The following is a 288,358-nucleotide window of genomic DNA, read 5'->3' as shown; positions in this document are numbered from 1 at the left end:
AAGTCAGAACGGTAGGCTAAGTTATGAGGGGAAAGGGGGGGAATTCCGAGTTGGATGACCATGTAAAATGTTTTTCCCAGTCGGAGCTCATTTTTTTCGGAGTTCACAGTTGTCCTGAACTCACTGAAGTCTGAGATTTCTCAGTTCCGAGTTTCTAGTTGTTTTGAAAGCGGCAGAAGTCATGTTACATTGACAGCATGGCCAATGTATTCGACCTTTTCTGGTCCATGGTGTTGTATGTGAATGTTCATCCTTTTAAGCTTGGAAACCCAGACTTGGATCACACACCCACTCCACTGAATAACAGTCTAGTGATTGCTTTGCAACGCTTGTAGTTAGCCATTGACTCCTTCCAAACCACTCATTGTTGAATTTGTGATTTCCAAATTGTTGTGTAATGTTTATGTCCAATGGTCGATGAGCACCGATACATTTGATCTATCATTTCAAATAAAATGAAAAAGATTTTCGAATTGATTCATGAAGATGACTGCTTGTCTAGCTTGCTAGCTAAGATTTTGAAAGTATGATGTTGACATGATCAGTCCAATCAAAGGTATGGTAGATATAAAGTGATTTGACATGTGGCCAATGACCTTTAGCCTTCTTAGATGGGCACTTCTAATGTAAATCTATATTAGCATCCAAGGGGCTTGAATTTTCAAGCTCTCCCTGTAGATTTTGCTGTGACGTAGTGTCCCCATGAGTGACAGAACACTGAGCCAATCACGGCACAACCAGAGAACATTACCAACCCCTACGCTCCGTATTTTCCACTGGATGCCCCACCACCACAGAAAGCACTGAGCTAGGCTGAAACACCTGCATTTTGGAGCAGCCTTACTCAAGAAAGCAAAAAAGAGACCCTGTTTGTATGGGGCTTTATTAACTCAAAGATATATATTTTTTTATTGTTAGCAAACTGATTTGTGACACATATTAATGCCAAAATAACAGGCAAAACAGGCAACAAAAAAACGTATATTTATACATTATGAAATAACACATATAGAATTGTAGTAACCAAGAAAGTGTTAAACAAAATGTATTTTATATTATTCAATGTAGCCACCCTTTACCTTGTTGACAGCTTTGCACACTCTTGGCATTCTCTCAACCAGCTTCACCTGGAATGCTTTTCCAAAAGTCTTGAAGGAGTTCCCACATATGCTGAGCACTTGTTGATTGTTTTTCCTTCACTTTGCGGTCCAACTCATCCCAAACCATCTCAATTGGGTTTAGGTCAGGTGATTGTGGAGGCCAGGTCATCTGATGCAGCACCATCACTCTCCTTCTTTGTCAAATAACACTTACACAGCGTGAAGGTGTGTTTTGGGTTATTGTCCTGTTGAAAAATAAATGATAGTCCCACTAAGCGCAAACCAGATGGGATGGCGTATCGCTGCAGAATGCTGTAGTAGTCATGCTGGTTAAGTGTGTTTTCAATTCTAAATAAATCATTGACAGTGTCACAAGCAAAGCATATACTGTTTTGCATGCTATTTTGGCATTAATACATGTCACATCTCAGTTTGCAAACAGTAATTTAAAAAAATATTTTATTTAATAAAGCCGCATATAAACCGTATCTCTTTTTTGCTTTCTTGAGTAAGGCAGCTCCAAAATGTAAGTGTTTCAGCCTAGCTCGGTGCAAAGGGTGGCTACTTTGAAGAATCTCAAACATAAAATATATATATATTTTATATACTTTTTTGGTTGCTACATGATTCCATATGTTTTATTTCATAGTTTTGATGTCTTCACTATTATTCTGCAATGTAGAAAATAGTAAAAATAAAGAAAAACCCTTGTATGAGTAGCTGTGCCCAAACTTTTGACTGGTACTGTATGTACTATATTTCTTTGTTTAGCTCTGCCCCACCTTCCCTGAATGACGGGTCTCCACTGGCATCACTCAAACCTTCCATCTGGTTTCCCCAAGTATCTTCACACAAGAGATACCTGGTGGTTATATTAGGCAAGCTGGTGAAACTTCATTAATGCCATAACTCTATAGGGGAGTTTCAACCCACAATTCAATGTCAATTCCATTGTTGGTTCAATGTAATTTAATTGAAATTACATGCAAACAATGTTGATTCAAACAGTGTGTGCCCGGTGGGAACATCTTCCTGTACCCATATCTTTATTAGTGTTGACTGCTACTGTCCTGATCTATACACACCTAACCCATTATTATTTCCAGGAATCTGTGTTAGCGTAGGAATAGCATGCTAGCAGAAACCCATAGAGTTCCCAGTCATTGTGCAAATGCTAGTTAGCATTGGCTCGCGAAACTACTTCTAACTTCCTTCATACTGGACACAGAGTCATAAAAATGCTATTCACGAGTTCATCTGACTCTGGGGAAGTAGATACAGGGCCATTGTCAAAATAGGTCATGTTTGTGCTTTACAGGCTCATTAGACAGGGAAGATGCCAGCAATAATTTCTCTACTCACTGTCCATGCACAGAGGGAAAAGAGGACATTGTCACATGTGTGATTATCTGTATGATGAAAAATCATGTCTGTTATGTCTCTGTCATCCGGTGTTATCATGCACAATGGCATGGCATTGGCATTTATCAATAAGTCACTGAAGTCATTCATTCTACAAAAAGGGTGAGGTGTGAGGACATTGTCACATAAAACATTGCAGAGATACTTTCTATAAAATCCTGCTCCCCTTTTGCCCTCAGAACAGCCTCAATTCACTGGGGCATGGACTCTATGTTGACTCCAATACTTCCCACCGTTGTGCTAAGTTGGCTGGATGTTATTTGGGTGGTGGACCCAGCAGCATTGCAGTTCTTGACACACTAAAACTGGTGTGCCTGGCACCTACTACCATACCCTATTCTAAGGCACTTACATTTTTTGTCTTCCTAATGTTATGTGCACTCAGTCTAGGTTCTTATGTCAACAACAGAATGTTTCAACTGCCCCAGATACTTTATTGTGTGAATAGATACGAAGCATAAACGTAGTTGTGGAACAATTTTAGTAGTGGAGATAAGAGGTGAGTTCTGCCCCCACACAATATGAAATGCTTCAAGTTGAAGAAAAGCCCTATAGAAACACAAATCATCATCATAAAATCTGTAGCTCTTAGTGATATGTCATGTAGACCCTAACACTCCTGACTATTCACACTGCTGGTCTCTTGTATTACTGCAGTAGTGTTGGCCCTATTATCATTCCCATATATATTAATAGTGTCCACATGAGGGCAGTAATACACACACCCCTGACCCAAAAATGAGGCCCTCTAGGAATTATATAATAATTGGTAAAGTAGCTAAATGGATCAAACTTTCATTTCGCTAACAGTTTTTAATATCCAGAATTATAAATTGCTTAGTTTTGTTTCTCTTTGTTGATAACATTATGCAATTAATCTGGAAGACATGTTTGATACAAACAGAAGCCTTTATTACATATACTTTGTACAGTTGATTGTGGTTATTGAATGCCCTAAATAATGGTGACTCACTGATGCTTTCCATTCCAGTTTCATTATCATGCTTCAATATTTACATGGGCTATAGTTCATGGTTGCAGAATTCTACCACCTGGTACTGTATACTAAAGGCCTGCTTCTATGTAGTTGACCCAGTGTTTCCTTCGGCTTGTATAGAGGTTAAAAGGGCTACACTTTTAAAGTTGTGCAATTTGGTTACACCCCTCTGCTCCTCACCAAATGGTGCGGTCCAGCCAGCGACTTTGTAGCGGGACAGAATGAAAAAGTTGAGACAAAAGTTAGCTGAATGAATGAGAGGAGAGATAAAAAGGCAAAAAGACAACAACTTTAGTCTATACTTTCCTGTAAACATTAGAAAATATATTCCTAACGTATTATTGGAGATATTTATTAGAACCCAACCCAAATGTGTTGAGAAAGATGAAGCTCTTCTTCTGTGCAATTGTGCTGCTATGGGCATCCTCCGCGGACTGCCAGCAAAGAGGTGAGCTGGAAATAATAATTTTCCAATTGACTGCATTTTGACTGAATGTTCATTCAGCACGAGGTCTCAGTGCATCCGAGGTAAAGCATGTTGTAATTATTTATGCAATGTAATGAATATGCACTTTCATTAATGCAAAGCATAAGTGGAGGATTAGAAATAGTAACGTTATACTTTGTTTTATTGATGGCTATAATACACTTGGAGTAGGCCTAATTACTATTTTACTGTTATTTACATTTACCAGAATAAATCATATGTATTGCATAAATTGAGTGAAAAGTAATAGGCCTAACCATGGGGTGTTGGTGTTGAAATTGGACACTTGTGGAATAATAATTCAGCCATTAAGTTTATAATTTACAAATAGTAGCTTTCTCAGTAATTAGAAAGTCGTCTACCCATTTTAATATACAACATGTTGCATCACCAGTAAACTACTATCACTGGCCAATCTACGTGATAGTTACTTTGTTAAACCGTTAACATTATTCGTTTTCTCACCTACTCTTCTTTCATTCCTAACGGTCTTTGCTCAAGAGGTTCACATGACAGAAATTCCAGGCCATTGTCATTGAAATGAATGACAATGGCTGACGCCTCTTTCTCCAAAGCATAGTCATGCTAACATGCTCGGGTCGCCCTCAAGCCCGAATTCAATGCCTCTAATTGCAATAACAATCATGTCATCAGTAGAAAATGTTTGAGGTGCAGTTTTGTGAGTTCAAATAGACCAGATTTCATTACATGCCCTCTTGGTTGGTCTTTTTTGTGTGTATATTTTTGTGTTACTTGAAATCAAAATCAGATTTTGATGCACTGTTAAACTTTTCGCCATTCTAGTAAACACATATAAGAAACACACTTTTAATTGATATGCATGAATACTTGAGAACTTGAGTAATTTCTTGCTTTTAGAAGAATTCTGGGCAGTTCCATGGTAAAGGAATTATGATAAGAATTTAAAATGTATACCAAACCAAAACCATTGACTTCAAAGTTTAAGAAACCATTTAACTCTATGCACAAACATTTTACAAAAACCTATTTACAGGAGGAACTGTGCAGATACAAAGTTCAGTAACAGAATAAAACTGAGGGAAGTTTTACCATTATTCTTGGTGATGGTGGAAAAAATGTATACATATCGGGATATCATTTTTTATGATATATTGTTTCGTATAATTTTGACAGTATCATAATGTTATTTTAACGCTAGTTTGCTGTACATGCACCAAAACTGCAGTATTTTCCTTCATAGTTTGTTCTCCATCTTCTTTGTAAATAGGGACCCAATTTGTTTTCAGCCCTTTTATTTCCATGACTGATTAACACTGGTTTGCTCATGGTTCTCTCTTGTCCCTCTGCAGCAGACATATGGTGAGCAATATGTTTGGAACATTGAATCGCAATAAAATCACAGTATGGAATCGCAATACATATAGAATCATAAGAATCGTGAGAATCGCAATACATATTGTATTCTCACCTAAGTATCGTGAAAATATCGTATCGTGGGGTCCTTGGCTATTCTCAGCCCTAGTTATTCTGTTACCAAACTTTGCATCTGCACAGATTTTCCAGTAAATGTTTTTTTTGTATTATTTACTGTGTAAATTGTTCAATGTTGTAATTGGACATAGAGTTGTATGGTTTGTTACACTTTGAAATCAGTGGTTTTTGTTTGGCCTACATTTTAAAGTGAAAAACTTTGAGTAATTGCATTAACTGTGGAATTTCCTTTCTCCAAAGCCATTGGAGAAGCTTGTACCTACTTGTTGGCCTTACCATGTTGGGGATCTCCAAATGCAACAAATATATCTATTATATGTGTTTAACACGTCAAACAAATTCAAAGCAAAGGTGTCAATCCCATTTGCTCCCAGCATGAAGAGTGAAATCTCATTAGAGCTCATAACATTAGGTGGTGTTAACACTCTGGTACAATAATATGCAAGGGTTCCCAAATGGAATCCAAACCAGCTTTACCATACCAATAGGATTTCTCACCTGCGATTTTTATGCAACACTGTGAAAGACAGAGGTCAACAGAACCAAGATGGGTCATATTCATTAATACACCAAATAGAAGAAAATGGACTGAAACAGGGATGGACTACCTGAACTTGTCCAATAAGAAACCACTTTTTTTTTTTGCTACAGTGTGATCTAATGAATGATACCTTGAGTCGAGCTGTGCTACATAACACTGTTCTCTCTGGGAAATGATCAACCATTTTGGTAGCAGAAAACAGTGTCAGGGGGTCCATTTTGCATAATTATTACCCTGCACCTGAGAGAAAGAATTGATTTACACTCATAGCACCACACCACTGTGGGATTTTGACTGTAGCTAAAGCCTCATTTTAAGACAGTGACTTTTACACCTCCAAAGTGAACTCATCATTATATAGAGCCAGGTGTGTCTGGATCCAGCTATAGTATCTGTGTCTGGACCACAGTAGGGCGTGGTGGATGGGTTGGCACTATAGTAATGACAGAGCTCTCTCTTTAGGATGCCCTCTGGCTATAGGTCTACCATCACACTGAAGGGGGGAAGTTGGAGGAGGACAGTCGTAAAAATGATAGCTAGAGGATTTGTAGTGCACCCGGGAATTAGTACTGTAAGCATGTATACGATTAAAAGTTATTACCAAGAGTGGCGTACTGAAGTTCTTTTTTGTTTTAGGCACATTTAAGAACATGCCTGCCGACTTAAATTCTGAGACATGTTATTTGTGTGGACACATTCAGGCGTGTAGTTTGTTCATGCCCCTCTATTCCCATTTTGTAACAGTACTTGGGTTATTTTCTTTCCTGAAATAGCATTTTGTAACAGTACTTGGGTTATTTTGTTTTCCTGAAATAGCATTTTGTAACAGTACTTGGGTTATTTTCTTTTCCTGAAATAGCATTTTGTAACTGTACTTGGGTTATTTTTTTCCTGAAATACCATTTTGTAACAGTACTTGGGTTATTTTTTTCCTGAAATACCACCGAAATGCCACTTGATTTGATATCAATTACTTGCTATCTATCTTTGTACAAATAAGATTCAAGCTACAACCAGCAGCTATATATCTTATATTACAAAGCTGCTCCGTATCTCTACATTTATTATTACACCTCTACTCTCCAATACAGAGATTAGTCATCCGAGTCACACTGCGACTGCGTATCTTATCAGTCAACCGCATTGTTGAAACTCCATTGTTCTGATTGTGTCACCTTCTTTAGTTGCTATCAGTCCACCCTCCCATCTGATTACGTTTAGTAGGGGCCTATTAGGATTCAAGGTGGTTTGAGGAAGCACTGCAAATAATGAGAGATGCTGAAGATAAGAGAGTTTTTGTGATTATCTTCTCACCTTTGAGTGGCTCTGAGTAGCTGGAATGGAGTGAGTGACTTGTTGGATCCACTCAGTTGCCTACCTCCTGGTTTAGTGTCAGAGGTACTGGGTGTTATAACATTAGTACATACACCTTGATAATGGTTCATAAGACGATACGCTTACATTGTGTCCTCAGCTGAGTGTGTGTGTGTGCGTGTGTGTGTCGTAGCTCATAAAAAGGTTAGATATTAGTGTGGAAAAAGCCACGGGGGGTTGGAAATCAACATCACCAACCTCTCCTGATCTAGAAAGGAATCACGTTCATGACCTGTGGTTAATTATTAAAGGGAAAGTTTGACTTATAAACTTTCAACAAAGTCACAAGCAGATGTGGTAATGCAGACAAGCATTTTAACCCGACTGGGGTGGAAGGCAATGTAGTAAGGTGTTTTCAAATGGTTATTGAAGTACTTAGTATGATTGTGTGCCATCCTCCAACCTTTTTCTCCAAACTTTCGAGCATTGATTCTAACTGAAGGGCTTTTGAAGGCTATTTTGAAGGGCTTTTGAAGGCTAGCATAAGCTGAATCCCATTGACTGTGGGGGGGAGGGTTACTCGAAATAGTACAAACAAGAACATTCCAACCAAACTCTCTGGAGATGAACCAAAAACCCTCAAATAGACACTTTTACTAATATATGTGCCACACAGAGAATTAATCGATCAGTTAAACTACTTTTACTGTTCAATCAATTCACAATCACTCTCATCCTATTTACACAACATTCTCTGCATAACCCGAGTCCGCAAAGCGCTGAGTAATGCTACCTGAACTGCTAAACGGTAGTTGGCTAATAGGCTTGGGCTGTATCCAGATTTTTACATCGTCATACTGTCCTTCTATCATCCCGGGATTTACGTTATTACTGGCATAGCACACAAGGGGGCGCTATAAACACAAGAAAAGCTCATTTTTGCCTCTATTACTAGAATGCTAACAAAATTAGCACAAACTAATAGCAAAATCACATAGAGAATGTTGGCTAAATGCTAACGAGCAAAAACGACCATAAACTAATTGTAGAGATAGGCAAATTCATCTCATTAAGTTATACAAGCCTAACTAGTAGCTACCGAATGTCATTTTTGGTGAGTGTGGACATTTAGAAGAGAAAGTGAATGAGAGAAATTGTACATAATGTGAACAAAGTTGTGACGCATGCTTCTCTAAAGGAAGAGCAGCATGTGTACATGGAGCAGAGGGGAGTATAAATCATTTATTGTAGGAAGGACAGGGGGAAAAAACTAATCCAGAGCTCTTTGACTTTCAAACAAAGCAGAAAGCCGTTATAAGATATCTGATGGCAAACATTTAGTAATGAATTGCATACGTGTAACTTCATCACCTCATGTGAACAATGGACTCACCAGCTCCCTCTTTCTCCCGTTGTGCTATATACAAACAAAAGCATGACTGGCTCAACTGTTCTGGGGAACTAAGCTTCATAATGTAAGATAATGTGACAAGTGAAATGGAGAACGTAATCTGCTTTGTCTTCTAACATATTGCACAAGTTGATAGCAGGTATTAACTTAAAAAGTAGCTATAAATATTCACATTTGTTGAAAAACCTCAAAGAACTCGTTTTGACGGTATTGAAAAACCATCCTGTGTCTTTTTCCAAAACCCTGGTATACGGTATATATATTTCTTAATGTATTTTTTTTTTTACCTTTATTTAACTAGGCAAGACAGTTAAGAACAAATTCTATTTACAATGACTGCCTACTCTGGCCAAACCCGGGCCAAGCTGGGCCAATTGTGCGCCGCCCTATCGGACTCCTAATCATGGCTGCTTGTGGTACAGTCTGGAATTGAACCAGTGTCTGTCGTGACTCCTCTAGTGTTGAGATGCAGTGCCTTAGACCGCTGCGCCATTCAGGAGCCTCCAAATATACCACCAAAGTATATTGGCTAACATCTTCAGCCATGTCCAGCATTTTTACCTTATTGACCCAGATGCTATCTATCAGTGATTGAGCTGTTGAAACGTTAGTCTTTTGTGTTCAGTGACAGTGGCATTCCAAAGATGTTCACCGTTTAGCCCCCTGGTAATCCTGGGTAAAGGCATAGAGATAGATAGAGGACTCTAGTGCCAAAAAGTCAATTTTAGCATGAGCAGCGCCATTGAGGACTTTCATGTTGAAATAGTCAACTGGGTGGGACTTCCTAATTCCATCCAGGTCACCAGGAGGGATCAGCCAATGAATTATACTAGTGAGGAAACATTCCATAACTGCAGGTAATATCGCCACCCTTGGATTTATAACTGATCAAACAACACACTCTAGGTGGCTGTGTGCACCGTCATAGAAGTAGTAGAAGAAGTGAATGGACTACTTCAGGATGGACATGGCCTCAATGGCACAGCCCATGCTCTCACTGACGCCACAATGGGACAGTTACAAAGTCTATGTGTAAGGCTGATATGATGACCTCTGACTTTTGGGGAGCTGCCCAGGTCCAGGCCAGTCAATCACAGGACTTTGTTGTCCAAACATTGGCCAGGCCTCACTGACTGACTGATGTCCTTTTCACTCTACTGAGCCGAGCCTACCTGTATCACTCTGGCCTGGTTATGCACTCACCATAGTTGCTGGAACTGGTGCTGGAAAGGACAATGTATATACAATGTATATACTGTATAAATTGAATGGTTATTTGGCTGATGCTTTTATCCAAAGCAACACAGTCAGTAATGTGGGGATCAAACCTCACACCTCTGATGTTGAGAGCACATTGGTCAAACCAACAGACCAATCAGATCCAATGTATGCCAAATTTTTGTTTACATCACATGATATCAAGCAGTAGAGTCCAAAACTGTAATTTAACAAGCAAAGCTGTCTCATATGTTATGTCAGATAAGCTGATTAAGAGTCTAATATTTTTTGTAAATGTATTTATAAAGCCAATCAAATGTATTTATAAAGCCCTTTTTACATCAGCCAATGTCACAAAGTGCTATACAGAAACCCAGCCTAAAACCGCAAACAACAAGCAATGCAGATGTACAAGCACGGTGGCTAGGAAAAACTCCCTAGAAAGGCAGGAACCTAGGAAGAAACCTAGAGTGGAACCAGGCTCTGAGGGGTGACCAGTCCTCTTCTGGCTGTGCCGGGTTGAGATTATATCAGAACATGGCCAAGATGTTCAAATTTTCATAGATGACCAGCAGGGTCAAATAATAATAATCACAGTGGTTGTAGAGGGTGCAACATGTCAGCACCTCAGGAGTAAATGTCAGTTGGATTTTCATAGTCAAGCATTCAGAGTTAGAGACAGCAGCTGTGGTAGAGAGAGAGAGTCGAAAACAGAAGGTCTGGGACAGGTAGCATGTCCGGTGTACAGGTCAAGGTTCCATAGCCGCAGGCAGAACAGTTGAAACTGGAGCAGCAGCATCACCAGGTGGACTGGGGACAGCAAGTAGTCATCAAGCCAGGAAGTCCTGAGGCAAATTCCCAGGGCTCAGGTCCTCCGGGAGGGGAGGGAGAGAGAGAGAATTAGAGGGAGCATACTTAAATTCCCACTAGACACCAGATAAATACTCCAGATATAACAGACTGACCCTAACCCCCCGACACATAAACTATTGCAGCATAAATACTGGAGGCTGAGACAGGAGAAGTCGGAAGACACTGTGACCCCGTCCGACGATACCCCCGGACAGGGCCAACCAGGCAGGATATAATAAGACACTCAGTACGTGATCAACAGTTCAAAAGAGGATTAAAGCCCATAATTATAGAAAAATAAACACAAGTAGGACAAGGACGCTAGCTTGGCTTTGATTTCATTTTCCACAATATGGCAACGTTCATTATGGAGCCAAGATTACGCAGACAGATGACTAAAGCATCCCCAATACAAAGGAGCCCCAGCTAATAGACTTAACAATCCTGAAATTACCACAAATTACCACATCTATGTGTGACAGCATTGCCTGACTATGTGTCAGTCAGCTTAGTAGCACTGATTAGCAGGGACAGGCAGTGTGCCGTTACATCATGACTAGGTGGTGATTTATTGATGAAATGCCAGGACTGTCCCTGTCCACAACCAGTTGCTGTGTGTCAATAACATACCACCCATGTGGTGTGTTGATTCAGCTGACCAGGGCTGTCACTGTGTCACTTGCCTTCACACAGCTATCGGCACCTGGTTTGACCATGTCAAAGCTAGGTACTGTTAAATAGCCCTCTTGGGATTGGGTCTACCATGAGCCAAAATAATAAATATTGTGTTTCACTTTCACAGGATCAAATCCATTGAGATTTAAGATTTGGCTTTGAGGATGACTAAAATCAATAAACATAGTTGATTTCCAAACTATGAAAACATTGTGAGTTTGGTGGTCAGAGAACATGGTTGAGGTTTCTTTCTTATCCCAGGATAGTTTCTAAGATTAAATCAAGTATTTTTTTTAAGGCAAGCTGTGGTAAAAGCATTATAACAACCTAATGAATAGTAGTCATGAACTGGATAATTGCTTGCCAATCCGTTCTCCCTGGGTGTCCCCTTTCCAGCCCACAGAGCACAGGGGTCAAGCCTCTCTGTCAATGAGAAATCAGCAGCCACCGAGCGACCAACAGACAAACAGACAGTCTGTCAGTCAGTTATACCGGTTTCACACTATCTTGCAGAACCGTACGGTACTGGCTCATATGCTGAAAATGGATTGATCCCAATGGTCACTACTGATAAGTGGGTCTGACTCCAACCACTGGTCTGGTCAGATGTCTCATTGCTGCTATGTCATTAGGCTAAAGACTTCATCCCCCAGCTTCCTTATCTCTTGAGCCTCTGAAGTGCTCATCGGTGTTCTCGTCAGTGTTCTCAGGAATGCTTTGGGGCCATTCAATTCAATAGGATTAAGTCTAATTAAAACTAATTTGTTAATATATTTATTAGCATTAGTAAACACATGTATAAACCATTTATAAATCATGACCAGCAGGCCTTTAATTTTTATACCAAAGGTTAACAAATTATAAAATGACAAGCATCTTATAAGCACACCGTCAAAAACATTTATTTTTTCATTTTTATTCAGTGTAGAATTTCATCTGTTAGCATAAGCCTCCTGAAGTCTCTGTTAGGAGACAGAGATGGAGAGATGCTTTGGGACAAAGGCCTTGAAGCCCAGAGGGCATTGGGGTAATTATAACAGCAGCCCACAGCTGCCCACACCACCCATCAATAGACTCCAGCCTTTGTCAATTTCCTCGACCTGACCATTTTACCTATCAATGGTCCATGTAAACATGTGGGTGGAGAGTGGGGCGATGGGGGGATAGGGGTGTGTTTGGAAGGAGGGGGTGCTCCTCAAAGACATGCCTTGCAGATACACAGAGGAGAAATCATGAGGATGGGTGTAGATTGGGGGTGGGAAATAGGGAGGGGTTGGAAGGGAGAGATACAACTGCTCTTTTTGGGGGGGGTAATGTGAAGGTGCGTGTGTGTGCTTATCTAAGTGGCTCTGGATAAGACTGTCTACTAAATTAAATTAAATAATGTGTAAGTATGAAGGAGTGTTTTCTAGTGTGTGCATGCTTATGTGAATAGACAGACCATGTACTCTGTCATACCCTGTCTCTGTGTGCAGATAGATGCATGTCATGGTCTGAAACCCCATCTCTGTCTCTGCCAGGTCTCTTCCCTGCCATCCTCAACCTGGCCAGTAATGCAGAGATCACCACCAACGCCACCTGTGGAGAGCCTGAGCCAGAGATGTACTGTAAGCTGGTGGAACACGTACCAGGACGACGCATCCGCAACTCCCAGTGTCGAACCTGTAATGCCCAGAGTCAAAACCCCAAAGGTATGGGAGTCGAGAGCCACTAAGTATGCATAGGGGAGGGCTGGGGAGGAGAGTCTGGGGTTTTACTCTTATGCCTGCCGGCAAGTGCTCCAGACAGTTTGACTTTCCACAGTCTCACTGTCGTTGAGTCATCTGTCTGAAGTACAGTGCTCCAGGTGTGGATTCGTGGTATTTATGTTCTTGCTATTCTCTTGATATTATGCAGAGCAACATCCAATCACCAATGCTATTGACGGCACCAATGGGTGGTGGCAGAGCCCAAGCATAAAAAATGGCCGCCAGTTCCACTTGGTGACCATCACTCTGGATTTACGACAGGTAGGAATTCTGAGGACTGTTATGTTGCTGCTTTTACACTGTACCTCTTTCTTTAGCTACATGGTGAGAACACACACACTCTAAATTGTGCCTTCCGGTATTATACTTAGGCTAAAATATGTATTCCATTCTACTGAGCCATTTACTTTATGTTCGTATCCTTATCTTGTATTATTTCTTATTGTTGTTGCGTTGTCGAGAAGGAACCTGCAAGTAAGCACGTGTGTTTACCATGTGTATCCTATACATACGACTAATAAAACGTGGGTGCTGCTGATAAACAAATGTTGGGGGGAAGGGGCTATGTCTGGATGGCCTCTTTTTTTTATGCCTCTTTTTTCTCACATTCTCTCTCTTTCTCTCTCTCTCCCAAAGGGGGGGGGGGGACTGAGCTGAGCCAGCTACTTAAAAAAAATCCTGTTTCAACAGGCACTCGAAACAAGACCCTCTTTCATCGAGCCACCACACACACACCATAGTAGTCGGCTGTGATGGTCCTGTCTTTTAACCAACCTGTTTCAGAGGTGCACACTATATAATGCTAAGATGTGGACCCTCCCCACTTCCTCTTGGGAATTCCAGCAACGTATATTGACCTTGGGAATGCACATGTGGAACTAATTTGGATGTAGACATCCCAGTAATTGCTTTCATGTGAAAATACAATCTTCAAAGTGTGCGTGTGTGTAGCCTTTCAACGCTCTGTCTGCCTAGATTACACGTCATGCTCCATCTAGATTTAGCCTCAATTTTGATACGAGGGCTGGGAATTGCCAGGGACCTGACGATATAATATTATCACATATTGCTCACCATATGTTCCCTGCGGAGGGACAAAAGAGAGCCATGAGGAAATGAGTTTTGATCAGTTATGTGAATATAAGTGCTGGTGTAAATATAAGTGCTGAAATGGTCTCCCTATTTAAAAAGAAGATGGAGAACACGATATGAAGGGAAAAGACTGGAGTTTTGGTGCAGGTACAGCCGGGTAGCGCAAGAAATAATACAGAAATCTCGTCAAAAATAGTATCCGGATACGTAACTGTATCGATTTTTCCCCCCACCACTATAGGCTACCTCAACAGGCTTAACATTTGAGATGTGATGTTTATCCACTGCTTAGCAATGGAGGAGATGAAAATGGAATACACAGGTTCCCGTCCACCCATCAATATTTGTTTTTCATTTTTGCCAGTGGTGATGAGAATACAGCTCGGAGCCAGTCACTTTAATCTAGCGCGTTAGATTCAAAATGAGCGTTTGGGACTACTCCGCAGTAAACATACACTTATCTCCAACTTTTCATTTGCAACCGCAGAAGATTCCATTTCCTTCCCCTCGAGAGTTATCGGGGAAAAATTGTGAAGACACATGCAGAAACAGGGAAAATCAAAGGCTGAGAGAAGTTGGGATTACAGGTCGATGTTTCATTAACATTCCCAGTGTGATTCTTGACGTGTGATAACTTTGATATGGTAATGTAATTATACAGTATGTTCTATCGTTGCTACCAAAGAGAGTTGTCAAGACACTGAGATATGGTAGTAGTGAGTGATGGAAATGTATCTGGTGCTGAATACACAGTATAGGCCAAATAATTCAAGATGTTACATTATTATACAACAATAATTGAATATTATCACACTAGATCAAACAAACATTTGTATTAAGTTTAATAAAAGCAAAACCAAGCGTGTCATGACAATAAATCAACATTATAAATAGCAGATGTCAAAAAGAGCATAATACCCCAACTGGTAAACCAACTGAAAATGACTCAGACTTCTCAAAACCTGAGCAAAGATAAACATCTACATGGAAAATATTAGCTTGTCAATGGGAGCTTTGTTTGACTGATTCATTATATCTCTAAAAACCTCAAGATTTAGCCTAGCTAGCCCCCTCCTCTGAGGAGCTGAGATACTTTGTCTCCAACTAACTGCTATATCGCAATACCGAAGTATTCACGTGGGAGAACACTGATTCTCATAACTGATGCCCTAAGAAATAATAGCATTATATCTAGGCTATAATTCTCTGTTCAAAAGAGGGTTTAAATGAAGTTTACAGTGCCATGATGTAAATATATTCTTATATAAGCTATAGTATGTTGCACATATGTTCTATGTTAAGTGAAATGTCTGTATTTTCACTTATTTGATGAAGAAATGTGTTTTTGGTTCGCTAACAGTGGCATCCATCTTGATTAAAACCCTCAGTGTGGTGCCTGGCAGACAGTACTTGTATTGACCAGTATCCACAGGAGTCCAAACCTGACAGGAAACAGTGTCAAAGTGTCAGGATTTAGATGGGCTAATCTGCCTGTGGATGCCATTCCAGCACATCACATACAAGCACATGCACGCACGCACGCACGCACGCACGCACACACACACACACACACACACACAAACACACACACACACACACACACACACACACACACACACACACACACACACACACACACACACACACACACACACACACACACACACACACACACACACACACACACACACACACACACACACACACACACACACACACACACACACACACACACTCACACAACCAAGCTCTTTATCCAATTAACAGGCCCCAGTCAAACAAACAGAGGGGAAACCATTTGGAGCTCTCATCCTGTGGGCCCCCCAGGAGAGAGAGGGAGAGGGGCAAATGCAGACGCTGCTGTCCAAACAGCCCCCGTTCCTACTGCCCAGCTGTGTTGGCCCACATTGTCATTTTACGGCGACAATGCCGCCACCGTCCACCACAATAGCCATCGTAATGACCCTCTGACAAAATATAACCTGCAAGGCCCGTCGCTATGTCAACATATTAACTTACTTGTTATAGATACACTTCATGTAAACAATGTGGGAAGGTAGTATGTTGATGGGTTGTGATTGGTGAGAAGGGACCATCCATAACACTTGAAAGGGATAGGTTAATTCAGTTCAAATTCACATTCAAATGGGAATTGAACAAATCCTGAATTGGGGGGATCATTGAAGCCAATGGCCAATTTCCAATTATTTTCCAATATGGAATTGACCCCAACCCCAACCTCAAAAGAATGCCTCCCTGTAATATGATTTAAAACTTACAATACGTGTTTCTGGTGAAAGAGCCTTGGCTGTGGCTGGTTTCCTACACTGGCTCATACTGGCTGATATCCACACTGTCCTGTCCGGTGTGTGGCTGGGCCTCTCTGAGTGCATGTCCTGTCATGTACGGGGCTCTCCGGCCCCCATCGCCCTTCCCCCATCTCCCATCTCCCACCAACACAAAAGACTTACTCATCTCCACCCTCTAGGCCTGTGGCCAAACGCCAGCCTCTTTTATGTGGTCGGAACCCACAGCCATGACTTCCACTGCTATTGTCTGGATTCCTACTTTACCGCCACCACAGCATATTTTAAATGTTAAAACTGCTGGAAGTTGGTCTTGACCAGGCCTGAGAATTTACTGCTTTTCAGTATTCTGCTGGTTTCTATTCAGTGTCAGAGACACAAAAAAGAGGGGAGCCAAAGGACATCCTGTTTCTGTCTGAATATTTATTAAATACTCATGTAATTTACCTGACAATTTTACATATTCAAAATCAACTTTGTCTAACTTTGTGTCTAACATATTGTCACACACAGACTGTTTGGTCTGTATTGTAACAAGCCAGAGATTAGGTCTTTATAGCATGTTGGTGATTAGTAGCAAGAAGGACATAGCTCTGCTCAGTGTCAGTGGTGGCCATATTTCTTTACTTTTGGTTTAGGCTTCTCCCTCCAGTGAGGGGACTTTGCTCCGCTTTCTGAGCCCCACAGCCCCGGCCCCGCCAAGGGCGAAGCTCAACTGGTGATCTGGGCCCCTTTGACGGCTTAGGGGCTGATGGGTAATCCTCCTGTCTCTCCCCTGCAGCCTGGTTCTGCTCGTTCCCACTGGCTGGGTCCCCATGACTGTCTTCTCCCCCCTTGTTATCTTTCCATCCTCTCTCCCGTCGGCCAAACTGGCACAGAGGCTAGTCCGGCTACCGGTTGGGAAGCACATTTCTATTACTTAATGTTTCTCCAATTGGAAAAGTGTTAGTAAGTGTATGTGTTTTCGTTTTGTCTCGGTAGGTCACAGTTTACCCTTTGATTACCCCACGATTCATTCTTCTAACACACTGGTCAGACTGTTTCACTTATCCTTTGAGACAACCCCCGCCCCCCCCCCCCCCACCTGATCCAAAATGGCAGCTAATTACAAAAATAATCCTCTGCTGCTTCCCGCGGCTACTTGCAGCCAGGTCTTGCTAGCTCACATCAAAGTCCGCCAGCCAGTCACAGTGACTAGGCAGATTAGCCGAGGCACGCCATTACACAGGGCTTTGGGTCCTACTGGGCGGAATGGGATTTAGTGGTAATGACTGGGTGGCTAAAGAGACACAGTGGGAACAACTTTGCGCTTAGCATCTAGTAATGACTAACACTGTATTCTAGCAGTCACAGTAACTAGCCACATCAAAACATATTGCTGAAATGTGGCACTCAGATCACAATTTCAGTAAACTATCCCAATTTCTGACACAGATATCAAATCAGATATTGGGATAGTTTACTGAAATCTGTTTTTTTGTTGTTATTATTATTTTTAAATATTTTTTTCCCCCAATTTCGTGGTATCCAATTGGTAGTTACAGTCTTATCCCATCGCTGCAACTCCCATACGAACTCGAGAGAGGCGAAGGTCGAGAGCCATGTGTCCTCCGAAACACGACCCTACCAAGCCGCACTGCTTCTTGACACTCTGCTCGCTTAACCTGGAAGCCAGACGCACCGATGTCTCGGAGGAAACAAAGTACAACTGGTGACCGTGTCAGCGTGCATGCGCCCGGCCCGGCACAGGAGTCACTAGAGTTTTACATTTGAAATAACTGATATCTGGTGATGTTAACTAACTTGTATCCTCTAAACGGAGTGTTCTAGTAATTGGTTAGTTAAGTTGAGGCACAAAGGCAGCTAGTCCACAACAGTTCAGGTCTGCATCCATTTATTGGAGTCCACATGGATCAGGATTAGGTCACGATTCAATAACTAACCCAGTCCATTCACAGCATCTGTTTGCCTTGAGAACACTAAGCTCCTTTGAGGGAGGTCGCTGACACACACACGCGCACACACAGTCACACGCACACACACACACACACACACACACACACACACACACACACACAAATTATTGTACAGCTAACCTTGTGGGGACACACAATTCAGTCCCATTCAAAATCCTATTTTCCCTTACCCTAACCCATACTTTTTTCCCAACCCTAACCTTAACACTAACCTTAACCCAAAAACATAGATCCTAACCCTAAACCTAATTCTAACCCTAACACTAGTTCTAACCTTAACCCAAAACCCCCCGAAAATAGCATTTGACCAACAAAATGTCCCCAATTGGTCAAATTTTTGTTTGTTTACTATTCTTGTGGGGACTTCTGGTCCAAACATGTGCACACACACACACACACACACACACACACACACACACACACACACACACACACACACACACACACACACACACACACACACACACACACACACACACACACACACACACACACACACACACACACACACACACTCTCTCTGGACTAGACTGTGCCAGTGACCAAAGAACCAAAGAAAGCTCTGGTGACCAAGCTTCCTTGATGAGAATAAAGATGCTTCCTGTCGAAAGGATTCTACAGATTGTAGTCTCAGAGAGAGAAAGCTGCTGCTGGGACAGGAATGTTAACCTCACTGATCACATTACCTTTTTTCCTGTTCCATCCATCTATCTAGTCATCTCAAGGACATGGGAAGATATCAGAATCCACCCATCTATCTAGTCATCTCAAGGACATGGGAAGATATCAGAATCCACCCATCTATCTAGTCATCTCAAGGACATGGGAAGATATCAGAATCCACCCATCTATCTAGTCATCTCAAGGACATGGGAAGATATCAGAATCCACCCATCTATCTAGTCATCTCAAGGACATGGGAAGATATCAGAATCCACCCATCTATCTAGTCATCTCAAGGACATGGGAAGATATCAGAATCCACCCATCTATCTAGTCATCTCAAGGACATGGGAAGATATCAGAATCCACCCATCTATCTAGTCATCTCAAGGACATGGGAAGATATCAGAATCCACCCATCTATCTAGTCATCTCAAGGACATGGGAAGATATCAGAATCCATCCATCTATCTAGTCATCTCAAGGACATGGGAAGATATCAGAATCTGGCAACCCAAACATTCCCATATTGACTAAAGGCCTGCACAGTCTGTACAATTTCACCCAGCTTATGCCACAATTTTGCCATCATGGGCAAATTGTCTAGTTGTAAATGATTGTCGATCAGTGTGACAGCTTCTAGGTCAGCCGATTAAGTACCACCAAGTGCGGTCGTAGGCTTCGACCAGAGTTCTGTCTGTGTCTGAACTTTAGAGCCTTGATCGTGTAGTTTGGCTGGTGTTAACGAGCAGATCCCGGTGACCAACCAATAGGCACTGAGTATGCACACACAAAAATATGATTATTGTGAATAGTCAGATTAATATAGTAGTTTGATTTAAACGTTTACATGCTTTGCAAGAAGAACGATTTCCCTAATAATCTTGTTTACATGACACATCTGAAAACAGGCTTCCTGATGGGATTTTAATAAATGCAAAAAAATCATTAAACTAAAATCTTCTTTTGGGACAAGTTTGTATATGAAGACTATTTCTAAGATGCATACTTTTTCCAAACTCACTTCAGTCATGTATGAGCATAGAGGGAGGCTTCCTGGCAAATGTGCAGATAGCCAATAGCAGAATGTGACGACAAAACAAGTGTAACGGATGTGAAATGGCTAGCTTAGTTAGCGGTGCGCGCTAAATAGCGTTTCAATAGGTGACGTCACTTGCTCTGAGACCTTGAAGTAGTGGTTCCCCTTGCTCTGCAAGGGCCGCGGCTTTTGTGGAGCGATGGGTAACGATGCTTCGTGGGTGACTGTTGTTGATGTGTGCAGAGGGTCCCTGGTTCGCGCCCGTGTATGGGCGAGGGGACGGTCTAAAGTTATACTGTTACACAAGCAAATCGTACAATCTGGCCAGGTTGATATCCAGAGTTGTATTTGGTTACATCGCACAGTGTGACATGCAATAAATGTAAAAAGACTGAATCCGACATTCAGTGTGGGAAGGCCTTAAGGCATTTAGCCAAAGATGTTTGAACTGAATGTCTTGTCTAGCTTTCAGATTCCCATACGGGCAAATCATTCTGTAACTTAAGGTTCAGACATAACCTGAGGGAAGTCAACCAGCTCTCTGTTTCATATGATCAATCTCAGCCCTGATGCGGGATTGACATTTAGATGCACTGGAACACCTCGGTGTGGCTTGGCGATGATTCCCGCTAACGCTCGCGTTCCCTCGCCGTTGAGGGAGTTATGAATCTGCCGTAAATCAGCTGTGACACGCCAGTAGGTGTGCCTCCTGTCCGGAAGGTAGACTTACAGCCTCGTGCCGCTGCCTGTAACCCAGCCCCTGGGGAAACACACCATTGAAAAGTCAATTTGAGAAGCCGATAACTGCTAGCTCAGGTTCTATGTGCGTTTATGTGAGGCAGGCTAGACTGTTATTAGTCTCACTGAGAGGGTCATAGAGAGGTGAAAGAGAGGGAATTGCAATGGCAGTCTAGTAGTGCCCTGTGATTGTGCAAGGCCCATAGTGGAGTGTTGAGGAGACAGTGAGAGAGTGGAGGCAAGGTCTCACAGTGGTGTGACCCCACAATTTAGCTTGGTAGCCTACCGTATGACTGTGTATGAGGTCATAGGGGTCATACGGTGCGCTGTTAGGGCCAGATGCACTAAGACTGGAATTCAATCAAACATGCAATTAACATTGTGACAATCACATGAAAGAGGGTTACAGAGAGCTTGCGGTAACTGAGTGGTTAAATGTGTCAGTACACTGTTATTATGTCAAAACAGATCTGTTGCATATGTGCTCCTTGTCAATCAAATACTTATTTGTGCTCTTGTGAATGAAAAGCCTTGTATTTAAGGTGCACAGCCTGAGCTTCCAGTCATGCACAACAAAATGGAGATCCAGACATAAAATATTATGGGTGGGAAAATAACTCTATGTGTCTGTGTGTGCATGAGTGCATGAGTGTGTGTGTGTGTGTCCTTTGTACTCTCACTGTTAAATATGAAATATTAAAATCTGTCTGTCTGTGTGTGTCTACAGATTTTCCAGGTGGCCTACATCATAATCAAGGCAGCCAACTCCCCTCGTCCCGGTAACTGGGTGCTGGAGCGTTCAATGGACGGTGTGGAGTACACACCCTGGCAGTACTACGCCATCAGCGACACAGAATGTCTGACCCGCTACAACATCACCCCCCGCTTCGGACCCCCCACCTACAAACGAGACGACGAGGTCATCTGTACCTCCTACTACTCACGTCTCGTACCCCTGGAGCACGGAGAGGTAGTTATCTATTTATTTAAACTTTACATTACCACAGTGGTCTGAAACTCCCGGCCCGCAAACCACATTGAGCTCATGAGCTGCACGTTGGTGACCCACAGGCTGGGAGTTTGAGACCACTGCTTTATTAGGTCTGGTTCAAGGCAGACAATTAGATGAGAATGGGCTCTGTGTGCCCCCCTCTAGCACATGTAGTCCAGACAGTGGGATGACTCAACCGTCCTTCCGATAATGAAAGCCTGCTTTCCCAGAGTTCTAGACGTCTGCCTGCTGGGCTAATGTAACTCTAGCCGAGGCAGAGCCATAATGAACGTCTGTGGTTAGGATACTCTGTGGTTACTCACAGCTCCTGAGAGTGCATCTCAGTAGTTTAACAAGGTTAGGGAGACAAGGAGATGAAGCCACTTCAGACTATTGAGACGCACCCCAAAGCCCACAGTGAGATCCTTGATCGTGTCTTATATTGTTTAGCCCTGTGTTATGTCATTTGCCGGTGGTCTGACTGGCAAGTGATATCGGAGAAAAAATGACCGTAATGATGTATTTCAGTCAATATGTATGTGTGTTGTTCATTTTTGCCACTAGTCTTTCAATTTTTTTCTGTCCTATTCAGATCCACACATCTTTGATCAACGGGCGGCCCAGTGCTGACCAACTGACCCCAGAGCTGCTAGACTTCACCTCAGCCCGCTACATCCGGCTGCGCCTGCAGAGGATCCGCACGCTCAACGCCGACCTCATGACCCTCAGCTACCGTGACCCTAAGGAGGTGGACCCCATCGTCACCAGAAGGGTATGGCTAAAGCACTAGCACTAGCTCTCACTAACTGTTCTGTTTTCTGTTTAAATGCTATGTTAAACCAAATTGGTCGTTCATTCAAAATATGTGGTTTGTGCGTTTTGAAAAACGATTTAAAAAAATGTATATTGCATTTTTATGGTTTTAACAAACATTAAATTACAAGATATTTGCATCAGAATGTCTGAAGTATAAGTTTAGACATCAGTTGTCATCTCTCCAGGCAGATTTGAGTGTTCTAACATAATTGGTTTTGTATTTTGTTTCTGTCTTGTCATTCTAACTTGATTGGCATTGTGTTTCCTTCTGCAGTACTACTATTCCATCAAGGACATCTCAGTGGGCGGGATGTGCATCTGTTACGGCCACGCCCAGAGCTGCCCCTGGGACCCCGTTGCCAAGGTAACTCCAGGCCGTCTTCAGTTTTGCCTGATCAGACTCACACGGTGGCTGTCATTCAGCTTTTGTTTAGTGTAAAACTTGTTTACTGCCTTTCACATATTGTGTGAGATGTTAAACATGTCACATTTTGACTCAATTAAGCTCCTCTTATCGGGATCAACATTGGTTCATTGCTAATTTGTTGTAACTGCTGTACACACTTATTCTAAAGAGTACTTTTATATCAATTTGATGCAAAGTATGGTAGTAATACTTCTTTATGAGAAATATAATTGTCAAACAAATTGTTTTTATAAGTGAATTTAGTATTCTCAGCTCCCCCTATAGTCCCTGAAGGAATGGTACAGCCCAACACTTGCTCAGTTGAATTGGTTGCCTTCCTCCTTAAGGAGGAATGTCACCTTAACAAGAGGATGAGAAAGCAAGCACTAATCCTGTGACCCTTCAACTTGCCACTTGGAAATGCACTCATATATTTCACACCAACGTACAGATGTGGGATCTTAATTTGACCTGCAATGCAGCAAATGCAGGAAATGTCAAACTTGAAGGATATTTGAAGTTTTAAAAGGCTTTCAAATTTCAGGCTTGATTTTTCCTTGCAAATTTTTTTTATTAACCCGTACAAAAATGTCAACATAATAATTCACATTTCCTGTTGCTGTTGGATTATTTTCCTGCTGTAGCAAACTGGCTCAAATTAAGATCCTACATCTGTAACACACAAACATCATGACATGATAACCATACAACACCCAAGTGTCACTTCACACCTTGTATAGAACCAGCTATTTGTTTGACAATGAAACATTTGAAAATAATGTGTGTGTGTGTGTCCCACTCCCAGCTGGCAATAGGACTAGAGCATAAGCATTCAACCGGTCACTTCCTGTGGCTCCTCCTCACTTCTCTCTCTCTTTTGTCCTCTCAGAAGTTGCAGTGTGTGTGTGAGCACAATACGTGTGGGGAGAGCTGTAATGAGTGTTGCCCCGGCTACCACCAGGAACCGTGGCAACCGGGAACCCTCTCCAACGGCAACACATGCGAGAGTAAGCTGCACTTGGTCTTTTTGGGCCTAAGGGGAAATAAGTTCAAACCTTATCTTAAGTAGAAGTCCATACTGTGCATGTTGCCCTTGGTTTGTCACTTGGTAAATAAAGACATGGGAATTACATGCTGGATTTAGACTTGATTTAAAGTGTGCCAGATAAAATAACTTTCACGCTTTTCAATTAAATCCACTTGCATGTCTCACTTATTCATTGACACACATGAAAGAGGTTTTTGTTTTCCATCCCTATGATGAATTCCATGAGACACTTTTGAAGTAATTCAAACATTTTAATATCAATAGATGTGAAGCAGAGTTAGCTACTGTATGGGTTTTAACAAGCTTTTTATGTTAATGTCCTATTTTATATCATCATATCTGAGCTGTTTCAGCACCTTAAATGAAATTGCACATAAGTTGTGTTTACTCAAGAGTACCGAATAAAATCAAAACCTGTTAGAACATACATAACATTAGGAACGCCTGCTCTTTCCATGCCATGGACTGACCATGTGAATCCAGGTGAAAGCTATGATTCCTTATTGATGTCACTTGTTAACCCGACTTCAATCAGTGTAGATGAAGGGGTGAGACAGGTTAAAGAAGGATTTGTAAGCCTTGAGACAGTTGAGACATGGATTGTGTATGTGTGGCATTCAGAGGGTGAACGGGAAAGACAAAAATATGTATGTGTCTTTGAGCAGAGTATGGTAGTAGGTGCCAGGTTTGAGTGTGTCAAGAACTGCAACACTGCTGGGTTCTTCACAACCCAACAGTTTCCTGTGTGTATCAAGAATGGTCCACCACCCAAAAGACATTTTATTTTTTACATTTAACTAGGCAAGTCAGTTAAGAACAAATTCTTATGTACAAAGACGGCCCCCTTGTTCAGCTCGGGGATTTGATCCTGTAATCGTTTGGTTGCTAGCCCAATGCTCTAACCACTAGGCTACCTGCTACCCCATCTAGCTGACTGTGGGACACATTGTAGTCACATGGGCCAGCATCCCTGTGGAAAGCTTTTGACACCTTGTAGTCCATGCCCCAACGAATTGAGTCTGTCCTGAGGGCTAAAGGGGGTCAACTCAATATTAGGAAGGTGTTCCTAATGTATTGTACACTCAGTGTATATTCTTAATATAAACTAACCTTTCACTACTCTCACATTAAAGGTAGACTCAGCGATATGACATTGGTGCACAAAGTAAACAGCATAGTGGGTCAATTTCCGCAACAACGAGGAGCGGTGAAGCGCGAAGCTAAACTTGTCAGCTGTTTTGGTCCCGTACCTCCCAGGCTCTAACAGTGTGAAGCGAACCCATGCACATGTGCAGAGACAGGGTGTGAGAGCGAAGTCTGCATCTCCCTCATCGCAATATCTGAGTCTACCTATAAGATACATAAGTTGTTAACTGACATATTTAATATTCTCCTCCACTAGAATGTAACTGCCACAACAAGGCCGAGGACTGCTATTACAACCAAACTATGGACGACCACAAGATGAGCATGAACTCGCATGGACACTTCCATGGCGGGGGTGTGTGTATCGATTGTACCCAGAACACGGCCGGTGTCAACTGTGAGACCTGCGCAGATGGCTTCTACAGACCCCACGAGGTACTGTCTCCTCACTGTCCCGTAATCCGATGCCCTGTTTGTGTCCCTATGGTCCCTGTAATCCAATCCATCAATATGGTGCCCATTTCCTGAGGACCCCCCTGGTCTTCATTTTGTGTCCCTACGGTCCCAGTTACCTGAGGACCCCCCTGGTCTTCCTTTGTGTCCCTATGGTCCCCATTACCTGAGGACCCCCTGGTCTTCCTTTGTGTCCCTATGGTCCCCGTTACCTGAGGACACCCCTGGTCTTCCTTTGTGTCCCTATGGTCCCCGTTACCTGAGGACCCCCCTGGTCTTCCTTTGTGTCCCTATGGTCCCCGTTACCTGAGGACCCCCCTGGTCTTCCTTTGTGTCCCTATGGTCCCCGTTACCTGAGGACCCCCCTGGTCTTCCTTTGTGTCCCTATGGTCCCCTTTACCTGAGGACCCCCCTGGTCTTCCTTTGTGTCCCTATGGTCCCCGTTACCTGAGGACCCCCCTGGTCTTCCTTTGTGTCCCTATGGTCCCCATTACCTGAGGACCCCCCTGGTCTTCCTTTGTGTCCCTATGGTCCCTGTTACCTGAGGACCCCCCTGGTCTTCCTTTGTGTCCCTATGGTCCCCATTACCTGAGGACCCCCCTGGTCTTCCTTTGTGTCCCTATGGTCCCCGTTACCTGAGGACCCCCCTGGTCTACCTTTGTGTCCCTATGGTCCCCGTTACCTGAGGACCCCCCTGGTCTTCCTTTGTGTCCCTATGGTCCCCTTTACCTGAGGACCCCCCTGGTCTTCCTTTGTGTCCCTATGGTCCCCGTTACCTGAGGACCCCCCTGGTCTTTCTTTGTGTCCCTATGGTCCCCTTTACCTGAGGACCCCCCTGGTCTTCCTTTGTGTCCCTATGGTCCCCTTTACCTGAGGACCCCCCTGGTCTTCCTTTGTGTCCCTATGGTCCCCTTTACCTGAGGACCCCCCTGGTCTTCCTTTGTGTCCCTATGGTCCCCGTTACCTGAGGACCCCCCCTGGTCTTTCTTTGTGTCCCTATGGTCCCCTTTACCTGAGGACCCCCCTGGTCTTCCTTTGTGTCCCTATGGTCCCCTTTACCTGAGGACCCCCCTGGTCTTCCTTTGTGTCCCTATGGTCCCCTTTACCTGAGGACCCCCCTGGTCTTCCTTTGTGTCCCTATGGTCCCCTTTACCTGAGGACCCCCCTGGTCTTCCTTTGTGTCCCTATGGTCCCCATTACCTGAGGACCCCCCTGGTCTTCCTTTGTGTCCCTATGGTCCCTGTTACCTGAGGACCCCCCTGGTCTTCCTTTGTGTCCCTATGGTCCCCATTACCTGAGGACCCCCCTGGTCTTCCTTTGTGTCCCTATGGTCCCCGTTACATGAGGACCCCCCTGGTCTACCTTTGTGTCCCTATGGTCCCCGTTACCTGAGGACCCCCCTGGTCTTCCTTTGTGTCCCTATGGTCCCCTTTACCTGAGGACCCCCCTGGTCTTCCTTTGTGTCCCTATGGTCCCCGTTACCTGAGGACCCCCCTGGTCTTTCTTTGTGTCCCTATGGTCCCCTTTACCTGAGGACCCCCCTGGTCTTCCTTTGTGTCCCTATGGTCCCCTTTACCTGAGGACCCCCCTGGTCTTCCTTTGTGTCCCTATGGTCCCCTTTACCTGAGGACCCCCCTGGTCTTCCTTTGTGTCCCTATGGTCCCCGTTACCTGAGGACCCCCCTGGTCTTTCTTTGTGTCCCTATGGTCCCCTTTACCTGAGGACCCCCCTGGTCTTCCTTTGTGTCCCTATGGTCCCCTTTACCTGAGGACCCCCCTGGTCTTCCTTTGTGTCCCTATGGTCCCCTTTACCTGAGGACCCCCCTGGTCTTCCTTTGTGTCCCTATGGTCCCCGTTACCTGAGGACCCCCCTGGTCTTTCTTTGTGTCCCTATGGTCCCCTTTACCTGAGGACCCCCCTGGTCTTCCTTTGTGTCCCTATGGTCCCCTTTACCTGAGGACCCCCCTGGTCTTCCTTTGTGTCCCTATGGTCCCCTTTACCTGAGGACCCCCCTGGTCTTCCTTTGTGTCCCTGCCTAGTGGCGTGCGCCTTTCTGTGCACTGTTGTGTACATTCCTATTGTCTGTGATTGGACAATAAAAGCAGTGTGTGTGTGTGTGTGTGGTCCTGATTACAAACACATTGTAGTTTTCAAAAAGAAAGGAGGACCAAGGCACTCTTCATATAATTAATTAAAATGCCTTTATTTGTATGGCATGTTCAATAGAAACAAAGTTTTAAAATGCCGAAACTTCTATTGAACATGCCATACAAATAAAGGCATTTAAATTAATTATATGAAAAGTGCCTTGGTCCTCCTTTCTTTTTGATGACCAATTCACCCCTTTTACCAAAGAGCACCTTCTGTCTACCAAAATGTACTATTGTGTACCTTAGTAGCACTTCCCTTCCTCCTCTTTCTACATTGTAGTTTTGGTTCTGTGACTCAACGAAAGATAATGGAGTTATTTGTTGCTGTGTCCTAGAATGACTGTATAGTGGAACTACATTGGTATCATGGTCCTTGCTCGGATGGATGAATGGCGATTTATTAAACTTTTAATTTCAGTGTGTACCTTGTGTGGAATGTGAATGGTCATTGGAACAGGCAGTTAACCCACTGTTCCTAGGCCGTCATTGAAAATAAGAATTTGTTCTTAACTGACTTGCCTAGTTAAATAAAGGTAAAATAAAAAATAAAATGGTGTATTTGTTTCCTCCTGGGTGTGCGTGTATATATGTGTGTGTGTGTGTCTGTGTGTGTAGGTGTCGCCCTACAGTGAGAACCCATGTGTGGAGTGTGGCTGTGACATGAGGGGGTCTTTGACTCCTGCCTGCATCAGAGATGACAACCACGCCAAGCTGGAGAAAGGTACAAACACGCAACTGTACTGATTTTATTGTACTGTGACTGTGCTAACTGGACTATGCCAACTGCGTTGTATTGGCTGTGCTAACTGCACTATGCTAACTGTGTTGTATTGACTGTGCTAACTGGACTATGCTAACTGTGTTGTATTGACTGTGCCAACTGGACTATGCTAACTGTGTTGTATTGACTGTGCTAACTGGACTATGCTAACTGTGTTGTATTGACTGTGCTAACTGGACTATGCTAACTGTGTTGTATTGACTGTGCTAACTGGACTATGCTAACTGTGATGTATTGACTGTGCTAACTGGACTATGCTAACTGTGTTGTATTGACCGTGCTAACTGGACTATGCTAACTGTGCTGTATTGACTGTGCTAACTAGACTATGCAAACTGTGCTGTATTGACTGTGCTAACTAGACTACGTTAACTGTGCCGTATTGACTGTGCTAACTAGACCACGCTAACTGTGCTGTATTGACTGTGCTAACTAGACTATGCTAACTGTGCTGTATTGACTGTGCTAACTAGACTACACTAACTGTGCCGTATTGACTGTGCTAATTGGTCAATGCTAACTGTGCTGTATTGACTGTGCTGTGCAGGTCTGAACCCAGGGCAGTGTCTGTGTAAAGAGGGCTTTGTGGGTGAGCGCTGTGAACGCTGTGCCTTTGGCTACAGGGACTTCCCCCTGTGTTCACGCTGTGAGTGCAGTCTGGAAGGCAGCCTCAACATCGACCCCTGCACAGAGTGCATCTGCAAGGTAACACTGGGGTAATATAGGGTAACACTTGCATTATGAGTAACCTTGCCTGAAGACCTGAAGACTTGCGTTAGCTCCCTGAGCTAATGCCTAGGTTTTAGCTCAACAGGCTAAGACAGTCTTGTGCTCATTGTCCCTGAATGTTCCTACCAAACTAATCCCCTTAAACTTCTCCACTGTGTGTGTGTGTGTGTGTGACTTAGGAGAACGTGATGGGGGCCAACTGTGACCTGTGTAAGCAGGGTTTCTACAACCTGGAGGACCGTAACCCTGAGGGATGCACAGAGTGTTTCTGCTTCGGTGTGTCTGACGTGTGTGAGAGTTCACCCTGGTCTTTGTTTCAGGTAACACACCGCAACTCCCACATCCAAATACACTCTCATCCACACATCCATTTAATTACTTAGTTGTTCCTTTGGACAAGAATATCCACAATATGCAGTAACCAACTCCAATGGTTCCACATCGTTTTGTTGGGAGCCGTTAAACTCTTTGATACTGTAGAACTCAATAACACATAACCGGTAAATTGGATCAGCCTGTGATGTTCTCATTACAAATTCCTCCTGGCCCATAGACTGTTGACTCCAATGGATGGCTCCTTCCTACCCAAAGCGTCTCCATCTACACGGCACCCCTCACTGATGACGACAACAACCTCATTGTCCCCAGCATCACCATGATCCAGTCGTACCGTTTTGTGTCTACCTGGGCCGCTCCGGAGGGCTTCCTGGGGAACAGGGTAAGCGTTTTGCTTCCTGGGGAACAGGGTAAGCGTTTTACTTCCTGGGGAACAGGGTAAGCATTTTGTTTCCTGGGGAACAGGGTAAGTGTTTTGCTTCCTGGGGAACAGGGTAAGCGTTTTACTTCCTGGGGAACAGGGTAAGCATTTTGCTTCCTGGGGAACAGGGTAAGCATTTTGCTTCCTGGGGAACAGGGTAAGCGTTTTACTTCCTGGGGAACAGGGTAAGCGTTTTGCTTCCTGGGGAACAGGGTAAGCGTTTTGCTTCCTGGGGAACAGGGTAAGCGTTTTGCTTCCTGGGGAACAGGGTAAGCGTTTTGCTTCCTGGGGAACAGGGTAAGCGTTTTGCTTCCTGGGGAACAGGGTAAACGTTTTGCTGACATACAGTATATTGCACCTATGCTACCAACGCTAAACTCTTACCTATGGAGTTCCAGTATTCCTTCTGAACTCAAAGTTGTCCGTCACAATGAGATGACCTGCATGTATTAGCTTGGGACAAATTGATTTCACAATCCCCACAGGAGGGAGGAAATAGGCCTCTGTTCTCCCTATAGATTTATCTCTCTCTGTCTCTCTTGCTACTGTATTTCTCTCTTTTTCACTCTCCTCTCTCTCTTCTCTTACTCCCCTACCTCTCTTTTTCACTCTCATCTCCTCTCTCTCTTCTCTTACTCCCCCTATCTCTCTTTTTCACTCTCCTCTCTTCTCTTACTCCCCCTACCTCTCTGTTTCACTCTCCTCTCTCTCTTCTCTTACTCCCCTACCTCTCTCTTTTTCACTCTCCTCTCTCTCTTCTCTTACTCCCCCATCTCTCTTTTTCACTCCCTCCTCTCTCTCTTCTCTTACTCCCCCTACCTCTTCTCTTACTCCCCCTGTCTCTCCTCTCTCTCTCCTCTCTCTCTTCTCTTACCCCCCCTGTCTCTCCTCTCTCTCTTCTCTCTCTCTTCTCTTACTCCCCCTGTCTCTCCTCTCTCTCTTCTCTCTCTCTCTTCTCTTACTCCCCCTACCTCTCTTTTTCACTCTCCTCTCTCTCTTCTCTTACTCCCCCTGTCTCTCCTCTCTCTCTCCTCTCTCTCTTCTCTTACTCCCCCGTCTCTCCTCTCTCTCTTCTCTCTCTCTTCTCTTACTCCCCCTGTCTCTCCTCTCTCTCTTCTCTCTCTCTCTTCTCTTACTCCCCCTACCTCTCTTTTCACTCTCCTTTCTCTCTTCTCTTACTCCCCCTGTCTCTCCTCTCTCTCTTCTCTCTCTTCTCTTACTCCCCCTACCCCTCTCTTTCACTCTCCTCTCTCTCTTCTCTTACTCCCCCTGTCTCTCCTCTCTCTCTTCTCTCTCTTCTCTTACTCCCCCTACCCCTCTCTTTCACTCTCCTCTCTCTCTTCTGTTACTCCCCCTGTCTCTCCTCTCTCTCTCCTCTCTCTCTTCTCTTACTCCCCCTGTCTCCTCTCTCTCTCCTCTCTCTCTTCTCTTACTCCCCCTGTCTCTCCTCTCTCTCTCCTCTCTCTCTTCTCTTACTCCCCCTGTCTCTCCTCTCTCTCTCCTCTCTCTCTTCTCTTACTCCCCCTGTCTCTCCTCTCTCTCTCCTCTCTCTTCTCTTACTCCCCCTGTCTCTCTCTCTCCTCTCTCTCTTCTCTTACTCCCCCTGTCTCTCCTCTCTCTCTTCTCTTACTCCCCCTGTCTCTCCACTCTCTCTCCTCTCTCTCTTCTCTTACTCCCCTGTCTCTCCTCTCTCTCTCCTCTCTCTCTTCTCTTACTCCCCCTGTCTCTCCTCTCTCTCTCCTCTCTCTCTTCTCTTACTCCCCTGTCTCTCCTCTCTCTCTCCTCTCTCTCTTCTCTTACTCCCCCTGTCTCTCCTCTCTCTCTCCTCTCTCTCTTCTCTTACTCCCCCTGTCTCTCTCTCTCCTCTCTCTTCTCTTACTCCCCCTGTCTCTCCTCTCTCTCTTCTCTTACTCCCCCTGTCTCTCCACTCTCTCTCCTCTCTCTCTTCTCTTACTCCCCCTGTCTCTCCTCTCTCTCTCCTCTCTCTCTTCTCTTACTCCCCCTGTCTCTCCTCTCTCTCTCCTCTCTCTCTTCTCTTACTCCCCTGTCTCTCCTCTCTCACTCCTCTCTCTCTTCTCTTACTCCCCCTGTCTCTCCTCTCTCTCTCCTCTCTCTCTTCTCTTACTCCCCCTGTCTCTCCTCTCTCTCTTCTCTTACTCCCCCTGTCTCTCCTCTCTCTCTCCTCTCTCACTTCTCTTACTCCCCCTGTCTCTCCTCTCTCTCTCCTCTCTCTCTTCTCTTACTCCCCTGTCTCTCCTCTCTCTCTCTCTTCTCTTACTCCCCCTGTCTCTCCTCTCTCTCTTCTCTTACTCCCCCTGTCTCTCCACTCTCTCTCCTCTCTCTCTTCTCTTACTCCTCCTGTCTCTCCTCTCTCTCTCCTCTCTCTCTTCTCTTACTCCCCCTGTCTCTCCTCTCTCTCTCCTCTCTCTCTTCTCTTACTCCCCCTGTCTCTCCTCTCTCACTCCTCTCTCTCTTCTCTACTCCCCCTGTCTCTCCTCTCTCTCTCCTCTCTCTCTTCTCTTACTCCCCCTGTCTCTCCTCTCTCTCTCCTCTCTCACTTCTCTTACTCCCCCTGTCTCTCCTCTCTCTCTCCTCTCTCTCTTCTCTTACTCCCCCTACCTCTGTCTTTTTCCACTCGTCATTTGTAGTCCCCCTTCTATCCTCCCACTGTGTGTTAATACAGGGTGCCCTGTAATTATAGTCAAGTAGGGCCGGGCACTTTATTAATTGCCAAATTAATGAGGTTCCATTCATTAGAACCCTGTCGTGTGTGTTCTACTGTACCCATTAGTCCCTCCAGTGATTAGAATGAATGAATTAGAATAAGTCATTATTTCTGGAATGGCCATAATATCTGGAGGGAGGGAGAGAAAGATCGAGGCAGCAATTATCCCCGTGGGCCTGAATTTACTTCAATATTTAGTGTAACGAATTTCGACTATTGCATATTTGCTGTAGGTAATGTTTTCTTGAGTCTAACACTTTATTTTTTACAATTTTCCCCTTTTCGTTTTTTCCCATTGCTTTGTGAAGCTGACATCATATGGAGGGCTTTTAAACTACACTGTGGCCTATGATGTTTCTGTGGACAATGTGGACAATTCTCTGCCATCACAGTTTGATTTGATTATTGAGGTAAGTTAATATTGTGCCAACTGGATATGTATTCAACCTGGCTATGATATTAGCTGTGGAATGCAAGATTGTGAACCTAGTTTACAGTAAAAGAAACTTCTAGACCATTATAGATTTGATTACCATTATGGAATCACCTGAATCACCCCTAAATCTAGAACCATTCCTAAGGATTGAGCATACCAACCCCCGTTAATATAAATCAACATTTGTTGCTAAATGCCTTGTCTGGATGCGTCCCCAGGGGAACGGGAGAACCCTGCGTCAGACGCCCCCCAAGCAGCTTTTCCTGACGCCCCTGCGGGAGCAGCTTGTTTCCGTGGAGCTCCTACCGCAGGGCTTCGTAGACCTACACACAGGCCAGAGGGTTGACAGGGACGAGCTGATGACCGTATTGGCAGACTTGGCCGGACTGAGGATCAGAGGCCACCTCAATGCCAGCGCAGAGGGGGCACTCAGGTTGAGCACCGTATCTCTGGACATGGCAGACATCAGGGCTGCTAACCCAGTCCAGGCCCGGGACGTGGAGCAGTGTGAGTGCCCCTGGGGCTACTTGGGCACATCTTGTGAGGTAAACACCCAGGTCACGTGACGGTGGCCGGGTTGATACTGTTTACTACTGTATGTGTCTAGTCTAGTTAATGACTTGAGCTGTGTCAGCATCCATTGTAAAAGCAAAGCGCATTATGCATTTCAGATGGCTAAGTTAGCTAGAGTTAGAAGAGCAACAGTGTTGTGGGTTCGATTCTCAGATAATCCATATATTTTCAATACATGTGTTTACTATAGATCACTTCAGATAAACACAACTTCTAAATCATGTTATACACTGAGTGTACAAAACATTAGGAACATCTTCCTAATATTGAGTTTCACTCCCCCATTTTGCCCTCAGAACAGCCACATGGACTTTACAAGGTGTCAAATGTGTTCCACAGGGATGCTGGCCCATGTTGACTCCAATGCTTCCCACAGTAAAATTGGCTGGATGTCCTTTGGGTGGTGGACCATTCTTGATACAAATCGGTGTGCCTGGCACCTATTACCATACCCCTTTCAAACACATGAAATATATTTCTGTCTTGCCCATTCACCCTCTGAATGGCACACATTCCCAATCCATGTCTCAATTGTCTCAGGCCTTAAATCCTTCTTTAACCTGTCTCCTCTCCTGATTGAAGTGGATTTAATAAGTGACATCAATAAGGGATCATAGCTTTCACCTGGATTCACCTGGTCAGTCTGTCGTGGAAAGTTGTGCCACATAGTCTGAATACCCGTTCTTATTTTATGTGACTTTGGGTCAAAGTGACCGCAAAATGATGATGTTTCTCTTTGTATTTGTAGTTCTGTTCATCTGGATTCTATCGCGTCGGCGGGATCCTGTTCGGAGGTAACTGTCTCCAGTGTGAGTGTAACGACCACGCTACAGAATGTGACATCAACGGAGTCTGTCTGGTGAGTCTCACCTATCTGTCCCACGTCATGTTTAGACAGCAGGGGGCCAGAGACGTAGGAATATGACCCATAGATATCAGTGCAGGCTGCTGAGGGGAGGACGGCTCATAATAATGGCTGGAACGGAGCAAATGGAAACCATGTGTTTGATACCATTTCACCTTGTCCGCTCCAGCCATTAAGACGAGCACGTTCTCCCCAATTAAGGTAACACCAACCTCCTGTGATAGGTATACCATACATCTATGGCTTGTTTGTGGGATCTAAGCGTGATCGCATCTACTTCCACCACCATCTTTGTAAAATAAGGACATGGTCACATCCAGCCGTTTATCTGACCCTAACATCTGCACTAGCTAGTTAGAGCTTCACTTCACAGCTAGAGGCTAAACCAATGAACAAACCCTCAGTATGAAGCTTCCTGGATTGAGCTGTGTTTGTTGACAGCCATATAATGGGTCACTGTTCTGGGTCTAAAATGGCTTCCTTATTTCCTATATAGCGTATGACGTTTGGCTAGAGCCGACCATCCTATTCCCTATACAGTGCACGGCTTTATAGTGAACAGTGTGCGCAGTTTGGGCTCAAATGAATTCGGGTTTGGGTTTCAAATGAATTCCTCCCCCTATTGGATGACAAGTTAATCCTGAGTAATGCTGTGTTAGGTGTTTAAATGGCGTGTGACAAAGCAATGATTATCCAATGGCTACTGCCAGGCATTCATTCTGTCAATATACAATGTAAATCAAAAGACATGCTAAACCTAGTAGCTACTATGTTCAATTGAATAAGTGAAGATGATTCACTTTGATTCGGTTAGGTTTGGCAGGTTGGTGCACTTAAAGGGATAGTTCACATTCCAAACTTTTATCTTACTTACCTAGGGTGGTCATTCAAACAGGTTTTTTAAGTTGGAAAAAAAAAAAAGAAGCGAACTATCCCTTTAACATTTTATCCCAAGAGATTGTGGTTGCTATGGAGTGTATGGCAGTGTAAGGGCATGTGTGTCAGAGCAGGAACAAGTTTAATTGGGACACTGTTGCCTTAAATCATTCCCCAGGACTGTACTCACAATACCACTGGGCCCCACTGTAACCAATGCCTTCCCGGTTACTATGGGGACACCTCAGAGGGCACCCCAGAGGACTGCCAGAGATGTGCCTGCCCGCTGATAGTGGCGACGAACAAGTGAGTGACTGTGCCAATGTGCCAATGTACCATTCATTCAGATTCTAGAAACCCTCTCCATGGCGATAGATAGGTCACATGTACGTGGGCGCTGGGTGGTGGAGAGTTTGGCCGTTACACACTGAGTGCACAAAACATTAGGAACATCTTTCTAATATTGAGTTGCACCCCATTTTGCCCTCAGAACAGACTCAATTTGTTAGACTCTACAAGGTGTGGAAAGCGTTCCACAGGGATGCTGACCCATGTTACCTCCAATGCTTCCCACAGTTGTGTCAAGTTGGCTGGATGTCCTTTGGGTGGTGGACCATTCTATATTTTTCATTTTATTTAACCTTTATTTAACCAGGAAGGGCTCATTGAGATTTAAAATATATTTTTCAAGAGCGTCCTGGCCAAGATAGGCAGCACCAAGTCATTACACAAATAACAGACATACAACATGAAAAACTACAAGTAATCTGGTAAAAACCATAGAATTCACAAGAGTATAACAAAATCAAAAACAGCTAATTAAAAACATTGACAAGTCAGGGAATCAGTCTCAAGATCATTCATCAGTGATTTAAAAATACCAATCGGGACAAGTTCTTCCAGTTTAAATGTCATGACTTCCACCAAAGTCGGCTCCTCTCCTTGTTCGGGCAGCGATCGACGTCACCGGCTTTCTAGCCATCGCCGCTCCATTTTTCATCTTTCCATTTGTCTTGTCTTGTTTTCATACACACCTGGTTCTCATTTCCCCAATCAATCTACTTGTATTTAACCCTCTGTTTCCCATCATGTTTTGTGTGTAATTGTTTTCATGTCAAGCGATGTTCTTTAGCTCTTTCCGTTATTGTTCCGTGTTTTTGAGCGCGTTTGTTTTGTTGTGCTCCCTGTTTGGAACTATAATAAAGTGCGCTTCATTTATCATACTCTGCTCTCCTGCACCTGACTTCGCCTTTAAACACACCTTGACATTAAAAGTATTTTATACAAACTGTTGAGCATGAAAAACCCAGAAGTGTTGCAGTTCTTGACAAATGGCACAAATACACAATCCATGTCTCAATTGTCTCAAAGTGTATTGGTGACATCAATAAGGGATTAAAGCTTTCACCTGGATTCACCTGGTCAGTTCATGGCATGGAAAAAGCAGGTGTTCCTAATGTTATGTGCACTCAGTCTAGGTTCTTATGTCAACAACAGAATGTTTCAACTGCCCCAGATACTTTATTGTGTGAATAGATACGAAGCACAAACGTAGTTGTGGAACAATTTTAGTAGTGGAGATAAGAGGTGAGTTCTGCCCCCACACAATATGAAATGCTTCAAGTTGAAGAAAAGCCCTATAGAAACACAAATCATCATCATAAAATCTGTAGCTCTTAGTGATATGTCATGTAGACCCTAACACTCCTGTCTATTCACTCTGCTGGTCTCTTCTTCAGTTTCAGCCCCACCTGTCTCCTGGAGGGCCCTGGACAGGTGACATGTGACCAGTGCCAGCAGGGTTACACTGGGACTAAGTGTGAGAGGTCTGTAGACCAAATGTTCTTAAACCTAATCTTGTCTGTTTGACCCTGTCTTCACTTCTTAGACCTATACTATATAATCAGACATGTTTCACTTGTTGCTAAGTACATTTTAGTAATTTCACTTAACAGTTTGCATGGAAAAATATGTATTATAAGTGAAACTCAGTTACAGTATACACCAATTCTAGTCTCAACCATTTCATGAATCGTATGATTAAGTTTATTATATTATGTGTTAATCTTCGAACTTTGACTTCTCCAGGTGTGCTAATGGTTACCATGGCGACCCGAATGTGGCAGGCAAGGAGTGTGTGCTGTGTGAGTGTAACGGAAACGTGGACCCCTGGGACCCGGGCCACTGTGACACCAGCAGCGGTGTGTGTCTGAAGTGTCACAGCCACACCAGCGGAGACGACTGTGAGAGGTGTGAGGACGGCTACTATGGTGACGCCATCACTGCCAAGAACTGCCAGGGTAAGAGAGCTGTGATGATGATGATGATGTTTTTTGTCCTTATAGAGGATTCTTCCACAGATCCCCTCACAGTTACACATTTAATACAAGCAACAACCTTCACCTAGATGTGCAGTGCATCTATAATATGTACCAAATCAGGTCACAGATTACACAGTGAAAATAGACAGGAAATAGACACTTTTGCTTGTTTCTGAGTAGCATTTAGTCAGTCAGTGGAATGCTGAGTGAAGGACATGGCCAACCATTCACAGATTAAGTCTCAACTTTGACCTAGTTCTGCGTCGTCACGTGTCTGACCTGTTCCTAACAATAAGATCTGTTATGGGTCAGGGCCCGTATTCACAAAGTGTCTCGGAATAGAGGTGTGCTGATCTGGGATCGGGTCCTCCCTGACCATGTAATCTCATTCATTAGGATCTAAAATGCTAAACTGATCCTAGATCAGCAATCCTATTCTAAGACACTTCGTGAATACAGAACCAGCCATGTTACCTTAGGCACTGGGAGGTGAAAGTTTAGGCTCAATCCCTGCCGGGATACGAACAATGATGTGTATAAACCCTGGATTGCTAATGCTATGTATTTGCCAACGAGAGGCTTTGAAGCCACTGATCGTCCATTTTGGTACTCCCCAGAAGGAGCAGTCCTCCATAGGAATTAATGGAATTCTACAGCATTTCAATTAAATGGGACAAAGGACAAAATTGCATATATTTTTTATTGTAGTGGGGACAGTAACAGTAGTTTCAAATAATATACTTTTAGGAAAATATTAATGTTTAGTTGACATAATCTAATTTAAAAGTAAGCATTAAGGTGTCTGTAATATAATAAACGTGTCAAAAACAAATGTAGACAAAAATACATTTCTATAGCTTCCAAAATATTTTTTTACAATATTTTTTTACGGAGAGTTAAACAGCGCCCCCTGTCAGTCTAGTTTTTACATAAATAATTGGTCAAGATATGGTACGGGACCTGCCCTCTCAAGGCAGCTCATGAACAGTTTATGATGTCTTATAAGAATTATGGTAATTATGCATCATTCCCAGACCTGGTTTTGTGACAATGTCAGCATACCACAACATTGAAAATGTGTAGATGTTATGAGAATAGGAATTGAATGTTCATAATGAGATATGTGATGCTGGTAATGGATCAGTCAACACCTAGAATGGCGTTCATTTCACCATCAAACATGGTCAAATATATTGTGATAGATGTGCAATTTTACTTCAAATGTGTGTATTTCCTTCTTATGAAAGGCAACTGTAGAAGAGCTCTTTATAATGGATAGAGTGACATCTAGTGGAATATCGTAATACTGCAAGTCAGCCTCCTTGCAGTAACCTTTCTAAAATCTTTTCCATGTCTGTGTAATGTCTATACTACATGAAAAAAAACTGTATTTTATAATCAAAATGGCGCTTTGAGAATTGTTTGATTATTTTAGGATATATCTCTCCACTTACCGATATTATTTTCAACATTAAATTGGAGCAAGTGTCCTGGTGTTATAAACATGTACGTTAACGACTGTTTTACTCCTATTTCTCCCCTGTGTGTAGCTTGCAGTTGCCATGGAAACGGGTCATACTCGGCCATGTGTGACCTGCTCACTGGACAGTGTACCTGCAAACCCAACGTAGTGGGAGAGAAGTGTGACCAGTGTCAGGTATGTAGACTGTATATCTTTATCTCTTTCATAATATATTCACAACTTCAAACTCACATACCTTAGGGCCAAGAGTTTTTCTTACCAGAAAAAAACAATTGTCCCTAATTATGGTCTCTGGTCACACCAAGAAAAAGTCCAGGACCTTCCTTCCACCCTCCATTTTCTGTGTAATTCCACCCTATTCCCATACCTCTCCCTGCAATTAGTATTTTGAATTTGGAAAGGCATGCTAAGTTTCCAGCCCAGTCCATTGGAACGCTTAGTTCTCAGAGGGTGTCCAAGGCCTCCTGCTTCTTTCCTCCCTGCGTCCTGCTTCCCACACCCGCCAGCTGGTCAAAATGCAGTCCAATGTTCTGGATATATTCATTAGCACGATCAGATTGTCTGTCTGCTCACACCCTGGCAAAGAGAGATAGGGAAGAGAGAGGCAGCGAGGGAATATGGGAAGGAGGGAGAGAGAGAGAGAGAGACAGACAGAGGGATAATATTTTGTTGTTTATTTAGAGCAGAGTTGGTTTGTTTGTTTGGTTGGGGAGGGGTCTTTGGCTGGGCAAGGACTGTTCAAATGGAACCAAAAGGACTGTTCAAATGGAACCAAAAGGACTGTTCAAATGGAACCAAAAGGACTGTTCAAATGGAACCAAAAGGACTGTTCAAATGGAACCAAAAGGACTGTTCTAATGGAACCAAAAGGACTGTTCAAATGGAACCAAAAGGACTGTTCTAATGGAACCAAAAGGACTGTTCAAATGGAACTAAAAGGACTGTTCAAATGGAACCAAAAGGACTGTTCAAATGGAACCAAAAGGACTGTTCTAATGGAACCAAAAGGACTGTTCAAATGGAACCAAAAGGACTGTTCTAATGGAACCAAAAGGACTGTTCTAATGGAACCAAAAGGACTGAATAGGAGAATAGCGAGCAGACTTGGGCTTCTCTCTCTTTCAGTATGTTTTATTCATGTTTAACCCAATTGGGGATGTAGATATGGAGAGATGGGGAGGGAAGTTGGGGCAGCCTCTCTAATCCCAGAATCAAATGCTCTGGCTGGTGTAAATTCTGACCCATGTCCTGGCCTGGCTGTCTGGTTCCTGGTTCTCCGTTGGGTCCAATGTGGACTGAGAGTTGACAGCTTTGGCAGAGAGGACTGATAGAGACAGATGAAGCCCTCCGCCAGGAATATTAGAGGAGATGGGATATACTTCCTGCCTGTTCATGTTAGATGGTAACTGTGAGGTGATTGGTGACAGTGAGACCCTCTGCTGATAGTGATGATGTCATTGGACATGGAGAAGTATTACTTCTAGTGTCTCTTGGCATCCTGCTACATGCTCTCTACCAAGGATACAGATAGAGTAATACGCATATTTTTACAGATGTAGGATCTTAATTTGAGCCAGTTTGTTACAGCAGGAAAATAATCCTGCAGCAACAGGAAATGTGAATTATTATGTGGAATATAAATCATGGACGTTTTTGTAGGGGTTGCTACATTTTTTGTCAGGGAAAATCAAGTCTGAAGATCCTACATCTGTATGTCTGGATATATTTGAGGGAAAATCAAGAAGATTCAGATGGTTAGCTGATGGAAGTTAGTAACAATTGGTATTTTCTTCTGTGTGTTTTCCAGGTGGGCTTCCACAGTCTTCTCAGTGGACAGGGGTGCAGAGACTGTAACTGTAGCCAATCAGGATCTGTGTCCACAGCATGTGAGGAGGAGGGGCGGTGCCAATGCATCCCAGGGGTGGCGGGGGACAAATGTGACCGATGTTACCATGGTTACTTCAACTACCAGGACAGAGGGTGTACACGTAAGGCCACAAACTTTACCCAAACTTTAACTAACATTCATTTGAGTTTCACTCTGATCTGATCTTCATTCTCTATATCCCCCATATCTATCTATCTATCTATCTATCTATCTATCTATCTATCTATCTATCTATCTATCTATCTATCTATCTATCTATCTGTCTATCTGTCTATCTGTCTGTCTGTCTGTCTGTCTGTCTGTCTGTCTGTCTGTCTGTCTGTCTGTCTGTCTGTCTGTCTGTCTGTCTGTCTGTCTGTCTATCTATCTCTATCTCTATCTCTATCTCTGTATCTTTCTCTCTCTTTCTCTCTCTGTATCTTTCTCTCTGTATCTTTCTCTCTCTTTCTCTCTCTTTCTCTCTGTATCTTTCTCTCTCTTTCTCTCTCTTTCTCTCTCTGTATCTTTCTCTCTCTTTCTCTCTCTGTATCTTTCTCTCTCTTTCTCTCTCTGTATCTTTATGTATCTTTCTCTCTCTGTATCTTTCTGTATCTTTCTCTCTCTGTATCTTTCTCTCTCTTTCTCTCTCTGTATCTTTCTCTCTCTGTATCTTTCTCTCTCTTTCTCTGTATCTTTCTCTCTCTGTATCTTTCTCTCTCTGTATCTTTCTGTATCTTTCTCTCTCTGTATCTTTCTCTCTCTGTATCTTTCTCTCTCTTTCTCTCTCTGTATCTTTCTCTCTCTTTCTCTCTCTGTATCTTTCTCTCTGTATCTTTCTCTCTGTATATTTCTCTCTCTGTATCTTTCTCTCTCTGTATCTTTCTCTCTCTGTATCTTTCTCTCTCTCTTTCTCTCTCTTTCTCTCTCTGTATCTCTCTCTCGCTCACTCTCTCTGTATCTTTCTCTCTCTCGCTCTCTATCTCTGTATATTTTTCTCTCTCTCTCGCTCTCTCGCTGTTATTTTTCTCTCTTCTCCATCAGAGTGTGAGTGTGCCCACACCCACGGAAACTGTAATGCGACGACAGGCAAGTGTATCTGCCCTCCCCACACCATAGGAGAGAAGTGTGAGTTGTGTGAGGAAGGTCACTGGGGTCACGACACTGTGGCAGGTTGTAAGGTAAAACACCTCTATAAACACAACTGTATAAGCTTTATAAGCCTTTATAATGCCTACATATGCCTATGTATGTTCTTTTAAGGCCGACATAGATGCTTCATAAATGATTTATAAGCACATTCATATCATAATAGGTGTTCATAAAAGCTAATCTTTGCCCCCCTTAGTCATGTGATTGCAGTGAGGCGGGCAGTTCTGCCACCCAGTGTGACCTCACCAATGGGCAGTGCCTGTGCCGCCCGGATTTTGCCAGGCAGAAATGTGACCAGTGCACCATGGGCTACAGGGGCTACCCAGAATGCACGGCATGCAACTGCAACATCAACGGCACCAGAGAGGAGTTCTGTGATAAGGAACTGGGCCTGTGCAGCTGTGAGGCTCCAGGGAACTGTGTGTGCAAGGTACTGCAACCTCTGGTTGAACTGGTTTTACAAACAAGCAGTAAACCCACATGGGAATATCTTATCCGTTATGGTCTGCAATAGTGTTTTGTTTTATTGTGTCCGTTCGAATGTATGTTGTCTGTTTTAATTCATTGTTCTATGGTTGCCAGGACAATGTGGGCGGAGGAGGCTGTGATGAGTGTAAGAAGGGATCCTTCGGCCTATCTGGTCCTAACCCGGACGGCTGCAGCCCCTGTTTCTGTTTCGGAGTCTCCTCAGACTGCGAGGAGCTCGGTGGGATGGTCCGTGTACCGGTGAGTAAAGTCTATCAAAACTCAACTTTGGGTCTGTTCAGTGAGATAAATGTTATAGAAGGTTCAGATAGAAATGTAGAATGTAGAACAGATATTCTGATAGTGAATAGTGAATCTTGTCAGCTCTATTCATTCTTTTTCTATATGCAACGTTCTGAACATTTCTGGTCCCTGAACACAGCCCAGGATTCCTGTTTTAGTCCCGCCCATCTGCTTCCTCTACAGATGGGTGGCTATGCTAACAGGATAGATAAACCGTCCGTCATTGTCTGAAGGGGTTGAGCAGCCTTCACTCCTCCACCTCTATATGAAATTACGGCACATTTTTCAAACAAAATACTTGTTCTTTCTTTTCTCCGTTTGGGATGGTAATACCTTTGTTTGGTAAATCCTCCTATATTTTTCAAATAACAAACATTAATATAACAACTAGGCTCAAAATCGTCTTCTCTGGCTTGTTTCTAACCTTGTAGCCAATTAACCAACGGCATAAGTCAAATCTAAAGATTCATGCTTGGAGCCTGGTGTTTTTCCTGATAATGTGTCATGACCAGGAAGTTATCATCGACAAGTTATTTGGAAGTTCTAAGCTATTTGGTCAGGTCATCCTGGCGATGTCTCGGTCCCTGCTCACAGTAACTTGTCAGCTGTATTCTGTCTCTACTCTTCTCATCTGTGTCTGGATGAAGAAAAGTGTCTGTATCCTCATTATTCTTGAGTGAACTGAATGCTCCTAATTAGCTTCATTTTAATTGGGCACAATGAAGAGGAAATGAAATGCCCAGACAGATGCCTAAACAGGATGCCCATCTGTTGTGGGCCGGCTGCTTAGTGATGCCACGTACGGTGCCTGCTGCTCGCAGCCTGGTGTGCCCGCTGGGTGCCCGGCTCAAGGACGCACGTGCCCTGTGTACCATTTAGCGTGGGCACACGGAGGTGGCCCCCCCCCCCGGCCACCCAGGCAGAGGAATCTGAAAGGACCCCAGATGTAGCTAGCCGGGTCTATTTATTTCCTGGTACTAATTAGTGATAAGAGATGGCACAGCTGAGCTGGCGGTAGACCTACTTGTGGGGGTGTGAGGAAAAAGAGTGGTTCTTCACTGATTGGGAAAAGTTTGCAATAAACCGAATGACACGATAGTGAGATCTCTTGATATGAAGAACTGTAGGAGAAGCAAATATGTGTGTCTGCATCTTTGTGTGTGTTTGTGTGTGTGTGTGTGTGTGGGCATGTCTATGCACATGCTCATGCATTTGTGTATATTTACCATACAGATCACACTGGGGTCTGACCCAGAGCTGCTGCATGTGGTCAGTCAGCGTGACCCCCAGGGCAGTGTGGAAGGGGTCTACTACCAGGCCTCAGACATGCTGCTGGACACCAGGGAGAAAGAAAACACCACACTGCCTGGACCCTACTACTGGAGGCTTCCCAAACACTACCAGGGAAATAAGGTGTGTATCTCAGACCTCTGTTACTTGTGTCTGTGAGAGAGCGATGCTGAATCATAAACATACACATCTTATTCTCTGGTTAGTTGTTGTCGTATGGAGGGAAGCTGTCCTACATGGTGGCGTTCTATGCTCTGGACGGGGCCGGCCTGGCCAACTACGAGCCTCAGGTCCTGATGAGGGGGGGTCATCTGGGAAAGAAGGTCATCTACATCGATATGCCTGCCCCTGACAACAGGGTCAAAACACGTCAGGACATCCCACTGACGGAGGTAAGGAGGACACCAGAAACAATACCTAAAGCTAGACTAGTTGGACTACCATGGGTTCAAACCCATTATGTCCAGCATGCTATAAGACTGTGTTATCCGCTTGAGCTAAAGCCTACAAATCCTACTAATGAATTAATATAATAAAATCTGCTTTGATTTTTCTTGATCAGCACAAGTGGAAGTATTTCAACTCTGTGTCAGAGAAATCTGTGAGTCACTCCGATTTCTTGGCGGTCCTGAGCAATATCGAGTACATCACCATCAAGGCCTCATATGGTACAGGGTTGCAGCAGAGCAGGTTAGTACACACACACGCACACATACAGTACATACACTCGCACACACACTTATTTTTGTGTTGACGCTATAAAGCGACTATGATATCAATATTGTGTTTGTCTTTCACTAGAATCTCCAATATCACCATGGATACGGCCCTAGAGGCAGAGGAGGGGTCAGAGGGTTTGGAGGTGGCATGTCTGATAGAGACCTGCGAGTGTCCAGCTGGCTACGCTGGACTGTCCTGCCAGGTCAGACAGATTTTCACACCAAAAACAACACCATTTATTATGTACTACTACTTACTACTGTGTTTTGAGTCTATTATTTAACTTGGTCTCAGTCATCGGTGTGCGTGTGTGGTGTGTGTAGGAGTGTTCCCCCGGCTACTACCGCCAACCAGTGACTGATCTGAACCTGCGGGGGAAGAGACCCCTGATCCAGCCCTGCGTGCCCTGCCAGTGTAACAACCACAGCCAGGCCTGTGACCTGGACACGGGAGAATGTCTGGGCTGCCAGCACAACACAGCAGGCGAGCACTGTAACGTATGTGGCTCTGGGTACTATGGGAACGTGAATGGCTCCGTCAGTGACTGCTCTCTGTGTGCCTGCCCCCTCAAAGAGAACAGGTACCTGTCTCACTCTCCCCCTGTTAGTCGCATGTTCTGATAAGTGACGTGTTGAATTTGGAGTTGAAACGATAATATCTCATTCCACACATAGTATGTTTTTTGAAGAGATAGTCCAACTACTGATTTCACACTAGCACATATTCAATCTCATAAGATGTATTTTTTCTTAGAATGCTGAAGCTGCTTGGCAATATTCTAGTTCAAGGGGGATTTAGTGAATGGGTATCCTCTGGTAATACAGACCTTTTCCCAGCAGGGGGCAGTGAGGAGATATAGTTGTGTGTATAGCACTGTTTGACAGTTTGTGTGTGTTGTGGTTTAGCTTCAGTCCTACCTGTGCAATGGAGGGAGTGATGGGAGACTTCCGCTGTAACGCCTGCAAGCCTGGTTATGAGGGACGCTACTGTGAGAGGTAAGAGAGAGTACTACACAGCTACTGTGGAGGTAAGAGAGAGTACTACACAGCTACTGTGGAGGTAAGAGAGAATACTACACAGCTACTGAAGAGGTAAGAGAGAGTACTACACAGCTACTGTGGAGGTAAGAGAGAGTACTACACAGCTACTGTGGAGGTAAGAGAGAGTACTACACAGCTACTGTGGAGGTAAGAGAGAGTACTACACAGCTACTGTGGAGGTAAGAGAGAGTACTACACAGCTACTGAGGAGGTAAGATAGAGTACTACACAGCTACTGTGGAGGTAAGAGAGAGTTCTCCAAGGTGGCATAGCAGTTCAGACGTCTTTTGTCCTCCTCTTGTCGTGTCCTGTATATATATATATTTACAACTTTTTTCACATACATTTTATTTTTATTTTCCATCAACTCATCTTCAAAACACTCTCCTGCAACCCGCCTCACCAATTTATATTTATAAAAAAGTATTATTTACCTCAAATCTGTAATCCTCCAAGAAGCTAGCCAGAAACTCCAAGAAGCTAGCCTGAAACTAGCCAGAAGCTAGCCCAGAAGCTAATCAGAAGCTAGTTCAGAAGCTAGTTAGCTTCTTTACTGGCAAATCGTTAGTATTCAGCTAACCACGGTTTGTGGTCATCAGCTATCCTTTAGCTCGAAAATCTATCGCCAGTTCTGTACGGCGCAGCGCGGCTCGGAACGGAACATACCGGACCAATTTTTCTCTCCATGTCCCTGGATTTCGACTGCTCTCTGGACATTCATACCCGGATCTCACAGCTAGCTAGCTGCTATCCGTGTGACTATCGGCCTTCGTCGATTCCGGAGCAAACATCAATTATTCCGGAGCTAGCCAGCGCCGTCAATCACTCCCGAGTTCCATCAATCACTCCTGGGCTGCAGTCACCTATCCGGACCCGTTTTACTGCCTACGCGGAGCCCCACCGGGCCTTCACAACTGGACTGCTGACGTTATCTACCCGGAGGAGATCCGGCTGGCTCCTCCGTCGCGACGTTACCTGAACGCCCATCTGCGGCCTGCTAACCGTTAGCTGTCTTACCGGCTGCTATCTGAATAGACAATCGGACAATTTATTTATTTTTATTATTATTATGTTTTCTTCTTGGGCCTCTATAACTATATCTATTGTTTTTATTTTTGTTGTTGTTGTGTGATTTGGATTAATCCCCTCTACCACACGGAACCCCACTAATCTACTGACGGAACGCAAGAGGTGGCTAATAACAGACCTCCATCCTATGCTAGCTTGCTACCGATGGCCTGGCTAGCTGTCTAAATCACCAACCAACCTCTCCACTCACTGGACCCTTTTGATCACTCGACTAAGCATGCCTCTCCTTAATGTCAATATGTCTTGTCCATTGCTGTTCTGGTTAGTGTTTATTGGCTTATTTCACTGTAGAGCCTCTAGTCCTGCTCACTATACCTTATCCAACCTATTAGTTCCACCACCCACACATGCAATGACATCTCCTGGTTTTAATTATGTTTCTAGAGACAATATCTCTCTCTTCATCACTCAATACATAGGTTTACCTCCACTGTATTCACATCCTACCATACATTTGTCTGTACATTATACCTTGATGCTATTTTATCGCCCCCAGAAACCTCCTTTTACTCTATGTTCCAGACGTTCTAGACGACCAATTCTCATAGCTTTTAGCCGTACCCTTATTCTACTCCTCCTATGTTCCTCTGGCGATGTAGAGGTGAATCCAGGCCCTGCAGTGCCTAGCTCCACTCCTATTCCCCAGGCGCTCTCTTTTGACGACTTCTGTAACCGTAATAGCCTTGGTTTCATGCATGTTAACATTAGAAGCCTCCTCCCTAAGTTTGTTCTATTCACTGCTTTAGCACACTCTGCCAACCCGGATGTTCTAGCTGTGTCTGAATCCTGGCTTAGGAAGACCACCAAAAATTCAGAAATTTTAATTCCAAACTACAACATTTTCAGACAAGATAGAACTGCCAAAGGGGGCGGTGTTGCAATCTACTGCAAAGATAGCCTGCAGAGTTCTGTCCTACTATCCAGGTCTGTACCCAAACAATTTGAACTTCTACTTTTAAAAATCCACCTCTCTAAAAACAAGTCTCTCACCGTTGCCGCCTGCTATAGACCACCCTCTGCCCCCAGCTGTGCTCTGGACACCATATGTGAACTGATTGCCCCCCATCTATCTTCAGAGTTCGTGCTGCTAGGCGACCTAAACTGGAACATGCTTAACACCCCAGCCATCCTACAATCTAAACTTGATGCCCTCTCACACAAATTATCAATGAACCTACCAGGTACCTCCCCAAAGCCTTAAACACGGGCACCCTCATAGATATCATCCTAACCAACTTCCCCTCTAAATACACCTCTGCTGTCTTCAACCAAGATCTCAGCGATCACTGCCTCATTGCCTGCATCCGTAATGGGTCAGCGGTCAAACGACCTCCACTCATCACTGTAAAACGCTCCCTGAAACACTTCTGCGAGCAGGCCTTTCTAATCGACCTAGCCGGGGTATCCTGGAAGGATATTGATCTCATCCCGTCAGTAGAGGATGCCTGGATATTTTTTTTAAATGCCTTCGTAACCATCTTAAATAAACATGCCCCATTCAAGAAATTTAGAACCAGGAACAGATATAGCCCTTGGTTCTCCCCAGACCTGACTGCCCTTAACCAACACAAAAACATCCTATGGCGTTCTGCATTAGCATCGAACAGCCCCCGTGATATGCAGCTGTTCGGCGAAGCTAGAAACCATTATACACAGGCAGTTAGAAAAGCCAAGGCTAGCTTTTTCAAGCAGAAATTTGCTTCCTGCAACACTAACTCAAAAACGTTCTGGGACACTGTAAAGTCCATGGAGAATAAGAACACCTCCTCCCAGCTGCCCACTGCACTGAAGATAGGAAACACTGTCACCACTGATAAATCCACCATAATTGAGAATTTCAATAAGCATTTTTCTACGGCTGGCCATGCTTTCCACCTGGCTACTCCTACCCCGGACAACAGCACTGCACCCCCAACAGCAACTCGCCCAAGCCTTCCCCATTTCTCCTTCTCCCAAATCCATTCAGCTGATGTTCTGAAAGAGCTGCAAAATCTGGACCCCTACAAATCAGCCGGGCTAGACAATCTGGACCCTTTCTTTCTAAAATTATCTGCCGAAATTGTTGCCACCCCTATTACTAGCCTGTTCAACCTCTCTTTCGTGTCGTCTGAGATTCCCAAAGATTGGAAAGCAGCTGCGGTCATCCCCCTCTTCAAAGGGGGGGACACTCTTGACCCAAACTGCTACAGACCTATATCTATCCTACCGTGCCTTTCTAAGGTCTTCGAAAGCCAAGTCAACAAACAGATTACCGACCATTTTGAATCTCACCATACCTTCTCTGCTATGCAATCTGGTTTCAGAGCTGGTCATGGGTGCACCTCAGCCACGCTCAAGGTCCTAAACGATATCTTAACCGCCATCGATAAGAAACATTACTGTGCAGCCGTATTCATTTATCTGGCCAAGGCTTTCGACTCTGTCAATCACCACATCCTCATCGGCAGACTCGACAGCCTTGGTTTCTCAAATGATTGCCTCGCCTGGTTCACCAACTACTTCTCTGATAGAGTTCAGTGTGTCAAATCGGAGGGTCTGCTGTCCGGACCTCTGTCAGTCTCTATGGGGGTGCCACAGGGTTCAATTCTTGGACCGACTCTCTTCTCTGTATACATCAATGAGGAAGCTCTTGCTGCTGGGGAGTCCCTGATCCACCTCTACGCAGACAACACCATTCTGTATACTTCCGGCCCTTCTTTGGACACTGTGTTAACAACCCTCCAGGCAAGCTTCAATGCCATACAACTCTCCTTCCATGGCCTCCAATTGCTCTTAAATACAAGTCAAACTAAATGCATGCTCTTCAACCGATCGCTACCTGCACCTACCCGCCTGTCCAACATCACTACTCTGGACGGCTCTGACTTAGAATACGTGGACAACTACAAATACTTAGGTGTCTGGTTAGACTGTAAACTCTCCTTCCAGACCCATATCAAACATCTCCAATCCAAAGTTAAATCTAGAATTGGCTTCCTATTTCGCAACAAAGCATCCTTCACACATGCTGCCAAACATACCCTTGTAAAACTGACCACCCTACCAATCCTCGACTTTGGCGATGTCATTTACAAAATAGCCTCCAATACCCTACTCAACAAATTGGATGCAGTCTATCACAGTGCAATCCGTTTTATCACCAAAGCCCCATATGCTACCCACCATTGCGACCTGTACGCTCTCGTTGGCTGGCCCTCGCTTCATACTCGTCGCCAAACCCACTGGCTCCATGCCATCTACAAGACCCTGCTAGGTAAAGTCCCCCCTTATCTCAGCTCGCTGGTCACCATAGCATCTCCCACCTGTAGCACACGCTCCAGCAGGTATATCTCTCTAGTCACCTCCAAAACCAATTCTTTCTTTGGCCGCCTCTCCTTCCAGTTCTCTGCTGCCAATGACTGGAACGAACTACAAAAATCTCTGAAACTGGAAACACTTATCTCCCTCACTAGCTTTAAGCACCAACTGTCAGAGCAGCTCACAGGTTACTGCACCTGTACATAGCCCACCTATAATTTAGCCCAAACAACTACCTCTTTCCCAACTGTATTTCATTTTTATTTATTTATTTATTTAGCTCCTTTGCACCCCATTATTTTTATTTCTACTTTGCACATTCTTCCATTGCAAAACTACCATTCCAGTGTTTTACTTGCTATATTGTATTTACTTTGCCATCATGGCCTTTTGCTGCCTTTACCTCCCTTCTCACCTCATTTGCTCACATTATATATAGACTTGTTTATACTGTATTATTGACTGTATGTTTGTTTTACTCCATGTGTAACTCTGTGTCATTGTATCTGTCGAACTGCTTTGCTTTATCTTGGCCAGGTCGCAATTGTAAATGAGAACTTGTTCTCAACTTGCCTACCTGGTTAAATAAAGGTAAAATAAATAAATAAATAAATAAAAATACTACACAGCTACTGTGGAGGTAAGAGAGAGTACTACACAGCTACTGTGGAGGTAAGAGAGAGTACTACACAGCTACTGTGGAGGTAAGAGAGAGTACTACACAGCTACTGTGGAGGTAAGAGAGAGTACTACACAGCTACTGAGGAGGTAAGATAGAGTGCTACACAGCTACTGTGGAGGTAAGAGAGAGTACTACACAGCTACTGTGGACGTAAGAGAGAGTACTACACAGCTACTGTGGAGGTAAGATAGAGTACTACACAGCTACTGAGGAGGTAAGATAGAGTGCTACACAGCTACTGTGGAGGTAAGAGAGAGTACTACACAGCTACTGTGGACGTAAGAGAGAGTACTACACAGCTACTGTGGAGGTAAGATAGAGTACTACACAGCTACTGTGGAGGTAAGAGAGAGTACTACACAGCTACTGTGGAGGTAAGAGAGAGTACTACACAGCTACTGTGGAGGTAAGAGAGAGTACTACACAGCTACTGTGGAGGTAAGAGAGAGTACTACACAGCTACTGTGGAGGTAAGAGAGCGTACTACACAGCTACTGTGGAGGTAAGAGAGAGTACTACACAGCTACTGTGGAGGTAAGAGAGAGTACTACACAGCTACTGAGGAGGTAAGAGAGAGTACTACACAGCTACTGTGGAGATAAGAGAGAGTACTACACAGCTACTGTGGAGGTAAGAGAGAGTACTACACAGCTACTGTGGAGGTAAGAGAGAGTACTACACAGCTACTGTGGAGGTAAGAGAGAGTACTACACAGCTACTGTGGAGGTAAGAGAGAGTACTACACAGCTACTGTGGAGGTAAGAGAAAGTACTACACAGCTACTGTGGAGGTAAGAGAGAGTACTACACAGCTACTGTGGAGGTAAGAGAGTACTACACAGCTACTGTGGAGGTAAGAGAGAGTACTACACAGCTACTGTGGAGGTAAGAGAGAGTACTACACAGCTACTGTGTGACTTGTTGGATCAAAGTCAGTGTCTCTGTCACTAGAAGCCATCACTACACCTCAGACTGAGACAAACGTTATATTTTCATTTTCTATTACATTATTTCTCCGTCTCACTGTTTCTTTGCCATCCCCCCGCATCTCTCTCCCCCTCCCTTTCTCAGGTGTTCAGTGGGTTACTATGGGAACCCGTCTGGTCCAGGAGGGATGTGTGAGGCGTGTCAGTGTAGTACTGCAGGATCTCTCCATCTGGTGTGTGACTCTCTGAAGGGCCAGTGTGAATGTAAGGCCGGGGTCAGGGGACATTTGTGTGACCAGTGCGAGGCGAGACACGTCCTGGATGGGTACCAGTGTGTCTGTGAGTACCAACCCACACACACACACACACACACACACGTTAAATACTTTATTTGAATCCACTAATCAAATTTACAAAAAAAGGATGCCTGTATGCATGGTACTCAAGGGTACATAAAGCACCTCCTTCTCCAAACAGCTAGGTGGCCCATGACAGCTGAAACAGAGCAGAGCTCTCTCAACATCAAACCAGCTTCCTCTTACACAAGAATGTTTATGTATGTGTGCTGTTGGTGAGACGACTTGTCTCACCTTGCTGGCTATCAGGTCAACAAGGCGGTCATGTCTAGCAATGTACAAATCCTCATTTGAACAGCAGCCATTCACAACAAGGGCAATGGACTCCATTACATTTGACTTATGTAGAATACAAAATGGGTTCATGGTTTGAAGCGTACCAGAGTGCTAGATTATATTTTGTTGGTAGAACCTCACCTTAACAGTAAAGATGAGAATGTCTTCGCCAACGGAAGCATTCTGGTACATGGAATGGGAGACAGAGTGGTCAACACAGTCCAGTGTTGCAGTAGCTGCATCCGTCTGAAACCAAGGAGTGTTGTCCTGGATGTAGGATGAGATGTTCCATCATGGGTGACAGAAGCCCCCACAACAACACCACAATCTGCCACAACTGTATCAGAGGCGGTCACTGGCTCAGTTTCCATATCAGTCCATGTCCACCTGAGCTCCACTCCAGTCGGGTTGCACAGGTCATTGAGGTCCGGCCAGGCTGACCAGACACCAACGCAGCCCGAGTGTCCAGTTTTCCACTGGCCTTCCTACTGAAGCCCAGGAAGTTGTCCTCAGTGTCCCTGGTATGTGGAACCTTCCGCCTCTTTAGGTCCCGAAGGAGGGAAGCTCTGGCTAACTCCTTAACTGTCACATCGTCACAGATGAGCATGTTCAACAGGTTAGTCAGTCTGGTAGCAGTGTAAATCCACTCAATATTCAGGACACCTAAACCCTCCTCTCTTTAACTCAGGAAGACAACATCACATGTGGCGTGTGTGTTTAAGCAGAGCCACTTTGTCATCACTTGAGTAGTTCTGTTATTCATTTTCCTCAGAACCTTCTGTGGAAGAGGCACTTTCGCAAGCAAATCTTTACCAGGGCCACCTGTCTCACAGCTTCTAGATTCATGACCACGGGCAGAGGGGGAAATGTCAATCATATCAAGACTGGTTGAATACACACGGACGAGCTCCTCCACTTGTTCCCCCCCACTCGCCAGCAACATTAAACTCATGTCCAAAATAACTACTGTTGAAGTCGGAAGTTTACATACACCTTAGCCAAATACATTTAAACTCAGTTTTTCACAATTCCTGACATTTAATAATTTAAGATCACCAGTTTATTTTAAGAATGTGAAATGTCAGAATAATAGTAGAGAGAATGATTTATTTCAGCTTTTATTTCTTCCATCACATTCCCAGTGGTTCAGAAGTTTACATACACTCAATTAGTATTTGGTAGCATTGCCTTTACACTGTTTAACTTGGGTCAAATGTTTTGGGTAGCCTTCCACAAGCTTCCCACAATAAGTTGAGTGAATTTTGGCCCATTCCTCCTGACAGAGCTGGTGTAACTGAGTCGGGTTTGTGTAGGCCTCCTTGCTCGCACACGCTTTTTCAGTTCTGCCGACAAATTGTCTATAGGATTGCGGTCAGGGCTTTGTGATGGCCACTCCAATACCTTGACTTTTTTTTCTTAAGCCATTTTGCCACAATTTTGGAAGCATGCTTGGGATAATTGTCCATTTGGAAGACCAATTTGCGACCAAGCTTTAACTTCCTGACTGATGTCTTGAGATGTTGCTTCAATATATCCACATAATTGTTTTTCCTCGTGATGCCATCTATTTTGTGAAGTGCACCAGTCCCTCTTGCAGCAAAGCACCCCCACAACATGATGCTGCCACCCCCGTGCTTCACGGTTGGGATGGTGTTCTTCGGCTTGCAAGCCTCCCGTTTCCTCCAAACATAACAATGGTCATTATGGCCAAACAGTTCTATTTTTGTTTCATCAGAATAGAGGATATTTTTCCAAAAAGTACAATCTTTGTCTCCATGTGCAGTTTTTAATGGTGGTTTTGGAGAAGTGGCTTCTTCCTTGCTGAGCGGCCTTTCAGCTTATGTCGATATAGGACTCGTTTTACTATGGATATAGATACTTTTATACCCGATTCATCCAGCATCTTCACAGGGTCCTTTGCTGTTGTTCTGGGATTGATTTGCACTTTTTGCACCAAAGTACGTTCATCTCTAGGAGACAGAACACGTTTCCTTCCTGAGTGGTATGACGGCTGCGTGGTCCCATGGTGTTTATACTTGCGTACTGTTGTTTGTAGAGATGAACGTGGTACCTTCAGGCGTTTGGAAATTGCTCCCAAGGATGAACCAGACTTGCGGAGGTCTACAATTTATTTTCTGAGGTCTTGGCTGATTTCTTTTGATTTTCCCATGATGTCAAGCAAAGAGACACTGAGTTTGAAGGGAGGCCTTGAAATACATTCACAGCTACACCTCCAATTGACTCAAATTATGTCAATTAGCCTATCAGAAGCTTCTAAAGCCATGACATAATTTTCTGGAATTTTCCAAGCTGTTTAAAGGCACAGTCAACTTAGTGTATGTAAACTTCTGACCCACTGGAATTGTGATACAGTGAATTATAAGTGAAATAATCTGTCTGTAAACAATTGTTGGAAGAATTACTTGTGTCATGCACAAAGTAGATGTCCTAACCAATTTACCAAAACTATAGTTTGTTTACAAGAAATTTGTGGAGTGGTTGAAAAACGAGTTTTAATGACTCCAACCTAAGTGTGTGTAAACTTCCGACTTCAACTGTATATGTTTCGTCACGAGAGCAGACTTTGTTGGGGGCATATCAGTTTTAGACTTGTACCAGCAGATACCTCTGTTGCAGCTTTCACACACACACACACACACACACACACACACACACACACACACACACACACACACACACACACACACACACACACACACACACACAAACTGCGGTAATGTCCTAATTGAAATCTGATATCCTGAACTCCTTCCTCTCCCTCCCTCCCTCTCCCCTCAGTGTGTGATGATTGAGTGTACGGGGGTCCTCCTGGATGACCTGGATGCACGCACACACACACACACACACACACACACAACTGCGGTAAGGTCCTAATTGAAATCTGATATCCTGAACTCCTTCCTCTCGCTCGCTCCCTCTCCCCTCAGCGTGTGATGATGAGTGTACGGGGGTCCTCCTGGATGACCTGGATGCATTAGAGAGCTCCTTCCTGTCTGTCAACCTGACCGGGGTCATCCTGTCCCCCTACAGCACACTGGTCAGCCTGGAGAACGACACACGAGAGGTCAAGGTAAAAGAGGGCTCATGTTATACCTCTCTGTCTAGGAGGTCAGGAAGTCACCTTTTGAACCCCCTGTCTTAAGTTCAGAAGTATTCAGTACACATTCAATGTGAGAAAGACTGTTGTAACACACTTGTCCTCATTTCTCTCCTAGAATCTGATGTCTTGGGAAAGTAGCCCAGCATATCACCTGAACAGGGTGGAGGAGGACTTGACAAATCTCACCCAGGACATAGACGGACTGCTACGGCAGGCTACAGGGCTGTCTGCTGATGGAGAGGAAGTGGCTCAGTCCACAGAGAACAGCGTTACCCAGGGGGCCAAGTTTCTGGAGTACATCATCACCATTCACACTGCCATACAAGGTACAGCAAATAGCAACCGCACAACATGCATTACTATGTTTTTATATTCCATCTTAGGTTTCCATAGGAAATGTGTAACTTCAAAGTATGCCCATTTAGTGAACAATTTAATGTTTTGTGATATTGAACAATATTTGTGATATCTCCTGGTTCAGTAAAAGTTTTATATTTTTGTTCACAAGACAAATGGTTAACATCAAAGCCCCTCCCTCTCTGTGATTGACTCAGTCCTGGCGGAGGAAGCTGCCGGTCTGAACAGGACAGAGAACGTGGAGAAGGACGAGGCTAACAGCACACGTCTATGGGAGCAGGTGGCGGCCATGTTGGAAACCATCAAATTAGTCAACCTATCCCAGGCCAATGCCAGCGTCTCTACAGAACTCAGGTCAGTTAATGTTAGTAATACTGTTTCTAGTCATACTGGGGTGATTGACTATAGGCCTACTGTGTAACACTGTTATGAGCTGTAATGGTGTTTAGTAAAGTTGTATTAAAGTTTAGTTACTACACTATAGTACATTAATACTATGGCGTATTAATGTACTCACCGTGGACTGGAAGAAACCTTTTCCTTTAACAAGTCCGATAGGAAGTATATACTGCTTTCACTGGAATAGGCTCAGATCCCTGTAATTTGCTTGAAGAAAAGACTCAGGAAAAGGGGCCGCAGATCGGGTTGCCTTCTGAGAATACGTAGGCGAGTGAGTACGCCCACTGCCATCCGTTCTTCTTGCTAACGTGCAATCAATGGAAAATAAAATTGATGACCTACGATTAAGATTATCCTACCAACAGGACATTAAAAACTGTAATATCTTATGTTTCACCGAGACGAGGCTGAGCGAAGAAACGGATAATATTGAGCTGGCGGGATTTTCCATGCACCGGCAGAACAGAGAAGCTACCTCTGGTAAGACGAGGGGTGGAGGTGTGTGTCTTGTTGTCAACAACAGCTGGGGCGCGATCTCTAATATTAAAGAAGTCTCGAGGTATTGCTCGCCTGAGGTAGAGTACCTTATGTTAAGCACTATCTACCAATAGAGTTCTCATCTATATTATTCGTAGCCGTCTATTTACCACCACAGCACGAAGCTGGCACTAAGACCGCTCTCAACCAACTCTATAAGGCCATAATCAAAGAAGAAAATGCTCACCCAGAAGCGGCGCTCCTAGTGGCCGGGGACTTTAATGCAGACAAACTTAAATCAGTTTTATCACATTTTTACCAGCATGTCACATGTGCAACCAGAGGGGGAAAAAAATCTTAGACCACCTTTACTCCACACACAGAGATGCATACCAAGCTCTACCCCACCCTCCGTTTGGCAAATCTGACCATAATTCTATCCCCCTTTTTAATTTATCCATTATTTTACCAGGTAAGTTGACTGAGAACACATTCTCATTTACAGCAACAACCTGGGGAATAGTTACAGGGGAGAGGAGGGGGATGAATGAGCCAATTGTAAACTGGGATTATTAGGTGACCGTGATGGTTTGAGGGCTCGATTGGGAATTTAGCCAGGACAATGGGGTTAACACCCCTACTCTTACGTCCCAAGAGCCGTGGGATCTTTAATGACCTCAGAGAGTAAGGACACCCGTTTAACGTCCCATCCGAAAGACGGCACCCTACACAGGGACCCTACACCAATCACTACCCTGGGGCATTGGATATTTTTTTTAGACCAGAGGAAAGAGTGCCTCCTACTGGCCCTCCAACACCACTTCCAGCAGCATCTAGTCTCCCATCCAGAGACTGACCAGGACCAACCCTTCTTAGTTTCAGAAGCAAGCCAGCAGTGGTATGCAGGGTGGTATGCTGCTTACAAGCAAAAACTAAAGCAGGAAGTACCAGTGACTCGCTCGATACAGAAGTGGGTTAGATGACGCAGATGATACACTACAGGACTTTTTTGCTAGCACAGACTGGAATATGTTCCGGGATTCATCCAATGGCATTGAGGAGTACACCACCTCAGTCATCGGCTTCATCAATAAGTGCATAGACGACGTCATCCCCACAGTGACTGTACGTACATATCCCAACCAGAAGCCATGGATTACAGGCAACATCCGCATCGAGCTAAAGGCTAGAACTGCCACTTTCAAGGAGCGGGAGACTAATCTGGACACTTATAAGAAATCCCGCTATGCCATCAGACAAACCATCAAACAAGCAAAGCGTCAATACAGGATTAAGATTGAATCCTACTACATCGGCTCTGATGCTCGTCGGATGTGGCAGGGCTTGAAAACTAGCTAAACGAGCTAAATGCTTTTTCTGCTCGCTTCGAGGCAAGCAACACTGAAGCATGCACGAGAGCACCAGCTGTTCCGGATGACTGTGTGATAATGTTCTCCGTCGCCGATGTGAACAAAACCTTTAAACAGGTCAACATTCACAAAGCCGGTGGGCCAGACGGATTACCAGGACGTGTACTCAAAGCATGCGCTGACCAACTGTCAAGTGTCTTCACTGACATTTTCAACTTCTCCCTGATCGAGTCTGTAATCCCTGTGCCCAAGGAAGCGAAGATAATCTGCCTAAATGATTACCGCCCCGTAGCACTCACGTCAGTAGCCATGAAGTACTTTAGAAGGCTGGTCATGGCTCACATCAACAGCATCCTCCCAGACACACTAGACCCACTCCAATTTGCATACCGCCCCAACAAATCCACAGATGTCGCAATCTCAATCACACTCCACACTTTCCTTTCCCCCCTGGACAAAAGGAACACCTATGTGAGAATGCTATTCATTGACTACAGCTCAGCGTTCAACACCATAGAGCCCACGAAGCTCATCACTAAGCTCAGGACTCTGGGACTAAACACCTGGATCCTAGACTTCCTGACTGGCCGCCCCCAGGTGGTAAGAGTAGGCAACAAGACGTCTGCCACGCTGATCCTTAACACTGGGACCCGTCATGGGTGTATACTTAGTCCCCTCCTATACTCCCTGTTCGCCCAATACTGCGTGGCCAAACACGACTCCAACACCATCATTAAGTTTGCTGACGACACAACAGTGGTAGGCCTGATCACCAACAACGATGAGACGTTCTATAGGGAGGAGGTCAGCGAACTGGCAGTGTGGTGCCAGGACAACAACCTCTCCCTCAATGTGAGCAAGACTAAGGAGCTGAACGTGGACTACAGGAAAAGGCGGGCTGAACAGGCCCCCATCTACATCGACAGGGCTGTAGTGAAGCGGGTCGAGAGTTTCAAGTTCCTTGGTGTCTATATCACCAACAAACTATCATGGTCCAAACACACCAAGACAGTCGTTAAGAGGGCACGACAACACCTGTTCCCCTTAGGAGACTGAAAAGATAGGTCCCCCCTCAAAAGGTTCTACAGCTGCACCATCGAGAGCATCCTGACCGGTTGCATCACCGCCTGGTATGGCAACTGCTCGGCATCTGACCTTAAGGCACCACAGAGGGTAATGTGTACAGCCCAGTACGTCACAGGTGCCAAGCTTCCTGCCATCCAGGACCTATATAATAGGCAGTGTCAGAGGAAAGTTTTCTCTGCTACCGCACGGCAAGTGGTACCGGAGCACCAAGTCTAGGACCAAAAGGCTCCTCAACAGCTTCTACCCCCATGCCATGAGACTGCTGAACAGTTAATACAATCGCCACCGGACTATTTACATTGACCTCTTGAACACAGCTGCTACTAGCTATTTGTTTGTTACCTGACTTGTTGGAAAGTTAGCATCCTATGACGGTGCCATGTTGAAAGTCACTGAGCTATTCAGTATGGGCCATTCTCCTGGCAATGTTTGTCTATGGTGATTGCATGGCTGTGGGCTCAATTTTATACACCTGTCAACAACAGGTGTGGCTGAAATAGCCGAATCGACTCATTTGAAGAGGTGTCAACATACACTGCATGCCCCCCTCCCTTTTGTACACTGCTCCTACTATGTTTCTTATCTATGCATAGTCACTTCACCCCTACTGACAGTACTTGTACAAATGACCTCAACTAACCTGTACTCTCGCACACTGACTCGGTACCGGTACCCCCTGTATATAGCCTCGTTATTGTTATTGTGTTGCTTTTTATTAATATTTTTTACTTTAGTCTATTTGGTAAATACTTTCTTAACTCTTCTTGAACTGCACCGTTGGTTAAGGGCTTGTAAGTAAGCATTTCACGGTAAGGTCTACAATTGTTGTATTTGGCGCATGTGACAAATAAAATTTGATTTGATTTTGATTTGATTAATTCATTTTGAAGTGACTAATCCACCTGTACCACAGTGCTACCGAGGCTCTCCTCCAGAGGGTGCTGGAGGACCTTCTGGAACCCCAGGGGGCGATAGAGTCCCAGACCCTCAACATCTCTAACACCCTGACTGAACACCACCAACAGCTAGAGGATGCCCATGCCCTACTGATGACTGCCAGGGAGAACAACAACCACACACACACCCTGCTGGGGAGCATCTACACCAACCTGCCAGAGTACCAGGTGAGTACACTTACTATAATCACTGTATTCAGTACTCAAATATTAATTTGTTCCTTGTGCTGTTGGACTACTAAATGCAAAGTAAATTGTATCAGTATATGTACTTATCTATCTAGTGCAGTTGGGACAGTGGTCGGTTGTGAGTGAATGTGTTAATGTCCTCTATGTTGTTAAGTGTTTGCATCATGATGGACTGAGTGGTTTAAATGTGCCTGATATGAGAATGTGTGTATATGTGTATCCTTTATGGACAAAGTTTGATTCTATTACATGTATGTGTAGTGATTTGATTTGGACTTTTGGTCGTCATCTTCAAACATCGTAACTGTAGAAGGTCTATACATTTCTCCTGTAGTTGTATTTAGACTGTGTTGTCTCTGTGTGCGTAGGGTCTGAAGCAGAATGTGAGCCGGCTGAACCAGACAGCAGAAACCCAACTAGAGGAGACTCAGGACATCCTGGCTGATGCTGTCAATCTAGCAGAGGACATGAGCAACGTCACCTCTGTAAGTCGCACCATAACACCACATTACCACCATATCCATATCAAATAAAGGGGATATACTGTATAACTGCAATAAAGTAGCATCCCCCTGTTGTGTGAATGTGTTGATTTAAACTTTATTTAAGCAGGAGGTCACTTTACATAAAAAAATATTGTTCTATGTTTTAAAAAGACTGTATTGCTAGTAGATTCTGTGTTTTATAAAGACTGTATTGCTAGTAGAGTCTGTGTTTTATAAAGACTGTATTGCTAGTAGAGTCTGTGTTTTATAAAGACTGTATTGCTAGTAGAGTCTGTGTTTTATAAAGACTGTATTGCTAGTAGAGTCTGTGTTTTATAAAGACTGTATTGCTAGTAGAGTCTGTGTTTTATAAAGACTGTATTGCTAGTAGAGTCTGTGTTTTATAAAGACTGTATTGCTAGTAGAGTCTGTGTTTTATAAAGACTGTATTGCTAGTAGAGTCTGTGTTTTATAAAGACTGTATTGCTAGTAGAGTCTGTGTTTTAAAAAGACTGTATTGCTAGTAGAGTCTGTGTTTTAAAAAGACTGTATTGTTAGTAGAGTCTGTGTTTTATAAAGACTGTATTGCTAGTAGAGTCTGTGTTTTATAAAGACTGTATTGCTAGTAGAGTCTGTGTTTTATAAAGACTGTATTGCTAGTAGAGTCTGTGTTTTAAAAAGACTGTATTGCTAGTAGAGTCTGTGTTTTAAAAAGACTGTATTGTTAGTAGAGTCTGTGTTTTATAAAGACTGTATTGCTAGTAGAGTCTGTGTTTTATAAAGACTGTATTGCTAGTAGAGTCTGTGTTTTATAAAGACTGTATTGCTAGTAGAGTCTGTGTTTTATAAAGACTGTATTGTTAGTAGAGTCTGTGTTTTATAAAGACTGTATTGTTAGTAGAGTCTGTGTTTTATAAAGACTGTATTGCTAGTAGAGTCTGTGTTTTAAAAATACTGTATTGCTAGTAGAGTCTGTGTTTTATAAAGACTGTATTGCTAGTAGAGTCTGTGTTTTATAAAGACTGTATTGTTAGTAGAGTCTGTGTTTTATAAAGACTGTATTGCTAGTAGAGTCTGTGTTTTATAAAGACTGTATTGCTAGTAGAGTCTGTGTTTTATAAAGACTGTATTGCTAGTAGAGTCTGTGTTTTAAAAAGACTGTATTGCTAGTAGAGTCTGTGTTTTATAAAGACTGTATTGCTAGTAGAGTCTGTGTTTTATAAAGACTGTATTGTTAGTAGAGTCTGTGTTTTATAAAGACTGTATTGCTAGTAGAGTCTGTGTTTTATAAAGACTGTATTGTTAGTAGAGTCTGTGTTTTATAAAGACTGTATTGCTAGTAGAGTCTGTGTTTTATAAAGACTGTATTGCTAGTAGAGTCTGTGTTTTATAAAGACTGTATTGCTAGTAGAGTCTGTGTTTTATAAAGACTGTATTGCTAGTAGAGTCTGTGTTTTAAAAAGACTGTATTGCTAGTAGAGTCTGTGTTTTAAAAAGACTGTATTGTTAGTAGAGTATGTGTTTTATAAAGACTGTATTGCTAGTAGAGTCTGTGTTTTATAAAGACTGTATTGCTAGTAGAGTCTGTGTTTTATAAAGACTGTATTGTTAGTAGAGTCTGTGTTTTATAAAGACTGTATTGCTAGTAGAGTCTGTGTTTTAAAAATACTGTATTGTTAGTAGAGTCTGTGTTTTATAAAGACTGTATTGCTAGTAGAGTCTGTGTTTTATAAAGACTGTATTGTTAGTAGAGTCTGTGTTTTATAAAGACTGTATTGCTAGTAGAGTCTGTGTTTTATAAAGACTGTATTGCTAGTAGAGTCTGTGTTTTATAAAGACTGTATTGCTAGTAGAGTCTGTGTTTTAAAAAGACTGTATTGTTAGTAGAGTCTGTGTTTTATAAAGACTGTATTGCTAGTAGAGTCTGTGTTTTATAAAGACTGTATTGTTAGTAGAGTCTGTGTTTTATAAAGACTGTATTGCTAGTAGAGTCGGTGTTTTATAAAGACTGTATTGCTAGTAGAGTCTGTGTTTTATAAAGACTGTATTGTTAGTAGAGTCTGTGTTTTATAAAGACTGTATTGTTAGTAGAGTCTGTGTTTTAAAAAGACTGTATTGCTAGTAGAGTCTGTGTTTTATAAAGACTGTATTGTTAGTAGAGTCTGTGTTTTAAAAAGACTGTATTGCTAGTAGAGTCTGTGTTTTATAAAGACTGTATTGTTAGTAGAGTCTGTGTTTTAAAAAGACTGTATTGCTAGTAGAGTCTGTGTTTTATAAAGACTGTATTGTTAGTAGAGTCTGTGTTTTATAAAGACTGTATTGCTAGTAGAGTCTGTGTTTTATAAAGACTGTATTGTTAGTAGAGTCTGTGTTTTATAAAGACTGTATTGCTAGTAGAGTCTGTGTTTTATAAAGACTGTATTGCTAGTAGAGTCTGTGTTTTATAAAGACTGTATTGTTAGTAGAGTCTGTGTTTTATAAAGACTGTATTGTTAGTAGAGTCTGTGTTTTATAAAGACTGTATTGTTAGTAGAGTCTGTGTTTTATAAAGACTGTATTGTTAGTAGAGTCTGTGTTTTATAAAGACTGTATTGCTAGTAGAGTCTGTGTTTTATAAAGACTGTATTGCTAGTAGAGTGTGTGTTTTATAAAGACTGTATTGCTAGTAGAGTCTGTGTTTTATAAAGACTGTATTGTTAGTAGAGTCTGTGTTTTATAAAGACTTTATTGTTAGTAGAGTCTGTGTTTTATAAAGACTGTATTGCTAGTAGAGTCTGTGTTTTATAAAGACTGTATTGCTAGTAGAGTCTGTGTTTTATAAAGACTGTATTGCTAGTAGAGTCTGTGTTTTATAAAGACTGTATTGTTAGTAGAGTCTGTGTTTTATAAAGACTGTATTGCTAGTAGAGTCTGTGTTTTATAAAGACTGTATTGTTAGTAGAGTCTGTGTTTTATAAAGACTGTATTGCTAGTAGAGTCTGTGTTTTATAAAGACTGTATTGCTAGTAGAGTCTGTGTTTTATAAAGACTGTATTGTTAGTAGAGTCTGTGTTTTATAAAGACTGTATTGCTAGTAGAGTCCTGTGTTTGAACTGGTTTCTCTGGTTGTGTGTGTGTGTGTGTGTGTGTGTGTGTGTGTGTGTGTGTGTGTGTGTGTGTGTGTGTGTGTGTGTGTGTGTGTGTGTGTGTGTGTGTGTGTGTGTGTGTGTGTGTGTGTGACCTGTACAGCAGCTGGAGGGGGCCAAGGACCAGCTGGAGCAGTGGAACCCCATGTTGAGGAAGCATGTGGACACTCTGGTGATGGAGCTGAGGAAGAAAGATGCTCTGGAGCTGGTCTACAAGGCTGAGGACCACGCCCGGGAACTTAGCAAGAAGGCCCAGGGTCTGCAGAGGTATGTGTGTGTGCCGGCAGTCAGGCCTGTGTGTGTGCCGGCAGTCAGGCCAGTGTGTGTGCCGGCAGTCAGGCCAGTGTGTGTGCCGGCAGTCAGGCCTGTGTGTGTGCCGGCAGTCAGGCCTGTGTGTGTGCCGGCAGTCAGGCCAGTGTGTGTGCCGGCAGTCAGGCCAGTGTGTGTGCCGGCAGTCAGGCCAGTGTGTGTGCCGGCAGTCAGGCCAGTGTGTGTGCGTGAACTTCAACATATGTATCTTTGTCTATGCATTTCACAAACATTAGGCCATAGAAAAAAGACTAAATAGATATCATAGAGATGTCGTCCATACATGTACAGTACATCAGCCTAACTTCCTCTTCCTGTGTGTAGCTCTCTAGTGGAGGTGATGAATACCACTCTGAACGCCACCAGCGCAGAGCATGGCGACTCTAACATCAGAGCTAACGTCCAGCCTGCAGAGGAGATGGCTAACCTAGCCAACCTGACCGCTACTATGGCCCTCAATATGGTGAGTCAACACTCATTTAGTGGACATCAGTATCAACATCAAATAATAGAATAACTGGTCCCAAATCTGTTTGTGCTGTCTATGGTCATCGTCATGCCAAACACCATAGGATTTTGCAAGACAGCACAAAACAGATCTGGGACCAGGCTATAGAATAACCACTGCTACGTTGGATATGAAGTGTGTTGTGGGTCAGAAACTTGCTAGCCATAGGAGTATCGTAAATAACTGTGTGTGTTGACTGTAGATTGTCCAGCCAGAGGACTCTTTCACTGATCTGGGATCTGAGGCTGTGCAGCGTAGTGAGAAGATTCTGGACGAAAGTCTAACCCTGAGAAACAGCACTGAGGGTGAGTTGGAGTACACACACACACACACACGCACACACACACGCACACGCACACGCACACGGTGCCTTAAGGTAATAAATTATATATGTGTGTGTCCTCCCTAGGTCTCCTGGCTAACATCAGTGATGTGACAGATAGAATGGCCTTGCTGAAAGAGAAACTCTGTAACACCAGCCGTCTCATCCCAGAGCAAGGCGCCCTGCTCCACAGCCTGCCCAACGGTGAGTGGCACTGCCATCTGCTGCCCTGTCAACTCAACTGTCCTTTTATATATCCTTTCTGCTTTACCATACTGTAGACAGAAGTCATATATTTAACACTTTATCACAAACTCAGAGGCACGCTAGACAGTGGGGACACAGTTTGTGTGACGTTGCCTGTGCTGCCCCCTGTAGGCACCAGTGAGCAGGTGCTGGACGCCAAGGAGCAGGCTGCCTTGGCCAACACTTCCCTACAGAGGGCGCTGGAGCGCCTGGAGGAGCTCCGGGTCAGACTGGAGAAGTCCAGCACGGCTGTGGCCCAGGCCAGAACCAGCATCTCCAACACCAACCAGCTGTTCTCCGACTCACAATCCACTGGTGAGACTAACACATCATTCAGACATCCAACTATGGTTCTAGCTAGATTATAGCCAGCAACTTTGTAATGGAAGCGGTTTTCATCTTTGCTTCCATCTTTTCCACATTAATCGACACCACATTTAAAGCCAAGTAGTGCCCCAAATACCTGTCATGTTATCATGTTATCTTGTCATATCACTTTAGAGGCAAATTTCTAGAAATATTATGTGACTAACAGGGATGAGTAAGATGACGTAAGTATCATGAACCTGTCCTGTCTGTTGTCCCTCTCAGCCAGTACAGCTGAGTCTAAGCTGAAGGAGGCAGAGAGTCGTACAGAGAGACTGTATGACCGTCTCAAACCCCTCAAGACCCTGGGGGAGAACCTGAGCAGAAACCTGTCTGAGATCAGAGAGATGATCAACCAGGCCCGCAAACAGGCTGCCTCTGTTAGTCACTTCTACACACACACACATACACACACACACACACACACACACACACACACACACACACACACACACACACACACACACACACACACACACACACACACACACACACACACACACACACACTCACACACACACACACACTACTTTCAATTGTAATACTGTTTATGTCCTGCTCTCTCCTGTATAGATCAAGGTGGCAGTGCTGGCAGACAAAAACTGTGTGAGGGCCTACACACCTGAGGTATCCTCCAGTAACTTCAACACTCTTACCATGACCGTCAAGACCAGCGAGCCTGACAACCTGCTCTTCTACATGGGCAGCAGCTCCAGCGTAAGTCACACACTGACACGTGCTGAATATCCCATGACGTACCTAATCATGATTACCCATAAGTCAGTTTTAAACTTAAGTCTACTGTATATAATCTACATCCAACCAGATGGTTGATTTATAACTATCTATAAACTACCCTTCACAAACACTTTATCATGTCAATGTAAGGTGTAACCACTATAACCATATGGCTCTCTGACATGTGTAAAGTAAATGTTTCATTTTACGCTGAATATCAGGTGGACTTCATGGCGGTGGAGATGCAGCATGGCAAGGTGGCGTATCTGTGGGACACGGGTTCAGGCCACGCCAAGCTGGAGTACCCCCACGTCCAGATCAACAACAACAAGTGGCACCACATCAACGCCACGCGCTTTGGGAGGCACGGCACACTGTCAGTCCACCAGCTGGAGTCAGAACCCCTGCCCGCGGTCAAGACCACCTCACCAGGCTCCGCTACAATCCTGGAAGTCAACAAGTCCACCCTGATATTCGTTGGTGGCCTGGGAGGCCAGATCAAGGTACAGTATTAAGATCTGTCTTGGGGTTTTTCACTCAGCCATGGTTCTAGACAGCACCTTGGGTCCTTGAGAACTTGAACTCATTCAATTCAAGATGAGTCAACATCTTTCATGATGTTTCCTCCACTAATAAAACAGTGTAATCTAACACAACTGATTCAATCTATTTTGTGTCTACAGTCCTCTGTGGTGAAAATGACACAGTTTAAGGGCTGTATGGGGGAGGCGTCGCTCAACGAGAAGAACATCGGGCTGTGGAACTACGCTGAGAGGGAGGGCCAGTGTCGCGGCTGCTTCATGAGTCCGCAGACGGAGGAGACGTCCTTCCACTTTGATGGCAGTGGCTACTCAGTGGTAGAGAAACCCCTCCGCTCCACATCCACTTCCATCGTCATGCTGTTCAAGACCCTCTCTCCCAACGGCCTGCTGCTCTACTTGGCCTCCAACGGCACGGTACGCCCCCTGCTGGCCCACACACACACACACTACAACCACACTGAACAGTCTGTATTTATAGCCTAGTTAGCACATAGTGGTCAGCTATTATCCTCTGATGTAACTAAATTCCCCTATGGGGACAATAAAGATGAATTGATAGATTGATGTGTATATTTGTCATTCCAGAGGGACTTCCTGTCCATTGAGCTGGTGGAGGGCCAAGTGCGTCTGACCTTTGAACTGGGCTCTGGCCCTCTGACCCTCACCTCCAACAAAGCCTACAACACCGGCAGCTGGTACAAGATCACCCTGCAGAGGAACAAACGCAAAGGTGGGTCAAAGGTCATAGGCTCATATTTATAGGGTAGAGTTGACAACTAAACAATGTTGGGGTCACATATTCTTCTTCTCATTTCTCCCTTGCACTTTATGGACACACTATTCATACCCCTATTGTGTTGTAGTTAACCTGGTATAATGTCTATGTCATGTAAAGTATTGTATCTCTCCCCTCCTAGTTTATATGGCGGTGATGGCGGCAGACAACTCATCAGAGAAAGAGATCATGGAGGCGGAGTCTCCTGGGACCGCCTCCGACCTCAACCGCTCCGACCTGGACCCAATCTACATCGGGGGACTGCCCATGTCTCGCCCTATCAGGTACTGGAACTACTTTGGCGCATACTTCACCTACCTGCAAGATATTCCTAGCTGATATGCATTTGTATTGCGGTCATTAATATATTTTTGTGGAGCTCCTATTGCATTATGTAAATATTGAGCTTAGTGTGTGAATTGGTGTATTTTGGTATTTTTTTTCTACATTAAGTAAAATAAGCGAGGTAAATTGTGAATGTAATTATTTTTGCAGGAGACAAGTAGTAGCACGGTCCTATGTGGGCTGCATCAAAAACATGGAGATTGCCCGCTCCAACTTTGACCTGCTCCGAGACTCCTATGGTGTCAAGAAAGGCTGTGTGTTAGAGGTAAGAAAGGCTGTGTGTTAAAGGTAAGAAAGGCTGTGTGTTAGAGGTAAGAAAGGCTGTGTGTTAGTGGTAAGAAAGGCTGTGTGTTAGAGGTAAGAAAGGCTGTGTGTTAGTGGTAAGAAAGGCTGTGTGTTAGAGGTAAGAAAGGCTGTGTGTTAGAGGTAAGAAAGGCTGTGTGTTAGTGGTAAGAAAGGCTGTGTGTTAGAGGTAAGAAAGGCTGTGTGTTAGTGGTAAGAAAGGCTGTGAGTTAGAGGTAAGAAAGGCTGTGTGTTAGAGGTAAGAAAGGCTGTGTGTTAGTGGTAAGAAAGGCTGTGTGTTAGTGGTAAGAAAGGCTGTGTGTTAGTGGTAAGAAAGGCTGTGTTAGTGGTAAGAAAGGCTGTGTGTTAGTGGTAAGAAAGGCTGAAAGTAATGAACCTTTCTTCAGGGGCCTTCTTCCTCTCTAGACAAATAAAGGTAGACTCATCAATATTGGGAAGAGTGAATAGTGACAGTGACAGCCTTGGCATTTTAATTTTGCTGTTGTCGATTTCTGTAAAGAGGAAGATGCCCAGCTGTACATGATAATGGCATATTGTTGAGTCATCTTACACTGAATGCAAAAAGACTTTCCATATTCCCTATGAGTAACTTGTGTGTGTGTGTGTGTTCCAGCCCATCCGCAGTGTGTCTGTACTGAGAGAGGGCTATGTGGAGTTGCCGTCTGTGTCTCTCGACCCCCAGGGGGAGCTGTTGGCCTCCTTCTCTACCCGCAATGACACTGGCATAATCCTGGCAGGCTTCAGCAAGGCAGGCACCCGCAAAAGCAGACAGGCTCGCCAGGTAAGGCCACAGATATACTGTGATAAACAATTAGACATTATAAGAGCTCATACATGTTCATTCGTAATAAATCTTTATAATGTTGCCAAAGTCACTTATGGTTCAACCGCATATTGACCATGTTTTCTGTGTGTTTGTGTCCAGCCCTTCCTGGCAGTCATGCTGATTTCGGGGCGCTTGGAGGTTCATGTCAACATGGCAGAGGGCGGGAGCGTCCACAAGGTTGTGGTCAAATCACGCTCTGGGAGTTTCAGTGACGGACAGGAGCACTCGGTCATCTTGCAGAGGAACAGGAAGTGAGTGGCACCAGGAAGAGGGACTGATTAACCTGTAACATCTGTCATGATTTCATGCTGATGGATGGCTCAGTCATTATAAATAATGTCATTTGAAACTATACTTCCGCACACAAAATGATCTCTGCCTTTGTCGTGTTGTCTGTGACCTGATTCAAGAACTTTCTATGCTGATGTTGTACATAGGATGGATATATATAACAACTGCCATGGGATTAATATACAAGAAGTCTATTCTAAGATGAATAGCACTGCGTTGTTATTATTGACACGTAGTAACTTACCACTGCGTGTGTCATCCATCCAGGATGCTGGTTGTACTAGTGGATGAGGACCACCAGGAGATGGTACGTCTGTCCTCGGAGAAGGCCTCTCTGACCCTCACCTCTCTGTACATGGGCGGAGTCCCACCAGGAGAGGGCGCCGGGCTGCTCCGAACCACCTCCTCCTTCTACGGCTGCATCAGGAACCTGGCCCTGGACTCCAAGTGAGTCACACACCCAATACACAACGATACTTCATTTGTCACACTGTGCTGGAGTAATTGATGTTTTTAATCGAGGATGCCATAAGTACTTTTGCAAGACTAAGCATTATCTCGAGGAATATTTTTTGGGGTCGCTGGTAACAAGGAGTATGGCATCCTTCCTCAATTGGGGCCTTCATGGTTACTCTTTGGTCTGACCCATGTTGTGCTGTGTCCCTATAGGTTGTTGGACCTGTCAGCTGCTGTGAGGTACCACAACGTGGACATGGACAGCTGTCTATTGGAGGAGAGACCTAAAAGGGTCCTCCTACCTGATGACACTGACCTAGATGCCGAGCCCACTCCGGACCCTGCCAGAACCCCTTCACCACCCCCCGGCCAGCTCAGCGCGCTCACCCCCGGCACACTCACGGTACAGCAGACACACACACACCTCTTATCTGTTGGGATTTACTGTGCTACAGCTCTTCAAACAGGTCACCATGTTGTCACAGATAGTTCCTCGTGTTGTCCGTCAATGTTCTGTGTTCCCTCTGTTTGTCTCCAGTGTGCATCGATGGACAACACCTCATCCATCCCAGAAGCCCAGCAGTTTGGCATCTCCAGACACAGTCACATGGTCCTCAGCATCAACCCCAACACAGTGAGGAGGAGGTCAGTACTGACAGCTGGCTCGTTGAACTACCCTCTCCAAAACATGTCAGATGGCACAGCATGGTTTTTATCATAGAGATTATATTCTATGTCATTTCTATGATTGTCACAATTCTATATTCATTTCTTTAGGGATTCTCACTTCATAGTGTTGTATCTAATTTGAGTCATGTTAGCCTTGATATCAGTTGGCCCATAGCTAGTTGTGTAAAACCGGTTCAAGCCAGCATTCCAGTACATTGAAATGGCGTAGGAAGGTGCTCTAGCTGCTTAGCTAATACTTTGCCTTGGTGTGCTCTACAAACATCATACTAAGTACTCTTCCTGTAATGGAGAGCATACGCCTATACATTTGGCCATGCAGTGTATGTGGACACTCCTTCAAATAAGTGGATTCGGCTATTTCAGCTGTATAAAATTGAGCACACAGCCATGCAATCACCATAGACAAACATTGCCAGTAGAATGGCCCATACTGAATAGCTCAGTGACTTTCAACATGGCACCGTCATGCCAAGTCAGTTTGTCAAATTTCCGCCCTAGAGCTGCCCCAGTCAACTGTAAGTGCTGTTATTGTGAAGGAGCAACAACAGCTCAGCCGCAAAGTGGTAGGCCACACAAGCTCACAGAACAGGACCGCAGAGTGCTGAAGTTTGTAGCGTGTAAAAATCATCTGTTTTCTACCAAGTTCCAAACTGGCTCTGGAAGCAACGTTTTATTACAAAAATAAAACTTACCAAACTCATTGTAGATTGACCCTAAGAGACACATGGAAGAAGGGGTGTCGTGGCTGTTGTTACGGATACAGTTATCCTGTGTGTGTGTGTATCCTGTGTGTGTGTTTCTTTTCTCTCCTTCTCCCCTCACAGGTGAAAATCATCACTCCCCAATCCATGGACAAAGTGGAGTCGGGAGCTTTTGAAATGGGTTTTGATGGCCGTGCAGCCGCACACAAACCTAAGATCACCATGCGCAATGCCAAGCGTCGGCTGAAGTGGTGTCAAGCTTGCCGCATTGGACTCTGGAGGAGTGGAAATGCGTTCTCTGGAGTGATGAATCACGCCTCACCATCTGCCAGTCCGACGGACAAATCTGGGTTTGGCGGATGCCAGGAGAACACTACCAATGCATAGTGCCAACTGTACAGTTTGGTGGAGGAGGAATAATTCTCTGGGGCTGTTTTTCTTGGTTCGTCTAGGTCCCTTAGTTCCAAAGCGAGGTCCATACAGAAATGCTTTGTCAAGATTGGTGTGGAAGAACTTGACTGGCCTGCACAGAACCCTGACCTCAACCCCATCGAACACCTTTGGGATGAATTGGAACGCCGACTGCGAGCCAGGCCATATCGCCCAACATCAGTGCCCTACCTCACTAATGCTCTTGTAGCTGAATGGAAGCAAGTCCCTGCAGCAATGTTCCAACATCTAGTGGAAAACCATCCCAGAAGAGTGGAGGCTGTTATAGCAGCAAAGGGGGGACCGACTCCATATTAATGCCCATGATTTAGGAATGAGATGTTCGATGAGCAAGTGTCCCCTTACTTTTGGCCATGTCGTGTAACATACAGGATAGTGAATTGCAAAAAACGCTCAAGGCCATCATCGTTGATTGCTTTTCTCTGAGCATGAGTGCATATCTCTTCATTAAAGAGAAGAATTATAATAGCCTCCCCAAGGTCTACCTAATTTCCTGTCTCGGCTGTGGCCCATTCTCTTTGTTTAAATATTTATTATTCACCAGGCACTCCGGCACTGCTTGGAAACGAGCAGGGCTAATGTTACACATTCCTATTGACTTAGCTTCTCAAGTGTTTCACTGTAGCCTACATTGTTTGTGATTGAGAGGAAGGCACAGTTCAATTAGCCTGATCCCAGATCTGCTTATGCTCTTGCCAACTCCTATTGTCATTCCAAACATGTTGTGATACATATTTTTGGTTGGTGGTTGCATTCATCAATATATGATTATTATGAGATTGGTTGGTACTCCTAAACAAATGTCCACTTCAATTGTGTATTATTGACAATTATCCACAAATTGTCATATCCATTCATTGCCTATTTATAGGTCTACCAAACCATTAACAAATGTCTTTATCTTACAGTAAATCACAGCTAACTCAAAATATAGCTTTGTCAGTAGCTTAAATACTTCATGTCTCTTCTCGCTTCTCTTCGTGACAGTTTCTCTCTGGAGCTGTCGGTGCGTACCTATACCCAGAGTGGTTTGATCTACTACATGGCCCACGCCAACCAGATGGACTACGCCACTCTGCAGCTGCTGGGAGGACATCTGTTCTTCACCTGTGACAAGGGCAGCGGCCCCGCCACCGCCACCTTCCCTGTGCCCGTCAACGACGGCCAGTGGCACACAGTTAGTGACTATATGCCCTTCTGGGCCAAGAGCGATAATAGATTGCAGTGATTGTTGTCGATTCAGGGGACGCATAACAATATCATTAATGAATACAAAAGCCCAAGTATGTCACAATTCAAGTTGGTTTCAGATCATAACTGAAAGCAGTGATATTACCATGCAGGTTGTCATGACTCTCCCCAACCCTGTGGTGTATCTGTGGGTGTCCAGGTGAAGACGGACTTCAATAAGAAGAGTGTGGTTCTCAGTGTCGACGGCCAGCCGTCAACTCCAGTGCCGGCTAAAGGAAACACTCTGGATGTGGAGAACAAGCTGTATCTGGGAGGACTTCCCCAGACCTACACCGCCAAGAAGATAGGCAATGTAAGTTCAACTACAACACACAACATGCACTGATTGTACAAAACATTAAGAACACCTGCTCTTTCCATGACAGACTGACCAGATGAAAGCTATGATCCCTTATTGATGTCACTTGTTAAATCACCTTCGAATCAGTGTAGATGAAGGGGAGGAGACAGGTTAAAGGATTTTATAAACATTGAGCCATGGATTGTGTATGTGTGCCATTCAGAGGGTGAATGGGCAAGACACAATATTTACTGTAAGTGCCTTTGAACAGGGTATGGTAGTAGGTGCCAGGCCCACCGGTTTGTGTCAAGAACTGCAACGCTGCTGAGTTTTTCAGACTCAACAGTTTCCCGTGTGTATCAAGAATGGTCCAGCACCCAAAGGACATCCAGCCAACTTTAGACAACTGTGGGAAGCATTGGAGCCAACATGGGCCAGCAACGCTGTGGCAAGCTTTCGACACCTTGTAGAGTCGTGTCCAAAAGTTGACACAAATATACATTTGCACAAAGTCTGCTGCCTCAGTGTCTTTAGATATTTTTGTCAGACGTTACTATGGAATAATGAAGTATAATTACAAGCATCTCATAAGTGTCAGAGGCTTTTTATCGACAATTACATGAAGCTGATGCAAAGAGTCAATATTTACAGTGTTGACCCTTCTTTTTCAAGACCTCTGCAATCTGCCATGGCATGCTGTCAATTAACTTCTGGGCCACATCCTGACTGATGGCAGCCCATTCTTGTATAATCAATGCTTGGAGTTTGTCAGAATTTGTGGGGTTTTGTTTGTCCACCCACCTCTTGTGGATTGACCACAAGTTGTCAATGGGATTAAGGTCTGAGGAGTTTCCTTTCCATGGACCCAAAATATCGATGTTTTGTTCCCCGAGCCACTTAGTTATCACTTTTGCCTTATGGCAAGGTGCTCCATCATGCTGGAAAAGGCATTGATCGTCACCAAACTGTTCCTAGATGGTTGGGAGAAGTTGCTCTTGGAGGATGTGTTGGTACCGTTCTTAATTCATGGCTGTGTTCTTAGGCAAAATTGTGAGTGAGCCCACTCCCTTGGCTGAGAAGCAACCCCACACATGAATGGTCTCAGGATGCTTTACTGTTGGCATGACACAGGACTGATGGTAGCTCTCACCTTGTCTTCTCCGGACAAGCTTTTTTCTAGATGCCCCAAACAATCGGAAAGGGGATTCATCTGAGAAAATGACTTTACCCCAGTCCTCAGCAGTCCAATCCCTGTACCTTTTGCAGAATATCAGTCTGTCCCTGATGTTTTTCCTGCCCTTTTCCTGCCCTTTCCTGCCCTTTTTCCAGCCCTTCTTGATACCAGGCCATCCTCCAAAAGGCTTCGCCTCACTGTGCGTGTAGATGCACTCACACCTTCCTGAGCAAGCTCTGTACTGGTGGTGCCCCGATCCCGCAGCTGAATCAACTTTAGAAGACGGTCCTGGCGCTTGCTGGACTTTCTTGGGCGCCCTGAAGCCTTCTTCACAACAATTTAACCGCTCTCCTTGAAGTTCTTGATGATCCGATAAATGGTTGATTTAGGTGCAATCTTACTGGCAGCAATATCCTTGCCTGTGAAGCCCTTTTTGTGCAAAGCAATGATGACGGGACGTGTTTCCTTGCAGGTAACAATGATTGACAGAAGAAGAAAAATGATTCCAACCACCACCCTCCTTTTGAAGCTTTCAACTCAATCAGCATGACAAGAGTGATATCCAGCCTTGTCCTCGTCAACGCTCATACCTGTGTTAACGAGAGAATCACTAAAATGATGTCAGCTGGTCCTTTTGTGGCAGGGTTTAAATGCAGTGGAAATGTTTTGGGGGGGATTCAGTTCATTTGCATGGCAAAGAGGGACTTTGCAATTAATTGCAATTCATCTGATCACTCTTCATAACATTCTGGAGTATATGCAAATTGCCATCATACACACTGAGGCAGCAGACTTTGTGAAAATTAATATTTGTGTCATTCTCAAAACTTTTGGCCACTACTGTACAGTCCATGCCCCAACAAATTGAGGCTGTTCTGAGGGCTAAGGGGGTGCAACTCAATATTAGCAAGGTATTCCTAATGTTTGGTATAGTCAGTGTACTTGCTATTCATGCTGAAATATAGTTTGTATGTAATTGTTTGTGTTGAAAGCAGGTGGTACATTTTCTGCTGAGTAAATGTTTATCCACAACCCCAAATGTTAATATTTATATTCCCTCATGCAGGTGACCCATAGTTTGGCAGGCTGCATCCAGAAGGTGTTGCTGAACAGTGTTAAGTTGAACACCCAGAGTCCAGTGTCTGAACAATCCACTGCGTACTGCTTCACCGCAGCCCAGGACGGGACCTTCTTCAATGGGAGTGGATACGCTGCTCTGAGTGAGTCCTAACGCCCATAAACTCCATACTTCAAGCCGAAGTCTTTGTGAAGCGAAAAACACAAAAAAAGCCATTTAACATTTTTCTGCCAACTATATTTAAAAAGTAAACATTTCCACATCCTTTCTGATAGATTTTCAACCAGAATAATGCTTAGGATGAGATCATTTTAACAAGCTCAATGCATAGCTACATTTAACTGTTTAAAAACATGAATGGGAGTGCCTTAATGTGCCCTCCTTGACTGTATGACATAGTGATGTAAACTGGTTCGTTATGGTTTGTCCCCTGCAGTAAAGAATGGGTACAAAGTGGGCTCAGATATGGAGGTCTCTCTGGAGTTCCGCAGCACAGTGTCAGATGGAGTCCTCCTTGGGGTCAGCAGTGCCAAGGTGGACGCCATCGGGCTGGAGCTAGCCAACGGACAGGCGGTGTTCCACGTGAACAACGGTGCCGGGCGGGTGTCGGCCACTTCGCGGCTGGGCTGGTGGCTGTGTGACGGTCTCTGGCACACCCTTCTGGCAAAGAAGACCAAGAACGCTCTGAGTCTGACTGTGGACGGAGTCACGGTGCTCACCGACAACCCCCACCCCCAGTCCACCTCGGCTGAGACCAAGGACCCGGTCTACGTGGGAGGCTTCCCTGGTACGTTCCCCCTCTATAAAACCTTCAGTCTCTTTCCACAAACAGCCCCTATACCCTAAATGCAAGACACTTCACTGGACTGGGCCTTTGTCACCCCTTTGCTTTGATGTTGATCAATTCCAGTGTCAAGTAAATGAATTTGTTAGCACCCATGTATTGACCTCGCTCTCTCTTTTTGTTTACAGTCGGCGTGAAACAGAACTGCCTGACATCCAGAATGCCGTTCCGTGGTTGTATGCGTAACATCCGCTTGATCAAGGGTCACATGACCAACATCCTGGACTTCAGTACTGCCTTCACCCTCCAAGGAGTGTCACCCCACTCCTGCCCTAGCACCGCCATATAACCTTGCCACAACCATACCAGAACTTTACCAGCCATACCAAACCATTCCATATCTAACGCTATGACCCTGTGATTTGACCATTGAAATTTGACCTATGAAATGACTTCCATTTGTAATGTTTTGGAAAGAAAGATTGAAGTAATGTTTGGTCAATGTGAAAATGTTTGTTTTTTTATCAACTCATTTTCTGTGTTGGTGTTCATGTTCTTTCGTGCATTTTGACTCCCCCAAATTAATTGGACAATAGAATGTCTTAGTTTTTATATGCGATGTTCTAGAAAATTAATATTTGCTAATAAAATACTTAAAAAAATATCAATATCAAAGTCATAGTTGATCTGTAGGCTCTATTACTATAGGTCTGCCCACATATTATGCAGTGCATAACATGCTTGTCAAAGCTGCTTCCAAAGCGGTCATCCTTCTGATGTTTTCCGCTCTATACCATGTCTGTTTGTCTTTCTGCATAGTTTCTCAGGAGTACCTGCAGAATAATGTTCTGAATTTAGTGGTCATGCTATTTTGGGGGAGAAACTGAGCTGATCTTTTCCCTAACATATTTCACAACACAGTTCTGGCAAGAGAGAAAGACAAGTCCATTTTTAACTTGACATTATATTCAGTTGTTACTGTGTCAGATACATTGTGCCACTTGGACAAAACTGTCAACAGTGGTCAAATAATATTCATAAAATAAATGCAAATAAAAAATACAAAAAAGTGCTAAATCAGTATTCTATATACAGAAAATACACACATAGTAAGAGTCTATGGTGCACAATCATTTACAAAAAATGTTTACACACTGGCTTTGGAAGGATAAATCATTTTAAAAAGTCCTGCGCAAAGTCAAATCAACATTACGACCTTTGTCTTGTTGACACAATTGCCACAGGTTCATTTGGAAGCACAGAATACTTAAACAACAAAACCCACAGGTTGACAACCAAGGCACAGGCAAACATTGAACTACTAAGACCACAGAGTAAAATAAAGTGGAGAGAGGTTGATTGGGCTAAAACATACACGCCCTGCAAGTAATAAGCAAGCGAGGGCTAGCCTGGTTAAACCAGACTGAACACTGCTCTTACCATCGTTTGGAAAGAAACGATGGTGAAATGTAATGAAATCAGTTTGGAAGCCAGGCTAACACTGTTATGAAGGGCCTTTTTTTATGGCCACTATGCCTCCTTTCCTTCATTAAAGTATTGTAAGCACTCTCCAGGCATGCAGTCAGTTTAGTTCATTAGTAATGCATGTCTCTGATGTAGACTGGGCATACAGGTAGGGTTGAAAGGGTTGTTAAGTCATAGTGTAGTGTGTACATTGTTTTCTACAAGTCACAGGTACAACATTCACAGTCCATTGGGGTGGGGAGATGTGTCAGGAGGGAGATGTTTGAGTTCTGGACCTTTTTATATTAGTGCTCAACATGCAAATCCAAAAAGCAAAGAAGGTGGGCTGAACAATGGCCTGAATCGTTGGTCACAGTTCTGATGTGGGCCTGCGTCTCAGTACTCTGAAACCGCTTCCTCTCCTTATCTCATGTCCTTGATGACCACTATGTTGTTTTCACCTGCCTTGTCCTGATCAGTTCTAGACACCGATCAGCGGTCAGCAGGACAGGAGACCATGTAACAAAGTTTCAGACAGAGCCAATGTCTGTATTCAGTATCAGGTCTCTCCGATCTCCACTTGTCCCTCACCATCATGAACTCAACAACCCAAACTGCTAGTCTTCTGAATCTCCTCACTCCCAATATTTTTGCAATCAACATTCTGCTCTTATAAATGATAAAAAAGTTATATGGAGTATGTGTAATAATACAATTATCAGGATAAATTTGTGGTATAAATATAGCAAGTAAATGTTAACTGGGTCTTGCATGAAGTGGTACACATGGTCTGTTATTGTGTCCATGGCCTCTGTAGCAGGGTCGTTCCACGAAGAGTTCCTTTTGCATCCTTTTCATATTTTATGTAGAAATTGTGCAACAATATTGCATTTTAAAAGCCTGTTTTATTAAATGAAGTGCCCTTTGATATAAACCACATGGAAAATTCAATCAATCAGATTTTTCATGTAAATAAAGACTTGCTAGTGTCCCTCCTTGCACCCTCTGATTTTCAGAACATTTTAAGCAACTGAACCTCAACATTTCACCATCCTTGTAAAACCGTGCTATTTTGTTGCTTTGACAAAGTCATTTCTGAAGATTATTATTTCATGTGATTAGTCTGTCCCTCATTTTACGTAAACTGAACACTCGTTTTAATGTGGCGAGACTATTCCTTTCAAAAATCATTTTTCAAAAGAAACATTGAACATTAATAGTGAAATGGTAGTGTAAAATAAGTTACTGTCCTCAAAAAGGCACTGAATTGGTGGAACGACCCAGTAGGTGAATATCTGGCACAAAAAAATTCAAATGGCAAGCAATGGGATGTCGTCAGTCACGTATGTGGGGCATGTCTTCACAAAGCTGTCCCACCTCCAAATACTTCCATCCAGAACCCAGCTAGTCAGAGTATAGTGCTTCTGTCCTATTTAGTAGTTTGTTATAAGGTTCAATCCCACAAACATGGCCTATGTTGAGTCCTTCCTTCAGGAGGAGAATGTCTCTCTCCATAGTTCATCTTCCAGCTCTCACTCTTTTTATTGGTCCATAGTTTGGGATAAAACCTTAACTGAACCTACAGTCAACAAGGTCTAAATGCATGCTCAGTTCACCAAGATGGCCACAAGAGGGCAGTGGTTCAGTTTGCTGACTGTGTTGAGTGAGTGAGTCCTCAGTTCTCATGTGGTCGTGGGTTTTAAAAGCCATTCACAGTGCGGATTCACATGGTACACGTCTAGTAGGTGAGTCTCAGGGTCCAAGCAGCGCTCGCCTAGAGAGAAAAGTTAATGTTTTAGTTCGATTAAAGAAGACAGAAATTACAATAATCCTTTGATTTAAAATAATTTGAGTCAAACGGATGTAATCATACATACCTATGTTTCCTCCGACCTCAAACAAATACTGTACTGGCCTCTGGCTAGTGCTTCTGGTGCCAAGACTGCGAGATAAAAAAGATAATGATTTTAATAAACCCAGACATCCCTATAGTATACATTAGCAACATCAACAGAGGCCTTGAAGAAATAAGTAATCATCACTTTTCCTCCACTGACCCGTTCTCATAATCGAAGCGCGCCATCACATCTTTGGCCTTGGTCTCGTTGTCCAACTGGATCGCCATGGAGATCTTAGCTTGTAGTGGGGCATGAACCCTGATGACCCCTTCTCGGAGGTCAGTCAACTGTGGACAAAGAAAAGACCCAACTTCAATTCAAGTCCCATTACATGAGTAAACCTCATGCTGAAAGGTACTGGCGACAGCATCCAATTAGGTACTGTCAGGAGCAAGCATACACCCAATAGCCTATGTTATTGTTGTCAAGTCAAACTAACATTGAGAATACATCTAATTGACCATTTCAAGTTGGGGTTAAAGTAGTTTAGAGTCCATAAAGTCAGTAATCATTACCTCGCTCCTCTCAGTCTTCTCAGCGTTCCTCTTCCTCATCATTAGCAGCTTCCTTTTGGTCTTCTCTGAGGTGGGCGGCTTCTTGCTAGCCTCATTCAACTTCCTCACTTGGGAGATGAGAAAGCAGGGCACCTGAGGAGAGAACAATACACCTATTAATCTCTCTATCCTCCCTCTCTCTCTTCACTTTCTCCCCGTCTGCCTGGGGGCATGGTGATTTGGGCTGTAGTGGCATTACATTCTATGCATTGTCCAATGCATTGTATTCTAATAGGTCAGGCAGCAGTCCCCAGATGTGGTTCAAGCTGCTCTTTGTCTCTTTGCGTTTCATACAACGCGCCTGGATCACTTCCCTCATGGGTTTTGTCATGAAAAAAAGTTTTTAAGTACAACAATGGCGAGCTCAGCTTTCAGTCTTGTTTAACCAGGCTCAAGGTCTACATAAAAAACGACTTGTCTTGAATTACTGAAAGTGAGTTTTGTGTTCAACAAAATTACAGAAGTTGTACTGGAAGTCTTAAAATTGCAGATTCTATGCTGGAGCAGTATAGACGTAATCTATCAACCACCAATTTGGGAAATTGCAGTCCTACTGTAGTTGAATAGCACCCTGGTCTGTCCTGATGAGGCCAGATGACTGTTGATGAGATATGTTTGGGGGTAGTGAATGTGTCGTGTGTGAACGTATCCCATCTCTATGTGTTCAAGGAACGTGTGTACGTGTGTGTTGCAAACTCACGGTCCAGAGCAGTTCTTGGTATGTGATGAGTAGCCGTACGAGGTGGGCCGCCCCGGCTGCCGCCTGCATTTCCTCCTGCTTAGCGTTCTTGCCCCGGTAGGTGAAGAGGTTGGGAGCCACGATCATGGACACGTTCCACAGACTCATCCTGTTCTTCTCTTCATAGGCTACCACCTTCCTCAGGAACTCCAACAGGGCCTAGAGGGGCACAGAGGGGTTAGACTGGGTCTGTCTGTGTGTGTGTGTGTGTGTATGCTCTTCAGATTTATTCCTTCAAGAAAACAGGTTCAACCTTTGCACTGGCACAATCACTGGGTAACTCTGGCCTACTGATCCAAAATGTGCCCATACTGAAACACATATCTCATATCTTATCCTACACACGTCATTTTATATACTGTCCACTCAGGAAGCGAGGACGTCAGAGGGTTGTCACCCGTTTTCCCTTCACACCTTCAAAAACCTCTTATCTAAACTTCATACTAAACTTTACCCTAGTAAAACTGACTATCCTACCGATCCTCGACTTCGGCGATGTCATCTACAAAATGGCTTCCAACACTCTACTCAGAAAACTGGATGCAGTCTATCACAGTGCCATCCGTTTTGTCACTAAAGCACCTTATACCACCCACCACTGCGACTTGTATGCTCTAGTCGGCTGGCCCTCGCTACATATTCGTCGCCAGACCCACTGGCTCCAGGTCATCTACAAGTCCATGCTAGGTAAAGCTCCGCCTTATCTCAGTTCACTGGTCACGATGGCAACACCCATCCGTAGCACGCGCTCCAGCAGGTGTATCTCACTGATCATCCCTAAAGCCAACACCTCATTTGGCCGCCTTTCGTTCCAGTACTCTGCTGCCTGTGACTGGAACGAATTGCAAAAATCGCTGAAGTTGGAGACTTTTATCTCCCTCACCAACTTCAAACATCAGCTATCTGAGCAGCTAACCGATCGCTGCAGCTGTACATAGTCTATTGGTAAATAGCCCACCCATTTTCACCTACCTCATCCCCATACTGTTTTTATTTATTTACTTTTCTGCTCTTTTGCACACCAATATCTCTACCTGTACATGATCATCTGATCATTTATCACTCCAGTGTTAATCTGCAAAATTGTAATCATTCGCATACCTCCTCATGCATTTTGCACACATTGTATATAGACTCCCCCTTTTTTTTCTACTGTGTTATTGACTTGTTAATTGTTTACTCCATGTGTAACTCTGTGTTGTCTGTTCACACTGCTATGCTTTATCTTGGCCAGGTCGCAGTTGCAAATGAGAACTTGTTCTCAACTAGCCTACCTGGGTAAATAAAGGTGAAATAAAATAAATAAAAAGACAATAACCCATTCATGGGACGATACGTAAACATAGTTGTTACTCTTCAAGTTCACTTCAAGTGTGCCAAGTTAAGTCATCATATTATGCCTTGACTGAGGCTTGAGCAACACTTCGTGGTTGTTTACATGTTACGAAGGCAACCGCCCCTTAGAATGGAATGTTAGTCACTCATGGTTGTGACTATTGGCTTATGAGTCGTAGGAATGCATAGTTGGACACAGTTGCCCAATTGAAAATAAATTCTTAGCCCCTGCACTTATTTGAGCTATTTTAGGACTGGATATGTGGGATAGGTGTGTGTTTGTGTGTAGGGTTGTGAGGTCACAGTTGAAAGTGTAGTCTCTCAGTCCATGATCATGAGTCTTGGGATAGCTACAAAGGATGTGAACCCTGACCTTTAGGGGCATTAGTCAAAGATCATGCTCACCTTGAGTGTGTCTCTATTGGGCTCAGGGAGCAGCATGATGAGGAGGTGCAGGGCCTGGATCTGGTGTCTGGGAGAGGAGACACCTGAGGAGGGACAGAGGGGAAAATACACTGATATCTCTGCAAACACACTCACTTTACCAACTGGTGGAAGTGTTGTTGACATCGTTAAGAGTACATTTAAGAGAAAAATGTGAAATTAATCATAAATGACAAGCAACATATACAAAAGTATATGGACACCCCTTCAAATTAGTGGATTTGGCTATTTCAGCCACGAGCGACAGGTGTATAAAATCAAGCACACCGCCATGCAATCTCCATAGACACACACTGGCAGTAGAACGGCCTTACTGAAGAGCTCAGTGACTTTCAATGTGGCAGCATCATAGGATGCCACCTTTACAAGTCAGTTTGTCAAATTTCTGCCCTGCTAGAGCTGCCCCTGTCAAATGTAAGTGCTGTTATTGTGTAGTGGAAATGTCTAGGAGCAACAATGGCTGATCTGCAAAGTGGTAAGCCACACAAGCTCACAGAATGGGACCGGCAAGTGCTGAAGAGCGTAGAAATTGTCTGTCCTCGCTTGCAACACTCACTACCGAGTTCCAAGCAACGTCAGCACTATCATTATTCGTCGGGAGCTTCATGAAATAGGTTTCCATGGTCGAGCAGCCACACACAAGCCTAAGATCACCATGCGCAATGCCAAGCATCAGCTGGAGTGGTGTAAAGCTCGCAGCCATTGGACTCTGGAGCAGTGGAAACCAGTTCTCTGGAGTGATGAATCATGCTTCACCATCTGACAGTCCGGCAGACTAATATGAGTTTGGCGGATGCCAGTAGAACGCTACCTGTCTGAATGCATAGTGCCAACTCAAAGGTTTGGTGGAGGAGGAATAATGGTCTACGGCTGTTTGGGCTTGGTCCCTTAGTTCCAATGAAGTGAAATCTTAACGCTATAGCATACAATAACATTCTAGACAATTCTGTAATTTAAACTTTATGGCAACAGTTTGGGGAAGGCCCTTTCCTGTTTCAGCATGACAATGCCCCTTAGTTCCAAAGCGAGGTCCATACAGAAATGGTTTGTCGAGATGAGTGTGGAAGAACTTGACTGGCCTGCACAGAGCCCTGATCTCAACCCCATCGGACACCTTTGGGATGAATTGGAATGCCGACTGCGAGCCAGGCCTAATCGCCCAACATCACTGCCCGACCTCACTAATACTCTTGTAGCTGAATGGAAGCAATGTTCCAACATCTAGTGAAAAGACTTGCTGCTGTTATAGCAGGCGGGACCAAATCCATATTAATGCCCATGATTTTGGAGTGTTCGATGAGTAAGTGTCCACATATTTTTGTTCATGTAGTGCATTTTACATGTGCTGTAAACAATGCTAACCATGGTGATATATAGTATGAATAGACTGAATAATTAGTCTCTGCCTACAGGTCAGTAGAGATAAGGGTGTCAGAGAGCTATTTTAGTATATGTACAGTGCATTCAGAAAGTAGTCAGACCCCTTCGCATTTTCTACATTTTGTTACGTTACAGCCTTATTCTAAAATGGATTAAATAAAACATGTTCCTCATCAATCTACACACATTACCTCATAATGACAAAGCAAAAACAGGTTTTTAGAAATGTTTGCTAATGTATTAAAATCAAAAACATAAATACCTTATTTCCATAAGTATTAAGACCCTTTACTATGAGACTCAAAATTGAGCTCAGGTGCATCCTGTTTCCATTCATCATCCTTGAGATGTTTCTACAACTTGATTGGAGTCCACCTGTGGTAAATTCAATTGATTGGACATGATTGGGAAAGGCACACACCAGTCTATATAAGGTCAAAGGATTCGTCTGTAGAGGTCCGAGACAGGATTGTGTCAAGGCCCAGATCTGGGGAAGGGTACCAAAACATTTCTGCAGCATTGAAGGTCCCCAAGAACACAGTGGCCTCCATACTTCTTAGATGGAAGAAGTTTGGAACCACCAAGACTCTTCCTAGAGCAGGCTGCCTGGCCAAACTGAGCAATCGGGGGAGAAGGGCCTTGGTCAGGGAGGTGACCAAGAACCTGATGGTCACTTTGACAGAGCTCCAGAGTTCCTCTGTGGAGATGGGAGAACCTTCCAGAAGTCCAACCTTCTCTGCAGCACGCTACGAATCAGGCCTTTATGGTAGAGTGGCCAGATGGAAGCCACTCCTCAGTAAAAGGCAAATGACAGCACGGTTAGAGTTTGCCAAAAGGCACCTAGAAAGTCTGACCATGAGAAACAAGATTATCTTGTCTGATGAAACCAAGATTGAACTCTTTGGCCTGAATGCCAACAATCCTGTCTGGAGGAAACCTGGCAACATCCCTACAGTGAAGCAGCATCATGCAGTGGGGATGTTTTTCAGCAGCAGGGACTGGGAGACTAGTCAGGATTGAGGGAAAGATGAACGGAGCAAAGTACAGAGAGATCCTTGATGAAAACCTGCTCCAGAGCACTCAGGACCTCAGACTGGGGCGAAGGTTCCCCTTCCAACAGGACAACGACCATAAGCACACAACCAAGACAACGCAGGAGTGCCTTCGGGACAAGTCTCTGAATGTTCTTGAGTGGCCCAGCCAGAGCCCGGACTTGAACCCAATCAAACATCTCTGGAGAGATCTAAACATAGCTGTGCAGCGACACTCCCCATCCAACCTGGCAGAGCTTGAGAGGATCTGCAGAGAAGAATGGGAGCAACTCCCCAAATACAGGTGTGCCAAGATGGTAGCATCATACCCAAGAAGACTTGAGGCTGTAATCGCTGCCAAAGGTGCTTCAACAAAGCACTGAGTAAAGGGTCTGAATACTTATGTAAATATGAAATATCAACCAAAAACTTATATTCATTTGCTAACACTTCAAAACCCTGTTTTTGCTTTGTCATTACGGGGTATTGTGTGTAGATCGAAGAGGACAAAAAAACAATTTGATCAATTTTAGAATAAAGCTGTAATGTAACAGAATGTGGAAAAAGTCAAGGGGTCTGAATACTTTCCAAATGCACTGTATTATGTATCCACTTAACGGTAGGCGTACAGGCCTACATTTGTGTGCACTCACTCTGTGCAGCGGCGAAGGCCGGTAAGTGCTGGAGCGTGAGCAGAGGATAAGGCAGCTCTCTGATGAACATCTTCAGCAGACCCGCTGCGTCATTGTGCCTCACCTGCTCCCAGTCAAACCGCTCCTCATAGAACTTCTGCTCCAGCTCCTGGCGCAGATGCTGCAAATAGCAACACCAAAACTAAAATATACACATTATCTCCACAATGGTTCCTCCTCTGGTTAATCTCAACTCCACGGTCACCTTTGACCCCTCCATAAAAACAAATCACATCCCTAACCATCACCGTGTGTGTTTGGGGAACCTAATACCCACTAGTTGAGATGTCAAGTGTGTGTAGAGGGGTGACCTGCCATGGTACCTAACAAATCAAAATGGAGGGGAGTGGGGGACCCTCTTCAGACCCTCTTCAGTCTGCTTGTTCTAATGATGAAAAGGAGGGTACCCAGTAGGATAATATAAGATGGGATCAAGTACAGCAATAAATCAAAGAACAAACATATCTTTCCCTTCAGTGAAATGTTTATACAGTGGTAGACATAGGCTAGAGTTACACAGAACAAGATAGCTATATGATTGGTGATAGACAGCTAAAGTATGAAAAGCTCCAGTTTTATTAGTGGAAAAGGGGAGAGGGGCTTACCTTTACTCTGGATGCAGACCCTGGTACTCTGAGAATCCCCTCAGTCTGTAGTCCTGTCTGCTCCAGCTTGGACAAGAGCTGCAAACACAAGCATACACATTTTATAAACCACAAGTTTAACAAACCAAGAGGGACATTTCTATGTGAACTCGACTCTCACCTGAAAACAAAATCAACCAAATCTGACTGCATTCGTTTCCTCTTCCTGGTTTTCACAGACAGGGAAGTCCTTTTTGTGCAAACTTTTTTTTTTTTACAGGGAGCTCTTCAAACCACTAACAAAACAGCATTCAATTCATATTTACAACTAGAGATAAAAGCGCCCACAGATTCGGTTGCTGGGCCTTGATGTTTGTTCTCCACCGCCAAACTTGTTTTCCTCTATTGAACATGACTCACACCTGGACTGGAGACTTCAGTCATCTCGTCTCTACAGAAAGATGTCAGCAACCTGAGGTTAACGCTATCAGACCCGCCATCTCACACACACCTGGTCCACTCCAAAAGAAAGACACAACCCTCCTGTTTCCTGCCTCTTAGTGACGACTGATCAAATATTTCCCTTGAAAGGTACTAACACTTGATAATTTTTGTTTAGGAGGGGTTAGGGATCTTTGCAAGTGCAATATGACAGATATGAGAGAGTAAGGCAACGCAACAATTGTATTTTATGACAAGCTTTGGATCCCAAAGGCTAACTATCTGTTTACTAGACCACACAAAATCTTTATTCTGAAGCAATGGTTTGACCTTGTTCATCAAGTCCTCCTCCAGAAACCACTTTCCAGGTCTGCAAAAGATAAACCAACACTGATATAGCAGTGAACAATTGCTTCAAAGAAAAGTCCTATAATTCCCTTTCAGAATCCACTTATCTACCAAATCCATAAAACATCACCTTGATACCCAATAATCTAGTAATTTACTATACGTGGCCTGTAATTGTAGTCAGTCTAGACAGTCAATGTGACTTATTTTAGGCAAATTCTGCATAGACTGGAATTTGACGGCTGGTAACAGGGTTATTTGTGCCTTAATCCTCAGCTATGCCAAGGTTAGGTCCGTGCCACTGGCTGACTGACTGGCAGCTGCTGGGACTCTAAACAGTCAGATGTTATTTTCAGTACAGCTCCTTATATACAGTCCCAGATATATTTCTAACATATATGAGCTATAATAGCTAACATATTCTATTACATCGAAGACATTTCAGCTTATAATTTCTTATTCATTTGTAAACATTTATTATGGGGCATTGTATGTAGGCCAGTGACAATCTCAACTTAATCTATTTTAAATTCAGGCTGTAACACAACAAAATATGGAAAAAGTCAAGGGGTGTGAATACTTTCTGAAGGCACTGCATATACCATCCCAGACATATTTCTAAAATATCAGAGATAACATATTCTATGATAGAAATTGACAATAACTAACATCCATCCCTAGCTGACAAGACAACACAAATGAAAATAACAGTATATATAGCTTATAGTTCATCACTTGACTCTCCTCCCTCCCCTCTCCTACTCAGTAGGTTTAAACGGAGTATATGGTGGACTTCTGACATTTAGTCTCTCCGGAATGTCTTTGTGATGACGTGTGAAAGCAACACTTAACAAGGCTGACTCTAGTACTGATAGTGAAACAGGAGAGGCTCTTGGAGGGAGCAGTCCGTGTGTGGGCATCCCCTGACACATATTACGTTAACACAAAGCAGTTATGGCCAGCTGAGGAGGAGGAGTCAGGGAGTGATGTGATGGGTCCTGGGAAAGGGTTGCTTCAGTAGGAAAAGCATGATGGAAGGGATGAGGGTCAGGATACTACGGGTTAGAGGGGGAGAGTAGAGCTGGGACGATAAACCAAAAATGTATATCGATACGACAATATCGACCACTTATTCTGGACGTTTTCTGATATTGTTCATTACGATAAATAACCTATTGGGGTCTACTAGAGAAATGTGAAGTTTTAAATGAAATAAGTTTGTAATATGGGTGATTGTTAATAGTAAAATTGATAGGTACAACATTCAAAGTATTAGTAGAAGTTTTAAGGGTAATATTTAAAAAACAACAGTGCACATGGATGTTATAAATGTATTGTTCAATTTATTATTATTGGAATAATTCAGTCAATTTATAGCGATATATGAATTTTTGTAAATATTTCCCAGCTCAAGGTGTGAGTAGCACTGAGAGAAGGAGTTGGGGAGGAGAGAGACAGGGGTGGGGGGAGAGAAAAAGAGAGAAAGGAAATGAGGGAGAGAGAGATTTAGGGAGAGTTTAACTGACCCATAGAAGTATAGGAGAACTGGCAACGCACAATAACCCCATATAATTTTCCATTGGGGAATAAGCAGGGATTTCCCCCCAGTATAATTTCTATAACTAGATTCCTATAACCAGAGGGGAGAAACACTTGTGGTTTCAAAGAAGAAGTAAGGGGGGCTTTACCAATACAAATAGAACCAATCAAGTACAGTACCTTTCTGAAGACAAGAGGAACCTTGGACCCGGGGAATTTCTTCTGGTCGTTCTCCAGTAGAGTGGTCAGGGGAACTCCAAATATACCACTTTCTGTGGAGGGGAGGGAAAAAAGAGAGAGTTCAAAACCCCAATGACGTGTCTATGTAAAAATAGGATGTGAAACACCAAGGTTGTGTTCATTAGGGCACACAACTGAAAATGTCTTAAAACATCTTGCAACATAAAACAAAATGTTTTATTTTCCAGGTAGTCCCGCCCTGTTTATGTGGGGTTTCTTTCGTTTGTTGTCTCATGAACATGACCCAGTTAAACACCCACCTCTGGCCTTGCTGCGTGCTGCTCGGTTGCGTTTGAGCTCAATGCCCAGGCAGTCGTAGAACGTGGTCAGTTCAATCAGAGAGATGTAGCCAATCTTCTTCATGTCCGCACAAGACAGATCTTGGATGTGGGTGAGGCCTAGTTTAGGCCTAGGCAGCTGAAATGTCTATACAAGACAATAGACAAGACCATGGTCATTCATAAGAAACAGTCTCGATCATCAACACATTTGATATATTTAAACAGGTTGCCAGAGGTCGGCCATTGGTTAACATGGATGCCTCCAGACCATACCACACACAGCCACCTACAGCTGGGGTTCAAATCCCCGCTCTGCCACTTTTTGTCCTGTACAATCCCTTCCATATGTCTGTCGCTCCCTCATTTTCTCCTGCATTCATTTGTTTTTAAAGGCCTTTTGGAGTTCCAAAAGGTCAGAGGTGAGACTCACTGGCAGGTCGGGGTCATCTCTGCGGATGCGTTGGCAGTCCTGGCAGTCCCCCTGGCGGCCCCTGCGGTGGGCAGTGACGCCCTCGGAGTAAGGCAATTCGAAAGACAGGGTGTCAGAGGTATCCTGAGAGGGAGGGCACTCTGAAACACGTCTCTCCACCGGGGAGAAGCTGGGAAAAGCAGGCCGCACTGGAACATACACACAGTCAGAATGATGGGCACATCACCAGTATATTCCCCTATGCAAAGACATCAGTCCAACCAACCAGATGGAAATTATCTATGTTGACAACTTGGTCACAGTCCAATGTGTTTTCCAATCACGTTGACAGAATTAGGTTGGAATAGCATGGAAACAACATTGATTCAACCCACTGGAGTGGCAGCCTCACAGTCGGTTGCGTCAGCCGACCAAATCTAACCAAACTAATAGGGGACATTAAATGGTGGTAACATATTGAGAGACCATAGACTCACCTCTTGAAGACGTCCGGTGGATGCATCTGGAAGCCATGTGTCCATTGGGTGACTTGGGGGACACAGGCGGTATGGGATCAACCAACTAAAAGGATAGGGGACATACATGATCATCATTTATGCTCATTTCGGTGTGTGTGGAGTTTGTTTCACAAAGTAAATATTATCAACAACTAAACATAAGCTTTTGAAGTGGGACACATGAAAATATGAATCCTGCTTCAGCATTTGACTATGGTGAAATGAGTACATTTTCTTCTAAACGATACCAGGCGTTACAGTGAACTGAATTAACACCATCATTGTGTTCAGCTGACCATCTCATCAGTCACAGTATCAGATGTGTGAACAGCAATGAGGGATATGGCTGTTTCGTTCCAATGCACTTACTACCATATGGCTCTGCAGTACATTTGCTGACATGGGGAGAGAGGAGAGTGGGTATCAATGGATCGCTCAACAGAGACAGCTGTTTTGTTTTGTTGTACACCTCCTAGTCAGCGAAAAGAGCATGGACCAAACTCCAGTCAACAGCACTAGGATATAGAAATGTTGCCTTTATACTGTTCCATGTACATAAAATTGCATTTCACAGGTCTGAGAAAGAGCTTGAGTTCATAGTCACCAAAATACTAACATTTGCCTAAATACATTACGTATGAATTCAAATGGTAAGCAATTAAAATAACTACATTACATTGCTGTAATATTACACTCCACCAACCAAACACAAAAAGAGACGCCACCATCTTCCACTATCAGATTTCCACAAAACTGGCCATGGTCTTTAATCCATCCTCATTTAGACTGAATGGCCTGTTAATGGATCCAGACTCCATGTCCTTGGGGCCTAAATCCATTTCCTTAATCATACAAAAAAAATAAAAATCAACTGTGGTCTGTGAAGCCTGCCAGTAAGACAGTTTTCTAGCTGGAGTAGGGTGAAGGCTTTCTCTGTGCCCTGGAATCAGCTGTCATCCTAGCTGGAACTGAGGGGTGCGTATGACTCAGAATCCTGTGCCCCCTGCCAGATCTGTGACTCATCCTTGAGACTACTACCACCGCCACACAGCAGTGCTGACAGGGGCACTCTTCGGCGTGGGCGCTTTATTAGTTACACCCCTCCCCATTCATTCATGCTGTAAATATCTTAATCTCGATCAAGACTTCATAGCCACACAACAGCCTTTAATAGCCATAGCAGCTAGCTACTCAGGGTGGAGTCTAGATATTTGTTCCAAATTCCCATGACAACTCTGTGGGCTTGCTACCTGGTATACCACCAACCCTTCTACAGAACATATTACTGCTGCTATGCTATTTGATGTCCTTGGATCTAAAGCAGTGCGTGCAGTACGCTGCTATCTGAAAACAGTATGGGACTTCCCCGTCACTCTTCTCTTGCCTGTTGCTCATCCAGATTGCAGCTAACAGTCAGTCAGGGGTCCAGTTCTATTTCCGAGAAAGAGGCAGCTATCTGCCGAGAGCTGCTTTATAGGTTTGGGCAAGCATGAGAACATCGTGTTTCCACTGTCCACCCCCTCTCATCTGATAATGGTTCAGGCCCATACCAACTGGGTTGGTGTTTAAATACTGGTTGGTAACACACCTGAGTGTCTGAAGCACGTCTACTGAAGCACGTCTCCTTACTCTAGCCAACTGGGCAACTGGTGGCCCCTTTTGAAGGGCCTTGGATCCATCCCCCCCAAATAAAATGATATACAGTACCAGTCAAAAGTTTGGACACACCTACTCATTCAGGGCTTTTTCTTTATTTTTACTATTTTCTACATTGCAGAATAATAGTGAAGACGTCAAAACTATGAAATAACACATATGGAATCATGTAGTAACTCAAAAAGTGTTTACAGTAGCCAGCCTTTGCCTTGACAGCTTTTCACAATCTTGGTATTCTCTCAACCAGCTTCACCTGGAATGCTTTTCCAACAGTCTTGAAGGAGTTCCCATATATGCTGAGCACTTGTTGTCTGCTTTTTCTTCACTCTGCAGTCCAAATCATCCCAAACCATCTCAATTGGGTTGAGGTTGGGTGAATGTGGAGGCCAGTCAAGTTCTTCCACAATGACCTCGACAAACCATTTCATTTTATGCTGTAGCGTTAAGATTTCCCTTCACTGGAACTAAGGGGCCTAGCCCAAACCATGAAGAAGAGCCCCAGACCATTATTCCTCCTCCAGTAAACTTTAAAGTTGGCACTATGCATTCGGGCAGGTAGCGTTCTCCTGGCATACGCCAAACGCAGATTTGTCCGTCGGACTGCCAGATGGTGAAGCGTAATTCATTAAGCTCCCGACGAACAGTTGTTGTGCTGACGTTGCTTCCAGAGACTGTTTGGAACTCGGTAGTGATTGTTGCAACCGAGGACAGGCGTTTTTTTACACGCTACGCGCTTCAGCACTTGGCGGTCCCGTTCTGTGAGCTTGTGTGGCCTAGCACTTCACGGCTGAGCTGATGTTGCTCTTAGTTTCCACTTCACGATAACAGCACTTACAGTTGACCGGGTCAGCTCTAGCAGGGCAGAAATTTGACAAACTGACTTGTTGGAAAGGCGGTATCCTATGACGGTGTCACGTTGAAAGTCACTGAGCTCTTCAGTAAGGCCAACCTACTTGCCAATGTTTGTATATGGACATTGCATGGCTGTGTGCTCAAATGGGCACATTTGCTTTACAGTATAACGCAACAGTTTTTGTGACAAAACCATCAGTTGAGTTGAAAATGCAATGGAAACCCATTTAACTTGCATTAGGCCTCAGTTATTTTTATGTGTACTACGTCATCACGTAAAGCCTTTTGTCCACAAAAAGTCAGTTTGATGGAAACACTCTGTTGGAAAATGTGCATATTGTTTTACGCAGATTCTTGAATTTTCACATCAAAATCTGTCGCAAATTGGATGGATACCTAGCTACTGATAGTCAGTCAATTAACAAAATCAGCTAAAAAATAAATATGTGGTTACGCTGACCAGCAAGTAATTGCGGCCCATCATGATGAGATCAGATTTTTTTGTGGCCCGACCCCCATCCCTGACACACAGGATTTGGATACGTACTGAGGTTACAGAGGCTTGTCTGGCTCAGCCAGAGGATCAGTAGCACAAGTGAGATTACCAAAGTTTCTATATCTAGTTGAATTTAGGCCATAGGGGCACCAAGGGGCAGAAGCACCAGTCATAGCCTATCAAGGGCCAGACATAAGACAGACTTCATGTCAACATGTTTCCTGTTAGGATTTCAAATCGGAAATATAGAGACCAACTCCATAAACACAACTACTGAGTGCTTAACTCAAAGCACCCTTGCCGTAAACCCAAAGCACCCACCAATGTATCTGGCGTGGAGAAGACGTCTTGGACATGTCTGGCTGGTTGCTTGTTCCTCTTCCTCATGGTCAGGGTGTAGTTGTCCACACGCTTCTTCACCATGGCTGCCTGCGAGCGTGTCAGCGTGGAGAGCAGCGCCTCTGCAGGCCCCTCCCCCAACTCCCCCGACACCAATGTGGACAGACCCGCCTCCTGCAGCCACGCCTCCTCAAGCTCGGCCTCTGGAATGTGGAGGAAGAATAATTTAGACAAATCAGTATATAGTATCGATCAAAATCTACATTTGTAACCACCTCTATGGTTTTTCTGTTGCATGCCTGAATGAATACAACCCTGGTTGGTACAGACCATCCATGCTGCCCCTCTCCAGCAGGTCCTCGTGGCCCTGCTCGCCATCCTCCTCGATGTTCTTGACCTCGCTCCAGTAGTCCTCCATGGAGTCCTGTGAAGCCGGGCGCTCCAGCGAGCTGGGGGGAGAAGAGGGCCTGGCACCCCTGGAACTCATCCTGCCCAGTAGGCCTATCTCCTGGTACTGCACCTTCCTGGGGTGGGGAGGGAGATGAGGGGGAGGTCAGTTAGTCAATAGGCTGGTATTGGTGACCCATTTATACGGAACAAAGATATAAAATGCAACATACAACAATTTCAACCATTTTACTCAGTTGTAGTTCATATAAGGAAATCAGTCAATTAAAATAAATTCATTAGGCCCTAATCTATGGATTTCACGTGACTGAGCAGGGGCGCAGCCATGGGTGGGCCTGGGAGGGCATAGGCCCACCCACTTAGGAGCCAGGCACACCCACTGGGGAGCCAGACACACCCACTCGGGAGCCTGGCCCGCCAATCAGAATTAGTTTTTTCCCCACAAAAGGGCTTTATTACAGACAGAAATACTCCTCAGTTTCATCAGCTGTACGGGTGGCTGGTCTCAGATTATACCGCAGGTGAAGAAGCCAGATGTGGAGGTTCTAGGCTGGCGTGGCTACACGTGGTCTGCGGATGTGAGGCCGGTTGGACGTACTGCCAAATTTTCTGAAAGGATGGCTTATGGTAGAGACATTATCTTTCAATACCCTGGCTACAACTCTGGTGGACATTCCTGCAGTCAGCATGCCAATTGGACGCTCCCTCAAAACTTGAGACATCTGTGGCATTATGTGACAAAACTGCACATTTTAGAGTTGCCTTTTATTGCCCCCATCCTTGCCTTGCACAGCTGCTGCCTTGGCTAATGGGGATCCATACTAAATACAAATACAAACACAAGGTGCACCTGTGTAATGATCATGGTGTTTAATCAGCTTCTTGATATGCCACACCTGCCAGGTGGATGGATTATCTTGGCAAAGGAGAAATGCTCACTAGAATGAATGTAAACAAATTAGTGCACAACATTTTAGAGATTCAATTGTGAATACTTTTTTTTTTATCCAGCGGTTTTTCACAGTTAAGCCAACTCTAAATAAAGGATGAATATGAATAAATAAATGTATGATTATGTCACACAGTTATGACATGTATGAATGCTTTATGAAGCCTTCCTAAGATGCACTTCAAACAAAGCGCTAGCTACACCATCTAACAAGCACACTTGTCACAATGATCAATTATTATATATGTTTTTAATTGAACCTTTATTTAACTAGGCAAGTCAGTTAAGAACAAATTCTTATTTACAATGATGGCCGAGGAACAGTTGGTTAACTGCCTTTAACATTGGGTTAACTGCCTTGTTCAGGGGCAGAACGACAGATTCTTTACCTTGTCAGCTCAGGGATTCGATCCACCAACCTTTCAGTTACTGGCCCAATGCTCTAACCACTAGGCTACCTGCCGTACAAGTCACTATAATGAATATCAAAATCAAAAGGAGAAATGCAAGTTGCGGATGGCATTCCTATAGCCTGTGTATGAACACAAAAGAGGGTGCCTGCATGTACGAGCATGCAGGCTGTGTGTGCACACGTGTGATCACTCCTTGACATAAATATCATATGGAATCCATTCGCAGGTCTGTCTGCTTCTAGTCACAGTCTGGTTCTCATTACAACCCCCTAATTATAGAGGGGCATGGTCACATCACAGACCCTTTCATTTCAGAGGCAGAGTTATGAGTGGTCAGGAGAGCAGCACCTTGATGTGGCCTGTTGGCCCTGTTACCCGGAATAGCTGGTCCCCTGTCTGGTGGGGTCTGATCTGATGGGCCAGGACAATGCTGGGATAGGGGGTTCCTGGTCCAAAGAATAATAGGATGGGAAACGACTGTAGAAGAGTACTGAGGGCAGTGTCACCCAGACAGCCAGTCAAACACACGCACACACCCTTATCTCCACCTCCACAACTGGAGGAGGGATATGAATAGGAGGCGAGGAGGAGGTTCAAGGGGTCTTCCCCAGGGCTCTCAGTTGTTTCCTACTATCTAGTCAGCATGGAAAACCTTCCCAATTTCATTAAAATATGTAAATTGTATTTGTTACTTTGCTGCACAATGGACAATGTTGTTTGCAAGAACACAAGGGGCCACAAATACATCGGTGTTCAGGGAAAACTACCCATGCTTGTTTTGTACTCAAATATTGTGCGTGTGCGTGTGTTTGCGTGCGCCAGAAAGCTGGCCCTGGCCTCACTTAGGAAGATATTATTGATTAGAGTGGTGCATGCTGGGGGTCCGGATGGAGCTTTCAGAGAGGAACTTTGTTTTAATGGGCTTTTGTTCCCCTGGGTGCCCCTTTACCTCACACTCATGATGTTATCACATGAGATTTCAAGGAATAGCAAACACTGCTCGTTGGACATCTCATACTAAAATCATGGCCATTAATATGGAGTTGGTCCCCCATTTGCTGTTATAACAGCTTCCACTCTTCTGGGAAGGCTTTCCACTAGATGCTGGAATATTGCTGTGGGGACTTGCTTCCATTCAGCCACAAGAGCTTTAGTGAAGTCGGGCACTAATTTTGGGCGATTATTTTTGGCTCGTAGTCGGCGTTCCAATTCATTCCGAAAGTGTTCGATGGGGTTGAGGTCAGGGTTCTGTGCAGGCCAGTCAAGTTCTTCCACACTGATCTCGACAAACCATTTCTGTATGGACCTTGCTTTGTGCATGAGGGAATTGTCATTTTGAAACAGGAAAAGGGTCTTCCCCATACTGTTGCCACAAAGTTGGAAGCACGGAATCGTCTAGAACGTCATTGTATGCTGGAGCATTGACCTCCATCAAACTTCACAGTTGGCACTATGCATTGGGACAGGTAGCGTTTTCCTGGCATCTGCCAAATCCAGATTCGTCTGTCAGACGGCCAGATGTTGAAGTATGATACATCACTCCAGCGAACGCATTGCCACTGCTCCAGAGTCCAATTGTGGCGAGCTTTACACCACTTCAGCTGACGCTTGACTTTGTGCATGGTGAACTTATGCTTGTGTGCGGCTGCTCAGCCATGGAAACCCATTTCATGAAGCTCCCGACGAACAATTCTTGTGCTGACGTTGCGTCGAGAGGCAGTGAGTGTTTCAACCAAGGAAAGCACTCGGCGGTCCCGTTCTGTGAGCTTGTGTGGCCTACTACTTTGTAGCTGAACAAGCAGGGAAGATATTTGACGGACTGACTGGATGGAAAGGTGGCATCCTATGACGTTGCCATGTTGAAAGTCACTGAACTCTTCAGAGGGCCATTCTACTGGCAATGTTTGTCTATGGAGATTGCATGGCTGTGTGCTCGATTTTATACGGCTGAAATAGCCGAATCCACTAATTTGAAGGGGTGTCCACATACACTGCATGGCCAAAAGTATAGGCCTATGCTCTCCATTACAGGAAGAGTACTTAGTATGATGGTTGTAGAGCACACCAAGGCAAAGTATTAGCTTATAATAAGCAGCTAGAACACTGAGCCTCTAACTATCACTACTGATATATTGTAGGCCTAATGACAGAGGTGTCCTCACGCAGATATCATACACATTTTAATGAACACACACACAAACCATTTTGCTAGGATTCCATGTGAGCAGAATGAAATAAAATGCATTGGGAGTGTCAGGTGTAGGAATGGTCTATTGACATGTAGAAATATGCTGTAGAAATATGTAGAAATATGCTGTACTTGTTGAAGAGCAGGTTCAGATGCTATACCTCATCTGCACACTTTCACCCCAATCAATGGGACGTGTGTGTGTGTGTGTGTGTATATGTGTGACTGAGTGTTCCTTGTTCATTCCAAAACAAGATCTATTCTTGATAAGCATCTGGCTTTATGAGGCATAGCCATACAGGCTGAAGGAAGGATTCAGATCTGTGATTGGCATCAACACAAGGCCTCTGTTCACCCTCCAATGCCTTCTGATGGCGAGCCATTTACACCCATCAGTGGACGGCACCACAACAAATCTTCACCCTACACTGCCTGTGAACAACAGGGTATTTTATCTAGCTAGATCACCTGCTATGATGCTGGCAAGTAAGGTAATATAAAAAGGTCAGGACCTGTCTCAGAGTAGCAGTGTTGATCTAGGATAAGGGCCTCTGACTCTCTGTCCATTAATCTTATGAGCTTAAAGATAAAAAATAAATAAAAACTGATTCTAGATCAGCACTCATACTCTGAGACACTTTGTGAATATAGGGCCATGTTATTTTTCTAGAACAGAATGATTATTTGAGTACTCAATTTTCAACACTTATGCCTTGAGGGGGAAAATCTAAAGTCAATAGTAGACACACTACAAAGTCACATTGGTTGATCCACAGAGTGGTTCATCTCCAGTCTTCAAAACATCAATAAACACATCTGGTTAAAGCCCATAATTAAAGAAGCCTTATAATGCACAAATAGAGAAGTGTGAGATCAGTAAAAGGTATGTATGACAGAGACACACAGTTCTTGGCAGCCATTTTCCTTTAGGTCATGTGAAGGAGGTTTTGTAAAGAAATTCAAGTTCAAGTAACCTAAAGAAATTCAAGTTCAAGTAACCTAAAGAAATTCAAGTTCATGAGTAAGAGTTTTGGACAGAGATATTCCTAACTAAGGTGCAAGTAATGTACTGTAGGGGGAGGATGACTGGGTGGTAGCCTAGTAGTTAAGCGATTGGGCCAGTAACCTAAAGGTTGCTGGTTCGAATCCCTGAGCTGACTAAGATAAATATGTCCATGTGCCCTTGAGCAAGGCACTTAACTCTAATTGCTCTGGATAAGAGCATCTGCTAAAATGACTGAACAATGTGGCTACAGTTCCACTACTGTCAATTCAGAGACATTGAATTTAGTACAACCCCTTCAGGTTGTAAGATATAATAAATAAATAAAAATAGCTGTGAAATATCTCTGCCCCTGATAAAAATCAAACATTCATACAAATACCAAAACGCAAGATAAGAAGTCGTAATCTAAGACCACTGGTTATAAACCAAAGTAACGAATGTTCAATGGAAATACCTTAGTGAATACAATAAGTAACCATTAACACCTCATACAGTCCATGTTAATGTTCCACTTCACAACAATTAATAGAACACACACACAACGAGTGTATTTCAGAGGAGGAAAGGGCAGATTACCTTTCAGTTCTTCATCCAGCTGAAGAGAAGAGCGAGTGAACTCTAGAGAGGTGCCTGCATCTTGTATATAAACAAAGCTGTTTGAAGCCAGTCAGAGAGAGAGAGAGACACACAACTCAATCTCAGAATATCCTCCAATGGACTGAGAGTCTTTGTGGAACACAAGCTCATCTCTCTCACCCCCCCCCTCACCCTCCTTCTCTCCCTTCAGCCGTCACACTCCCCCTCTGCGGGAGGCACAAGTTCAGTGTCCAGCTTTCTCCCCTCCTCCTCCAGTCTCTTTCTAATCCTCCTCCTCTTTTTCACCCTTTCCCTTCTCCCTTCCCCCTGTACTGCTCCCTCTCGACACATTGACTGGTTACCATTCCTCTTCTCTGCATTCATCTTTATAGGTCATTACATGTCCACCGTGTTAACACCTCTCCCTCTCGACACATTGACTGGTTACCATTCCTCTTCTCTGCATTCATCTTTATAGGTCATTACATGTCCACCGTGTTAACACCTCTCCCTCTCTTTTTGATGAGAGAGAGAGCGAGAGAAAATGGCAGTTGTGCTACATTTAAGAAAACCTAACCCAAAATGAGTCTAATTAGGAATAGCACTCACAATACTACTGTCATTTATTTATAAGATCCCTGTAAATACACTAATTAGTTTGTACAGTTTGACTACTCATACTACAAATGCAGAGCACACTTAAATGAGAAAAATCAGGGAATACCAAAAACTTCAATTACATTAACATTGTTACACTCAGATGTCTTTTCATAAGTAAATAACTTGCAAAAAGCTCTGCTCTAAACAATAATTTCATTTAAATATCTTCAAAATGTTTTGAAAAACATCCCTTTGGGATGAGTTTCTGTAGAGAAATGTGATTCAGAAGTACTGACGCTACAAAGTCATTCAAATCAGAGAGAAAATGTCATATTTCTTTAACGACCAAAGCGGAAATTTCAGCTCCAGGAAATCAAATTGGAGCATATGCCCCCCAACATTATATGTAGGTCAACGGTGACGAAAAGACTAAACTGGAAACATGTGGAGCTGGTCTGGGCTTGACGGAGAAAGCAGAGAGTAGAGAGCAGACAGAAAGAGAGAGAGAGAGGGCACGAAGGTCTGTAATCGGAGTAGAAAGCTCAGGGACCCTCCAATCATCACCTAATTCCTCAAAGAATGTTAACACCAGGGCCAAAGAGCCAAGTCTGCAATCCAACAACAATACCCCCAAAAAGCAAAACCATTTACATGTGTTTGGCCTCACTCACTGCAGATTTAAACATGTCAGACCAACAACACTGCTCTCCTGTCTAGCCAATGTCCTTGTCCCACTGCTGAAAGGTGAAGTATTGGAAGTGTGCCATCAAAATCTGCCAGAGCTACTTTGGAGTCTCCCTCTCTCTTCTTCCTAAGTTGATAATCAGCTAAAACCTTTTTCCATCTCTCTTATTGATTAAATTGTCCATACACTTTTAGGATAGATGAAATCAAAAGCACGTGCGTGCCAAATTGCTGACATTAGGACATGTGTCTAAAATGTAGACTGATTGTTTATTTCCTCTTAACTTTAAAGCTGTGCAAATAACATCAACACGTGTTGGTCTTAAATCAGTTTAGAGGTTGAAACTAAAAGCCTACTTTTCCTTAATTAGTCCTCTGGCTGCTAGGGGCTAAAACATCTGGCTTTCCAGAAATAAACTCAGAGGTCTGGTACATATGGTCCAACTCAGCTTATCCTACATCTACCAGTTTTGTAGGATAACGCTTAAACCCAACCAACAACAACTGCTATCAATAATTTACTCAACCAGCTATAGGACTTCTCTGTCTATTTCTTCAACAGTCCCTTTGGTGACATAAAGACACAGGGACTGTCCATTTCCAACACACCTGGTCAGAGTGGGGCGCCCCCACCTCAGCAGCAGATGCACACAAGAGGCCCTTGTTACTGGCTAGTGAAGAGCAAGAGCCTTAGGGCCAATTCTTCTACTGCCGGACACACAGCAAGTCTAGTCTAGCTCCGCAGGCCAGGAGCCACTCTATTTAGTCTGCAGACCCTCTCGAACCTCTCTCAGATCCCACAGATCTGCCTGTGGACATTATGGTTATTATGGCCTTAAAATAAGCAAGATACACACACACACACACACACACACACACACGATGGGCTGTGTCAGCACATAGAGCGCTCCTCTTCAGTAAAGGGCTGGTTTAAAAGCAGGGGCATTAACATCATGCTACATCCTCAAACAACAGATCAATAGGAACAAGGCTGTAATGGCTGCCTCTCACTGATTAATACACTTGATTGGGAATGTATAGGTTCCTTGAGTGGTGTGTGTGGGCGGGTGGGAGTTTGTATGTGTGAGTGAGGAGCGGAAGAAAACCAGTCACATCAGTAATGTTTTAGAAGTTATAGGGGAATGTTTTGGGTCTCTAAGGTTATCTCATTAGTTAGATAATGGATCTGAACTCAGGACCTGGTCAGTGCTCAAATGCTGGTCATGACATAAGCGATCGTCATCATAAGTCAGGCTGATTAACAGTGGCTGTGTCACGCCCTGGTCAAAGTATTTTGTGTTTATCTTTATGTATTTGGTCAGGCCAGGGTGTGGCATGGGGTTTTTGTATTGGGGTGTGTTTTGTCTTGGGGTTTTGGTGTTAGTATTGGGATTGTAGCGTAGTGGGTTATCTAGCAAAGTCTATGGCTGTCTGGAGTGGTTCTCAATTAGAGGCAGGTGTTTATCGTTGTCTCTGATTGGGAACCATATTTAGGCAGCCATATTCTTTGAGTTTGTCGTGGGTGATTGTCCTATCTGTCCTATGTGTACTCTCCGTTAGTTTGCACAAGTATAGGCTGTTTTCGGTTTTCGTTTATTGTTTTGTAGTGTTCGTGTTTAGTCGTGTTTACGTGTTTAAATAAATATGGATCGCAATCGACACGCTGCAGTTTGGTCCGACTCTCCTTCATCACAACTAGAAAGCCGTAACAGGCTGCCCATGACTAATGTCTACTCTATGGCTCTTCTTAATGGTAATTCATCATCTTGTGTTGTGTCCACTTTTGTTCAAATCGTGTTGGGACACGCACAGCCAAATATACTCATGTATTGCGGGATGAATTCATGTCCTCCTCCCCCAACACAATCTCTATTGTTGATAAGCCTAGTGCTACGTCACTGTCAAGTTTGTTTAAATTGAAAATGGTCGTTAATAATATTGTAAAATGGACGCTCATCCTTCTTCATCATAGTAGCAGCGGTCAACTGAAATTGTTAAAAGGTTTAAAAAACAAGGGCCTCCCGGGTGGCGCAGTGGTTAAGGGCACTGTACTGCAGCTGTACCAGAGACTCTGGGTTTGCGCCCAGGCTCTGTCGTAACCAGCCGCGCCCGGGAGGTCCGTGGGGCGACGCACAATTGGCCTAGTGTCGTCCGGGTTAGGGAGGGTTTGGCCGGTAGGGAAATCCTTGTCTCATCACGCACCAGCGACTCCTGTGGCGGGCCGGGCGCAGTGCGCGCTAACCAAGGTTGCCAGGTGCACGATGTTTCCTCCGCACATTGGTGCGGATGGCTTCCGGGTTGTGTATCGGAGGATGCATGACTTTCAACCTTCGTCTCTCCCGAGCCCGTACGGGAGTTGTAGCAATGAGACAAGATAGTAGCTACTAAAAAACAATTGGATACCACAAATTTTGGGAGAAAAAGGAGTTAAATTTTTAAAAAGGCTTAAAAAGAATTTGGTAATACTTTACTATTCTTTAATACTTTACTTGACACCTAGTGTCATAACAGCTGACAACCTGTGGTTATAACCCATATATTTCCACCTGTTGTGACATTATATTGTGTTATTTTATGTCTGGTTATGACACCTACATTTATTCAAATTAAGTTTCCCTTCGTTTGAAGGTTTGTTTCTGAAATTGTTGATGTAATGAATTCTTTACAATCATTTTTTTCATCATACATTTCAAATCAATTGTATAAAATACACTTTATGACACTCATGAAACATTATTACAATCCTGTGTCACTTTACTTGGACTAAGAAAAATACACTTTATGACACTTCAATAAGTATTATGACCATCATAATCATATAAGCCACTTAGGCCTGTCACATACATGCCCTTATGTCAGTCATCAGTCACAAAGAGGGTGTCTTGTCCTGCTCCTGAAATCTGCTCCTGCATTTATCAGCAACAGAGTATTGGGTGGGTCTCCATGTCTGACATCAATGTGTGTAATTACACTGATAATTTAACATCGTCCATTTTTTTAAAAAGAAATAATATTTTAAAAACACACACAAATTACCTCGACTAACCTGTACCCCCACTCATTGACTTGATACCGGTACACCCTGTATATAGCCTCGTCATTTTATTGTGTTACTTTTCATTCGATTTTTTTGACTTTAGTTTATTAAGTCAAATGTTTTTCTTAACTCTAATACTTGAAATGCATTGTTGGTTATGGGCTTGTAAGTAAGCATTTCACTGTCAGGTCTACACCTGTTGCATGTGACAAATACAATTTGATTTGATTTAAAAAAGGGCTTCAACCACCAAAAACTTGCTCTGTGTAACGGTTTTCTTCATCTGAAGGAGAGTCGGACCAAAATGCGGCGTGTAGATTGCGAACCATGTTTATTAAACTGAAGTAACACGAATCTAAATACAAACACTACAAAACAATAAACGTAACAAAAACCGAAACAGCCTAATACTGGTGCACATAAACACAGAACAAGGACATCAGGACACTAAGGACAATCACCCACGAAACACTCAAAGAATATGGCTGCCTAAATATGGTTCCCAATCAGAGACAACGATAAACACCTGACTCTGAGAACCACTTCAGACAGCCATAGACTTAACTAGAACACCCCACTAAGCTACAATCCCAATACCAACACACCACATACAAAAACCCATGCCACACCCTGGCCTGATCAAATAAATGAAGATAAACACAATATATTTAGACCAGGGCGTGACACTCTGTCTCTAGGCCTACCTACGCTGTCACGTTCTCTTGAATAATTCAACAAGTGTGTCAAGAGAAGGATAACCATCCGACTAAAACATCAAAACGCTTGGCTCTAAATTAAACCTTAACATACAGACTTTATACTGTTTGTGAGATCAGACATAATATCACTATAATCCGAGTGTTCATTTTCGGTAGTTGCCTTCATTACAGCACATATAATTTGTAAACATTTTGAATGTATTAAATCAAAATTGCACAAATATTAACACCCTTAAAAATAAAGTTACTGGATCTTTCTTCTCTTTTGTGATGTAACTGTCGAGATGGTGTGTTAAATCCCAGACGAAGCTTTAGGGTTATTATAGATGCAACGGAAAGCCAATGTATTCAATTGAGTCCATTTCAGCCATTACCAGAGTGTGATTGATAGGTTCCGCGATCGTTACAAACAAGAATGGGAAAGAGCAAAATGCGAAATTTAAGTGACAAGTGGATTTTGCTCCGGTCAAAACAGGAAATAGATGGCTGAAAAGGAGAGATCCTCAGGTGGGTGGGGAATGTGCGTTGCTAATCAAATGACCTTTTCCTCGATTGTCAAAGCCGCTAGTTACATTACAAACACAGCCTGTAACATCTCAAGATGAATTCAATTAATTGGAAGGGAAAGCAGCAAATGTTGTGTGTGTTATTATTCATGGAATTGAGGTCGATTGTGAGAAACAGGCTACTCTTGATAATGTTTCAGGGGGAACTTGACTGCAGCAGCAGATACATCCTGTTTGGCCTGTAAAGATAGCCGTAGTATGGTATGTGTAATCATTACCAAATGGTCTAAGGGTTACCTAATACCGCTTGTAGAAAACATATCTATTTAGACTAGAGATTTAGTGGTATTGGACTGTAAACTCCTGCCCTGTTGAGAAAACAAAACAAAAATGGTGAATGAAAATAAAAAGGGAAGTCTTTGAGAAACCACTGAAATGTGCCCATAATACAATGAACCATAGACTAAAAAACTAAGTAAAAAACAACCTTAAGAGAACATTTCCCTAATTAAAATGTGACATTGTTAATGGGTTGAGAAGTAAAAATTCACTTCCCAGTTTCAAGCCAGGAGTGGCTGTGGACCATATTGACTACATTTGTTTCTATCAAGTTAGGCTACAGGAGCTATTTTAACCTAACCAAGTGGATTCAGTAGAACAAAACAGACTTTAGAGAGTTTAGAAATTGTGATAACATTTGAATCTAACACAATTTACATAATCAAGCCAACAGGTTACATTTACAGTGCCTTCAGAAAGTATTTATACCCATGACTTTTGTTGTGTTACAGCCTGAATTCAAAATGTATCAAATATAATTTTTTGCCCCTCACCCATCTACATACCATACACCGTTGGTTGTTGATCACTGCTAGACAGCCATTTTTAAGTCTTGCATTAGTTTTATTATTTAAAATCGTCTTGAAAATCTAACACGGTATACCATTCCATTCTTGTGGGCCAGCAAAGGAGTATTGGTGTCTCTGAGGGGTCTTTGGCCTGGTTTGCTAACTACCTCAAATAGTGCAGTGTATAAAGTCAGAAAATCTGCTGCCTCAGCCACTGCCAGTAACCAAGGGAGTACCCCAAGGCTCAACCCTAGGACCCACGCTCTTCTCAATTTACATCAACAACATAGCTCAGGCAGTAGGAAGCTCTCTCATCCATGTACTGTATATGTAGATGATTCAGTCTTATACTCAGCTGGCCCCTCCACGGATTTTGTGTTAAATGCTCTACAACAAAGCATTCGTGAGTGTCCAACAAGCTCTCTACCCTTAACCTTGTTCTGAACACCTCCAAAACAAAGGTCATGTGGTTTGGTAAGAAGAATGCCCCTCTCCCCACAGGTGTGATTACTACCTCTGAGGGTTTAGAGCTTGAGGTAGTCACCTCATACAAGTATTTGGGAGTATGGCTAGATGGCCCACTGTCCTCCTCTCAGCGCTTATAAAAGCTGCAGGCTAAAGTTAAATCTAGACTTCTATCGTAATCGCTCCTCTTTCACCCCAGCTGCCAAACTAACCCTGATTCAGATGACCATCCTATCCATGCTAGATTACGGAGACATAATTTATAGATCGGCAGGTAAGGGTGCTCTCGAGCGGCTAGATGTTCTTTGCCATTCGGTCATCAGATTTGCCACCAATGCTCCTTATAGGACACATCACTGCACTCTATACTCCTCTGTAAACTGGTCATCTCTGTATACCCGTCGCAAGACCCACTGGTTGATGCTTATTTATAAAACTCTCTTAGGCCTCAGACCCCCCTATCTAAGATATCTACTGCAGCCCATATCCTCCATATTAAACACCCGTTCTGCCAGTCACATTCTGTTAAAGGTCCCGAAAGCACACACCTCCCTGGGTCACTCCTCTTTTAGTTCGCTGCAGCTAGCGACTGGAATTAGCTGCAACAAACACTCAAACTGGACAGTTTTATCTCAATCTCTTCATTCAAAGACTCAGCCATGGACACTCTTACTGACAGCTGTGGCTGCTTAGCGTGATGTATTGTTGTCTCTACTTTCTTGCCCTTTGTGCTGTTGTCTGTGCCTAATAATGTTTGTACCGTGTTTTGTGCTGCTAACATGTTGTGTTGCGTCCATGCTGTGTTGTTATGTGTTGCTGCCATGCTATGTTGTTGTCTTAGGTCTCTCTTTATGTAGTGTTGCGTTGTCTCTCTTGTCATGATGTGTGTTTTGTCACAACAGGCCTCCTGTCCCCGCAGGAGACCTTTTGGTAGGACGTCATTATAAATAAGAATTTGTTCTTATCTGAATTTCCAAGTTAATAAAAGGTTAAATAAATACATTTGTGGGGTACAGAGATGAGTTAGTCATAAAAAATGTTTTTAAACACTTCTATTGCACACAGAGTGAGTCCATGCAACTTATTAAGCACATGTTTTACTCCTGAACGTATTTAAGGTTTCCCCCCCAAAAGGTGTTGAATAATTATTGACTCAAGACATTTAAGCTTTTAATTTCTAATTAATAATAAAAAAATTAAGTTAAAACATTACCCCATAATGTGTGTGCAGGCCAATGACACAATCTCAATTAAACCATTTCAAATTCAAGCTCGAACACAACAAAATGTGGAAAAAGTCAAGGGGTGTGAATACTTTCTGAAGGCACTGTAAGGGGTTAAATAAAACCTGGAATGACATTGCACTCCAGGTTTTGGAGTATTTTATGGTGATGCTTCTCCATTGTTACAACATTCCTAGTTTTAAGAAGATTCAGCTGTTTGCTGGGGGACACAGGTGACAATCTGTAACCCAAAACAGATTCAGAACATCAAATTAGGCTTGAGAGGCACTTTTGTAGTCTCTTTAACATAAATACACTTTCACCATGAGAGCTGCCTGCTGTTTTGGTCAGCCTTGCATGTCCATCCCGATCTCTTACAGAGTGCACTGCACAACATAATGCTGACTAAATCTAGGCAACATGCAGTAACAGATTACAGTGTGTGTGTGTATGCGTGAGAGTCTGCTATCATCAACTGCATAGTGATTATTTCCCTTCCAAATTCACACCTCCTGCCGTATAATGCAAAGCAGTTCTTGTGGGAAGAGGCAGTGCAACAAGGGCGAAACTGTCACACACACACAAGCAGTATCCTTTCCTACTTTAGAGAAATAATCAAATCAAGCGATATGATCCAAAGTACTCTTGTGATTGAAAGATCGTCTCCACATTGAGACTGTTGTCAAGAGAAATCTTATGACTTCAGGGGCTGTTTACAGCCAAACAGGTCAGAGCTACAGTAAAAACACAACTCTCCATTTAGAAATGAGTCTAGGTACAAAGTATCCTTTAATCTCACAAAATCACAGTTGACTTATTCTCCTTTTTTAACATGTATAACAGACATTCCTGTCATACTGTAACATAAGTCTTTTAACTCATCCTTTTAAAAACAACACGTTTCTGAATACAGACATGGGAGGAAGGATTGCGTAGTCTGTCATTTACGTGCTGAATATAAATTGTTAAACAATAAATCCACCTTAGCAAATAAACAATTCTCCACCGGATAAATCAACCACTCACCCTCAACTGTTTACACCAGAGTCGCTGTTAAGTGTCCAACTTCTTCCCCTTATCATAGACACTGTTGATATCATACAGTAGCCGTGTACGTTACAGGGGAACATGAGTGTGTGTTTACATGTTCAAAGTCCCTCTGGTGTAGAGATCAAGCAATTGAGATGATCAGAATCTTTCTACAGTCCAGTCTAAGACTGCTCAGGTACAGAAATAGTCTAAAGTCAGCTGTTACGATCTGGATAGCTCAGTCCACTAGCTGCGGAAGCTGATGACTGCCTGAAACTCGGCCAGAACGCACAGGTATACTCTGTATATGGCTCAGTCCTACCTGAGAATAGAGTAGTGGAATGTGGACAGGCAACATTGGCAAAAGTGCAACGGAGGAAGTCACTCTTCCTGTCAGTCGCCTTAGTCATTTCGTTTTGGTGAAGTAATCGTTGTCCTATTTCATGTATATTAAGGCTGCTATTTCTGTCCGACGTCTTCACCGTAGGTAGGTAGTTTCAATTCCACCATGTCAACACTGAGTGAGTCAGTTTGAGAAGTACTTGAATGGTGTACTTTGTTTCGGTCATCATAAGGGGTATAGTTCAGATACGCCAGGTTCAGTGTCCACACACAATTCAGTTCATTCACGCGTACCCACATTCTTGTTTCCGATAATCCCTTTGTGCACATGTTGAACTATAGACCCTTTTTTCCATGATTGTTTTCTTGAAACCCGTCATTGAAGGCTACATCCTGCAAGTTATGAGTGCCTTGAGGGGATGTGTTCCCTCACTAGGTAATAAAGCACTGAGCGGAATGATGTCAGAAACAATGCGCCACACTTGACTTTGCTATTCACAGACTTTAACCAGTCAATCAAAGTGCATGTCCCTTTACCATGTCATTTTTTCATTTCTACAAAGCATGCACTTCTAATTAATTTCAATCACAGGGAGCATGTGAGAAATTATGAAATGTGCAGATAGTAATAGCAATTGATAGCAACTCTCATTGGGTTTTGCTGATCCATTTAGTCAGGCAGAAGAACAACTTCCTCAGGCTTATCACTGTAGTAGTTCCTCAGGCTTATCACGTCACGTTGCCTGAATTAAAAACACGCCGTAAAACACAACAGGTAATTTCCATGTTAAATGATCTATTAGCACCAACATGAAGTTTATAGGAGCATATCGAATGTCAAATGAAAACTAAGAGTCTATATTTTTGGGAAATGAAGGAACTCGGTATAGAACAAGAAGGCCCACATACTGCGGTGAATTGGGAGCTTTAGCAGTGTGCAAGCCTTCATGTTCTATACTAGTGTTCTTTATTAGTCCAGCACCTATGTTTTTAAGGATGGGCATAACTCAACCATCCTAAAATGGGGCTAAGCAAAGGCTTAGATTTCTGGTCACATACATGGAAAATGGGGCTTAAACATCTACTAGAAAAAGTCTTACGGTTTTAAAAATATTTGAAGACAATTATGTTGAAGGCCCTTGACAAATAATATCAACATGTATATTTAGTTTTGCAGAAATGATTTGCCTTCTGTAAGAAGTCTCGTCTTGTTATTCTACTACCAAAAACCCACATTTTTTTAAATATATATTTTTATTTCTCTCCCTAATGAGGGTCAGATTATGAAAGTTCACGTAATTAACAAGTAAATGTAAACCTACCAATTAGTTACTAGTTACTGATAACAATTTTGTTTATGTTGGCTTGGGAAAGAGGGATGTAAGAATTTATATACTATGTAGTTCTATACATTTTTATGACTTGCAAACCTGCTGTAAAATGAAGAGTTCTGGCCAAATTAGGAGAGGAGGAGGTCATAATTATTTCTTGTTTGCCAGTATATATGGGGATGATTTCTGTACTTTGAAAGTTACATATCTTAAAAACTTGGATTGTTGACAAGCAAAACATTTTCGGACCATGTCAACAATGGACTAATGAAATAAATACAAAAATATAATTTTGGGAGGAGTTTTCCTTTAAGATCTAATGGTGGTTATTGGAGATGGACTCTGAGGGATTGGGACAGGAGAGCTGGGAGGGCATCAGACAATTCCCTGAAGTACATTACATGACTGCTTGTCAAACAAAGCATGAGCTGGCGAACACCCAGAGAAAATTATTTAGTGTAGAGGTTCTGACTAACAGTGAATAAACTGTAAGCTATAAAAATACAGTCACACACCTGCTAGTCTAACACCTCATTCCAAAATCATGGGCATTATTATGCAGTTGGTCCCCCTTTGATGCTATAACAGCCTCCACTCTTCTGGGAAGGCTTTCCACTAGATGTTAGAACATTGATGCGGGTACTTGCTTCCATTCAGCCACAAGAGCATTGGTGAGGTCTGGACGCTGATGTTGGGCGATTTGGCCTGGCTTGCGGTCAGCGTTTCAATTCATCCTAAAGGTGAAACGGGTTGAGGCCAGGGCTATGTGCAGGCCAGTCAAGTTCTTCCGCACCGACCTCGACAAACCATTTCTGTATGAACCTTGCTTTGTGCACGGAGCATTGTCATGCAAGACAATCTGGGCTAGACATTCTGGACCCTCGCTTTCTAAAATTATCAGCCGAAATTCTTGCAACCCCTATTACTAGCCTGTTCAACGAGAGCATACACGTCGCTGTGGTGGGTGGTATATGGGGCTTTGGTGACAAAACAGATGGCACTGTGATAGACTGCATCCAATTTTCTGAGTAGAGTGTTGGAGGTAATTTTGTAAATAACATCGCCGAAGTTGAGGATCGGTAGGAAGTCAGTTGTACGAGGGTATGTTTGGCAGTGTGAGTGCAGGAGGCTTAGTTGCGAAAAAGGAAGCTTATTCCAGATTTCATTTTGGATTGGAGATGTTTAATATGAGCCTGGTAGGAGAGCCCACAGTCTAGCCAGACACCTAGGTATTTGTAGTTGTCCACACATTCTAAGTCAGAATCGTCCAGAGCAGTGATGCTAGCCGGGGGGGTGGGGTGGGGGGGGGGCAGCGATCGGTTGAAAAGCATGCATTAAGTTTTACTAGTGTTTAAGAGCAGTTGAAGGCCACGGAAGGAGTGTTGTATGGCATTGAATCTCGTTTAGAGGTTTGTTAACACAGTGTCCAAAGAAGGTGCCAGATGCATACAGCTTGGTGTTGTCTGCGTAGAGGTGGATCAGGGAATCACCCGCAGCAAGAGCGACTTCATTGATATATACAGAGAAGAGAGTTGGTCCAAGAATTGAACCCTTTGGCACCCCCATAGCGACTGCCAGAGCTCCGGACAACAGGCCCTCCGATTTGACACACTGAACTCTGTCTGAGAAGTAGTTGGTGAACCAGGCGAGGCAGTCACCCGAGAAACCAAGGCTGTTGAGTCTGCATACGGTGATTGACAGAGTCGAAATCCTTGGCTGCACAGTACTGTCTTTTATCGATGGCAGTTATGATATCGTTTAGTAACTTGAGCGTTTAGTAACTTGAGCGTGGCTGAGCGTGGCTCCGGATTGCACAGCGGAGATGGTACGGGGAGATTCGAAATGGTCAGTGATCTGTTTGTTAACTTGGCTTTCGAAGACCTTTAGAAAGGCAGGGCAGGATGGATATAGGTCTGTAACAGTTTGGGTCTAGAGTGTCACCCCCTTTGAAGCGGGGGATGACCGTGGCAGCTTTGTTCGATAAAGTTCATCATTTATGTCCAAATAGCTCCTTTTGTTAGGGCGTTTGGTAAAATAAAAAAAAACACGCGTGCAGTCCAGCCGAAAGGTCAGACGAAAAGTCCAAAAAGTTATATTACAGGCCGGTAGATTTATTGTAAAAATTGAAAAAGAGCTTGAAAATATATTGAAATGTATACAAAAAAATACAAAATGTACACAGGAGAACGACCAACAACGTCTGCACTGCTACGCCATCTTGGTGAGTCATATTAATGACCAATGGCTCGTATTTGTGTTTATTATATTATAATTCAGTCTATGATTTGACAGAGCAGTGTGACTGAGCGGTGGTAGGTGGCAGCAGGCTCGTAAGCATTCAAACTTTACTGCATTTGCCAACAGATCTTAGCAATGCTTGCTTCACAGCGCTGTTTATGACTTCAAGCCTATCAACTCCTGAGATTAGGCTGGCAATACTATAGTGCCTAGTCGACGCGTCATAATTCCTATAATAACTACAACCTAAAACTTCTTAACTGGGAATATTGAACAACCAGCTTTCATATGTTCTCTTGTTCTGAGCAAGGAACTTAAACGTTAGCTTTTTTACATTGCACATATTAAACTTACTTTCTTTCTTACCTTCTTCTCCAACACTATGTTTTTGCATTATTTAAACCAAATTGAGCATGTTTCATTATTTATTTCGGACTAAATAGATGTTATTTATGTATTATATTAAGTTAAAATAAAAGGGTTCATTGTTCATTCAGTATTATTGTAATTGTCATCATTACAAATATATGTAAAAAAAGAACTTGGCAGATTAATCGGTATCGGCTTTTTCTGGTCCTCCAATAATCAGGATTGGTGTTGAAAAATCATCTAGTTGTCACCTACCCTTACCACCTGGAGGCGGCCCATCAGGAAGTCCAGGATCCAGTTGGAGAGGGAGGCGTTTAGTCCCAGGGTCCTTAGCTTATTGATGAGCTTTGAGGGCACTATGGTGTTGAACGCTGAGCTGTATACAAGTATTTAAGTGGCAGTCTTCCTCCAATGTATTTACAATGACATAATCCACAGATTCTTGGTACAGGAGGTTAAAAGCCCTAAAAAGGCATAATGCCTAAAGTACAAAGAAGTACTTGCTTTATGTTATTTGTGTGTTTTCTGTTAAATGTTTGCTCAGGCTACATGTTCACACATTTTAAATACGTAATGGATACAACAACTAAGCATTTATACTATTTCTCTTCCATATCCATGGGGTGTCCGCCGCCCTCATATGGTATGTCTGCTAAAAAATAAATAAATGACAGACGGAACAGACAAGGTTAACTTTAACTGTATAGAATTGAAGGCCAACCAAATGTAACTTATTATATGGAATGTGCACAGGCTTCATGATGGAAAAAATAAGCATAAGATTCTTGAACATTTAAAGATATTGTCAGCAGATGTTTTTTTCTGCAAGAGCTACATTTAAAACAATTAGAAATATTTAAAGAGGAGCTGGGTTGGAAGGCCTAAGCTGCAACTTGCTGTAGTAACAGCAGATGTGTAAGCATCCTGATAAATAAGAATACACCCCTTTCACTTATTCCCAGCATATGGACATATTATTATTATTATTATTATTACAGGTAAAACTCAAATAAAGCATACTAATTAATGGCAAATAAACCTGGTAAACACCTCACAGCCCTCAGAAAACGAATACATACCAAACCAATTATAATTTTTAAAAGATAGGGATACAAATGCTTTAACTAGAAACAACACTATTAATAACACATTTCAAAGCTTCTACGGAAATCTATATAAATCACAATTAAATAACAGTTGGACTGGTCCAGCAGCCTTCTTAGACTCAATAACACTGAAACAACTATCAGCAGATAAAAAATAAATCACGAAAAATGGAAATCACCCAAAAAGAATAGACACTGTTAAAACATCCACATGGAGTAAAGCACCAGGGATGGACAGCTTTCCCATAGAATTTTATTTCATATTCTGGGACAACGTAGCACCCCTATTTACTCAAATGACAACACATCACTCAATTCAGTGCTTCAGAGTTCCATGTATCAAACAGTTATTTCAGTTATATTAAAATCAGGGGAAAATTCCGCTGCAGATTACAGACCCATAAATGTAATAAATTGTGACAATAAAATAACAAAACTCATAAGCAGCAGAATGGCAAAAGTACTTGATACATATTAATCACACGGTTGATTAAAAATAGGCACTGACAAACAAATACAAGAACAGGTTTTGGTATAATATAAAATGCTAAAAAACAATGTTGATTCATCAATAATGGCTGTTGATGCCAAAAAGGCCTTTTCTATTCAAAACTTTGGAAGCATTCAACTTTACAGCTGAAGTAATAAAAATGTCATAAAAATATTGTTTAAAATATCCTAAAGCAAAAATATACACAAATAATATAATATTTGATTAATTTTCTTTAGAAAAGGACACGAGACAGGGATGTCCTCTCTCCCCACCTCCTGTTAGCACTGGCAATTGAACCGCTTGCAGAAAACAATTAGACTGGACCCAAAGCGTAACATGTATCAGTAAAGATGAATATAAACTAAACTTATTTGCAGACGATCTCCTGATATACCTGACCAATATTGAAAACTCAATGTCCCCTTTACTAAAAATATTTTCAGAATATTAAAACATCTCAGGATATAAAGTTAACATTGAAAAAACAGAAATAATGGCAATAGGAAAACAAAAAATAATAATTCATGATCTACAGCAATCACTGCTGTTGAGACTAGTTTTTTATATTACTACAAAGCTGCATTCTATAAAAGTTACAACAAACAACAAAAACATAAAAACAGTGAAGGCTGCTGAAGGGAGGACAGCTCACAATAATGGCTTGAACGGCGCAAATGGAAAAGCATCAAACACATAGAAACCATCCATTCCACTAATTCCGCTCCAGCCATTACCACAAGCATGTCCTCCCCAATTAAGGTGCCACCAACCTCCTGTGATATAAAGATACCTTTATCCCATTAGTCAACATGAAAGCATTTCTAATTAAATGGAATAATCTTCCCAGAAATCTTACAGGTAGAATAAACTTCTATAGAATGCTTGGCTCCCAAAGTTTTATATTTAATTTCGGTAATACAAATTACCCCACCGAAGAAATTCCTTAGAAAAAGTATACTCGGCCATTAAAGAACTTCATCTGAGCAAATAAACTCATAAAATAAATAGTAAAGTGTCCCAAAATGAGGGGGTTTTAACCTTCCAGATTTGGAATTGTGTCAACTTGCCACCCAAGGATTTTACTTGCGACATATTGTTAAACGCACTAAAGAGGAACAATGGGTACATATTGAAGATGTGCATGCTCATCCCCAGAATCTTAACGTATTTCATTTCAAAAGGATGGCGCTAAGAACATTAATATCTCATAGTTAAGAACACTATAACATGGAAGAAAATCAAACAGATTCTATAAGAACAAATATCCCTCCCTAAAAACACACCTCTATGGATCAATCCTTGGATAGCTTTTCAGAATTCACCAATTATTTCCATGAAAGAATTAAAAAGCCATTTTGGACTGACCAATGTAGATATTTTCAAATCTATGCAACTTAAATGTTTTATATCACAAAATGTCAACTTGAAAACTTTTGGAAATCAGAGCAATGTTGAGGGAATCCTATTTGAGTCCGAAAAAGATAGGTTAGATATAAAGTCTTGCAGAGAGCATGTCCAACTGACAAACTCTTAGAATTTTTTTTTTACTCTTGGAACCAATAGTAAAAATAACTGATATTGGCGCAACATGGAGTGTTGGAACATAAGGACCAAACTTACAGTTAACAAAAATGTACGCTTAATCCAGTATAATGTATAGAATGTATTCTACAAGAGAGAAAAAAAAATCACATTCTACAGGAGAGTCATGTCTTACAGTAGTTCCTCCTTTAAACGTTGCGTCATTCTGCAGCACACCTTAAGTGCTGCTGCAGCATTCTGTGGCACGTCATTTAATTCTCAGCCATTTTTTCTGTTACCTCAAGTTATTGCTAGTTTGACCACCAGAAGGCATCTTTGAAAAGCATTTAATAGTAGTCCATATTGGCATTACCAGAGAAGTTAAAACCTTTTTTGTAATAACATAGTATATGGGATTGATTTTAAAGAAATATATTCATTTGATTAATATTATGGTGTTTCTATTCAGAGAAAAACAAAACACCCAGGGTTTACGTTAGGATGGAATGGAAAATATGGCGATGTACAACATGACGGTTGGGAGTAGGCTACAGGACTAGAGGATTCTAAATTGTTGAACTTTGTTCCAATATTTCTCTAAATTAGTAATATTTATTTCCATAGAAATTCGTTATGGATCCATAACAATCAACATCTGCATTTTGAGTCCCATGTTTAACTACAGTATGTATTGTAGACTGCACGGTAGCCTAATAAACAAATAAACACATTTTGTTAATTAAATAATGATTAAAAAAAAAGTATAATTCCTTACATAAGGGAGAGCAGGCCATGTCTGTACTACAGAATGCGGGGCACAAGGGAGACCGGGGTTCAAATCCCTGTTGGGGAGGAAGGAGTAGGCTGAAAAAGTAGGCTGTAAAGAGTAGGCTGTAAATAGGAATTTGTTTAACTGATTCCATATGTGTTATTTCATAGAGGTGATGTCTTCACTATTAGAAAATAGTAATGAGTAGGTATGTCCAAACTTTTGACTGGTACTTGCTGGAACAGAAAATGTCAGTCGGCAGTACAGTACTGGGCTATTTACGAGGAAGGAGTAGGCTGTCCTTGTAAATAAGAATTTGTTCATAACTGACTTGCCTAGTTAAATAAAGGTTACACTAAGAGTATAAATTTCTGCACCCTAATTTTGTTATTCTTGTCTAACCAATATCCAAATGGAGATTAAGTGAAATATAAACATCCACATTTGAATGTCCTTTTTCTTGTTATTTTATTCACGAAAGCATAAAGATGTTGATGAATAATTACTGTACTGCTGTTTTGAGTTACATTTCTAACACTTTTGAGCACTTTAGCATCGAATACATCGCAAGTTGAGGGATTTTCACAACAGTAGCCTGGTTATAAAAGTCTATTGTCCTGCTAATAGGAAACATTTGCATGATGGGTTAAACCTGCTACAGTTGTAATGTCTCACTATTATTCTACATTGTAGAAAACAGTAAAAATATAGAAATATACTTGAATGAGTAGGTATGTCCAAACTTTTGACTGGTACTTGCTTAATTAATTAGATTAATATTATGGTGTACCTATTCCATGAAAAACGAAAAACCCTCTGGGTTTCTGTTAGGATGGAACGGAAAATATGGTGCTGTACAACGTGATATCCGGCAGTACAGTACTGGGCTAATTAGCTAAAGAATCCCTGTGTCGTACTTGTCTCAGAGCAGCATGAAACAGTGCTAAAATAGTTGTTGGCTTTTGCTTTTAACTTCAATATGCTCTTTAAATAAATAACACCTTCACCATTTTTAACAGTATATCTAAAAATACATTTTTAAATGATGTGACTCTCCGCCAATAATTACATTTAGAGGATTGGATGACTATATTAATATCTAAGGGGCATTTTCCATTAGGATCTGTGAGAATATCTAAGGGGCTTTTATATAATTAATAATAATATAATTATAATATTTTAGTTTCTCCATGCTTGTCTCAGAGCAGAGCGGAAACGGTGCTGAAATAGACGGCCACAGTGGGAAGGCTATGTATTCTGTGCCCACTCGTGGTATCTCTCTTCGGTTATACATCCTTTGAATAGCAGAACAGCATAATGGTCTGGGTGGCCCTTGCTGTGCCCTATGAGCAGTTGGTCGATTTCTGTTGTCAGAAGAGGAATGGAAATGTCAGGGTGAACCAAAAACCTGACGAACCCACCACATACTATATGTTAACTCTGCTTGTCGGAGGTGGAGTTCCAGAGCTCAAAGGTGTGCCTGGCATGGATTGTGACGCCATCTCTTTACTTTTCAACGCGCGAGTGAGTCAATGACTATTCAAGCCATTGACTCACTGATGAATGAAGATGATGAGTGACCAGCAAAGGCAATCTGTAATCTGCAGGCATCACGGCTCGGTAAGATTTTTGTATTTATTTCTATATGTATATATATATATATATATATATATATATATATATATATTATATTATATTATATATTATTTAAAAAACATTCTCAGAACATTAACCATGTGTGTTCGCTTGTTTTGTATTGTTCTGTAGTTTTGACCCAATGATTCATCTGACAAACAAAGAAAGTTGTGTCCTGCAGGCCCAGGTATGGATCAAAGCTGCCAAGACATTCAATAACATCGTCTTCACAGACTAATCAGCCGTTGCCCTTGTGGCGCAGTGGTTAAGGGCGCTGTACTGCAGCGCCAGCTGTGCCATCAGAGTCCCTGGGTTCGCGCCCGGCCGCGACCGGGAGGTCCGTGGGGCGACGCACAATTGGCCTAGCTTCGCCCGGGTTAGGGAGGGCTTGGTCGGTAGGGGTGTCCTTGTCTCATCGCGCACCAGCGACTCCTGTGGCGGGCTGGGCTGAGTGTGCGCTAACCAAGGTGGCCAGGTGCACGGCGTTTCCTCCGGCGCATTGGTGCGGCTGGCTTCCGGGTTGGATGCACGCTGTGTTAAGAAGCAGTGCGGCTTGGTTGGGTTGTGTATCGGAGGACGCATGACTTTCAACCTTCGTCTCTCCCGAACCCGTACGGGAGTTGTAGCGATGAGACAAGATAGTAGCTACTACAACAATTGAATACCACGAAATTGGGGAGAAAAAGGGGTAAAATTCAAAAATAAAAAAATACATGAAAATTGCTACAGAAAAAAAGGAAGAAGATCATGAAGATTTAACGAAAGCATAAAAATGTTGATGAATAAATGCTGTTTTGAGTTAGAAATGTAACACTTTAGAGTACTTTAGCATCAAATACATTGCAAGTTGAGGGATTTTCACAACAGTAGCAGGGCTATAAAAAGTCTATTGTCCTGCTCATAGGAATCATTTGCATGATGGGCTACGTTCTGTATTGTAACCACAATGTCATACATAATTTGTATCTACCTTTCCAATTACTTTTAGAGTTTGGGAATTAAAAATGTACGCTTTCTTTTTAGTTACATTGTTTTAGTTTGAATGTGCAGACTTTTTTTCTTTAAATGATTGTTTTATGTAGGATGCTACATTTTGACCAGTTGCAATTATAAGTAGACCTAATAAAAAAAATCTGACTTCTATTAGGCTGATAAGCTTCATAACTGGCTGAGGTAGGCTAAGTTATTTAAAAATAGGTCTAGGCTCCAAAGAAAGACTCCAATTAAGCCCTCTTGTTGTTTGCAAAGTCAAATTCAAAAGTCAAAAAGCACTCGCACATCTGAGCTCTTTTTTTGCAGGTGCATGGCAACAGCCGGATAAGATGAGGAAAAGAGGAAGGAACCCGCACACTGCTCTTGATCGTATCACTGATCTTTAATAAGCTTTACGTATCGTCTTCACGGCCTTCGTCAGAGCTTTTGACAAACATCAGAGTAATCTGAAATAAGGGCATAATTCATTTTCAAATTTACAACATATCAAAAAACATTCTGGCTGATTTTCTTTTGTGGCTGGCAGTTGGCATGGACCAATTTATCTCGTAAATAAAACATGCCAGTATAAATAGTCTACTGTTCAGCTCATAGCCCATCTTGATATGCTTGTGAAAAACTAATAATATTACTTTTTCCCCTTTCCACGTTAAAGATTCCAGCTTCATGAAATAGTACCCGCAAAACACCAGTCTCAATGTCAACAGTGAAGAGGCGACTCCGGGATGCTGACCTTGATGGTAGAGTTGCAAAGAAAAAGCCATATCTCAGACTGGTCAATAAAAAGAAAGGATTAAGATGGGAAAAAGTACACAGACACAGGAACTCTGTCTAGAAGGCCAGCTTCCCGGAGTCGCCTCTTCACTGTTGACGTTGAGACTGGTGTTTTGCAGGTATATTTAATGAAGCTGCCAGTTGAGGACTTGTGAGGCGTCTGCCGTTTCCAGCTACAATGGTTCATGTTGTAAATGACTTTGTCTACACTGTATTTCTGATCAATTTGATGTAATTTATATGGACAAAACATACTTCACTTACTGTAGTAAGTAACAGAAACATAACAGAAAGATATTTTTCCATATCATAGCTGACACCACAATCTTTCTTCGAATCTTAATTCAGAATAGATATTTAACATTATTTTTGAAAACATGGTCACAAACTAAGGGAGATTTGACTGTCATTCTGTTACTAAACTTAGCATCTGCACTGTTCCTCAAGTGTGTTTTAGTCAAATTATGTGGCAATTGTTAAAAGTAGACTTCTGCATATGGGTGTATGGTTTGTTAAACTTAGCAATCAAAGATTTAGTTTGGCATACATTTTTAAAGTGAAACAAGTTCATCTCACCGTGGAATTTCCCTACGTTGAAATGGGAAGTGTTTTACAGAAAAGCTACCATCGACAACTGACACGTTTGTTGAAGTATAGGACATACAGTTGAAGTTGGAAGTTTACATAAACTGAGTTTAAATGTATTTGGCTAAGGTGTTTCACAATTCCTGACATTTAATCCTAGTAAAAATTCCCAGTCTTAGGTCAGTTAGGATCACCACTTTATTTTAAGAATGTGAAATGTCAGAATAATAGTAGAGAGAATGATTTATTTCTGCTTTTATTTCTTTCAGAAGTTTACATATACTCAATTAGTATTTGGTAGCATTGCCTTTAAATTGTTTAACTTGGGTCAAACGTTTTGGGTAGCCATCCACAAGCTTCCCACAATAGGTTGGGTGAATTTTGGCCCATTCCTCCTGACAGAGCTGGTGTAACTGAGGCAGGTTTGTAGGCCTCCTTGCTCGCACATGCTTTTTCAGTTCTGCCCACAAATGTTCAATAGGATTGAGGTCAGGACGTTGTGATGGCCACTCCAATACCTTGACTCTGTTGTCCTTAAGCAATTTTGCCACAACTTTGGAAGTATGCTTGGGGGCATTATCCATTTGGAACCCATTTGCGACTAAGCTTTAACTTCCTGACTGATGTCTTGAGATGTTGCATAGAATTATCCATATAATTTTCTATCCTCATGATAACATCTATTTTGTGAAGTGCACCAGTCCATCCTGCAGCAAAGCACACCCACAACATGATGCTGCCACCCCCGTGCTTCACGGTTGGGATGGTGTTCTTCGGCTTGCAAGCATCCCCTTTTTTCCTCCAAACATAACAATGGTCATTATGGCCAAACAGTTCTATTTTTGTTTCATCAGACCAGAGGACATTTCTCCAAAAAGTAAAATCTTTGTCCCCATGTGCAGTTGCAAATCGTAGTCTGGCTATTTTATGGCAGTTTTGGAGCAGGTGCTTCTTCTTTGCTGAGCTGGATATAGATACTTTTGTACCCGTTTCCTCTAGCATCTTAACAAGGTCCTTTGCTGTTGTTCTGGGATTGATTTGCACTTTTCGCACCAAAGAACGTTCATCTCTAAGAGACAGAACGCGTCTCCTTCCTGAGCGGTATGACGGCTGCATGATCCCAAGGTGTTTATACTTCCGTACCGTTGTTTGTACAGATGAACGTGGTACCTTCAGGCGTTTGGAAATTGCTCCCATGGGGGTCTACAACTGTTTTCGGAGGTCTTGGCTGATTTCTTTTGATTTTCCCATTTTGTCAAGCAAAGAGGCACTGAGTTTGAAGGTAGGCCTTGAAATACATGCACACCTCCAATTGACTCAAATGATGTCAATTAGCCTATCAGAAGCTTCTAAAGCCATGACACCATGTTCTGAAATTTTCCACGCTGTTTAAAGGCACAGTCAACTTAGTGTATGCAAACTTCTGACCCACTGGAATTTTGATACAGTGAATTAAGTGAAATAATCTGTCTGTAAACAATTGTTGGAAAAATTACTTGTGTCTTGCACAAAGTAGATGTCCTAACTGACTTGCCAAAACTATAGTTGGTTAACAAGAAATGTGTGGAGTGGTTGAAAAACAAGTTTTAATGAGTCCAACCTAAGTGTATGTAAACTTCCGACTTCAACTGTAAATAGATTGGCGCCAGGGTGGCTTTTCGATTAAAGAGTTTATTGACAAAGTCAGTCATTGAATGTGCATAACCCAAAAATAGGAAAGTCACCCAAAAAGCTAAATACAGTCATCTAAACGTTATCCAAACCTAAAATAGTCATCCAAATAGAGTCATCTGAAACCAGAACACAGTCGTTCAAAAGGCCAAAACAGTCACCCCCCCCCCCCCAAAAAAAGTAATCAAAACACCAAAAATAGCCACCCAATATGGATGTCCACAGATGTCAGTAGTGTGTGTGTGTGTGTGTGTGTGTGTGTGTGTGTGTGTGTGTGTGTGTGTGTGTGTGTGTGTGTGTGAAAACAGCTCTGAAGTCCCAATAGCACACCCTGCAGCCATCAATACCATTAATTATCACAAAGGCGGTTGAGAGCGGAGAGCTTGTCTTTCACCGGCTACAATAGGCACATTCATAGGGAGACACCCGAGTACCAGAGGTTACCATTGTGTGTCACACACAACTCTATGGGAATAAGCTTTGAAAGTAATCCTGCCGGTGACCCAAATGCCCCTACACACACGTGCCGGTGCTGAAACGAATGTCAGCACACACATCAAAAAGATACACAGACCCACACACACAAACATCTCCAGCCTTTAGCATATGGGAATTATGTTACCTGGAAGTGAGACACACACAATCTCAGTGTATAGCAGCACACTCCTCTGTTTTATCTGATCCAATGAGTAAAAAAATTGTGCCACTTTTCTATTTTATCACATCAGTCGTGGTGGTATGACCAGCTGTGTCCTTTACAAATAGCCTTTGATTTACGTGGCCAACAATCGTTACCTTCTGTGCCACTTCAGACAGTGTTAGATAGGGAGATTCATTTGAGACTATAAATCAACTGGTTCATGAAGTGGCTAATAAAGCAGTCAAGAGTGAAAGCTGAGCTCTCCTAAAAATAGACTAACCCCCTCCAAAAAACACTGGCTTCAGTGGCCTGGATGAAATACAACTATAACAGCTAAAGCAGTGAGTGTCAATGATGTTTTGATGAATTGTCCTGGTGTAATATGGCAAACTTGATTCCAGACAGACTTCTGTTCTTAGACAGACTCTCCTTGCTTAAAAGTTATTTCTCAAATCTTGAGATGAATAGTAATCCAATTTTAATGGCATGACTATAATGGCATGATGATAATGGCATAAGAGTGGTTGCATACAAAACCAGGACAATTATTTTTTATTATTCACTACATTTTATCCATAGAATGGTCCTTTGAAGGTTTATTGACATTTGCATCTAAAAGCATAATTGAGAAATACTGAATCAAAGTTGGCATATTTATGACATGTTGGCCTTTCCCAGGCCTTTTTAAGACTCCATAATGTTTCATTTTTGGTGCTACATCTCTCGCTCTCTCAAATGTATGTGGACACCTGCTGGTCGAAAATCTCATACCAAGATCATTAATATGGAGTTGGTCCCCACTTTGCTGCTATAACAGCCTCCCCTCTTCTGCGAAGGCTTTCCACTAGATGTTGGAACATTGCTGCGGGGACTTGCTTCCAATCAGCCACAAGATATTTAGTGAGGTCGGGCACAGATGTTGTGCGATTTGGACTGGCTCACAGTCAGCGTTCCAATTAATCCCAAAGGTGTTCGATGGGGTTGAGGTCAGGGCTCTGTGCAGACCAGTGAAGTTCTTCCACACCGATCTCGACAAACCATTTCTGTATGGACCTCGCTTTGTGCACGGTGGCATTGTCATGCTGTAACAGGAAAGGGCCTTCCCTAAACTGTTGCCACAAAGTTGGAAGCACAGAATCATCTAGAATGTGATTGTATGCTGGAACTAAGGGGCCGAGCACGAACCATGAAAAACAGCCACACACCATTATTCCTCCTCCACCAAACTTTACAGTTGACACCTTGCATTGGGTCAGGTAGCGTTCTCCTGGCATCCTCCAGACCCAGATTCGTTAGTCGGACTGCCAGTTGGTGAAGTGTGATTCATCACTCCAGAGAACACATCTCCACTGCTCCAGAGTTCTATGTCAGGGAGCTTTACACCATTCCAGCCGACGCTTGGCATTGCGCATCGTGATCTTAGCCTTGTGCGCGGCTGCTCGGCCATGAAAAGCCATAGAAATAGCCAAATCCATTAATTTGAAATTGTGTCCACATACTTGTGTGTGTGTGTGTATATATACATACAATTTTAAAATAAAATTTGTTCATTAATTCTTGAAAAAAAAAATATATATATAGAGAACATAATATACATAACATAATATACTCTACAGCCATGTAAAAGTTCCAGAGTGGGATATTTGCTAGTTTTAAAATGATGACCCATTTTATACAGAGAAATTGGCACAATAGGCTATGTAACCCATCACAGCCCACTTTTTACTTGTATCATGCCACATTTAGGAAATCACCAACAGAGGGCGAACATTTTGAATCTATTTTCCCATTCACTCTGTTGGTAATGTGTACAAATTGGATCAAAACTTTAAAAAGTAGCAGAGATACTTCGTTTTTTGTCCTGGTTTCATACGGAATCACTCATAATGACTAATGGTTGTCGTAAAAAATAATTCCTCTGATAGTTGCTTCAGTACATACAGTAGATACATACAAAATGAACATAAGAGATTGTTCTGATACAGTTGTATAAACAGCAGAGAGACAGAGAACCACCATGCCCTTAATATTTATCTAACCTTGTACTGGTAGCCAAAGCATAGTTCCATGTGAAAACAGGTAGCAGTTTTTGTCTTATCAACACACAACCGCCATCAGATATGATCACCCCAAAATATTTTGACAATTTCCGCCATAATACCCACAGAAAAACAGATCATCTTTCACACCAAAAAAGCATAAATTAATTCAAGAGCAAGACCGATTTGACATATCTAAGGACCTCAAACTATCTAAGGGTAAACACCAAATGTGTCTCGGATAATGTAAATATTTTCAGACCTAATGGATGTGGGTGCGCCAACTTTTTGGCATGCCACACAAGACGAGGTGGCTCCTTTATCGGTGCCTGACCCTGGGTAGCTCGGGGCTGACATCACTATCATCACCCCCCGATGACACACAGGCACAAATGCGCACGCACACTGGGGACAAGTGGCCAAACAAAGCAAGCATCTGGGCAAACTGGCCATGCTGGGAGATTAGATGTTCTTGAGTTGTTCAGGTGGGGCAGCAAATGGAACATACTGTCAGCACAGACATCATGTTTTGTACCCGCCACCGTACAAGTCAACAGCTCTCACACAGATCCTTGGAAATAGAGTGAATTCTAAAGAAAGTGTTCAAATAACAGAACATCTAGTCAATGATGTGCGTGAGTTCATTTTCCTGGCTCATGGTCTGATTTAGGTTCAATAAAATGTATATAAGTACAAGTAATATTTAATCTTCCTTCTTTTGGTCTAATATTCACACACACACACACACACACACACACACACACACACACACACACACACACACACACACACACACACACACACACACACACACACACACAGTTGATGTAATTAATTCATAGTTAGAATGGGGAAAGAGCCAGAGAGACCATGAAAGTTGTCTGAAGACTGCATTTACAGTACAGTGGTTACTTTCCAACTCCAAACACCATAACAGACAGAGCACTCCATCAATAAATATTCCAGTTCAATGCCAAATGAATGTAGCTCTGCCAATGACGTAAAATACAGCCAACTTTAACATACACACAGCTAGGTTAAGTCAGTTTGCAGTCCAAACAATCCACGGTCGTATTCATTAGGCAACAAACAGAAGAAAATGGATTGAAACAGGGAGGGACTCCTGAATTCGTTCATAAGAAACGCTGATTTTCGGTTTTTTTTGCTACGGTGTGCCCTAATTAATAAGCTGCTCCACAGCAATCATAAACTATTGGCGTGTTAAATCCACCACTGAAACCTGAACAATTTGCTATTCCTTTTCTTTATGCGTGTCTATAAAAATGGCTAGTTGTAATGATTTAATACACATAATTACAGTTGTTATGTTCAATGGTCGTACTCAGACATAAGCGTTTTTAAATGCCACCTTGTGCTCTGTGGGGCGACTGCCAAGTGACTGTCTGCAAAGTGAGTGTCTTGTTGGACTGACCTGAAAGTGAGGTATACTTCCCCCCCTTTCCATCTAAACAATGTTGTCAGTCTCCTTTGATTAAATATTCAGGATACATAATTATACAGGGTTTTTAATGGTATGTTGTACAGCCTTCCTTTTTTGTAAAGTTATTGAATTGCAGACTATGTAGATGGAAGTTTCAACAATTAGTCAAGTCTCTAAATACCCCCGAGGCACCAAATCAAGGGAAGGACGGAACAGTTTGAGATATCCTGCTGTTCAAATTGTTGATTTGAGGTCAGGTAACCATACCAAAATCCTGGCCTATACCCATCAGAACCTACAATGTAAAACTGACTTCAAAAATCAGTGCCAGGAACTAACATCATCCTGCATGTGTCTTCTTATTGCATCCAATAGTATGTCTTCTTATTGCATCCAATAGAGTGTCTTCTTATTGCATCCAAGAGTGTCTTCTTATTGCATCCAAGAGTGTCTTCTTATTGCATCCAAGAGTGTCTTCTTATTGCATCCAAGAGTGTCTTCTTATTGCATCCAATAGAGTGTCTTCTTATTGCATCCAATAGAGTGTCTTCTTATTGCATCCAATAGAGTGTCTTCTTATTGCATCCAATAGTATGTCTTCTTATTGCATCCAATAGTATGTCTTCTTATTGCATCCAATAGAGTGTCTTCTTATTGCATCCAAGAGTGTCTTCTTATTGCATCCAAGAGTGTCTTCTTATTGCATCCAATAGAGTGTCTTCTTATTGCATCCAATAGAGTGTCTTCTTATTGCATCAAATAGAGTGTCTTCTTATTAGCACATGTTTGTTTGATACCCTTGAAAAGCACTTCGGGTCCTGAGGGTGTCAGAACTATGCCCGAGATGTTACAATCCCATATATATGGTGGTTGTGTACAGAAACAAGACATTTCAGTAGAAACCAATGCAACAATTCCATAAATGCATGAACATCTTTAAAGCTTTTTGGATAGATCTAGGCTAGGCTACTCATCATCACTGCAAGTAGAGAGGCAGTAAACTGACTGCAGAGACCCAATTGTTTTCCCACGCTCACAGAGCACCTTACCCAGTCCTATTTGTTTAAAAGCTACATCAAAGAATATGGATACTAACACCATGGTAGTTGTTAAACAGTTCATATACATCCTGTAGTTTTTTTTCCAACAATAAAGATTAGGTGGCGTGCCAGTTACCTGCAAGGAGAGTGTCTTGGAGACAGCGGAGTCGCACAGCCCTCATCCACCAAATGTATCCTGGACGGTGCGTATGAATGGTAAGCTGTTAAAATCACACTGCCCGTGTCTATGATTTCCATCGCTGACTGTCAAAGTATCATACCAAAGTAGGCGCCTGGCTATTGTAACCGGCGGGGTTTAGTGTACTTCGCATTGGGCACTCGCTACGCTACTCTTTACAGAAAATAAATAAAGCGATCCACCGCTGCCACTCTCTCGCCTGCTCACGGTGAAATCCGACACCACTGGGTCGAGCGTATGGCGCTATCATGCCGCACGTCCAATCAGCTTATTTGCATAAAACGTTTCGCTTCCATATGTAAATGAGATAAGCCTATGGGCACATGTCAACATTAGTACACGTGTTTATTTTAGCTCGTGCTTCAACTTCTTGTGTATTGTTCTAGTTACTTTCCATATAGCTGAATAAATATATAATTCATTAAGTGACAGGATTTGAAAGGTCAGTGGAGATTTTGTATGCCCCCTGGTATCTTTCTGACCCCTTTTTCATAAATGTTTTACATGTGCAATTGTTTTGTTGACATTCAGTCAGTTGAGAGATTATAGAACCACCACCTCATCTGTCATTGTGCTGCTATGGTCTCCCCTGAGTTCACATAGTGGGAAAGGTATGTACCATCCCATACAAGTTTAATAAATGGTGTGATGACAGAAGAGAGGTCCACGTGGGGTGTTATTCAGCAAGCTCTCACACAAGTTACATGATAGGTAGTGACTCTCCTTATGCCAATGGTATTGAACCAATAGCCTAACAAATGAACAACTCTTGAAGAAAAAAATACAAAGAGTTTTGATTGGCTTTATTAAGACATCCTCTATATCAAATTTCAGCCAGATCGACCAGCCTGCCCAAGCCGCCTGCACTCTAGACCCCCACCAGACTAGTCAATAACTCAACTCTCTCCCAACACAATTTCCTTCGCAGTTCACACCTTTGATTTAGAAAAAAATACAACATGCAAAATACAAAAAATAACCACATACACCTTAAATATACATTTACACACAGAAACAGCAAATCCTCCATATAATTAATCTCATAGGACTAATAGTACTTTAGAGCTCTTTTTTACTTGCACACAAAAGAGCTGGGCCGCCCCATCCTGTCCCTATGGGTCCACCACACTGCAGCGCCCCAAACCAACACACCCCACTCAGCTTTAGAATCTTATTGGTGTCGGGTGTGTTAGGTCAAGGCGAGAGAGACACCCCACAGGACAGCAGACCCCCAGGGCCAGGACTGAGCAGCCCAGCAGCTAGGGATTGCCTAAATGGGGATCTCCCCTAACTTGGGCATGTTTTCAATACATACTCCTTTATTCGGACTGTATTCCATATAGTATAGCCTTAATCTTGTAATAAATCAAATCTAGTGATACATAACTTGACATCGGGGGAGGATAACCAAGCTTCAAATTAATGGTAATGCATTTATTAGCTGCTATGAATGCTTAGTTGCACAGTTTCTTCAGATAACAGTCTCCAGTATCAACATTTCTAAGCAAACAAAAAGAGGGAGAAGGGAGAATCGGTAGACATGCTGCGATAAAAGAACAAAATAACTCTTTGCTAGAATTCAGACAGCTTTCACAAGACCATAACATATGCAAATATGTCCCCTTTTGTGTTTTACACCTCCAGTGTAACCGATGTGAAATGGCTAGCTAGTTAGCGGTGGTGCACGCTAATAGCATTTCAATCGGTGACGTCACTTGCTCTGAGACCTTGAAGTAGTGGTTCCCCTTGCACTGCAAGGGCCATGGCCTTTGTGGAGCGATGGGTAACGATGCTTCGTGGGTGTCAGTTGTTGATGTGTGCAGAGGGTCCCTGGTTCAAGCCCAGGTAGGGGCGAGGGGAGGCACAGAAGCTATACTGTTACACCAGCAGAGGAAGGACATTTCTGAGTGCATGTAATTCAGTTTCACTGGCATATAGTACGTTTATGGATGGTCTTAAACTGCAGTAATTTATGTCTGAGATGATACGAACATGACTGGGCATTCAAACACATCTTTATCCATTCATTATCATCAATAGCTTCACCAGGTCTTCCTCACATTTTTGTTTTACATGTTTTGTGTCATCGGGAAAAGCCTCTATCAACCCTTGATGCAGTTTGGAAGTCAAGTTTGGAGGTTTGACAGACTGCCGTAAAATAGCATCTGGCTTGTCCAGTGTTTGCTAGACAGAGAGGATAAAGTGTTGTATCTGCAAAAATTCACATCACCTCCTCAAAGACTGGTCTTCCCTGGCTGCCTGACCCTGCTGAGACCCCTGTCACCATCTGATCCTCCTAAAATGAGGCATAATTACCTTGGTGTACATTATATTATCCAATAATAGAATCATTGGTTCAATAAGTGTAATTACCGTTCGTCCATGAACCCAGATTGTAGCTTTAAGATTAAACTGCTGTCCTGTAGCTACTGTAGGTCTAGCCATCAATTCAAGATGGAACATTTTGTATAATTCACTGATATTGTTAATATACGGCAGAATTCACCTGAGCCTCATAGACTGGTTATCCCTGGCTGTCTGACCCTGCTGGGACCCCTGTCACCTTCTGATCCTGCTTTGACACGATGAGCATAAGATCCTGCTAAGATCCTGATGATCTGATGAGCATAGATTTGTGTACTGACTACACTAGAGGGCTGCATTCCTGCAGGATGCCTAAGGAGATCAGTGTGGTTGGAGGGAGTTGCCGGTCAGACAGACGACTTTGGGATGAAACATTTTTTTTGTTCCACAGATTATTTGGAAACATTCCTCTTTCTGCTTTGTATGCGTTAGCCTACCTATTATATTAAAATCACACACTCAGAATTCCCTGCTAGTTAGGCGTGAAAGTTCAAGTGCGCCTAGTATGTGCAGTCTCATTGAAATAGAGTAGGCTGCCTACATGGGTGGAGAATCACGTGGCAGTTAACTTGAGTATGAAATTAACCTAAGCATGATTAGACCGTAGTTTACTACAGTGTCTGTAAATAAATATTGATAATGGAAAGAAGTGGAGGGCGCTCAACCAACGTGAGTCGAAGTGCAAAAAAAAAAGAAGGTAATCAATGCTAATTGAAAAGGAAAAGGCACAACGTCTTTTCATTTTCAATGAGTTTTGAATACCCATTTATTTGTCTCTGCCTGCAAATACTCCTCCTTAAAAGTAGGCTATATCCTATAGGCCTATGCAAAATGTAGCAAGTGTCTCTGTCATCATTCCTTCTGCTTCCAGTTCAGTATCCTTACCTGCGAGATCAGGTGCGATTGTGGTCTCCATTAAATAGAGTAGGCTAATAGCCTATGCATGGGTGGAGAGGCATAGGGCAGTTATCTTTCCGAGGGAATATACCTCCTAAATAAGCCTTTGATAAGGCTTATAGCCTAAATATTGATCACCCTTATTTCTCCGTCTGAAAATCTTCCCACTCCTAAAAGGTAGGCTATAAAAATAGCTAAAGAGAAAGTGCAAGTCTCTCCAACTTTGCTCTCTTCAAACTACATCTAGCATATTGGCTGATATAGCCCTGTATGGAAGGGCCATGTGGGAATTTTTGTGCATTTGTTATTGCCTATAGGGTGCAACATTGCTAAGACCATGTCTGGAAAGTGAGCTGCATCACATACGCCTAAAATAACATTTTGTGACTGCCGGTGAGAGTTGCTGGGGCGGATCGGTCCCCCTAGACCTCTACTGTGCACCATGACAGTGAAGCCTGTAATGTTAGAGATGCTTATTATTTTGTCAGTGTGAAAAGTAGGGAATTAGCTAGGGAAACAGACAGATCGCTAATGTTACATTGCCATCCTGTCACGTCTACTACCGCTCCTCCCCTCCGGTGTTTGACGTCGCCGGTATACTAACCACCGGTCCTGGGATCTATCATTTCCGCACACCTGGCATCAATCATTATGCGCACCTGCACGTCATCATGAGGCACACTTGGACTCCATTACCTCACTTATTACCTCCCCTATATCTGGCACTCCCTTAGGTTCTTTCCCCAGTCAGTATTGTTCCTGTGTTTATGCGTAGACGCTACTGTTAAGTTGTCTCGTTCCATGTTTGTTGTTTTATTAAACGTTGCACCTGCTTCTCAACTCTCAGCATATTCGTTACACATACTGACTAATAACTCACATTGCACTGAAAAAAATGTCAGAATCAAATCAAATCAAAGTGTATTTGTCACGTGCGCCAAATACAACTGTAAGGTGTAGACCTTACAGTGAAATGCTTACTTACAGGCTATAACCAATAGTGTGAATTTTTTTTATGTGTGTGTGTGTAGGTAAGTAAAGAAATAAAACAACAGTAAAAATACATTTTAAAATAAGAGTAGCAAGGCTACATACAGACACCGGTTAGTCAAGGCTTATTGAGGTTGTATGTACATGTAGGTATGGTTAAAGTGACTATGTATATATGATGAACAGAGAGTAGCAGCTGCATAAAAGAGGGGCTGAGGGAGGGCACACAATGCAAATAGTCCGGGTAACTATTGGTTACCTGTTCAGAAGTCTTATGGCTTGGGGGTAAAAACTGTTGAGAAGCCCTTTTTGTCCTAGACTTGACACTCCGGTACCACTTGCCATGCGGTAGTAGAGAGAACAGTCTGTGGCTCATGTACATTTTTAGGGTCTTCCTCTGACACTGCCTGGTGTAGAGGTCCTGGATGGCAGGCAGCTTTGCCCCAGTGATGTATTGAGCGGTACGCACTACCCTCTGAAGTGCCCTCCGTACCAGGCAGTGATGCAACCGGTCAGGATGCTCTCGATGTTGCAGCTGTAGAACCTTTTGAGGATCTCAGGACCCATGCCAAATCTTTTTAGTTTTCTGAGGGGGAATAGGCTTTGTTGTGCCCTCTTCACGACTGTCTGGGTGTGTTTGGACCATTCTAGTTTGTTGTTGATGTGGACACCAAGGAATTTGAAGCTCTCAACCTGCTCCACTACAGCCCCGTCGATGAGAATGGGGACGTTCTCGGTGCTCCTTTTCCTGTAGTCCACAATCATCTCCTTAGTCTTAGTTATGTTGAGGGATAGGTAGTTATTCTGGCACCACCCGGCCAGGCCTCTGACCTCCTCTCTATAGGCTGCCTCATCGTTGTCGGTGATCATGCCTACCACTGTTGTGTCATCTGCAAACTTAATGATGGTGTTGGACTTGTGCCTGTCCATGCAGTCGTTGGTGAACAGGGAGTACAGGAGGGGACTGAGCACGCACCCCTGGGGAGCTCTAGTGTTGAGGATCAGTGTGGCAGATGTGTTGCTACCTACCCACCACCTGGGGGAGACCCGTCGGGAAGTCCAGGATCCAGGTGCAGAGGGAGGTGTTTAGTCCCAGGTTCCTTAGCTTAGTGATGAGCTTTGAGGGTACTATGTTGTTGAACGCTGAGCTGTAGTCAATGAATAGCATTCTCACATAGATGTTCCTTTTGTCCAGGTGGGAAAGGACAGTGTGGAGTGCAATAGAGTTTGCATCATCTGTGGATCTGTTTGCGCGGTATGCAAATTGGAGTGGGTCTAGGGTTTCTGGGATAATGGTGTTGATGTGAGCCATTACCAGCCTTTCAAAGCACTTCATGGCTACAGATGTGAGTGCTACGGGTCTGTAGTCATTTAAAATAAAATAAATTTTAGTTCTGACAATGCAGTAATAACCAACGAGTAATCTAACCTAACAATTTCACAACAACTACCTTATACACACAAGTGTGAAGGGATGAAGAATATGTACATAAAGATATATGAATGAGTGATGGTACAGAACGGCATAGGCAAGATGCAGTAGATGGTATATACATGAGTACAGTATATACATATGAGATGAGTAATGTAGGGTATGTAAACACATAAAAGCGGCATTGTTTAATGTGGCTAGTGATACATGTATTACATAAAGATGGCAAGATGCAGTAGATGGTATAGAGTACAGTATATACATATGAGATGAGGAATGTAGGGTATGTAAACATTATATTAAGTGGCATTGTTTAAAGTGGAGTGATACATTTTATACAGGTTGCCTTTGTGTTCTTGGGCACAGGGTCTATGGTGGTCTGCTTGAAACATGTTGGTATTACAGACACAATCAGAGACATGTTGAAAATGTCAGTGAAGACACCTGCTAGTTGGTCAGCACATGCCCGGAGCACACATCCTGATAATCCGTCTGGCCTCGCAGCCTTGTGTATGTTGACCTGTTTAAACGTCTTACTCACGTCGGCTACGGAGAGCGTGATCACAGTCGTCCGGATCAGCTGATGCTCTCATGCATGCCTCAGTGTTGCTCTCCTCGAAGTGAGCATAGAAGTGATTTAGCTCATCTGGTAGGCTCGTGCCACTGGGCAGCTCGCGGCTGTGTTTCCCTCTGTAATAGTTTGCAAGCACTGCCACATCCGACGAGCATCGGAGCCGGTGTAGCATGATTCAATCTTAGCCCTGTATTGACGCTTTGCCTTTGATGGTTCGTCGCAGGGTTTCTTGTAAGCTTCCGGGTTAGAGTCCCACTTTTCTTTATTTTTTACTTTTTTCAACATTGTAGAATAATAGTAAATAGTATGAAATAACTCATACGGAATCATGTAGTAACCCAAAAAGTGTTAATCAAAATATATTTTAGATTATTAAAAGTAGCCACCCTTTGACCTTGACAGCTTTGCACAGATTCTCTCAATAAGCTTTATGAGGAATGCTTTTCCAACAGCCTTGAAAGAGTTCCCACATATGCTGAGCACTGGTTGGCTGCTTTTCCTCAAATTTGGACTCATCAGACCAAAGGACAGATTTCCACCGGTCTAATGTCAATTGCTTCTGTTTCTTGGCTTAAGCAAGTCTCTTCTTCTTATTGGTGTCCTTTAGTGGTGTTTTTTTTGTTGTTGCAGCAATTCGACCATGAAGGCCTGATTCACGCAGTCTCCTCTGAAGTTGACGTTGAGATGTGTCTGTTACTTGAACTCTGAAGCATTTGGGCTGCAATTTCTGAGGCTGGTAACTCTAATGAACTTATCCTCTGCATCAGAGGTAACTCTGGGTCTTCCATTCCTGTGGTGGTCCTTATGAGAGCCAGTTTCATCATAGCAGTTGATGGTTTTTGCGACTGCACTTGAAGAAACTTTCAAGGTTCTGGAAATTTTCCGCATTGACTGTCCTTCATGTCTTAAACTAATGATGGACTGTCGTTTCTCTTTGCTTATTTGAGCTGTTCTTGACATAATTTGGACTTGGTCTTTTACCAAATAGGGCTATATTCTGTATACCACCCCAACCTTGTCATAACACAACTCAAAAGCATTAAGAAGGAAATGCGTGCATATCAGCTAGAAAGATGTGTCGGCATCGGGTAATTGTCTCTGGCCCCCTCCCAGTTAGGGGGAGTGATGAGCTCTACAGCAGAGTCTCACAACTCAATCGCTGGTTTTCTGCCCCTCCCAAAAGTTAGAATTTGTAGATAATTGGCCCTCTTTCTGGGACTCACCCACAAACAGGACCAAGCCTGACCTGCTGAGGAGTGACGGACTCCATCCTAGCTGGAGGGGTGCTCTCATCTTATCTACCAACATAGACAGGGCTCTAACTCCTCTAGCTCCACAATGAAATAGGGTGCAGGCCAGGCAGCAGGCTGTTAGCCAGCCTGCCAGCATAGTGGAGTCTGCCACTAGCACAGTCAGTGTAGTCAGCTCAGCTATCACCATTGAGACCGTGTCTGTGCCTCGACCTAGGTTGGGCAAAACTAAACATGGCGGTGTTCGCCTTAGCAATCTCACTAGGATAAAGACCACCTCCATTCCTGTCATTACTGAAAGAGATCATGATACCTTACATCTCAAAATAGGGCTACTTAATGCTAGATCCCTTACTTCAAAGGCAATTATAGTCAATGAACTAATCACTGATCATAATCTTGATGTGATTGGCCTGACTGAAACATGGCTTAAGCCTGATGAATTTACTGTTTTAAATGAGGCCTCACCTCCTGGCTACACTAGTGACCATATCCCCCGTGCATCCCGCAAAGGCGGAGGTGTTGCTAACATTTACGATAGCAAATTTCAATTTACCCCCAAAAAATACGTTTTCGTCTTTTGAGCTTCTAGTCATGAAATCTATGCAGCCTACTCAATCACTTTTTATAGCTACTGTTTACAGGCCTCCTGGGCCATATACAGCGTTTCTCACTGAGTTCCCTGAATTCCTATCGGACCTTGTAGTCATAGCAGATAATATTCTAATCTTTGACTTTAATATTCACATGGAAAAGTCCACAGACCCACTCCAAAAGGCTTTCGGAGCCATCATCGACTCAGTGGGTTTTGTCCAACATGTCTCTGGACCCACTCACTGTCACAGTCATACGCTGGACCTAGTTTTGTCCCATGGAATAAATGTGGTGGATCTTAATGTTTTTCCTCATAATCCTGGACTATCGGACCACCATTTTATTACGTTTGCAATTGCAACAAATAATCTGCTCAGACCCCAACCAAGGAACATCAAAGGTCGTGCTATAAATTCACACACAACACAAAGATTCCTTGATGCCCTTCCAGACTCCCTCTGCCTACCCAAGGACGCCAGAGGACAAAAATCAGTTAACCACCTAACTGAGGATCTCAATTTAACCTTGCGCAATACCCTAGATGCAGTTGCACCCCTAAAAACTAAAAAAAATTCTCATAAGAAACTAGCTCCCTGGTACACAGAAAATACCCGAGCTCTGAAGCAAGCTTCCAGAAAATTGGAACGGAAATGGCACCACACCAAACTGGAAGTCTTCCGACTAGCTTGGAAGGACGGTACCGTGCAGTACCGTAGAGCCCTTACTGCTGCTCGATCATCCTATTTTTCTAACTTAATTGAGGAAAATAAGAACAATCCGAAATTCCTTTTTGATACTGTCGCAAAGCTAACTAAAAAGCAGCATTCCCCAAGAGAGGATGACTTTCACTTTAGCAGTGATAAATTCATGAACTTCTTTGAGGAAAAGATTATGATTATTAGAAAGCAAATTACGGACTCCTCTTTAAACCTGCGTATTCCTCCAAACCTCAGTTGTCCTGAGTCTGCACAACTCTGCCAGGACCTAGGATCAAGAGAGACGCTTTTGTGTTTTAGTACTATATCTCTTGACACAATGATGAAAATAATCATGGCCTCTAAACCTTCAAGCTGCATACTGGACCCTATTCCAACTAAACTACTGAAAGAGCTGCTTCCTGTGCTTGGCCCTCCTATGTTGAACATAATAAACAGCTCTCTATCCACTGGATGTGTACCAAACTCACTAAAAGTGGCAGTAATAAAGCCTCTCTTGAAAAAGCCAAACCTTGACCCAGAAAATATAAAAAACTAGCGGCCTATATCGAATCTTCCATTCCTCTCAAATTTTTTTGAGAAGGCTGTTGCGCAGCAACTCACTGCCTCCCTGAAGACAAACAATGTATACGAAATGCTTCAGTCTGGTTTTAGACCCCATCATAGCACTGAGACGGCACTTGTGAAGGTGGTAAATGACATTTTAATGGCCCCAAAATTGCCCTCGCTAGAAGCATGTGTTTCAGACATAAGGAAGTGGATGGCTGCAAACTTTCTACTATTAAACTCGGACAAAACAGAGATGCTTGTTCTAGGTCCCAAGAAACAAAGAGATCTTCTGTTGAATCTGACAATTAATCTTAATGGTTGTACAGTCGTCTCAAATAAAACTGTGAAGGACCTCGGCGTTACTCTGGACCCTGATCTCTCTTTTGAAGAACATATCAAGACCATTTCGAGGACAGCTTTTTTCCATCTACGTAACATTGCAAAAATCAGAAACTTTCTGTCCAAAAATGATGCAGAAAAATTTATCCATGCTTTTGTCACTTCTAGGTTAGACTACTGCAATGTTCTATTTTCCGGCTACCCGGATAAAGCACTAAATAAACTTCAGTTAGTGCTAAATACGGCTGCTAGAATCCTGACTAGAACCAAAAAATTTGATCATATTACTCCAGTGCTAGCCTCTCTACACTGGCTTCCTGTCAAAGCAAGGGCTGATTTCAAGGTTTTACTGCTAACCTACAAAGCATTACATGGGCTTGCTCCTACCTATCTCTCTGATTTGGTCCTGCCGTACATACCTACACGTACGCTACGGTCACAAGATGCAGGCCTCCTAATTGTCCCTAGAATTTCTAAGCAAACAGCTGGAGGCAGGGCTTTCTCCTATAGAGCTAAATTTTTATGGAACGGTCTGCCTACCCATGTCAGAGACGCAAACTCGGTCTCAACCTTTAAGTCTTTACTGAAGACTCATCTCTTCAGTGGGTCATATGATTGAGTGTAGTCTGGCCCAGGAGTGGGAAGGTGAACGGAAAGGCTCTGGAGCAACGAACCGCCCTTGCTGTCTCTGCCTGGCCGGTTCCCCTCTTTCCACTGGGATTCTCTGCCTCTAACCCTATTACAGGGGCTGAGTCACTGGCTTGCTGGGGCTCTCTCATGCCGTCCCTGGAGGGGGTGCATCACCTGAGTGGGTTGATTCACTGTTGTGGTCATCCTGTCTGGGTTGGCGCCCCCCCCTTGGGTTGTGCCGTGGCGGAGATCTTTGTGGGCTATACTCAGCCTTGTCTCAGGATGGTAAGTTGGTGGTTGAAGATATCCCTCTAGTGGTGTGGGGGCTGTGCTTTGGCAAAGTGGGTGGGGTTATATCCTTCCTGTTTGGCCCTGTCCGGGGGTGTCCTCGGATGGGGCCACAGTGTCTCCTGACCCCTCCTGTCTCAGCCTCCAGTATTTATGCTGCAGTAGTTTATGTGTCGGGGGGCTGGGGTCAGTTTGTTATATCTGGAGTACTTCTCCTGTCCTATTTGGTGTCCTGTGTGAATATAAGTGTGCGTTCTCTAATTCTCTCCTTCTCTCTTTCTTTCTCTCTCTCGCAGGACCTGAGCCCTAGGACCATGCCCCAGGACTACCTGACATGATGACTCCTTGCTGTCCCCAGTCCACCTGGCCATGCTGCTGTTCCAGTTTCAACTGACCTGAGCCCTAGGACCATGCCCCAGGACTACCTGACATGATGACTCCTTGCTGTCCCCAGTCCACCTGGCCATGCTGCTGCTCCAGTTTCAACTTCCACCTGACTGTGCTGCTGCTCCAGTTTCAACTGTTCTGCCTTATTATTATTTGACAATGCTGGTCATTTATGAACATTTGAACATCTTGGCCATGTTCTGTTATAATCTCCACCCGGCACAGCCAGAAGAGGACTGGCCACCCCACATAGCCTGGTTCCTCTCTAGGTTTCTTCCTAGGTATTGGCCTTTCTAGGGAGTTTTTCCTAGCCACCGTGCTTCTACACCTGCATTGCTTGCTGTTTGGGGTTTTAGGTTGGGTTTCTGTACAGCACTTTGAGATATCAGCTGATGTACGAAGGGCTATATAAATAAATTTGATTTGATTTGATTTGAAAGAAATTCCACAAATTAACTTTTAACAAGGCACACCTGCTAATTTAAATGCATTCCAGGTGACTTCCTTATGAAACTGGTTGAGAGAATGCCAAGAGTGTGCAAAGCTGTCATCAAGGCAAAGAGTGGCTACTTTGAAGAGTCTGAAATATAAAATATATTTTGATTTGTTTAACACTTTTTGGGTTACTACATGATTCCATATGTGTTATTTCATAGTGTTGATGACTTCAATATTATTCTACAGTGTAGAAAGTAGTAAAAAATAAATGAAAACCCTGGAATGAGTAGGTGTGTCCAAACATTTAATTTGTACTGTATGTTCATCCCAACTGAGTAATGCTGGAGCTTTGCCATGTTTTAAATACTCCACGTTCACTACAGTACATTCAACTCCCAATTAGGCCAGACCTTCTTCATCACCTAACAAGCAGTACAGCCAGGGGTTTGACTAACAAACACAAATCCTGTAGCCCGGTGACCTACATAACTAAGGTACTACACTCAGAGGAATTCTTGGAACTGGGAGGAATGGCCCACGAGGCCCAGCTCGTAGGTACAGTTATTTATTCACCTAAATGCCCTCATCGTTGCTTCTCTTTGTGAGGAAGACATTCACTGTAGTCTATGAATGAATGTGCTATTTGCAGGCCTACGCAACTGGATATTGTTTTTCAGTCATTGGACTGCCAATAACAAATGGAAGTTATAGTGTCTCGAGGGTCCATAATGTACAAAGGAATGCTGCTACAAACGGCAATACCTTAAATGGATCAATAATGTTTTCTCTGACACTGTCGATTGAGATGCGTTGTAACTGTCAGCCACACTGACCTCCACAACAAACTCTTGGAATCCCTGTTGAAATCTTAATGTGAACCCATTTAGGTGGAAAGATAGTCCTTCTATCCGAGCACTTGGCAGGACTCCCAGTTGATGTGAACTGGAAAATAAATAGCCTTGGTGTTTGTTTCCCAGCTCCCATCATATTTCCTAAGACATTGTTCTCGTCTTCCTGTTGAAGTCAAAGGTCGTGGGCATTAAACACTGCTGTCTATCTTGTTGACTTATTGGGGATAGTGAGAAGATCAAGTGTAATATCATTTCAATGTTTCTCAGTGTATGTATGGCAGGGAGAGAGTCCTTTATATCCCGGATATTTACTCGCTGCTATCCCACGAGCAACAGGATAGGACAACATTTGAAGGCACTGAAAACTACACAACGACGAGGAACAGTCAGAAAATACATTTTCTGCAGAGTAAAGATGCTATCGGGCGTTTTGTGGTAAGTAACCGGTTCTAGTCTCAAGGTGTAACCTTAGCTTCCGGACCATTTTGTTTACCTCAAATCCTCCACCTTTTTATCCCAGCAGGTGAAGAGGAGCCTCACTGATCTCCCCTTCATTAAATCAAAACATTTCCTTTCGGTGCTAAGAAACGCCCCACTAAAAACATCTCCATTGATGTGCGACCCGTCCGTCGCCCTACCCTGTATGAGGCAGTGGTTTGTGGGTAATGATAGGGTGGCGCAAGTCGAGGACAGCTGGAGACAAACAATCTGCTAACTGTGTGAGAGGTACTTGTGTGTGTGTGTGTGTGTGTGGGGGGGGGGGCTTCTGAAAACAGTACCACAGAGAAGGGGGTCATCTTTTTCACAGCAGACCTTTGTCTGTCCTTAACAATTAGCCTCTTCAGTGTGCTGAAATGTCCAACGTGTGTGTGCGTAGATGTGTGTGTTTGTATGTGTGGAAGGGTGTGTGTATGGAAGGGTGTTGAGAGAACCAGGGGTATAGAAAAGCTAACATAAGCCCCAGACATGATAAATAATTGAGAACAGTAGTCCTTGGTCAGACTACTGTCTTCCATCATAGACAAATAGGACCCCAGGGTAAAGTACCAACAAGTGACTTTTCAAATAAAGTGGGGGAAAACGTTACTTTACACATGAGGAAATGTACAACCCAAGTTATGTTTTTAAGCCAGCTACGTTCATTTCTTAGTTCTTGAGATTGAGATTTAGATCTTTAGATTTATTTAGATCTTGAGATTTATTCAATCAGGCAACTTAAAATGTGAAATGTTTAGAGTGGAGAGAATATTCATGTCTTTGTTGACAGGTAAAGCCGGCAAATAAATTATTCAGATGAATGGTTTTGATTGCAATTAATCCCCAGCCCATCTGACATACTCCGGCTGTGAGTCATCTAAATTTGTCCTTGTCAATAGGGTCCAGAGAGAACTCTGTTTTCTTTCTTCACGAAAATGTTTATGTGTGATGAATGTAATGGGAAATACAGTTTGTCAATATATTTAGTGTCCCAAAGCTGAGGGGGTATCCTGTTCTAAGTAGCATCTGTCTGCAAATTACACACATGCACGCGTGTGCACACACACACACACACAACAGACACACACACACTTGCCATCTTGACAGCCCCACCCGATCCATCTTTCATGTCCAACCTTGCCCCTTGCTAACTCAAAAATAGAAAAAGATTCCCGGTGTTATCATTCCATAGACATCCCCTCACACAGCACTGGTGTGTTGTATATACTGTATCTGTATCACACAACACCTGTGTGGTGTATATATCTGTATCACACAACACCAGTATCTAATACATTCTATTAGAAGGAGCCATGGGTGAAACATGTAGCCATCTTCAGCAGCCACATCTAAGCAGACATCCCCTACCATGCATATTAAAAGTGAAAAATGGTTACGCTGGCTCATCAGTTGGTTTGGGACAATCCACTATCAGTGGGTGCAGTGGCATGATGACACAGCCATGAGATAGCACCGCATACCTTGTAACTCGTCGCTGGAAACTAGGCGAATGAAAGGAGCTGGAAACTCGAGCTGACCGTGCAAACCGGGCCGACCCAGAAGGTTTTTTGCTTAGCAGGGCAACCTTACAGGCACTGAGGCACTCAATCCAGTGTATCCACGGTCGACCATGGCAGGATCGCTATGCCTGCTTCCTTTATAGGTCGAGGGAACCAGACCTTTACTTTCCTTTCTGACAATCCTTCCACTCAGAAAACACAGTAGTGGCATAGCTAGACCACATAAACACGGAACAACTCAGAGTTGAAAGCTCGTTTCGATGGAAAGTTTGGGGTTCATTGGCCCTAAACAGTGCATGAAAATAATGGGTTAGCTAACATATTCTTGTCCAGAGATGTTGATTATTATAATGAACTGATATGCTGTTTCTTGATTTTTAAGTGGGAAAACAGTCAAATGTCGAGACAAGAAAAGCTTCAAGGCAATACTTTGTGTACATAAAAGGCAGTTCAGATGTTATCCTTTTCTAAATACTTAGAGTATGTCTTGCGTACGGTATCTATGAAAACAAAATAATTTCACAAAGATGCAGTGAATTTGATGGCCACATAGTATGCAGTATAGATGTGAATTAATGTGTGGCTGTGCTGGCTGTGCTGGCTGTGCTGGCTGTGCTGTCTCTTGTCCCTAGTGACACACAGTGGCAGTTGTTGAAGAGGGGACAGCAGCTGGTGGCACAGTGGGATGGGGGAGGGGGTGTTGACAGGGGGGGGGGGGGGGGGTGATGAGAGAGGGAAGTAGAGAGGGGAGGGGTGTCATAGGGTCGGCAGGGTGTGGAGACTCCTTGATGTGAGACTCCCTTTTTTCCACTTGAATGTTCAGACTTTCCAACGCTCTCTATATGGACCACGGAGGTAAAATAAAAACCAATGAAGTATAATAAGAACCAATGAAGTATAATAAGAACCAATGAAGTATAATAAGAACCAATGAAGTATAATAAGAACCAATGAGGTATAATAAGAACCAATGAGGTATAATAAGAACCAATGAGGTATAATAAGAACCAATGAGGTATAATAAGAACCAATGAGGTATAATAAGACCCACTGACGTATAGCTCTGGACTCTGACCCCTCATTCAATGGACAGACACTCCCAGATAAGGAGTTCCTTTCGTTTGCTGAAAAACTCTCAAGCTGGGCATAAACTGGTTGAATCAATGTTGTTTGAACATAATTTCAAACAAATTCAATCAATTCAATATGATGACGTTGAATCAACATGGAAACTGATTGGGTTGAAGTCATCAATGTAAAGGAATGTTTTTTTCCTTTTCACAATTTTTTTTCACCTAAATCCAATAACATCAACTCAATCAAATGAAAATCAAAACTAGACGTTGCAATGACGTCTGTGTCAAGTGGGTATGTTTGATAACATTTCTGAACTATATGCAAAAAAAAGTGAATTCATTGAAAATGGTAACAACAGGGTTTGAAGACTTTTCAACACTATACAGAAGAAGCCTACTTGTACGCTGACAAAACAATTAGCAATTACAGTACAATGTTTATTTAAAAGCAAAAAAATACGTAAATTGCAAAGTAGCCGTTGCTCTTCTCTCACCTTCACATTGTTTTTATCTGAAGTACTTTTTTTTTTATAAACAAATGAAACTGTTTGCTTGGACTTTCATCAGCTCCCTGTCAAGCCTCTGCATTCTACTGTTATTCTAAATGATTGATCTCTTGTTGGAGGGACCCTATCTTGTGATTTGTTAGGGTCCTAGTGAGTTCAAAGTTTCACCTGTCCTTACAAATCCCCAGACATTAACCTCCAAGCTCAGGGATAGGAAAGTTACTCCTTAGTCCTTATGACTTTAATGTACTTGCCACCCACCAAACGCAGAGTTCCAGTTTCTAACAGACCAATGTAAACAAGCCAAGCAGGATTTCCATTGTCATAGGATGACATCTCTGATTGCACAGTGCTTTAAAAGAGTCTAGATTTCAGGGCTTGTTTTTCTTTTTAGTGCTTTACTAGCTATACAATGCTCTACATGGTCAAAACAAACAGTGCAAGCAGAATCAGGTTTTACCTCACACATTTGTAGCCTACATTTTCCTGTCAAAGTTCATTCTGTCATCCAATGATTGACCAGCATGAGGTTCAATGAAAGAAAATATGTCAGGATTCAGGACCACAAAACCTGTACTTGGAATTTGGAATTTCTTATAATAAGCATGGTGTATTTTTAAAAATGCATTCTGCTATGTTTAATTTCCTGTTTGATTAACGGAACAGTTTGTTTGAGCGTGCTCGGTATCATATTTGCTTACGATCTGTCTGTGTGTCTAAAGTGGAATTATTCACTGTTTCGGTAAACACGGTCATGCATTTATCAGAAATCTTCCACACACGCACATCTTCCTCAAAATCAATAGCCAGAAGGTCAATGGAATATTTCTGCTTACAGCTATACTTAAGTACTCAACAACAATGTGACACATGTACAATTTCTTCCAATACTCTCATATGGTGGCCAATGCTGGCCATGTCTTTCAGATAATCAGTATCGGAAAATGCTATGTTTTTTCACTGACAGAAATATGTCCACATTGCAGAGTGATTTGCTTTCCCTAACCTGAGCAGTGGCAGCTCAGCTCATGTCTCAACAACCTACTATTTTCAGAGACGATGGCAGCTCTATTTATCACTGTCTACCTCTATCACTTCAGGCATGGTTCTCCTTGTTATGTTAGAAAACGACTCTAATACGAATGCTGAGTGTTTACTTTGATGGGAGAGGGATTTTCCATGTCTGTGCTGTGGTCACAGTTGCGTCATCCGGGTTTGTGTTTGGATATTATTCTTATTCATCTGCCATTCTGTAATAGTTTCATCCCCATCCAACTTTTTTCTCAGTTTCTCAGAGTAGAAGTGATTATGAGCCACATTGTCAAGTACGTCCTAAATTGGATGTGTCTGTCAAATAGGCTTATGTTTCTGTTTCTTGTCTAGCAAACACTGTCTTCTCTGAGCATCCCAATCATTTAACCTATCATGACCAGAGACACTCATTGCATGAATTATCTAAGATAATAAAAACAGGATTGTGTGCTTGATCTTTTATTTCAAGAACTGACTACAAGAACAAATAAAATGTGTTAGCTCAGTTGGCTCAGTGTTGACACACATCCTGTGATCTGTCTGATGAACAATATATGATGGCGCTCTCTCTCTTGGTAACACTTCACTAGCCAGAAAGTATAAGCTTGTATGAGCCTATATAACATGTTATGATAAGGCCTCAAATAATGTTATATATCTCTATAGCACATTTCAAATAATTCAAAATGGCTGGTCATTATGAGATGATAAGGGGATCATAAATGCTTATGGCATGGCATTATGGCATTATAATGTATTATAAGCACATCATAATACATCATATCTGGACAGATTTAAGTAAAGTGTTACAAAATAGTTTTTTTTTCAATTCTTTCTCTCAGATGAGTGAAAATTATTTACAGCGAAAAAAGTCACTTGACTTCTGGAGGGTTTCTGACGGCAACCAGATCTCCTGTAACATTACTGTCAATCCACCCGACACATATTATCCTTACAGCTACAATTACGGCTATACGCTAGGTAATACTAGGGCAGAAGTGGTACTGTGCCACAGTCTACAAGGTGGTGTATGAGCGAAACCCTTGAGTTTTTTTTTACATGACACCCCTGTTATTGTGTGTGGGCTGAATCAGGGTCTTGTTCAATTAGGGAGAAAACGGTTTGAAAGGGTAAGACACTACCTGAACCTGACCAATAAGAACACCGTTTTTTGTTTTCTGTTGTAACATCTTTTGCCACGGCGTGACTCACTGAACACATGTGGGGGTGTAGATGATGTAGGGGTGTAGATTAGGGGGGCGGAGTCATTTCCACCTTTTCTACCATGACTCATGCTGTGGTATCAAGAGATAGGGCAGTGTTCTCACAACATGTTAGGAAAGGAGCAGCTCCTTATTGTGTGGCATAGTCTGTTAAATGTTGTACATTGTGCTGAAAGACCATTATTTTACATTCCAAGATGGTCAGATTAAGATTGAAGAAGCTGAAGATTTCACTTGTCTACAGTGCAGTGGTCTTACAATTGGTAAAGCCTCCTGGAGAGGATTGTTTGGTATGCAGAGTTGCTTTTGGCATGGAAAGTGAGGAGCAACATCCTCTGTGGAGAGACAAGGATACTCTCCACAGTCCAACCAGCACAGAGAGGACCTTTAAACATTTATTTTCCACTGGTCTGCTTGCTCTTTGAACAATTTGAATACAAGACATAACAAATGAATTCTAAAAGTTAAACAAGCGCAGGGTATTTTGTTTAATTTGAAAACAGCATTGTGAAAGTATAGTGTAGTTATGATCATGATAGTCAAAGTTTATTTTAATGTTCATTTATAGGCTTGTTCAATAAGTAAGTTGAGTGCTATTATCACATCTATCCCCCAGTTCACCTCTGTAGAATACATTAGTAATTTAACATGGGCAGATATCTGATCAAGCTCTTAATTGGATAGACTGAGATCACTGGAACAGGTTTGAAAGGAGCACTGACACTAAAATGAGATTCACAATGTTTGTTTCCTGTAAAACTACAGAGAAAGGCCCCCATTGGTTTTGTTAGTCTCACTCAGATGTCATATTAACATGGCATAAGTAATGGCAAAATGTGTAGAATTACAGGAAATTAAGTTTAAAACTTTTACATTTTGTCTTACAATTGAAGCCAGTTTTAAAAGCGGAAGTGAAAATTCGAGAGTTCGGGACTATGAGGTTATTTTTTGTCAAAATGTAGTTGACATAGCCTTGTTCTGTTCAATGTTCTCTACCTATATGGTACTATAAATACCCCAATTCATGTTGTTAAGTTTAAAAGAATACAAGATTAAAATTGATGTCCCCATTCAAACCAATGAAGGTTCGGAAATTTAAAGCTAAATATCTCACAATCATCTTTTTGCAGATAGGACTATAAGGTTCTGTCACGATCGTCGTAGTGAGGAGACCAAAGCATGGTGTGAATACATACTTTTAATGAATGACGAAACAACACGAAGTACACTAAACAAACAAACCTAATGTGACCGCTATCAACACTAGGGTGCAACATCACATAGACAATAACCCACCAACACAATACAAAACAGGCTACCTAAATATGGTTCCCAATCAGAGACAACGACAAACACCTGCCACCGATTGAGAACCATATCAGGCCAAAACACATAGAAACAGACTAACTAGACATGCAACATAGAATGCCCACTCATATCACACCCTGACCAAACAAAACATAGAAACAAACAACGCAAATAATGGTCAGAGTGTGACAAGTCCCAAGCTCTCAAACTGATACCTAGTCAGTTGTACAACTGAATGGATTCAACTGAAATGTGTCTTCCACATTTAACCCAACACCTCTGAATCAGAGAGGTGCGGGGGACTGCCTTAAACCGACTTCCACGTCATCGGCGCCCAGGGATCAGGTTAACTGGCTTGCTCAGAGGCAGAACGATAGATTTTTACCTTGTCAGATCTGGGATTCGATCCAGCAACCTTTCAGTTACTGGCCCAACGCTCCTACCCGCCAGAAATGGATTGTGTCAGTCTGAGGCTATTAAAGCTATGGCAGCATTGGCAGATGCCCAACAGCATAACTAGTCTGACCTACTTTTGTCACCTAGAAAATGTAAGGCAATTCTTGTCCCAAAGCAATAGCACGGTCATAAAGGCACCAGAAACACTCATGGACCATTTAACATCCTCACAGGCTAGGCTGTTTTTGCTGGCCCACTAAATCTTAGCGGCAAGGTAATATTTGCCTGTCAGTCTAATGTTTCAGGTTGAATGAATATGTTTCTGGGGCACTTGTTTTGAATGTTTGAGGAACAATAGTTTTTGAGGAAAGAATTCCTGACAATCATATGAACAGCAAACAAGGCATTGTTTTCTGTATTGTATTTTCTATCAATACTCAAATAAATAATTTATAGTTTACCTCATGATTTGATGGATAGAGGTTTTTAAACCCATGTTTTTCAAGGAAAAAGGCACTGACTTCATTCTCCACATATACTGTACAATCTGAAGAATTAATTTGTTAACGCATTTAAAAGTAATTTTAACAAGCACATACAAAGGAAAACAATTCCCTTTTTATTGAAATACCATTTCAAATTGAGTCAATTACTCAATATATGGTGTAAAATGTAATTGTTCAGTGTTTATTTTTTATTGTTTTGTGTATGTCTCGTGTCTTCACGTTTGGTGTTTGCTTGGTTGATCACCAAAGACCCTTCATCTCTGATTGGACAGCCACACCAGTGGAGGCTGGTAGAGGGGAAATTAGGAGGACGGGATCATTTTAATGGATCGATTGGAATAAAATGGAATTAAACAAACACATGCAAATAAAAGTTAATAAATTATCGTTATGCTGCCTGTAACAATAAGGGCCTGTATTTGAATTGACGCAAACCACCTTCAGACGAGTATCATGGTGAATATTACCAGTGTACCAAGTGCCATCTGCTGGTGATCAGTCATCCTTAATAGGCTTTCTAACACTGGGTTGTCCATCATTGGTTATCCATGATCTTGTCATAGTGAAATAGGTGTTACAGGTTTTGTGAAATAAAGGTTTTGTTTTTGTTTATTATATACAGTATTCATAATTTGACACATTCTTTTTCAGATTGTATATGAAGTAAGCTTGTTGTCATGATCAGATCCTCTAATTATGCATCATCTGATATCAACCAGAGCAGAGACATGCATCTCATACAGCATAATTATTCTGCTAAGAGCGTTATTGGCGCACCAACCAGTGGTCAAAAGGGGTTCCAGCAGTGCTAGTCACTCGCCAGGCCTCTAGGCCCTCCTGTATGTCATTTTACAAGATTCCCAGAGGACATATTTCACTAGATTTTTTTATAGTCCCCAGACACAGGTAGGCTCGAGACATGTGCAGAAGGTCAAATGTATTTTGTCACTGTTGCTTTAGTAGTCCATTGTTGGCTTTTCTGTTTGAAAAGAGTTGAAGTCATCATGCTTCGAAGGACAGGGAAGGTGATCTCTGTAGCATAAGACCAGGAAGTATGTATTGTGAGTATTAAGGATGCCAGACATACATTTCATAGGGGGTAATCATGCTGTTGGCGACATGCCTCGCCTTTTACTCAAGGTCAAGGAAAACATATTTGTCGAGGTACAGTACCAGTCAACAGTTTGGACACAACTACTCATTCACATTTTTTCTGTATTTGACTATTTTCTGCATTGTAGAATAATAGTGAAGACATCAAAACTATGAAATAACACATATGGAATCATGTAATCCAAAAACACGTCCAAAAACGTGTGAAACAATTTCTTCAAAGTAGCCACCCTTTGCCTTAATGACAGCTTTGCACACTCTTGAATGAGTAGGTGTATCCAAACTTTTGACTGGTGCTGTATATTACAAAAATATTTTTTACAATAACATTAATAAATGTTTACCCCATATACACATACATTATTTTCATGTGTTTTCCTATCTGCCATGATCACATACTTATATTTAAACCAAGGATCATTATTGCTAACTGCTGTGTATTGCTGAAGTGGCTTCACTATTTAGTACAATGTGTCCCTGTCACTATCACAGTTGTTTTGGTTGGTGTTTATATGTCTGTAGCGTACATGGAGCACAGTAGTGAATGCAACAGAATTAGCATGACAGATGAGTGAAGAAAAAACAAGTAGGTTTATTGTCACATCTCTCTTTCTCTCTCTCTCTCTATTTCTCGCGCTCTTTCTCACTCTTTCTCTCATTCTCTCTTTCTCTCTCTTACACACACACACACACACACACACACACACACACACACACACACACACGCAATAAACACACACTCCATCTATTGTATATTGTCACCTAGTACAGAGAAGGCAAAATCACGTTTGACAGAGCAAAGGGCGTCAATCTGCAATCTCTTGGCGGAGAACAAACAGTGTGTGTTTTGAGAACAAACAGAGTGTGTTTTGAGCTGACAGACAGTGACAGAGAACCCAACACTCTACCTTCATTGCATTGACACTTTAACAAAGGGACCCAGGTGTATAGTTTGCGGAGGCTTGTGCTTGAGGTAATTAAATTCAATGACCAAAAAGAAATTAGAGACATGACAGGTGATGAAAATACACTCCTATTTGACTGGTAAGGATCCACAGCAGGGGATGAAAGAGCTGTTGTTACTATGCAATACAATACTATACAATACAATAACATACAGAGCACCATGACAACATGTTACTCCAGGCAGTTCGCCTGAAAATGAGACATCTGAACAGGTAAAAAAAACATCTGAAAACTTCAGTAGGCCTACATGTTCTGTGTTTGGCGCCAAATGAGGGTATAGCAATGGTGGAATGTCTGGCGTGATGTTCCACAACTCTCCCCAGTCAAAAGCAATATCAGAAACATGATGAAATCAATGCTGTTTATTTCAAACTAAATCAATCAGACAGGAATGGTGTCATTTTTAGTACCTTATCATAACATTAAAAAAACATACTCGTCACATTTAACTTACAATGTAGAATGTCCCAATAGCTTCCGTTACTAGTCACATTTGTTTATAAAGAATAATTTCAGGAACATTCATATTGACATTGCCTCTAGTAGCATAGGCCTACAGATGCATATTCAATAATTAATTTATGTAAATGGTTCAAATTTGAATGGGCATTGGCACAAGGGCAGATGTTGTCGCTCAACTCTCCCCAATGACACGTCTTCATTGCTCTATTACAGGCGGCTGATGAACCATCAAAAGGACTTGAGGAACAGACGGCACCGATTCTAAGCAGGCACAGGATATGTCATAGCCCGTCATTGATTGTGATGGATGAGGCCGGAGCATCATAATGTTATGTAACCGATATCTCTTGTTGCTCATTTAGATCTAAAAGCCTGGTGCGGAGCCAGAGAGCATCCAATCGAATTTTTCTAAAACATTTGAGAATGTTTCATGTGAAGTACATCACAGTCCACAGTCCATCGACCGAAAGAGAATCTGAATGAAAACGTTTTTCTGTTTACTCTCTTCACAGATAGATGCTTCCCTGTTTCCAATTTGTAAACATAAACATAATGCACAACCATTGCTATTGCAGGTACTCATGAATTCCACCCTTAGTCTCCGTGCAGTGTCTATGAAGTCATGGAAACAGGTAGACATCGCTATAGCCAAGCATCCAACAGTCTTTCCCCTGAGAGGTTGGAGGTAGAAGAGCCTGGTGACAACTTAAGCCCTTCATAAGGGATATTGTGTACACGCTCTATGCCACCTGTCTATGAGATTGGGATGTTTGCCAGCACAGGAAAGTGCAGGTCCTGTATCCACAAAGCATCTCAGAGGATCGCTGATCTAGCATCACTTTTTACTTTTAGATCATAATGAATAAGGCTGTATGGACAGATCCTAGATCAGCAGTCCTACTCTTAGATGCTTTGTGGATACAGGCCTAGGGCTCAGACCTAGAGTTCCAAGTAAATGTAACTGCACCAAACACAAAACCCTTCCTCAAATAAGCTAGGCCTAAGGCTGCCATAGCCGAGCCAGTCTCTCCCTGCGGACTGGACACTTCCTCTAACCGCCATCTGTCTCCTTCAAGCCTCCCTGAACATCTTTTAAGTTTCCATTTTGTTGCAGCCTGTCTGGGGGGAATCCTCGACATGTATCTATTCCTTTTATCCATTACTAGTGTGAACTGTACTGAGTTGGGCTGTGTCAAAACCCTTGGGAAAACAACATCCTTATGGAATGCTTGGTTCTTTGAGAGGAGTGGATCGAATGTATGTTGTATGTAGATACTGCAATCGATGTGTATCGTTTAGGTCAGTCGTCCGATATTCTGACCTATACAAGATAAGAAGACTTGTTGATCTCCAAGCCTAATGTTGCTTGGCAGTAGTTGTTTGGTCTAGGGTTGAACACCACTATGTGTCTGTTCAATGATAAGCAAGGCCAAGTGGGCTGAGTGGGCTGCTTTTCTCCATAAACCCCAGAGGGAGCATGGCCTTACTCACCCCTGACATTGGAGACGATTTGCGATGAGTATGGTGCAAAATGTATGTTTAGTGGATTTCACTGGGCTTTGTACTCATCCCTCAAGTGAGCTCAAGAGAGGACAAACTGCCTTAAATCTATCCAACAGTGTTGACTAGGGAACTCCTATATATGATCTGGATTTCTCTCATTTGAAATATTCCTGGAACTCTGGTTGAAGATGAGGCAACGATGTGATCAGCAGGGGGGTATGAAAGAGTTGACATAAAACATATAATGAGCCTACTAGAATGGACATTGCTGTATCCTGTGGGTCTCTTCTAGTAATAATATTTGTATGGTTATATCAACCCCACTGGAAGGAAAGGAAAAGGCCTGACATAAGAGCTCCAGTGGCCTAAGATTGGGCTTAATTGGAACAGTCAATCATTTGATAGATAATGATGATGTGTGTGTTGTTCGGATTGGCAGTGACGATGCAGAATCAGAAGCTGCGATTGAGAATTACATAAGACACATGTCCAATTTCATTATTTATCTCATTTACTTTAATGTGATATTTTATTCAGGCTTCTACATTGCTGCAGCCAATATCATCAGGGCAACACTTCCTTTAGGAACAGAACAACAATGAGACCGATATTCATTTCTTATACTACCTGGCAGAAATACATCAGGGAGGTTGTTTGGGTATTTGTAAAGGGCTAGAAAAAGCACTCAAATATGATTCATACTAACTGCATTAGTCTTAGTATGCAGGTGAATGGTCTTATAATATATTTAGTTGACATTATGTTACATACTGTAACAGGGATCTGTCTATGCACAGGTCATCATGTGGAAATGTGTTGTTTTAACATGGAAATAAGGTTGATTCAAGTCATTTCTTCACTTAGAAAAAAAGGGGGGCTACCTAGTTCTTCGGCTGTCCCTTAGGGTTCTTTGAGGGTTTTTAATTTGATGAAAAAGTGGAACAATCCAACAACAACAAAAATGTTTCTGGATATGAGCTCATTCTTTCTACCTTTCTTCCTGTCTCCTTCTATCTTTGTTTCCAGGAATAGATTCCATCTTCCAAATTTGAATTGGGAAAAAAGAGGAAGCTAAAGAGAAAGCTGGATTTAAATTTGAGTCATAGGAATTCCTCACCATTTTACTGGAAACATAGGGGAATTGAGTCCATTATAATGAACTTAATTCCCCTATGTTTCCAGTAAAATTGTGAGGAATTTCTATGACTCAAATTTAAATCCGGCTTTCTCTTTAGCTTCCTCTTTTTTTCCAATTCTAATTTGGAAGATGGAATGGGTCTGTCTTAAGAGGGTGTGAACAATGCTGAGTGGGTGTAGACAAAGGAGAGCTCTCCAGTAGGTACCAAAACATTCAAAGGCCCTTTTCTCAAAAGTGAGTTTACAAGTTTTTCAACTTTCAAAGTACAATTACTTTCCATTGTTCCTCGAAAATGCAGTGTATGATCTACCATTTTGTAGCTCTGAGTCTCTACTTTTATCCAATGTAAAAAATACAATAAAAAATGTTGCTACATAAAACCGATTTGAGTCATATATTCTAACTCTGGTGTCTATTCTATTCTAACTCTGGTGTCTATTCTAACTCTGGTGTCTAGTCTATTCTAACTCTGGTGTCTATTCTAACTCTGGTGTCTAGTCTATTCTAACTCTGGTGTCTAGTCTATTCTAACTCTGGTGTCTATTCTAACTCTGGTGTCTATTATGTTCTAACTCTGGTGTCTATTCTAACTCTGGTGTCTATTCTATTCTAATTCTGCTGTTTATTCTATTCTAACTCTGGTGTCTATTCTATTCTAACTCTGGTGTCTATTCTATTTGAACCCTGGTGTCTATTCAATTCTAACTCTGGTGTCTATTCTATTGTAACTCTGGTGTAACGTGGGATATAGGCCACTCTAGTTATAGAGATGTGTGCCAAAATGTGTTAAATTCCATGATTGCATGTAATTCAATTACATTACATTGTCAATTGAATTGACCCCATAACACCGTTTGTATAGATTAGCACATACAGTATGCATCATATTGGCTATACAATCATATTATATGACATAGGCTACATTTCATTTAACTTTCTATCAATAAAACTGTTATAAAATCAAACACAGCTGCATTAGATTATTTTAATAACAGCACAGTAAGTAGCCTACACAAACTTGAAAATAGGTCATTTGATGAAGGTGACTTGATAAGGAAAGGTCAACTGCTTAGTCTTTTAATATTTTCTTGGATAATTATATTTACAGTAAGAAAGTATGTACATTTTATACAATCCCCTTTACTCTTTTTTTGTCTTGTACCTTTTAAAAATATATCCATATATCGTGTTCCCTGCCACGATATTTCACACCTGTTCGATCACAATCTAATATTTCGTTTAGACTCTTCCAGTAGAGGGCTGTTCGAGAGCATGCGCACAAACGCAGCAAGAGAACATTATTCCTCCTGTCACCAGTGCCTGTCACAACATTGAGGGGCAAAACGACAGCAGTGTGGGTAAGGACTTCAACATTTCATACAACTGCACTTTGTTTTTAAAAGATGATCAAGCACACACTATAGGGGTGCTCCAATATGTGGGACGAAAACAATTCGAACGGCGTGTCGGGTTTTGCCATCGTGTTCAGATGCGTTGATGACAATCCTCGCTCTAATCTCTCATGTTTTCTCCTGTTAAACTAGCGAACATATAAGATGCCCCTTCCCTCAACTACTGACCCACTAAATGAAGTAAAATAACTGTCTATGTATTCGTCAATTTGTTGCTGTAACGTTTTCCAAACATGTGACACGATAGTGTAGGCTAAACAATGCGCAGCAAGGCAGTCAAGCTAAGTGAAACTATAATTTTTCTCGGAAATGTTTCGTCTTAACCTTGCACGTTAGGATTTTTGGTAGGTAACAATGTGTCATCGTGATGAGTTACAACTGTCTGTGTGCAGGGAGACTAGTTAAAATTGTAACATGTTATTAATGAAGCTTTGCTACGTTGTTTTTATTTCCTTGACTTCAGGGCTATCTTCTCATCCAGGTTGTTTTCTAGTTGGGTGGAGTGTCAGTTTTATATAGTTGTTTGGCCCTGATATTTAAATTACCTCCACATTTTGTTGAACAACATCTACATTTTCTGCTTATTTGAACCAACCAGGTTTAAGGTTTGTCATGTTTTGTTTGTAAAACCTTGGGCCTAAATGTCAACTTGTCAAGTGTTTATTTCAATTACACTGTAACATCAACCCATTGTTTGTTTCAATCCTGCAATTTATCCAGAAAGTGCATATAAAATAATAGCTCATTCCCGAGATTAAGGTTAGTTTCCTTAATCTAACAATAATGATTTTCATTCAACCCAACTAATAATAGTCAACCCCTTATCCTATTTAAATTAAATGTTTTGATGCACTCTTATAATTTTACCTGAAGAAAACTGAAGAAAAAATAGGTACATTGGGAATGATATACACCGGTTGAGTTAAGAATGATGTAAGCGCTTATTTTTTTTAATGTAATGCATAAAAATGTTACCACAGGCAAACAAACAGTCACTAAAGTATCCAAATGAGAATAGATAGGCCTAAAACATAGCAGTAGACACCCCGATTTATGTTTGGTTGCTTTTTCAAATATTGTTTTAACTTTAGTTCTCTAGTCATTCAATTATTATTACTCACTAAAACACTACTCATTAGTGTTTTAAGGAATAACCTCTGTTTGCTGTCATTTCTGAGAGAACAGAAGTCAACTTCATTTGGGAACTGGGAACAGAAGTCAACTTCATTTCAATGAAATGATGTAGAAACAACTTTGATTCAACCAGTGTGTGCCCAGTGGGTTATGTCAAGTTTATACTATAGCATCACAACGTCATTCCCATTCAATATTTCATCATTTACATTCACTTTGAAGGAGAGTGATTTTGTGTCTTGCTGAGTGATTGTCAGAAAGACACATCAAAGGATAGATCGTTGTGGTGTTTATTTCGATGTCAGTGTCGGGAAGTTGTTCATAAGCTTCCTGCTTTCCACACTGCTCTATTGCTGCCACACAACACTTCCTGTTATAGCACACAAAGATTAAACATGAATAAATCATTTTGGCTTGACAATCCACGATTCAGTTCATGTGTATCCATGGAAGAACTATTCAACAATAACAAATCACATAAACTGTGATTTTTGTCTCTGGTGTGTTAGTAATTGTAAATCTTATCTGACAACGTGTTGAACCGTATCCTAACTTACGTTGTGACTTCAAGATCTCTAGAGAATGTTGCACAGGCTTTGTGAAGTCATCCCTTAGTTTTTGCATTTTTCTTCTGCTGTCAAGCTAAGATGGTATGTCATATTACATTTATGATTATATTTATGTTGTAGAACTGAAAAATTAACTGAAAAATGATATTTTTCTAATCTGTTGAAATGGTATTGAACTTGAACTTTCATGTGCACTTCATGTGATTTGAGTGAAGGGAACCTTTCTCCTTTCTGATGGACATGCTTCTTGCTGATGGATCAAGGGCTTTTTTGGAGGCTGAGAGTACATTCTATTTACTTACATGAACACTTTATATCATAAATCAAGTATTTTCGTCTTTAAAGTCGTCTTGCAGGTTGTGTAGCCTACTGCCTGGTTAAGAGACATTTCATACTGACTGTAACGCATATAAAACAATGCTATAACACTTCATTGTAAGACTTGTAATGCAAGCCTAGGGTTTTTGAGTCATCTAATGTTTCAGCTTGAATAATCTGTTAAGGAGCATCCAGCCATGTTTTCCTGCATTATTTGCTCTCATGGCACTGTACAGTACACACAGTTAAGTATTACAGAGGTTTCTGTCACATAGACTATCCTGTTAACTTAAATACTCCAGTATTGCAGTATTGGCTTGGCTCTCTCCCTTCACAGAATGTGTCAGTGACCGCCTCTGTTTAGGTTTATTAGTTGTAGTTTTATTGTGTTTGTTAAAAATGATGTTGAATGGATGTAATTCTTTGTGTATGTCCATTTTTTGGGACATGGCACTAGTTGGCCATTGTTTTAGATTTCAATAGGAGGAAAGCCAATCACAGATCTGGGGCACATAGCCATTTTTGAGCAACATGCTGGCAACCTCAATAGGGGAAAACACTGTTGATTTCAATTGTGCGTTTAGCCTCAATTATAGAACCCAGTCATTACTAGTAATGTGACTGAAGTGTATAATTTCAGTCAAATCCCTGCATTAAATATGTGATTATTTAATCTAATGCAACAGGTTGAGCAATATATGCTGTATGTATCTGGAAATGTTATTCACAACTGAAATAGAGAAGGCATTGCCCTAAAATAGAAAAGGTCTCTCTAGTTTTGGATTACACTGTCTTATCTTTCTTTGACAGGATTACTGAAAGAGAATGCACTGACTTTCCAAAGCAGTTGTAAATGGGCTTTCTGGTTATCTACCACTATACAAAACAATAATAGATGTTGTTAAGTAATTTCAATTGATCAAGATCAGTTTTTCACCTTAATCTGGCAACAGACATGCTGTAGACATGAAGTTTCTACTTTGCCATCCCATTCATCTCTTGCCTCAGGTCATGAAATCTTGATGATCGGAATTGTCATTGAAATCTGGTGTTAAATTATATGATGCATAGCCATTTAACGGATTCTTCAATCATGGATACTATGTGTATCAGATACTGGACCTATTCATTTTGATTTGAGATTGAATTGAGTAGCTTAGTTAGTGCCAAGGCTGGTCTGACATTCAACTAAATTCAATTATGTGGCCTTCATGTACAGAACAAAAGGGTGTCAGCATAATTATTTTGAACATACTTACATATATGTCACTGAGAGAGACAAATGTGTGTCTTGAGTGTAGTTCTGCATCTATAATATTTATTCTCCTCATATATGCACCCTGATGTAGTCTATATGATAACATGGTGACATTTGTTGCCATTGTATGCCAAGGACATTTAAGCCTAACTGCTCAATTTCATACGGTGCTTAGTGTGCTATAAGCTTATCTTCATGGCATTGACAAAGCAGATTGTCTTGAAACAGCAGGTTTCCCGTTTCAATAGAATGTAAATGTGTGCAAGTTACATTTTTCTCACCAGCCTCAGAGACCGACTATTGATCAAGCCTACGTTGACTTTGAATCAGGAGCCATTTTACTACACTTGAGGAGTATATTGAGAGTGCCACCAGCATGCAGTCTGGAGGCATTGTTTAGATTAAGAACAAATCAATTTTTGCAACAGAATAAAACAGGACGTACCCTGTAGTCATTTGTGTTGGAAATCCAATCATTGTGTTTGGTACGTTTTGTCACAACTTGTCGGTGTGCTATTCATCACTCGCCAGGCATTTTCCATAGGCAGTTCCCAATCAAATCAAAACAAATTTGATCCCAGCTTGCTTGGTTTCTTTGAGCCAGTTTCTATGAAAAATGAAAACCCAGGGCACAATAACACTCTGTTGACCCGGTTTGTCTATGGCCTCCAGGCTCTCTCCTTTTGTTGTGTTGAAGCAAATGAGACGCGGGTATCTGCTAAGTCCAGGAAAATGTGCGAATTTGTGTAGCCTCATGCTGTGTAGACTCAGGGGGGAGTGGGTGGTCCCTATTCCCTGAGCATACCGCATACTAAAGCTCCAAAAACCCTTAGCCAAAGTGCCCTCATGCATTACAGTGTTTGTACACTGTTGTTGACAAAAACAACTGTGTTTACTGATAATCCTCAAATAGAAACTAAGGATGAAGTGTTTGGAGCCATAGGAGAAATGTGTTTTAAGCCTATAAAGCTAGTCTTTAAATGTATCTTTTGGCCTTCTTCCACAGCTTTAGACATTTTCTCCTTGCATAGGATAAATCAGACTTTGCAAGTGTTAAAATCTCGGTGTTAAGGTTAAAAGTGCTGTGAGTGTTATATCTGAGTGTTGATTCTAGTGGGATTTAAATTGACACCACTTCTGGTGAATAAATGAAGTGTTATTTGAATCACAGTGGAATAAACACTGCATGGTGTTGTTACTCCACTGTGTTAAGTTCATTTTCTTTAATTCTCTGAGTGAAAAAGTCCTAGGAGGGGCCTCTATCCTTTTTCCCAGAATGCTTTGTTGCAGGTAGATTTTTAGAATAGTTTGTTTTTATATCTATGTTTCTGCATGCATGTTGTTTGATTAATTGATTTTATACCATTTCTAAACTAATCCAACCTGTAACGGGTTGGACCTATTGCACCCGTTACTGAGATGGTGGTTCCAGTTTATATGGTTTAGGTAGTCTTGTTTGTCAAGTCCTTCACCTTAGCAGTCATTCTGAATGCAGGTTGTGGGTGATATAATATTCAAATTATTTGCTGGATTCTGATAGGAATTGCTAATCACTTCACAAACCAGTTTATTGTGATTTGCAGGTCTGATGTGGCCCATGGATTTGGATTTTCAGACCACAATGTTTTCAGACCACAATGTTGCACAATTAAAGACCTTACCAAATTTGCAATATATGCTCATAAAGGGTTCACTTTAAATTGAAACATATTCACTCTGGCAGTCACCTGGACAGCTTCAGGATGAAGTTATTGAATGCCACAGACATGTCTCTATGACTAACAAACACAGTCATGGGTTGGTATCTCTCAAATTGACAATGAATGGCATGCTGGGCAATATTCAAATAAGGCTTTACAACATGTGATGTTACAATACCCCCCGCCCCCCCAAATACTGTAACACTAAATAAAATATACGTTTATTGGTCACGTACACATTTTATGTTTTGCCTGTTCAATACAATCCTAATTTAAGTCCGAATTTGCCCAACACGTTAAGGCCCAACACTCTAAGGGTGTTAGTTTGTGAACACTTTGAAAAGTGTTAGTTTAAATCTGTTTCGGTGGGTGACATATCATTTCTAAGAAAGTGCTACATTTAACACTGTGCTAAAATTCTGATCTCAAATTTGTTGTGTAGTAAGGACATTTTCGAAAGGGAATAGATGATTCCCCAGCAGTAAATGTATGAAAAAGGGTTTGATGCCACCACATTCATTGTGTCTAGTAGGATGATATGAATTCCCCTTTTTCTTTTCTATTTTCCAGAAAGTATGCATTTACCAGGCTATATTTGACACTTAACAGCATTGCTTAATAATACCTGTACATTTAATTCAGCCTGGATTCAAATGTGCCAGTGAACCAAGAAGAAGCATTCCATAAGTGTTCTATAAGCGTTCTGTGACTCCCCAACTATCGGACGCAGGGTGTATTCTCAGATGACACAGGAGATAATTGGGGATCCACTTCCAGCAGGAGTCGCAACCCAAATAATTTAGGGAGACCAATTATAGATGTCTCAGAGATATTTCATCTGTATGGCAGCCTACGGCAGGGCCTCTGCCATCAATCAGATTAGGACAGATTACAATTTGTCTTTCTTTTGTCCCACGGGCGGTTGAATAGTGATTTGTTTTGCTCCTCATTGTCAGCGCACATAGAGAGAGACTGAGCTAAGCTGCTCAACAGACAAAGGGAGAGTTTAACTCTAGGTTGAAAGGCTTGTACTGACTACAAACACCAAGCCTTAAAACTTTGAGAAAGGACCGATTCACTTCCCCCCTTTTGCCATGAATGCACTGAAAACATCAGATAACCATTAACATATTTTCCTCAATGTCCCTGCTGGTATCTTTCTCTTTTCCATCCATTGAACACTTTTGTCGAGTCTCCATTATAATGTGAATGCTGTTTTTGTGCAGTTTTATTGGATGCTCTTAGCGAGCTCTGTTATTGTGAACAAAAATAGACCAGCCTCTGTGTGTCAGATATTTCGGTTTCTTGTTATTCAGAAGTGACATAAAGGAGCCGTGTTTATGATGGATCTATCTTGGACTGATTCATTGTGGAGGCATGAAAATGGCCACCACTTTCAGTTAGATTTTTCAATGTAACACGTAATGGGTCCCTTTACTGGAAATGCATGTAGTGGGCAAAAAATACATATCCTGCTGAGGTCTCTCTCTCTCTTTTTTTCCTCACTCTTTTTTAAAATCCCGCTCACTCTTTTTTTTCTTTTCCTTTTTTCGCTCTATCTAGATCTCTCTATTTTTCTGTCTGGAGAATGATGTATGCTTGTAATGGCCGCTGGGCTGCCATTATCTTTATTAGACTTATGCATGTTTGTGTAACAGAGCTCATTTGTGACCAATGAACAATACCCAGGAGTAGTGCATCACACCATCAAGGTAAATGGAATCTATTTTAGGTAGTGGCCATTAATAACCCCCCCCCCCCCCCCCCCCCCCCCCCCTGCTAGCATCAGGTCAAGGTGGCAACATCCATCCTATTATCTCTATGGAATTGGAACCTGTTGATAACTTTATTAATTCCTGTCAGGTACACAGTTCATGCTGCATTACAAAGGCCTGTTGCTGTAGATGGTCTCCTGGGGCTGGGGTGTAATTGTCTCTTTGGATAACAGCAGTGGACTTGGCTGGAAAATATAAATTGTGCTTAGCTTTTAGTGTTGTGGTGGGCTTAATAAGGCTATGTTGTTTACACGGTTGGTCCGTCGCCAACCACTTTACTTTAGGTCAAAGGACATGCTGTGGGCTGAAACCTCTGCTAAATGACTAAAATGTAAACTCGATGTGCAATGCAATATTTACATGAAGAGCTAGCCCTACTGTACTTAACATGCACACATGCAGTTTAGGATTCAGTTCTCTACTCCCACAAACCTGGTCTTCTCCGCTCTCTTCTGTACAGCACACACACACCATACACCTCCTGGTGGCTTTTTCACTGTCAACTGAAACAATTAGATCAACGTAGTCCCGCAAGGGAGGGTTACGCCACGCAGCGGCACCCCATGCCCAGAGCCTTCGCAGCCACCCTCTCCCAGTTAATCAGAGAGGCTGTAGTCAGATCATCCACACTCACCTTCAGGCCTCTTCAAGCACTAGCTCCCTTCCCCCTCTCTCTGTCACACCTCCTGGAGACCTTCCCGTCACTCCACCAATTAATAATAGGCCCTCCCTATCTAATATGGAAGGTTCTATTGACTGCCTGGGAATGCAGTGGCATTTAGAGGGAGAATATGGGAGCCATTCAATCAAATCCTCATTGCAGTATTATTTAAGCTGTAGTTTATAAACACACCTTATTGATAAAAAAAAATAAAAATCTCTAGGTCGTTTTGGGGACATTTAACGCTAGATAGCAGAGGACTTTGCCTCACAAGTAATCTGAGAACAAGGCTACCTAAATTCTGTCAAGTAGTTGTTTCTACTTTTTAGAATATGGTACGTTTACATGAATTGGAGTGTAAACAAAGTAAAATGCATTGCATTAATTGACTATTGCATGTTTGCCTATCATTCTGAACCAATGTGTTTTTGTTGTTTTCAGTCTCTGGCTTCTAATAGATCTGTGAAGACATAGAATGTGATTGGAATGGAAGCTCGGAGAAGAAGTCCCTGATTGGCCGAAAGACTGGGCGGGTGCACATACCAAACGGTGAGTCACTTTGGAGGTTCACAGAACCGCTAGAGAGTTCACTTAACATTAGGGTACCAGTGGTCAATGGTCAGAATGATGATTTGAGTCCCTTTCAGGGTCATACACGATTATCTTGTGGTTACAGTGCCTTCAGAAAGTATTCATACCCCTTGACTTATTCCACATGTTGTGTTACAGCCTGAATTCAAAATTGATGAAATATTTAAAAAAATCTCACCCACTTACCTTACATTCAGTCCCAGATATACAGTGCTTTCGGAAAGTATTCAGACCCCTTGACTTATTCCACATGTTGTGTTACAGCCTGAATTCAAAATTGATGAAATATTTTTAAAAATCTCACCCACTTACCTTACATTCAGTCCCAGATATACAGTGCTTTCGGAAAGTATTCAGACCCATTGACTTTTTCCATATTTTGTTACGTTACAGCCTTATTCTAAAATAGATTAAGTTGTTTTTTTCCCTCATCAAACTACACACAATACCCCATAATGACAGTGAAAACATGTATTTTTTTGAAATATTAAAACATTTATTGAAAATGAAATGCAGAAATAACAAATTTACGTAAGTATTCACATTCTTGAGTATTGACTCAAGGGTGTGAATACATATGTAAATTTGATATTTGTGAGCCTTTCTTGGTGAAAGGCTCTGCATGGTCGTTCCAATGCAGAAATCAGGGCATTAATACTTCTTGCGCTTCGCTGAGCAGAGCTGTTATGAAGGAAGTTGTCAAGGAAGTGAGTTTGTGTTTATACTGGCCCTACCGTCAACCAATTATGTCAATGCAGTGCTATACGACGCTCTCTGCATTGTTACAAAATTTGGGCAGGACACGGCGATGCGGTACAGAGCTCAATTTGTCCTTCTGTATGCCGATGGAGGCTCCGCAATTGCGTCACACGGCGCTTCTGACCACATTTTCGTCTCAAGCTTAAATGGGCTTTTAGTCTCTAAGAGCTTTGCACACCTGGATTGTACAATATGTGCACATTTATCCTTAAAAAAAATTCAAGGAAGGTCAAGTTGGTTGTTGATCATTGGTAGACAGCCATTTAAAAATTTTCCCTTATATTTTCAAGACGATTTAAGTCAAAACTGTAATTATGCCACTCAGGACCATTAAATGTCATCTTGGTAAGCAACTCCAGTGTAGATTTGTGTTTTATGTTATTATTCTGCTCAAAGGTGAATTTATCTCCTAGTGTCTTTGGGAAAGAAGACTGAACAACGTTTTCCTCTAGGATTTTGCCTGTGCTTAGGTCTATTCCATGTTATTTTTATCCTAACATACTCCCTAGTCCGTAGATTCAAGATGGCGCCGATAAAGATGGCAGCTTCGCTTCAAGTCCTTAGGAAACTGCAGTTTTTTTTATTTTTATGTATTATTTATGAAATTGTTAGCCCAGAAAACCTTAAGTGTTATTGCATACAGCCGGGGAGAACTGTTGGATATCAGAGAGATATCAACTTACCAGCACAACCAGCACTACGCCCAGGAATACCACTGTCCCAAAGCGAACCCTTTGCCTGCAACTCCCAGGGCATTTGAACTGATTCCAGAGGCTGACCACAAAACAATGCCATCGGAGGAGAGGGTGCTGGCGCGGTCTTCTAGTGCGGCTTCGGATGCATGCACACCACCCACCGCTTCCGAGTATTTTACACGCTAATGTTCAATCAGCCAATGAAATTGCAGGGCGGCCAAATACAAATCAAGGAAGATCTCATAAATCAAATTTCTCAAACATACAAGTAATAGGCACCATTTTAAAGATAAAATTCTCGTTAATCCAGCAACAGTGTCTGATTTCAAAAATGCTTTACAGCGAAAGCTCCACAAACGATTGTTAGGTCACCACCAAGTCACAGAAAAACCCAGCCATTTTTCCAGCCAAAGAGAGGAGTCACAAAAAGCACAAAGAGATAAAATGAATCACTAACCTTTGATCTACATCTGATGACACTCATAGGACTACATGTTACACAATACATGTATGTTTTGTTCGATAAAGTGCATATTTATATGCAAAAATCTCATTTTACATTGGCGTGTTATGTTTAGTAGTTCCAAAACATGCAGTGATTTTTTAGAGCGCCACATGAATTTACAGATATACTCATTATAAATGTTGATGAAAATACATTTGTTATACATGGAAATATAGATACATTTCTCCTTAATGCAACCGCTGTGTCAGATTTCAAAAAAACTTTACGGAAAAAGCATAATCTGAGTATGGCGCTCAGAGCCCAAAACAGCCAAAAGAAGTATCCGCCATGTTGCGCAGTCAACATTGGTCAGAAAGAGCATTATAAATATTCACTTACCTTTGATCTTCATCAGAATGCACTACCAGGAATCCCAGTTCGACAATAAATGTTTGATTTGTTCCATAAAGTCCATCAATTATGTCCAAATAGCTTCTTTTGTTTGGGCGTTTGGTAAACCAATCGAAACATGCGTTCAGGTCCAACCGAACGTCGGACGAAAAGTTCAAAAAGTTATATTACAGGTCATAGAAACTTGTCAAACTAAGTATAGAATCAATCTTTAGGATGTTTTTATCATAAATGTTCTATAATGTTCCAACCGGAGAATTCCATTGTCTGTAGAAAAGCAATGTAACGAGAGCTACCTCATGTGAAATGCGCTTGACTGAGAATGAGGCTGCTGCCAGACCCCTTAGTCAAACAGCTAGAAGCCTGAAACCACATTCTAAAGACGGTTGACATCTAGTGGAAGCCTTAGGAAGTGCAAAATTACCCATATCCCACTGAGTATTCGATAGGGGCTGAGTTCAAAAACTACAAACCTCAGATTTCCCACTTCCTGTTTGGATTTTTTCTCAGGTTTTTGCCTGCCATAGGAGTTCTGTTATACTCGCAGACATCATTCAAACAGTTTTAGAAGCTTCAGTGTTTTCTATCCAATACTAATAATAATATGCATATATTAGCATCTGGGACTGAGTAGGAGGCAGTTTACTCTATGCTATTCATTTAAAAGTGAAAATGCTGCCCCCTATCCCAAAGAAGTTAACAAAGTTGACGAAATTAGGGAAAGAGTTGCTTTTTTACAAAGAGATATCTGGGATTGTAACATACTCTGTTTCACGGAGACATGGCTAGCTGGGGACATGCTGTTGGAGTCTGTACAGCCAACGGGATTTTCAGTCCATCGCGCCGACAGGAACAAAGGGCGGGAGTGTATGTTTCATGATTTAACAACTCATGGTGTAATTGTAACAACATGCATGAACTCAAGTCCTTTTGTTCACCTGACCTAGAATTCCTCACAATCAAATGCCGACCTTATTATATCCCGCCTCGGTTATCGTCACAGCCGTGTATAGTCCCCCCGCAAGATGCCATCATGGAACTTCATTGGACTTTATGCAAACTGGGAACCATATATCCCGAGGCTGCATTTATTGTAGCTGGTAATTTTAACCTGTCAGCATATCGATTGCAGTACATGAGCGATTAGCACACTCGACTACTCTAACTTCCACGATGCATACAAGGCCCTCCCCCGCCCTCCTTGGCAAATCTGACCATGACTCCATCTTGTTGCATATGTTTTGAAGATATAAGCCACCTGCATTTGTTTATTAGGCTACTGTGCAGTCTGACAAGTAAACATAGCCTACAGTACATACTGTAGTAAACATGGGAAAGTGCCATGTCCAGACTTTTTCGTGACATCAAGTACTCATTAACTCTTTTTTGGGTTGCATCAGTCATGGACAGAAACTTCTGAGACACAGTGTTAATGATGAACACCCGGAGGTTCACTGGTATAAGCCACATTTGCCTCTGGATCTATCCCAGTTGGTATTCTGTGCCCACTTGTGGTATTTCTCTTCGGTTACACATCCTTGGAATAATGTAGCAGCATAACTGTCTGGACGGCCCTTGCTGTACCTGGTGAGCAGTTGGTCAAGTTATTTTTGTCAGAAGAGGGAGGAATGGAAATATCAGGGTGAACTGACAATCTGATGAACCCGGCAGGTATGTTGACTCTGCCTGTCGGAGGTGGAGTTCCAGAGCTCATAGGTGTGCCTGGTATGGATTGTGAGTCCATCTCATTCCTCGCCCTCTTCAATGTGTCATTCTCCGCCTGACTCTCCACCAATGCCGCCTGGCTCTGGACCAATGCATCAGCTGTCGCCCGTGTCTCTGCCTGGTTGCCAAGAAAGCTGTTTGTTTCTAGTTATTTTATTAACGAAGTATAAAGGTGTTGAGGAAGAAATACTGTACTGCTGTTTTTAAGTTAGAAATGTAAAACTTCAGAGTATTTAAGCATCGAATACATTGCAGGTAGAGGGATGTTCACACCTACAGTAGCTGGGCTATAAAGAGTCGTTTGTCCTGCTAATCGGGCGACAAGTGTTTGAAAACCTGCTTTCAAAATTCCACCAGCTGTCCATCACTACTGTAAATAAAAACACAGCATCTTGTTTACATCTTGTTTACATTCTTTATTGTAACCACAATGTCACAAATTATTTGTATCTACCTTTCCAATTACTTTTAGAGTTTGGGATTAATTTCATTAATATTATGGTGTTTAAAATGGTGATTAAAAACCCTCTGGGTTTCCGTAAGGATGGAATGAAAAATATGGTGCTGTACAACGTGACAGTCGGGAGTACAGTACTGGACTATTTAGCTAATGAATCCCTGTTTCGTGCCGGCCGCAGGAGACTGGGGTTAAATTCCCCGACATGGAGGAAGGAATAGGCTGTCCTTGTAAATAAGCATTTGTTCTTACTTGAATTGCCTAGTTAAATAAAGGTTAAACTAACTTCAATATGCTCTTTAAGTAAGACCTACACCACTTTTAACAGTACATTACTCAACACTAGTGAGACTCAGGTCGCCTACGGTAAGCCTACAGTATATTGGAAAATATGACGTGACTCTCCGCCAATAATTACATATACAGGATTGCAGGATATATATGTAATTCAGTGATATTTATTCCCATAGTAATTTGTTATGGATCCATACCTAAATAAACATGGGCATTTTGAAAGAGTATTTCGATCATTCATTTATTAGCTTCTTATGTTGCTGGTGGGAGGCTACCGTCCCACCTGGCCAACATCCGGTGAAATTGCAGACCACAATTTTTTTTTCAACAAATTCAAATATTAAACATTCTTGAAAATATATGTGTTATGCATCAAAATAAAGCTTAACCTCTTGTTAATCCAGCCGCTGTGTCAGATTTCAAAAAGGCTTTACGGCGAAAGCAAACCATGCGATTATCTGAGGACAGCGCCCTGCATACAAACACATGAAAATCATATTTCAACCAGGCAGGGGCGCCACAAAAGTCAGAAATAGCAATATAATTAATGCCTTACCTTTTGAAGATCTTCTTCTGTTGGCACTCCAAAATGTCCCAGAAACATCACAAATGGTCCTTTTGTCCGATAATGTCCTTTATGTCCCAAAAAATGTCAATTTATTTGGTGTGTTTGATTCAGAAATACACTGGTTTAAACTCGCCCAACATGCCTACAAAGTATCTAATAAGTTACCTGTAAACTTGGTCCAAACATTTCAAACAATGTTCCTAATCCACCCAACATAAATAATCGATCAAATTTCAAATGGAATAAACTGTTTCTAATACCTGATAAAAACAACGTGAAGCGCGCTCCAGTTCATGCTCACCAAAACAGTAGAGTCCACCTGGAGTGACATTTACAATGAATAGGACGACTTCTTCAATTCTCAAAAGAAAAACATTGAAAGACTTCTAAAGACTGTTGACATCTAGTGGAAGCCATAGGAACTGCGACCAGGTTCCTAATAATAAGGGTATCCCATAGAAAACAATTGGGAAATCCTATGACCTCAACCCCCCCCCCCCCCCCCCCCCCCCTGGATGGTTTGCCCTCGGGGTTTCGCCTGCCATATCAGTTCTGTTATACTCACAGACATTATTTTAACAGTTTTAAATCTACAAATCTAATTTTATGCATATCCTAACTTCTGGAGGTCCGGAGGTGAAAATACTGCCTCCTACCCAAGAGAGGTTAACGAAAGCATAAAGATGCCATTATTAGTTACATTGTTTTAGTTTGAATCTGCAGACTGGCACAAAGAACAGAACAGCGGGAACGTTTCCCTAATCAGCGCCATTTATTAGTGCAATGCCCCTTAAAGTGTTGCCAGTGTAGCGAGGGCCCCCCCCGCCCCTTCCCTTCCCCATGGGCTAGGTCGGTCTTCTGTGTGCGGCTCTGCGGCCCATACTGTGCCCTCGTGCATTGAACCTCGTGCACTTTCAGTGAATACAGCTGGAGAACTGCAAGGCATTCCCATTGTGCGCCACTCAGGAGCCATGAACAATTTGACCAATATATATTGTTCTGCTAATAACAGGGTTAATAATATATCTGTGAGAATATGCAACGGGCTTTTATATAATTTTAAATTAATAATAACAATTGCTTTGTTTAAAAAAATAACAATACTTTGGAGATTTTGTTTTCAATGAATATAGAAGGAGAGAGGAAAAAGGCCATTCTTGAACATGGGGTGAGACATTGTTACTAATTTGTAAATAAAGCCAGTTTGTTATTTAGAAACCTACAATCATCTCATGGGTCTCCCCGTCGAGGGCGGCAGGGTATTGAACTTTTATTTTATTTTTAAATTAATAAAAACTAATTCTTTGCTATTATGGGGTATTGTGTGTAGATTGATGACGGGGGAAAAACAATTGAATCTATTTTAGAATAAATCTGTAACATAACAAAATGTGGAAAAAGTTGAGGGGTCTGATTAGTTTCCAAATGCACTGTATGTACTGTACATATAGGTAGGGGTAAAGTGACTAGCAGCAGTGCATGTGGTGAGTGTGAAGGTATGTGTGTGTGTTGGGTTGTCAGTGTAATGTAAGTGTAACCTGTTATGTACCGGTACCTTTCTGCATTGTGTTCTGGTAAGGTGTAGATGGAAGATTAGGCTCTGGACACAATTCTGCCGGTTGTCTCTCTTTTAAGGACTGCATGGAATGTGTACAAATAAAAGGCAAAAGTTAATGCTGCAGTCTGGGCTCCCATACAAGTATATTCTCCTTTCCTCATCACGCTCTGAGCACACCCAGGAGTAAAAGTATCAACAGGAAATGCACATTTCAGTTTATAAATGTTGTACACTAATAATCTGCTAATAAGTGCTCAATATTTCTTAGAGAGTATACTATTGTACCATTATACCTGAGGCATACTAAATGAAGCAACAACGCCACTTTTGAAATGACCGGACAGGTAACAAAATGAACGAAAGGTAACTTGGCACATTAAACATGAAATACAAAATCGTCACATTTCACAACATACCTGCATGGAATGGGTACAAATACAAGGCAAAAGTTAATGCTGCCGTCTGGACTCCCATACAAGTATATTTTATTTATTTATTTCACCTTTATTTAACCAGGTAGGCTAGTTGAGAACAAGTTCTCATTTGCAACTGCGACCTGGCCAAGATAAAGCATAGCAGTGTGAACAGACAACAACACAGAGTTACACAGGGAATAAACCATAAACCAAAACAATAAACAAAAAAAACAAGTCAATAACATAGTAGAAAAAATAATAATCTATATACATTGTGTGCAAAAGGTATGAGGAGGTAGGCAATAAATAGGCCATAGGAGTGAATAATTACAATTTAGCAGATTAACACTGGAGTGATAAATGATCAGATGAACATGTGCAGGTAGAGATGCTGGTGTGCAAAAGAGCAGAAAAGTAAATAAATAAAAACAGTACGGGGATGAGGTAGGTAAATTGGGTGGGCTACAGTGCCTTGCGAAAGTATTCGGCCCCCTTGAACTTTGCGACCTTTTGCCACATTTCAGGCTTCAAACATAAAGATATAAAACTGTATTTTTTGTGAAGAATCAACAACAAGTGGGACACAATCATGAAGTGGAACGACATTTATTGGATATTTCAAACTTTTTTAACAAATCAAAAACTGAAAAATTGGGCGTGCAGAATTATTCAGCCCCCTTAAGTTAATACTTTGTAGTGCCACCTTTTGCTGCGATTACAGCTGTAAGTCGCTTGGGGTATGTCTCTATCAGTTTTGCACATCGAGAGACTGAAAATTTTTCCCATTCCTCCTTGCAAGACAGCTCAAGCTCAGTGAGGTTGGATGGAGAGCATTTGTGAACAGCAGTTTTCAGTTCTTTCCACAGATTCTCGATTGGATTCAGGTCTGGACTTTGACTTGGCCATTCTAACACCTGGATATGTTTATTTTTGAACCATTCCATTGTAGATTTTGCTTTATGTTTTGGATCATTGTCTTGTTGGAAGACAAATCTCCGTCCCAGTCTCAGGTCTTTTGCAGACTCCATCAGGTTTTCTTCCAATGGTCCTGTATTTGGCTCCATCCATCTTCCCATCAATTTTAACCATCTTCCCCGTCCCTGCTGAAGAAAAGCAGGCCCAAACCATGATGCTGCCACCACCATGTTTGACAGTGGGGATGGTGTGTTCAGGGTGATGAGCTGTGTTGCTTTTACGCCAAACATAACGTTTTGCATTGTTGCCAAAAAAGTTCAATTTTGGTTTCATCTGACCAGAGCACCTTCTTCCACATGTTTGGTGTGTCTCCCAGGTGGCTTGTGGCAAACTTTAAACGACACTTTTTATGGATATCTTTAAGAAATGGCTTTCTTCTTGCCACTCTTCCATAAAGGCCAGATTTGTGCAATATACGACTGATTGTTGTCCTATGGACAGAGTCTCCCACCTCAGCTGTAGATCTCTGCAGTTCATCCAGAGTGATCATGGGCCTCTTGGCTGCATCTCTGATCAGTCTTCTCCTTGTATGAGCTGAAAGTTTAGAGGGACGGCCAGGTCTTGGTAGATTTGCAGTGGTCTGATACTCCTTCCATTTCAATATTATCGCTTGCACAGTGCTCCTTGGGATGTTTAAAGCTTGGGAAATATTTTTGTATCCAAATCCGTCTTTAAACTTCTTCACAACAGTATCTCGGACCTGCCTGGTGTGTTCCTTGTTCTTCATGATGCTCTCTGCGCTTTTAATGGACCTCTGAGACTATCACAGTGCAGGTGCATTTATACGGAGACTTGATTACACACAGGTGGATTGTATTTATCATCATTAGTCATTTAGGTCAACATTGGATCATTCAGAGATCCTCACTGAACTTCTGGAGAGAGTTTGCTGCACTGAAAGTAAAGGGGCTGAATAATTTTGCACGCCCAATTTTTCAGTTTTTGATTTGTTAAAAAAGTTTGAAATATCCAATAAATGTCGTTCCACTTCATGATTGTGTCCCACTTGTTGTTGATTCTTCACAAAAAATACAGTTTTATATCTTTATGTTTGAAGCCTGAAATGTGGCAAAAGGTCGCAAAGTTCAAGGGGGCCGAATACTTTCGCAAAGGCACTGTATATACCGATGGACTATGTACAGCTGCAGCGATCGGTTAGCTGCTCAGATAGCAGATGTTTAAAGTTGGTGAGGGAAATAAAAGTCTCCAACTTCAGCAATTTTTGCAATTCGTTCCAGTCGCAGGCAGCAGAGAACTGGAAGGAGGGGTGGCCAAATGAGATTTTGGCTTTAGGGATGATCAGTGAGATAGACCTGCTGAAGCGCGTGCTACGGGTGGGTGTTGCCATCGTGACCAGTTAACTAAGGCGGTGCTTTACCTAGCATAGACTTGTAGATGACCTAGAGCCAGTGGGTCTGGCATAGAACATGTAGCGAGGGCCAGCTGACTAGAGCATACAGGTCGCAGTGGTGGGTGGTATAAGGTGCTTTAGTAACAAAACGGATGGCACTGTGATAAACTGCATCAAGTTTGCTGAGTAGAGCATTGGAAGCTATTTTGTAGATGACATCGCCGAAGTCGAGGATCGGTAGGATAGTCAGTTTTACTAGGGTAAGTTTTGCGGCGTGAGTGAAGGAGGCTTTGTTGCGAAATAGAAAGCCGACTCTAGATTTGATTTTGGATTGGAGATGTTTGATATCTGGAAGGAGAGTTTGCAGTCTAGCCAGACACCTAGGTACTTATAGATGTCCACATATTCTAGGTCGGAACCATCCAGGGTGGTGATGCTAGTCAGGCGTGCGGGTTCAGGCAGCGAACGGTTGAAAAGCATGCATTTGGTTTTACTAGCTTTTAAGAGCAGTTGGAGGCCACGGAAGGAGTGTTGTATGGCATTGAAGCTCGTTTGGAGGTTAGATAGCACAGTGTCCAAGGAAGCGCCAGAGGTATACAGAATGGTGTCGTCTGCGTAGAGGTGGATCAGAGAATCGCCCGCAGCAAGAGCAACATCATTGATATATACAGAGAAAAGAGTCAGCCTGAGAATTGAGCCCTGTGGTACCCCCATAGAGACTGTCTGTAAAGTAGTTGGTGAACCAGGGAAGGCAGTCATTAGAAACAGCGGAGCTGTTGGCCGAGGTTGGAGTAGCCAGGAGGAAGGCATGGTCAGCCGTTGAGAAATGCTTGTTGAAGTTTTCGATTATCACAGATTTATCGGTGGTGACCGTGTTACCTAGCCTCAGTGCAGTGGGCAGCTGGGAGGAGGTGCTCTTGTTCTCCATGGACTTTACAGTGTCCCAGAACTTTTTGGAGTTAGAGCTACAGGATGCAAATTTCTGCTTGAAAAAGCTGTCCTGACTGACTGCGTGTATTGGTTCCTGACTTCCCTGAACAGTTGCATATCGCGGGGACTATTCGATGCTATTGCAGTCCGCCACAGGATATTTTTGTGCTGGTCGAGGGCAGTCTGGTCTGGAGTGAACCAAGGGCTATATCTGTTCTTAGTTCTGCATTTTTTTGAACGGAGCATGCTTGTCTAAGATGGTGAGGAAGTTACTTTTAAAGAATGACCAGGCATCCTTAACTGACGGGATGAGGTCAATATCCTTCCAGGATACCCGGGCCAGGTCGATTAGAAAGGCCTGCTCGCAGAAGTGTTTTAGGGAGTGTTTGACAGTGATGAGGGGTGGTGGTTTGGTGCCTGGGGACATGCAGGGCCTGGGTTTACCTCCAGATCACCCGAGGAACTGAGGAGTAGGATGAGGGTGCGACTAAAGGCTATCAAAACTGGTTGCCTAGAGCGTTGGAGACAAAGAATAAAAGGAGCAGATTTCTGGGCGTGGTAGAATATATTCAGGGCGTAATGTGCAGACAGGGGTATGGTGGGGTGCGGGTACAGTGGAGGTAAGCCCAGGCACTGGGTGATGATAAGAGAGGTTGTATCTCTGGACATGCTGGTTATAATGGGTGAGGTCACCACATGTGTGGGAGGTGGGACAAAGGAGTTATCAGAGGTGTGAGGAGTGGAACTAGGGGCTCCATTGTAAACTAAAACAACGATAACTAACCTGAATAACAGTATACAAGGCATATTGGTATTTGAGAGAGACATACAGCAAGGCATAAAGTAATCGCAGGTCTTGATTGGGAGAGCTTGCTAAAACAACAGGTGAGACAACAACAGCTAGTCAGCTAACACAATAACAGCAGGTAAAATGGCGATGACTAGGCAGAGAGGGTCCGATTAACTACACACAGAGCCTGAGTTCACGGTTGTGGCCGACAGATAAAACATAAATAAACATAATAGAGTATCATGATTAATGGACTGTCCAGCAGGCATCAGCTATGTAGCCAAATGATCATAGTGTCCAGTGGGCAGCAGTAGATGGAACAGGGAAGCTGCCACTACGCTAGCACGCGGGCGATACAGCGTTTAAAATTAGTAGCCCGGGGGTGGTAGGGGGGGTCTGCTCAGACGGAGGCCGGTTGAAGGCACAGCGCATGGAGTATTTGTCGGCAGACCAGTCGTGGTGGTGTGGCGGGGGGCCGTGTCGACAGAGAATCCAAGCCAGATGGCGAAAGAGATTTGCCTGGCTCACGGCTAACTGGTGCTAGCTTCGTGGCAGTGGCGTTAGCCAATATATCCAATCGGTAGCAGCGGTGATCCGGTGCCAAGGTCCAGAGTTTACAGCAAGGATTCGGTGGAGTATTGGGCTCTAGCTGTGTATGAGTGGGGTTCGGGTGAACCGCTGAGTAGGCCGGGACGTGGGCCTCAGGGATAGCTTCGGTACTGGGTGCAAGCTAGCTGTGAAGATCAGAAGTAGTGGTCCAGGGATTACGGCAGGAATCTGGCGTTGTTGTGAAGAGACAGTTCAATACTGGTAGACTGGAGAGTAATATCCAGGCTAAAAACAGGGCTGGCTGTGCAGAAGGTAAAAGCCGCTAACAATGACTAAACAGCTTGTTGCTAATTAGCTGGTTAGCTTCTGGAGGTTCTTGAATGTATTCTAAAATTAAAAATAATAGCGATTCCGTATCACATTGGGGGAGGCAGGTTAACGGAAGGTATAATCAAATAAAAAATCGAAAATTGATTGAAAATAAATATGGGTCCAGTGAGTGGTTGGGCTGGCTGGGGACACGGCGATTCAGACAGTTAGCAGGCCTGTGCTATCAAGCTAACAGGTAGTAGGCCGGGGCTAAACAAGCTAGCAGTTAGCAGACCGGGGATAAACAAGCTAGCAGTTAGTAGACCGGGGCAGTTAGCAGGCCAGGTTAGCAAGCAAGCAGATAGCAGGGGCTAGAAAGTTAGCCTTTGGGGAAGTCGCGATGGGGTTAAGTCTGTTTTTGAATTCGATAGACCGGTCGTGGAATTAGTAGGGTTCTAAGTAGCTCTAGGTAGCTAGCAGGCCTAGCTGGTTAGCATAATAGGCCTTCAGCGGGTGTCGCGCCTGAGGGACCTGTTTGAGTCCTCGGGCAGATTATGTCGGTATTCCAGTCATAGGGGATCTGCGAGTTTCCATGCCCCATACCGGTTGTAGAAGGGGTCCGGATATTGTAGCCCAGGAGTATGCTTCGGTGGTAGCACAAGAGCTCTGGCTGCGCTAGCTTCAAGCTAAGTGGATGGAAACGCTAGCCAGGAGTAGTCATCCGGGGTTGCGGTTAGCTAGTTGTGAAGATCCAGATGAAAATGTTCAGTTTGCGGTGGGAATCCGGGGATAAAAATAATAGGTCCGTTATGCTCTGGTTAGAGTCACGTTGTTCGAACTGGCGAGGGCTATTCGAGCTGAAGGTTAGCTGATGACCGCTGGCAATGGTTTGCTAACTGATAGCTGGTAGTTGGCTGGCTAGCTTCAGTTGAGGGATTCCAGATCCGAAGTAAATATTAGAAGAAAAAAAAGCAGATCCACGCTACATTGTGTGAAGCAGGTTGCAGGAGAGTATTTAGATATTGAGGTTTAGCAAAATATTTTAAAAGATATGCGAAGAAAAATATGTAAAAAAGATATATACAAGGGACACGACAGGACAAATACGTCTGACTGCTACGCCATCTTGGAGTCAAAAAGACAAAAGGTAGTGCAGAATACCCGTTAGAAAATCATCAGAGAACTCATGCTGTCTGCACCTGAAAGAGACCCTCCCCCACAACAAAGCTAACAGTAGCTGGGCTAGCCTTGCAAAGTTGCACTCCAACATTATTCCCATTCACCTTTAATATATTTTCCTATAAACAGTAATACAACACTAAATCAGTGACGATATAACTTTTGCTTGTCATTTCTTGTGCATTTGCGAACATGTACATACCTCTCCTGTTCACACTCTGAGCAAACTGAGGAGAAAAAGCATGGCTCCCGTTGATGACATCACAGCATTAACACAATTTAGAATAAATACAATCAAATAATTCACTCTTGAAAGTAGTGTAATCCATCTCAAAATAACTTTTAAAATAATAAATAAAAACAGCGTTGCAGCGTTGCAGTTCTTGACACAGTTAAACTGGTGCGCCTGGTAGCTAATACCATACCGCGTTCAAAGGCACTTAAATCTTGTGTCTTGCCCATTCCCCCTCTGAATGGCACACATATACAAACCATGTCTCAAGTGTCTCAAGGCTAAAAAAAATCCTTCTTTTACCTGTCACCTCCCCTTCATCTACACTGATTGAAGTGGATTTAACAAGTGATATCAATAAGGGATCATAGCTTTCACCTGGATTCAACTGGTCAGTCTGTCATGGAAAGAGCAGGTGTCCTTAATGTTTCTACACTCACTGTAAATCCATTCAAAACCCTATTTGCTAATAATACTGTATACAGTACAGGAGTCGGAGTGCAGTGAATCCATTTTGTTTCCGGCCAGCTACAGTACAATCGATTAATCTGCATTGGAAGGCAAACAGTTGCTGCTTCCCACTGCCTTCTGGGAAATCCGGGCCCCTCCAGCTGCGGCCGCCCCCTCCGCCACAGACCCAACTCTTACTTAATTTGACTTTCATGGGAAGCAGTCCTTATCTCTTACCAGGAACTCAATCCAATTTACATCATATACTGCAGAAAGAGATGCATTAATTTCCTCTTTATACAGTATTCATGGGGTTGTTACTGTACTAGGACTTGAGAAAAACCATTTCACTTTGTCTCTTACAACAGGCAATAAGACAGCCAAGCTGCGTATGCGCCCAGTGAACAATTCAAGTAAAATGTAATTTGCTTTGCATTATATGGGTAAACTTCGGAGGACTTTTATGTTTTTATAAAAGGAATGGTGGTGGCTTTCATTGAGTCTGTTCAGAGTGAAAATAGAATGCAAGAGATGTTCTTACAAATAGGAGTAAATTGAGATGTCTCAACTTAAAGCGACTCACACCGTGGAACTTAAATAGTAATTGATTTGTTTTTGCATTCAAATGGCCTGCGTTTGTATATCATGTTGTAGAATCGATCCTGTCTCAAATGATGCAGGCAGAGGATAGGAAGAAAAGGAGTTTCAGCAAGGGCGTGGCGGAGGAATATTGTCTAAGAGTGAGTAGGCCTGGACCTGACCGCACCTGAGCTCATTATCATGACAACATTATACCTGTTGGCTGAAAAGTTAAGTGTTGCCCAAGTTTCTGTCCGCAAACTAACAACTGTGTCATTTCAGGAGCGACCAAACGAGGACACCGTAAAAATGAAGAACAAAGTGACAAGCACACAAGGTAAACTCTTGAAATGTAAACACTACTAACAAAACAATTAGAGCATTACTGAATGCTACAGTATTAGTGCTTATTGATATGAATGCACAGACCATTTTTTCAAATTCATATCAAATTATTTATCGCTGTCAAATGCTATTTAGAATGCATACATGAATTTACACACAGGAATTCTCCATTGAGAATGCTTTTTAGACTAGGACTAGACTTAATCTGGGTCCGGGAATCTGAACCATGGTGTTATAAGGAAAGGTGTAATTCAGATCAATGTGGTGTGCAGCAGTGAGGGGTAAGAAGAAGGCATGGTCGTGGGATCAATACCTGGGAGAGAAGAAGGTCATAGCAGCTCCCCTAAGACTCTTCACTGAGGTAAGCATCACCTTCATCAACCAGTAGGTATACAGTGCATTCGGAAAGTATTCAGACCCTTTGACTTTTTCCACATTTTGTTACGTTGCAGCCTTATTCTAAAATTGATTCAATTGTTGTTTTTTCCCCATCAATCTACACACAATATCTCATAATGATAAAGCAAAAATCTAGTAAAAATAAATATCACATTTTACATAAGGATTCAGACCCTTTGCTCAGTACTTTGTTGAAGCACCTTTGGCAACTTGAGGCTGTTATCATTTTCTTGGTTATCAAGCTATAAGCTTGGCACACTTGTATTTGGGGAGTTTCTCCCATTCTACTCTGCAGATCCTCTCAAGCTCTGTCAGGTTGGATGGGGAGTGTCACTGCACTGCTATTTTCAGGTCTTTCCAGATATGTTTGATCGGGTTCCAGTCCGGGTTCTGGCTTGGTCACTCAAAGACATTCAGAGACTTGCCCCGAAGCCACTCCCGCATTGTCTAGGCTGTGTGCTTCAGGTCGTTGTCCTGTTGGAAGGTCCGGAGCGCTCTGAAGCAGGTTTTCATCAATGATCTCTCTGTACTTTCCTCTATTCATCTTTCCCTCGATCCTGACTAGTCTCCCAGTCCCTGCCGCTGAAAAACATCCCCACAGCATGATGCTGCCACCACCATGCCTCACCGTAGGGATGGTGTCAGGTTTCCTCCAGACGTGACACTTGGCATTCAGGCTAAAGACTTCAATATTGGTTTCATCAGACCAGAGAATCTTGTTTCTCATGATCCGAGAGACGTTTAAGTGCCTTTTGGCAAACCCCAAGCGGGCTGTCATGTGCCTTTTACTGAGGAGTTTATTTATTAATTATTTTATTTCACCTTTATTTAACCAGGTAGGCTAGTTGAGAACAGGTTCTCATTTACAACTGCGACCTGGCCAAGATAAAGCATAGCAGTGTGAACAGACAACAACACAGAGTTACACATGGAGTAAACAATAAACAAGTCAATAACAGATTCGGAAAAAAAGAGTCTATATACATTGTGTGCAAAAGGCATGAGGAGGTAGGCCATAGGAGCGAATAATTTGAATTTAGCAGATTAACACTGGAGTGATAAATGATCAGATGGTCATGTGCAAGTAGAGATACTGGTGTGCAAAAGAGCAGAAAGTAAATAAATAAAAACAGTATGGGGATGAGGTAGGTAAATTGAGTGGGCTATTTACAGATGGACTATGTACAGCTGCAGCGATCGGTTAGCTGCTCAGATAGCAGATGTTTAAAGTTGGTGAGGGAAATAAAAGTCTCCAACTTCAGCAATTTTTGCAATTCGTTCCAGTCACAGGCAGCAGAGAACTGGAAGGAAAGGCGGCCAAATGAGGTGTTGGCTTTAGGGATGATCAGTGAGATACACCTGCTGGAGCGCGTGCTACGGGTGGGTGTTGCCATCGTGACCAGTGAACTGAGATAAGGTGGAGCTTTACCTAGCATGGACTTGTAGATGACCTGGAGCCAGTGGGTCTGGCGACGAACATGTAGCGAGGGCCAGCCGACTAGAGCATACAGGTCGTAGTGGTGGGTGGAATAAGGTGCTTTAGTGACAGGCCACGGAAGGAGAGTTGTATGGCATTGAAGCTCGTTTGAAGGTTAGATGGCAGTGTCCAAGGAAGGGCCAGAAGTATACAGAATGGTGTCGTCTGCGTAGAGGTGGATCAGGGAATCGGCTGCAGCAAGAGCAACATCATTGATATATACAGAGAAAAGAGTCGGCCCGAGAATTGAACCTTGTGGTACCCCCATAGAGACTGCCAGAGGACCGGACAACATGCCCTCGGATTTGACACACTGAACTCTGTCTACAAAGTAGCTGGTGAACCAGGCAAGGCAGTTATTAGAAAAACCGAGGCTACTGAGTCTGCCGATTAAGAATATGGTGATTGGTAGAGTCGAAAGCCTTGGCCAGGTCGACGAAGATGGCTGCACAGTACTGTCTTTTATCGATGGTGGTTATGATATCGTTTAGTACCTTGAGTGTGGCTGAGGTGCACCCGTGACCGTCTTGGAAACCGGATTGCACAGCGGTGGGATTGTGGGATTCGAGATGGTCAGTGATCTGTTTGTTGACTTGGCTTTCGAAGACCTTAGATAGGCAGGGCAGGATGGATATAGGTCTGTAACAGTTTGGGTCTAGGGTGTCTCCCCCTTTGAAGAGGGGGATGACCGCGGCAGCTTTCCAATCCTTGGGGATCTCAGACGATACGAAAGAGAGGTTGAACAGGCTGGTAATAGGGGTTGCGACAATGGCGGCTGATAGTTTCAGAAATAGAGGTTCCAGATTGTCAAGCCCAGCTGATTTGTATGGGTCCAGGTTTTGCAGCTCTTTCAGAACATCTGCTATCTGGATTTGGGTAAAGGAGAAGCTGGGGAGGCCTGTGCGAGTAGCTGCGGGTGGGGCGGGGGGCGCAGCTGTTGGCCGAGGTTGGGGTAGCCAGGAGGAAGGCATGGCCAGCCGTTGAGAAATGCTTGTTGAAGTTTTCGATTATCATGGATTTATCAGTGGTGACCGTGTTACCTAGCCTCAGTGCAGTGGGCAGCTGGGAGGAGGTGCTTTTGTTGTCGTAACCGGCCGCGACCGGGAGGTCCGTGGGGCGACGCACAATTGGCATAGCGTCGTCCGGGTTAGGGAGGGTTTGGCCGGTAGGGATATCCTTGTCTCATCGCGCACCAGCAACTCCTGTGGCGGGCCGGGCGCTGTGCACGCTATCCAAGGTTGCCAGGTGCACAGTGTTTCCTCCGACACATTGGTGTGGCTGGCTCCCGGGTTGGATGTGTTAAGAAGCAGTGCGGCTTGGTTGGGTTGTGTATCGGAGGACGCATGACTTTCAACCTTCGTCTCTCCCGAGCCCGTACGGGAGTTGTAGCGATGAGACAAGATAGTAGCTACTAACAATTGGATACCACGAAATTGGGGAGAAAAAGGGGGTAAAATAAAAGAAAATACAAAAAGAAAGGCCTGCTCGCAGAAGTGTTTTAGGGAGCGTTTGACAGTGATGAGGGGTGGTCATTTGACCGCGGACCCGTAGCAGATACAGGCAATGAGGCAGTGATCGCTGATATCCTGATTGAAGACAGCAGAGGTGTATTTGGAGGAAAAGTTGGTCAGCATAATGTCTATGAGGGTGCCCATGTTTACGGATTTAGGGTTGTACCTGGTGGGTTCCTTGATGATTTGTGTGAGATTGAGGGCATCTAGCTTAGATTGTAGGACTGCCGGGGTGTTAAGCATATCCCAGTTTAGGTCACCTAACAGAACAAACTCTGAAGCTAGATGGGGGGCGATCAATTCACAAATGGTGTCCAGGGCACAGCTGGGAGCTGAGGGGGGTCGGTAGCAGGCGGCAACAGTGAGAGACTTATTTTTGGAGAGATTAATTTTTAAAATTAGAAGTTCGAAATGTTTGGGTATGGACCTGGAAAGTATGACATTACTTTGCAGGCTATCTCTGCAGTAGAATGCATCTCCTCCCCCTTTGGCAGTTCTATCTTGATGGAAAATGTTATAGTTGGGTATGGAAATCTCAGAATTTTTGGTTTGCCTTCCTAAGCCAGGATTCAGACACGGCAAGGACATCAGGGTTGGCAGAGTGTGCTAAAGCAGTGAGTAAAACAAACTTAGGGAGGAGGCTTCTGATGTTGACATGCATGAAACCAAGGCTTTTTCGATCACAGAAGTCAACAAATGAGGGTGCCTGGGGACATGCAGGGCCTGGGTTTACCTCCACATCACCCGAGGAACAGAGGAGTAGGATGAGGGTGCGACTAAAGGCTATCAAAACTGGTCGCCTAGAGCGTTGGAGACAAAGAATAAAAGGAGCAGATTTCTGGGCGTGGTAGAATATATTCAGGGCGTAATGTGCAGACGGGTATGGTGGGGTGCGGGTACAGCGGAGGTAAGCCAAGGCACTGGGTGATGATAAGAGAGGTTGTATCTCTGAACATGCTACTTATAATGGGTGAGGTCACCACATGTGTGGGAGGTGGGACAAAGGAGGTATCAGAGGTATGAAGAGTGGAACTAGGGGCTCCATTGTAAACTAAAACAATGATAACTAACCTGAACAACAGTATACAAGGCATATTGACATTTGACAGAGGAGTGGTTTCCGCCCGGCCACTCTACCATAAAGGCCTGATTGGTGGAGTACTGCAGAGATGGTTGTCCTTATGGAAGGTTCTCCCATCTCCACAGAGGAACCCTGGAGCTCCGTTAGTGAACATCAGGTTCTTGGCCACAAGGCTCTTCTCCCCCAATTGCTCAGTTTGGCCGGGCGGCCAGCTCTTGGAAGAGTCTTGGTGGTTCCAAACTTCTTCCATTTAAGAATGATGGAGGCCACTGTTTTCTTGGGGACCTTCAATGCTTCAAAACGGTTTAGGTACTGACACAATCTTGTCTTTGAGCTCTACGGATAATTCCTTCGACCTCAAGGCTTGGTTTTTGCTCTGACATGCACGGTCAGCTGTGTGATCTTATATAGATAGGTGTGTGCCTTTCCAAATCATGTCCATTGAATTGAATTCACCACAGGTGGACTCCAATCAAGTTGATCATCTCAAGGATGATCAATGGAAACAGAATGCACCTGAGCTCAATTTCAAGTCTCATAGCAAAGGGTCTGAATACTTATTTAAATAAAGTATTTCTGTTTTTTTTTTAAATAAATGTGCAAACATTTCTAAAAACCTGTTTTTGCTTTGTCATTACGTGACATTGTGTGTAGATTGATGAAGATTTGTAATTTTATTTAATCCATTTTACAATAAGGCTGTAACATAACAAAATGTGGAAAAGGGGAAGGGGTCTGAATACTTTCCGAATGCACTATCTACTACTATAGCCTGACTCCAGTCCACATCGTAGCAAGTTCAAGTAGTCCCTCTGTTTTCAGTCCGAGATGTCATTTACTGAACTATACAGGCAATAAAGTTATGATTTGCATTTTAAGGCCATAAGCCAGCTGCATGATGTTAAAAACATAGTCTGTTGATTTAAAAAGAAGGATGTTGGGGACCTTAAACTGCAGGACAGTACATGGTTTACTTTAAACTGCAATGCAATCTTCTCCACGTGATTAATGTCAATGTATCTGTTTTGTTTTGAGCAAAACAAATCAAATTGCAAGCCGTTGTCCTTCATTAAAGGCTTTCCCTATCTCAGTAGCTGGAGTTCTAGGCCACGCAGGCAGATTTCAGATGAGAGAGGGAGGAGAATGTGCTAAAACTGCAGAAAAATCCCACATCCAGCCTCGCCTTTCCTGCTGCTTTTCTACAGCACTTATTTCTAATGGGCTGACGGGGGCCTGTTCAATAGAATAAAATCCCAGTGTGTGTGTGTGTGTGTGTGTGTGTGTGTGTGTGTGTGTGTGGTGGATACCAGGGTGTCTATTGTTTCTAATAACTGCCTTTGAGGACAGTCGGACTTCTCTGTCGCAGCATACCTATTAGACCGCAGGGAATATTAAGCAAGGATTTGAGAATTGGCACTAAAATAGTTAAAGTATCAAGGTGTGCCACTGCCCCAGAGCCTGTATAGTCTAAAGGGGAGTAGCTTCACCTGCCAGGCTTCAAGCTTCTCCTAGAGAACAAGGATACAGAGGGAATGCAAGGATATGTGATCTGGCTATGCAAGACTTGTAGGGCAGTTTTTCCTATGCCATTGTAGGACTTATCCAGCCTTTGGACCAGCACTGCGTTTGTTGTGTGTTCCTTACAGGAGAGTTGCTGCCTGGTGCAATGCTCCACTGTTTATCAGTCCCCCCCCCTATCTCTCTCCCTGACAATGAATCATGCTGAACTAATTCCTCCGCTACAAACACGCGGTGTGGTGGAAGAAATTTTCTATGAAGGGATTTGACGGGACATCTGTTCCGTCGGAGGCACAAACACTCATTTCTATGGCAACCGTGCTGTTGAGACACTTGAGTGTGGCGGTACAACCGCCATGACTTATATGTATGGCTTTTCTGGAGAGGATATTTTATTCATCAATATTTGGTTTATTCTCCTGCTTTCCTGTAATTTATTTTTGTGGTCTCCTTTTTCGCTTTCTCTGCTCTTTACTTCCTTCTCTGTCCTTTGTTGTCTCCATCACATTCGCTCTCTTTTCTCCTCTCCCACACGCTCTCACTTTGTCTTCATCCCTTTCTCCCTCCCTCCCTCCATCCCAGGCTCAGTCGTTCCCCCTTAGCAGAAATGGTTTCAAGGCGGGGATGAGGCTGGAGGGGATCGACCCTCTGCACCCCTCTATGTTCTGCATCCTGTCCGTGGCAGAGGTGAGCTGCAGCCGTCAGCGAGCTGGCACAGCTCCAGACCAGCCTCAACCAAGGGCTCTCCCAGCACACTGGGCAGGTCACACTGTAATTGGATCTGTGATTGCAGTCCAGGCGCCACTGTATTGGGTGGAGGAAATGATCGCCCTAAACTGTCACTAACAAAGCACTTGGTAGTTTTGTGTTGTCTATCTGTTTTTGATGTCATCCCTTTTGTGTTTAAATGTACAAGACGTTAGCACCTGGCATGTACGTATGACATCGACCACTTGACATTAGCTGTTTGTTGTTGTATTTCCATTAGCAGACATTATTTTGCGTCATAGTCTCATAAAATTTGCAGTGGGAAAAATGATTGCTGTTAAGAGCAAGGCCCTTCAAGTAGCCTGCTCTATTGGTCATGGGAATACAAAGCAGAATTACATCATGCCATGGATTGATGTTTGGGATAGTGACCGCATGTCCACCCATACATAATACTGTGTTTTGTTTTTCAAAGGTGATTGGTTACCGATTACGTCTCCACATCGACAGCTACTCAGAATGCTATGACTTCTGGGTAAACGCAGACTCTCCGGATATCAGGCCAGCCGGATGGTGTGAGTCGACAGGACACCAGCTCCACCCACCAAAAGGTGAGCTACAGCAGATCAGCACACTGTTACCCTTTTGTCTTTACCCATTTCACTGTGATTCGTGACTATCGTGCTGACCCAAACCAAACTGTGCTGGCTCTGATATATTATTTTCACATGGTCCTTGTCGTCTGAGACCAGCCACCGGGACAGCTGATAAAACTGAGGAATATTTATATTTGTCCTTTGTGGGGAAAAACTCATTCTGATTGGCTGGGCCTGGTTCCCCAGTGGATCAGGCCCTCCCATGGTTGTGGCCCTGCCCAGTAATGTGAAATCCATAGATTAGGGCCTAATTCATTCATTTATTTCAATTTTCTGATTTCCTTATATGAACTGGAACTCAGTTAAATATTAGAAATCAGTATTTTTAAAAATATATAAAAATGAATATAAAATAAATACAAATAAATAATGACATTTCCTGGAGTGGTGATTTACCAGCGGCTGGGCGCCTGACACAACAATATTCACCACCCTAATCCCCATTAATTTTTTTTGTTCTCTTTCTTCACCCTTCTCTCTCTCTCCATTTTTTTTCTCCCCTTCTTTCTCTCACCCTCTCTCTCTGCACCATTTATTTTCAGGCTACAATGAAAGCGAGTTTAACTGGGAGAAATACCAAGAGGCTTGCAATGCTGAAGCTGCACCAAAGAATCTGTTTAAATCCCAAAATGGTGTAAGTGCTTGGTTGGGGTGCGGGAGTCAATGGAGGCTTAGCTCTACTTTCACCTGTAAGGACAGCTGGGGCCAAATGCTGACTTTCATTCACACAGCAGAACAGAACAATATGTCCCAGTGGCTGTTGTAAAACTCCCTCCACACTGCGGCAGAGATGCACCACTTTACTTCCTGTAGTTTTTTTTACAGTTACAAAAGCTGAAATTTATATTGACTTGTCATAGTAGTAGATGATTTTCAAATCATGCCACAATATTTCCACTATATTGTCATATATACGTATGTACAAAGTAGTAAAACCCTGAGGATTGAAGACATGTGAGATACTGCTTGATTTTAATGAAAGGAAATTGATGAAGGGAAATTATAAATTATATGGTCATATCTCATGTTAAAACTCAATGTTTGTGCACTCAAGCCTTTCCCTTATGGAAATGAAATCTCACATCTGGAATCATGTGAAAATGTGTTTTTGGAACACTTTACATGTAACATTTAACTTCAAGTGTGACATTTCACATTTCACTTCACATGTGAAACTGTGTTTTTGGAAAAATGTGTCATTATGATACACACATTACTTTTAACAGTGTTTTCAAATTACATATTTGACACACTTTGACATACATGACTACATTGTGTATGTTTTATTGATACAGTAATTATTATTCAAAGTGGGATTTAAACACCCAATGACTGATTTCACCTGTATTCCTGACATTTTAGATTTCAAAGTAAATCTCAGCTTCCTTAAAAATACACTCAAAAACTGTTATATATATCATTTGATTTGATTTGACTTTGGTGCGAATACTGCAAATCAATCTCAGAACAACATCAAAGGACCTTGGGAAGATGCTTGATGAAACAGGTACAAAAGTATCTATATCCACAGTAAAACGAGTCCTATATCGACATAACCTGAAAGGCTGCTCAGCAAAGAAGAAGCCAATACTCCAAAACCGCCATAAAAAAGCCAGACTACAGTTTGCAACTGACGAAGATCGTAGTTTTTGGAGAAATGTCCTCTGGTCTAATGAAACAAAAATAGAACTGTTTGGCCATAATGACCATCGTTATGTTTGGAGGAAAAGGGGGAGGCTTGCAAGCCGAAGAACACCATCCCAACCGTGAAGCACGGTGGTGGCAGCATCATGTTGTGGGGGTGCTTTGCTGCAGGAGGGACTGGTGCACTTCACAAAATTGATGGCTTCATGAGGAAGGAAAATTGTAGATCTATTGAAGCAACATCTCAAGACATCACCAAGTTAAAGCTTGGTCGCAAATAAGTCTTCCGAATGGACAATGACCCCAAGCATACTTCCAAAGTTGTGGCAAAATGGCTTAAGTACAACAAAGTCTAGGTATTGGAGTGGCCATCACAATGCCCCAACCCCAATCCTGTAGAAAATGTGTGGGCAGAACTGAAAAAGCGTGTGCGAGCAAGGAGGCCTTCAAACCTGACTCAGTTACACCAGCTCTGTCAGGAGGAATGGGCCAAAATTCACCCAATTTATTGTGGGAAGCTTGTGGAAGGCTACCCAAAACGTTTGACCCAAGTTAAACAATTTAAAGGCAATGCTACCAAATACTAATTGAGTGTATGTTAACTTCTGACCCACTGGGAATGTGATGAAAGAAATAAGCTGAAATAAATCATTCTCTCTACTATTATTTTGACATTTCACATTCTTAAAATAAAGTGGTGATCCTAACTGACCTAAGACAGGGAATTTTTACTAGGATTTAATGTCAGGAATTGTGAAAAACTGAGTTTAAATGTATTTGGCTAAGGTGTATGTAAACTTCTGACTTCAACTCTACAGAAAATCAAAATTGTATAAATATTCAATTCAAGCTGTAACACAACAAAATGTGGAACAATTAAAGGTGTGTGAATTCTTTCTGAGGGAATTGTATAGACACATCAGGAACTTGAGGAAGCTACAGTAGCAACCAAGAAGTGAGGTTTTACTCTCTTACTGTCCTTTTAACATTAACACCTTAATTTAGCTGTACATATACAGTAACTTATTGTAGATTTGTTGTATTTTCACTAACTACACAAAAACCTCCAGGGGAGCATGACACAGCGTCCTAAGAATGTCTTGTAAAAACCGGGAACAAGAACCTGCAGTAAAAGTGAAATATTCTCAATTACATTTGACATCTGGGTTTTCACGTGCTTACATTTTTTTCATGTTAAGTACTCAAATATTGTCACGTGTAGTTTAAAGTTATCAAATGTTGCTTTAAATTAAACCATGTTATCACGTGTGAAATTCATGTGTTTTTTCTTAAGGGTTAAGGGTAGAATCTGTGTATGCTATGGTATGTCAATATTTACTTAAATCCTCCATTGACATGAATGCATGATTTTTTCTTTTAAGTTTAAAGTCAGAAAGTATGAAGCCCTTTTGTGATTTGTCTCTCTGTGTCAACAGACTACGAGCACCTCTAAGTTTCAGGTGGGCATGAAACTGGAGGCAGTGGACAGAAAGAATCCATGCCTGGTGTGTGTGGCCTCGGTGGCCGACATCGTGGACAATCACTTCCTGGTTCACTTTGACAACTGGGACGACACCTACGACTACTGGTGAGACACCTACAATTTAGTTAACCCTTTACACTTGTGGGAATTGGTCTATAAGGATAGGGCTACATTTAAATGTTTCTTACAGAATAAATAATAAATGCATAAACATGGTAGCATTTAAAAGGGAAGAGTTTGGAGATTAGGGGGACAAAACAGTTCTCCTGACACAAGACTGAATCCAAACATGACACTGTTGATTTTATGTGCATTTGACATTTTCTGTACAATTTGCCGCATTTGTTGATAACGAAATCTGAAAATACTCTGGATACATTCAGTAGCAGAAGAACATGCCTGGAAAATGTTGGGGTAGGTGCAACATAAGACATAAAAATGACAAAGGTTTGAGTGAGAAGACTAACTGGTATCTTCAAGTGGCCACACACCTCTCCAAAGTGTGCGCAGTTCCTAAGTTATTTCAAGGAATTTCTTATGACTCAAAAAAAAGTATTCAACTATAAGGACGTAAAAATGTTTATAACATCTACTACAGTAGAAGTACTAGAGTTGAACACAACCCTCTGTCCCTGCCATCACCCAATTACTGTTGTTGTTTACGCAATCCAAAAACTGGCCATTTTAGAAGCTCATTCTGTTACCTACATCACTAACGAAATGATAAAATAGGATCTTACAGTGCTAGGCTTTCACAAGGAAATTCAGAGAAATGGATCGTAATTTTGGTGCGCATAGAAAGGAGTCATGGGTGCATTTTCCGCAGTAAATCTTCTTCACAATAGACAAACAGGCTCATTCTGTTCAGAACAACCCAGGGTATGTGGCCATCATAAACATTGCCGCTGTATATGACGTGAGTTTTATGATATGGAAATGTGAAGGGCACATTTGGCTTGCTTGTATGACATCAAAGCAGCATTTACTAAAATCCTCCACGTCTCAGCTTTCATAATTATTCGAGTCCTCTTAGTTTATAGCATTTCCCAGAGCTTTGACGTCATTTGTAGCATGTTACTGTTCAGTCACTGTGTTCCAAATTAGGCGCTTATTAATGACCAAATCTGCCATTTTCAACACGTGCACGAGTGTAAAGGGTTAAAACAGTTTTTATTCTTTTAAATTCAGCTTTTTGTGAGTTAGAAGATGATGAGAATATGGAAAAGTGTGCGTGTGTGTGTGAAATTGGTCATCATTTCAGTTTAACTTCTCAGACTATGTTATGATACACTATTTTTGATATAACTGAAGTAAACTTCAGCAGAACTGGTTCTGTCTTCTCAAAGTTTAAAAGGAAGTGTCTGTCTAGCGTTACATTTTGGGTATCTTGTTGCTACTTTGAATGTTAAATTAAGGAATTTGTCAAAATCAGACCAGAGGTTAAGGTGTTCGAGCCAGAGGAGATGTGATCAACATTTGTTTACTGATGTTTGCTGTCAGTAACTGATAGGTTACACTTTAATGTTGTTTTGTAGCTGTAGTGCATGTGTCATTCAACTTTATATTACATTGTGTATAATTAGCTTTGTTACCTTATAGAGAGTGTGTGTGTGTGGTGGTTGCGCACGTATGTGCACCTGTGTGTACATAATCTTTGTGTGTGTACATGTATCATCTTCAATGTAAGATTCCTCTGAAGTTCTGTCGTCAGTGAATCAGTGACAGTTTACCAGCTAATTGCTAAGAGGTGTTTGATTGATTACATAGCATGTGACATGGCCCAATTCATCCAGTGAAAAGCTTGATGTGGGAGAAAAATAGAAGCTGTGTAATTAGATATAATGTAATGGTTGAAGAGGAGAACTGACAGTTGTCTCTGGGAAAAGACAAACGTTTGTTCTCAAGAGTTGCCTGGCTGAGATATTTTCAGGATATTTTATTTTTCATTTTTTCCTGTATTTTTCCTCTTTCCCTGTGTCATACCGAGACATTCCAGTAGGAGAAGCTCCTAGCTTCCTAGCCTCCTAACTGCCTACAAAGACATGCAGAAATCATGGTTCCCCACAGCTCATTACATTCACACACACATGCACACACTCAACATGTACACCCACACTCACAGTGTCTCTTACACACAGGCTCAAACACACTTGCATGCTCACACGTTCACAAACTCGCGCACACCTTGCACACAATTGCATTCTCTCAGACACTCCACTGGCTCACCAGGGAGCATGTGTGGAATTGTTGGTCAAATACCATGGCCGTCGGGACATGGCAAGCCCCATGATTGGCTATTCTGCAAAGTTACACAGTTGCTGTGTCATTGCAAAGCACACCGAAGATGAATGGAATTCCTATTGTATTGTCTGATTGATTGTGTTTGTAGGTACATGTTAATCTAGCCGGCCTGTACAATAAGTCAAATTGCAATATTCTCCCGGTCACATACCGGGTATTGTACATGTAAATTGCATTTAGAGGTTGTTGTAATATCTTACCTCCGGACGATTGAAATCAAATTGTACGTGTGCGTGTAGATGAAGAAGTGGGTGTGTAGATGAGGAAGTGTATGTGTGTAGGAAGATAATGTAAAGTATGCTATGGTAAAGTGTAGTGTGTGTCTGTATGTTTTAGGTGTGACGCCAGCAGCCCTCACATCCACCCAGTGGGCTGGTGCCAGGACCACGGAAGACCTCTCACTGCACCTCAGGGTGGGTAGCTAGTCCAGCACACACAGTATACTGTCATTGAGGATGCTATTTGAATAGTGTCTGCTAAAATGACCTTGGCTCCTCCCCACTTCAGCCATGTTTTGCTATTCCTCACTTTAGTCCCCATATTAGTATAAAGATATGAACCTTTATCTTAAATCCCCCTTCATCTTCCATGTAAAATCATGAGTTATTCATTTAATTTCCCCTCTAATTTGCTGGTAAATTGCCCCCTTCCACCACACACTTTATAAAGAAATAACTCATATTGTATGGAGAGGGACATCAAACACCTTGAAAGAATCATAATTCATATTGTATGGAGATAGGACATCAGTAGGACATTAATTTCTATGTACAATATGACACGTGCATCATCCTGAATGAGACTTCATCACAGCTGTTCTTTAGTAATGCATGCCCTTCAATGCATAACAAAAATCTAAACATTAACTATTTACTTGACAATTGTTTTTGTTTATATACAGTTGAAGTTGGAAGTTTACATACACCTTAGTCAAATACATTTAAACTCAGTTTTTCACAATTCCTGACATTTCATCCTCATAAAAATTCCCTGTCTTGGGTCAGTTAGGATCACCACTTTATTTTAAGAATGTGAAATGTCAGAATAATAGTAGAGAGAATGATTTATTTCAGCTTTTATGTCTTTCATCACATTCCGAGTGGGTCAGAAGTTTACATAAACTCAATTAGTATTTGGTAGCATTGCTTTTAAATTGTTTAACTTGGGTTAATAATTTCGGGTAGCTTTCCGCAAGCTTCCCATAATAAGTTGGGTGAATTTGTAGGCGGTTTGTAGGCGTCCTTGCTCGCACACGCTTTTTCAGGTTTTCACACACTGTTGCTGGTATTTTGGCCCATTCCTCCATGCAGATCTCCTCTAGAGCAGTGATGTTTTGGGGCTGTTGCTGGGCAACACGGACTTTCAAATCCCTCCAAAGATGTTCTATGGGGTTGAGATCTGGAGACTGGCTAGGCCACTCCAGGACCTTGAAATGCTTCTTACGAAGCCACTCCTTTGTTGCCTGGGCGGTGTGTTTGGGATCATTGTCATGCTGAAAGACCCAGCCACGTTTCATCTTCAATGCCCTTGCTGATGGAAGGAGGTTTTCACTCAAAATCTCACAATACATGGCCCCATTCATTCTTTCCTTTCCACGGATCAGTCGTCCTGGTCCCTTTGCAGAAAAACAGACCCAAAGCATGATGTTTCCACCCCCATGCTTCACAGTAGGTATGGTGTTCTTTGGATGCAACTCAGCATTCTTTGTCCTCCAAATACGACGAGTTGAGTTTTTGCCAAAAGTTATATTTTGGTTTCATCTGACCATATGACAATCTCCCAATCTTCTTCTGGATCATCCAAATGCACTCTAGCAAACTTCAGACGGGCCTGGACATGTACTGGCTTAAGCAGGGGGACACGTCTGGCACTGCAGGATTTGAGTCCCTGGCGGCGTAGTGTGTTACTGATGGTAGGCTTTGTTATTTTGGTCCCAGCTCTCTGCAGGTCATTCACTAGGTCCCCCCCTGTGTGGTTCTGGAATTTTTGCTCACCGTTCTTGTGATCATTTTGACAACACAGGGTGAGATCTTGCGTGGAGCCCCAGATCGAGGGAGATTATCAGTGGTCTTGTTTGTCTTCCATTTCCTAATAATTGCTCCCACAGTTGATTTCTTCAAACCAAGCTGCTTACCTATTGCAGATTCAGTCTTCCCAGCCTGGTGCAGGTCTACAATTTTGTTTCTGGTGTCCTTTGACAGCTCTTTGGTCTTGGCCATAGTGGAGTTTGGAGTGTGACTGTTTGAGGTTGTGGACAGGTGTCTTTTATACTGATAACAAGTTCAAACAGGTGCCATTAATACAGGTAACGAGTGGAGGACAGAGGAGCCTCTTAAAGAAGAAGTTACAGGTCTGTGAGAGCCAGAAATCTAGCTTGTTTGTAGGTGACCAAATACTTATTTTCCACCATAATTTGCAAATAAATTCATTAAAAATCCTACAGTGTGATTTTCTAGATTTTTGTTCTTCTCATTTTGTCTGTCATAGTTGAAGTGTACCCACCCTCTCATCTTTTTAAGTGGGAGCGAAACTTGCACAATTGGTGACTGTCTAAATACTTTCTTGCCCCACCGTATATATTATTGCCGTAGTGGGCCACTCCTGAGCCCCTCCACCCAGTCGTAATTGTGTTGTCTGACTCAACATTAAGTACGGCTCAGGTCATGGTGATGAGGTAGGAATTATATACAGGGAGCTGTAAAGTGAAACTCACCCAAAGGTGAGGAATCCAGGTCAGAAGCTTTTGAGGATTTCGAAAACCTCTAGGCTCTCTCCCGTTCCCTCGCTCCTTCTCCTGTTCTCCAATCAGAGACTTTTAAATCATTTTAAACTGCAAAACCCTTACGCACCACTGCACTTTGTATACCAGAGTTGGCTGATCTTCTCTAGTCACTCGTAGGCTCAGTCACTGGTATACTTTTATTTACAAAGCCATTTGGGGTTTACTACCTTTTTATTTGTATATTTTTATTGTTCAGAAATGTGGTGGGTACTCTCTCCGTTCGCTGGACTTTATCCTGCTAACTGTTCCAAATGTCCCAACTGAAATTGGTAAAAGGGCTTTTATGTACTCTGCGCCATCGTCTTGGAACACCTTACAAAATACCTTTAAACTGGAAGAACTTGTCCCGATTGGTGTTTTTAAATCACTGATGAAGGATTTTGAGACTGATTCCCTGACCTGTCAATGTTTTTAATTTGCTGTTTTATACTCTTGTGAATTCAATGGTTTTCACTAGATTACTTGTAGTTTTTCATGTTGTCTGTCTGTAATTTTTTGTAATGACTTGGTGCTGCCTATCTTGGTCAGGGCGCTCTTGCCATTTGGCTAACGTTCTCCCCGTGAACTGTATGTCATAAAACTGAAATGTTCATCATTTTTGTCCTTTAATGCGAGTGTAACGCGGAGCTGTTAACTTCTTGATGCTACCAATCCCAGTAGCGGGATAATTTTAGTCTGCAACCGCTGAATAGCATAGCGCAACAGTCAAATAATATTACTAGAAAATATTCATGAAATCACAAGTGCAATATTTTGAAACACAGCTTAGCATTTTGTTAATCACCCTGTCGTCTCAGATTTTGAAATTACAGCGAAAGCAATCCAAGCATTTGTGTAAGTTTATCGATAGCCTAGCATAGCATTATGTACACTTAGCATCAGAAGCTTGGTCACGAAAATCAGAAAAGCAATCAAATTAACCGTTTACCTTTGATCTTCGGATGTTTTCACTCAGGAGACTCCCAGTTACACAACAAATGTTCCTTTTGTTCCATAAAGATGATTTTTACCCCCCAAAATACCGACGTTTGTTTGTCGCGTTATGTTCAGAAATCCACAGGAAAGAGCGGTCACGACAACGCAAACGGAAATTCCAAATAGTCTTCATAATGTCCACAGAAACATGTCAAACGTTTTTTTATAATCATTCCTCCGGTAGTTTTTTAAATATATATTCGATAATGAATCAACCGAGTATGTAGCCCCCACCTCTCCACTTACACAATGTGATCCTTCACGCTCATTTTTTCAAAATAAAAGCCTGAAACTATGTCTAAAGACTGTTGACACCTTAGGGAAGCCACAGAAAAAGGAATCTGGTTGATATCCCTTTAAATGGAGAACAGGCACGCATAGGAACACAGAGGTTTCAAAATAAGAGGCTCTTCCTGATTGGATTTTGCCTGCAATATCAGTTCTGTTATACCCACAGACAATATTTTTACAGTTTTGGAAACTTTAGAGTGTTTTCTATCTTAATCTGTCAATTATATGCATATTCTAGCATCTGGTCATGAGAAATAGGCCATTTACTTTGGGAACGTTATTTTTCCAAACATAAAAAAATAGTGGGCCCTTATCTGAGAGAGTGCGATGTTGAGTAAAACATTATTGTAACTCCTTGATCCATGCCTTGTCTTGTGCAGAGAGCATTTAATTGACCATTTGGAATAGGTTTACACTCTCGCTGTCTCTCTCTCTCGTCAGACTCCTATCAGACCAGATAGACCTTAGCTCAGCTAAAGCCTATCCCTACCCTCAGCAAAGCACAGTGGTGCATACAGTATGAGGTAGTTTGAAATGCAGGTGCTTTTCTGGCTGGCTTTAGTGAACACCAACATGATGGTATCTGTCTGTTTGGACCAAATGTTTTTTTTCTTGTAAAATATATGTTGTACATAAACTGATTGCCTCAAACATCAATATGAAGTGAATGTGTTGAAACCACATCCCTTGCTTTAACTTAATATGGACTCATCATTTCTGCCATGTGCAGTATGATGTCACATCCTTTTCCTCAAGTAATTTGAGATCAAGTGAACAACTGCTGCTCTGGTGTACTTATATTATGTTATATACTGAGTATACCAAACATTAGGAACTCCTTCCAAATATTGATTTGTACACCCTTTTGCCCTCAGAACAGACGCAATTCGTCGAGGCATGGACTTTACAAGGTGTCGAAAGCGTTCCACAGGGATGCTGACCCATGTTGACTCCCACAGTTGTGTCAAGATGGCTGGATGTCCTTTGGGTGGTGGACCATTCTTGATACACACAGGAAACTGTTGAGTGTGAAAAACCCAGCAGCATTGCATTCTTGACACAGACCGATGCGCTTGACACCTACTACCATGGCCCTTTCAAAGGCATTTTCATCTTTTGTCTTGCCCATTCACCGACAATGGCACACATACACAATCCATGTCTCAATCGTCTCGAGGCTTAAAAATCCTTCTTTAACCTGTCTCCTCCCCTTCATCTACACTGATTTGAAGTGGTTTTAACAATAAGGGATCATAGCTTTCACCTAGCTTTGTTTCCCTGAGAATCTGGGAAGGTGAAAGTTCTCATTACTTTGAAATAGATGCATCTATAGGCACTTTACCAACATATTTACTACCACTACTTCCAGCTGCCTCTATGCACAGAACATATTTTGTCTAACATGCATTTAACATATATATTGTGGCTGAAGCATCTGCCAAATTGTGAGAAGGAGCCACTTTAGCCTATTGAGATGCACAAATGCGTTTTCTCTTGGATGTTTTACTGGAATGAAATCGAGTTTCAAAGTTGAGTTTCATCATAAAGACACAATATATGAACAGTTCCCAAGTAGCCATTCAAGTTTATTATTGAACCATTTGCGATTGGCTCAAATGCCCAAGGCCTCTAACTTCCTCTTACTCCTTTCTGGTTTGGGACTGGAGTGCGTTATTTCTGTACAGTCATTTTCCTCTCTTCTATATTAGTTCAACAAAAACTACTGAGGCAGTGTCCTGTAGAGCCAATCACTTACTAATTGGAGCCTCCACAACTGAATCTCCAATAGCTAACCATAATTATCTCCGCAACCAGGCGATATGTGTACATTTGGTTCCCCTGCATATGTTGCACCCATCTGTGTGTGTGTCGCATTCAAGTTTTCAAGCACATTTTTCTTTTGATGAAATTGTCACAGCCGTTAACAGTCACAGTTTGAAGTTGTTGCATGTGTTGGTGTGTGCATGTGCGTTCGCGAGCTTGCAAGTGTGTGATTAATTCGATTTGTGTTTTGGATTGTGTTCAAGGACACCCCAATCCAGAACATTTCCTGTGGGAGGAGTACTTACAAGACAACGGTTCCACGGCGGTTCCAAGCCAGGCTTTCTGTATGGTAAGCAATGGGCATGGAACAGCAGGCTAGCCTTGTATCAGCCAACTGTGTGTGTGTTGCACAGCACCATTGTTATTCCCAGCCTCTGCTGTAATCTAACGGCTGATTTAGTGTTTCATAATGATTCCTTTTATTTTCTAAAAATATCTACGAACAGTTGTAATTGAAGGCCGTTTAATAACTGTTGTGGTTCAGTTCCTTTTCACAATAATGACACAAGTCATGTTTTTCTCAGTTTGACATTAGTTTGTCTCTTTCCCAGACCTGTCTTTCTCATTCAGAAACTTCTGTTTCAAAACGGTTCTTTCCCATAAAGAACTCCACTGTCAGCCTCCTCTCCCTCTGTGACATCTGCACAGCACAATTTCACACCCTCAAATCCTCACCTCTGGCTGAGTTTCTGGCTGACAGGGCCTGTCCTCTCCTCTGCTCTCCTCCACTCTGCATGTTCTGCTCTTCTCTCTCAGAGATGTGTACAGTCTTCTGCCTCCTCCCTTCCTCTTTCTCTCTCTCTCTTTCGCATGTCCTCTCCTGTCTTCTTTCTCTCTCCCTCTCTTTTGGCTGGGAAGTGCATGCGCCTTTTTGGGAGTCTCGACAGGCTTGACTGCCATCTCTAACGCCCTTTCTCTCCGCCCCTCTCTTCCTCCTCTCTCTCGTCACAGAGAGCGCCTCACAGTTTCCAGGTGAACATGAAGCTGGAGGCGGTGGACAGGAGGAACCCCATGCTGGTCCGCGTGGCCACCGTCTCAGACACTGAGGACTACAGGGTCAAGGTGAGTGGAAAGGAAAGGGAGATACCTAGTCAGTTGTACAACTGAATGCATTCAATTGAAATATGTCTTCCGCATTTAACCCAACCCCTCTGAATCAGAGAAGTGCGGGGGGCTGCCTTAATCGACTTCCACGTCATCGGCGCCCGGGGAACAGTGGGTTAACTGCCTTGCTCAGGTGCAGCATGACAGATTTTGACCTTGTCAGCACGGGATTCGATCAAGCAACCTTTCGGTGACTGACCCAACGCTCCAAGCCGGTGAAGGGTTGGGATTAGAGAGAGAACAATGGGGTGAGAGAGCTCCAAGCCGGTGAAGGGTTGGGATTAGAGAGAGAACAATGGAGTGAGAGAGCTCCAAGCCGGTGAAGGGTTGGGATTAGAGAGAGAACAATGGAGTGAGAGAGCTCCAAGCCGGTGAAGGGTTGGGATTAGAGAGAGAACAATGGAGTGAGAGAGCTCCAAGCCGGTGAAGGGTTGGGATTAGAGAGAGAACAATGGAGTGAGAGAGCTCCAAGCCGGTGAAGGGTTGGGATTAGAGAGAGAACAATGGAGTGAGAGAGCTCCAAGCCGGTGAAGGGTTGGGATTAGAGAGAGAACAATGGAGTGAGAGAGCTCCAAGCCGGTGAAGGGTTGGGATTAGAGAGAGAACAATGGAGTGAGAGAGCTCCAAGCCGGTGAAGGGTTGGGATTAGAGAGAGAACAATGGAGTGAGAGAGCTCCAAGCCGGTGAAGGGTTGGGATTAGAGAGAGAACAATGGAGTGAGAGAACTCCAAGCCGGTGAAGGGTTGGGATTAGAGAGAGAACAATGGAGTGAGAGAGCTCCAAGCCGGTGAAGGGTTGGGATTAGAGAGAGAACAATGGAGTGAGAGAGCTCCAAGCCGGTGAAGGGTTGGGATTAGAGAGAGAACAATGGAGTGAGAGAGCTCCAAGCCGGTGAAGGGTTGGGATTAGAGAGAGAACAATGGAGTGAGAGAGCGAGAGAAGTGAGGAAATTAGTAATAGATTAAATGAGAGGAAGAGCTTTTTAGAGTGAAAAAAGGAAAGAGTGAGGCAGGGGATGCGAGGAGGTTGTGCATGTGGGAAGAAGTGAGGGGGGTGGTAGTCAGGGTGAGGAGGCCTGCTGGAGTGACATGGCAGATGGAGGTTTTGGGGTTTGGTATGTCTCTGTGAAATGAGCAGGCTGTCAGTCTGCCGAAACCACTTGGTGGTGCTGTTCTTGTTAAACCACTAACAAGCCTTGTACTGAGACTTGATAGGTTGTAGTGTGTGTGTGTACTGCATGCCTATATGTTTGCGCATGCATGATGTGTATATGCATGTGTGCATGCAGGTCATAATTGACAGAGCAGAGTGCCTTGTATCTCACCATTTCTGTCCTATGACATCACACCGCTCAATCAGTAGAGGAGGAATCCACTGATTAATTAATGATTACGTGATCAGGCAGGCGCCATTAACCAACCATGGCTTTAGCATGCGTCAAAGCAGGTTATACAGTGCCTTCAGAAAGTATTCACACCCCTTGACTTTTTCCACATTTTGTTGTGTTACAAACTGGGATTCAAATGTATTTAATTGTTATTTTTGTCAACGATCTACACCTAATACTCTAACATTTGTAAATAATTAATGAAAAACAACACTAATATATCTTGATTAGATAAGTATTCAACCCCCGAAGTCGATGCAGTGATTACAGCTGTGGGTCTTTCAGGATAAGTCTCTAAGAGCTTTCCACACATGGATTGTGCAACATTTGGCCATTTATTCTTTAAGCACTGTCAAATTTGGATGTTGGTCATTGAAAGACAACCATTTTCACGTCTTGCCATAGATTTTACAGCAGATTTAAGTCTAAACTTAACTAGGCCACTCAGGAACATTCACTGTCTTCTTGGTAAGCAGTGTAGATTTGGCCTTGTGTTTTAGGTTATTGTCCGGCTGAAAGGTGAATTCATTTCCCAGTGTCTGGTGGAAATTAGACTGAACCAGGTTTCCTCTGGGAACTTGCCTGTGCTTAGCTCCATTCCATTTATTTTCTTATCCTGAAAAACTCCCCAGTCCTTAACGATTACAAACATAACTATAACATGATGCAGCCACCATTATGCTTGACAAAATGGAGTCATACTCAGCAATGTGTTGTATTGGATTTGCCCCAAACATAACTTTTTCTATTCAGGACAAAAAGTGAATTGCTTTGCCACATTTTTTGCAGTATTACTTTAGTGCCTTGTTGCAAACAGGATGCATGTTTTTGGAATATTTTTTATTCTGAACAGGCTTCCTTCTTTTCACTCTGTCAATTAAGTTAATATTGTGGAGTAACTACAATGTTGCTGGTCCACCCTCAGATTTTCTCATACCACAGCCATTTAACTCTGTAAATGTTTTAAAGTCATCATTGGCCTCATTATGAAATCCATGAGTGGTTTCCTTCCTCTCCTGCAACTGAAGCTGGAGACCCATATCTCCCTCTAACTTTTAGCGTCAGCTGTCAGAGCAGCTTACCGATCACTGCAGTTGTACACAGCCCATCTGTAAATAGCCCATCCAACCAACTACTTACCTCATCCCCATATTTGTTTTTGTTTTTCTGCTCTTTTGCACACCAGTATTTCTAATTGCACATCCTCATCTGCACATCTATCACTCCATTGCAAATAGGCCACTATTGGTCTATTTATTGCCTTACATCCTTACTTCATTTGCACACACTGTATACAGATTTTTCTGTTGTGTTATTGACTGTACGTTTGTTTATCCCATGTGTAACTCTGTGATGTTGTTTTTGTCGCACTGCTTTGCTTTATCTTGACCAGGTCGCAGTTGTAAATGAGAACTTGTTCTCAACTGGCCTACCTGGTTAAAAAAAGGTGAAATAAATAAAAAATAATAAAGTTTCAAACAGTGCTCAACTAGGAGCAGAAACAACTGTGGATTTGGAAATAAGTCTCTTATCGTTAATCCTGGTCTCTCAAAACGTTTTTTTTGTGTTACTGTCTCTTTATACGATTGAAAGAGCATTTTAAACATGATTTCAGCGCTCTGTCTTTAGGAAGGCTTTCTGTTGATAGCTGTGCTCTGTGGTGTCCTTGTCTCCTGTAGCGTCAGCTGTGTTCTTTTGTGTATGTTGGCCTGTTTAATTGTCCATTACAATACATGTTTTTCTATTTGGTTTAAATGTTTTATTTTCTGTACAGTACTTTGAGATTATTCTGTATATTGAAAAGCCCTTTATGAATGTCAGATATTATTTTTAGTACTAATGTTGCTGTCTCTCCCTTTTGCTCTCTCTCGCTCTCTCTGTATTACTCAGATCCGTTTTGACGGCTGGCATGAGAAGTTTGACTTCTGGGTGGACTCTGACCTGCCGGACCTTCACCCTGTGGGCTGGTGTGCCCGGACAGGTCATCCCCTGGAACCCCCCCTCTGTGAGTTCACCACCCCTGTGTGTGTGTGTGCTCTTCACTAACCATTCCAACTCAACGCTCACATGTACACACAAATCAATGCACTCGTCCATGCTTCTCAAGGACCTCTCCATCCATTAAATCCCCACTATTGATTTTGTCCCTTTCAGAGGTGAATCTCACTGACATTAGAGCACAGCTATCTGATGTATGGGTGCAAAGTCTTTTCTATGTCACATTGCTTTGTACTGCGCTCTAAATCCTAACCACAACTCCACAGCCAATAGCACAGTATCCCTGCTCTAAAAACAACTTTAAAGTAAGTGTCCAGTGAAAATCTCACTTTTAAATGTTCATATTCTGTTATCACTTATCCAAATAATGTAGTTGACTCGTCTTATAATCATATTTCTGGCCAAAGCATAAATTGGAGATTAAAACACACCTCAAATGTTTATCTCAAAACATTAAAAAGAAAAACACTTGAAATTTACTTGGATAATGACAGGCCCGTGTGTCAGTAATCCAGCAACATTTTCATTTTTTTCAAATTCTTCCGGTGGGGAGATGGATCTTTCTCGAGACTAGGTGAGACATGTTCTCACTGCACACAGGCAAGGTAGTTAGCTAGCAAGCAAGCCAAGCAATCCACAGCTGGTCTTGGCAAAAAGGACAAAGCCTATGCAACAACTATCTCGCCAGTCACTTCTAGTTCAAGTTATGTGGTTATGTGGCAGTTATCTAAGGTTAGCATGCTAATGGTAGCAATCGTTAGCTAAGAAAGCAAGTCAAAGCAGATCTTTCACACAACAACCATCTTGCCATTCCATTTTATTTTAAATCCTGTGGTTTGTAGCTAAAAGTGTTATGTCAAGAGAACTTCGCTGTTGTGTTAGCTGTTGTTGACTGATATAGATAGCAGTAGTGGCTAGCTAGCTTCATGACTAACGTAAACTCACGTAAACTCGTACATCGCCTTGGTCCGTACATTTGCCCTTATTTTAGCGCCCCAAAAATGTAATACTTTCAGGTCAACTGTAATGTCAATACCATTGTAAACCACAAATTCCAACAGAATCAATTACATGACCTAAACACTGCCCGTTTCTGCATAATTCAAGCAGGCAATGAGCGCCGTCGGGTCTTTTTAAAAATGGCAGGTGGGGAAGCAAAACTAAAGCGTGATAGTGAGAGGAGAGTGTGGGAAAATTGCTTTTTTTCACTCAATCTGTCCAATTTATCACCTTATCGCCTCTAAAATGTAAATAAAACACTATACAGAGTTTATATAATGTGTCATTAGATACCTATTTGAAGGTTTGTGTCGAATTAGAATCGGGTTTTTATGGCGGTGCTAATGTGATCTAAGAAGTAAACAGCGGCTTTGAGAATGATGATCGCATGCAATGATGATGGAAAAAATGACTAGGTATCCCCCCTTACCCCGTCACTGTCCATTTCTTGTTTTTAAAGGATGAGAGAAGTGCTACACCTGGAGGACAGAGATTGTAAGACAGAAATAGTTGCTTTATATGCGTGCTGTACTTTACGACATGACACGTCTAGATGTAATGAAGGGTCAGTTTTTTTAACTTTTCTCCAATACTATAGGGCCGTTACCATGTCGATCAATGCTTGAATAGAAACCTAGTTCACCCCCCCGATTTTGAAGTCAACACAGTCGCTACAGTCCCATTAGTTTTCTTTGTAGCCTCGTTTGAATGTTGCGGTTGGGGTGAGTTTATGTTAGCTAGTTACGTAGCTAACAACAAAAATATCAGCAATATAGTGACAGTGAAGTAAAGAAAAGAAATGACTCACACTTGTGAAATAATCAGCCTGCATTTATTGCACAGGGCACAGGGAAATATACTTTTTATAACATCCGAAATGATACTTTTTTGGAAGGACATCTATTTAATTCATATTGTATTTCATTTTAAAATCTGGAACACTGGACAGATACTTAAACAAGTTGGCACAGTGCGAGAAATCAACAAAAGTATTTTTGTCTGCACAGACTAATCACTTGACCTTTGAAGAATGCCTTTAATTTTTCTTCATTTTCGATGATGGCTGTGATTGTTTTTCTTGATGTATTACCATTGACAGTTCCATAGTGATTTAGGGATACAATATAAATGGCTGCAACAGAAATCATATTAGAAATAAAAAAACACAACTCTAATCTTATTCCAAGTGGAGGACTTGTCTCCTTCAGAGACTAGTGGAATAAATCTTTTCAATTTCCCCTTTTGGTAAACACATTTGGGACGACGTGTGTGTGTGTGTGTGTGTGTGTGTGTTTTGTCTTGGCACCGGCAATACAGGCCATAAACCTAACTTGAATTCGATGTCTTATTTGGTTCAGAAGCTTGGTGCTTGATATATTATGGCAAGAGAAACGTTTGATGTTGCTCTAGATGTCTTAATCTAACACATAAGCAGAACCATAAGGGCTATTTGTCTACCCTGACACTCAAAAGACTTATTGGTCTACCCCAGTTAATCCTATGTAAGGTCTCATTCATTGTAACTCCATTTCAGATGGATACTCATCATGCAAGGGTTTGCACAGTTGGATAATTAAAACCCATGCTATAGGCGATGATGCTATATAGGCTAAAACATGGGTTTAACTTATCCAACAGTGAAAACCCTTGCATGATGAGTATCCATCTGAAATTAAGTTACAATGAATGACAATTTAGGGAATTCAAGTTAGGTTTATGGCCTGCACAGTGCCTTCGGAAAGTATTCAGACTCTTTGACTTGTTCCACATTTTGTAACATTACAACCTTATTCTAAAATAGATTAAATAATCAGCAATCTACACACACTAACCCATAATGACAAAGCGAAAACAAGTTCATCCTGTTTCCATTGATCATCCTTTAAATGTTTCTACAACTTGATTTGTGTCCACCTGTGGTAAATTAAATTGATTGGACATGATTTGAAAAGGCACACACCTGTCTATATAAGGTCCCACACAGTTGACAGTGCATGTCAGAGCAAAAACCAAGCCGTGCGGTCGAAGGAATTGTCCGTAGAGCTCAGAGACAGAATTGTTTCGAGGCACAGATCTGGGGATGAGTAACAAAACATTTCTGCAGCATTGAAGGTCCCCAAGAACACATTGGCCTTCATCATTCTTAAATGGAAGAAGTTTGGAATCACCAAGACTCTTCCAAGAGCTGGCCGCCCAGCGAAACTGAGCACTCGGAGGAAAAGGGCCTTGGTTCTTGGTCAAACTTCCAGAAGGACAACCATCTCTGCAGCACTCCACCAATTAGGCCTTTATGGTAGATTGGCCAGACGGAAGCCACTCTTCAGTAAAAGGCACATGACGGCCAGCTTGGAGTTTGCCAAAAGGCTACTTAAGACTGTCAGACCATGAGAAACAAGATTCTCTGGTCTGATGAAACCAATAACTCTTTGGCCTGAATGCCAAGTGTCACATCTGGAGGAAACCTGGTACCATCCCTACGGTGAAGTATGGTGGTGGCAGCATCCTGCTGTGGGGATGGTTTTCAGCAGCTGGGGCTGGGAGATTAGCCAGGATCGAGGCAAAGATGAACGGAGCAAAGTACAGTGAGATCCCTGATGAAAACCCTGTTCCAGACTGCTCAGGACCTCAGACTGGGGCGAAGGTTCACCTTCCAACAGGACAATGACCCGAAGCACACAGCCAAGACAATGCAGGAGTGGCTTCGGGACAGGTCTCTGAATGTCCTTGAGTGGCTCAGCAAGAGCCCGGACTTGAACCCGATCGAACATCTCTGGAGAGACCTAGACCTGAAAATAGCTGTGCAGCAACACCCCCTCTAGGTTAGATTACTCGTTGGATATTACTGCATTGTCGGAACTAGAAGCACAAGCATTTCGCTACACTCGCATTAACATCTGCTAACCATATGTATGTGACAAATACATTTGATTTGATTTGATTTGACTCCCCATCCAACCTGACAGCGCTTGAGAGGATCTGCAGAGAAGAATGGGAGAAACTCCCTAAATACAGGTGTGCCAAGCTTGTAGCATCATACCCAATAAGACTCAATACTGTAATCGCTGCCAAAGGTGCTACAACAAAGTACTTAGTAAAAGATCTGGATACTTGCGTAAACGTGATATATCAACAACAAAAAAATAGATAAATTTGCTAACACTTCTAAAAACTGGTTTTTGCTTTGTCAGTATGGGGTATTGTGTGTAGATTGATGAGGAGAAAAAAAAGATTTCATTCATTTTAGAATAAGGCTGTAACGTAACAGAATTTTGAAAAAGTGAAGTGGTCTGAATACTTTCCAAAGGCACTGAATGTAGTTAATATACCACTGAATACATATGCTGACCCAATTTTACCTACTTGCCTGTTGACTAAATCAATCAATGAATAGCAAGCGTTATCTTCAAACTCTTTCTTGCCAGCCTCAAGCAAGCCTTGTGATTGGTTTGTTGGTTGTCATCCCCATCCAGCACACGCAGGACCTTCTGACCTTAAGAGCTCCGTGACCCAGGGAGTGTGCCCCACTCCGGGCTGCAGGGGTGTGGGCCACATCAAAGGAGCCAAATACACAGGACACCACAGGTAAGACACCTGTTGATGACTACATTGTCTGACAATATCTGCCGGTCCAGAAAAATCGCCACGCCCCTATACCCTGTAGATCTGAAGGGATTAGAAAGGTATCAGCAATATGATAGTAGTTCCACCTTGCTCTCTGATAAGCTTGGTAGCATGTTCACCATGTTGCTTATACCCATCAAATCAAACACATCCTTTCCAATCCCTACAAGTGCTTAGAGGGTAGCGGCTAAGAATTGTTTCTGGGCCAGACCTATCCCCAGCTTGGCTTTTCTGATAGCATGTCATCATTGTTTATAGGCATATTTTGCTTCTTGTGTGCCCATTGACACCCAGATCAGGAAGGACTGTCACGATCGTCGTAATTAGCGGACCAAGGCTCAGCATGATTGAAGTTCCATATCTTTATTACGGGGGAAACTTTAAACAAAAACAATAAACCAATAACGAACCGTGAAAGTAGCGGTGCACATGCACAAACACAAAACAATATCCCACAAACACAGGTGGGAAAAATGGCTACCTATATATGATCTCCAATTAGAGGCAACGAATACCAGCTGCCTCTAATTGGGAACCATACAAAACACCAACATAGAAATATTGAGCTAGAACACCCCCTAGTCACGCCTTGACCTACTACACCATAGAGAACCAAGGGCTCTCTATGGTCAGGGCGTGACAAGGACTAATAACACAAATTAAGGTATTATCCACCAACAGCTGGCTTTCGCAAGGTGAGATGTGGATGCCATTGTCTGTGGGTAATATATATGCTGCTGTAACTGCAGCATTGCATGGCCTGTTGGTTGGCTCCATGCAACAATAGTGAGAGTATGTTGCTAGCATTAACATCCATAGCTCGTTGGAGCACGAATCCTTGCTAGTATTAGCATCTAGCTGACCTGGGCTTCTCTGTGGGGGAGATAGAACCCGGCTGGCTGCAGCCCTAAGGTTTTTACCTAGGGGAGCCAGAGGTGCCTCCACAAAGGAGAGGAGAAAAAGGGATGATGGAGGAGAGGCACTCCTGGACCATGTTCACTCACGGAGCTCACATACGAGTAGCCTAGAGAAGTTAACCCTGCAGCCTGCAGGCCTGCTCCATGCTCTTCTCCCTGCCAAGACTCTGCCTGACTAACTGCCAGAGCAGCAGCGCACAGTCTATCACCGGCTGTCATACCACTGAGGTTATGACCCTCTCTAACCCATTTGTTTTACAAAACACACCGCTTCGCAGAGTGCTTGGTGGAAATTCTTAGTTTTTGATTATGGAAGAGGATGTGTCTTTGAATATATGGCACTTTAAGTGAGAAAATTAGGAATCTTGCCGACTAACATTAATTTTAGTAGCGGTATATTTTGACTGCCAGATGTCAAAGTTGACTTTTTTTCAATAAACAAACTGTAGATCTCTCTCTGTTTTTATAATGTAGTTGTCAATACTATATGACAATGATAGTAGTAGTCCTTCCATTCACCCCTCTGCTCCTCCCTCTCTCCCTCTCTCTGTCTCCCTGAGCATCTGTCTGAGGATTCAACTCGCCCTCTGCTATTTTTGTTCCTCACCTTTTCCAAGGATATAATCAACTCTGAATGGAATGAGAGTGGAGTGTGCATATTCCCCCCCCCCCCCCCAGCACACCCCTCTCCACAGCCCACTGGTGGATCCTTCTGATCAAGAAACAGAAAGACATTCAGTGACAGAGTCCTCCACAACCACAGTACCATGCTTTAAGCCCTGTTACTGCAGCAAAAGAAAAACTCTCTAGAAACGTGTCTCTAACCCAACTTCATTAGCAATTAATTTGAATTTCATCTGCATCAATTATCATAAACTCAGAACTTCAGTTTTATGTGGAGAATAACATATGTGGGTAGAAATATGTAGCAAAATTTTAAATTGTGTATTCTACATTGGATAAAAGTAGAGACTCCGAGCTAGAAAATGTTGATAAACTTGTAACGTCACTTTTTGAGAAAATGGACCTTGAATGTTTTGGTACACCTACTGGAGAGCTCTTCTTTGTCTACACCCATCCAGCATAATTCACACCCTCTTAAGCCTTAGCCCCACCCATCTCTTCAAGGATTCACATGTGAGGCCATGTACAAAACAACCAAAGATTTCAAGACTAAAGGCTGGTTTATACTACGGGTATGTTCGTAAATTCAATCTGAAGTGCCAGAGTGTGCTTAGAGTGAGCACTGGGCGTTCATAAACTCAGAGCGTTGTCAGATCGTCCGTGTGTAAATTCAGAGCGCTTCGCTCTTGGGGAGTTCAGAGCGCACATTGGACGCTCTGGCTGAGTAGGGTTGATCTGAGCATTATGACCTAACAACAGCAGTCAAGCACCCAAGCTGACTGGCTAATGTTGGCTAGCTTGCTAGCAACTTCCAGACACAAATGAGGGAACGGCTCACTCTGACCATTTTACTCGCCCTAGCAGAGCTGTTTAGGCTGTTTTTATGTTATCCAGAGCATTGGTGACTGCAACTGTGCTGCAGGCAACAATTGAATTGCTCTTTTTTGCCAACGTTTACTGACACCGGAGATATTCAACTGGTGTTGAGCGTTTGTAAATTCGTATACATGGATGGATGTTTCTCCCTCTTTCACGGATGGATGATTGCACTTAGTTTGAAGATGTCATCCGGAGACAGTAGGCTGTTGTATAAAACACCTGTGTGTTCTCTTTTTGACTCCATCTGCATATTTGCAATCAAACGCCAGAATTTTCTCAATTTCCTTAACTATCAAACTCTAATGCCACTGATTTCAAAACTCGGTTCTCCAGAAAGTGGAGAGCAACACTTTTGCAGTTCTCCTACGTGATATCTTTCAAAAAAGCTCTGTTACTAAGGATTACCTACACAAACTGACCAGCGCATGTTATAGACCGAAGCGTGCTACATGGCAGAACAATCTGAACTCATCTCTCAGCATGTCCAACCCACCCATTATCTCAGCCAATCATGGCTAGCGGAAAGGTTCCATGGCTAAACCAACTAGTCTCGTAATTTAACAATTGTATTACTATTTACAGATGGCATACAAGTGTGTTATTAAGGCACATGAAAGTTTACATGTTCCAGAAGGCATTTCTGCCCCCCCAAAAACATTTTTATTAAAAAAAAGTTTAAGTTCAAATGGCTCTTCTATGAAGTAGTGATGCGCGACATACGCGTAGTTCCCATATCATCACTTCTTTTATGTTATTGTGGCATGTTTTCATTCTTTAATGGCCCCCGTCATCTGAGTAAACGGTTGTGACTGCTCAGAGGCTGTTGGGAGCAGAGACACTGAGGCTCACATTATGACTCACGCACAAACACACACGCAAACACACAGGAACACACACACACAGCTGTATTCAGTCATCTGTGCAGTGCACGGTAATAAAAACATCATTCGACATCCATATTAAAATAACTAATCAGGAAGCTGAGAGCTATTTCATACCCCCACACAACATTATGCTCCGGCACCCTCAATGATTTTGATGAAAGTATTATTTTTAATTCTAGAGGCGTTATTGGTGAAGAGGTAATATTATCCAAGTTTGAATTTTGGCATTAGCCTGAAGGTTTGGGAGTGTGGGAGCTCATCTACTGCTCGAGTCGAGCGTTATGCAATTTCATTATAATAATCTCATGAATATTTATAAAACGGTGACTTACTTTACTTTGAAGAAAAATAAATGTACATTTGTATGTGTTGAGGGACCTTCAGGGTGTTATACAATTCACCTTTCAATGATTATGGGTTTAACTTTTGACCTCAAAGGGTCAACTCATTTACAGAATACGACGCCGCACAAAGACAGGGCATGTTCATTTCCATTGAGATAACATTTGAATGGAAAGTGCCCACTTTAGCGCCCTGCCTGGGCGTTAGAAGAGCCCAGCACGGCTCTTTCCTGCAGTACAAATTGATCTTATCTCTCTAAACCATCTGCAGTGGAGGAAAGGGCACAGAGTGGGGCGACCAACCCCTCTCTGAACAGCGTAATTTTAGCTTCTCAACACTCAGACTACTGCTGCAATCTATTTTTGAGCTACTAAAATCCTCCCGTTTCAGTCGCCTGTAGTTCCATCACGCAGCATTTTGTTTTAATGAACGCAAGCATGGTCGATTTCCACAGCTGGCGTCAACATAAATAGTCTCATCCCGACTTAAAGTCTCCGGTCTGCTGAGAGCGCAGTTTCATCCCCTTATCAAAATGCACAGATGTATGTGTTTTTCCTTGGCCTGTGCTACGGTTTAGTTGGTTCCAAGGTAGAAGTGTGTCTGTGTCTGTCAGTATGTGTGTTGGCTCAATTTATGGCATCAGATGCAGGCCTATAGTGCATTCGGAAAGTATTCAGACCCCTTGACATTTTACACATTTTGTTACTCTACAGTCTTATTCTAAAATGTATTACATTTTTTCTCATCAATCTACACACAAAACCCCATAATGACAAAGCAAATACAGGTTTTTAGACATGGTTGCAATTTTATAAAGAAAGTATTCAGACCCTTTACTCAGTACTTTGTTGAAGCACCTTTGGCAGCAAATACAGCCTCAAGTCTTCTTGGATATGATGCTACAAGCTTGTAGCCCTGTATTTGAGAAGTTTCTCCCATTCTTCTCAGCAGATCCTCTCAAGCTCTGTCAGGTTGGATGGGGAGTGTTGATGCACAGCTATTTTCAGGTCTCTCCAGAGATGCTTCAAGTCCAGGCTCTTGCTGAGCCACTCAAGGACATTCAGAGACTTGTCCTGAAGCCACTCCTGCGTTGTCTTGGCTGTGTGCTTAGGGTCGTTGTCCTGTTGGAAGGAGAACCTTCGCCCTAGTCTGAGGTCCTGAGCGGTCTGGAACAGGTTTTCATCAGGGATCTCACTGTACTTTGCTCCGTTCATCTTTGCCTCGATCCTGGCTAATCTCTGGATGGTGCCAGGTTTCCTCCAGACGTGACGCTTGGCATTCAGGCCAAAGAGTTCAGTCTAGATTTCATCAGACCAGCGAATCTTGTTTCTCATGATCTGAGAGACGTTTAACTTCTTGGTGACAGGGAGGCAGTATTGAGTAGCTTGGAAGAATAAGGTGCCCAGAGTAAACTGCCTGCTACTCTGTCGCAGATGCTAATATATGCATATTATTAGTACTATTGGATAGAAAACACTCTGACGTTTCTAAAACTGTTTGAATGATGTATGTGAGTATAAAAGTTCTCATATGGCAGGTGAAAACCTGAGACAAATCCAACTAGGAAGTGGGAAATCTGAGGTTTGTAGTTTCATTTAAGTGATTGCCTATCCAATATGCTGTGTCCATGTTGCCAGATTGCACTTCCCAAGGCTTCCAGCAGATGTCAACAGTCTTTAGAAAGTTGTTTGAGGCTTCTATTGTGGAAGGGTGTCGAATAAGAGCTGTTTCATCAAGTGGACTAGGCTGAGGCTAATCAGTTGTTTACTGCGCGGTGACACGGGCGTGCCATTCCTTCTTTTTTCTCTGTAATGAATATGCTATTGTCCGGTTGGAATATTATTGAAGATTTATTATAAAAAGACCCTAAGGATTGATTGTAAACATCGTTTGACATGTTTCTACAAACTGTAATGGAACTCTTTTGACTTTTCGTCAGGATTTTGCCCTCGCGCATTGTGCCTTTGGAAGAGTGAACTAAACGTGCGAACAAAACGGAGGTATTTGGACATAAATATGGACGTAATCGAACAAAACAAACATTTCTTGTGGGAGTCATGGGAGTGCATTCCGATGAAGATCAGCAAAGGTAAGTGAAGATGTATAATGCTATTTATGACTTTTGTTGACTCTACAACTTGGCTGGTAACTGTATTACTTGCTTTTGTGGCTGAACACTGTTCTCAGATTATTGAATATTGTGCTTTTGCCGTAAAGCTTTTTTGAAATCTGACACAGCGGTTGCATTAAGAACAAGTTTATCTTTAACTCTATGTAAAACATGTATCTTTCATCAAAGTTTATTTCTGTTATTTGATGTGGCTCTCTGCAATTTCTCCGGATGTTTTGGAGGCATTTCTGAACATGGCGCCAATGTAAACTGAGGTTTTTGGATATAAATATGAACTTGATCGAACAAAACATACATGTATTGTGTAACATTGAGTCCTGGGAGTGTCATCTGATGAAGATCGTCAAAGGTTAGTGATTCATTTTATCTATATTTCAGCTTTTTGTGACACCTCTCTTTGGTTAGAAAATGGCTGAATGCTTTCTGTGACTGGTTGCTGACCTAACATAATGATATGTTCTGCTTTCGCCGAAAAGCCTTTTTGAAATCGGACACTGTGGTTGGATTAAAGAGAAGTGTATCTTTAAAATGATGAAAAATACTTGTGTGGTTGAGGAATTTTAATTATGAGATTTCCGTTGTTTTGAATTTGGCACCCTGCAATTTCACTGGCTGTTGGCGAGGTGGGACGCTAGAGTCCCGAACGATCCCAGAGAGGTTAAGTGCCTTTTGGCAAACTCCAAGCGGGCTGTTATGTGCCTTTTACTGAAGAGTAGCTTCTGCCTGGCCAATCTACCATAAAGGCCTTATTGGTGGAGTGCTGCTCCACCAATAATTGTAATTCTGGACGTTTGATCAAGAACCATCGGGTTCTTGGTCAACTCCCTGACCAAGGCCCTTCTCCTTCGAGTGTTCAGTTGGGCCGGGCGGCCAGTCTAAGAAGAATCTTGGTGGTCCAAACTTCTTTTATTTAAGAATGATGAAGGCCACTGTGTTTTTGGGGACATTCAATGCTGCAGAAATACTTTGGAACGCTTCCACAGATCTGTTCCTCAACACAATCTTGTCTCGGAGCTCTACGGACAATTCCTTTGACCTTATGGCTTGGTTTTGCTCTGTCATGCACTCTTAACTGTGGGACCTTAAATAGAGTGGTGTGTGCTTTTCCAAATCATGTCCAATCAATTGTCTCCTTATCTATGCCTGTTAACACTGTTTCCAGTGGACATTTTGTCTTAGTAAAATTCATGGCCAGACTTGAGATGCATCGAGGGAGCTGGGCTTATGGACTGTAATGGAGCGTGAAGAAGTGGGCTTTTGTGATGTGTCAGAGGAACCTTTTCTTGTTCTCTGATCTCCCACTCCAAACCAGCTGTAAGTTCCAGTGTTTCCTTTAGCATTGTATAGGCGGATGTGGCTCCCCATTTAGCTCCGTTGACCCCCAGCTAAGAGAATTTGGCCTCTATTGGTTGACAGTTGTCGTGTCAGAGCAGGCCTGGATGTTGCTTTGGGGGACTTAAGAGGTGCCCAGCCTGGAAAGTAATCTTGGTGGGGGAAACATGTACAACAAATGAGAGCAGTTGGCCCTCACCACCGCAGTGACTTGCTTGCTGTTACACTTATAGTGACCTCTCATTTACTCGTTGCTGTATATTTCTTTGCAGCCAAAATAATGTAAGAGTTGTCAACTATTGTTGCCTATCAACAATGACAAGCCACCAGGTTCTGACAACTTGGATGGAAAATTACTGAAGATATTGCCACCCATATTTGCCATATCTTCAATCTAAGCCTACTAGAAAGTCTGTGCTCTCCAGGTAGAATCAGGAATTCCCCAGGGCAGCTGTCTAGGACCCTTAATTTTCTATCTTTACTAATGACATGACACTGGCCTTGAGTAAAGCCAGTTTGTCTATGTATGTATGCAGATGACTCAACACGGTACATGTCAGCTACACCAGGGAGTGAAATCACTGCAGCACTTAACAAAGAGCTGCAGTTAGTTTCAGATTTGGTGGCAATGAATAAGTTAGTTCAAAATATTTAAAAACTAAAAGCATTGTAGAAATTGGGAGAAATCATTCACTAAACCTCAACTAAAACTTGTAATATATAATGTGTAAATTGAGCAAGTTGAGGTGAATAAACTGCTTGAAGTAACCCTGGATTGTAAACTGTCATGGTCAAAACATGTTGATACAACAGTAGCTAAGATGGGGAGATGTCTGTCCATAATAAAGCGCTACTCTGGCTCCTTAACTTCTCTAGGGTAGGGTGCACTATTTTCACCTACGGATGAAAAGCGTGCCCAAAGTAAACTGCCTGCTACTCAGGCCCAGAAGCTAGGATATGCATATAATTGATAGATTTGGATAGAGAACATTCTAAAGTTTACAACACTGTTAAAACAATGTCCGAGTATAACAGAACTGATTTGGCAGACGAAAACCTGAGAAAAATCCATCCAGGAAGTATGATTTCTTTATTTTTGTAGTTTTCTATTCAATGCCATTACAGTATCCATTGACTTAGGACTCAAATTGCAGTTCCTCTGCATTCCACTAGATGTCAACAGTCTTTAGAAATTGTTTCAGGCTTGTATTCTGAAAAATGGAGTAAGTGTCACAGAGCTTTTTCATGCGCAATCCCGAGAGCGCGCCTTTCTTGTTTACCTTTTATATTGACGACGTTATTGTCCGGTTGAAATATTATTGATTATTTAGGCTAAAAACAACCTGAGGATTGGATATAAACATCGTTTGACATGTGTCTTTGAACTTTACGGATACAATTAGGATTTTTTTTGTCTGCCTGTTGTGACTGCATTTGAGCTTGTTGATTACTGAAGAAAACACACAAACAAAACAGGGTTTTTGGGATATAAAGAGAGACTTTATTGAAGAAAACAAACGTTTATTGAGTAAATTAATGTCTTCTGAGTGCAACCATATGAAGATCATCAAAGGTAAGTGATTCATTTTATCTCTATTTCTGACTTGTGTAACTCTTCTACTTGGCTGGTTACTGTTTGTAATGATTTGTCTGCAGGGCGATGTTCTCAAATAATCGCATGATATGCTTTTGCCGTAAAGCCTTTTTGAAATCTGACACCGTGGTTGGATTCACAAGAAGTTAATCTTTAAACCTATGTGTAACACCTACTTGAAGGGCCTCCCGGGTGGCACAGTGGTTAAGGGCTGTGCCACCAGAGACTCTGGGTTCGCGCCCAGGCTCTGTCGTAACCGGCCGCGACCGGGAGGTCCGTGGGGTGACGCACAATTGGCATAGCGTCGTCCGGGTTAGGGAGGGATTGGCCGGTAGGGATATCCTTGTCTCATCACGCACCAGCAACTCCTGTGGCGGGCCGGGCGCAGTGAGCGCTAACCAAGGTTGCCAGGTGCACGGTGTTTCCTCCGACACATTTGTGCGGCTGGCTTCCGGGTTGGGTGCGTGCTGTGTTAAGAAACGATGTGGCTTGGTTGGGTTGTGTATCGGAGGACGCATGACTTTCAACCTTCGTCTCTCCCGAGCCCGTACGGGAGTTGTAGCGATGAGACAAGATAGTAGCTACTAACAATTGGATACCACGAAATTGGGGAGAAAAAAGGGGGTAAAATACATTTTAAAAACACACAAAAAAAACACTTGTATGTTTTCTGAATTTTTATAATCAGTATTTCTGTTTTTGAATTTGGCGCTCTGCAATGTCACTGGATGGTGGTCAGGTGGGACGCTACCATCCCACATACCCAAGAGAGGTTTTAACAAGGCAGGTCCTACAGGCTCTAGTTTTGTTGCACCTGGACTACTGTTCAGTCGTGTGGTCAGGTGCCACAAAGAGGGACTTCTGAAAATTACAGGGCTGCACTGCTGGCCCTTAAATGGACATGGAGAGCTAATATGCATGTATATTTCTCATGGCTCAAAGTGGAGGAGAGACTGACTTCATCACTACTTGTTTCTGTAAGAAGTTTTGAAATGCTGAATGCACCCAGGTGTCTGTTTAAATTACTAGCACACAGCTCGGACACACATGCATACCCCACAATACATGCCACCAAATGTCTCTTCACAATCCACAAGTCAAGAACAGATAATGGGAGGCGCACAGTACTACATAGAGCCGTGGCTACATGGAACTTTCTTCCTCATCAGGTAACTGATGCAAGCAGTAGAATCAGATTTTAAAAACAGATTAAGATACACCTTATGGAACAGCAGGGACTGTGAAGAGACACACGCACAGACACACATACACATGATAAGACACACACTCTACACACATACACATGGATTTTGTATTGTAGATAAGTGGTGGTAGTAGAGTGATGGCCTGAGCGAACACACTTAATGTTTTGTGAACATTTTTTATGACATGTAATGTCATGTATTATTTTTAATTGTATATAACTAACTTAATGTTGCTGGACACCAGGAAGAGTAGCTCCTGCCTTGGCAGCAGCTAATGGGGATCCTTAATAAATGCAAATACAAAACTGTATCTGTAAATATATACACTCACTCTGTTAGCCAAGGCCTTAAGAGAACTATAGCCTCAAGTTTAAAGAAATAGAGCCAGCTAATTCTGCAGATTAGAGTCCATATTATCAAAGGAAATTGAAGGACTAACAGAACAGACAGATGGCAATAAAAACTGTACCATAAAGGCTCAGAGTAAGTTGGAGGAAAAACTAAACGAAATGGAGGAACATATACAAGAATGTAATATATTATAAAAAATAAAGCAAACTGGATGGAATATGGGGAAAATGCACCAAATTATTTTTCAATTTTAAACATAGAAATGCTACCAATTATTACATTTTTTTACTGAAACTTGTTACAAATGATGGAGTCACTCATGATTCACTGAAAAATATTTTGAAAGAGGAGGTAAAGTACTTTAAGAATATGTTTTCATTTCAGTCTCCTCCATCTCCACTAACCTCAGCTAATTGTATGGACTTTTACCCTATTAATAATTTAAAATGAACATCTGTAAAGAAAGACTCATAATGAAGGCCAAATTAGAGGAGGAACTTCTTGATGGAATGAAAGCCTTTAAGTCTGGGAAAACTCCAGGGCTGGATGGCATACCAGTGGAAGTATACCAGAGGACCATTATAAGCATGTTTTAGCCACTCTTATATAAACGCTAGATTATCGGACACGCAACAAGGTCTGATTTCATTATTACTGAAACCAGATCCAAGTGGTGTATATATAAAGATCCAGTTCATTGAAAAAAATTGAGGCCTCTTACACTTCAGTGTTGTGATGCAAAAATTCTAGCTAAATGCTTGGTGCATAGAATTAAAATGTTATTATTCATCCTAATCAGACATTTTTTTTTACATGGACGATACATTGGAGATAATATAAGACAAGTACTGGAAATATAATACTATGAAATATCGGGGAAACCAGGCCTGGTTTTCGTAGCTGACTTTGAAAATACTTTTTGGGGGAGGGGTGGTAGGGTTAACAGGGAATAAATAAGGTATATTTAAAAAAAAATGTGTGTATAGTTGAAGTTGGAAGTTTACATTCCAACCTAATTGTGTCATTAACAAATGTTTTATCCACTCCACAAATGTCTTGTTAACAAACTATAGTTTTGGCAAGTCTGTTAAGACATCTACTTTGTGCATGACAAGTAATTTTACCAACAATTGTTTGCAGACAGATTATTTCAGACTGTATCACAATTCCAGTGGGTCAGAAGTTTACATACACTAAGTTGACTGTGCCTTTAAACAGCTTGAGCAATTCCAGAAAATGATGTCATGGCTTTAGAAGCTTCTGATAGGCTAATTGACATCATTTGAGTCAATTGGAGGTGTTCCTGTGGATGTATTTCAAGGCCTATCTTCAAACTCAGTGCCTCTTTGCTTGACATCATGAGAAAATCAAAAGAAATCAGTCAAGACTGAAGCTCAGGAAGGAGACGCGTTCTGTCTCCTAGAGATGAATGTATTTTGGGTGCGAAAGGTACAAATCAATCCCAGAACAACAGCAAAGGGCCTTGTGAAGGTGCAGGAGGAAACAGGTACAAAAGTATCTAGATCCACAGTAAAACGAGTCCTATATCGACATAACCCGAAAGGCCGCTTAGCAAGGAAGAAGCCACTGCTCCAAAACCGCCATAAAAAAGCTTGACTATGGTTTGCAACTGCTCATGGGGACGAAGATCGTACTTTTTGGAGAAATGTCCTCTTGTCTGATGAAACAAAAATAGAACTGTTTGGCCAAAATTACCATCGTTATGTTTGGAGGAAAAAGGAGGAGGCTTGCAAGCCGAAGAACACCATCCCAACCGTGAAGCACAGGGGTGGCAGCATCATGTTGTGGGGGTGCTTTGCTGCAGGAGGGACTGGTGCATTTCACAAAATAGATGGCATCATGAGGCAGGAACATTATGTGGATATATTGAAGCAACATCTCAAGGCATCAGTCAGGAAGTTAAAGCTTGGTCACAAATGGGTCTTCCAAATGGACAATGACCCCAAGCATACTTCCAAAGTTGTGGCAAAATGGCTTAAGGACAAAGTCAAGGTATTGGAGTGGCCGTCACAAAGCCCTGACCTCAATCCTATAGAAAATGTATGGGCAGAACTGAAAATGTGTGTGCGAGCAAGGAGGCCTATAAACCTGACTAAGATACACCAGATCTGTCAGGAGGAATGGGCCAAATTTCATGCAACTTATTGTGGGAAGCTTGTGGAAGGCTACTTGAAACGTTTGACCCAAGTCAAATTTAAATGCAATTCATGTGAACTTCTGACCCACTGGGAATGTGATGAAAGAAATAAAAGCTGAAATATATCATTCTCTCTACTATTATTCTGACATTTCACATTCTGAAAATAAAGTGGTGATCCTAACTGACTTGCAACAGGGAATTTTTACTAGGATTAAATGTCAGGAATTGTGAAAAACAGAGTTTAAATGTATTTGGCTAAGGTGTATGTAAACTTCTGACTTCAAATGTATGTATGTATTTTTATGTATTTCTGTTTATGTGGGTTTGTATGTGTGTGTAGATGTATACCCCAAAAATATATGGGGGATTGGAAATTATGCAGATAATTACGTTGATGGAAGCAACAATCAATCCACAATATTAAAGCTGATCCAACCCCTAAAAAATAAAAATACATTCTGCGGATGGGTGTGCGTGTCCTCTCAGGCCTGTGTGGATAGGTAACAGTGTCCTGCATGCCTCTGTGTTTATCAGGGCAGTATTTTTTAGATATTACTCATGCAATATATCATCTGTGTGTGTCTGTGTGAGTACCTGTGTTTTTGTGTGTGAGACAAGAAAAGCACCACCAAGCATTTCTCTCTTGCTCTCTCTTTTTCTCTTTCACTCCATATCACACTTCATTTGCCTATTCTTCCCATTCCTTCATGTTTTTTTTGGGCCTCTTCGTTGAAGTTTGTAATGAATATTTCTTGTTTATTTCAAGGTTTTTCACGTTGTTTTGTGGAATATTGTTGTCGTCTCTTCTCTCTGTGTGTGTGTGTGTGTGTGTGTGTGTGTGTGTGAGAGAGAGAGAGAGAGAGAGAAATATTTCTAAAACAGTGGTTTGCTGCAGGAAAAGTGCTCTGGCTCAGCAAAGCCTAGAGATGTGTATATAATTAATTGCTTTGAGCACAATAGCAATGTGTCTCTACTCTTTACTGTTTCTGGTTGACCGGACCTCAGCACCACATTGTGGCCAGATTCACACTGTGACTTTCTCCACATGGTAATTTTGAAGGGATGGTTTGACTGATGCGCTGTGACATGCCGGGCCAAATGAACTCTCACACACACAAACATGTCCTGCTGCATGGACTGGCCGGATGAGAAGTGCATGTTTTAACAGCCAGGTCTAGCACCATTTATTTTCTCTCTGTCTTTCTCTTTCTTTCTCAATCATGCTTTTTCTTCTCTTACTGGCTCAATCTTTCAATCTGTCTACTTCTTTCTTTGGTCTCTCTCTCTCTCCATCCCTATCCCTCTCTCTCACCCCTCCCCCTCATTTTCTTTCATTTCTCCACAGTGCCTTCGGCTGTCCCTACTCCGACATCAACATGAAGAAGGAGGCCGTGCTGCCTGACCGGCTGGGCGGCGAAAAGCAGATCACCTTTGTCCCTGTGCACTTTGTCCAGAAGACCAAGAGGCTGTGCACTGCCAACGAACAGGAGGAAGCCACACCCCAGGACACTCCCATGGAAACCAGGTGGGGGGGAAGTGATGTCATTGTGATGATGTGTCAGGTGGCCAGCTGGCCCTGTTTCCATCCTCACTGATCTAAAATGATTGGATAGGTAAGAGCAAAGGTTCAACTTCATAGCTTTTACCCATCCAGACATGTCAGATCAGGGAGTGAAGAAAGGAATAATGCAAATTCTAATTATTTAAACATTGTCAGTGTCGCCACACAACAGATATTTCTAATTGGACCTGCAGCCTTGGATGGAGAGGAGGCTTGGCTAAATGCAATCCCAATGTCATTGAACCTCTGTTTCACTTTCAGCTGAGAGACCCTGACACTGTTCCAAACTAGAACAATTACAGCTGTCTTGACATTTTCAAAGTATTTATCTTAAAGTCATAACAGAGGACTGCACACTACTCTCTGCAAATGTAAATTTTTACCAAGGTTACAGTGTTGGAGTCTGAGACGAGGCGTATGATGTGCCGTTGGCTCCTCGGCAGAGAAGTTTAAGGGTGGCGAATTGTATTTTTTTCACAATGTCCACAGCAGAATCAGAAGCGTTTCGAATCAGAAGCGTTGGGTTAAACGCCGACTCAGCACTGCCGATCGGCTTAACTTACGCACTGCTCAGAAGGATTTTCTACTATTGCAGTGGGCTTGCTCTATTTGTCTAGGCCTGGCTGGGCTGTGGGTGGCTGGCTGCCAGAGTTTACAGTCGGAAGCTTGTCAAGTGTAATAGCGGAGCGGGAGCCGAGCTGTGATGAACGGTTTTAATATAAAACTAACTTGATTATCAACTTTTTAAATTCCCGCCAGAGGAGTCTTTAATGTGTCGGATGTAATCGTACGTTGTTCTATTAATAAATCTTTGCCGTGCCATTGCCGAAGGTTGATTTCAGAAGCCTGCCAAGAAGTCTGCTAGAGTAGGCCATACTCTACTCATAAATAAATACTGAAAAGGTTTTGTTCAAGGTCAGCATTTGTGTAAGGGACTATTGATCACTTACAGTACATGAAAATGTTTCTTTCAAGATATATCTTTGGTCTGGGCAGGTAGTAACAAAGCACATGCAACTGCATCTATTACAATGAACTATGGACTACGGCCGTCATTGTAAATAAGAATTTGTTCTTAACTGACTTGCCTAGTTAAATAAAATAAAAAAATACCTTCTACCTGTCAGGGGTGTCTAGATAGTTTTCTTACAGCATCTAAAACAGTTTTTAATGGACTGTAATGCTGATAAAGTATGTTTACCACCGTACATCCCACTACTGGCTTGTCATTGAAGCTAAGCAGTGTCGGTCCTGGTCGGGCCCTGGATGGGTGACCATATGTTGCTGGAATTGATGTTGGAGGGCCAGTAGGAGGCACTCTTTCCCCTAATAAAGAAAAACATCTCAATTTCCCAGGGCAGTGATTGGGGACTTTGCCCTGTGTAGGATACCCTCTTTCGGATGGGATATTAAATGGGTGTCCTGATTCTCTGTGGTAACCATCTCTGTTCAATGCCTTTTCTCTCTCACTCTTAACCTCTCCCTTTTATCCTCTCTCCCCCCTGCCCCTCACCCTATCTTTCTCTCTGTTTCTACCTTTTGCTCTCTCTATATTTCTTTCTCTCTAATTTTTATCCTCCCTCACTCACTCTCTCCCTTTACTCAATCTCTCCTTCCCCTCTCTCTCGCACTCCCTCCCTCGCTCCCTCTCTCTCTTTCTCTCCCTCCCTCTCTCTCTCCCCGTTGCTCTCAGGGCTATGTTGTCAGGGTATGAGGAGGCTGGTCGTCTGAGAGGACGACCCCCAGCCAACCCCCTGGTGAAGAGAGAGCCAAGGGAGGAACCAGCCACAGCTCAGGGACAGAAGCTCCTCTCTCTGGGGAAGAGAGGCCTACCCAGCAGGTAAGATAAGATTACTTTATTTGTAAATTGTACACAAGGTCCAACCGAAATGTGACTTCCGCTTTTAACCCAACCCCTCCAAAAGACAGACACACACTACCGGTCCAAAAACCTACTCATTCAAGAGTTTTTCTTTATTTTTTACTATTTTCAACATTGTAGAATAATAGTGAAGCCATAAACTATGAAATAACACATATGGAATCATGTAGTAACCAAAAAAAAGAGTTAAACAAATCACAATATATTTTATATTTGAGATTTTTCAAAGTAGCCAGCCTTTGCCTTGATGACAGCTTTTGCACACTCTTGGCATTCTCTCAACCATTCTCTCAATGCTTTTCCAACAGACTTGAAGGAGTTTCCACATATGCTGAGCTTGTTGGCTACTTTTACTTCACTCTGCGGTTGGACTTATCCCAAACCATCTCAATTTGGTTGAGGTCAGGTGTTATCGAGGCCAGGTCATTTGATGCAGCACTTCATCTCTCTCCTTCTTGGTAAAATAGCCCTTACACAGCCTGGAGGTGTGTTGGGTCATTGTCCTGTTGAAAAACAAATAAGCCCAAAACAGATGGGATGGCATATTTCTGCAGAATGCTGTGGTAGCCATGCTGGTTTAGTGTGCCTTGCATTCTAAAGAAATCACTGACCGTGTCACCAGCAAAGTACCCCCACACCATAACACCACCACCTCCATGCTTTACGGTGGAAAAATACGCATGCGGAGATCACCCGTTCACCCACACCGCGTTTCATAAAGACATGTGGTTGGAACCAAAAATCTCCAGACCAAAGGACAAATTTCCACCTGTCTAATGTCCATTGCTCGTGTTTTTTGGCCCAAGCAAGTCTCTTATTGGTGTCCTTTAAGTGAAAGGGGGATAGTCAGTTGCACAACTGAATGCATTCAACTGAAATGTGTCTTCCGCATTTAACCCAAACCCTCTGAATCAGAGAGGTGCGGGAGGCTGCCCTAATCGACATCCACGTCTTCAGTAGTGGTTTCTTTGCAACAATTCAACCATGAAGGCCTGATTCACACTGAACAGTCTCCTCTGAACAGTTGATGTTGAGATGTCTCTGTTACTTGAACTCTGAAGCGTTTATTTGGGCTGCAATTTCTGAGGCTGGTAACTCTAATGATCTTATCCTCTGCAGCATAGGTAACTCTGGGTCTTCCATTTCTGTGGCGGTCCTCATGAGAGCCAGTTTCATCATAGCGCTTGATGGTTTTTGCGACTGCACTAGAAGAAACCTTCAAAGTTCTTGACATGTCTTAAAGTAATGATGGACTGTCGTTTCTCTTTGCTTATTTGAGCTGTTCATGCCATATTATGGACTTGGTCTTTTACCAAATAGGGCTATCTTCTGTATACCACCCCTACCATGTCACAACACTGTTTGGCTCAAACGCATTAAGAAGGAAAGAAATTGAACTTTTAACAAGGCATACCTGTTAGTTGAAATGAATTCCAGGTGACTACCCCATGAAGCTGGTTGAGAGAATGCCAAGAGTGTGCAAAGCTGTCATCAAGGCAAAGGGTGGCTATTTGAAGAATCTCAAATATTAAATATATTTTGATTTGTTTAACACTTTTTTTGGTTACTACAGGATTCCATATGTGATTTCATAGTTGTGATGTCTTCAGTATTATTCTACAATGTAGAAAATAGTAAAAATAAAGAAAGATCCTCCATTGAGAAGGTGTTGTGACTGGTAGTGTTCATATACAGGTTTTGGAGAGGTGCAAGGGCTGCCACAGTGGGTTCTCTAAAAGCTCTTGTTGTGGGGTGGGGTTAAGTGCCTTGCTAAAGGGCACAACGGCAGACAATGGCATCTCATATTTGATACCAACAACCCTCTGGTTGCCAGTTCACGTCCTGGTAACTCCGGTGGCTGGCTCGCCCCTCTAACTGCTAGGCTACCTGCCGCCCCAGTACATTATACACTATATACCTCAGGCCATAAGGACTTCTTAATCGTTTTACACTACTGATCCATCCGAGCTGTACTGAGCTGACCTGGTAAGGCATTCTCCATAGTTGCTGGAACCATGCTGCAAAGGACAATGTGAAAGGAATATTACAAGTCAGCACTCTTTGGTTCGGGTCAACAAAATAAGTGAAAATGTTTTTACTTTATTGCCGTACTCACAGCAGGTCAAGGCCGTGAGGCCTTCCTATCTCCCAACTTACTATCACCACCATGCTGGGAGAATAGAACAAATATGTTTTATTGTCACTTACACCGGATAGGTGCAGTGGAAAGTGTTGTTTTAAAGGGTCAGCCATAGTAGTACAGTGCCCCTGGAGCAAATTAGGGTTAAATGTCTTGCTCAAAGGCACATCGACACATTTTTCACCTTGTCGGCTTGTGCATTCGAACCAGCGACCTTTCGGTTACTGGCCGAACACTCTAAGTACTAGGCTACCTGCTGCCATAATATGACCTGTAATTGTGTGGATGTGGATAACGCAAAACTTTGGCTAGTGTTTCACCACTCTGCATCTTCAGATTAAACCGGTTTCTCTGGTGAACCATACAATAGCATTTGTTGACCATGCTGTTAGGATACGTGTGGCAGGTGATGTGTTTTTGAGTGAGAGAAGTTCATTGCTGATCTCAATTTCTTGAAATGAAATCAGCATGCTTTCTTTTTGTTTTAAAATAGTTAGCAGTAGTTCAGAAGGTCAGTGCCTGTTTTCCCAGAAGCATCTTAAGGCTCAATGGTTTTAAAAATAAACTTAACCTTTAGATGTTTTTGGGAAACCAGGTCCTGGTCATTTGTACTGTAACGGCAGCCATCTTGTCATAGAAATTTCTGAGATAGAGATTTACGAATCTTACTTTTTGTGAATTGGTTTCACCTCCAAATCCAATTTCCTGTTCTGTCAATAATTTAGAAAAGTGTTAGTCATCTCTTCATATAGCACCACCTGCATTTCCTCTCTGTGTCTCAGAGCTCTGTGTCACCGTCACAACTCTCTGTACTCTCTAACAGGGCGTTTTGAGACAGGCGCTTGCTCTGCCACCCGGCTCTTAGCGAGGCCCCCCTGGGGTTCCTCTCGGTCGGGTTGACATGGTGTTAATGCAAGGGCACTGATCCAGAACCGTCCATGGGCCACGCTCGCTCTGTCTCTGTGGTTACTGTGTTTCGAGCACTGAGATGCAGTGCAGATCACAGAGACACGAGGCAGGAGTTTACACACACTCTCTCCCATAACGCTGGATTGTTTCAATTCAACCCCCAATCTCCCTAAGCCCACAAAACCTATTTAAACAAGAACAGATCTCTACTGTATCTGCGGCATCGATTCAAGTCAAACCAAATGCTGCCACAAAATATTTATAGCCACAGTCTGATTTATCACTACTTCAGCCATAAAATGGCTACAGATCCCTTCAAATTGTGTTTTAACCCCTATCATAACTCAGCCACTGTGATTTCACTTCCCTGTCACCATACTGTCACCATACTGATGTCAACGACCCACACACCCACCCGTCCAAAGCTCATGGAAATACAAATGCTCTGTCGCAGATGGCTCCTGAGAAAGAGAGGGAGAGGAAGAGACGGTTGAGAGAGACGGGAGAGAAGGAGAGACGGAGAGAGAGACAGAGTGTGTGTGTGTGTACAGTAATGCCGTATAGAGCGAGCAGATTAGAAAACCCTACATCCCAGTGTGATTGAATTTGTTTTCCCTCATACGGCCCGCTCTAGCCAGGTTCTCCTGTGTGTACGTTTACGACGAGGAGCTGATTATTAAACCCTGTGAAAGATTTACCGCATTCCTTGAACATTATGTAAGGATGCTGTTATATAAAAAATGAAAATAAAAAGTGTCACACAAGCCTAAAATTAGGAAGAGTTACCTGACATAACCATCGTGGTTGATCCGGCTATATTTTACCGAAATACATTGGCGCTTGTTATGTAAGATATTTGTATCAATATTTCCTGATCTGGCATGCCTCCCTCGATGCAGTGAAAATAAAACCCAGTATTGCGTTATTCTATAGTCCATTGTTTGAGTGCAGCAATGCAGCAGAGATGTACACTACCATTCAAAAGTTTGGGGTCACTTAAAATGTCCTTGTTTTTGAAAGAAAAGCAACAACAAAAAAGTCCATTCAAATAAGATCAAATTGATCAGAAATACAGTGTGGACATTGTTATCGTTGTAAAAGACTATTGTTGCTGGAAATTATTTTTTAATGGAATATCTACATAAGCGTAAAGAGGCCCATTATCAGTAACCATCACTCCTGTGTTCCAGTGTTAGCTAATCCAAGTGTATAATTTTAAAAGGCTAATTGATCATTAGAAAACCCTTTTGCAATTATGTTAGCACAGCTGAAAACTGTTGTGCTGATTTAAAGAAGCAATAAAACGTGCCTTCTTTAGACTAGTTGAGTATCTGGAGCATCAGCATTTGTGGGTTCGATTACAGGCTCAAAATGGCCAGAAACAATGCACTTTCTTCTGAAACTTGTCACTCTATTCTTGTTCTGCGAAATGAAGGCTATTCCATGTGAGAAATTGACAAGAAACTGAAGATCTCGTACAACGCTGTGTACTAACTACTCCCTTCACAGAACAGAGCAAACTGGCCCCGGTGCACAACTGAGCAAGAAGACAAGTACATTAGAGTGTCTAGTTTGAGAAACAGACGCCTCACAAGTCCTCAACTGGCAGCTTTGTTAAATAGTACCCGCAAAACCCCAGTCTCAACGTCAACAGTGAAGAGGTGACTCCGGGATGCTGGCATTCTAGGCAGAGTTCATCTGCCCAGTATCTGTGTTCTTTTGTCCATCTTAATCTTTTATTTTTATTGGCCAGTCTGAGATATGGCTTTTTCTTTGCAACTCTGCCTAGAAGGCCAGCATCCCGGAGTCGCCTCTTCACTGTTGACGTTGAGAAGTTGAGACTCATTAATCATTCAATGTTTGTCGGCTCGTCTTTCAACCGGGGAGACACAAGACCCCTTGAGAGTTTTGAAATAATGAACTTGGTACTCTTTGAGCTGGTTTGTGTATTATGAAACATCAACAACGTAGTCCTCTGAGATAGCTTTGGCTTCAACTTGGCTGATCCTCAAGGTTATTTCTGTCTGTGGCCAGTCTTGGAAATACTGTCAGGACTTTTCCATGGGAATTTCCTTTAGTTCCTCAATTTATTTATCTCTTATTCACTGTCACAATCAATTCAAAAGCATGGCTTTCACTTTACACAATGTATGTAGTGTCATGGTCTGAAGTAGACTTGTGCTGTAGCTGTAGACTCAAGTCTATTATATGGTGTTTTTCCTACAGTCTTCTTTACTGTCAAGAGAGACTGCCCTGCCAAACTGCATCACAGTCCCCCTTTCAGCTAGCACCCAATCACTGTGGACATGCTATCATAACCACTATCCATAGAGCTATCATTACTGTATCCTCAGCACTGGTGTTTTTCTCTGCCAAGAGCACATCGATGTACAGCAGTTTGTAAGATGGTGCAATGATGTGAATGCTATAAAGTAGATACGTATGTGTGCTTTATAATAGGATATATTTTTATACCATGACGATATATAGATTTTATGTAAGCCATCTCAGGTTTATATTCGCTCTGTTGTTAGGACTTAAAAGCAGTTCCACCTCAAGGCTTGTTTGCTTGGTAATCTTCTAGCCCCAATAGTGAATCGCTTTCTCGCTGTAAGATCATCTTTCTCTCTCTCTTTCTTTCTTCAGGCTCTCCCAGTCAACAAAATATCTGCGAGTCAAAGAGGAGGAGGAAGAGATTGACTTGAATAGCATGATCACAGGTAATGGAAACAGCTGGGGTAGATGGTTCAAAGGTTGTCGTTAATGGTATTATTGACATCCTGGATGCTTTCCCTCGCTCTGCTTGCTCTTTGGAGTGTCGTATGGGCTGGAGATACTACATTACCTCCAGTCATTTCCCCCATACCTTCTGGCAGCCGGCACCCCAAGTGACTCAAGGCAACAGGAGCATAGACCTATCTATGTTCCTGTGGCACCTTTTTAGTTGTTTTTCCATGAGAGAGAGAGAGAGAGAGAGAGAACTAAACACTCACTAATGATGACACTGTAATGCCCTTTTATAGTAGAGTCTCCTCACCCAAAGCTATTCAGCTAGTGACAGGTTTTTATTTTAAAATTGTGTAAGTGGCTTGCCGGCTGCTTAGCATCTGACAGGTAGTTACTCTCCACAAAGATGGCTGGTTGTGTGAGCGAGCAATCACTGGAGAGTTGGATACCCAATTTCACCTGAGGTAATTGATGTCAATCACGGTTGCTACTGGGGTGATTTCTCTGTGAAATTGGGCGTTTTCAAGTAGTAAGGAAGTATTAGTCCTAAGTCACTGGATCACCTGGCCTCGCAGTCACTCACTTTGATTTCAGTGAGCACAGGTGTAATGGAGTTTTGAGACTGGTTCAAAACCTAGAGGGGAAAAACACAGATCTTTTAGTTTAGTTTTTCTTTTTACTACATTGGCGAGGCCCAATAACATCTAGATTCCTCTATCTATTCGGATAGCTGCATTGATTGCTATGATTTGGTGGGTGGTTTCCATGGCAACCTGGCCCAGTCAGCAGGCGAGAGGTGGGGGGGGGGCACAGGGAGTGTGTGTGTGTGTGCGTGCGTGTATTTTTTCCGTTAAGCTGTCAGTTTCTCCCAAGGAAAAAGAGACGACGTAGTCGAAGGAGCCCTGTTTCGTATCCTTTCAGGCCGAGTGCATTTCACCGGCTGTGTATCGGAGTGAATAACAAATTTGAGCTCCACTACCCTCGACGACAGCTCTTCCAATTCCGTGAGGACGATAAGAGGAGGTGAAAGAGCTCTAGTTGTGACGACAGAATGCATTACTGCTACAGCCGGAGTAGCCAGTCAGGCAGGCCACACACACACACCATATACACATACCCAAACACATACTTGTGCACACAAACCAACCACACTCGCCTTACCTCCAGGCCACAAGGACCCAATTGCTTCTGCCATGAGTTTGTTCTTTGCTGCCTCAACGAACTAACCAAACTGATCCGTACTCTACTGTGAAGGATGATTCTGGGACCTGGATTTCATTCAGTACATTCTGTACCGGCAATGTGATAAGATAGTTAGAGAACACCACACAATGAGAAATTAAACTGAAGAACACTCAAGAATCTCATTCTTCTCACTCCATGCAGGAATGTCCATTCTTGTCATTCTTTCCTCCTTTGTTTTGTGGGACTTTTTCGGTAACTGTGGGATGGCAAGTGATCAGAAGAGACTTGTCGGGTCACCCCACCCTTGGATTCCTTTACAGCTGAAATCCCTTCTGAAAGGGACAGATGAGAGAGAGAGATATTCACCTCTTTTCTATCCCTTGTCTTCTCTCTCCTTACCTCTCTCTTCTTCTTTCCTCTCCTCCATCCTCTCCTCTATCTTCCTGGTACAGGAAGAGACAGTCCACCCATGGCCTTGGCTACAGCATACTTTTCAAACTGGACTTTTTTTGTAGTTATAACAAATATTGTTGCTATAGCATATAGTTATTACTCACTATGAGTTTATATGGTAGTTATACTATAGTTAAAGCATTTGTGTAAGTGGTACTGCAATGTTCATTACTGAGCTGTAGTTTACATTTCTTGTCCCACACTAGCAGATAATCATATTCTGGTCTTGATTCATTCATAACTGTCGTAGAGTTGAATACACTTCTGAGTGTCATGACAATCCATCTCTATGAACAATGTTAATTATGTTAATGTACTGAATGATTGTGTTAGTGAGTGATCTGATTGCAATATCATCCATTGAAGATCTTGACTCATGACTTGCGTTCATATATACAGTGGGGCAAAAAAGTATTCAGTCAGCCACCAATTGTGCAAGTTCTCCCACTTAAAAAGATGAGAGGCCTGTAATTGTCATCATAGGTACACTTCAACTATGACAGACAAAATGAGAAGAAAAAAATCCTGAAAATCACATTGTAGGATTTTTAATAAATTTATTTGCAAATTATGGTGGAAAATAAGTATTTGGTCACCTACAAACAAGCAAGATTTCTGGCTCTCACAGACCTGTAACTTCTTCTTTAAGAGGCTCCTCTGACCTCCACTCGTTACCTGTATTAATGGCACCTGTTTGAACTTGTTATCAGTATAAAAGACGCCTGTCCACAACCTCAAACAGTCACACTCCAAACTCCACTATGGCCAAGACCAAAGAGCTGTCAAAGGACACCAGAAACAATGTTGTAGACCTGCACCAGGCTGGGAAGACTGAATCTGCAATAGGTAAGCAGCTTGGTTTGAAGAAATCAACTGTGGGAGCAATTATTAGGAAATGGAAGACATACAAGACCACTGATAATCTCCCTCGATCTGGGGCTCCACGCAAGATCTCACCCCGTGGGGTCAAAATTATTACAAGAACGGTGAGCAAAAATCCCAGAACCACACGGGGGGACCTAGTGAATGACCTGCAGAGAGCCGGGACCAAAGTAACAAAGCCTACCATCAGTAACACACTACGCCGCCAGGAACTCAATCCTGCAGTGCCAGACGTGTCCCCCTGCTTAAGCCAGTACATGTCCAGGCCCGTCTGAAGTTTGCTAGAGAGCATTTGGATGACCCAGAAGAAGATTGGGAGAATGTCATATGGTCAGATGAAACCAAAATAGAACTTTTTGGTAAAAACTCATCTCGTCGTGTTTGGAGGACAAAGAATGCTGAGTTTCATCCAAAGAACACCATACCTACTGTGAAGCATGGGGGTGGAAACATCATGCTTAGGGGCTGTTTTTCTGCACAGGGACCAGGACGACTGATCCGTGTAAAGGAAAGAATGAATGGGGCCATGTATCGTGAGATTTTGAGTGAAAACCTCCTTCCATCAGCAAGGGCATTGAAGATGAAATGTGGCTGGGTCTTTCAGCATGACAATGATCACAAACACACCGCCCGGGCAACGAAGGAGTGGCTTCGTAAGAAGCATTTCAAGGTCCTGGAGTGGCCTAGCCAGTCTCCAGATCTCAACCCCATAGAAAATCTTTGGAGGGAGATGAAAGTCTGTGTTGCCCAGCAACAGCCCCAAAACATCACTGCTCTAGAGGAGATCTGCATGGAGGAATGGGCCAAAATACCAGCAACAGTGTGTGAAAACCTTGTGAAGACTTACAGAAAACGTTTGACCTCTGTCATTGCCAACAAAGGGTATATAACAAAGCATTGAGAAACTTTTGTTATTGACCAAATACTTATTTTCCACCATAATTTGCAAATAAATTAATAAAAAATCCTACAATGTGATTTTCTGGATTTTTTTCTCATTTTGTCTGTCATAGTTGAAGTGTACCTATGATGAAAATTACAGGCCTCATCTTTTTAAGTGGGAGAACTTGCACAATTGGTGGCTGACTAAATACTTTTTTGCCCCACTGTGTATATCCACAAATTTCTTGTTAACAAAGTATAGTTTTGGCAAGTCGGTTAGGACATCTACTTTGCGCATGACATAAGTCGTTTTTCCAACAATTGTTTACAGACAGATTATTTCACTTATAATTCACTGTATCACAATTCCAGTGGGTCAGAAGTTTAGATACTCTAAGTTGACTGTGCCGTTAAACAGCTTGGAAAATTTCAGAACATGATGTCATGGCTTTAGAAGCTTCTGATAGGCTGATTGAAATCATTTCAGTCAATTGGCGGTGTACCTGTGAATGTATTTCAAGGCCTACCTTCAAACTCAGTGCCTCTTCTCTTGACATCATGGGAAAATTAAAAGAAAACAGCCAAGACCTCAGAAAAAAAAGTCTGGTTCATCCTTGGGAGTAATTTCCAAAAGAAGAAAAGGTACCACGTTCATCTGTACAAACAATAGTACGCAAGTATAAACACCATGGGACCACGCAGCCGTCATACCGCTCAGGAAGGAGATGCGTTGTGTCTCTTAGAGATGAACGTACTTTGGTGTGAAAAGTGCAAATCATTCCCAGAACAACAGCAAAGGACCTTGTGAAGATGCTGGAGGAAACCGGTACAAAAGTATCAATATCCACAGTAAAACGAGTCCTATATCGACATAACCTGAAAGGCTGCTCAGCAAGGAAGGGAACCCGATGGTCACTCTGACAGCATTCTAGAGCTCCTCTGTGGAGATGGGATAACCTCCCAGAAGGACAACCATCTCGGCAGTACTCCACCAATCTGCCTTTATGGTAGAGTGGCCAACCGGAAGCCACTCCTCAGGAAAAGGCACATGACAGCCCACTTGGAGTTTGCCTAAAGACTCTCAGACCATGAGAAACAAGATTATCTGGCCTGATGAAACCAAGATTGAACTCTTAGTCTGGATCGAGGGAAAGATGAACAGAGCGAAGTACAGAGACATCCTTGATGAAAGCCTGCTCCAGAACCTCAGACTAGGGTGAAGGTTCACCTTCCAACAGGACAACAACCCTAAGCACACAGCCAAGACAATGCAGGAGTGGCTTCAGGACAAGTCTCTGAATGTCCTTGAGTGGCCCAGCCAGAGTCCATACTTGAACCCGATCGAACATCTCTGGAGAGACCTGAAAATAGCTGTGCAGCAATGCTCCCCATCCAACCTGACAGAGCTTGAGAGGATCTGCAGAGAAGAATGGGAGAAACTCCCCAAATACAAGTGTGCCAAGCTTGTAGCGTCATACCCAAGAAGAGTCCTTATTTATATATATTTTCTTATATAACCTTTATTTAACTAGACAAGTCAGTTTAGCAAATTATTATTTACAATGACGGCCTTGGAACATTGAGTTAACTGCCTTGTTCAGGGGCAGAACGACATATTTTTACCTCAGGGATTCGGTCTAGCAACAAACTCTCTAACCACTAGGCTACCTGCCGCCCTGAGTCAAGGCTGTAATCACTACCAAAGGTGCTTCAACAATGTGCTGAGTAAAGGGTCTGAATACTTATGTAAATGTGATATTTCAGTTTTTTATTTTTTATACATTTGCAAACATTTTTTAAATCCAGGTTTTGCTTTGTCATTTTGCGGTATTATGTATAGATTGATGAGAAGAAAAAAAAGGTTTTAATCCATTTCAGAATAAGGCTGTAACGTAACAAAATGTGGAAAAAGTCAAGGGGTCTGAATACTTTCTGAATGCACTGTATATACACATCTTTTAAAAATATTTATTCCTTTATTATTTTTCAGTAACCTTCCCCTAATTGGAGTAAACTAATGAATAAGAACGCTTCTACTTACAGGTCAAACATACTATATCAATTTTACAGACACAATCTATTTTACATTGGTTAACTTTTGTTTGTTTCTAGTTCTATCCTTCCTTTACCCTCAACTCCTCCAATCTATTTCTGAAGACCATGCAGTTTGATTTCTATTTGCCATATATTTTTAACAGTGCTGTTTCACAAAAGTTCAGAACATATTAAAAAATAATGTGTCTTTCATGTGTCTGATTGGGCCTTCCACGCATGCAGAATGACACTGCACTCTATCACGCTCACTACTCTACACCATTTTGAAGATTCACCAAGTAATGTGCTGCTCTCTTCTTTCTTTCTTTCTCTCTCTCTTTCTCTTTCCCTCGCTCTCTCTTTCTCTTTCTCCACCCAATCGTGAAGAGCAAGTGGTCTCGCAGTCTCATAACTGTGCAGGGAAACAGATGGTCCCTATCTGACACTCGCTGGGGAGAGAGCCACCCCATACACAATCATTTTCTAGCGCGCCAGTGGCCCCCACCTACTGTGGCCTGCTCACATTTCCCTGCTGCTGTTCAATATGGGCTAATGCTGCTGGGATCCTCAATGTCTAGTCTCACATGAAAAGTATCTGGGACTCTTTGTTTACTTACCAAGCTGATTTGGAACAGTGGAGGCCTTTGCGATTGTTGAGCTTCTGAGGGAGTTGGAATTTCAGGGTTGAGGTGAAATCCATGTCTGAAGGGATGTTTTGGTTGGCATAGTGCTAGTTAGGACTGTCCCCGACTAAAAAAAGAAAATGGTGGTCGACCAAGATTTGTCCTCTTCAATCGATTGGTCGAAATGTTTAAACGTATTTTTCCATATATAGACAGACACACTGTTTGAATAAAATAAACTACATATGCACTGAGCTTGTCTGATGCTTTAAGCACACTGTTTGATTAAATAATTAAGACACACAAATAACTCGAGCCCGATGGTCACACTGTGTTGAAATAAATGACAGTGAGTACCTGTGTAACTGGCGCACGTTGTCTCGCTGTCCTCCCTACTGCAGCGAAAATACACAACAGCACAGCAAGTGTTTATTGTGCTGAAGCTGCAAAATCATTTCAGCCATTTGGTTTCTTACTTGTTGCTGTCTGAAAAGTTCTGTTACCGAAATCCATAATTTGTTTCGGAAAAACATTCCCTATTCCTTTCATCCTTGTTCTCTTTACGTGAAATATCTCATGCATGTGACCAATAGGGCCTGACCTACAGCCTATCATAATCACATAAAAGCTCCAAACACAGTAACACATCACAGCAAAATGGATGCGGAGGACGTGAAAAAGAAACTCGAAATGGGTGAATGTTTAGGGAAAGGGGAAGTCAAATCTGTGGAAGACATTTGACTTAGTTGGGGAAACTACTGGAGATCATGAAAAATTAGGGTATAAGAGCAAGCTTTGTGTGAGTTATGTGTGCCAAACAGTTGCTGTTAGATTACAATATTTATATTTTCTCCGACTATTTGGAACAGTGTAAACAACAATAAATAAGTGTACCATAGAGCCTGTTCTTATAAAAAATATATATAAAGCCTTTATTACAGTAAACTAAAAACAGTTGCATGCATTCTTGAATTGCGGTTTATTTATTGTGTAGGCTAATTATTCAAAGCTCCCTTTGTTATTTAATTTTCAAACTTAAATGCTTGATTGTATTTCAAAGCATGAATGTCTCGTATGCTGTGTGATGGCATGAGTGAATGATTGATTGATACAGTAGCCTATATATTGAAATATAGGCCTAAGTAAGTAAGTTACGGTATTAAGACTAAACAGGATGTGCTCTTAGGCCTATAGCTCGATGGTGGTTATACAAGACTATTATACAAAGCCTACTAATGACAACTACATTACTTATTATTTTAATGATGATCATAATAATAGTTGTAATAATAACTATAAGAAGATAAAGAAACAGTAGGGTATAGGAGCGAGAGCTGTGTACATATTATGTGTGACAAAGAGGTGCTGTTATATTTCAGTATTATTTTTCTGTCTGTTTGGAACAGTGTAAACAACACTAAATCAATTATACGTAATACCAGTCTGTTCTAACCCCAAAAATTGTAAAGCCTTTATTACAGCATAGCGAAGATTAAAAACAGACATCTGTGAAATTGCTTTATCCAACATTTTGCTGTTGCATGAGGCTTGGTGCTCACTGAATCAGTAGACTAAACACTCAAACAGGCAACAGAAGCAAGATCGGTCTTATTTTTGTTGATATATATATATATGGATGATTTATAAAGCCAGGCACATCTTAACAGTTAGGCTATTGATTATAGACCTAATTAAGTCGGGGGTTTCCCCTCTCCTCAATATTCTTAGACAATAAGGCTAACATGCGGACAACACAGGTCGCGCGTGTGTGTCCGCCATTGCGCACGTGTTGATTTTGTCCACCCACACCAGATGTGATCAGGACATGCAGGTTGAAATATCAAAACAAACTATTAATTTGGGGACAGGTCGAAAAGCATAAAAAATTATGGCAATTTATCCAGCTGGCTTGCTGTTGCTAGCTAATTTGTCCTGTGATATAAACATTGGGTTGTTATTTTCCCTGAAATGCACGATGTCATCTACTCCGACAATGAATGCACAGATAAATGGGTAAACCGAGTTTGTTTCTAGTAATCTCTCCTCCTTCAGGCTTCTTCTTTAGATTTCATATAGTGGTTGGGAACCAACTTTAAGGTGCATTACCAATACCAACTGGAATGGAGTTAATCTTTCAATCACCCACATGGGTATATGCTCCTAAAAACCAATGAGGAGATGGGAGAGGCAGGACTTGCAGCGTGTCATGGGTCACAAATAGAACCAAGTTCTATTTTAGCGCCTGGCTACGTAGACGCTTGTTGGCGCGCGCAATGATTGAATAACATGTATGTGTACATTTATTTTGCATTGCACGTGATGCGAGCGGTGTGGTCAGCATGTAAGGCAAAGACTGTTTCCTCGTCTGCTGCTGCTGCTGCCTCTGCCGGATTGGTCTCACTCCCAATATGTTGGTTAACTTTGCTATTAAGCACACATCAACATAGGGAAATGCGGCAATTCTACGGTGCACTGAAGATTGTTTCAGAACCGCAGACAGCAACTGTATCCAATGCGGGAAGAAGTGCATTAGTTAGAATATTAGATGTATTATTTTTACATAATATAACCATATACAATGTCAGTATCACATGTCTTACAGTGATGGACTGTGCCATTCCCGTGGCCTCCGCAATGGATTAGTCCACAGAGACAGACGCAAATCAGACAGGTGTCTTGTACACCATGAAGAAAAAAATGTATATTTGACTGCTCGACTAAATAAATCTTGTTCAACCAACAGCCTATCGACCAAACAATCGACCAGTCGGCTAAATGGGGTCAGCCCTAGTGCTATGCCATCTACGAAAATCCTAGTTTTGATACCAAGTTGGTATAGACAGCATTGCCAGTCACTGTTGTGAGGACAGGGAGATAAGCAATGCCATTTTTAATTACCATTATTTTGGCTTTAGGTGGCAGTAGGCAGCCCTAGCGGCGTGTAATCTGTCTGTTACCATAGCAGCAGAGGGGGAATTGTATGGCCAACTTGACCAATAACTAGGGCGAGACCACCGCCACCCAGTCACCACCTAAACAGGGTCTGGTAAACAGGGTCTGCATGTCTTACCAGCTGCTACTTTCGGGTTGAGGAGGGGAGAAGGAGGGAGGCGGTCATGAACTGGTTATGCTTAGTAATGACTAGTCTCTTTGCTGAGTTGTCTGTGTCAATGCAGTAGTGCTGCGGGTGTGTGCCTGCGTGCCATGCATTAATGATTGCTCAAGCACTTTGTGTCTGCGTGGGGAGTTAGTGTGCATGAGCAGGGTTCAGAACAGTTGTTTATTTTGACTTAGTGAATTAAAAAAACTGTAATTGCAATGCAGTTTGTAGACTCTGCCTGTCACAGATTCCCCTGGTACTGCTGCTCTTTCCGTGCACCACTTCCAGAGGTCTACATCACCGGCCTCTAGGCTTCACTGAAGTTTCTAATTACGCACTTGATGGTTCCCATATCCCCTGATTAGTCAAATCAAATCAAATTTATTTATATAGCCCTTCGTACATCAGCTGATATCTCAAAGTGCTGTACAGAAACCCAGCCTAAAACCCCAAACAGCAAGCAATGCAGGTGTAGAAGCACAATTAGTAATTGTATATATGTGCCCTCTGTTCCCCATTGTCCTGGTTGTTATTGTTCCCATGTCTGTTGGTCTTGTGAGTACCTGTGCTTTGTTGTTTCAGCTTTCGTGCTGCATGTATTGTGTTCTCGTTATTATGTGTCTCGTCCCGTATATTGTTGTGTACTTGTTATTACGGGTCTCGTCCGGTGTATTTGTTAGGGGTTTAACCTCGCTCTTTTGTTTGGGTTACATTCCTGTGTTTTTCTATACGTGTTTGTTTTGGGCTATATCCCCGTGCCTTTTCATGGCTGGTTGTATTTTGGGGTTGAGTATTAACTTGCGTCGAGCCATCCCGGATCCGGGATCGTGAATACAGCCTCAAGCTCATTACCATAACGCAACGTTACCTATTCATGAAAATCGCAAATGAAATGAAATTAATAAGCTAGCTCTCAAGCTTACCCTTTTGTTAACAACACTGTCATCTCAGATTTTCTAAATATGCTTCTCAACCATAGCAAAACAAGCATTTGTGTAACAGCTAGCGCACCTAGCGTAGCATTTAGCGTTAGCATTAGCAGGCAACATTTTCACAAAAACCAGAAATCATTCAAATAAAATCATTACCTTTGAAGAACTTCAGATGTTTTCAATGAGGAGACTCTCAGTTAGATAGCAAATGCTCAGTTTTTCCTGAAAGATTATTTGTTTAGGAGAAATTTTTCCGTTTGGTGCGTCACGTTTGGCTACCAAAAAAACCCCGAAAATTCAGTCTTCAAAACGCAGAACTTTTTTCAAAATTAACTCCATAATATTGACTGAAACATGGTAAACGTTGTTTAGAATCAATCCTCAAGGTGTTTTTCACATATCTCTTCATGATATATCGTTCGTTGAAAGCCTCCTCTCTCCTCTCAATCACTGGATGACTGCGTGCAGCTTGTAGATTACGCACCAATTTAGACAAAGGACACCGGGCGGACCCCTGGTAATGTAGTCTCTTATGGCCAATCTTCCAATGATATGCCTACAAATACGTCACAATGCTGCAGACACCTTGGAGAAACGATAGGAAGGGCAGGCTCATTCTCGGCGCATTCACAGCCATATAAGGAGACAATGGAAAACAGAGCTTCAAAAATTCTGCCCATTTCCTGGTTGAAGTTTCATCTTGGTTTCGCCTGTAGCATGAGTTCTGTGGCACTCACAGATAATATCTTTGCAGTTTTGGAAACCTTAGAGTGTTTTCTTTTCAAAGCTGCCAATTATATGCATAGTCGAGCATCTTTTCGTGACAAAATATTGCGCTTAAAACAGGCACGTTTTTTTAATCCATAAATTAAAAGAGCGCCCCCTATATCCAAGAAGTTAAAACTCCCCATTACGTATTCCTGCACCTGTCTCCAATCATTTATACAACGTGACACTGCCGACTTGATTTGAGTGCTTTATATGTGTGTAGCTAGTCTTATGTACCCAGTAGCCTTTGTCATTATATCTTAAGTCTGGTAGAGGGTATACTGTGGTTGTTGTTATGGTACACATATGGTAATTCTTGACATCATTGTTTTATGCTAAACCAATTTCAAAAACTCCTTAACCTCATTGAGACGCACCTACCCTGGCGGGCCAATAACCGAAAGGTAGCAGGATCAAATCCCCAAGCTGACAAGGTAAAAAATCTGTCGTTCTGCCCCTGAAAGACAGTTAACCCGGGTGCTGATGATGTGGATTAAGGCAGCCCCCCACACCTCTTTGATTCAGAGGTTAGGTTGGGTTAAATGCGGAAGTTGTACAACTGACTAGGTATCCCCTTTTCCCATTCCCTATCTCACCATCTCGCCCAGTGCCATCTCTGAAGGAACATGTTCATCATTTATTTTCTTAGATTTTATCTCCCCCCCACCCCCTCTTTCTCACACTGCAGAGGTTGAGAGGGCTGTTGTGTAAACCAATCAGATTAGCTCCCCTCTCGTTTGTAGTGGCGCGCTAGAGGTGATTGGATGATTGTCCATGGGCCTCTGGTGGAGCAGAGGGCCCCTATCAGGGGTCCGCTATCTGACTTCTGTCTGACATGACTGATGGCTCTTATAAAGAGTGTCTGAGGAGAGGTTTCACTTGATTAACAACCAGTAGTGGTGTGTGGGTAAAATCATTGAGGAAGCCAAGCCAGTAAACAAGCCATATTACAACCTGTTGTGATGATAGTGTTGTTTGCTCTATAACCCATTTGTTCATACGCCACCATGATATACAATAAGGCCGTGACAACAAAAAGACAACAGTCACACAGTTGCGGAATAAATTCAACTACACGTACGTTTGTTTCATTACAAAACCGAAGAGCAACATTTGTTCAGTGAAGTCCACAAAGCAAATATTGCATATAACAAAGTTATATATATATTTTTTCACCTTTATTTAACCAGGTAGGCCAGTTGAGAACAAGTTCTCATTTACAACTGTGACCTGGCCAAGATCAAGCAAAGCAGTGCAACACAAACAACAGAGTTATACATAGACGTACAGTCAATAACACAAAAGAAAATAAAAATAGAAAAATGTATGTACAGTGTGTGCAAATGTAGAAGAACAGGGAGGTAGGCAATAAATAGGCCCTAGGGGCAAAAATAATTACAATTTAGCATTAACACTGGAGTGACACATGTGTAGATGATTATGTGCAAGTAGAGATACTGGGGTGCAAAAGAGAAAGAGGGTAAGTAATAATATGGGGATGAGGTAGTCGGGTGGGCTATTTACAGATTGGCTGTGTACAGGTACAGTGATCGGTAAGCTGCTCTGACAGCTGATGCTTAAAGTTAGAGAGGGAGATATAAGACTCAAGCTTCAGAGATTTTTGCAATTCATTCCAGTCATTGGCAGCAGAGAACTGGAAGGAACGGCGGCCAAAGGAAGTGTTGGCTTTTGGGATGACCAGTGCAATATACCTGCTGGAGCACGTGCTACGGGTGGGTGTTGCTATGGTGAACAGTGAGCTGAGATAAGGCGGAGCTTTACCTAGCAAAGACTTATAGATGACATGGAGCCAGTGGGTTTGATGACAAATATGAAGCGCAGGTCGCAGTGGTGGGTAGTATATGGGGCTTTGGTGATAAAACGGATGGCAGTGTGATAGACTACATCCAATTTGCCGAGTAGATTGTTGGTGGCTATTTTGTAAATGACATCGCTGAAGTCAAGGATTGGTAGGATAGTTAGTTTTACGAGGGTATGTTTGGCGTCATGAGTGAAGGAGGCTTTGTTGCGAAATAGGATGCTGATTCTCGATTTACTTTTGGATTGGAGATGCTTAATGTGAGTCTGGAAGGAGAGTTTACAGTCTAACCAGACACCTAGGTATTTGTAGTTGTCCACATATTCTAAGTCAGAACCGTCCAGGGTAGTGATGCTAGTCGGGCATGAGGGTGCAGGCAGCAATTGGTTGAAGATCATGCACTTAGTTTTACTAGCATTTAAAAGCAGTTGGAGGCCACAGAGGCCGAGTGAAGCTCATTTGGAGGTTTGTTAGCACAGTGTCCAAAGAGGGGCCGGATGTATACAGAATGGTATTGTCTGCGTAGAGGTCGATCAGAGAATCACCAGCAGCAAGAGCGACATCAATGATATATAGAGAGAAAAGAGTCGGCCCGAGAATTGAACCTTGTGGTACCCCCATAGAGACTGCCAGAGGTCCGGACAACAGGCCCTCCGATTTGACACACTGAACTCTATCTGAGAATTAGTTGGTGAACCATGCGAGGCAGTCATTTGAGAAGCCAAGGCTGTTGAGTCTGCCGATAAGAATGCAGTAATTGACAGTCGAAAGCCTTGGCCAGGTCGATGATTGTTATGATATCGTTTAGGACCTTGAGTGTGACTGAGGTGCACCCATGACCAGCTCGGAAACCTGATTGCATAGTGGAGAAGTACCGTGGGAATCGAAATGGTCGGTGATCTGTTGGTTCACTTGGCTTTCAAAGATTTTAGGAAGGCAGGACAGGATGGATGTAGGTCTGTAACAGTTTGGGTCTAGAGTGTCTCCTCCTTTGAAGAGGGGGATGACCGTGGCAGCTTTCCAATCTTTGGGGATCTCAGACGGTATGAAAGAGAGGTCGAATAGGCTAGTAATAGGGGTTGCAACAGTTTCTGCAGATCATTTTAGAAAGGAGGGTCCAGATTGTTTAGCCCAGCTGATTTGTAGGGATCCAGATTTTGCAGTTCTTTCAGAACATCAGCTGTCTTGATTTGGGTGAAGGAGAAGAGGGCGGGTGGGATGGGGCGCAAGTCTCTGCAGGGGGTGCTGAGCTGTTGGCCGGGTTAGGGTTATCCAGCCTGTTCTTAGTTCTACATTTTTTTAATGGGGCATGGTTATTTAAGATGGAGAGGAAAGCACTTTTGAAGAGCAACCAGGCATCCTCTACTGACGGGATGAGGTCAATATCCTTTCAGGATGCCCGGACCAGGTTGATTAGAAAAGGCCTGTTCGCTGCCTTTCTAAACTCTCCCTAAAGTGTTTTAGGGAGAGTTTGACCAGTGATGAGGGACGGTTTGACCTCGGACCCATTACGCACGCAGGCAATGAGTGAGTGATCGCTGAGATCCTGGTTGAAGACAGCAGAGGTGTATTTAGAGGGCTAGTTGGTCAGGATGATATCTAAGAGGGTGCCCATAGTTACGGATTTAGGGTTGTACCTGGTAGGTGACATTGAGGGCATCTATCTTAGCTTGTAGGACGGCCAGGGTGTTAAGCATGTCCCAGTTTAGGTCACCTAACAGTACGAACTCTGAAGATAGATGGTGGACGATCAATTCACATATGGTGTCCAGGGCACAGCTGGGGGCTGACGGGGTCTATAACAAGCAGCAACGGTGAGAGACTTGTTTCTGGAAAGGTGGATTTTTTAAAAGTAGAAGCTCAAATTGTTTGGCACAGACCTGGATAGTGTGACAGAACTCTGCAGGCTATCTCTATAGTAGATTACACCCCCCCCCCCCCCCCCCCTTTGGCAGTTCTATTTTGTCAGAAAATGTTATATTTAGGGATGGAAATTTCAGGAGTTTTGGTTGCTTCCTAAGCCAGAATTCAGACACGGCTACGACATCTGGGTTGGCGGAGTGTGCTAAAGCAGTGAATTAAACAAACTTAGGGAGAAGGCTTCTAATGTTAACATGCATGAAACCAATGCTTTATGGTTCCAAAAGTCAACAAATGAGAGCGCCTGGGGAATGGGAGTGATGCTTGGTGCTGCAGGGCCTGGGTTAACCTCTACTTCATCAATCAATCGAGTGATACTCTTTTGGTCCAGACAGCATCAGATACATGGGCTACACATACTGAGACAGAGCTGTTTCCCTTGCTCGAATTATTTCTCCTGTGCGAATTGACTGAAAATGATGAAAAAACGGAGAGAGAGACGAAAGATAAATGATTTTATCATTTGTATTTTTGTACAATTCAAGTTAAACTTTGTGGGTAGCACTTAGTTTTACAAGTACTGTTTCCACTGGTATTTCCCTGGTATTGACAAGGAAATGATGTGGTAATAATGCCTACTTTTTGGTTTTTACATAATTGGTCCTCCGTTTTCTCTGTGCGAAAGGCTGTCAGTTGGAGAGAATATTTCACAATTATTAAATGGATGTAGTCTTTGTTTGTATTAGGATAGTGTCTTAGGGGCTGAGAAAATATTAAAAACTTCTCCAAAGTTGCTATTTGTTTTCAAGTGGCAAAAAGTAGACTGGGCATATTTTGTTGGCACAAGCAGAAATGTACGGTCTATTTTGTCACTGAACAAATGCAACACGCAGATTTGTGTTTTTGGTACTGTTTTAATCTTTTCTCTTCAGCCCCAGAGAAGACAAATATCTGACATATTTTGTGTTGGCATTTACAGCACATCTAATTTGTACACTGAGGCTTCCATGAAGAACTGTAGCCTAGGGCGACAGGTAGCCTAGTGGTTAGAGCGTTGAGTTAGTAACCGAAAGGTTGCTTTATCGAATCCCTGAGCTGACAAGGTAAAAATCTGTCGTTCTGCCCCTGAACAAGGCAGTAAACCTACTGTTCCTAGGCCATCATTGTAAATAAGATTTTTTTCTTAACTGACTTGCCTAATTAAATAAAGGTTAAAAAAATTGTTTTTTAAATCCTTCACCCTCTATACCCTTTCACCCTGCATTTGCTAACTTGGGTGACAATATTGTTGTTCTCAGTAATTATATATCTAGACATCTCGCTTATCTCACCTCTTTGAAGCGGCTGTATCCTCCATTCTTCTCTATTCTCCTGTTTAGCCTGCGTTTAGCCTGCATTTAGCCTAGATAAAAGGTGGAGACGGCGATCCTATCTATCTCCTGCATCAAAGCCCGGAGCTGAGCCCTCATGTAGAAACCACAGGAATACATTATGCTAATCTACAACACCAGAGCCTCAGAGCTGCCTCAGTGATAAAGCCACCTTGATGTCTACGGGGGCACGTTTTTATGAAACACATCATCATCATTGTCGTCATCGTCTCCATGGGTCGAGAGGCTGTCTTTAATTTAATCTTGTTTTTGAAGTGATCTGAGCTGAGGGAGGAGGAACCTGGGTTGCTTTTGAAAGAAATGCGACAGGAAATGGAGTGAATGTGTAGATTGGAACGGAGTGTCTCATACTGTTCTCATCTGACTCCATCTAGGCACAATTACACTCAGAGATGGCGAGGTAACACATGCAACAGAAGTCTGCAACTGTCAGTCTGATAGCAAAAACAACCAAACACCTGATGATAAACACCTTTAAAAAAGACATGGCATGATGATGATAACTGTTGAATCCAGTTAATTGATGAGGAACTATCAGCAGAAAGGGGAATATGTTTGAAATCTGATATCACTATGGGATAATAATGAGACCTCTTTAAGATTAATTGTGTCTGGCCCCTCTTCAAAGTACAGTTCTCCAAGGTTTAGCTCTGTGGGGGGGTGGGGGGGGGAGAAAACTTGGCCAAATTAAGCCTTATAAGCCCTTTGATCTAGATAGACAGAACGATTTTACTTGAATGTGATGACACTCACGACAACTCATATCAGTTGTTCTAGGACTCTAGGATCGAAAGGAATATCAAAAGCATTGTCATTGACAAAGATAAAAGTTAGTCTTAAGTGAATGTAATTTGATAAAACACCCAACATATGGTTTTAGTTCATGAGCTGGTTCCATTAATCAGTGTGTCGTCCGTCAATATTAATCAGTGTGTCCTCCGTCAATATTCATCCATGTGCCCTCCGTCAATATTCATCCGTGTGCCCTCCGTCAATATTCATCCGTGTGCCCTCCGTCAATATTCATCAGTGTGCCCTACGTCAATATTCATCAGTGTGCCCTCCGTCAATATTCATCAGTGTGCCCTCCGTCAATATGCATCCGTGTGCCCTCCGTCAATATGCATCTGTGTGCCCTCCGTCAATATGCATCCGTGTGCCCTCCGTCAATATGCATCCGTGTGCCCTCCGTCAATATTCATCCATGTGCCCTCCGTCAATATTCATCCGTGTGCCCTCCGTCAATATGCATCCGTGTGCCCTCCGTCAATATGCATCCGTGTGCCCTCCGTCAATATTCATTCGTGTGCCCTCCGTCAATATTCATCCGTGTGCCCTCCGTCAATATTCATCAGTGTGCCCTCCATCAATATGCATCCGTGTGCCCTCCGTCAATATGCAACCGTGTGCCCTCCGTCAATATGCAACCGTGTGCCTTCCGTCAATATTCATCCGTGTGCCCTCCGTCAATATTCATCCGTGTGCCCTCCGTCAATATTCATCCGTGTGTCGTCCGTCAATATTAATCAGTGATTTTTACCATTTGTTTCAGTCATTGACAGCAGAGAACTAGAAGGAAAGGCAGCCAAAGGAGGTGTTGGCTTTGGGGATGACCAGTGAGATATAGAGTTGAAGTCGGAAGTTTACATACACTTAGGTTGGAGTCATTAAAACTTGTTTTTCAACCACCCCACAAATTTCTTGTTAACAAACTATTGTTTTGGCAAGCCTGTTTGGACATCTACCTTGTGCATGACACAAGTAATTTTTTCCAACAAAAAGACCGATTATTTCACTTATAATTAACTGTATCACAATTTCAGAGGCTCAGAAGTTGGCTGTACCTTTTAAACAACTTTGAAAATTCCAGAAAGTAATGTCATGGCTTTAGAAGCTTCTGATATGCGAATTGACATTATTTGAGTCAATTGGAGGTGTACCTGTGGATGTATTTCAAAGCCTACATTCAAACTCAGGGCCTCTTTGCTTGACGTCATTGGAAAATCAAAGTAAATCAGCAAAGACCTCAGAAAGAAATGTAGACCTCCACAAGTCTGGTTCATCCTTGGGAGCAATTTCCAAATGCCTGAAGGTACCACGTTTATCTGTACAAACAATAGTACGCAAGTATAAACACCATGGGACCACTCAGCCATCATACCGCTCAGGAAAGAGACGAGTTCTGTCTCCTAGATATGAACCTACTATGGTGGGAAAAGTGCAAATCAATCCAGAACAACAGCAAAGGACCTTGTGAAGATGCTGGAGGATAGGCTAATTGACATCAATTGGAGGTGTACCTGTGGATGTATTTTAAGGCCTACCTTCAAACTCAGTGCCTCTTTGGAGGAAAAAGGGGGAGGCTTGCAAGCCGAAGAACACCATCCCAACCGTGAAGCACCGGGGTGGCAGCATCATGTTGTGGGGGTGCTTAGCTGCAGGAGGGACTGGTGCACTTCACAAAATAGATGGCATGATGAGGAGGGGAAATGATGTGGATATATTGAAGCAACATCAATCAGGAAGTTTAAGCTTGGTCGCAAATGGGTCTTCCAAATGGACAATGACCCCTAGCATACTTCCAAAGTTGTCGCAAAATGGCTTAAGGACAACAAAGACAAGTATTGGAGTGGCCGTCACAAAGCCCTGACCTCAATCCTATAGAAGATTTGTGGGCAGAACTGAAAAAGGCTACCTAAGTATGATTCTCAAACCGAGACAACTAACGACACCTGCCTCTGATTGAGAACCATACTAGGCCGAAACAGAAACCAAACCTAATAACACAAAACATAGACTGCCCACCCCAACTCACGCCCTGACCATACTAAATAAAGACAAAACAAAGGAAATAAAGGTAAGAACATGACAGACCCAAGTTAAACAATTTAAAGAACTGGTTTAGATTATTAAATAGGCCTACAGTAATAATCATGATTTACAATAATAATAACGACTAAACAACTGATAATAAATACAAAAATAAATTAGGGAACGGTCGAAAATTACATCGAACCTGAATAGCGAGTTGCACACAGTCCATTTGGCCGCGCCAACGTTCTTCTCATCTTGTCAACTACAATATTTAAACTTGTCCCTGAGGACATTCCCCTTGTCGGCTTCTTTTCACTATACTCTTTCTCCTTGAACTTTCGTTTTACTTCAATAAAAAATAACTCCATCTTCGCAATCAAAAGTAGGCTAGCCTAGACCAAGGCTCCTTTTACTCACTCACTTGCAACTGGTCCTCAGCAACAGATGCATGTGAGGTGAGCAACCAGTTGCAATTGGCTGACACATAACAAGCTTGTGCAGTTTTCTTCCCACAAACACTAAATGAACAGAGGACAAGTCCAATCGGGTCCGGTCGATAAATACATTTTCATTGCACTAGGGCTGGTAGATTGTTTGGTCGATGGGCTGTTGGTCAACAAAGATTTATTTTAGTCCATCAGTGGAAAATATTTTTTACAATGTTTTATGGCACACGAGACACCTGTCTGATTCACGCCTGTCTGAGTGGACTAATCCATTGCGGAGGCCGCGGGGATGGCACACCAGTATCCCCAGTAATCCACCATCATTTCTAATCTACAATGTTTGTTGATTACGTCATTTCTGTTCATGCACTCAATATATTATTATTGCAGTTACCGTTGTCATTTTCGGAGTAGACATGTTGTTTACAGAGCGCACAACCTAGGCTACACTTGTGAGAAAAACGCTTTGGTTTATTTCATTCCATTTATGAGTTGACAATTCATGCATTGACTTTTGTTTGGAGCGCTTCTGTCAATCTTGAGTAAGGACTCAAACCAGATTATGCATAGAAGTACAGGTAGGCCTAGGCTACCTGGCCCTCGTGCAAATGTAGAGCTGTGTTTGAATACTCATACTAACCGCACTATTTGTGATGTAAATTGAGTATGTAGTATGCTTATTGGTTACCCCCTTGGGTCCCGGGTCAGATCTCGAATTTCGAGTCTGTTGGACCCATTAAGACCTCTAGTTTATAGTCAACGTTTTCACTGACTTTTCCCCCCAAGCAAATACTTTGACTCAAACCGTTGGGCTATTTGAAGTTGCATCTGGCTTTACAGAGACAATTTGTACAGAAATTTAGCTACACTAGTCTGACTGAATGAGGCTGTCGGCTGACTGACTATACAACAATGCTGACTAAAGTGAGTTTATGTACACTCAACAAGCCATACCAAGTCTGTATCTGAGTCAGAGTAATGAGACATTTGTGTACCAGGCTCAGATCCATTTCAATAGCCTACAAAAATAACTTAGATCAGCTTGGGAAACAGACGTCTACATAAAACAAAAAGACAATAGACAAAATGTCTAAGTTGCAGCCATACTGACGTTACTCATCCAATTAGCCACTTGCTTTTTGGAAATTCTCTGTAGTCATGGTGTTGGGTTAGTGAGACTCTTAGTGAGTCGTGACACATATGCATTCCCCTTAGCACAGCATGTCCCCAGGAATCTCATGCTACATAAATGCCCTTTAAAGCACTCACACTTTGGAGTCAACAAATATCTAGGGAGCATTGATTATTTCAGGATTGCGTCACTACACATTTTTCAGCAGAGTTTCTCTGAAAAGCTTTGTCATGTCCCCTTGTCTCAATCGATCTTTCGTGTCTGTTCTTTGTCACTGTCTTCGACCTGTCACTGTCAGTCTTTGTCATCTTATTCATCATGAAAAACCCAAAGTAGGGGATTAAAGGCTTTATCCACATTCCTTTTCATCGCTGTCCATATAGATGTTAAATGAATAAACTCTTGATTTAAAATCAAAGTACTAAGGATGACATAAAATATGAAATCAAAGTTATTCTAGGTCCCGAGAATCATTATAGAAATACTTGCCTGAGGGCCTGAAGGCTTCCAAAATGCATGAGCAGTTCTGAGAAAAGACTATTAATCATTCGGCTCAACAAACAGAGAGACTGTCGGCAAGCAGAAGATAAATATCTCTGTTTGACAAGATAAGTTGGCTTTTCAAACCCACAGCCTGCATTGTATTCACCAGCATGGGGGTTTATATGCTCCCAAGTGGCGCAGCGGTCTAAGGCACTGCATTTCAGTGCAAGAGGCGTCACTACAGTCCCTGGTTCGATTCCAGGCTGTATAACACCCAGCCGTGATTGGGCGTCCCATAGGGCGGCACATACAGTGGGGAGAACAAGTATTTGATACACTGACGATTTTTCAGGATTTCCTACTTACAAAGCATGTAGAGGTCTGTAATTTTTATCATAGGTACACTTCAACTGTGAGAGACGGAATCTAAAACAAAAATCCAGAAATCACATTGTATGATTTTTAAGTAATTAATTTGCATCTTATTGCATGACATAAGTTTTTGATACATCAGAAAAGCAGAACCTAATATTTGGTACAGCAACCTTTGTTTGCAATTACAGAGATCATAGGTTTCCTGTAGTTCTTGACCAGGTTTGCACACACTGCGGCAGGGATTTTGGCCCACTCATCCATACAGACCTTCTCCAGATCCTTCAGATTTCGGGGCTGTCGCTGGGCAATACGGACTTTCAGCTCCCTCCAAAGATGTTCTATTGGGTTCAGGTCTGAAGACTGGCTAAGCTACTCCAGGACCTTGAGATGCTTCTTACGGAGCCACTCCTTAGTTGCCCTGGCTGTGTGTTTCGGGTCGATGTCATGCTGGAAGACCCATCTTCAATGCTCTTACTGAGGGAAAGAGGTTGTTGGCCAAGATCTCACGATACATGGCCCCATCCATCCTCACCTCAATACGGTGCAGTCGTCCTCTTCCCTTTGCAGAAAAGTATCCCCAAAGAATTATGTTTCCACCTCCATGCTTCACGGTTGGGATTGTGTTCTTGGGGTTGTACTCATTCTTCTTCCTCCAAACACGGCGAGTGGAGTTTAGACCAAAAAGCTCTATTTTTGTCTCATCAGACCACATGACCTTCTCCCATTCCTCCTCTGGATCATCCAGATGGTCATTGGCAAACTTCAGACTGGCTTGAGCAGGAGGACCTTGCGTGCGCTGCAGGATTTTAATCCATGACGGCAGAGTGTGTTACTAATGGTTTTCTTTGAGACTGTGGTCCCAGCTCTCTTCACGTCATAGCCCAGGTCCTGCCGTGTAGTTCTGGGCTGATCCCTCACCTTCCTCTTGATCATTGCTGCCCCATCATTACTGGATGGTAGGTGATCAAATACTTATGTCATGCAATAAAATGCAAATTAATTACTTAAAATCATACAATGTGATTTTATGGATTTTTGATTCCGTCTCTCACAGTTGAAGTGTACCTATGATAAAAATTACAGACCTCTACATGCTTTGTAAGTAGGAAAACCTGCAAAATCGGCAGTGTATCAAATACTCGTTCTCCCCACTGTAATTGACCCAGCGTTGTCCGGGTTTGGCCGTGGTAGGCCGTCATGGGGGTACCGTACCACAGGGTTAAATTCTCGGGCCAACTCTTTTCTCTCTATATATCAATGATGTCGCTCTTGCTGTGAGTGATTCCTTGATCCACCTCCACGCAGACGACACCATTCTGTATACATCTGGCCCTTCTTTGGACACTGTGTTAACAAACCTCCAAACGAGCTTCAGTGCCATCCAACTCTCCTCTGTGGCCTCCAACTGCTCTTAAATGCGAGTAAAACTAAATGCCGATCGCTGCCCGCACCCGCCCACCCGACTAGCATCACTACTCTGGACGGTTCTGACTTAGAATATGTGGACAACTACAAATACCTAGGTGTCTGGCTAGACTGTGGGCTCTCCTTCCAGACTCATATTAAGCATCTCCAATTCAAAATTAAATCTAGAATCGGCTTCCAATTTCGCAACAAAGCCTCCTTCACTCACACTGCCAAACATACCCTCGTAAAACTGACTATCCTACCGATCCTCTACTTCGGCGATGACATTTACAAAATAGCCTCCAACAGTCTATCACAGTGCCATCCATTTTGTCACCAAAGCCCCATTTACCACCCACCACTGCAACCTGTATGCTCTCGTCGGCTGGCCCTCGCTACATATTCGTCGCAAGACCCACTGACTCCAGGTCATCTATAAGTCTTTGCTAGGTAAAGCTCCACCTTATCTCAGCTCACTGGTCCCCATAACAACACCCACCCATGGCACGCGCTCCAGCAGGTACAGTTGAAGTCGGAAGTTGACATACACCTTAGCCAAATACATTTATACTCAGTTTTTCATTATTCCTGACATTTAATCCTAGTAAGAATTCCCTGTCTTAGGTCAGTTAGGATCACCATTTTATTTTAAGAATGTGAAATGTCAGAATAATAGTAGAGAGAATTATTTGTTTCAACTTTTATTTCTTTCATCACATTCCCAGTGGGTCAGAAGTTTACATACACTCAATTAGTATTTGGTGGCATTGACTTTTAACTTCTCTAGGGTAGGGGGCAGCATTCGGAATTTTGGATTAAAAGCGTGCCCAAATTAAACTGCCTGCTACTCTGGCCCAGAAGATATTATATGCATATCATTGGTAGATTTGGATAGAAAACACTCTAAAGTTTCCAAAACTGTTAGAATCGTGTCTGTGAGTATAACAGAACTGATTTGGCAGGTGAAAACCTGAGAAACATCCATCCAGGAAGTAGGTTTTTGGGGGTTTTGTACTTTTCTGTTCAATGCCATTACAGTATCCATTGAATTAGGACTCAAATTGCAGTTCCTATGCCTTCCACTAGATGTCAACTGTCTTTAGAAATTGTTTCAGGCTTGTATTCTGAAAAATGAGTGAGTAAGACCAGTCTGAATGAGTGGACCTATATCTGCATAGCAGTAGTAGCTGCTATCTGACAACTATGAAGAAATCCATGTCGATATCGGGATCATGGTGCCGGCATATCTCCATCTTTGTCTCTGTCTCTCTAGGGCTTGGCCTAAGCTTGTCTCCCTTAATCTTTTATTTAAAAAATATATATATCATGCCTAGGATGCCTAGGCCTGTAGGTCTATATGCATGCAATGCCCTGATACATTTAGCTCTCAAATCTCTGACGGCTGAACCGTGAGTTAGACAATTATTGTTTTAGGAAGTAAAAACCAATACAACGATAGACTATGAAGTTTTGAATATGCTACACATCCAACTTTGGCAATCATGTATTTGGGAGTAATTCTAATGATGAACTAGGTTCTCTCTGGGAAAACTGAATTTAGGTTTTTCGCAGGGGTGTGCTCCTTTTATTAGTCTTCCACCCGAAGGGGCAGATCTGCAGGACTCTCGCCAGTCTCCTCTGGGAGAGAGATTCAACCTTCATTTCCCTACCTTAAATGTATTCAGACCTGGACAGAGGCCCTGGGTCCAATTCATCAAGTCATTCCCCCTTTTAAGCAGAGGCCACTTCTAAAGATGGCACTTGGCTGATTGCGTTAAAAGTCCCCCATCCTTGAGGACAGCGTTTTGAGGTTACGCAGCAGTTGGTTGGAAAGGTGGGGTGTTTCTTCTTTTTACATTATACATTATTGATGCCGTAGCAGAGCGGTCCATTGATGCTTTTATTCTTGAAGAGAAGCTCAAGAAAAATAGTTTGTCAGTCACACAGTTCTTCAGTCATCATTACATTGGTTTTAAAGTGCTGCTTTGTGTGTACAATCAGAATGATGATTATTGATGTGCTATGATCAACGTCATCTGTTTGTGTGTGATTTATCATGATAATACATAGCCATTCATCTTTGTTATAGCCACTCAGGCAACAGCGTGACGCATTCCCATTACCTGGGGAGGTACAGATCTATGTACCAAAAAAAACAGCCATGACAAGCCGCCAGCCTCCTGTAGTCGCCCAGGTAATACATTGTGACCGTTGCCATGGCAATCATATCCAGGGCATTTCTGTGTGTGCCTGTTAGCAGTGCAGTGGTAGCTTACCTGGGATACCACTGTCACTGGCACTGTCTGGCAGGCTGACATGTACGACTCTCTTCTCGTGTCTACTCTCTCTCCGCCCAGGCACAAGCAGCTAGAGTTTAGCTGGAGGCTGAAGGCCTCAGCCAGTGCCAGAGAGTGTGTAGAGTGTGTAATATGTTACATGTTCGTCCCAAGGTACCCCAGTGCTCAGCTGAGAGGACCCAGGGCGTCTTCATGTAACATACACGTCTGAGCTGCTACCACAGACGAGTATGCTGGGGTCACACAATCCCAGCTGGCGCCACAGTGAACACACACGCACATACAGACTGGCTCAGCGCGATGAGCAGATCTTTTATTTTCAGATGTGGCTATTATCACATTGCCCTGTGAATATTCTGGATGACGATTGAAATATGTTTTTTGTTTGTAGTGTGCTTGTGTTCACGTGAAGAGAAGTAACCTATCTAGATGTAGAATAGCTCCTTAAGATAGAGCTGACACTTTCAAAGAGCAGAACACTAATCCAGATGTTTATAAGAAATCCAGTTTCGGGGCTATCCCGCTACGGTTTGATCCCAGGCTGTATCACAACTGGCCGTGATCGGGAGTCCCATAAGGCAACGCACAATTCGCCCAGTGCCGTCCGGGCAAGGAGTGTGGCTCGTCGCACTCTAGCGACTCCTTGTGGCAGGCTGGGCGCTTGCAGGCTGACTTCGGTCATCAGTTGAAAGGTGTTTCCTTCGACACATTGGTGCAGCTGGCTTCCGGGTTAAGCGGGCGGGTGTTAAGGATTGCGGTTTGGTGGGTCATGTTTCAGAGGGCGCACGACTCAACCTTTGCCTCTCCCGAGCCCGTTGGGGAGTTGCAGCAAGATCATAATATTTTTTTTTATATAACCTATTACGTCCAGCTCTGACGCTTGTCAGATGTGGCAGGACTTGCAAGGTATCAATGATTACAAAGGGAAATCCAGCCATGAGCTGCCCAGTGATGCAAGCTTATCAGACAAGCAATTCTGAACAAAAATATAAATGCAAAATGTAAAGTGTTGGTTCCATGTTTCATGAGCTGAAATAAAAGATCCCAGAAATGTTCCATATGCACAAAAAGCTTATTTAGCTCAAATGTTGTGCACACATTTGTTTTCATCCATGTTAGTGAGCATTTCTCCTTTCCCAAGATAATCCATTCACCTGACAGGTGTGGCATATCATGAAGCCGATTAAACAGCATGATCATTACACAGGTGCACCTTGTGCTAGGGACAGTAAAAGGCCACTCTAAAATGTGCAGTTTTGTCACACAACACAGTACCGCAGATGTCTCAAGTATTGAGGCTGCTGACTGCAGAAATGTCCACCAGAGCTGTTGCCAAATAATTGTATGTTGATTTCTCTAGCATAAGCCGCCTCCAGTGTCGTTTTAGAGAATTTGGCAGTACGTCCAACCGGCCTCACAACCGCAGACCATGTGTAGCCACGCCAGCCCAGGACCTCCACATCCGGCTTCTTCACCTGCAGGATCGTCTGAGACCAGCAACCCGGACAGCTGATGAAACTAGGTTTTCACAACCAAAGCATTTCTGCACCAACGGTCAGAAACCATCTCAGGGAAGCTCATCTGAGTGCACATTGTCCTCACCAGGGTCTTGAGCTGACTGCAGTTCGGCATCGTAATTGACTTCAGTGGGCAAATACTCACCTCCGATGGCCACTGACACGCTGGAGAAGTGTGCTCTTTTTGGGTGACTCCTGGTTTCAACCGTACCGGGCAGATGGCATACAGTGTGTATGGCTTTGTGTGGGTGAATGGTTTGCTGATGTCAATGTTGTGAACAGAGTGCCCCATGGTGGGGTTATGGTATGTGCAGGTAAACTACAGACAACGAACACAATTGCATTTTATTGATGGTCATTTTAATGCATATAGATAACGTGACGAGGTCCTGAGGACAATTTTCATGCCATTCATCAGCCGCCATCACCTCATGTTTCAGCATGATAATAGCCACAATCAACAGCCTGATGAAGTCTGTGAAGATGTGTCATGCTGCAATGAGGAAAATGGTGGGCACACCAGATAGTGGCTGTTTTTCTGATCCACTCCCCTTATTTTTTGGGAGGGTGTCTGTGACCAACAGATGCATATCTGAATTCCCATGATGATTCCTTAGTTGATCATTTTCTTGATATCTAAAAACACAGCCTACATTCGAGCAAATGTCTTAAGTAGTCAAACATGTTATTACTCCAACCTCGTGAAAGTAACAAACTGACACGTTTTCATTTTCGTCAAAAACATAAATCGAAGGAGTGCCTTTGATTTGACGGCTTGCACATGCGCGAGACGACAGTTCGACCCGATGACGTGCTTCTGCACATGAGCGTAGCTAGCCAGCGATGCTATGACATCGCCTACAAGTGTGATTGGGGATTTCTATTGGAGAAGTTGGTTCTATCTTTATACTGTACTGTCTTTGTTGTTTCTTTGTAGACAATAATAAAGATCGGTGCTAAACAGTTGATGCAGATCCCTTGGAGCGTACATACTGTGAAAAAAAACAAGAACAGGTTATCTTTTGTAAAACGAAAAAGATGGCCATGGCCATGATATGTGAAAATATGTCATTTTTGGTTCCAACATAATGATAAAGTATTCATTGTGCTTTAAATCATGTGCATTGTCTTTCTATATATGAGAAAAAATAATACCTATCCTCCAGAAAAGGCATTGACAAGTATAACTTTAAATTGCCTCCTCTACGCGAAAGGCGTATCATGCCTCAGCAGAGATTGAGCTTCAAAGTGATTTTCTGGCTGCTCCCATCATTTCTTATTTATTGTTGCATCATTAGATTCATATTTCAAGGAGACAACACGAGTAAGGCTGTGGTTTGGAGGTCTTCTCTTTGTGCCATGTCAAGACTGTTCCAAACCTTAATTCAACTTGAATTCACCCTTATTCTGTTATATTGCCTTCACATAATTAATTTACGTCAGCACATTTGAGTTTGGTGATGCAACCTTTCCAAACTGGGATTGAGGTTCCGTTGAATTTGGAGTGACTATTTAAAGCCACGGACTCTGCAGTAAATCGTCTGAAGCACTGGATTCTTCTTCCCTCTCTTTTCCCTCTTCTCTTGTAATAGCAGATCAGGCCTGTTTTGTGATCGGGAGGGAGGAGGAGCGGAGATTTAACAGAGCTGACTGGTAGCCATCTCCACAGCGGGAGTGTAATTTAATTACTGTGCCTCGCTTTGCAGGACGTGCTGCTGTACATCAAAAAATGATCCTTAAAGCTGAGAACCACGATAGGCCAAACGGCGTCACTACCCGCCCCAGACGTATGTGTTTTTGTTTGAGGAAATGAGCATCCAGCGCCGTTGTTAATAAAACATAGTATATACCAGTGGCGGTCACTGCCGTTTAACATGAGGGAGGATGATTATTTTTTTTAATGAGCATGGCCTTATTTCTATTACAGCAAGTTTGATGACTGTCATTCATATTTCATTCCCCCAGCTCAATGTAACATCGATAGGTTTAGGCTACCACATGATACTCAAATTCTCCCTGTACCCAACATGAGGTTGCTACAACCTAGCCTATGAATGAAAGTTTACAACGTAGGTAGACGGGTTGAGAGAATTTTGAGTAATCAAGGTGACAAGCAGTGACACATTTAGTACTGCCTTGCACACTCTTGCCTGCATCTAGCTGATTTAGGGTGTAATCATTAGTCCAACAGTTGCAAATTAGAGTTTCTATTGGACAAATTCAGGTATGTTTATCCCCGTTTCCAACAGAATCGGCAGAATGAACACACCTCTGATCACACGCAAACAGTTCACTTTCATAGCAGCCACATAAAAACAGCATGCTCACTTTTCTGGTTGTACATATAATTCCTTCTCGCTACTATCTACAGCCTCTCCTCTTACCTTTTCCCTTCGCTTCTGAACATCAGTGCACAACACATCAGCTGTCTGTGACCAGACGAAAAAACCTTTCCAAGCCAAACCATTATATCATGACCGCTAACCAATACACACAGGGTACATTGTTGTCTCATCATAGTCAACTAGAACTACTACAACTAACACATTAGTAAACCCGCTACAAAAATGCAGTACAGTGTACAATCAGAAACCAGTTTAGCAGTTACACTGGTGCCAATAAATTAATAAAACCAAAAGGTGCATGGCAACTGCCGGATAAGATGAGGAAAAAGTAGGAACCCGCACACTGCTCTTGATCGTGTTACTGATCTTTAATAAGCTTTACGTATCGTCCTTACGACCTTCGTCAGAGCTTTTGTGAGTTTTTAAAATTTTAATTAGCACCCTTATGTAGACCTAGCCCCACCCACACCCGTTCCATGCATCTAAAGGGGTTGGAGGTGAAGGGGAAAAAAATAAGTGCTACCAAATATAACAATATGCATTTCATAAATATTCAAATAAAGTGTGTACATAAAATGTATTAAACACGTCTGTAAAACCACAATGAGTACATTGACCTACCAAGCAAGTTTTCAGAAATCATTGTGTACAGTGTAAGAAAAACGTCAGAGTAATCTGAAATAGGGGCATAATTCCTGTTCAAATTTACAACATAACATACATAGGCATTTCATCATTAAGACCTTTTAGGAAATAATGTCTGGAGGGTGAAAATCCCAAAACATTCTGGCTGATTTTCTTTTGTGGCTGACAGACCAATTTATCAATTTAACATGCCAGTGTTTCCTGACTGCATCTCCCAGTTCAAAGTATATGTAGTTGTGAACATTACAGAGTGTTCTTTAGCTTTAGTGGGTCTTTTTTGTAGCAGTTCATCTCGTGTTTTTTCCCAATGCCAAATTAAGAGCTTCATCCACACATTGTGGAGAATAGCCTCTTCTTAGAAACCTATTGCGCATCTCTGCTGCTTTCTCTAGAAAGTCCTGACAATGATTTGTTGCAAGTAGGGGGGGGGGGGTTTCACACCTAACTCAAGTTGGGGAGGGGTTCACAACTAGCTTGGCTATTAGACAGTTCTTTAGTAAAGGTTAAATAGTTTATTGTTCAGCTAATAGACCATCCTGCTATGCTTGTGAAAAACTAATAATACTTTTTCCCCTTTCCACATGTTAATGATTCCAATTAATAATGTGTTTTTGGCTACAATCGGCCCCAACCCCAATTAATACATTTGGGCACAGTCGATCGCGTGCTGGACTAGAATGTTGAGGGTTCGAAACCTGCTCCCTGCTTTCTATAATGAATGAGTTTGATACACCTGGTATTGGATATGGCTGACAAAAAACGTACTAAATAGCGATTTTTGTAAATTAACTTTATGACAAAAAAATATGCACAATCGTTTGTCTCTACGTTAACTTACATATTCCTCTCAATTGTACATGTTTTGCTTGACTCGTTATGACGTTATAAATAAATACATTTGCTTCCCTGTAATGTTTTGTCAGCCATCTTTGCTGAAGTCACCAGGGACAGGTGGCCCACGTCAAATTCGTCATTGGAACCACTCGATATGATTGGTCATATGAAAACTAGAGGTCGACCGATTAATCGGAATGGCCGATTTAATTAGGGACAATTTCAAGTTTTCATAACAATCGGAAATCTGTATTTTTGGACACCGATTTGGCCCATTTCTTTTTTTACACCTTTATTTAACTAGGCAAGTCAGTTAAGAACACATTCTTATTTTCAATGACGGCCTAGGAACGGTGGGTTAACTGCCTTGATCAGGGGCAGAACGACAGATTTTTACCTTGTCAGCTCCGGGATTCAATCTTGCAACCTTACAGTTAACTTGTCCAACGCTCTAACCACATGCCTCTCATTGCACTCCACGAGGAGTCTGCCTGTTACACGAATGCAGTAAGAAGCCACGGTAAGTTGCTAGCTAGCATTAAACTTATCTTATAAAAAAACAATCAATCATAATTACTAGTTAACTACACATGGTTGATGATATTACTAGTTTATCTAGCGTGTCCTGCATATAATCGATGCAACGCAGGGGGATGATTAAACAAAAGAGCATTTGCGAAAAAAGCACAATCGTTGCACGACTCTGCCTAAACATAAATACCAATGCATTTCTTCAAATCAATACACAGAAGTATATATTTTAAACCTGCATATTTAGCTAAAAGAAATCCAGGTTAGCATGCAATTTTAACCAGGTGAAATTGTGTCACTTCTCTTGCGTTCATTGCACGCAAAGTCAGGGTATATGCAACAGTTTGGGCCGCCTGGCTCGATACGAACTAATTTGCCAGAATTGTACGTAATTATGACATAACATTGAAGGTTGTACAATGTAACAGCAATATTTACTTAGGGATGCCACCCATTAGATAAATACCAAACGGTTCCGTATTTCACTGAAATAATAAACGTTTTGTTTTCGAAATGATCGTTTCTGGATTTGACCATATTAATGACCAAAGGCTCACAATTTCTGTGTGTTATTATGTTATAATTAAGTCTATGATTTGATATTTGATAGAGCAGTCTGACTGAGCGGTTGTAGGCAGCAGCAGGCTCGTAAGCATTCATTCAAACAGCACTTTCATGCGTTTTGACAGCAGCCCTTCCCTGTGCTTCAAGCATTGAGCTGTAGGTGACTTCAAGCCTATCAACTCCCAAAATTAGGCTGGTGTAACCGATATGAAATGGTTAGCGGGGTGCGCACTAATAGCATTTCAAACGTCACTCGCTCTGAGACTTGGAGTAGTTGTTCCCCTTGCTCTGCAAGGGCTGCGGATTTTGTGGAGCGATGGGTAACGATGATTCGAGGATGGCTGTTGTTGATGTGTTCCGGGTTCGAACCCAGGTAGGGGCGAGGAGAGGGAAGGAAGCTATACTGTTACACTGGCAATACTAAAGTGCCTATAAGAAGGTATAGGTATATGAAATACAAATGGTATAGAGAGAAATAGTCTTATAAATACTATATTAACTACAACCTAAAACCCATTACCTTGGAATATTGTAGTCTCATGTTAAAAGGAACCACCAGCTTTCATGTGTTCTCATGTTCTGAGCAAGGAACTTAAACGTTAGCTTTTTTAAATGGCACATATTGCATTTTTACTTTCTTCTCCAACACTTTGTTTTTGCATTATTTAAACCAAATGGAACATGTTTCATTATTTATTTGAGGCTAAATTGATTTTATTGATGTATTATATTAAGTTAAAATAAGTGTTCATTCAGTATTTTTGTAATTGTCATTATTAAAAAAAAAATATTTTTAAATCTCTCACTCTCTCCTGGCTCTCACTCACTCTCTCCTGGCTCTCACTCACTCTCTCCTGGCTCTCACTCACTCTCTCCTGGCTCTCTCCTCTCACTCTCTCCTGGCTCTCTCCTCTCACTCTCTCCTGGCTCTCTCCTCTCACTCTCTCCTGGCTCTCTCCTCTCACTCTCTCCTGGCTCTCTCTCACTCTCTCCTGGCTCTCTCTCACTCTCTCCTGGCTCTCTCTCACTCTCTCCTGGCTCTCTCTCACTCTCTCCTGGCTCTCTCTCACTCTCTCCTGGCTCTCACTCACTCTCTCCTGGCTCTCTCTCACTCTCTCCTGGCTCTCTCTCACTCTCTCTTATCTCGAGTACATGTGGCCGTTAGGGGGATACTTAAGGCAGTCACTTGATACGCATTTCAACCCCTCTGTTCACATCTCTCTGTGAATATTTTGAAACGGTGTGAGCTGCACTGTGTTAGTTGAGGATGCAAAGCCTCTTTAAGCTTCTCCACTTAGATAAAACTCTCCTCAAGCAGTCTGATGATTTAATGCATTTTTATTATTAACTTCATCACGATTGATTAGGCTTACTAATAACCATAGGCATCTATCTCATTTAGCGTAAGTAACCTCAAAGCATTTTTCAAACAAATATCTTGTTTCACTAATCACGATTAATAGTTACACTTAAATACGCAGCGTGAGGTCGGCGCTATCGTGTAATTAACGCTACGAAACACATTGTTCTGGTTTCTGCCTGGCGGTGCTGCTATCAATACATCAGTCCAGTGACAATAAAGACTGCTTGCATCACCGGGGGAATGATAATGGGTGTAGGTTGAGTTGTGGGCTCCAATTTGAAACCAGGGGTCAGCGGCTTATAGATTTTCCCACATTCACGAGTGAGCGAAGCGTCACGAGATTAGCTTTCATTAGCTCTAGCACTAGCCCGGCAGTAAGTAATTGTTTTCTCGGTGGCGGTGCAGGTAGTCAGTATACGGTTAAAGCTCATGCGGAGGCTTTGGTAGCAGCAGTCTGTTTTGGATTGAGAGAAGTTTCACGCTCACTGGGGGATGAAAAATACATGTTTCACCACCACAGGGGATTCTTTGAATGAAGACGTGTTTGCCAGGAATAAATGTTTAGCGCTTTTCTTTTGTGTTCGTGAAGTGTTTGAAGTCTGCGGGGCTCGCAGCATTAAACAAACAAACTGTCCTGACTTCACAGGACTCCATCATTTTCGTATTTACAGTTGAAGTGGGAAGTTTACATACACTTAGGTTGGAGGCATTAGAACTCGTTTTTCAACCACTCCACACATTTCTTGTTCACAAACTATAGTTATGGCAAGTCAGTTAGGACATCTACTTTGTGCATGACACAAGTCACCAACAATTGTTTACAGACAGATTATTTCACTTATAATTCACTGTATCACAATTCCAGTGGGTAAGAAGTTTACATACACTAAGTTGACTGTGCCTTTAAACAGTTTGGAAAATTCCAGAAAATTATGTCATTACTTTAGAAGCTTCTGATAGGCTAATTGACATCATTTGAGTCAATTGGAGGTGTACCTGTGGATGTATTTCAAGGCCTACCTTCAAACTCAGTGCCTCTTTGCTTGACATCATGGGAAAATCAAAAGAAATCAGCCAAGACCTGGTTCATTCTTGGGAGCAATTTCCAAATGCCTGAAGGTACCACGTTCATCTGTACAAACAACAGTATGCAAGTATAAACACCATGGGACTACGCAGTCATCATACCGCTCAGGAAGGAGACGCGTACTTTGGTGCGAAAAGTGCAAATCAATTGCAGAACAACAGCAAAGGACCTTGTGAAGAAGCTGGAGGAAATGGGTACAAAAGTATCTATATCCACAGTAAAACGAGTCTTATATCGACATAACCTGAAAGGCCGCTCAGCAAGGGAGAAGCCACTTCTCCAAAACCACCATAAAAGGCCAGACTACGGTTTTCAACTGCACATGGGGACAGAAATCGTACTCTGGTCTGATGAAACAAAAATGGAACTATTTGGCCAAAATGACCATTGTTTTGTTTGGAGGAAAAAGGAGGAGGCTTGCAAGCCAAAGAACACCATCCCAACCCATGTTGTGGGGGTGCTGTGCTGCAGGAGTGATTGGTGCACTCCACAAAATAGATGGCATCATGAGGAGGGGAAATTATGTGGATATATTGAAGCAACATCTCAAGACATCAGTCTGGTTAAAGTTTGGTCGCAAATATGTCTTTCGAAAGGACAATGACCCCAAGCATACTTCCAAAGTTGTGGCAAAATGATTTAAGGACAACAAAGTCAAGGTATTGGAGTGGCCATCACAAAGCCCTGACCTCAATCCTATAGAAAATGTGTGGGCAGAACTGAAAAAGCATGTGCAAGCAAGGAGGCCTACAAACCTGACACAGTTACACCAGCTCTGTCAGGAGGAATGGGCCAAAATTCACCCAATTTATTTTGGGAAGCTTTTGGAAGGCTACCCGAAACGTTTGACCCAGGTTAACAATTTAAAGGCAATGCTACCAAATACTAATTGAGTGTATGGAAACTTCTGACCCACTGGGAATGTGATGAAAGAAATAAAAGTTTAAACAAATCATTCTCTCTACTATTATTCTGACATTTCACATTCTGAAAATAAAGTGGTGATCCTATCTGACCTAAGACAGGGAATTTTTACTAGGATTAAATGTCAGGAATTGTGAAAAACTGAGTTTAAATGTATTTGGCTAAGGTGTATGTAAACTTCCGACTTCAACTGTAGGTGAATGGAAATCGGTCTGGAACATTCAATCAATTTAAAGACGTCACTGAAGTGACAAATGTGTGTTTGACGAGGCTTCATGGTCGAACCATTATGTCATACTGCACGGGACACCAGCAGAGTTTGAGTCTCCTGACAAAACTGTCTGGTATTTCTTACATAGTCACACACAGACAAACGGACACACACACAAGTCGAGATGTTTAGTCTTGAGGGAGAAGCCTTCCCTGGAGCCAGGCTGTCTCTCTAGTGTGACACACCATGTCCACTCTGTCCCCCCTGCAGCTCACTGACTGACTCCTATACTGCCCCAGAAAATGGCAGCCAACACATCCCCAGTCCTCCAGTCCCACTGTCTCTTGGTTCTCCACACTTTTGAAATTCAACTCTGCTCGCCAGTAACATTTTAGCGAGATGCTTTGGCTATGCCCAAATACTGTGAAAGGCCATTTCTGTTTTCCCCAGCTCTCCCTGTTTCTCTCTCTCTTTCTCCATCTCTCACTCTCTCTCCACCTCTCTCTTTTTCTCTCCCCGTTGCTCCACCTCTCTCTTTCTCTTGCGCTCTCTCTATCTCTGCCTCTAGAGCCTACAAGCTGGGAAATCGCCGTTTCATTCAGAGTGGTGTGTGTGTACTTTAGTCATTGAGGCGCAGCAGACAGATCCGCAACACAGCAAAGTCGCTGCTTTTGAAGGAAACATTGCCATGGTAACTACAGTATTGTACGTAGTCTTTTTTTCTCCCGAGCTTGTTGTTTTTTTGATGGAGCAAAATAGGTCAGGTTAATTGAATTTGTTTGTCTAAATATACAGACGCCAGATGTTCCCATTATTGATAGTGTATTTTTCATAGCTTAATACCTTTTCCATTTGATCAATCTCTTTTGTTGTCAAATCAAATAGCAAAGTGACGGTACACCTTGTGACTATTCTATTAATAGAAAACACAGGAGGAGAATGTTGGTTCAAGAACAGGAGGGTAAAATGCTAGAAGGATCCAATCAGAGATCCAATCCGTGATCCCTGTCTAGTTTTTTGGCCCTATATGTTTTTGTGGTGTAATTGTGCACTACACATTATGGAGCTGTGCTGTGTACTTCCTGTCTCTGGGGGTGCTGTGCCACGGCCCCATCATCAAAGTTTTATGATCAAAGTGGGCCTGTGTTCGTGTAGTGACATTAAAGCTTTTTGTGTCGTGCCCTTTTTTACAAACAGGAAGGAGGTGACTGGGTTTTCCCATGTCACATTGAGGCTGTGGTGGGGTTTGTGGCTGTGGCTGCTGTTAGCAGGAAGTCAGCTAAATGGAGGGAGCCCTAAAGTTGATTTGACAATACTTTTTTAGCTTTTTTTGTTGTTGCTGATGTTTTGTATTGTACTAGGTCTTAGCATCTCAAAATCCACATTCATGTTGGTGACATTATACTGTCATGTAGCCCTTATTTAACCAGGATCAAATCCCTTGAGGTTCTTTTTCGCAGGTTGACCTTAATTGTTATGAATCTTGTGCTGAAGGCGGAACTGAGTGATTTCCCCTTAGAAAGTCTAAATTGACTATATTGTCAAAATTCATAAATACAAGCATTTGCTTGTTGGTCTTAATTTAAAGTTAAGGTTAGGCATTAGGGTTTGTCATGTGACAAAGGTTAGGATTAAGGTTAGGATTAGGTTTAAAATATGATTTTGTGACTTTGTGGCTGTGCCAGCTAGTGATTACACTGCAGAGCTGCCTCCAGAAGAAGAAACATGGCGAAAAACGCTTACCTGCTTCTTTTTCGAGGGAGACCTGAAAGATGTTGAAGAATTATGGCGTTCCAAAAGAAAGTGCGTTCTTAAGAAAAGTCTGCTCGATTTTGCTGCGTTTTCTTGGCTCACACTATACTCATAATCCTTTTAACGTCTTGCTAAGAATGCTCTGATACGATGGACCAACAAAGAGATAAAGATCTACCATGCAGATGTCAGACATCATATGCTGCTTCTTTTATTTAGCAAAAAAACAAACAAAAAACCCATCTTAATTAGGCCGCACTTCAAAGCTACTGAGTTGTCTCTGCAAGTTATTGTTCTTAATAATAGAGTACACCACAAAATGTAATAGGATCAATGCTTCAAAGGTGAGAGTAGAAGTGCAATAGAAAGGCAATATCAAACAAGGCACTCGAAAGGGTAGTATATCTGTATGTTTTAAGTTCTCACAGAAATCCACTTGCATTATATAGTATGATTGTGTGTAATATAACACTGATTTGAATCCTATTAATCATAATCCTCTTAATAACTACTAAAAACCCTTTGGGGACTCATCGTAGCGTTGCGTGGGTTACAGATGTTAGCCATGTTTGGCCATCGGAGCAGCAAACGTAGACAAATGTCACGGTTAACAAGCATGTCAAACCCAGCTCTACTCCTTCGAGACATAGCTGAGACAACTGGAAGAAAAACCACATGTCCTGTAGCTGACCCTGTTCCTGCTGTCTGTGTACACACACACACACACACACCACCCCCTCAAAGCTTGCTTTGCTGCCTGCCAAGACAGAGGGTGCATCTGGGGTATAGTAGGGCATCAGTCATTATATAACCATTTGGTATCTCCTCTAGGCCATCAGCCTACTAAGAGCTCAGGAACACTTGATTCTTCTTATCTACTGCTGCGGTTAAGGGAGAGATGCATCTACATTGTGCTGTCAAGAGGGACTAGGTAGTGCATCCTTCCATTAGAAAATGAAGGATTAGAAAAGAAAGATAATAATGAAAGGAAGGAAAGGAACCTGGCGAAGCTGAAAGCAAAACGGTTTGTTTGTTGATGCACAGTCAAATCAAAAAAAGGAAGAAGAAATGGAACAAAAGTGAAGGTCGGTCGCCTGTCATTTTTTGTGGAATTCTGTGGACAAAGCCTGTACCATTGCTTATCAACCTTCAGCCCTACCCCCTGCAGCCCTACCCCCTGCAGCCCTACCCCCTGCAGTGATCACACTCCCACTCTACTATGCAGGTCATTGTAACTTTTGCTTAGCAGACTATTTTAATCTTCCCAGCAGGCCTTTGCTGTACTGTACATTACCTCTACCGTGCCTTCAGAAACAATTCATTCGTATTTCACATTTTGTTCTTACAGCTTTAATTTAAAAAAAATACATGTTTTTTCTCACCCATCTACACACAATAACACCATAATGATAATGTAAAAACATGTTGTTTTTACATTTTTGCAAATTTTAAATGAAATATAGAAATATCTCATTTACATAAGTATTCACACCCCTTAGTCAATACATGTTATAATCACCTTTAGCAGTGATTACAGTTTATTTCTGGCTATGTCTGTAAGAGCTTTGCATACCTGGATTGTACAATATTTGCACATATTGTTTTTTTTTATTCTTCAAGCTTTGCCAAGTTGGTGGTTGGTCATTGCTAGACAGCCATTTTCAAGTTTTACCCAAGATTTTAAAGCTGATCAAAATCAAAACCGTAACTAGGCCACTCAGGAACATTCAATATGGTTTTGGTAAGCAATTCCAGTATATATTTGGCCTTGTGTTTTAGGTTATTTTCCTGCTGAAAGGTGAAATGGTCTCCCAGTGTCTGTTGGAAAGTAGACTGAAGCAGGTTTTTCTCTAGGATTTTGCCTGTGCTTAGCTCTATTCTGTTTTTTTTTCTAAAAACTCCCTCATACCTGCTGATGGCAAGCATACCCATAACAGGGTGCAGCCACCACCATGCTTGAAAATATGATGAGTGGTACTCAGTGATGTGTTGTTGGATTTGCTCCAAACACAACGCTTTGTATTCAGGACATAACATTTATTTCTATGCTACATTTTTGCAGTATTACTTTAGTGCCTTGTGGCAAACAGGATGAATGATTTGGAATATTTGTATTCTGTACAGACTTCCTTCTTTTCACTCTGTCATTTAGGTTAGTATTGCGGAGTAACTACAATGTTGTTGATCCATCCTCAGTTCTCTCCTTTCACAGCCATTAAACTCTTTAACTGTTTTAAAGTCACCATTGGCCTCAAAGTAAAATCCCTGAGTGGTGTTCTTCCTCTTTGGTAACTGAGTTAGTAAGGACGCCTGTATGTTTGTAGTGACTTGGTTTATTGATACACCATCCAAAGTGTAATTAGTATCTTCACCATGCTCAAAGGGATATTCAATGTTTTTACCCATCGACCATCGTTGTGAGGCATTGGGAAAATTTGCTGGTCTTTGTGGTTGAATCTGTGTTTGAAATTCACTGCTCAAACGAGGGACCTTACAGATAATTGTATGCATGGTATACAGAGAGGAGGTAGTCATTCTAAAATCATGTTCAACACTATTATTGCCCATGGAACTTATTATGTGACATGTTAAGCAAATCTTTACTCTTGACGTTATTTAGGCTGACAATAACAAAGGGGTTGAATACTTATTTACTCAAGACATTTCAGATTTACGTTATTAATTTGTAAAAGCATAATTTCACTGGCATTATGGGGTATTGTGTGTAGGCCAGTGACACAAAAACTCAATTTAATCCATTTAATTTCAGGCTGTAACACAACAAAATGTGGGAAAAGTCAAGGGGTGTGAATACTTTCTGAAGGCACTCTCTCCTCACTAGCTCACTTTCTCTTTCTTTCCCCACCCTCTTATTCCCTTTCTCTCTCACTTTCTCACTCATTAACAAATTCACATTGGCAACCCACTAATGACATGTACACCCTTCCCCCTCCAGAGCACAGCGTGGAAAGCCTGCAGCAGGCCCTCCACCAGTCAGTGTTCCTGTCAGCAATGTCGGCCCACCCTGGCCGGGACCTGCCCCTATGCTGGGAGCAGCACTGCAAGCTGCTGCCTGGAGTGGCCGGAGTACAGGCCAGCCGTGTGGCCCACTGGACCGCGGAGGAGGTGAGAGCACACACACATCCACGTGTACTTGCGTACATACACACATGGATCTGTGAATTGATGGTTAGTAGCTGCATTTGCATTTGTTGAAGCTGTTTCCTAGTGACATTTATTTGGGTACATCCATAACTTTGAGCTAATGAGGCGCAATTTCACCTGGCAAAGAAAATGGGCTCACTTGTCAGTACACTGTTGTTCAAAGGAGCTAGCCAACAACACAGCTAACACATTCACTTCAAACTGAAGCTGGAAAGACCGCAAACTAACTGCACTTTGTTTCATTTTACCTTTTTTCAATTGACATTTCTTTGTATATATCCATAAAATGATGCCAGCTGACTCATGATTTTGACTGGCTGAGAAACGCTGCCTGCCTATTTGTCTCGTCCCGACTCCCGACATGTTCATTAGAATGGGACAGCTGGAGATCGAATTTGAATATTGAAACAATGTTGAAAATGTCAGAGAGACAGACGGCAAGGTTAATAAAAATCTCTGCTTTTGACAACTAAATGTTAGTCTCAAAGAAACGTGAGATAATGTCTATATGCTTTTTATAGTGGAGATCATGTTTGGGCTTGATGAGACTGGCTGGGCTGATGAGACAGTGGATTGCGCAGTCAGATGGAACAGAGTAAATAGGCATTTTAACGTCATAGATTTAGCCGGTGGTAACTTGTGGAATAGACACCAGCTGGAATGCGGTTTTAACCAATCAGCATTCAGGATTATACCCACCCATTGTATAAACTCATACAGTTCACACATACACACGCATAGACACACACTCACACACACACACACAGACCTGTTGACATATGCTTGAGGATGTCTCACCTTTGTTTGTTTCACCTTAGTTTATTTCATCATCTGGTATAGATCCCTGTATTGTTGAGATTGCTCTACATGTGGCTTTGCAATGTGCTGGGATTCTATTGCCTCTGACTTCACTTATAGAAAACCTTAACCCAGTCATCTGTCAGTTGGGTTTATAGTGAACCAGAGTCTCCTCACATACAGTACTGTCCTGTCTGTTTCCACTTTGTCATTTCTCTTCTACTGCTGATGTCAGTCTTCACGCTCCAGAGAGAGCTTGACACCATAGCAACCAGGTGTGACAATAAACTTTGACCCTTGCAGCCAGAGAGCCTAATTGTAAATAGACTCTGTGTGTGTGTGTGTGTGGACAGAATAAATAAGCAATCTTGGGGTCGCTGTGTCTAATCATACCAGATATGATCAACTGTTTATTTACAGTTGATGAATTATGAACATAAGGAGTAATGCAATGACGCTAATGTGTAGGTCTATGAATCATAATGTTTTTAACCATTTTATTTATGTGGTTCAATGCATTGTGCTTCATAATTTATCGTATGTCTACTCCATGGATAGTCTGTCAGTCCTCTCGTATTGTTTCAAACCTCCTCTGTCAAGCCAAATTGATATCAGTCCAAATCAATTGAAATGTCAGCTGTCACTCGAGAGAAAAAAAACAACCTTGGATGTTTCCCTCTCTGGTTAGAATGCGAGACACAAATTAAATGTCAGGATCCCTCAGCGGGCACCGCTCCACTCTAAGAATGAATTTACATGCACAACGTCCCGGTCTAAATGGCATGTGCGATGTGGCCAATGCCAAGGTCTGCTGTGCCCCATGCCATGATCCTCCTGTGGTTGCTAAGCACTCCCTCCATCTACGGGTGACTTTGATTGATGAGACGAGGACGGCTACCGGACCCAAAGTGATTTTTCAGCTTTCGCTACATACACACCACACCTTCTCCAGTCCTCGCTGCCATTGAGCATCTCCAATAGGCTTGGACAGCATAAAGTATACAGTGGGGCAAAAAAGTATTTAGTCAGCCACCAATTGTGCAAGTTCTCCCACTTAAAAAGATGAGAGAGGCCTGTAATTTTCATCATAGGTACACTTCAATTATGACAGACAAAATGAGGGGAAAAAATCCAGAAAATCACATTGTAGGATTTTTTATGAATTTATTTGCAAATTATGGTGGAAAATAAGTATTTGGTCACCTACAAACAAGCTAGATTTCTGGCTCTCACAGACCTGTAACTTCTTCTTTAAGAGGCTCCTCTGTCCTCCACTCGTTACCTGTATTAATGGCACCTGTTTGAACTTGTTATCAGTATAAAAGACAAGGTAAGCAGCTTGGTTTGAAGAAATCAACTGTGGGAGCAATTATTAGGAAATGGAAGACATACAAGACCACTGATAATCTCCCTCGATCTGGGGCTCCACGCAAGATCTCACCCCGTGGGGTCAAAATGATCACAAGAACGGTGAGCAAAAATCCCAGAACCACACGGGGGGACCTAGTCAATGACCTGCAGAGAGCTGGGACCAAAGTAACAAAGCCTACCATCAGTAACACCCCCTGCTTAAGCCAGTACATGTCCAGGCCCGTCTGAAGTTTGCTAGAGAGCATTTGGATGATCCAGAAGAAGATTGGGAGAATGTCATATGGTCAGATGAAACCAAAATAAAACTTTTTGGTAAAAACTCATCTCGTCGTGTTTGGAGGACAAAGAATGCTGAGTTGCATCCAAAGAACACCATACCTACTGTGAATGGGTGTGGAAACATCATGCTTTGGGGCTGTTTTTCTGTAAAGGGACCAGGACGACTGATCCGTGTAAAGGAAAGAATGAATGGGGCCATGTATCGTGAGATTTTGAGTGAAAACCTCCTTCCATCAGCAAGGGCATGGAAGATGAAAGGTGGCTGGGTCTTTCAGCATGACAATGATCCCAAACACACCACCCGGGCAACGAAGGAGTGGCTTCGTAAGAAGCATTTCAAGATCCTGGAGTGGCCTAGCCAGTCTCCAGATCTCAACCCCATAGAAAATCTTTGGAGGGAGTTGAAAGTCCGTGTTGCCCAGCAACAGCCCCAAAACATCACTGCTCTAGAGGAGATCTGCATGGAGGAATGGGCCAAAATACCAGCAACAGTGTGTGAAAACCTTGTGAAGACTTACAGAAAACGTTAGACCTCTGTCATTGCCAACAAAGGGTATATAACAAAGTATTGAGAAACTTTTGTTATTGACCAAATACTTATTTTCCACCATAATTTGCAAATAAATTCATTAAAAATCCTACAATGTGATTTTCTGGATTATTTTTCTCATTTTGTCTGTCATAGTTGAAGTGTACCTATGATGAAAATTACAGGCCTCTCTCATCTTTGTAAGTGGGAGAACTTGCACAATTGGTGGCTGACTAAATACTTTTTTTCCCCACTGTATACCGTATACCGGGATATTTGAAAATATCCATAGGATGGTTTATCAATACCGTCAATACCGTTGAAACTACACTGAACAAAAAATATAAACCAACATGGAAAGTGTTGGTCCCATGTTTCCTGAGCTGAAATAAAAGCTGACAGAAAGGTTCAGTATGCATAAAATTGTATTTCTCAAAAATGTGTCTACATCGCTGTTAGTGAGCATTTCTCCTTTGCCAAGATAATCCATCCACCTGACAGGTGTGGCATATCAAGAAGATGATTAAACAGCATTACACAGGTGCACCTTGTGCTGGGGACAGTAAAAGGCCAACAACACATTGCCACAGATGTCTCAAGTTGAGGGAGCATGCAATTGGCATGCTGACTGCAGGAAAGTCCACCAGAGCTGTTGCCAGAGAATTGAATGTTCATTTCTCTAGCATAAGCCACCTCCAATGTCATTTTAGAGAACAGTAATTCCAACCGGCCTCACAACCGCAGACCATGTCTATGGCATCATGTGGGCGAGCGGTTTGCTGATGTCAACATTGTGAACAGAGTGCCCCATGTTGGCATTGGGGTTATGGTATGGGCAGGCATAAGCTACAACGAATACAATTGCATTTTTTCTATGGCCATTTGAATGCACAGAAATACCGTGATGAAATCCCGAGGCCCATTTCTTTTATTCCTAGTCATGTGAATTCTGTAGATTATTGCCTAATTTATGTATTTAAATTGATTGATTTCCTCATTTGAACTGTAACTCAGTAAAACCTTTGAAATTGTTGCATGTTGTGTTTATCTTTGTTCAGTATATTTCTTTCAAGTTTTTCAGTACATTTTAATATTTGTAGCAATTTTTTAAGTAAATATTTGCAGTCAACTTGTGCAATGCGTTAGAAGATAAAGCAGATTGCGTTCTTCATTTCACCTGTCACATTATTTTACATTATGAAACTTAGTTCCTCAGAACTTTTCAGCCAGTCACGTGTTTGTTTGTAAATAACACAACCGGAGAAAGCTGAAGCAGGTGAGTCCAGCTGTGTATTGACTGTGGTCTTGTTTTATAATGAAAGTCAAGTGTTTTTTAGCTTCAATAGAGTGATCAGGGACATGCAACTATAGTTTTCCTTCACAGAAAATACATCGCGACTCCTTGTGGTGGGCCGGGCGACTGCAGGCCCAACTCTTTGGGGAGTTGCAGAAATTAGACAAAATTGCAATTGGATATCATGTATTGGGCAGAAAAAGGGGGTAAAATATAAATATTAAAGTTTATCTTGCATTGACCGGAGAAAATAGCCTGGCTACAGGAGAGAAGTACAGAGAAAAGTAGCAACACATCAGTCAGAGCACTGTCTGCTGATAGAATACCCTTTTGTGAATTCTTATCCGAGTTTAGAAGTACAACTGAAGCACAAAATTACAATAAGAAGCATTTTAGATCTGCGTTTACGAAACGCAGCAAGATATTTCTTATGCGTTTTTATATTTTTTCCTGCGTGAAAATGCTGAATTCTGCATTAACACAACCCCTAAGTTTAACTTGCTATCTAAGTAAGTGGCTGAATTAATAAGGTGACGGGGCATCATATTGTGTTAGCTTTTTGCCAAGTTTGAGAAGTCAAAGCCCTTTTGGATGAGTTATTTGTACAGCTGCCACTGATATCTTGATTTCCTGCGTTTTTTCTCCTCTCTGTTCTGGGCCGATCTGCTCCTCCCCTATCTTCTCTGAGCAGAGCAGGCAGGCCCATTGCCCTAGCGACTCCAGACTCCACACAGAGACGGTGTGTAGACATGTTGTTAGAGATCCAGTACTGCTCTTTCTTCAGACAAGCATGCGTCAAAACTTAGTTCATTTGTACAATGTCTCTCGTTCACATTCGCTTGGAAATGTCTAAACTCACCAGAAATGACATTCGGTAGCTTTAGGAGCTGGATTCCCTGACTTGGCAATTGTTAGCAAATTTAGCTAGCAGCCTCCATGGAAATTATCAATTACTTGTGCTAATTTTGTTAGCATTCTAGTAATAGACGTTCAAAGGACTTTTTGCGTTTTTGGGGCTCCCTTGTGTACTACGCCGGTAATACCGTAAATCCCAGTGTGAGAGAAGGATGGTATGATGATATGAAAGTCTGGATACCGCTCAATCCTAATCTCCAATGGTAACGACAAATAGGTCACCCACCATTTGTAACGGGTTGGAGTTCAAATGTTTAAAAAATGTATCACAGTTTTCAAATACGGTTTCGATGATATTTTTAGACATTAAATGTACTATGCATTTGGTGTGTATGTAACATTTGTTTTATTTGATTGTTATTATTTCATTCCAAGTCATCATCTCTGTTGTCTGACCAATTCACTATTTTAGTAGTTCTTCAAAGTAAATAAGGCATACTTTTATGACAGCTGAATACTAACTATCAATCACTTAGATCATGTATTTTCAGGTAGAGATACCTCTCAAAGAATCTGATTAGCATGTGCTGTCTCCTTTCTTGATCGCACACTCTTCTGTCCATCTCTCAATGGCCGGCGCTCAATGGATGTCGTCATTGTAGTTAGTAGCGCAGACAACGTGGCAATTATGTTGGCCTGTTGGAACTACAGTATTGGCCTGTTGGAACTACAACTCCCTACTACATCGCACAGTTCAGGCTTGATCCGATTTATCTCTAGAGAAACTGAATCGAGCTCACAGAAAAAAATACTAATAATGGAAGTCAAATAATGGAACCACCGGCGAAATTTCAGTAACCGTCATTTCAGTTCTTCACTCAGGCGCACTGAACAGAGACACAGGCAACTGTGGCTTTAGTTAGCCCATTCGTTCACCATGTTAAGACACGGGTTAACCGTGCTTTATTACAGTAACCAAGCACGGTAGTACACGTATCAATGTGCAAACTGTACACTTGTATCAATGTGCACCATTACAGGGAAGATAGTTAGGAGAGCAATAGGAGAGAGAGGAAGATTGAGGGATCGGGTCCCCTCAGAGCACAGACTGATGAGAGATGGTCCAATAGAGGTAATCAAGACTCACAAAAGCAATGCACAGTGTTGTGCCACGTTCAGATAGAACTATATGATGTACTGTAAAACAAACCCCTCTGACATGTAGAAAAGGGCATCTTGTCAGTTCTATCTGCAACAGTGTTGTGCCTACCAAATGTGGCCCAGGCTTGTCTTGTGACTGCAACCTGCAGAGAGGGGGCAGCACAGAATGTCATTGAGTTGTACCAGAAGATGTTTTATCTTGGCGGTTGTGGGGATTTGGCAGAGTGGAAGGAGCGAGATTGCAGTAGAGAGAAAGGGGGAGGGAGAGAGCAGAACTGTAAAGGGATCGACTAGAGGGAGAGGAGCAGTGCTTATATAGGCTTTTTATAACACCCACTAAGACTACAGATGTATCCATACTTCACCACCCACGTTCCTTAAATCAAGTCCTTAGCCGAGGTTCTATAAAGTGAGCCTATAGCTTAATAGCCTTGAGCAGTGCTGAATGGGTACGTTTCACTCCATCAGCCATCACTTCTCCAACCTAACCACTAGCTAATTGGGTGGGGTTAGCATTGCACTATCATCCAAAGCTTGAGCATACATTTTTAGTTTGTCTATGTGATCTCTGTGGGAATTTAACTCATGGCCTTGGCGTTGCTAACATCACACTGGTTTGCTAGCAATGCCATTTCCTTTCAACATTAAGCTTGACGTACTCTAATTAAGATACAAGAACCCTAGGAGCTATTTCCTTGGGAGTTAGTTTTTCTGCAAGGATTCTGCAAGGCTTAGTCTTTAGTTGATTGGGTTCATAATCCTGCCAGCCCTTGATCCCCGTCATACAGATGTACATTTCCTGTTGCTGTAAGATTTGATATGTATTATGTGGATTATAATTAATGGACATTTTTGTAGGGTTTGATGAATGTTTCGTTAGGGCCAATCAAAACTGAAATGTCAAAGTGGAAATTACAAACATTAGAAGCCTTTTTAAACCTCAAATACACCGTTTTCTTTTCCTGCCGCACAGGAAAATTCTCAGCAATAAAATAGTGATCAAATTATTTTTATTTTATTTAACCTTTATTTAACTAGGCAAATCACTTAAGAACAAATTCTTATTTACAATGACGACCTAGGAACAGTGGGTTAACTGCCTTTTTCAGGGGCAGAACGACCGATTTTCACATGGTCAGTTCTGGGATTCGATCTAGCAACCTTACTGGCCCAATGCTCTAACCACTAGGCTACCTGCCATCCCAATTAAGATCCTACATATGGATCATTGCACTCATTCCACTAAAGTTACACCTGTCCTTCTACTCCCACCCTCCCTCGCTCTCTCTCTCTGACTCTCAAAGCAAGAGTTAAAGTTCTTTAAAAGTGGTGCTTTCAAATGGAAAAGTCAATGTTTCTGCCCCTTTGCCTGGATTCCTAGCCCATCATATTTTCCTAAGAGCAGAAAAGAGAGGGTGTCCGCAGGGGAGAAGAATGTCTTTTGCCACCGTCCGTGCGAGTATTGGTAGTCACAAAACAGCAATGGGAACAGCCTCGCAAAAACACTGCTCCTTGACCGCTGCTCTATCACCCAGCCTCACCTGGGACTCTGTCTGTAACAGGCTTTTTCCTGGTCCACTACCCACTCCTGTCACGCTTTAACGCACACTGGCTGGAGACGTTTACCACCCAAAGATGGCAAATGAAATGCTTAGCTGGCTCCCCGATTTGCATTTGTAGGGCTGGAGCACACACTTGGAATTGTACAGTGTGTTAGTGTGAAACTTGGATCAAGTTGTGTGTTGACCAGGATTTACAGTGCCTTCAGAAAGTATTCAGACCCCTTGACTTTTATCACATTTTGTTACGTTACGTTTAATCCATTTATTCTAAAATTGATTAAATCAAATATTTCCCACAGCAATCTACACACAATACCCCATAATGACAAAGCAAAAACAGGCTAATTTATCATTTAAAAAGAAAGATACCTTTCATAAGTATTCCGACACTTTGCTATGGGACTCGAAATTATTATTATTATTTATTTTTTTATCTTTATTTAACTAGGCAAGTCAGTTAAGAACAAATTCTTATTTTCAATGACGGCCTAGGAACAGTGGGTTAAGTGCCTGTTCAGGGGCAGAACACACCTGTCTATATAAACTTCCACGGGTGAAAGTGCATGCCAGAGCGAAAACCAAGCCATGAGGTCGAAGGAAATGGCCATAGAGCTCATAAACAAGATTGTGTTGAGGCACAGATCTGAGTATGGGTACCAAAAAATGGCTGCAGCATTGGAGGTCCCCAAGAACACAGTGGCCTCCATCATTCTTAAATGAAAGAAGTTTGGAACCACCAAGACTGTTCCTAGAGCTGTCCGCCTTGCCAAACGGAGCAATCAGGGGAGAAGGGCCTTGGTCCCTCTGACAGAGCTCCAGAGCTTCTCTGTGTAGATGGGAGAACCTTCCAGAAGGACAACCATCCCTGCAGCACTCCACCAATCAGGCCTATATGGTAGAGTGGCCAGACGGAAGCCACTCCTCAGTAAAAGGCACATGACAGCCCGCTTGGAGTTTGCCAAAAGGCGCCTAAAGACTCTCAGACCATGAGAAACAAGATTCTCTGGTCTGATGAAACCAAGATTGAAGTTTTTGGCCTGAATGCCAAGCGTCACATCTGTAGGAAACCTGGCACCATCCCTAAGGTGAAGTGTGGTGGTGGTAGCATCATGCTATGGGGATGTTTTTCAGCAGTAGGGACTGTGAGACTAGTCAGGATCGAGGCAAAGATGAATGGAGCAAAGTACAGAAAGATCCTTGATGAAAACCTGCTCCAGAACGCTCAGGACCTCAGACTGAAGTTTCACCTTCCAACAGGACAACAACCCTACGCACACAGCCAAGACAACGCAGGTGTGGCTTTGGGAAAAATCTCTGAATGTCCTTGTATGGACGAGCCAGAGTCAGGACTTGTACTCAATCAAACATCTTTGAAGAGACCTGAAAATAGCTGTGCATCAATTCTCCCCATCCAACCTGACAGAACTTGAGAGGATCTGCAGAGGAATGGGAGAAACTCACCAAATACAGGTGTGCCAAGTTTGTAGCGTCATACCCAAGAAGACTCGAGGTTGTAATCGCTGCCAAAGGTGCTTCAACAAAGTCCTGAGTAAAGGGTCTGAATACTTAGGATTTTTTGCAAACATTTCAAAAACCTGTTTTTGCTTTGTCATTATTGGGTATTGTGTGTAGATTTTTGAGGGGGAAAAAACAACTTAATCCATTTTAGAATAAGGCTGTAACGTAACGAAATGTGGAAAAAGTCAAGGGGTGCACTGTATATGATTGTTTGGGATTTTTTTTCAAAAGCTACAAATTGATGTTGTTGGTAGTAAGTGGGTGATTTGTGTAGGCAAAGTATTCTCATTGTTAATAACATCCTCATAGGAACTGGAGAACTGTTTCCGCTCATGAATAATTCCGACACAAATTAAGATTTCTGATTGAATTCCAACCCACTCTAGAAATATGTAATGGAATGTTTTGAACTTCCATAAATGGCACTTAGCTAATAGAGAATTTTACTAATCCTGTCCTGGAGACTACAGTGTGTTTCAGTTCAGATGCCTCTCCTCACTATAATGTGCTGTATACAGACTGACGTTTATGCTTTCTAATGTTGAGGCCAGGTATTTGACATGACACTCAGGTAGCAGGCAGTCCTCTGTAGCTATTGCTAGCAGAATAATTCAGCCTGAATAGACCAGACCAGCTTTCAGAAATTACTCACACCACTTTTTCTACTTTTTCTTGTTACAGCCTGAATTTAAAACTAATACAATGTAGATTTGTTTGTCACTGGCCTAGAGACAATACCCCATAATGTCAAAGTAGTATGATGTTTTTCTACATTTTTACAAATTAAGTCAATAAGTATTAAGTATTCGACCCCTTTGTTATGCCAAGCCTAAATAAGTTCAGGAGTAAAAATGTGCATAACAAGTCACATAAGTTTAATGGACTTTAATAGTGTTTAACATCATTTTTTAATTACTACCTCATCTCTGTACCCGACACATACAATTTATCTGTAAGGTCCCTCAGTTGAGTTGTACATTTCAAACATAAATGCAACTACAAAGACCAGGGAGGTTTTCCAATGCTTCACAAAGAAGGGCCTGTTGGTAGATGGGTAACAAATAAAAATAAGCAGACATTGAATATCCCTTTAAGCATAGTGAAGGTATTAATTACACTTTGGATGGTATATCAATACACCCAGTCCATCACTTGGTCAGTCTATGTCATGGAAAGAGCAGGTGTTCCAAATGTTTTGTACACTCAGTGTATACAGAGAGTACCAGTATCAGATCAATATGCAGGTGTACGAGGTGCTCTATATATACAAAAGTATGTGGCCACCCCTTAAAATTAGTGGATTCGGCAATTTAAGCCACACACGTTGCTGACAGGTATATAAAATCGAGCAAACAGTCATGCAATCTCCGTAGACAAACATTTGCAGTAGAATGGCCTTACTGAAGAGCTCAGTGACTTTCAACGTGGCAGTGTCATAGGATGCCACCTTTCCAACAAGTCAGTTTGTCAAACTTCTGCCCTGCTAGAGCTGCCACAGTCAACTGTAAGTGCTGTTATTGTGAAGTGGGAAACGTCTAGGAGCAACAACGGCTCAGCTGTGAAGTGGTAGCCCACACAAGCTCACAGAACGGGAGTGCTGAAGCGCGTAACGCGTAAAAACGTGTCTGACCTCGGTTGCAACACTCACTACCGAGTTCCAAACTGCCTCTGGAAGCAGCGTCAGCACAATAACTGTTCGTTTGGAGCTTCATCGAATGTGTATCCATGGTCGAGCAGCCGCATCATCATGCACAATGTCAAGGGTCGGCTGGAGTGGTGTAAAGCTCGCCGCCATTGGACTCAGTTGCAGTGGAAATGCATTCTCTGAAGTGATGAATCACGCTTCACCATCTGGCAGTCCAACGGACAAATCTGAGTTTGGCGGATGCCAGGAGAACGGTACCTGCCTGAATGCATAGTGCCAACTGTAAAGTATTGGTGGAGGAGGAATACTGGTCTAGGGCTGTTTTTCATAGTTTGGGCTAGGTCCCTTAATTCGAGTTAAGGGAAATTTTAACACTACAGCATACAATGACATTCTAGACAATTCTGTGCTTTCCTGTTTCATCATGACAATGCCCCTGTGCAGAAAGTGAGGTCCATACAGAAATGGTTTGTCGAAATCAGTGTGGAAGAACTTGACTGGCCTGCACAGAGTCCTGACTTCAACCCTATCGAACACCTTTGCGATGAATTGGAACACCGACTGCGAGCCAGGCCTAATCGCCCAACGTCAGTGCCCGACATCACTAATGCTCTTGTGGCTGAATGGAAGCAAGTCCCCACAGCAATGTTCCAACATCTAGTGGAAAGCCTTCCTAGAAGAGTGGAGGTTGTTATAGCAGAAAAGGGGGGGACAACTCCATATTATTGCCTGTGATTTTAGAATGAGATATTCAACGAGCAGGTTTCCACATACTTTTGGTCATGTAGTGTATTTGAGGTAGTTATGTAAATGAAGGCAGGGTAGAATGACTAGGCATTCAGGCTACATAATAATGAAGAAGTACAATAAATAACAGAGTAGCAGCAGCATATGATGTATGTGTGTGTTTGTGTTGTCCTTATGCATTTGCATGTGCATATGCAGTGTATGTGGATGTCTGTTCGTTTTGTGTGAATGTGTGTGAGATGTCATGTCAGATCGGCGATAACGACAAGGAAGGAAGGCAGGAAGGATCCATTTTAAGAGTACTCAAACAGGGCCTGTGCTTAACACAGGGTGAAAAGGGACATTTGTGTTTATTTTGTACTGGCCAGTGATGCACAGTGAGGTAATAGATTTTGGGAGATGTTAAGCTGGGTGAGATGAGGACCTAAGGGTCTTGGACTGGAACAAACAGCTGTTTCATAATGTACTATATTGAATAGCTGTATATCACACCGTCATGTAACACGGATGCAGCCGGGGTTCTCTTTTGTTTTAGGTGTTGGGGCCATGCTCAATACAATACATATTTTTTTACCCATTTGCACAAAATTGATACATTTGCAGTCAGCACTGGGATTTGAACCGACAACCCTCCAGTTACTGGCCTCGTTTCTCTAACCTCGAGGCTACAGCCAACTGTACTGAGATGGTTCAATATGACTCTTAATAAACTGGTTGTTCTGTTGGTGTCCGGTAATTTAGCTTTATGACTAATTTCCATGTTTTCATTACGGTAAGAATGTCCTGACAGAGGAGGAAGAGTTACCTTGTTGTTTTTTGGGGTACTTAATTGAAGTCATTTTCACTAGCAAGTCCTGTGGCACTTTACGCCTCGCCATCTCTTTCATTCGATTTTTTAAAAGCCTCATTTGACAATGTTTTGGCAGGATACAGGCTTTCTAAAGGCTATTGTCTTACGTCAGTGGCTTCCAGCAGATTGTCTTCTGTTGTAAAGCAGTCGATATCCATCATACAGGAGCTTCTTACGCTCTCTGACCCCCCTTTATTCCCTTGGCTGTTATCCCAGTAACAGCTGCAGTCAGGCCCGCTAGAACCCCAGCTACCCTGGGCTATTATTGGAAGTTTCCAAACCCCTCTTCATAAAGTTTGAGTTTTCTCACTCTTTCCAACTCCTGTAGCTTAAATGGTTCAATAGAAGCCCAAGGAGACACTGGATATGTGCAGCTTTGAATTGAACGCTATCTCTTCACTTTTTTAAAATTGTATTTGTATTGATGGAGTGGCAATATCACTAGCTTCTTTAGAGCATCAGGAAATGTCAGTGCCCACAGCACGTTCTCAATATCAACATGATTTGTTCTTCTGAGTGGTAATAATTAGGCTATAGCTTCACACATCACTCACTGATCCCCTTATGTCTGTTGATTTTCCATCAAGTTACAACCCCTCATCATAAGGCCTACATAACATTGTCATAAGAACGACATAACAGATGTCATAACCAGTCATGACTTGTGGTGTTGGCCTTATGACTGGGAAGGTTCAAGCAAAGTGTTACTATGGTAACTCCACCAGATGCTCTCCATTGAGATGGTCTCCCAAACTGTAATGTCCGTCGTTAAATGAAGACCAAGGTGCAGCGTGGTAGGCGTACATTTTCTTTCATTTTAAATGTTCCACCAAAAACAATAAACTCAACGAACGTAAAGCTAGGAGTGCAACACATGCAACACACAAAGACAAGATCCCACAACAGAAGGTGGGAAAAAGGGCTGCCTAAGTATGATCCCCAATCAGAGACAACGATAGACAGCTGCCTCTGATTGGGAACCATCCTCGGCCAACAAAGATATATAAACATAGATTTCCCACCCTAATCACACCCTGACCTACCAAATAGAGAATTTAAAGGATCTCTAAGGTCAGGGCGTGACACAAACACTAACCAGTGTGTCTGTCTTCTACATGTCTTTGTCCAGGTGGCTGACTTCATCCACTCTCTTCACGGCTGTGATGAACAAGCCAAGCAGTTCAAAGAGGAGGTAAGAGATGACACACCCTCTATCCACCCTCTGGTCCCCCTCCTCTAGTCCCCCTTTAGTTGCCCTCTAGACCCCTCTGGCCCCTCTCTAATCTCCCTCTAGTCCCCTTCTAATCCCCTCAGGTCCCCTTCTAATCCCCTTCTGGTCCCCCTCTAGCCCCCCCTGGCCCCCTCTAATCCCCTCTGGTACCCCACTGGCTCCCCTCTAGTCCCCTCTGGTCCCCCTCCTCTAGTCCCCTCTGGCCCTCCTCCTCTAGTCCCCTCTGGCCCCCCTCTAGTCCCTATCTGACCCCCCTCTAGTCTCCTCTGGCCCCCCTCTAGTCCCCTCTGGTCCCCCTCCTCTAGTCCCCTCTGGCCCTCCTCCTCTGGCCCCCCTCTGGCCTGCCTCTAGTCCCCTTTAATCCCTTCTGGCCCCCCTCTAATCCCCTCTGGTCTGTATCTGGCCCCCCTCTAGTCCCCTCTGTCCCCCCTTTAGTCCCCTCTGTCCCCCCTTTAGTCCCATCTGTCCCCCCTTTAGTCCCCTCTGTCCCCCCTCTAGTCCCCTCTGGCCTGCCTCTAGTCCCCTCTGTCCCCCCTTTAGTCCCCTCTGGCCTGCCTCTAGTCCCCTTTAATTCCCTTTGGCCCCCCTCTAATCCCCTCTGGTCTGTATCTGGCCCCCCTTTAGTCCCCTCTGTCCCCCCTTTAGTCCCCTCTGTCCCCCCTCTAGTCCCCTCTGGCCTGCCTCTAGTCCCCTCTGTCCCCCCTTTAGTCCCCTCTGGCCTGCCTCTAGTCCCCTTTAATCCCCTCTGGCCCCCCTCTAATCCCCTCTGGTCTGTATCTGGCCCCCCTTTAGTCCCCTCTGTCCCCCCTTTAGTCCCCTCTGTCCCCCCTTTAGTCCCCTCTGTCCCCCCTTTAGTCCCCTCTGTCCCCCCTTTAGTCCCCTCTGTCCCCCCTCTAGTCCCCTCTGGCCTGCCTCTAGTCCCCTTCTGTCCCCCCTTTAGTCCCCTCTGGCCTGCCTCTAGTCCCCTTTAATCCCCTCTGGCCCCCCTCTAATCCCCTCTGGGCTGTATCTGGCCCCCCTCTAATCCCCTCTGGTCTGTATCTGGCCCCCCTTTAGTCCCCTCTGTCCCCCCTTTAGTCCCCTCTGTCCCCCCTTTAGTCCCCTCTGTCCCCCTTTAGTCCCCTCTGTCCCCCCTTTAGTCCCCTCTGTCCCCCCTCTAGTCCCCTCTGGCCTGCCTCTAGTCCCCTTCTGTCCCCCCTTTAGTCCCCTCTGGCCTGCCTCTAGTCCCCTTTAATCCCCTCTGGCCCCCCTCTAATCCCCTCTGGGCTGTATCTGGCCCCCCTCTAGTCCCCTCTGTCCCCCCTTTAGTCCCCTTTGGCCTGCCTCTAGTCCCCTTTAATCCCCTCTAATCCCCTCTGGTCTGTATCTGGCCCCCCTTTAGTCCCCTCTGTCCCCCCTTTAGTCCCCTCTGTCCCCCCTCTAGTCCCCTCTGGCCTGCCTCTAGTCCCCTCTGTCCCCCCTTTAGTCCCCTCTGGCCTGCCTCTAGTCCCCTTTAATCCCCTCTGGCCCCCCTCTAATCCCCTCTGGTCTGTATCTGGCCCCCCTCTAGTCCCCTCTGTCCCCCATTTAGTCCCCTCTGTCCCCCCTTTAGTCCCCTTTGGCCTGCCTCTAGTCCCCTTTAATCCCCTCTAATCCCCTCTGGTCTGTATCTGGCCCCCCTTTAGTCCCCTCTGTCCCCCCTTTAGTCCCCTCTGTCCCCCCTCTAGTCCCCTCTGGCCTGCCTCTAGTCCCCTCTGTCCCCCCTTTAGTCCCCTCTGGCCTGCCTCTAGTCCCCTTTAATCCCCTCTGGCCCCCCTCTAATCCCCTCTGGTCTGTATCTGGCCCCCCTCTAGTCCCCTCTGTCCCCCATTTAGTCCCCTCTGTCCCCCCTTTAGTCCCCTTTGGCCTGCCTCTAGTCCCCTTTAATCCCCTCTGGCCCCCCTCTAATCCCCTCTGGTCTGTATCTGGCCCCCCTTTAGTCCCCTCTGTCCCCCCTTTAGTCCCCTCTGTCCCCCCTTTAGTCCCCTCTGTCCCCCCTTTAGTCCCCTCTGTCCCCCCTTTAGTCCCCTCTGTCCCCCCTCTAGTCCCCTCTGCCCCCCCTTTAGTCCCCTCTGGCCCCCCTCTAATCCCCTCTGGTCTGTATCTGGCCCCCCTCTAGTCCCCTCTGTCCCCCCTTTAGTCCCCTCTGGCCCCCCTTTAGTCCCCTCTGTCCCCCCTTTAGTCCCCTCTGTCCCCCCTCTAGTCCCCTCTGTCCACCCTTTTGTCCCCTCTGTCCCCCCTCTAGTCCCCTCTGTCCCCCCTTTAGTCCCCTCTGGCCCCCCTCTAGTCTCCTCTGGCCCCCCTCTAGGCCCCTTCTGGCCCCCCTCTAGTCCCTTCTGGCCCCCCTCTAATCCCCTCTGGTATCTCTTTGGTCCCCCTCTAGTCCCGTCTGGTCCCCCTCTAGTCCCGTCTGGCCCCCCTCTAATCCCCTCTAGTCCTTCTCTAGTCCCCCCCGTCCGAAGTAATCTAAATAGTTTTAATGCTGGCCCTCCTCCATACGACTAAACTAATGTGGCGAAACAGGTGTGGAGTAGCCTTTGCCCGTTTAGTTGTTAGGCTGCCGTCTGCAACAAAACACTCAGAGAAATGGATTCTCTTCCTTCGTCTCCACTATGTTTGGTCCACTATGTTTGGTTTGTTTGAGTTGATAATTATACCGAGGTAAGGAGACATGATTGGAATCCAAAGCAATTCATTAAATGCTAGTAGCAGTAGCGATTAGCATTCCGAGCACAGCCATCTTTCCCTCAGCTAATCTGACTCTAGTATTTGCCATTGCTCTCTTGGTTATTGAAATCCCTTTTTCGCCAATCCCAGTTAACACTCCACAGTTGTGCTTTTTACATACACAAAATGTGAGTTGCACGTTTAGTCGTTGAACAAGCATTCACCATCTGATCCAACTGATAAATACATGATTACTGTTTCATAAATGATCAAACGGCTCATACTCTCTGTATAGTGGCAGATAAGATCTGTAGCCCTTAGAGAGTGAGAGGGATTTTTTTTATAAGTCTCACTGGGTTCAATTGACTGCATATCAGCTGTTGACCCATGCTGTAATCTGATTGGTTATCGTCCAACAGCAAATTGACGGGAAAGCCTTCTTGCTGCTGACCCAGCGCGACATCGTCAAGATCATGAGCGTGAAACTCGGTCCTGCCCTCAAGATATACAACTCCATCCTGATGTTCAAGCACGCTGAGGACAACCAATCGGCAGCTGGCAACGCCAACACATGAAGCATCGGAAGCCACACCCACCAGGCCCACCCTATGTGTCTGTCAAACACATAGATTTACTGTATGGATTCATTCCAAAATCCCTGACCCCTGACTCCTGCTCCTTCACCTTGGCCTACAGGCACTTTAGTTAAAGGACTTGAACTTCAACTAAAGCCGCTACATGATCTGTCCAGACCGATGGACTTTCAGGTTTGTGTGTGTGCATGTGCGTGCGTGTGTGTGTGTGTGTGTGTCTTCTTCCTTGGACACAGCCTCTAATTCTGCCTTTAATACTCAAATGTAGGTGTCATGAAGGTCAACTCAACAAAACCCGCATTTACAGCTACACAGCACAGTTTTCTATGTCTTTTACGCTGTAGCTTCTCCATGCTCTACCTTTCTCCTTCAGGATCAAAGAAGTGACAATCACCATCAACAGTACAAAGCCGTGTACTACATCATGACAAACTGTGCTTTTTCTGGGTCATCACGGTGCTATGTGTATTCCGATTACAGTCTACAACACAGTACGGGAGTTGACCTCTGGTACTACCAGCTTACGATCTCTGTCTATCGACTCAAACAGGGATACATATTCCAAACGTCTCTGCCATTTTGATTTGTTTTGATTCTATTTTGTATAAATGTTATGTCACTACCTATATCAACTCACCTATATTTATTGTGAAAAATATCTTGGTGTTTGCATAGTTGAAGGAAATTAATATATTATATATGAGGAAATTGTTTTAAATTTAATTTGATAATATATTGCACATTAGAAGAACGAAAAATAACTTTACTTACGTTTTGGAAAATGTAAAACCATGGGATAGCATTGAGCTGAAGATAGTCTAAATAAGTGTCATTTATGTTATTATAATGTTAAGGTAGTTAAGATATCTTACGTAGTCTTACTTTCTGTGGTACTGCAGCTCGAGACAATAGCCATGTACGTTTATCATTATTTACCTTTTGATCCATACTTGTTGAAAAGGACCAATATTGTATTTTCTGTTCTCCTTCATTTTAATTTTTGCTCTCCTTTTTACCATTGGGGTAAGTTTTCTCACAGTCCTGATAGGTTGAAGTTGTTTTCTTATTATCAAAGAACAGCATACTTGATCTTCTGCACACTTAAGAGTTTAATCGTATATTTTGCTATAACTTGGAACTTAAGCTATATGTTGAAACAACTGTGCTATATCATTTGTTCTCTAGTCTTAATATGAATGTTGCTACTAAATTTCAACAGAACTCCATTGAAACTTCAGGAATATGAAGAAACCGTTTACTGTACTTTCTGCTTTTCTCCTATAGGGACTTTCTCTCTATCCCAAATGTCAAGCATCCGGAAACATATATTTTATTCTGATGCTGCTTGTCTTTCTCAATGCTGTAACGCGCAAGACTGCTGTTTAGTGCATGGACAATAGTGCTACATCTTGGTACAACCTCCAATATGGAGTTAGATATCTGCCCTTAACATATTCTACACGTATTTAGGTGACTCACAATCTATTTTGGCGGATATCTACCTCCATATATCGACCACTTATCTATGAAAATGACAACGAATTGAACCATAAAGATGTGTTGTACATATTTGTAAACCCTGTTTCTTACACTGAATTTACACTTTGTACACACTTAATGGATTCAGATCACATGACTTCACAATCCAAATAAACTGTGAAAAGTCCCTGACGTCTCCACACTCCGTTTTAGTTCTCCTCAAGACAGTTTTGCATTATTTATTGTTTATTTGACTACTACAGTGCGAAGGCTGCACGCCCATTTCCAACTTCCAAGGTCCCCCTTGACATTATGTACAAAAATGGAAATGAATGGACTGTGGCTGGGATTTATTCAACTGCAGATAGTGGTCTTCCGGATAGCACTTTCTATTTGATTTGCACAGCAGCGTGTTTCGGATGGTTAATTTAGATACTGGCAGTCCTGTGGTGTGACACATTCAGTTCTGACTGCAAACCAGTCATCCACTGCTGCAAAACCAGACTGACAATTTCAGGGACACGCTGCTTTGAAAATCAAACACACTTTGCAGTCCCATTTCTCTCTGTGACAACCCTGGAAGGGACAGAAGGTCAACACGACATTGACCCTGCATACTCTACTCTACTCATAACCAGGATCACCGAAATACATCTCAGTCCTGTACTATACATGGAAGCAGCAGAACTGATGATGCGAGACCAAGATACTTCATACATTATTCAAACAAAATTTTAAGAAAACAATGTGCTTGTTCAGTATCCCAGAACTATGCCTCCAGGACATATGAATACCTATTATTAATATATTGAATTGAATACAATAGATTGGATATTTCTATACTTACATGAAAACACACTGACTGAAAAAAATTGAAAGCACATGAACATGGCTGGTATAGAGTGTTTTGATGTAACCCCAAGGGCATTTGACCCCAGGAGAGTATGGTGGCACATCCCACCTCATATGCAGGCTTCATCCTCTAGCCCTAAAATTCAATTTGGGACCTTGAAGCCAGTTCCACTGCATTTTTTAAATTGTTGCCCTCTAATCAGGGACTGATTTGACCTGGGACTCCAGGTGTGTGCAATTAATGATCAGGTAGAACAGAACCAGCAGGCTCCGCACCTCAGAAGGTAAGAGTTGAATACCTGATACTCTATAGTAGCAGTCTTATTTAATGCTCTTTCTCTTGGTGTAGTGTGTGCAGTAAGCCTATATATCAAAGCTATATTCATGTTATCCTCTTATAGAAATTGTAGGTGGTCTCCTGGAGCCCTTGGAACCAAGCTCATTTATATAAAAATAGATATACAACAACAACAACAAAATATATACACAGTGCCTTGTAAAAGTATTCAGACCCCTTGGAAAGGTTCACATTTTGTGTTACAAAGTAGGATTAAAATAGATTGAGTTGTCTTTTTTCTATCGACAATCTACACATAATATTCTGTAATGTCAAAGTGGAATACAAATTCAAAAAATGAAATAACTAAAATATAGTCGTTGCATAAGTATTCAACACCCTCAGTCAATACAAGTTAGAAACACCGTTCCCATTGATTACAGCTGTTAGTCTTCTTGGGTAAGTCTACTGTTTAACAGATTTCACAACTGTATTATGCAATATTTGCTCATTTATTATTTTAAAAATTCTTTAAGCTCTATCAAGATGTTGGGGATCTGGGCTAAACAACAACTCATGTCTTGCCATAGATTTTCATGCAGATTTAATTCAAAAGTGTTACTTGGCCACTCAGGAACATTCTTCCTGGTAAGCATCTCCAGTGTGGATTTGGCCTTGTCTTGTAGATTATTGTCCTGCTGAAAGGTGAATTACTCGTACAGTCTCTGGTGTAAAGCAGACTGAAACAAGTTGTCCTCTAGGATTTTACCTGTGCTTAGCTCCATCCTGTTTCTTTTTAGCCTGAAAAAAAAACAGTATTTGCCAATGTCAAGCATACCCATACCATGATGCAGCCACCACCATGCTTGAAAATAAGGAAGCAGTTACTCAGTGTTGTTGTGTTGGATTTTCCCCGAACATAGGCTTTGCATTTAGGTCACAAAGTCTATTCCTTTGCTGTGTTTTTTTTCTTCTTCAGTATTACATTAGTGCCTTGTTGCAAACAAGATGCATGTTTTGGAATATTTTCTATTCTGTATACATGTATTTTTCTTTTCACTCTCTGTAATTTAGGTCATTATTGTGGCGTCACGACAATGTTGATCCATCCTCCGTTTTCTCCCATCACAGCCATTGAACTCTGTAGCTGTATTAAAATCATGGTAACGTCCCTGAGCCGTTTCATTCCTGTCTTGCAGCTCAGATCAGAAAGATGACTATCTTTAATGTGTCTGGTTTAATTCATAATCCACAGCATAGTTATTAACATGACCAAAGAGATATTCAATGTCTGATATGTTGTTGTTACC

The 288,358-nt window shown here is 42.5% G+C and overlaps 3 protein-coding genes and 1 non-coding gene across 10 annotated transcripts; 3 read left to right on the top strand and 1 right to left on the bottom strand.

Moving 5' to 3' along the window:
* The first annotated feature begins 3,748 nt into the window (after positions 1 to 3,748).
* Positions 3,749 to 79,521, top strand: LOC109900165 (laminin subunit alpha-1). Its single transcript, XM_031836210.1, has 57 exons — positions 3,749 to 3,967; positions 13,011 to 13,181; positions 13,387 to 13,499; positions 21,780 to 22,022; positions 22,636 to 22,815; positions 23,134 to 23,223; positions 24,155 to 24,272; positions 25,716 to 25,894; positions 28,677 to 28,782; positions 29,390 to 29,547; positions 29,751 to 29,891; positions 30,125 to 30,289; positions 33,362 to 33,463; positions 33,708 to 34,034; positions 34,811 to 34,921; positions 35,982 to 36,109; positions 37,543 to 37,629; positions 37,892 to 38,103; positions 39,675 to 39,781; positions 41,415 to 41,595; positions 42,516 to 42,652; positions 42,820 to 43,053; positions 43,206 to 43,349; positions 44,625 to 44,804; positions 44,888 to 45,073; positions 45,244 to 45,371; positions 45,483 to 45,603; positions 45,725 to 45,981; positions 46,307 to 46,396; positions 52,580 to 52,773; positions 56,015 to 56,157; positions 56,303 to 56,513; positions 56,742 to 56,898; positions 60,790 to 61,000; positions 61,390 to 61,506; positions 64,735 to 64,898; positions 65,265 to 65,403; positions 65,651 to 65,753; positions 65,858 to 65,974; positions 66,149 to 66,331; positions 66,608 to 66,762; positions 66,956 to 67,099; positions 67,342 to 67,623; positions 67,804 to 68,076; positions 68,248 to 68,392; positions 68,580 to 68,721; positions 68,933 to 69,047; positions 69,699 to 69,866; positions 70,011 to 70,162; positions 70,470 to 70,649; positions 70,872 to 71,061; positions 71,197 to 71,303; positions 73,487 to 73,676; positions 73,890 to 74,042; positions 76,271 to 76,424; positions 76,719 to 77,069; positions 77,255 to 79,521. Exons 1-57 carry the CDS (start codon positions 3,904 to 3,906, stop codon positions 77,413 to 77,415), a joined length of 9,261 nt encoding a protein of 3,086 aa, XP_031692070.1. The 5' UTR covers positions 3,749 to 3,903; the 3' UTR covers positions 77,416 to 79,521.
* Positions 43,537 to 43,679, top strand: LOC116376378 (small nucleolar RNA SNORA29). Its single transcript, XR_004211790.1, has one exon. It is a non-coding gene; the product is annotated as a small nucleolar RNA SNORA29 (small nucleolar RNA).
* Positions 79,416 to 128,377, bottom strand: LOC109899319 (rho GTPase-activating protein 18-like). 3 transcript variants are annotated; one of them, XM_020494440.2, is made up of 15 exons: positions 128,081 to 128,377; positions 94,637 to 94,830; positions 94,289 to 94,509; positions 90,943 to 91,027; positions 90,467 to 90,654; positions 90,016 to 90,181; positions 89,696 to 89,787; positions 87,209 to 87,286; positions 86,565 to 86,724; positions 83,462 to 83,544; positions 81,683 to 81,880; positions 80,944 to 81,075; positions 80,588 to 80,715; positions 80,408 to 80,472; positions 79,416 to 80,304 (listed from the first exon to the last, which is right to left on the bottom strand). In XM_020494440.2, the coding sequence occupies exons 1-15, from the start codon at positions 128,200 to 128,202 to the stop codon at positions 80,213 to 80,215; spliced, it is 2,004 nt and encodes a 667-aa protein (XP_020350029.1). In that variant the 5' UTR covers positions 128,203 to 128,377; the 3' UTR covers positions 79,416 to 80,212. The 3 variants fall into 3 exon arrangements, with proteins under 3 accessions (XP_020350029.1, XP_020350031.1, XP_020350030.1); XM_020494442.2 differs by lacking the exon at positions 128,081 to 128,377 and adding an exon at positions 108,955 to 109,712; XM_020494441.2 differs by lacking the exon at positions 128,081 to 128,377 and adding an exon at positions 99,847 to 100,004.
* A 26,524-nt stretch (positions 128,378 to 154,901) lies between these two features.
* On the top strand, positions 154,902 to 286,106 carry LOC109899320 (lethal(3)malignant brain tumor-like protein 4). Of its 5 annotated transcripts, XR_002256475.2 has the most exons (21): positions 154,902 to 155,026; positions 162,937 to 163,044; positions 177,834 to 177,919; positions 178,041 to 178,095; positions 178,376 to 178,464; positions 184,672 to 184,776; positions 185,273 to 185,408; positions 185,996 to 186,087; positions 188,534 to 188,685; positions 191,218 to 191,294; positions 196,957 to 197,042; positions 197,705 to 197,815; positions 201,135 to 201,249; positions 205,712 to 205,823; positions 219,628 to 219,807; positions 221,537 to 221,683; positions 227,421 to 227,494; positions 267,114 to 267,283; positions 281,061 to 281,123; positions 284,267 to 284,614; positions 284,814 to 286,106. XR_002256475.2 is itself a non-coding variant. In XM_020494444.2 (20 exons), exons 3-20 carry the CDS (start codon positions 177,851 to 177,853, stop codon positions 284,420 to 284,422), a joined length of 1,986 nt encoding a protein of 661 aa, XP_020350033.1. In that variant the 5' UTR covers positions 154,902 to 155,026; positions 162,937 to 163,044; positions 177,834 to 177,850; the 3' UTR covers positions 284,423 to 286,106. The 5 variants fall into 5 exon arrangements, 4 of the variants coding, with proteins under 4 accessions (XP_020350033.1, XP_020350032.1, XP_031692069.1 ...); XM_020494444.2 differs by having other exon boundaries at positions 178,379 to 178,464; positions 284,267 to 286,106; XM_020494443.2 differs by having other exon boundaries at positions 284,267 to 286,106.
* Positions 286,107 to 288,358: the final 2,252 nt, after the last annotated feature.

Source organism: Oncorhynchus kisutch, linkage group LG11 (genome assembly GCF_002021735.2).
Source record: "Oncorhynchus kisutch isolate 150728-3 linkage group LG11, Okis_V2, whole genome shotgun sequence".
NCBI classification, from domain to species: domain Eukaryota; kingdom Metazoa; phylum Chordata; class Actinopteri; order Salmoniformes; family Salmonidae; genus Oncorhynchus; species Oncorhynchus kisutch.
Note: the sequence above shows the minus strand (reverse complement) of the source record. Positions and strands in the feature narration are given on the sequence as shown.

Bases quoted from the DNA above. Each gene is read 5' to 3' on its own strand.
- LOC109899319 (XM_020494440.2), bottom strand. From the start codon at position 128,202: ATGGAAATCATAGACACGGGCAGTGTGATTTTAACAGCTTACCATTCA. The intron at 90,182-90,466 runs GTGAGTCTCACC...TGTCTTGTATAG, and splicing joins GAGATGACCCCGACCTGCCA to ACATTTCAGCTGCCTAGGCC. The intron at 80,305-80,407 runs GTATGTATGATT...TTTTCTCTCTAG, and splicing joins TGAGGTCGGAGGAAACATAG to GCGAGCGCTGCTTGGACCCT.
- LOC109900165 (XM_031836210.1), top strand. From the start codon at position 3,904: ATGAAGCTCTTCTTCTGTGCAATTGTGCTGCTATGGGCATCCTCCGCG. The intron at 33,464-33,707 runs GTAAGTTAATAT...ATGCGTCCCCAG, and splicing joins AGTTTGATTTGATTATTGAG to GGGAACGGGAGAACCCTGCG. The intron at 44,805-44,887 runs GTGTGTATCTCA...TTCTCTGGTTAG, and splicing joins AACACTACCAGGGAAATAAG to TTGTTGTCGTATGGAGGGAA.
- LOC109899320 (XM_020494443.2), top strand. From the start codon at position 177,851: ATGATGCAGGCAGAGGATAGGAAGAAAAGGAGTTTCAGCAAGGGCGTG. The intron at 178,465-184,671 runs GTAAGCATCACC...CCTCCATCCCAG, and splicing joins CCCTAAGACTCTTCACTGAG to GCTCAGTCGTTCCCCCTTAG. The intron at 221,684-227,420 runs GTAAGATAAGAT...TTCTTTCTTCAG, and splicing joins AAGAGAGGCCTACCCAGCAG to GCTCTCCCAGTCAACAAAAT.